The 288,358-nt window shown below is 39.2% G+C and overlaps 1 long non-coding RNA gene across 1 annotated transcript; it reads right to left on the bottom strand.

Annotated features, from left to right (window-relative positions):
• Window positions 1–200,406: 200,406 nt before the first annotated feature.
• LOC140498592 (uncharacterized) lies at window positions 200,407–205,520 on the bottom strand. The gene is made up of 2 exons (XR_011965138.1): window positions 204,987–205,520; window positions 200,407–200,687 (listed from the first exon to the last, which is right to left on the bottom strand). It is a non-coding gene; the product is annotated as an uncharacterized lncRNA (long non-coding RNA).
• Window positions 205,521–288,358: the final 82,838 nt, after the last annotated feature.

Raw genomic sequence — 288,358 nt, 5'->3', positions numbered from 1 at the left:
TGAAGAAACTGAGACAAATAGGGTTAACTGATTTGTCCAGGGTCTCACAGCCAATAAGCATCTGAGGCCAGATTTGAACTCATGAACATGAATATCTCTGACTCCAGACTTGGTGCCCTATCCACTGTACCACTTCTTTAGTCTAGTTTTTAAAAAAATTAATAAAATCAAATCATAAATGTAGTTTAAATTTTTTTAAATGTCACCTCCCTATCCTCCCTCCCAATAAACTCTAGTGACTCCCTATCATCTCTAGGTTCAAATATAAATCCCGTTTGGTTTTCAAAGCCCTTCATCACTTACCTCCTACCACTTTTTGATCTCCTTACACCTCACCCCTCCACATACATATATATTCCTCGATCCAGTCACGCTGGCGTCTTTCCTGTTCCTCCCACATCTCCAGACTCTGGACATTCTCTCTGGTCATCCCCCATGCCTGGAATGGCCTTCCTCCTCACCACCACCTCTTCCTGGCTTCTCCTGCTTCCTTCCAGGCCCTGCTAAAATCCTACCCTCTACAGGAAGCCTTTCCCCAATCCCCCTTAATTTTAGTGCCCTCCTCGTTCCTGTTTATAATGTGGGTAGCTTGTTTGTACTAGTTGATTGCATCTTGGTTCCCCTATTAGATGCTGAGCTTCTCCAGGGCAAGGACTGTCTTTTGCCTTAAGATTCCAAGCACTTAATGCAGTACCCGGCACACAGAAAGTGCTATATGAACACTTATTGACTATTTAAGAAAATTAAAAATTGACTGAAAAATTTTAAAAAATTACTTAAATGACATGGTTAGGCATAGGAACCATGGTATAGTTCTATGAGAAGGATCTTCCCAACAAAGAAACATTGTACTTACATAGAGCAAAGCACCTCAAAGACATTACATAATGGATAGAAAATTGGCCTTAAAGCTAGAATGGCCTGCGTTCAAGTCCTGTACCTGACACGTATTGTCTCCGTGACCTGGCACAAGTCACTTCACCTTTTGCTGTTCTAGGCAGTTCTTGACCCTGTTGGTTACAGAGCAAGTGCCAATCTTCATTGGTAGAGAGAGTTTCATTACCTGGGAGTTCCTTTAAGCAGGGAAATTGCAGATTTACTCACTATACTTAAAAGGCCATGGAAATGACCTGATCCTCCCATGCCTTTATTGAAGAATAACAAGCCATTTTACTTGCTAGGAATTAGCTCACATATTGTGAGAGCTATAAGTGACAGTAGAGGCAACCTCGTCTAACCCTTTCATTTTACAAATGAGGAAACTGAGGTACAAGTTGAAGAGACTTTTTTGAGATAACACATGTAAGATGTAGTTGGGACAGGATTTAAACTGAGCCTAAATCCAGGGCTCTTCCTACCATATCCCACTGCCTTCAGGCAACCTAGTGACATTTAATGTTAAAATGACTTATATGTACATACATGTATACACACCCACCCACACATATATATCAGACACAGGAACCTTTTCTTCCTTTTTTTTCTTCCCATACCTTTGAAAGGGGCAGAGGGAGAAAGAAGGAAACACAAGTTACACACATGTCAAGCATGATGTAATAGGAACTATACCAGTAGGAAAAACTCAATGTTTTAGAATTCTCTGGGCTAAAGATTAGTGGGAGAGGGTCTGGAGTATAAAGAATATACTCAGATGGCACTTCCTGATTCTAAGCTCAGTGCTCTAGCCACTGACCCATCTCATTAGTCTAGTTTTTAATTGATAAAATGAAATCACAAGTCTTGTTAAAAATTTTTTCTTAAATGTCGCTTCTTTCTCCTTCATCCCTCCCAATAAACTCCAGTGACTCCCTATCTATAAAAGGGAAAAGACAATAAAAGGGAAGGGAAAAGACAATAGAAGAATCATGAGAAGAGAATTGAGGAGAGCTTCCACACGATGTCACTGGCTCATGAGTGAAGCAACCTCACTAAAAGTGGGTCAGTGAAGGGTATAGGATGGCAGGTGGTACCAGGAGAAGCAACAGCGCATGACATGGTGAAAGGTGCTAGGTAGCAGCAAACAGGGGTAGTAGCTGGTTGTTACAGATGCAGAGTCTATATTTGCTGTGGGGGCAGTAAATGTTTGTGAATTTTTTTCCAATTTAAATTTTGAAATTCAATTTTATTTTCTTATTGTTTCCCTCTTGATGAGGATTTACTTTTATCTTGATAACAGGCTCATTGTGGTACAACTAAAAGAAAGCAAGATTTGAGTCAGAAGACTTAGATGTAAACTTTTACTTTATCATCTGTTGTCTTAGTGTCTTTGGACTAATCTCTGTGGGCCTCAGTTTCCTCAACTGCATAAATGTGAGACATAGAGTAGGTCATTTCCAAGGTCTTATCTAGCTCTAATCTGTGTCCTGTGTCCTTTATTTTTTACTATAAATATGTTTCATGTTTAAAATGCTATCAGTTGACTAGGTTACTAGCAGATAGCTTAGAAATGGAGCAGATTGTGATCACTTTAAGCAGATCAGATTCTGGGTGGTGGCACAAGCCAATAGGATTAGTCATTATTCAGTATCTCCCCCTGACGGGACCCAGTCCAGTTACCAACAGTAGAGTGGTGTCGATATCTCACTTGACACTCAGATTACATGTGCCAAGGAGGTTTGGGATGGTTGGGGTGGGAGGTGCTAGTGACAGCTTTCCATCCAAGGCAGGCTCTCTGAACCCCACTTTTTCTTATCTTTGGAGTCAAGGTTGACTTTTCTTTAGTCTTCAGTGCCATTTTCCCTTTTTTCATTCTGGGATTCTCCCACTTACATCTCTCACAGGAGAAGCTGAAAATTCCCAATTGTTCCTCTCTTCTGTTTTCTATAGAATAAGCAGAAACCCCTTCCTTAGGGTTTTACTGCTGGAAGCTTCAAGAAAACACACAGAAGTTTAAAATATCAAATAGAAGAAGCAACAAAACGATGTAGCAAATATGCTTTGGCTTATTATCCAAAGTCATATTACCACATCAGCTCATCATGGTTCAGGGGTATTGAGATTGCTTTTCTCTGATGTTATCAACTTAATCCTCACTGGATACATCTACTTTTCATTCGCTTCTCTGCCTGATTTCAACTGCACTAAACAAGATGCCCCTCCCTGAATAGACTCATTACTTCCAAACTTACCACCATGCTGTTCACTCAAATCTTGCCTGATACCACTGCCCTCAGCTTTCTTTTCTTCTTTTTGGAGGACTAAAGGAAAGAATACCAAACTCCTCCCAATGCCTTCCATTATAGGGGTCAGAAAATGGACTCTCGCATCATTCCATTTTGTATCTTCTGGCGTGCCCAGTTTCAGCTCTATGGAACAAGATGACCCCACATGGGGTGCTACCTGGTACTTTCCTCCTCCTCTGCTTTCCTGCCCCCTTTTGTACCCTTTTTACCTTTTTACCCTGACCCTTTAAAATTGTAAACTCATTAAGGACAGAAACTGTCTTTTTATTAATTGTCTCTCTAACACTTAGCACAGTGTTTACCCCGTAGGCACTTAATAAATGTTTATTGCATTGGTTTGGTTGTGTGTCCCTCACTGTAAGATATCGGTGACTAGCAGTGTTGCTTTATTTAACCACTTAATATTAATTAGCTTTGGCAAAGGGATATTAAACTCAAAGATACAGCATGAAAAACTTATGAACATTTCCTCTCAACCTCAGATAACTTTATCCCACTTCCATCTTTAGGGAGAGTGGGCTCACTTTTAGCACAACTCCCACATAGTACTGGTTCCATCAAGTTTATGTCCAAATGTGGTATTACTAGGTCAAGTTCCTAAGGTCACTCTGATTTCCTTGCTCCTTAGGGATTCAATGTTGAGCTAGCTATAAAACCTATATGTTGGGATGCTGGGAATCAGAATAACTTCTCCCTTGACCATTAGAAACTCATAAGTTCTGAGACTCTGGATTAATCTCCTTCACCTAAAATAAAAAAGAACAAATTGTGAGACAAAAGAACTGAAGATCATTTTTGAGAGGACAAATGTCGACGTTGACGGGGAGGGCCTGAATCTTCTCATCTTAAAGCATCATCTGTCACTTAACGCCCTCAGGAAAGGAGTGAAACCAAGAGAGAGCAGCTGAAGCTCTGAATGGGTAAGCTCTAATCAGTCTGGTTGCCTAGCCAATTGAAAAAACTTTGCCTAATCATGTAATTAGCAGACCAGAATGTCACAGAATATCTGTGCATGCTCCAATCTCTCCAAGGCACTGCCATCATCATCATCATGAACAGCAAGGACAACAACACATCACCACAATGTTAGTGGAAGCAGGCTCCCTAGACTCCTCCTTGTGGGGAGGGCTTTGTGCATAGGCTAGTCCCCAATATTATTATAAGAAATCTTAATATCTTAGAGGATTAGATAGATTCACTTTCAATAAAAATGCAAATGGAGCTAAGGAATGTTCTTCATGACTATGATGGTGTAATTGTGGAAGTAACAATATATTTCCCAAGTGATTTTAAAACTTGGAGAAAATCCAGCTGATATGCAGTAGTGAAGCAGTGATTGATGGACTATCACACAACTTAATTATATCTTGCTTCTCCGTTCTGGTGCATTCTGCCTGGGGTGACTGAAGCAGCCTATTCCCAAGTACAGACCTACTAAGCATCTGTGAGTGCCATCCTCCTCCCCCACCATTTCCCATATACACCACTGAGATGAAATAAAGGAAAATGACCCAGGGCAATGTTGCAATGCCCCTGTGTATCATCTACCAATCTTTTGGTTTTTCTACCACCTCCTCAAGCTTCCTTCCTTCTTTGATTTTAGTCAAGTGTTATTTCTGTTCCATAGAATAATCTCTAGGATTACTCACTCCTCCTCAAATAATTGCCATTCTCTGCCTCCACCAAACCTCATTCATGAAGCACTGCCTCCATCTTATGAAAACATTCCACTTCAAAACCAGTAGGCCCATGAGAACTTACGTTTCTTGAAGGTAACGGCTGGTTTTTGTTTTTGTCCTGGAATTCCTAGTATTTAGCATAATGCCTGGATCATAGTTGGCACTTAATGAATCTTTGTTTGATGAGTGAATGGAGAGATTTCATTTTTAATGATTTTGATCTCATAGATACCAGGAGACTTCTGAAAACTAAAGGGTCATAGCATAGTGTAGTACAAAATGGAGCAAAATGAGACCTTTGACTGCTTTATCTCATTGTGTTAAAGCTATTGCCAAACCCTAGTATAATGGGTGCAAGGAGGGTTGCCACTTACACTATAGTCTGTCATGCCTCTCACATGGTTTTGTGGATGTCCACTCACTACCTGGGCTGGCTCACTCATTCCATCCCTGTCTTCACACTAGCAGGTCTGGATAACTGGAGTACCACCACTACTTGGTCACACTCTCTCAAGGTTTTAGAGGTAATCCTATTGTGGGGGAATATATTCTCCCTATTTACCCCCTCATTTGTACAAAATGAACCATTCACAATAGTGATATAGATCTTAAACTTATCAATAAGGCAGAAGAAATAAAAATAGCATAATAGATGCTCATATATTGAAACAAAGAGGGAAATAATAAATGCATCCTGCTCCACACGTTAACCTGTTGTATTCCTAGCAATGCCCTCAGTATCAGTAGGGGAGAATGGAGGACACACACAAAATCTCAGCCAAAAAAGACTTTTAAGTTAAGGTCTTTTCAGGTTCTCCTCCAAGGGGGCAACGGTTGCTGGTGAGGAGGTGGAGTGAGTTAAGCTAGGACTGACAAATTTTATGTATCTTATAATCCTAGAACAGTTCTGGTGTTTAAGTCTCTTCAGCATACTATAGCTTGTTGCATTCAAAATGAGCAAAAAAACTCAAAAAACTTTGAATCAGAATGAATATTTCACTTAAAACTCAGACGTATGTCCTAAACAAATCAATTGTCACTCACACTAGTCTTAATCTATACCAGATCATTCATCTTTTCCAAAGAATATGCTTTCCAACTGAAATACTAAACCCCATATCCAGACGAATAACCTAACAACTAGGGTGGCTGAAGAAAGAATTCCCACATTAACTTTATATGGGGATGGTCTTATGGCAGGGGTAGTTATCTCTTTTATGGTGGATCTAAGGGTCTCAGAAAAGACGCTCTGGCTCCCTAATATCTTTCCCCACCCACCTCTCACTAATGTCTGATGTCCTACTATCAGAGAAAAATTTCTTTGAGTTAAGACATTCCTTGGGAAGTTGGATAATAATGCTATTAGTCATTAACATTTTAGTGTTGTAAAATAAAATTAGAGTCCTTCCAGCTTGACAGGCATATAAATTAGATGTATTTTGATGGGAGGAGATAAATTTTGACAGGTGTAGGGAGGAGAGAGCAAGGCAGAGACAGAGTCCTTCAGAAAGGGGAAAGACTAGTTGAGGATACAATAGTGGAGATGCTTGAGGGAAGGGTTGGGAAGAGAATGAGGAAAGAGGGTACCTGGAGAGGGTGTGGGCTCTGGAATGAAAGGAAAAAAAAAAGCATGGGAGACAATCAATCAACAAACATCTGTTAAGTAACTGCTGTGTGCCAGCCATTGTGTTAGGTGTGGAGGAAGCAAGTACAAAGCATGAAACAATTTCTTCTCTTAGGGAGCTTACATTCTATTGAGAAAGACAATATGTATAAGTATATGTAGAATGTATTTATATGGAATCTATACAGAACAAATAGAAAGGAAGCAAGAGAGGGAAAGCACTACAGTGGAGGGTAAGTTGGGGATCAGTAAAAGCTTTGTGTAGAAGGCCCTCTTTGAGTTACCCCTTGTAGGAACAGGAGGATTCTGTGAGTCAGAGCTGAGCCAGATGCGCATGATGAACATGGAGGATCTCTAGGTCAGTGCAAAGTTATAGAAATAGGAGATGGAGGACCATGTATAAGAAAAGAGAGAAGGCTAGTTTGGTTGGTACCTAGAGTTCAGGAACAGGTATAATGTATGGTGAGATGGGAAAGATAGGTTGGGACCAGGTTGGCAATGTCACTGATGCCATTGTTGTCTCAGGCATAGACCCCGATTTTATGTACATTCATTAAATCCTTGCACATGAATGCACACCCCCATATCTACAGAAAGTAAAATAAAATGACTTCAAAGTTGGGGAATTAAATCCCTAAACCTAAGACTTATTTTTTAAATTTTTTTTTAGTTTTCAATATTCACTTTTATAAGATTTTGAGTTCCAATTTTTTAATTCCCTCCCTCCCTTCACTTTTCCCCAAGACAACATGCAATCTGATACAAGCTATGCATATACAATCATATTAAACATATTTCCACATTAGTCATGTTGTGAAAAAAGAATCAGAATGAAAGGGAAAAACCATGAGAAAAAAAGAAAGAAAATAGTTTGCTTCGATCTGCATTCAGACTCCATTGTTCTTTCTCTGTGCATGGATAGTATATTCCATCTTGAGTCTTTTGGAATTGTCTTAGATGATTGTATTGCTGAGAAGAGCTAAGTCTATCAGAGTTGTCATTGCACAGAGTTACTGTTACTGGGTACAATGTTTTCCTGGTTCTGTTCATTTCACTCAGCCTCAGTTCATGTAAGTATTTCCAGGTTTTTCCGAAATCCACTTGCTCATCATTTCTTCTAGTATAATAGTGTTCCATTGCATTCATAAACTACAACTTGTTCGATCATTCCACAATTGATGGGCATCTCCTCAATTTCCAATTCTTTGTCACCACAAAAAGAGCTGCTATAAATATTTTTGGACATGTGGATCCTTTTCCCGTTTTTACAGACCTAGTAATGTTATTGCTAGATCAAAGGGTATGCACAGTTTGACTGCCCTTTGGGAGTTGTTTCAAATTGTTCTCCAGAATAGCTGGATCGGTTCACAACTCCACCAACAATACTATGTTCCAATTTTCTCACATCTTCTCCAACATTTATCATTTTCTTTTTTTATCATATTACCCAATCTGATAGGTGTGAGGTAGTATCTAAGAGTTGTTTTAATTTGCATTTTTCTAATCAATAGTGATTTAGAGAATTTTTTTATGAGCATAGATAGCTTTAATTTATTTTAAAACTGTATTTTTTTGGCAAGGCAATGAGGATTAAGTGACTTGCTTAAGGTCACACAGCTAGTAGGAATCAAGTGTCTGGGGTCAGATTTGAACTCAGGTCCTTCTGACTCCAGGGCTGGTACTCTATCTACTGTATCACCTACCTTCCCCGCATAGATTTATTATTAAAAGACATTTGCATAGGGAAATGGGGAGGTAAGAGATCATTTGGGAAACCCATTCAAGTCACTGAGAAACATGGGAGAAATGAGACATCTGCTAGTTTTTATAAGACCACCAATGAAACGCAACCAAGGTCCTGCCATTGAGCTGAACCTGGCTACCTGCTAACTCTCAGACCAGAAACAAATTCCTCCCTTTCTCCCCTCCCTAGAAAGGTCCAGTGCCCACTCCCATTCGCTCTGTTGCCTGACTCTTTTTTCCTCATAATCCAGACTCAGCCAGCAGAATAGCTGCTCATCTCGCAGCCATTAGAATTTTCATTGTTGAGTTTTCTTCTCATCCCTGTCCACTCTGTGCCGGCAGGAAGCCAGATGGTGATGCTGGAGGAGAATGAATCCAGCCCCCTGGAGTGAGCCTTCCTGGCAAGCTACTTTCCATGGGCTAAAATGATTTGCACGTGAGGGCTCATGTTTGAGACAGACAATTCGAGTTTTATGGTTTTTGAACAAGGGATGTCTCGCAGGCACTTGCCAAGTCTCCTCTCACCATTGGCTGCCTCTGTTCCACTTGCTCTCTCTGCCTGTCATCTGCTTTGTCAGCCAAATCCCTTTTCATTTTCTCAGCTTCATCTTGGACTCTAGCCTAGGAAAGACAGTCAAGAAAATTCCTGATGTATGAAGTTTTGTGTCTCTTCCACCCTGGTCTCAGGAGGCACAGTACTGCATCTCTTCACCTCGGTGGTATGTTTTGGAGAAATGCATTCTTACAGCTCCAGCATGACAACAACTATGATCCAAACCCCATTAAAAAAAGAAAAAAATACTAATTTAGCTATTTTTCAAATCAGAGCTGAAATAAGAATTCTCAGGAGTGTATTCAAAAAAAGTTAAAATAAGAGAGTGACTCCAGAGCATAATGGGAAGTCTCTTAGGAACAGTCAAATTGTGCACGTGAGACAATTTAGTTTTAGAACTTAGGTAACGGACTGGGAAACAGAGCCCCTGAGTTCTCTTCTAAAGCAACTCGTTAATTCATGGAGCTCTCAGCCTTTCTGCCTACTCCTCCAGGCTGATCCCCAATATATTCCCATGTTTTTCACCAGCTTGACTCCTCATTACTCCATGCCACTCTAGCCAAAGAAACTGGCTTGCCCTCCCCTGCACCCGGCTGTATTTGTTTCTATTTATAGATCTTTCCACATGTCCTTCTTCTAGCCTGTCATTGTCCCCTCACTCTCCTCCCTTTCCACCACTCCATGGCTCTACTTTCTAAATTCATCTCCTCCAGATAACCTGTCTCATGCTAATCAACCTTTTACTGTCGCTCCTCAACTCATTCCCTTGGGTGGAGATATTACTAGGGATCATCTGAACCAGGCAGCCCTAGGCGGTGCAGAGGACAGAGGGCCAGCTGTGGAGTCAGGAGGTTGTTATTATTCAAATGTTTTTCAGTCATGTCTGACTCTTCTTGACCCCATTTGGGAGTTTTTTGGCAAATATACTAAAATGGTTTGCCATTTCCTTCTTTCCTTCCCATTTTATAGATGTGGAAACTGAGTCAGGAGAGCCTAAATTTCAATCTGGCCTCAGACACTTAATAGCTGTGTGACCCTGGACAAATCACTTCACCCTATTTGCCTCAGGGTACCTTTGCCAAGAAAACCCCAAATGGGGTCACAAAACTGGTCACATGGTCCTTTTTGGGTTGTGTTGTAAATGTTCTTTTGGTCTTTCATATTTGTATACAGATAACAAAAATCATCATAACTGAAAGTCATATAACATTTTAAAGTTTGAGAGGCAGTATGGTATAATGAATAGAGAGGATCCCTCATGACCAGGATAATCTAGGGCCAAGTCTCCATTGTGACACATACTGACTGTGACTGTGGGCAAGTCATTTAACCACTTACTACTCAAGGCAACACTTTAATATAAATTCATGTTAATTAATCATAGAACCTAATTATATAATTATAGAAAATTATACAATTATATACTATTACATATTGTATGCTAATATATGTTATATGACATAATACAAGTAATATATTATATTACATAGCATATACTTATTATTATACACTATTACATTATTTATATAATAGGAACATTTCTGATCTACCTTGGTAGAGGGAGGACCTTCCTTATCCAGGGAGATCCCTGTAACAATAAAATTACAATCCTATCCTATCACTATTTGCACATTTGCAGTGTCACTTATTTCATGTATCCTATAATTATTCTGTGACCTTCTTTTCTTCATTTTGCATTGTTTTGGGCTAGTGCCAGCTGCAGATTTTTACCCTGTCTTCCTGACTCAAAGTACAGTACTCTATCCATTCTACCATGCTGTTTCTTAATGACATTATAGAATGTTAGAGCAGGAAGGAGCCTTAAGGGTTATCTAGTACTTCAAGTCTCATTTTATGTGTGAGGCAACTGGGGTTCGTAGAGGTGATGTGCCTTAGTTAAGGTCATGCATCTAGGTGGTGGCGATGCTGAATCTTGGACCTCAATTTCCTTATTCCCATTCCTGGGCTTTTGTATCCCAGGACCCAAACTAAATGATCAGAGATCAATAACTGACATTTGCTTAGTGCTTTACATATATTATTTCTTTTCATCCTCACAATAACCCTATAAAGTTCTTATCCCCACTTTAGACATGAGGAAACATCCTCAGGGAGAGCAAGTATCTGGCCTATGGGCACCCAAATAGACTCAGAGGCAGTATTTGAATGTAGGTTTCTTCTGAACACAGATATAGCATGTTTCTCTGCTATACCACAGCATGTCTCTAGATTCTGCGAGGAAGGAATTTTATATGTCCCCGTAACTTCCAGGACCATGTTCAGCATTCACTGAGTGATCAATTAATAGTGTCAGTTGATTATGATGTTGGAGTAACCTTCCTCTATCTTCCACAATTCCTAGGAATGTGAGGAGGATTGTTAGATTTATTGATGAAGCATTTCAGACTCATTGACTGAAAAGCACTGGGGGTAGGTGTCTCAAGGGTGTGGAAGTGGCAGAGGGCATTCAATCTCTATGTATTGGAACTTACCTTCAAATATCATTATGCATTTGACTTGGGCAGAGACAGCTTAGTTTTTCAATCTGCATCTGCATCTACAAGGGAAAGTAGGAGTGGAGAGTGAGGTTGACCTAGGAATACTTAAGTTCACTGCAGAAGGAACAGACTACCAAGTATTGTGGGAGGCCCCATCAAGGCCTCTCATTTTTCTCTAATTTTCTCTCTCTCTTTCTAGTTCTTCTTGGGCAGCTAGGTGGCACAATGGATAGAGTGCTGGACCTGGGATCAGGAAAACTCATCTTCTTAAGTTGAAATCTGGCCTCAAACACTTATTAGCTGTGTGATCCTGGGCAAGTCACTGAACCTTGTTTGCCTCAGTTTTTTTCATCTGTAAAAAGAGCTGGAGAAGGAAATGGCAAACCACTCCAGTTTCTTTGCCCAGAAAACCCCAAATGGGGTCATGATGAGTCAGACACAACTGAACAATAACAAAAATGCTTCTTACCCAAAGAGCAAGAGACTTTGAGAATTAGAAGGGATTTCAGAGATCATCTAGTGAAGTCCAACCCCTTAATGTTACAGACAGGAAGCAGAAGGCTATAGAGTTTAAATGACGTGTCTAAGGCCATAGAATTAAGAAGCAGAATCAGGGAAATAGAGCTTGGGTCTCCTAAGTCAGAGCTTTCTCAGCTTTCTCTGTTTTCTGAGCCCTTTAGTCTTTTAGTAATTTTTAAGTCCTTACCAAAAGAAATACCTAACAGTTCTGTTTCTTAAGTAGTTAAACCCAAAATTTAAATAGCTCTTTGTACAATTACGAGTTTGCTTTAACTCCCTCAGGTGTTCCAGTGCAGTTTGAGGACTAAGGGATCCTAACTATATTCCTGTCCCAATTAGACACTGAGCTTTAATTCTATAGGCCGCTGTCCTCCTAGTCAAGCTGCTGCCTACCTTCTGTTAAATTCCAGGACAGTATCCTGAGGACAGGGCAGTGTATCTGCTAGGGCCACATTTCCTTCTGTTTTCTGTCTTTCCTCTGGATTATTGACCCCCTATATTTAGGTCATCCAAGCCATGAATCACTTTATTCTCTGGGACCAGCCTCTTGACAGTGGTTTCATCTCTGCCCTGAAGGACTTAACCCTTTCAGCTCTGGAATCCCTACCTTCCATGTCCTTATTGGTGTGTCCTTCATATGGTTCATGTTAACCAGAGAGCTCCAGCCATGCATCTACCTGATAGCCACCCTGCTGCCTCTTGTGTATTCTCCTATCTCTCCACCCACATCCTTTTCAAATCAATATGGACATTGCTGTTGGTAAGTGTATGTCAATCTACTTCCCTATGGCTACATTTACCAACCCCAAATACCCAGTGGTAAAAGCTACTGGTAAATTTTTAACAAAAATTCCACTCCTCCCAAATAATCCAACATATACTTTTAATTATTATTAATATTTTCAGTGTCTTAAGACTAGACAATCAGATCTAGATCTAGATTTGTAGTTGCCAATTTTCAAAGTATAAATGCTGACACTGAAATTTTAAGCATTGACTCTGAACCGGTAATCAGCTGGTTCCAGCATATTCATGCCCCCTCCCTAGCTTCCAGTCTTTTATGTGAGTTTTCTCCTCCATTAGAATGCAAGATCCTCAAAACAAGGATTAATTCCATTTTCATATTCATGTCTCCAGTGCTTAGCAGAGTGCCTGACACATGTTGTTGCATCATTTCAGTCTTGTGGGACTCTCCATGCCCACATTTGGGATTTTCTTGGCAAAGATGCTGGAGATAAATGGTTGGCCATTTCCTTTTCAAGCTCACTTTACAGATTAGGAAACTGAGGCAAACAGGGTTAAGTGACTTGCCCAGGGTCACACAACTAATACGTGTCTTCCAGATGGAACTCAGGAAGATGAGTCTTCCTGACTCCAAGTCCTGCACTCTATCTACTGTTCCACCTAGCTGCTTGACACAAAGCAGTTGATAAATACTTTTTCTTCATTCATTTTTTCATCTAAATATAAAAAGCACTACTTTATTTAACAGTAGGTTAATTTGCAGAACTCATCTGTAAAAGGAGGTGAGAGACAATAGGCATTTCAGGAAAATTAACCAATAATTACTAAGCATTTTTTTTTCTTCCCCATTAATTAAAAAAATGAGGTAGGAAGAAAGAGTTCAAGAGCTCCTCTGTCATCTGAGCACAGACAAAAGAAATAAATTTCCCCACCGGTCACATTTAAAACTGCTTTTCTTATTCTGTATATTAGTCCATCACCACTCTTTCACAAGGTAGGCAATACACTTCATCATGAGCCCTCTGGCATCATGGTTGGTTGGTCAGTGTTCTTAAGTCTTTTAGGATTGTTCATTTTTACAGAATAGATATTAAACCACAGAATGTTCTTCTGGGTTTGCTCATTTCATTTTGTATTGGTTTCTCCATGTTTCTTTGATATTCTATTTTTTTCCAGCACAATTGTATTCCATGACATTCATGTAACTTCTTCAGCACTTAGCATTAGGGGTTAAATATGTAAGTAAGTAGACCCTTCCTACTGTTTTGTTGAATTGAATTGAGCTAACTTGGGTCACAACTCTTAGGTCCCTTCCATTAGTTTCTAGAATCTTTCAGGTAGATATGCCAGCCTCAGCTTGAGCTGTTGTGGAAAGGATAGGAAGGGAGGAGGGAGAAGAATTTTTCCAAGAGCTGACATTTGTCCAATACTTGAAGGTTAACAAGGCTTCTTCCTCACAGTGAAACTGAGGCTGACAGAAAAATAAAGTCAGTGAGGTACAACTTTTGAAGAATGTGGACAAGGCAAAGGAAAAACACAGAAGCAAAAAAAAAAAAATTCCAGTAAGAATGAAGATACAAAAAAGGATAGTTTGGATTACACTCCAATGTCTGGGGATGCAAACCTGGACATCTTACCTATTGGAATGGTTGTACCACAGCTTGACTTGATCTAAAGATCGCCCCAGGGGGGATAATAAAGATTCTCCTAGTGCAGGGATTCTTAACCTTTTTTCCTGTGGGATATACACCTTTGGCAGTCTAGTAGAACCTACAGACCCCTTCTCGGAATAACGTTGTCATGAATAGAACAGAACATGTAGGATTACAAAGGAAACCACTTATATACGAATATAGTTATTAAAATATTCTTTAAAAAATTTACACATTCTACATTGAGAACTCTTATCATGGACTGAATAACATATTGATTTTATGATTTTCTTTTCAGCTAAAAGCGATTTATTTTGTAGGAATTTCCCTGCTTACACTTAGAGTTACTTAGTAATTTATAAGCTTTTCCAGGAATTTTTTTTCCCTTTATTTTATTGCTTTCTTTTTTTTTTTTTAATCAGGTTCATCTCTGGATATTTTCCTTCTCTTCTACTTCCAGTCTTCTCTTGAGGCTGGGTGGTGCAGTGAGTAGAGTGCCTAGTCTGGTGTCAAGAAGACTTAAGTTCAAGGTATTAACTATGTGACCCAGGTCAATAAAAATGAGGATTAAATAACATAATGATTTTAAAGTGCCTGACACACAACAGGTATTACATAAATGTTAGATATTTTTATTATTATTGTTGTTGAATCAAAGATTTGAGTATGTGTTCGTCCTTCGTTGCCGAAGAAGACCAAGCCATCAGAGAAATGATGACATGACTTGCACTTGACTTTGTTTTGAGTGAGGGAGGGCTGTGCAGGTCACCAGCCTCACTCCTCTTCCAGAGCCATCTGAATCCAGTGACCAGATATTCATCAGAATGACTGGAAATGACCCAGGATGAGGCAACTGGGGTTAAGTGATTTGCCCAAGGTCACACAGCTAGTAGTGTCAAGTGTCTGAGGTGAGATTTGAACTCAGGTCCTCCTGACTCCTGCACTGGTGCTCTATCCACTGCACCACCTAGCTGCCCAGTCAAAGATTCAAAAAGAAAGAGAAATAAGGCAATTCAGCAAAACTTACTAACACATCAACCATGTCTGACAGCATATTCAAAGTTCTACAGTCATAGGCTCTTACTTAAAAAAATCAAAGGAAGAGATATATTTTCTCAGCTCTTCTCCAGGGCCAACCTGGTCATTATAATTATACAGAATTCAATTTTGTCACATTGTTCTTCCCGTTAACATCTCTGTAGCTCTGTTCCTTTCATGTACCACAATTTGTTTAGCTATTCCCAAAACAATGAATCTGCTTTGTTTCTAACTCTTTGGTAAGACAAAAAAAAATATTACTTTGAACATTTAGGTGAAAATGAGACCTTGACTTCCATCTTGGAGGCCACAATAGGGGATAGTGGCAAGGACTAACAGTCACCAATGTCCAAGGAAAGGAGAATTGGTTTTGGTGTCACCAGAACTGGTTCAAATCTTGGCTCTGACACTCATACTTGTGTGACATTGGACAATTAGTTTGGGTCCAAGAAGTTTTTTTTTCCCATAGTATTTCCTTTTCATGGAAGATAGATATGGAGAGCCTTGTTGTATAAAGAAATTGTGCAGTAAACTCTAAAGCACTATATAGATATGAGCTATCTTATTGTTGTGGTGGTTGTCTCAATCACCACCCCCACCACCATCACCTCCACCACCACCACCATCACCTCCACCACCACCACCATCACCTCCACCACCACCACCACCATCACCTCCACCACCACCACCACCATCACCTCCACCACCACCACCACCATCACCTCCACCACCACCACCACCATCACCTTCACCACCACCACCACCATCACCTCCACCACCACCACCACCACCATCACCTCCACCTCCACCACCACCATCATCAAAATCACCACTATCACCACCACCACCATCTTCATCATCATCATTCCTTAGAGACATCCTAGCCTAACAATGGAAAAGATCATTTCCTCTCATCGTCCTGCTCCTCTGCTTGACCTAAAGCCTGGAGATCACCTCTAAAAGCTCATGAAATTCATTTTCTTTTATGATCTTTCATTCCAGATTCCTCTAGTGGAGATGGCACTGAAAGGTGGTAATTAGTACTAATTGTGGTGAGACTTTTATAATGTTGACACCAGTTCACTAGGAGCTAGTCTGAGACTGTCCATTCATTTTATGTAGGCCAATCAATCAGTAAAAAGGATTAAAAATCAATGCTCAGGCAAAGCCATGCTCAATGAGTGTGTTTCCTCAACCATGTTATATACAATAGAAACCCTCAGTAGGGACAAAGAAGGTTGGATTCAAGACTGAGTACTGCCCCTAAGCTTTAGAATAGTGATGTAAACAGTGATAAAGAGGGATAGGTTTTTTTTTTTTGAAAGGACTGAACAAACCTAGAATAAAGGAAAAGGTATGTAGGAAATTGGAGACACTGATTTCAGTCAGTTAACAAGGTTTTATTAAATACCTACTATATTCTAGGCACTGTGCTGAGCATTGGAGATAGCAAGGCAAAAAAATAGTCCCTGCTCTCAAGGAGTTCATGGTCAACTTAAGCATAATTAACTCCAAAGAATACTTAGTTTTCTATTAATTTTTACTGACATTTGTCCCTTTTTCCCAATAGTATTGGCACTGTCCATCAAACTTCTTATCTTCCTGTACTTCTATTTTCCATTAGTTTCCTTAATGGAGATGTAGTCCACTAAATATATGTGTATATGTATATATACACACATATGTGTATATGTATCTCTCTTCTCCTCTCTTTTCTTTCCTTTTCTTTTTTCTTCTCCTCTCTTGTCTTCTCTTTTCTCCTCTCCCCTTCTCTCCCCTCCCTCCCAATCTGATTAAAACTCCAATACCACCAAGGGACAGATTATTAAAACCAAACAAAGGACAAGAGAATGTCTTCATTTGTTTGAGACTTGAGTTTCGAAAGAGTGACATCTTAGTCAAGAAAGGACGGGACCAAGAAGAAAAAAGATATTAGAAGGAAGCTGGACGTTGAAAAGAGAGAATGGACAAAACTCCAAACAAAAAAATATTTACTCTCATCAATATTAAGAGAGACATCATGGCATAGTAAATAGACCTCAGAGTTAGGAAGACCTGAGCTCTGGTCTTGCTTCTAGCCCATACTGACTATAGGACTCAAGAGAAATGACCTAACTTGTTGGTGCTCCCAAGAAGCTTTCTTTGAGACTATACATTTCAGAACAGCTGGCCATTTACTTTGACTGAGAAGAGATTCCTCACCAAGGGTCCCCTAAACCGATGAAAGTCCAGATCTAAATCTCCCTCCTATCCTCCTCCTAAGTAATGGCAGACAAAAATTCTGGAAGGATAGTTAGTGTAAAGTAATGAATGTGTATCTCTTTCTTCTGAGCCTGACACTGACTCAGTGGCTAGGCCAGCCAAAGATAGATGTTCAACAACTTTGCAGCCTCAAGTCAGAAAAGTCACACTCTTTGTTAAAGCCAAGAGCCAGACCATTGCTAAGTAGCATAAATAGAGTTTGCCAGTAAAGAACAAGGCTTATGAAATTAAGGACCAAGCCTTAAATGAAATCCTATGTGAGAGCAGTGAGGATACTGAACTAGGGGTGTCTCTCCCCTACAGACCTCTACAAGGTAGGACTTGCCTTGTTCTCATCCTTTTTTCTTTCCTCACATTCTTGCCCAAGTTTTCAGATGCTCCAAGCTGATAGAGTAGATTTTCTTGTAAGTTCTCACACCCGTGCAGCATTCACTGAGCCAAAGTTGGGCAATGCTGGACTCTATGGAAATAGTTGTGAGAGGCTTTTTAATTTGTTTCCACGTGGGGAATTGCATAGAACAGATAAGCATCTCTGAAGATTTGGTCTTTGACAAGCAGAGACCTAAAATGCTCCTGTTTTGTTTGTCAGACCAGGATTCTTTACTGCCTTTCAGTCCAGGCTGGCGTTGAGACATTTAGGTAATGTATACGAGTCCTGCCAAATAAAAGGTTTGGGTGGTACTTTGACATTTCTGGGAGCTGCTACTTAAAACCGCAACCATCCCTCTGGAGTCTTCTAGTTTTTTTTTTTTTTTTGGTAGACATCTGTTTTTCTGTCCTATTCCCCACCCCTCCCCACCCCTTCCCCATTCCTACCCCTTCTTCTGTCAAGGGTCTGTCTGTTTCCTAGAATCTAGCTTCACTACTAGATTTCCCTTCCCCAGAGACAGACCAATCAGATTGCAGAGGCAGTTCTAGATCAAGCCATGTTGCCATTTGAATTTGACATCCACTGGAGCTCTGGGTATTGTAAAATGTGACTGATCTGGAAAACATACACACCATTGACTGTGTATTCTTTTTATGTGCCACAGAACAACCCCAAGGTGAAATTGAGAACATTCCCAAGCAGAAAACTCAATGATAATTGAAGTGTTGCAACTCATTTAATTGTTAATCCTTGAATTTTTAAACAAAATTTGTATTAGAAATGGTTTTCTATATCCATGAAAAGTCTAGACCCAAAAATGCACAGTAGCATTAAATTTTGTAGTCTATAGGGACTTAGGGAGCAAGGAATCCAAGGCCCTAGGGAGATCTCACTCAGTGTTTTATCTGTGCAACATTTTGCAAGCAACTAAGCAATTCTCCTAATTTCATAACTGCCTAGGAAATGACAATAGGAACCTCCCATACCTTCAGCCTCCCCCAGAGTCTGTCTGTGAGGGTGAAGTGAGTAAAGATTGGAAAGACAGGCAGCATGGAGGAAACCCAACGTAGTAGACGTCATGCATATGTGGATAGTTTGTAGCTGATTGTACCCAAGGGTAACATGCGCATTTGTTCCAATGAAAAAAATCACCTTAAAACTTCACTACTGCAGAGACAGAGTGGGAAAAAAATCATACAGTCACAGAATGCCTATAAACGTAAAGTGTGCAGATGGGGACTAGAAAAATGAAAACGTTTAAGACAAATTTGTGAGGGACCTTTTCTTATATCTCCCTAGTGAGCAAAGGAAGATCGCTTTTCTGCACTTTTTCCCTTGCAAACCATGCTGTTCAAAATGTTTACAACAAAATGTAGCTGTTATAAAATATGATGAAAGATAAACGGACAAATTTAAAAGTAGCTCCACAGCAGATTGTTTATATAGCATGGCAGGAAATTTTTCACAGGCAAAAAAGAGCTAAATGAATCAACAAAGACTGGGATCTTCACACAAGGCTACATCTAAAAGGCTTGGTCTTCCCTGAACCTTTACAGACTTGGCTTCGCTTCCTGATTCCCTTTCTACAATCTCTTCCCGCCCTCCCCTCCGCATTGGAACATTTAAAATTGACTGTTGGCTTAATGTCTTTCTCCCATTACTAAAAATTTAAGGGGTAGAACCCAAAGCCTTTCTGGGAAACCCATTAACCTTTGTTCCTAGTAATTCTAAGCATCTTCTCCCCAGATTCCAAGTCCTGACCAAGTCCAGAATGCCATGGAGGATAGAGGAGAGGCGAGACAAATTTTTATCAACCCTTGACTACCTATGAGTATAAGAGTAAATTAATGAATTTGAGTATTATTTGTGACAAATTTATAACACTGAATCAGCTCCTTGGGTTAGTTATGGGTTGTGTAGTTCAGCTGTAAATGAGTATCATCAGATCTCAGAATCATTTTCTTTGATAAGGTTAATTTGATAACCATTATTAAAAAGAAAGATGAATTCTGAAGTAATGCCTGTATTCCTTACTGCTAAGAATTAGCTTTGCTTTTCTTCTATTCTGTTAGTATGGTTCATTGAGGTTCAACTACAGTTGTATTTTCAATTTTTTCTTCCTCTTTGAAGTCTTGCTCTTACCCCTCATGATGGGCAAATGACCCCAGACCCTTCCTGTCCCTCCCCAAAGTCTGTACTAGTTGGTTATAGGATCTGGTAGATCATGCTGAATAGGAAATGTTTTGTGTGTATGTCTGTGGATTGCCTGTATGGCTGTCCCTGAACATTAGCCAGACTAAGTTCAAAGAGATTCAGCACCAGGTACAGGGCATGAACTTTTTGGCTATTAGATTGCTTGCAGAGCTATTCAATTATAGAGGGGGTTGCAGTCTGTTTTTTAGAAGTGCTCGACTCATATAATTTAAAAAGTCTCCAAAAATTAAAACAAGTATTTTCCTTTTCTCATGCTAACTTTACAAATAAAATAACCTTTAGTTAAAAGTACAGTTCTGATGAGGGGAGAGAAATATCAATGATTTCGAGGGTAATTGGTCCAGATTGATTTTCTAATTTTATCTCAAATTACTTTCTGTTTCTACTTTTAATATTCACTTAGTAACCAATATGATAATATTTTTCCTAATGATAAAGAATGAAAAATAAATCAATCCTCTCCAACCCCAAATTACATCCTTTTTTGGTTTTGCTATTATAGGAAATACTCCTCTCTCTTGGCTTCCTTCAAGTCCTAGCTCAAATTCCATTGTCTACAAGAAATCTGTCTGAGTTCCCCTTAATGAAAGTGCCTTCTCTCTTTAATGATAATGCCTTTTGTCTGTTGATTATCTTCAATTTATCTTGTTCAAACATGTTCATTTGCATGTAGTTTCCCACATTAGACTATGAGTTCCTTAAGATAAGGGACTGCTTTTTGCTTTTCTTTGTATCCCTAGCACTTAGCACAGTGCCTGGAACATAGCAGATGCTTACCCAATACTTGTTGACTCACTAATTGTCAGAGCATGCCTTTTGATCTAGCTGTACCACTGTTAGGTACACATAAAGAAATCAAATGAAGAAGAAATAAAAAAAAAAACCAACCAAACAAATAAATAAAACATAAATAAATGAAACAAATGAAGATCTACAGGAACAAAAATATTTATAACAACTCTGTCTGTGACAGTCAAAAACTGGAAGCTGAAGAGATGCTTTCCTATTGACAAATGGCTAAACAAATTGTAGTATATGAATGGAATGGCACGTAACTGGGCCAGAAGAAATTATGAAATGGACAATTTCAGAGGAAGCTAGGAAGAGCTCTATGAACTGATGCAGAGCAAAATGAGCAGAAATAGAACAACCTATACAATTCTAACAACATTATAGAGAAAAATAAGTTGGAAGGATTTTAGAACTGATTAGCGCAATGATAAAATTCCAGAGAGAAGGTTCCAAAAGAATGAAAAAGAAACACTTCACTCACCTCCTGACAGAGAGTTAAAATGCTGAAAGAGGTATATTTTTTTGGACATGGCTAAGATGGGGATTTGTTTTACTAGTCTATGTAGCTACATGTTGAGATCTTCCCTTTTCTTTTTTATCATATCTTCTCAGGGGGCAGGGAGTTTGTGGGTAATGGAGAAACAGATTAATTTTTAAGTGCTTATTATTATTAAAAAAATAAAAATAAACCTTTTTTTTAAAGATAAAAGACTGTCTCCCTGGAACTTCTATCCACAAGGCCTTGTTCTCCTTTGGGGACAGCACACCCACCCACCCACCCACACACACCCACACCCACCCACCCACCCACCCACCCACACACACACACCTCTCCTTCAAGACAATTTTTCAGATATTTTAAGAAAAATACCATGTCTTTCTTTGGAGAACTAGAATGGCATAGTGGATAGAGAGGTAGCCTCAAAATCAGGAAAACTAGTGGCCTAGTCTTGTCTCTGACATATACTGTGAGTGTGACTATCCCTGGTAAGTCACTTAAGACTAAGTTGCAGAGAAGGCAATTACCTTCACTGGGAATGGGAGTTTTCTCATCTAGGAGATCCCTATAGTCATGAAATTAAGATCCAGTCATTGTTCCTTTAGTCATATTTTCCAACTGAACCACACCTACCTCTTTCAGACATTCTTCATAAGACCTAGTTTATAGACATCTGCGGTATAGCTTTCATTTTTGCAAAGTGAGGAATTCTGCACATTATGAGTAACCTCATTGATATCTCTTTTGTGTATGAAATATTCTTTGAGCAGGACTTGTGCATTGTTTACAGATTATGAAATATTGGGGTGGGGGAGAATGGTGGAGACATATCCATTATATAGGCTTTAAATTACTTGTTTGGGAAAGAATTTTCTGTATTTATGTTTAGTAGGAGAATAATGTGGCTTCAACAAATCAGTGCCACCAAAGGTAAGACTAATGACTTGGATAAAGTTGGGGAAGCTTCAACTGTTTATTCTGAATAACTTTAATGCTAAAAATATTGACTATAATGGAAACCTTTGGTTATCTCAGCAAGCAAGTAATCCTACCTAATTGGCAACTGGGATTTGAGCCCATCGTTTGGTTATACATAAGGAGCTTTATAAATCCTTCCTAGTCAGATGATTCAGTTTTATGAATTGCTTTTTGTAGCTTTGGGGATAAAGTATGGTATAATAGAAAGAACACTGGCCTTGGGATCATAGAACCTGAGTTCATACCCCAGGTTCTGCTGTTATTACTTATATGGCCTTGGTCAAGCTATTTCATCTCTCTACATCTGATTTTCCTCATCTCAATGTAAGGTGTATCTGCCCATCTTAGTTTCCTCATCTACATATAAGGTATATCTACCAATATAATATATATTTAAATATATAAAATAAATATTTTATTTAGCATAGTACATTTAATATAATGTATTTAATAGTAATTTATAATACATTTACTATATAAACAAATAATTTTATTTTTCAACATATAAATATATTTATACATAGTACATAGAGATGAGGAAATTGGGACCTGTGTGGAGAGTTAGTGTTGGTGAGAGAGGCAGAGAGGAGAGCATTTCAAGTCTCTTTGGGTTCATCAGTCATTTCCATCTCTTTTGGCTTCCAACTTTAAGAAAGAAGATGGATAATGCCAATCCCACTTCAGGCTGCTGAAGGGAAAATAAAATTCTGGGAAAAAATCCAATATGAGAAGATCTGACAGCCTCCATCATGCCCCTACCCCCGGTTTGCTACATTAGATTTTGGGGAACTTCCCCTTGGGTGAGATCTAAAATTATCTGTCTTCCTTGAGCTGAGTTACCTCACTCCCAGTGGAACAGCTCCTTCAGTCTGTATTGCTTGATACATATATGGATACACATACTTATATACACACATATACATATGCATATATACACATGTATGCATGTATGAATATACATGTATATGCATACACACATGCATACATATTCTTCTATGTATACCTTCTCTGATTTCTGTTTGGTATGGAATTGGATAAATCTCTTTGCTACTTGTTACATGTGTTCATGGTGGAACTGATGTTTAATGGGAAGAGTCAAACTTGAGATGTAAAGCTTGGGAACCCTCTCCTCCCAATTCATGAAATAGTGATTAGAAATAAAATTGAACCTGAAAACCACGTCTACTAGATGAATAATATTTAAGGAAACATATAGATATAATTCCAGCTTAGTACCTTCCTTTCTATTAGGAAAACAGAATTGCAAAGCTTCTGGCCCCAACCTCCTGCTTTTCCTCAGCAGGAATTAAAGTCTCTGTGGAGAAGGGTAGGGGGAGAAGAAGGTAGTAAGGTCTATTCTGTTTCCCTTTGAACCACACAACACACATACACATGTTAACTATGGGGGTCTGCCCTCATTACAGACAAATTACTCTGCAATCTTACCCAGCCTTTCACAGAAGAAATTGTGGTTCTTGCCTTGAGGAGAACAAGAGAAGGTTCTTGGTGTTGGTCGATGTTCTCTAAGAGTCTTTTTTTTAACAAGGATTTTTTATTTCTTTTTTTGTTTCTTTTTTTAATTTGTTTTCAGTGTTCTACAATCACTTCCACATATATTAGATTTTTCCCCTCCCTTCCCCTTTTCCCCTCTACCTCCCTACTCCCTCCCTGAGACAGCATACAGTTTTATATAGGTTCTACACACACATTTCTACTAAATACATTTTCACCTTAGTCATTTTGCATAGAAGAATTAAAATGCATGGGAGAAGTCATAAAACAAACCAAAACATAATACAAAAAAAAAAATGATCTGCTTCATTCTGTGATTGAATTCCATAGTTCTTTCTCTGGATGTGGAAGGCATTTTGCCTTAAGAGACCACTGGGAATTATTTAAGTCCTTGCATTGCAATGAAGTACTGTCTACCAGAAAAATTCCTTGCACCCTGTGGTTGTTGCTGTGTACAAAGTTCTCCTGGTTCTGCTTCTTTCACTCTGCATCAGTTCATATAAGTCTTTTCAGGCCTCTCTGAAGTCTTCCTGTTCATCATTTCTTATAGCACAATAGTATTCCATTACATTCATATACCACATCTAAGAGTCTTTGACAGGGATACCCCTAGAAATATCTGTGCCTAGAAATATCTCTATATGCAATCCTAGGCAATGTTGGTCATGGGGTATTATTTTATATTCAAAAGAGAAGCCACTTTCCTGGTCACTCTTAAAGGAGAAGCGTTGTCTCAAGTTTACACCCTATGGGCGTATTCCCTTCCTATCAAATGGTCTTTATGTAAAAGACCATCACAAATAATAAATAGCAAGTAAGCCCATTTATCCAAGCAAATAACAAACATAAATCAGAGAAATTATACAGATTAGAATATACCAGAAAATACATGGAGTGAATGAGTTCTCCTTCTGGGAATGAATTTTATCAGTTCAAACTAAAGAAGAAGCCTTGATTTTACCCAAGAGGAAATTCCCCAAAGTCTCTAGGGAGGCAAGCTAGAAATCAGGGACTTGTTGAGGAGCTAGCTTCTTTTACATGCCTGCAGCCTCCAAAATCTTTCTTTCTTTCTCTCTTAGAATCAGTCCTCAAGAGAATTTTATGCAGCTAACATCCTCTCAAATAATAAAATGAAAATAACATTCATATAGCTCCTACTATGTGCCACGTACTGTGCTAAGTGCTCTACAATTCTTACCTCCTTTGATCCTCACAACAACCCTGGGGAATAAATGCCATTATTATACATATTTTAGAGTTAAAGAAACTAAGGCAAACAGAGATTGCATAACATGCTCAGGATCACACAGCTAATAAGTATTTGAAATAAAATTTGATCTCAGGTTTTCTTGAATATAAGCCCAATATTCTATCTACTGCACTGCCTAGCTTCTCCAGTAAACCCAGTTAAATGGAAAATGAGGGGACTGGATATATTGATCTCTGATCCAACCATCATATTAAGCAATGACACCTAAACTTGTAATAAATGGAGCCTATTTGCATTGGCCTAGCTTTATTTTAATAGGTATACAAAATACCAGACTCTAAAACAGGGAAATCTGGGATTTAAGAATGCTCTAATGAAGAAAGTCACAATTCTTAGCACATTTCTAAGCACATAGCAATGAATAAGTGATTGCTTCTTGATTAATGTATAATTCTCTCCTTTAAGGCCCTTAGATGTCTGACTGGAGACATGGAAATTCTGGGTAATCCACATGGACAGTCAAAGAAAATGAGTGTATAGAAAGATCATAGCTAAGATATGAGAAATGTAGCTTAGGCAAAGTCTAGGTCTTTATTGAGAAGTTCATGTCCATTTCTTCTTGTCCTCTCCAATGAAAGGCAATCAGTTCACCAATATGAATTGATTTGGTACTTACTGCATGCCAGGTACTATGCTAGGTGCTTGAGATATAATGACAAAAATGAACAGTTGTTGCACTAGAAGAGCTTATGTTTTCTAGGAGTAGACAACAATACACATATAAATATGTACAAAAATATAGTTTTAAAAATCCAAGTTAATATTTTTTGGGGACAGGAGATGGGGCAAGGCACTAGCTGCTGGGGAAATCAAGAAATTCTTCTTACGGGATGTAGGAGGCAAATCAAGCTTTGACGTCACTAGGGATACTAAAAACTAGAGGTGAAGAAGGATTGAGAAAGGCTGTCATCACTCTCAGTGAAAGAGCGCATCCTCTACTTACAAAGCATAATTTAGTCCCATCTCAGGCTTCACTCCTCCAGGATGACTAATCCTACTTCATTGAGTCTTTTGGGGCAGGCAGGCTTTTTTCTAACCCTTTAATCAACTTTGTGGTTCTCCTCTGAACCTGTTCCAAGTCCTACATGTTCTTTGTAATCTGTAGACCCAGAACTGAACACAACATTCTAGCAAGAGGCTGACTCATGCTGAATAAAATAGGAGGAGGATGCTCAATAATCCAACATACTGCCCCGATTTGTGGCTCTGCATCATGCTCTTTTGAACAATGATGCTACATTTCTAACTCATTTCTGATTTTTATCCACTTATGGTTCTAAGTCTTTTCAGGGTTATGTTAATCACATATTATTTGTTCCTATTCTCCCCCACTCCTATTATCCTCTCTCCATCACCTGCTTTTGCAGCATTATAACTTTAAAGTTATTGGATTATAAAGAAAGAACAGGACAGTTTTTCCTTTTTAAGAATTTTGTCTTTTCTTTTTCTTTTCTTTTTTTTTATTTTCAACACAGTTTGTAACAGATAAAGCAATTCCAAATTTTGGTCAGGTGATACTTCTTTTTAAAGCATTTACAATATGGAACACAAAAGAAATTTTTTTAAAGATTAACTAATTGAGACATAAATAATATTTATGTTGCTAACTTCACAAGCTCTTGACCTAATTGTCTCCACAGTATTACTAAGGATTAAATGACCCTAACTTATTGTTGTTGGTCTAAAGTCCTATGCCTAATAGCTTAATTTTAGACAACCTCGGATGTTCCCCTACCCATAATCTATAACTGAATAGATCTGGAATTAAGCTTACAAACCTTTTGACTATAGGAAATTGCCACCAATAGTAAGGACATTGCAGGGATACAATATCTCCCCAACTTCATGTCAGTTCCAGGCAGGATTAGATTATCCACTTGCATTCAGTCAGGCTTAAACTCTTCCAGGTGTCAGTGGGGAAATTGAGTCAAGAGAATCCCACCTCAGCCTATGCTGAACAGCTGCTCTCCCACCTGTCCCTTGAGATCACACATGCAGTTCATACCAGCATCTCATCAGCTTACTGGCATCATGTATTGGAGGCTCAGATCGTCTTTCTTGCTATCCATACCTGGAGTTAGACTCAGAAGAACAGTCACTTAGTAGTCCCATAGCATCTAAAAATGGCAAGTTCCTATAACCAGGTTTCAAATATGATTATAGTTTCACTTTGGCTAAGGAACATCTTTTGAGGCAAGTCTTAAGTGGCTTACATGACTTTCTATATATGTTCTAGTTCCTGATTAAATGGCAATCATAAAATCAAATTTACCATGAAAACCGTGAGTTTTCCATCAATGCCAAATTTTATCAGAGGTTATCTTCCTCTAGGAAATTTAGTCTGAAATTCTTTTCTCCAAACTAAAGATGTCATTGATTTATTCTCAGTAATTAATTCAGTCTATTGTTTTAATACTAATTGCTTTTACCTCACTTTGTAACATGTCCATTTTTTCTCCCCATCACTCCCCTCCTCTTGCTTCCTAATACCTTGCATTCTAATTACTCCTTCCCTCAATGTACCCTCCCCTCCATCACACTCCACCCCTCTCCTATCCCCATCTTCTCTCTTTTCTTTCAGGGCAAGATAAATTTCCATACCCTTATCCCTGTAGTTCTTATTTCCCGATTATATGCAATAAAAATTCTCAACATTCATTTCTAATACTTTGAATTCCAACTTCTCTCCCTCCCCCTTCCCCCAACCCTACTGAGAAGGCAAGCAATTCAATACAGACTAAATATGTGTTGTTTTGCAAAAGACTTCCATAGTAATCGTGTTGTGTAATACTAATTATATTGCCCTCTGACTTATCCTATCCCCCCTTATTTTTCCCCTCTACAATTGACCTTGTCCCTTCTCGAAAGTATTTATTTCTAGTGACTCCCTTCTCCCATTTTCCCTCCCTTCTAACATTCCCCTCGCTCCACTTGTCACCTCCTCTCCTACTTTACTGTGGTGTATATAAATTTTCATATCAGATTTATTGAGCATGTTATTCCCTCCTTCAGCCACACGTGGGGAGAGTAGCTTTATTTTCCCCCCTCTCCCCTTCTTCCTTATCTCCTCCATTGAATAAGATTTTTCTTATCTCTTTTATGAGTTATAGCCTGCCCCATTCCATTACTCCCTTTCTCTCCCCAGAATTTTCCTCCTTCACCCCTTAATTTTTATTTTATTTTATTTTATTTTTTTTTGTGTGTGTGTATCATCTCTTCTGATATAACACACCCTCTACTCCCTATCTATATGTATGTGTGTATGTGTATGCACAATCTCTCTATCTACCCAAATACTGAGAAAAGATTCAAGAGTTTAAAATATTTTTTGTCCATGTAGTAAGGCAAACAGTTCAGCTTTAGAGAGTCTTTTATGATTTTTCTTTTCTGTTTACCTTTTCATGCTTCTCTTGATTCTTGTCTTGGGAAGTCACATTTTTAAATACAGATCTGGTCTTTTCCGCAACAAGAAATCTTGAAATTCATCTATATCACTGAATGACCATTTTTTCCCTTGAAGTATTATATTCAGATTTCCTGGGTAGGTTATTCTTGGCTTCAATCCCAGTTCCTTTGACTTCTGAAATATCCCACTCCAAGCCCTTCAATCCCTTAATGTTGAAGCTGCCAGATCCTGTGTTATCCTGATTGTATTTCCATAGTACTCAAATTGTTTCTTTCTAGCAGCTTGCAGTATTTTCTCCTTGATCTGGGAACTTTGGCCACAATATTCCTATGAAATTTGGCCACAATATTCCTAGGAGTTTTTCTGTTTGGGTTTCTTTCAGGAGGTGAGCAATGAATTTTTTCAATATCCATTTTGCCCTCTGATTCTATAACATCAGGGCAATTTTCCTTGATAATTTCATGGAAGATAGTGTCTAGGCTCTTTTTTTTGATCATGGCTTTCAGGTAGTCCAATAATTTTTAAATTATTTCTCCTGGATCTATTTTCCAGGTCAGTTGTTTTACCAGTGAGATGTTTTACATTATCTTCTATTTTTTCAAATTTTTGGTTTTGTTTACTAACTTCTTGGTTTAACTCATAGTCATCCATTTCCCTGAACTCAATTCTCTCTTTCAATGAATTATTTTGTTCAGTGCTTTTGAACCTTCTCCTCCATTTGGCTAATTCTGCTTTTTAAAACCTCCTTCTCCTCATTGGCTTTTTGGACCTCTTCTTCCAATTGAGTTAGCCTCTTTTTAAAGCTGTTATTTTCCTCAGCATTTTTTTGGTTCTCCTTTAGTAAGCTGCTGACTTGTTTTTTAAGGTCTTTTATTGCCTGAGCCTATTTTAAGTTCCCTTTGGAGGCAGAGGTCTTGACTTCCTCTGACAGTATGCCTTGTTCTTCCTCATCAGAAAGGATGGGGGGAGACACCTGTTTCCCAAGAAAGTAACCTTCTATGGTCTTATTTTTTCCCCCCTTTTTTGGGCATTTTCCCAGCCAGTTACTTGACTTCTGAGTTTCCTCTCCACAACGACTTTGTTTCCAGTTCTGCCAAGTCAGCACTTGGGGGTCTGAGATTCAGATGATCTGCTCCCTAGCCTCAGGGGTTTTAGGTGGGGGCAGGGCTGCTATCAGTGGGAGATTAAGATCAGCTGTTCAGGTGGGGGCAGGGCCACCACACAGGGCTCAGTTCCCTCAGGGGGTTTACAAGGAGACTTTCAACAATGGGTGTGGGCTACTGCCTGCTTTGGGAGCCCTGTCTGCTGCTGCCTCTACTGCTGCCTCCTGAGGGGGCCTGAGTTATGGGGACACCCGGCTCCCCTCTTGGCCAGCTGAAAAGACCCTCTCATTGACCTTAGATGCCTGTGGGTTGAGGGATCTGCACTGCTGCTGGAGATTCCATCCCTGAAGCCTGCTAGGATCTGCTTTTCTCAGTGCTGCATGGCCAAGGCTGGGCTGGGCTCTGCTCCATGTCCTGTGTGACAGACCTTTCCCGGTGGTCTTTCAGGTCTCTCTGGGACAGAAATCTCCTCCACTCCATTGTTCTGTGGCTTCTGCTGCTCTAGAATTTGTTGAGAGTTCTTCTTTACAGGTATTTTATGGGCTGTGGGGTAGGAGTTAAGCATATGTGTATCTTTCTATTCCACCATCTTGGCTCCTCCCTTGTCTTTTGTTTAAAAAAAAAAAATCAGGCTTCTATATTTCCCATTAAAATAAAAAAAATTCTTTCTATCCTTTGTTGGAAATGAAAGTTATTTGTTTTGGGAAACTGAGCTTTGTAGGAAATCACTTCTTTGAGGTTGGTGTTAGAGATGCCCATGGCATGAAGGACCCAAGTTAATTTTTTTGAATGTCATATTTAGCATGGACAGATTATCTTACTTCTCAATCCCATGATGTAACTTGGAAAAACTTCTTACTTGGACAGATTTGTATACTGACAGCAACTCCACACTTGAAAGCATGGTATACCACCTCAAGGGAGAGGTAATAGAGATTGTCAAGGGTAGTCAACACCCAGGTTGGTAACAAGGACCAAAAGATAGATTAATATATCCTTAAGAATTTAGTCTGACCAAGGTGAGGGGAACATGTAGAATTGAGCCTTATATAACCCGAGATACAGAGTTTCCCAGTACCATTCAACACTACTTCCACTTGCACATTGCTTCCTTTGTGAATTGGCCTAAGTGCTGAAAATAGGAAGGATAGGGTAGGCTCTACTACAGCAACAACATAAAATTTAGATAGAGGAGAGATCCCAAATCTGATAGACTTTAGTTTAGCTCCAGAAGCTTTACATGCATGAGGGACATAGAACAAAGAAGGAAGAAATAAATGCATAATTTGTGAGTCATAAAAAAAAAAATCAAAACATAATAAAAAGGAAGATAAAAAGTGAAGAGGACAAAGAAAAGGAAAGCTTCTTGGAGAAAGGCACAACAAAAGGTTATTTAAAATAAGAAGTAAGATTTTGAAACACTTAATTAGCCAGGGAAAGAAAGGTCAAGAGCTGGAGAAGGGGAGATAGATAAAGAGAAATTATCAATTTAAGTTAAGTCAAAGAACTTAGAACGTCAGTGGAGAATTGGGGAGCCAGTGGAAATAGATGAGCATCAAGGTAGTAAAGCAAAATCAATTCTAGGAATAAAATATTAATTTAAAAGGAGAATGGGATGAAATAAATTGAATAGAAACAGAGGGAAACACAGAATGAAGAATAATAAATTTGAATGAATTTAAAAATCCCACAAAATAATTGAGAGTGACAAGATAAGAAGAAGATGTTAGATAATGAAACATAATTTTAAAAAAAGAAGGTAGAACAATCTTACTAATCATCAGGTCATTCCCCCAAAGGAAGAGTTACAGTGATGTTTCTAGACAGTGTGTATGTATGTAAATGTATATATCTGTATGTGTATATACACACATGCACACATGTATACATATAGAGACATATAAGTATACATATATACACATATTGTGCATCATATACACATTACATACACATATGAGTATAATATATACATACAGACATACATACATATATATTGTCAAGAGAGATAAATAGGGAAAGTCAATCATGCTTAAAGGAACCATTGATGATACATCAATACTAAAACTAAACACATATGCACCAAATGGCATAACACCTAAATTCTTGAAAGACAAGTTCACTAAGCTGCAAAAGAACATAGATAATAATGCAATGATTGTAGGAGGCATTGATGATCCTCTTTCAGAACTTGATAAATCTAACAGAAAGGAAAATTTAGAACTGAAAAAAACTGTTGGACACTTTATAAATGAAAGATTTATTACATCTTCTGAATGTAAACAATAACAACTATACACACTTCTTAGTATTTCATGGAGCCTTTACAATAAAAAATGTTCTAGGATGCAGAGAAATAATAATCATGTCTTAGAAAGCAGAAATATTAAACACATCCTTTATAAACAAACAAAACAAATAGACTAGATGACATCCTGGATAATGAATGAGCCAAAGAACAAATCATAGAAATAGTAGAACTATGTTAAAGAGAATGATAATGGAGCAAAATAGAATAAAATTTGTGAAATTCAATAGAAGGTCTCAGAGGAAAACTTCTATCTCTGATGATATAAATTAACAAAATGAAAGAAAATTAATGAACTACATATACAATTTAAATTAGAAAACCATCAAATGAAAAGCCAAAATCAGCAAAAAGAGAAATCTTGAGGATTAGTAGAAAAAATCAATAAAAATATAAACCAAAAAAACTATAGAATTGGTACACAAAATTAGCCTTTTTTTTAGAAAATTCTCCAAAATGATTAATAAAATCAACAAACTTCAAGTTAATCTTAGTAAAATCTCAGTAAATATTTTACAACCAGCTCCCCAGGAAAAAAAATGTACCCATGATATATTTGTACATTCAATCTACGTTAGTAACTTTAATCACTTTCTTAGGCCTTAACAATCAAAACAGTAATAAATGAAGCTATGATTCACATTATTTGCTGATTTCTGAGAGATAAGTGCTCACATTGAGAGCTGGTTCTCAAGAGCTGCTTCAAGCTTGCTCCAGCATACCCCTGATTAACCTGATCAAGAAGAAAATCAAATGGCCAGAAATGAAATCATAACAAAAACAGAGAAAAAGATTTATCAGCACCTATTTTATTCAAACAGTTGCCTAGAAAAAAAACTCTGATAATTTAGAAAAAAGTAGATTTTATACTAAGATATGAAATACTCAGACTAACAGAACATAAAATAGATATCTCCAATAAATCTCAGAATGTAATATCAAACATTATTAAATTATTAAACTATTAAATTAGTTTGACAAATCTAATTCAGAAGGATTTACAGTATGTTTTATTAAATGTTTAAATAACAATTAACATACAAAGTGTTCTCAAAATTTGAAAAATAAAATATCCTTCCAGACATCTTTAATAAAATGAATATAGTTCTACTATCTAAGGTAGGGAGGAATAAGGCAAATAAAAAAACACTATAAACTGATAACACTAAGGAAAATTGGTTAAAAAATTTTAAATAAAATCCTAACAAAAAGACTATAGCACCATTTTAAAAAATCACTTTTACTGAGTCAGCTTTATATTAAAAATGGGAGACTGATTCAACACTAGGAAAATAATATAAAAACAAAAATACCCCAATCTCTATGATTGCACCAATAATTGTGGGGAAAAAAATCTCTGACAAAGTTCAAATTAATTTATGCTAAACCCCCTAAAATAAACACAGAGTGACCATTTAAAAATATAATGAAAAGAATATATAAAAAAGCAAGAGCTACGATTATTTACAATGATGGAAGCATTAGAAGCTTTCCAAGTAATGCATGAATAAAGCAAGGAAGGCCATCATTTTTCAAAGAAAGTTTTATTAGGTCAACAAGTTAAAAAGCATGTATTAAGCATCTATCACTTTCCTGGCACTGTGCTAAGTGCTGGGGATACAAAGAAAGGTGGAAGCCATCCTTGTTCTCAAGGAACTTGTGATCTAATGGAGGGGACATGATGGAAATAACAGAAAGAATCCATGGGGCACCTCTTGAAAGAAATCTTCAAATCACAACTCCTAGGCATATTACAGCCAAACTATGAAGCTTCCAGGTAAAAAAGAAAGTACTGCAAGCAGCCAGAAAGATTTAAGGAGCCAGGAGCCACAGTCAGGATCACATGTGATTTAGTAGCCACCACCATTACAAAGAAGAGAGCTTGGAAAAGGCTTATAGTCAAGTGTAACTTACTAGAAAACTTGATTATAATACTCCAGAGGGAAAAATGAACCTTTAACTAAATAATAGAGGATTTCTAATTATTCCTGATGAAAAGACAAGAGCATCATAGAAACTTTGAAATAAAAACATAGGAGTTAAGATAAAAAGGCAAATATAAATGCAGAACTATATGGAATTAAACAAGGATATATGGTTACATTCTATGTATATGTTCATATATCCCCTATGAACTCCATCATCATCAAGAGTCATATAAAAAGAGAAAAGACCTTAGAGTGGTTCTATCATATCTCAATGCTCCTAAAAGAAGAATGGAAAGAGAAATGAAAAGAAATATGCTGGGGGGGGTGGTGGTGGAGAAAATTAGGGAAAATTATTTTAAATAGCTGTTTTTTACAAGTAGATGTTTATACAAACAAGGAGGAAAAGAGGGAACAGCTAATGCCAGAATCTCACTTTCATCTATACTGATCAATGGAGGGAAAAATATACACACAGACTCAGTTGGGCACCAAAGGAAGAAAGTGGGAGGGAGGAGAGAGATAGGAGAATTAGCAGAAGGATAGATTGAAAGAGGAATTAGACTAGCAAAACAAACTCTAAGGATGTACAAAAATTTTTCTAGTTCTTTTGAGATAGCAAAGAATGGGAATCTGAAGATATAGCCACCAAAGTTATGGAATACAAATGTGATAGAATTCTTTTGTTCTATGAGAATGATAAAGGTGATGGTTTCAGAAAAAAAAACAAAACTGGGAAGCCTGGACAAGCTGATGTAGAGGGAAGTAAATAGAACCAAGAGAACAATTTATATGATCTCAACAATATTGTAAAGACAAGCAACTTTGAGTGTCTAAGTAACTCTGATCAGCATAATGACTAATTATGATTACAGAAGAGTTATGATAAAGCTGCTAATGAAGAGGTGAAGGACTCAGAATTCAAGATGAGACATAGATGTGTACCCACATGCACACACACATACACACACATAGTATACACACATGTATTCTTGTGGAAATTTGTTTTGCTTGATTATGCATGTTTGTAACAGGAATTTTGCAGAAGTGGCTGGAATGGGAGAGAAAGAAGGTGAATTTTTGCTGATTAAACAAATAAAATCTAATTTTTAAAATTAGTTTTAATATTATCCAAAAAAACAAGGTTTTGATGCACATGTGATCCCACAAGAAAAAGTCTAATGGAGATAGATTAGGTGACTAAAGTGGCTGAGTAAGATAACCCCTTCTACTAATCCACTCATTTGAGAAAGTGTAATTGAGGAACTGTCACAAGGAAATACATAATAATGGGATGCCTTGTCATATTAAAATAAAAAATAATTCAAACTTCACAAAACACAATTAGAATAAAAAATTTAATTAAACTTTCAAATGATTTTTGTGTTTGTAATATTCATACCTTTGAAATATTTACAACTTAAACTGCAAAAAGTTCACCAATAAAATCAAGGCAAATATAATTATAGATTTTATAATGATCTTTAGTCACTTTGTTGGGGGCTATTAGCGTATCAGAAATGATATTTGTTGGTCTTGGCCAAGGTTTTGATGCTTATGTAACAGTTTTGATATGATCCCACGTGGCAAAGTCTAAAATGGAGATAGATCATTGATAGATAATAGCCTTTTTGTCTTCAGAGTGAGTTGATGGTAGTCTTGGAGAAAAAGGAAGGAAAAAAATAAAGAGAGAGAGATCAGAAAAACGAAAGGAAGGAAGGAAGGAAGGAAGAAACTTTTCTTGGACTGTAGTCTTCAATTAAACAAATCAACTACTAATTTGGTAATAGAACTATGAATAGAGGTTCAACCTTCTAACTTGCTAAATGTTATTGAAAACAAGCCATTTCCTAGGAATAGTTAGCATAGAAAAACAAAGCATCCCCCACACAAGTTCTACTTAGATTTCTTTCTGTGGTTGCAGGTGACTCTGAGCTCTAAAAATCAATGCCAACCTAACCCCAGCTCTGACTGAAAGGAAAGATGGAAACACTTTGATTATATTTCCTACCACACACTATACACCTGTTATCTGAGAACCAGCCTCGCTAAAAATGGAAAGAAGGCTCACCACCAAGAGATGGATTTTTTAATTATCAGTGATACTGAAGTGGGCAAAAGTCTTCCATTTTATGTATTCATTTACTTCTTTTGCAGTGATTTGTAATGGAGGGAACTCTGCGAATCACACAGTAATTAGGGTCATATAAATATTGGATTAACTAACTGGTATGGTTGAACTCAGATCTTTGTCCAGTGACCAACAAATTGACATATTTGTGGAGGAACTGAACCATATCTATATTGACATTTTTACTTTAAAGGAAATCAGAAGACTTAAAGACATTATAAAGGGAAAGACAGTTCATAGACACTCCTCACAAAAATAAAGGAGATGATGCTTTATGTGGCTCAAAGCAATAAGAAATATCATTTTAAGAAAACCTAGTCCTTACACTGCTCATAAGTATAAGTAGAAAGACTGCCATAAAGATAATTACAGGTGAAGAAACAGTAAAAGGGACAGTGTCACATACGAAAACAAAACAAGCATTTGACAGGGTCTCACAAAGTCTGGGTTATAGTGCCTGTTTTCGCAATTTACTGACAATGAGATGTGGGGTAAGTCAATTTATCTCTTTTGTTTTCAATTTTCTCATTTATAATATTAATGGTGTCAGTGTAGATGACTTTTAGGGTCCCCTACATGTCTAACAATCTATTATTCTATTATGTGTAGCAGAAGGTGAAGAATAATCAATAAATAAGCATTTAGTAAGTACTTTCTATGAGCGAGGTATTGAGTAAGTGCTGGAAACATAAGAAAAAATAAAGAGTCCCTGTCTTTAAGGAGCTTACCTTCAAAGTGGGGTGATGATATGTATATACGCAGGTATCCATGATACAAACAAAGTAGGTACTAGATAACCTCAGATGAAAAAGTACTTCAAATAGGGAAGATGACTAGGCCCTCTAAATGCAAGCAACCAGGTGACTCCAATGTGGAAGTGGGTGTAGCATCAAATAGCAAAAAACATGTTTCAAGAAATGAAAGAATAAAAAGGTTTATAGGCTCCTGAGAAGCCTCATTCCTGTACATCACTAGTATTTTTTCAAGAAGGGAGGTGTAGAACATTGTAAACACAGCAAAAGATGTCACAAAAAGAAGAAATGAAAAGAAATTGAGTTTATCTTAACAGATAGGACATTTCTGATTGTAGATATAGCAGTCACTTCAGAATCAGCTTTGAGAAGATCCTCAATTAGTTAAAGTTCTACTTTTTAAAAGTATATATTAGAAGAAAAGATAAAGAGGAGAGAACCCATCTATGAGTGCAATGGCTCTCACTTGCTCTGATTAAACAAACTGTCAACTTTGAAAAATGGAAAATGAAATCAAGTTTTATAAATGGGAAATAGACAAAAGTAAATATATCTACTATTTCAACTTAGAGAATTTTAACCAATGTAAAAGCAGTTACCACAAAAACAAGGCCTAAAGAGTGTAGAGACCACTTTAGTCAGCAAACTCTTAATCTCCTTGGCAAATGGAGGTAAATGAAAGCCAAGAATAACACCTGTTTTGAGTACAAACTAATTTATAAAAAATCATGAAGAAGGTCATATAACTTCAGGCAATATTGCTTTGAAAAATAGGAAATAGCAGTAGAGAAAAAGACAAGTCTGCAGACAGCTTAACATGATCAAATCAGCTCAGATCACATCTTAATCCACTCATCCATCAATCAACAAGCATTATTAAAACACCCCCAATATGCAAGGTTCTGGGAATAGAGAGACAAAAATGAAACAGTGCTAGCTTGGAAGGAGCTTACACTCTATCAAGGGAAACAATATCTGTACATACAAATGGATGCAAAATATATGTGAAGTAAATGCATATTAATTTTAATAGAGTATAGCAGCAAGTACCCTTACACATCGAGGATAGCTTGTTAGCACAGGTTCTTGGATCTCCTTTTCTAAAAGGGAAACAACTTTTGAGGAGTCCACAATCTTCTTTAATTACATATACCAACAGAGAAAGTATAGGCAGAGAAACAAAAGCCAACAGACAGGGCTTCTAACTGTCTGACTATATGCAATACATACATCACAAATCAACAGACAAATCCAACGTACATAGTTACCAGAGAGAGAAGCACCAACATCTGGGCTTTCAAAGCTGGAGGGAGAGTGAGGTGCTTCTTAAAAGCTACACAAAGTCTTATCTGGCACATGAACCTTCTTCTAAGCCCCCAAAGCAAACCTTACCTCAGAGTATGCATACACACACACTTTTCAGAGTCAGAGGGCATCACAACTCTGTGGCCCAGTGCCTCTTTAACAATTAACAGAAGTTGTGGGCCTTCCTACAAAAACAAGCCTCCTGTAATCAAATTTCCCTTGATGGGTTCCACTTGAGGCCTATTAATGGGCAGGGGAAGATCTTTAACTCACATTAACATTACAGAGGGCAGGCACTGAGTTATGTGGGGAGCATTGTTATTTCTGACTCTCTGTGATCCCATTTGGGGTTTTCTTGGCAAAGATATTGGAGTGGTTTGCCATTTCCTTCTCCAGCTAATTTTACAGATGAGGAAATTGAGGCAAACAGAGGTAAGTGATTTGACCAAGGTCACACATCTATTAAATGTCTGAGGTCAGATTTGAAATTAGAAATATGAGTCTTCCAGGCTCCAGGTCCTGCACTCTGTGCATTATGGCACCACCTTGCTTTTCCTAAGATTTCACTTAAGGCTTGGCAATTTAACTGATATCTGAAGGAAGCTAGGGATGGTAAGTGGTGAAAAAAAAGGGACTGAATACCAAGAATGGGGGAAAACCTATGCAAATGTAGTTGCTAAAATGAAATACTGTATGCCAAGGACTATATGAGGAATAAAAGAAAATAATGTTATAAATCTGCAAACACAGACTAGAGGCAGACTGTGAAAGGGGAAAGGGTGAAGGAACAAGCATTTATTTGTTTTACTTTTTACTATTTATTATTACCAACACCTTAACTTTTTGAGTCTTTCTTTTCTCTCTTCATAATATAGGGTGTGGTTCTATAAGGTTAATTCCACTTGAAAGTTCTTATAGTCTAAGCTCCCTTCCATTTTTTAAAATATATAATTTATTTGTTTTCAGTTTACAATATTCATTTCCACAAGATTTTGAACTGCCCCACCCCAGGACAGTGTGCATACCATCCACCCTTCCCACAATCTGCCGTCTCTTCTATCACCCTCCCTTCCATTTTCCCCTTCCTTCTATTTTCCTGTAGGGCAAGATAGATTTCTATACCCCACTGCCTATACATCTTATTTCCCAGTTGCATGCGAAAATAATTTTTAACATTCATTTTTAAAGCTTTGAGTTCCACATTCTTTCCCTTCCTCCCTCCCCACTCACCCTTATTGAGAAAGCAAGAAATTTGATATAGGTCATACCTATGTAGCCATGCGAGACATCTTCATAACAGTCATGTTGTGAAAAATTAACATTTTCTTCTATCCTGTTCTGCCCTCCATTTATTCCATTGTCTCCCTTGACCTGTCCTCCCACAATAGTGTTTACTTCTGATTATCCCTTCCCCCAATCTGTCAGCCCTTCTATTATCCTCCTTCTCCTATCCTGCTTCTCCTATCCTCCTATCCTCCCCCCTGACTTTCTGCAGGATAAGATGGATTTCTATACCCAACTGAGTATTTGTTACTCTTTCCTTAAGCCAAATCCAATGAGAGTAAGGCTCACTTATTCCATTTCACCTTCCCATCTTCCCTCCATTGTGAAAGCTGTTTCTTGCTTCTTTTATGTGAGATGACTTGCTACATTGTACAAATTTTCTATTCAGCTCTGATCTTTTCAACAAGAATGTTTGGAAGTCCTCTATTTCATAGAAATTTCATTTTTTCCCCTGAAGTATTATACTCAGTTTTGTTGGGTAGGTGATTCTTGGTTTTAATCCTAGCTCTTTTGACTTCTGGAATATCATATTCCAAGTCCTTCGATTTCTTAATGTAGAAGCTGCTAGATTTTGTGTTATCCTGATTGTATTTCCACAATTCTTGAATTGTTTCTTTCTGGGGGCTTGTAATATTTTCTCCTTGACTTGGGAACTCTGGAATTTGATTACTGTATTCCCAGGAGTTATTTCCTTTTGGGGTTTCTTTTAGGAGGTGATCAGTGGATTCTTTCCATTTCTATTTTACCCTCTGGTTCTAGAATGTCAGGGCAGTTTTCCTTGATAATTTCTTGGAAAATGATGTCTAGGCTCCTTTTTTAATCATGGTTTTCAAGTAAGCCAATAATTTTTAAATTCTCTGTCCTGGATTTGTTTTCCAGGTCATTTGTATTTCCAATGAGATATTTCACATTGTCTTCTTTTTTTTTCATTCCTTTGGTATTGTTTTATAATTTCTTGATTAGCTTCCATTTGCTCCATTCTAATTTTTAAGGAATTATTTTCTTCAGTGAGCTTTTGGACCTCCTTTTCCATTTCGCCAGTTCTGCTTTTTAAGGCATTCTTCTCCTCATTGGCTTTTTGGATCTCTTTTGCCATTTGAGTTAGTCTGTTTTTAAAAGTGTTGTCTTCTTCAGCTTTTTTTGACTCTCCTTTAGCCAGTTGTTGACTTGTTTTCCATGATTTTCTTTCATCCCTCTCATTTCTCTTCCCAATTTTTCCTCTACTTCTCTTACATGATTTTCAAAATCCTTTTTAAGCTTTTCCATAGCCTGAGATCATTTCATATTTTTTTTGGAGGCTTTGAATGTAGGAGCCTTGACCTTGCTATCTTCCTCTGGTTGTATGCTTTGTTCTTCTTCTGTTGTATGCTTTGATCTTCCTCATCTGAAAGGATGGAAGAAAATTCGTTTTTACCAAGAAAGTAAACTTCTATAGTCTTATTTTCCCACTTTTGGACATTTTCCCAGCCAAATACTTGACTTTTGAGATTTTTGTTGAGTAGAGAATGTACTACCCCAAGTTTCAGAGGTTTTGTGCAGCTGTTTTCAGAGATATCTCTGGGGACCTGTAAATTCTTAGTTCCTCCAAAGTTATATAATCAAGAAAGAGGCATTTACTCCTCTCCTGGCCTGTGCTCTGGTCTATGAGCAACCACAAGCACTCTTTTTTGCCCTGGACCTGTGAGTAGGATTCCCTTTTCACCATCAACACCAGCTCTGCCATGCCAGCTCTCTTCCTCACCCCAGGGCTGCCACTGAGGATTGAGACTCAGATCAGCCACTCAATTCTCTCACTGTCTGTAGGCCATGACCTGTAAAAGCAGCCTCCTCTGTGGCACTGCCACCTCCCTGTGGCTGGGATTGGGGCTGAGGCTTGACCAAGCTCCCCTCTACCCAAGTGAGAGAGCTTTCTCACTGACCTTTGAAGCTGTCAGTGACATTTGTGGGTTGAGAAATCTGGAATCCACAGTAGTTGCCAGTGATTCAGCGCGTTGAGGTTTGCTCCAGTCTTATCTGTTCTGACGGCCATGCTTCGCTCTGAGCCTGGTGAAATAGATCCTTCCTGTTGATCTTCCAGATTGTCTTGGGCTGGAAATCTGCTTCACTCTGTCACTTTGTGTATTCTGCTTCTCTATAATTTATTGAGTCATTTTTTACACGTATTTCGAGGGATTTGGGACCAGAGCTCAAGCAGGCGCCTGCTTCTACTATGCCATCTTAACTCTGCCTACTCAGGAACAAGCACTTATTAAATGCCTGCTATGTGCTTTACAAATATTACCTCATTTTATCCTTACAGTAATCCTGGAAGTTGATGCTATTATTATCCCCAATTTACAAATGAGGAAACCAAGGCAGATAAGGGTTAAGTTACTTGCCCCGGGTCACACAGCTAGTAAATATCTGTGGCTGGGACTCGGGTTCTTCCTGACTTCCAGCTGTCTATCCATTGTTTCACCTGGACATTTCTGAAGCACTTTAAATCTCAAGAGAATTTGAGGATGAAATCTGAAGGGGGACAACAAACATGTGAACTGGAAGAAATCTTCTAGGGTAATTAAAATGATCCCAATTTTACGGATGATGAGAATGGAACTACATTTGAAGTCTATCATGCCAATGCCAATGTATTAGAAGAGGGAGAGACAAAAGCCTTAAGATGATGAGATGGAGAAGAGCAACTTTGACAAGACCAAATATACACAGGAGAAAGTTGTGCTGTAAGCGACAAAATTTTACATCCATTCATGGACAGATTTTTAACGTATTTCAAAATGGGAGAAGGGAAGTTTCCAAAAGATTGCAAAAGATCATAACCAGTGTTTCTATCAAAAATAAAAACAAGAAAAAGATGTTCAAGAAGATATTAACAAACCATTTATCTGCTTTCTAAGCCCTTTAATATTTGTGAGAATGGTCTATGAATTCACAGTGTGGATGAAAACATGAGGAGGGAACAATGTAGAAGGAAAATATTAATACTAATCTATACTCTGAAATTTAGACTCACGTAGAGATTTGTTTTATCATCTATACAAGAAAAAACAAAGTATCTTAAAAAGTACATGTTACCCAGATTATAGTGCCCAGATAGGTGCAAAGTTCACCAATATTTGGATCTTGGTCAATCACTGAAAGTGAATCATAACCTGGGCCTAGAATTGAGTAGGATTTACCCCTATCTGCCTCAGTTTCCCCATTTTTAACATGAGGATAATAATTGAGTAGGAGAAAATTGAGACTGGGAATATTTTGGGAAATTTTGCTATGTATTCAATGATGCCAAGTTGCTTAGAGCTACAAAAGCATCAGTACTCTTACAATGACGTTATATGACTGTGAGTCAGGGAACACCAAGGTTTCAATAGAATATAAATGAAAAATAAAGGACAATGGAAATGCTCATGGCAGGTATAAGGGGGCTATGCCATATTTACCAATGATTACTTATGTGCTATAAGTAGTATAAAGGAAATTATTCAGGAAAAGGAAGTGAGCTGGTCATGCAGTATGAATAAATGTTGAATTTCCTTTTTCAAATCTATAAAGGAGCATATAAGATTGCACTGAGGAATTTTTTTGACTGTTCCTGTAGACTCTTCTTCATTGTGATAAGATTTTGTTAATCTTAGAAAAGTTGTCAAGGGCATTTCTATTTTCCTGCAAAGCTATTTAAAAATCATAATAAGTAGTCTTCATCCCAGGGCTGAGTCCAGTGGTTATATCCATGTTCAACAGCTTTGGTGGGGAGAAGGTCTAGCAGAGGACTAGCACATGTCAACACAAGGTCTTTCTCCATGTTCTATTTAAGTTTAATGCAGCAAATGGAATTTGCAGTTGATTCTAAATGAGAGGTCAGGGTGTGGAAGATAGAGGTAGGGATAATGGTTCATCCAGGTTTCTCTGAGAATAGCAGAAGAATATGAATGACTCCTCTGGAGATAATATGGGCAGGAAGTAAAAAATATGAAATCCAAATTAAAGGAAAAATGCATCAGAGAGAAAAAAAGAATCACCTTGAAGCCAAAACTTTGCAAAACAGTATTAGAGTATTCTAGGATTCTATAAATGAATGAGTTCAAAGAGAAACAACTGATCAAGGGATCTCTGGTGAAGTGGGACAGGATAAACAGTAAATGGAGAATTCTAATGTAATTTACCAACCATCTGACAACCTCATAAGATCACAGATGAAGTGCAGTCCATCCAATCCCCCCCTTAGCAGGTGAGGAAATTGAGGCATAGAGAGGTCAAGCGACTTGCCCAGGGTCATATAGTTAGTAAGTATTTGAGTCAGGATTCGAAATTAGGTCCTCCTGATTCTAACAGTGCCCTGTGGTGAGGAGCCCTAGGAAAGTGATAAAATAGGGCAGGTGGGAGAGGGGTGTGAGCATTCCTCTCTGTCTGACTCCTGGAGAGATGGGTCCCAGAAGTACATGTTTCATTTAGAGCCCAACAGTTACCAGAAGGACACGTCTTGGACAGAGTCCAGTTCAGAGCAATAAAAATGTTAAGGAGAACAGAGAAACTCATTTGTTGGAAAAGATCAAAGACCCAGATGCCTACAGCTTGGCTCAGCAGACACTTCTGACCACAGCTCTTTGAAGTGCCAGAGGAATGATTAGCCTGGTACTGCTGAAGCAGAAGGTGAGTAAATGTGAAAAGGGAGTATTATGAAAGCTAGCAGAACAGGCCTGCTGGACAGTTTCCAGAATGATTTCAGGTGGTTCCCACATTTCCTGGCTTGCTTTGATTCAATTTTTTCCTTGGTCATTTCAAGGAGCTTGGGGTAGGGTGGGAGGGGGAAGATGTGGGGTTTTTCCTTAAAGGAACAAATACATCTTCAAAAGCCTGGAACATAGGGTGCACCTGAGTCTGCTAGGGTTCGATTGGGGTAGAGGGCAGTTATGAGAACCCAAAACATTCCAAGCCGGGCAAGGTGACCGATTCATTAAGGTTTCCTCCCTGAGGGATATCAGTCGTTCACCCATTTCAGTCCAGTTCAAAAGTGTGGGAAAGCAACATCACAAAGTCTTTCCGAGAAGTTAGTATCAAATAGCTGATATTTTTTAAATCCCCTCTTCCATGACCTCCTATGGAAAGTTTTGTGTCTTTTCATTTTGTTGTCATTTCATCCATTTTTCAACACCCAAGAGAGGGGAGTGAGCATGAGGAGAACTCTGAATGCAAAACAACTCCCTAAAGTGAGCTGCCCAGCTGCTGACCCTGATATGATCCTCTCCATGTCTGGGTCACCAAAGAAAAAGTTGACAAAGCCCAGCTCCAAGGTTGTGAAGAACTTGGCCTCTAAGAAGCTCCACGTCTTCCCAATTACACCAGCTTTCCCACTTGGTGCATGCGATAGTTTAATGTATTTTCTTGAGCTCTGAGCTCTCAAACTCTCACCCCACCCCACCAAATTCCAGCTTCTGGCTTCTCTCTTTCTACTTTTATGGGATCCTATGATCGTTTCCCCTCCAATTCAGCTGAAATTAATTCATTATATCAAAAACTTTCTCTGACTCCATATTGCCTCTAGGATACAATAAAAACTTTCATGACTGACCTTTTTAGTTCCCTGTAGGACGTGTCCAATCTTAATTCACATTTCTTCTCTTAACACAATCTAAGTGGTATAGTAAGTAGAACACTGGGCCTGGAGTTGGGGAGACCTGAGTTCAAATCCAATCCCAGACACTTATTAGATGTGTGACCCTGAGCAAATCACTGAACCTTTGTTTTTCTCCATTTCTTCCTCTATAAAATGGAGATAAAAGTAGCACTTATCAAGCAGCGTTATTGAGAGGATAAAATGAGATAACATTTGTAAAATGCTTTGTAAACTTGAAAGTGCTATATAAATGTTAGCCATTATTATTATCATCATCATTACATTCTGATCAAATTGGACCAGTAACAGATCCCCCTACATCCCCCACACACTCATCACCCTGCCAACTGTCACTTACAAATATTTTTGTAGGTCAACTCCCATGTTTCGTCTCTATTTTTCATTGTCCTTTCTTCAAGCCTCAGGTCAGATGCCATTTCCTCTAGGGAGCCTTCCTTTATCTCCCTAGCTGAATTAATCCTTCCTCCTTATATTTTTAAGAATTATTTAACCTGCTTTTTACTTATTCTCATTAGAGTTAAGATTATAATAAGTAAAAAGAAAAAAAGAAAAATAATGGGAAAAAAAGATGTGATATAGAACTGAACCAACGCAAACTTAAAATATTTTTCAAAATAATTGACAATCAATAACGAGGAAAGGATAACAGAAATGACACTGAGATGAATTATAATGCCTTTTTAAAGAACTTTAACCTACGTAAATTAATTGAACAACAAGAAAACCAAAAGAATCTGAAACTATTTTTGTCAGTAAATATCTTACTTATTTTACTACTGAAAGAGTTGGCTGCCAAAAGCAGCACCATATTAGGATATAAACTCAGTTGTAAAATCTCATGAGCAAGGTTGATGAATAAATCTTAGCAGTATCATCTCAGAAGGTACAAAGAAGCAGGGGAGGACAAACTCAATTCAGAGAAAATTTGGCAGGACATTCTATTAGAGAAAAGGCAACCCAAGGGTATTCGAGGACAAAAATGGAAAGAAGACAACACACACAAGAAAAGTGGAAAGATTTCTAAACATTTTAGCAACTTGTTTTCTCCATCAAGGACAATGGAAGTAGAACACTTGGATTTTGCCAATATAGTTCTGCATGTGCTTATCAGGGAGACTTAAATGATACTAAAGTAAACAAAGGTAGGGAAAGCAGTTGAAGTATAAATGTGTGAGTATGTATGTTTATACATATAAATATATGTTTCTATATGTATATGTATATATATAGATATGAACTCACACACAAGCACACACATAATTGTGAAAACCTGAAAGATTGTTATGCTTATTTAAATGAAAGGAAGATAACAAAGTCATGGGAAAAGATCTTAGACATTTTTTTCAAAGACAGCCAAGAGAACTTCAATTATCATTAACCTACATGCCTACTTACCCATTTACACAACATTTTTATGAGTCATGAGTCATCTATATATGGATCAAAGTCATTCTTGATAAGGATATTACAAGGAAACAAACAAATAATATTTGACAATGTACCATATCTTAGCTAAATCTCAATTGACTAAAAGACCTGGAGGGTATGAGATACCACTAAGTGTTCTGTTTTTTTTTTTTTAATTATGAGAAACAATTTCATTAGATTGGACAAAATGTCAGCTTATAGGGTCTTTAACAACAAAGAAAGTCAACCATACATTAAAATCATCTGTTTCTTCAGAAGATAACAAAATAAATCTATTCAATAGCTCTCTGATCATAAATAACATGTAGAGACTAAAACAGGGAAATGTATGCTCACCAAAGTGTTTCCTGCTATGATAGGAAAGATCCAGCACAAATTTGAAAGCTCTCCAGTGCATGGTGAGATTCTCCAGATGATCTTTTGCACATAACTTTGTGTTGATTTTATTAAGATCCTAGACATGCAAAGCCTCCTAAAAGAGATCCATATTTTCTCAAGGAGTTTATCCTATCCATCCATTCAGGAAAGACCAAGTGGAATAAGATTGTCTCTTGCTGAGATTTTGACATCAATTTGGATAGATATCCTATAGAGTTTATCCATCAGCAACATGTTTGATTTTGATGGGCAATGAATTGGACCAAGTTGAACAAGAGGAGAAGAGTAAGCTGGATTGTCCTTCCAGAGATTGGTCAACTCTTCTAATGACCCTAATGAAAGCAAAGGCCAATCTTTTTGATATCAACATTCTTCCAGGGGATAGCAGCAAAACAGACTATAATGGTCTCCAATGGAGAGGAAAATGGTAGATATGAGCTGACTGTAACACATGAAGAAAGAGTAAGAGGAATAAAATACATCTTCAAAGAATTTATGATAGGAAGAGAATGTGAATATCATATAGTGAAATTGAAAGTCTAGCTGTGGACAGCCAGAGTGCTCTACCTTTGTGATATCAGGAGACTGCAACGAAGACCTCAGGCATGTTAGAGAAAGGGATGGGTGTGGGGTGGTCTATGTCAAAAGTAATATATGGGCAGGAAGAGCATAGGGTGGAAAGTCACAGATAGGTATGGAACTTCCTCATTGGAAGAGACTTCCAAATTGATGAGGATCAGAGATCAATTTGAATATTTTGTCTTAATATCTCCTTTGTGTTTATCATATATTACCCAACACTATATTTACTTGTGCATGTCATACTATTGCCCATCTCACTTCTAAAGTATAAGGTCCTTGAGAATAGAGACTCTGATAATTTTTTTTCTTTTTTCAACCCCGAACCTGGTATACTGCCTCTTACATAATAGATACTTACTAGGTGACAAATTCAATTGCGTCCTTTAATCCTTATAACGATATTCCATTTTGGGGGTACAGATTTATAAATTCATACTGTAGAGATATGGATCTCCCCAGGAATAAACTCCTTCTGCCAATTCAAATCAGTACTGATTCTATTGCTTTTAGTTTTAGAGGATTGCCTGTGACACTGAATGGTTGAGTTGTCCAGGGTCACATGGTCAATATGTGTTGGAGATGGGACTTGAACCCAGGTCTTCCTAATTCTGAGTTCATCTCTTCATCCATTATGCAGTATTCCCTCTCTATTTCCTAGTACATATAGAAATCCACAAGAACTTAGTGGCTAGCACGTACTTCTCAGACCAGGCTACATCTATTGCATAAAGCTGTTCACCTCTTTTACTCAACTAAAAAGCCAAAAAGAAATCTCAGGATTCTGTGTATACAAGTGTTCAGGAAAAAAAAAATGAAATTGAATCACAGAGGAGACAGCAGAATATATGTGAAACAACTATCTTTCTATAAACAAATGTGTCCCCAGGCTTTAAAAGCTACAAATAAACCATAACAAGGACTTTGGTCAAGATGAATCTGTGAGAAAACTTCTTTCCCAGAAGTATTGACATGTATCTTGGATGAGGATATTTTGCATTTACCCAAGTTTTTATCCTCAGTTTGCTCACAAGGGCTAGAGTTCAGAGATTCCTTTCATTACTCAGCCAGTATTTCTATGCAGGTTTCCATTAACCTTCTTGGATACCATAGGAGATCTGTTTCAGGGATCTCAAGGGAAAGAATAACTCAAAGTCCAGTGACCAAGATGAACCTTTTAGCCCGGGAATTGAATAAACTTAAGAAAAATTATCATCTTCCTAAAAGAGATTGTGAAAAAGTGGCTTGAAATATGGGGCATTATTGTTGTTGCTTCTAAAAAAACCTGATGTTGTTCTGTGACTGATGATGGCATTTTGGACCATAGTCCCAGTCCCCCAAAGTAAAAGGTAGTAACTGAAAAGGAAAGAGCTGTATTGTTGCTCCCTGTAAAAATGCCTGCAAATTTCCTCAGGCTTCTTACAAATGCAGGGAATTGGATTACTTTTGGTTATAGAACTTTACATACACACAAATGAATAATTTTAAGCTCCTAGAAGGCAATGTAAATAGAAGGTCCTCTTATTTCAGGAAGGACTAGGAAAGACCTCCTGAGAAAGGTGACATTTGTGCCAGAGAAGCTAAGAGTCAGAAAAGAGGGCATTCCAGGAATGAGACACAGCCAGGGCAAACACAGAGGTGGGAGATGGACAATAATATTAGAGGAACTGCAGATTGACAATAGAATGTGGAGAGAAAAAAGTGAAAAGAAAAAAGACTGGATGAAAATCCAGGAAGAGGGCAGATTGTGAACATTTTTAAATGCCAAACAGAGGATATCTTTATATCCAGGATTAAATATAAGATGCTCTGTTTGCTTCTTAAAACCCCTTTACAACCTTCCAGTCTTTTTACACTGTATTTTACACTGTATTTCCCTCTATCATCTAGGGCCTTCCTCCCAAGATTGCCTTCCATTTACACTGCATATATCTTATATGTACAAAGTTATTCCATGTTGTCTCCACCACTAGAATGTTATCTCCTTGAGGGAATCAGGTCTGTGTTTTTGTCTTTCTTTGTATCCACAGTTCTTAGCCTAGTTCTTGACACATGATAATCACTTAATACATGCTTGTTAACCAACTGACAGATTCTAGAGGTAGTTTAGTTGGCTGTCACTGGAGTTCACTGAGTAGGGAGGTGACATGGTCAGACTTGTATTTTAGGAAAATCACTTTTGCAGCTGAGTATCAAGGAGAAAACACTTGAGTCAGGATGATGAACATAGAGGCTAATACAATAGTCTAGGATAGGGATGATGAGGGTCTGAAGTGGGGTGGTAGTAGTATGAGTGGAAAGAAAGACATTTAATAAGAAAGTTGTGCATGTAGAAATAAGATTTGGCAACAGATTGGATAGATGAATTGATCTTGGGTCTCTCCCTTTCAAATAGCCCCCTATTTCCCTGAGGAAATTGGTTAAGGCTGTAAGAGGCCTTGGTCTGGTTGCTGCTGAGGATGGAGGAACTGGCTTCTTTCAGACCCAAGACCTTACCCCTCCTTATTTCCTACAGGTATGACTGCTGGCAGGTTCCCTCCCTCCTGACCTTTCCTTCACCCACTCCCTTTCCTTGTCCCAGGCACATGTGGGATCTTCCTCTAAACTTAATCTCCTCCCCTCCCCTTTGTTCTGCCCCAAGACTGCCAGAAGCATACCTTATCATTTCTGGCACATCTGACAACATTTTAGTTAGCATTTAATGATTTTTCATGTCATATCCCACTCCCTTATCTGAAGCCCTGGAATTCACATCTATACCTTCTATATTATTTCTCCCTTTGATTATGAAGTTTCTGCAAAGTATGTCATGGGAAGGTACCCTCTTCATTAATAGAAGCATTAATATAGTGTTTGAAGATTCCTTTTTCAGAAGGAAAAGGATGATTAAATAATTTTAAATTACTGGCTCTAATACTAAGACCCAAATCTATTCAAAGGGAACAAAGAGACTTCAGTGTGCTGTGTGCTAACACCATCAAGCAGAACTATCTGACTTAGGGCAAACATGTACAAACAACTTGAATTCGGTCAATTAGAAAAATCTCTTAAAATATAACTAGGAAAATGCCTGGACTTTTCTGGGGCTGAGTTTCTGGTTACACATTTACAACCTTTAGTTTTTTCTTCCCCTTATAATAAGATTGTTGTCTTCTTTCAAATCTCTGTTTTATATAATTTTTAGTATAATTTAGAGGGAAAAATTTAAAGTGCTATATTAATTGGTACTTATTGTCTGATATATCCTCCTTGTTTAGTTGGATATTGCTTTCACGAGACCTTCCCTGATCACAGAGATTCAGCATTCAAATGGACCTGGGAAGCCATTCACCCAAAGTTGAACTTGAATTCTCTCAAGAGTATACTCCATATCCAGTCATTTGGTCTTTATGTGAAGACCTCCAGTGGGAGGTAGGGTACAAGGAGAAATTCACAGCTCCCAAGGCAGCCCATTCATATTTATTAGTGTGGTTTAAAAAGGTTCGAGAAACATAAAGTCTCAGTGATTTGATCGTTTTATTAATAAGGTCAGCAGGTTATTAATAAAAGGATGGTCTCTCTTAAACCAAAGATAATCATGGTGGTGGACTCACAGTTTGTATACCTTTGGAAGCAATGAGGGGCTGCTAGTGACATTATGTCAGCCTTGGACAGAGAAATTATCTGTACTCAGACCACCACAACCTTGGGCTATCTAGACAAAAGAATCTGTCTCCACCAAAATTTGAGTAGAACACAATGGGTTTCCCCACTCTAAATTAAATTCCTTGCAAGGTTGGGTGAGATCTGACCAACACTGAGGAGAGTCAGTGCAATCTCATTATCAGTAATGCCCTTCAGAAAACTGAACTTCTTAAAATGAGGAATTTAGAAAAAGGGGAGACCTCTGAATCTCCCCCAAGAAATTGTTTATTAACAATTATTTCTTTCATTGGAAAGATGTTACTTATGTTGACCCAAAATGTGCATCTTTGCAGTACAATACATGCCATTGCTCTGCCCTGACAGTGGTGAATAATTCTTTATCCCTAGACTCAAAGGTACTGATGACTTATGGAGAAGTATTGGTAAAATCATTCACACGTTTCCAGATGCACGATGGGACAAAAGAGGTATGAAACCTTTGTGCTAGTGTACAGGTCTGTTCAAAATGTGGGATGAATTGATGGTTTCCACTGGACTGAGATTTGATTATTACCATGAGAATGTCTACAAGTGAATGACCGCTACTATTACAATGGAATTAGAGTCTTCTAGTACGTAACCTGGAATAGCCCAGTGGCTACTACTGGGCTGCTGTCGTGAGAAAATCTATTGGTCAGTGACTGGGCCTGTCCTGAAATTGGAAACTCTTGACAATCCTATTGGTGGTTGGGCAAGATGGGGGCTATATTCTTTCCCTAATCTTCCCCTAGTTTCCCCTAATATAATCTGTTACATGGAGCTCAGATTCCAGACATGTGCATATTTTTCCCTATTCCCTTTTCATGATCAGTAAGTGAAGATAGTTTCAGAATTTTCCTCTCTCTTTTCCTCCCTCTACTGAAGAAATAGGAAAGTAAGCTGAAGGAGGTTTTGGGGAGATGGCCCCACATAGGAACACAATGTTATTTCTTATATTTTTACTATGCTCAATAAATTGTGTAGATGTGATATGTTGAATATCTGACTCTTATAAATATGAGGGTTGTGATCATCGAGAGAAGAATCCAGATCCAAAACCCACAAGAACTATGGATGGCATGTATGTTTTTTAAGATTTTGAACAAAATTCAGTATCATTCCTTTGCTAACTTAAGAATTCAACTAAAGTGGGTTTGAACTGTTTAATGGTGTCATTAGAAGGCTCATATCTTGACAGAGGGGGTGCAGTTTAAGCATTTGTAGGCAGAACATGGAATCACTGGGAAATTATCCCAACTATTGGCCAAAGATGAACTGGGGTAGCTAATGGGTTCAAGAAGAATGCTAACTGGTGATATATTGTACTCCCTACATTTCGTAGTAGATAGAATACTGGACCTGAAAACTCATCTTCCTATGTTCAAATCCTTGCTGTGTGACCCTGGGCAAGTCATTTAACCCAGTTTACCTCAGTTTCCTCATTTGTCAAATGAGATGGAGAAAGAAATGGCAAACTACTCCAGTGTCTTTGTCAAGAAAACCCCACATGGGTCATAAAGAGTCAGACATGACTGAAATAACTGATAAAAAGCAAGAATAAATGTGCCAGGCACTGTGCTAATCACTAGAGGTACAAATATGGAAAAGAATCCTTGTCCTCAAGGAGCTAATAATCTAAGAGGAAGAAAACAACACCAAAGAAAGTGATGGGTGATGGGGTTGGGGTAGGAAGGGAAGTTACCCAGAAGTAGAGAATAGGGAATTAATGCCAACTTAGTCTTTGTTACTAGAAGTATAATGTTCTGAAAGAGGGAAGAAGAACTGGACTTGGTGTCAAGAGAGACCTAGACTCAAATCCTATCATGGGTAAATCATTGAATGTCTTTGATTCTCAGTTTACTTATATGTTTCTGGACTCAGTCAACTATTTGCTAGCTAGAAAGTAAGCTCTACTAGTTCAGAGTGCCTGTCTTGTTGGCTCTCCTTTACTCTGGGATTCTTGCTCTGGTTATTCTTCTGTAGGCTTCAGACTGAGCCAGAAGTTGGTATTGAGACCCTGCTCTGTTCTTAGGTTTTGAGCAACATGACTCCTTCTTGTAGTCAACAAGATAACTTGTAAATTTTTCCTACAATTTTCCACCATATATTTGTATGAGCTAACATTTTCATTTTAGTCTTATTTTAAATCAAAATGCAGAAATAAATTTTATGCAGAACAAGATTATAACTGTATATGTCTAGTATCAAGTCAAATATTGCAAATCTTTGTTTAGAGTTTTAAAAAATCAAAATATTTTATATATAACCATTCTATAATGTTCAATATTCTGTTATAGTTTATCTAATTAAAATGTTTATATTCATATATATTTATATATAATACAATAACATGTTTATATTCAACAAAATTTATAAAATAAAGAAATTTAATATGAAGCCCATAATAGTAAATAGTTAAGGACTTGCTGGATTACTCCTTTTAATTCTTACAGAATATCCCACACAAAATATTCAGAATTATTTTATAATTAGTTTTAAAATTTTATATTTTGAGTTTTCATAATTTTAGGCAGAATAAAATTTTATATTTTATAATTACATAATGTAAATTTTAATTTGGAGCTTTTGGTGGTAACAGCTATCATTCTAGTAAATGAATAAATGAATAATGAATAAATCTAAAAAAGAATATTATGTGTATTATATTAAGTTACCCTGGGGAATTTTTGTTGAAAGGAGTTTATGGGAAAAAAAATGCTGGGAAATTCTGTAGTCTATAAGTCTTAAAAGCTAGAATTTTTCAAGCATCCAAGACCAGTGAATCATTAGCACCTAGATGGTATCCTATAAAACTTGAAAGGAACTATTGCTGAAACAAAACTAAACAAAAAACAAGAAAGCCACCATTTCTTCCTTGAGCATCCTCAGGAAACTTAAGCTTCCTCCTATGAACCATCTGACTTAGAAAGTGCTGCAGAAAAGATCCAGTTTGCTGTCAGTGAGAACAAGTCTTTGTTTTTATCCTTTTGACATGTTGAATGTGGAAAGTTCCACTGACCACAAAAAGGACACTGGAAAAATAAGAAAAGTCATCAGAATCTAGAGATCCTGGCCACATCTTCCCAGGGTGTTGGTCAGCTGTTTGGTCAACAGCCTTTACTGAGTGCCAACCATGTGAAGGATGGGATTCTAAATCTTAGTATAGTCCTGGCCCAGAAGGAAAAGGGAGACACAGAGGGACAAAGTGGGGACAAAACAGGAACATCCATTTCCTTCCATCCGTAGCCCTGAGACTCTGCTCAAGTGGGGAAACTAAGAACTTTGAGCCTCCTGTGATATGTTTGTTCTTCTCATATCAAAATACCTTTCAGGTCCCTGGAGCAAATTATTAACACATTCCACAGAAGTTGTGAGGGTGGAGACCTGGCCTTGGAGAAAAATAATAACTATAAAAAAACAGCTGGCCAAAGAGTGAACTTAAAAAAAGTTTAACAAAAAGCCCCATCACTTAAAATGATAGTGACTGGCCTGGTGCCAGGGTCCTTATGCCCAGGAAAGTATGGTTGGCTGGTTGTTTGTCTGGAGGCTGAAGTTTTCATGCCCTGGAATTTTCCATTTGAAATTCCAGTGGTGTGGGAGGTAGGGGACCTTTGCAGGTTCAATAAGTCAAGGCAAATGGAACCTTGTTGGCTGAGTGAGCAACGGACCCTCTGTTGCGGGCAGTAAATCCTCTCCTTTCCAGATGAGGGAGAGGAAAACCCAATCTCCAATACTCATAAGAGCAGAAACTAACCAAAATATATAGTATAATGTTTCTGTTAATGGATGACTCCCTAGGGCAAATGTCTTAAGGGGATCATTTCTGGAAAGCAAGCAAACCATATTTCTAGAGTGAGTTGTTTTGATTTGAAGGAAAACATTTTATACTCATCTGGCCCTAATGGGATGAATCTAGCTGGTCTGTCTGTATTTAGTGGAGCTTCTACTACAAAAGAGAAAACAAAGAATTATTTATAGCTGTGGAGAATGAGGTCTCCATTTTCTAACTTTGTTTTTATTTGCTGTGTTTTGTGTTTCTAAGGAACAGTGAATACATGTTGCCACACATGTCGTTTCAAGTTATTGTTACAACCAGGAAAGCATGAACAGATTATGTGCTATTTATTATTTATGATTCTTTTCAAATTTTTCCTTTTGAGAATGAGGAAGGTGTGGACAGAGTACCAAGACTGAGAATCCAAGTGGTACATCTTGGCCAAGAATAAGTTTCCTGGATCTTTGTATAGTTGCAGAAAAAATCCAACAGCAACTCTGTTTTCATGATTTGGCTCCAATGGGATTTCCAGTTTTCTGTTCTGTCTGGAGCCAACAGCTTGCCTCTGAAGTTGTAACTTGCCCTTCCAAAATTGGAGAGGGTAAGTTATGATAGATAAGATAGATTGAGTCAGGTACAAAATAATGGTCAGAAGGTAAATTGAATGGTCAAAAAGTATTGAATATTGGAAATGAAAGAAACAATTTTGAAAGACTTAACAATGTTGGTTACCTCAATGGTCAATCACAGCTCCAGAGGCCATTTATGAAGAATGTTGCCTACCTCCTGACAGAGAGTCTATGCACTAAAAAGCAGAATGAGTCACATATTTTTGGTCATGATCAATATGGAAACTTGTTTTGCTCGATTATGCTTGTTAGAAGGATTTTCTTTTTTTTCCATTCTTTTTCTTAAATTAGTAGGAGGGTGGGAGATAAAATAAATGCTTGATTATTGAAAAAAATTATTAATGATTTAGACATAAAGGGTAATACCATAAGCAAATTAGGGGAGAATGGAATAGCTTGCCTGTCACATGTGTGGAGAAGAGAAGAATTTAAGACCAAACAAAAAATGGAGAACTTTACAAAATATAAAATGTATGAGTTTGATTTTATTAAATTCAAAAGGTTTGGCACAAACAAAACCAATGTGACCAAAATTAGAAGGAAATCAGAAAACTGAGAAATGTTTTTTTAATAGCAAGTATCTCTGATAAAGGCCTCATCTCTCAAATATGTGGATAATTGGGTCAAATTTATAAGAAATCTGACCCATAAAACCCAAGTTAACAGGGTGTCCTCTGTTCATCCAAATTTACCTTCCTGAGGAGAGGAAAAGGAGATGGGGGACAGAAGGGAGCAGATGAACTGAGTTCCTCAACTAACTGGGTCCTCATCCACACAGCTCAGTCTATTCACAGGTCTGCATTCATCCTTCGTTTTCTTTCTTTTTCAATGTATTTATTTATTTTTAGTTTTCAACATTCATTTCCATGAGATTTTGAGTTTCAAATTTTCTCCCCATCTCTCCCCTCCCCCACCCCAAAACACCATGCATTCTGATTGCCCCTTACTCCAATCTACTCTCCCTTCTATCACATCCCTCCTTTCCCTTATCCCCATCTTCTCTCTTTTCTTGTAGGACAAGATATATTTCTATACCCATTACCTGTATTTCTTATTTCCCAGTTGTACACAAAAACAATTCTCAACATTTATTCCTAAAACTTTGAGTTTCAACTTCTCTCCCTCCCTCTCCACCCATCCCCACTGAGAAGGCAAGCAATTCAATATAGGATATATATGTGTAGTTTTGCTAAAGACTTCCATAATAGTCAAGTTGTGGAAGACTAACTATATTTCCCCCCATCCTTTCCTGCCCCCTCATTTATTCTATTCTCTCTTTTGACCTTATACCTCCCCAAAAGTGTTTACTTTTAATTACACCCCTCCTCTTATTTACCCTCCCTTCTATCATCCCTCCCATACTCCATTTATCCCCTTTTCCCCTACTTTCCTGTAATGTAGGATAGATTTTCATACCAAATTGAGTGTGCATGTTATTCCCTCTTAAACCAAATGTGATGAGAGGAAGCTTTACTTTTTCCCTCTAACCTCCCCCTTTTCCTCTCCATTGAAAAAGCTTTTTCTTGACTTTCTTATGAGAGATAATTTGCCCCATTCCATTTCTCCCTTTCTCCTCCCAATATATTTCTCTCTCACCCCTTAATTTTATTTTTTTAGATATCATCCCTTCCTGTTCAACTCACTCTGTACTCTCTCTCTCTCTCTCTCTCTCTCTCTCTCTCTCTCTCTCTCTCTCTCTCTCTCTCTCTATATATATATATATATATATATATATATATATGTGTGTGTGTGTGTGTGTGTGTGGGTGTGGGTGTGGGTGTGGGTGTGTGTGTGTATGTGTATAATCCCCTGTGCACTCCAGCTATATGTATATAATCCCACCAACTACCCCAATACTGAGAAAGTCTCAAGAGTTACAAATATGATCTTTCCATGTAGGAATAAAAAGAGTTCAACTTTACTAAGTCCCCTATGATTTCTTTTTCCTATTTACCTTAGCATGATTCTCTTGATTCTTGTGTTTGAAAGTCAAGTTTTCTATTCAACTCTGGTCTTTTCCTCAAGAATGCTTGAAAGTCCTCTATCTCATTGAATGACCATTTTTTCCCCTGAAGTACAATGCCCAGTTTTGCTGGGTAGATGATTCTTGGTTTTAATCCTAGTTCCTTTGACTTCTGGAATATCCTATTCCATGCCCTTTGATCCCTTAATATAGAGGCTGCTAGATCTTGTGTTATCCTGATTGTATTTCCACAATACTTGAATTGTTTCTGTCTAGCTGCTTGCAACATTTTCTCCTTGACCTGGGATCTCTGGAATTTGGCTACAATATTCCTAGGAGTTTTTTTCTCTTTCAAGAGGTGATAGGTGGATTCTTTCGATGTTTATTTTACCCTCTGGTTCTAGAATATCAGAGCAATTTTCCTTGATAATTTCATGAAAGATGATGTCTAGGGTCTTTTTTTGATCATGGCTTTCAGGTAGTCCCATAATTTTTAAATTGTCTCTCCTGGATCTCTTTTCCAGGTCAATGGTTTTTCTAAGGAGATATTTCATATTGTCTGCTATTTTTTCATTCCTTCAATTTTGTTTTATAATTTCTTGATTTTTCATAAAGTCATTAACTTCCCTCTACTCCACTCTAACCTTTAAGGAATTATTTTCTTCAGAGCTTTTGACCTCCTTTTCCGTTTGGTCAATTCTGCTTTTGGGGGCATTCTTCTTCTTACTGGCTTTTTGGATCTCTTTTGCCATTTGGGTTAGTCTATTTTTTAAAGTGTTATTTTCTTCAGCACTTTTTGGGTTTCTGTTATCAAGCAGTTGGTTCATTTTTCATGATTTTCTTGTCTCACTCTCATTTCTCTTCCCAATTTTTGCTCTACTTCTCTTACTTGATTTTCAAAATCCTTTTTGAGCTCTTCCATGGCCTGAGACCAATTCATATTTTTCTTGGAGGCTGTGGATGGAGGAACTTTGACTTAGTTTTCTACTGTTTGCATGCTTTGATCTTCCTTGTCACCAAAGTATAATTCTATAGTCTGATTCTTTTTCCAGATTTTGCACATTTCCCAGCCATTTACTTGACTTTTGAGCTCTTTGTCAAGGTAGTTCTATGCTTCCAGGGAGGGTGGGAGGTATACTGTCAGTCACTCGATCCCACCACAATCTGTGGACCTACAGCTCTAGAAACAGTCACTGTAGCTGCTCCTGCTGCTGCTATGACTGCCACAGGTTCCTCTACCCCCTCCCCTGTCTGTGACCCTGGGGCTGGGCCTGGACCATTCTATTCTCCTGCACTTCTGCAGGAATTTTCCATTGACCTTCCAATTTATCATCAGCATTTTAGGGTTGTGAAGTCTGGAAACCACCACAGGTGTGAGAGATTCAGTTCCCAGAAGGCCTGATCAGGTGCCCTCTGTGCCAGTGCAGCCCACACTGGACTATGCTCTGCTCCCAGCATGGAGCAATAGATACTTCCTGGTGACATTCCATATTTTGGGCTGGAGATTTGCTTCACTTTGTTGCTCTGTGAGTTCTGCAGCTCCAGAATTTGTTTAGAGCCATTTTTTTTTTTACAGGTATTTGGCTGGGCTTGATGAAAGTGCTCTAGAAAGTCCGTGCTGTTACTCTGCCATCTTGGCTCCCTAATATACTTTTCTAAAAGAGAAAAATATGGTGTCTCATTACATAGCATGGCTGTTGACCATGAATACATCTTTGATGTGAGGTTTGCTATGATTACAGTACCTTGGTAGAATATTGACCATAGAGAAGAAAAATATCTTGTCCAAAGCATGGAAGCCTTTCAGAGAAAATACAAGTCTTTTCTTTGCAAGTCCCTAGAACTATTGGTTTAGAATATGATATAATCAGTCTCCATGGATGTGTTGCAGTTTTGTTGAAAGTCTCTTTTTTAAAAAAACTATTATTATTATTTCCATCCCCTCTGCTCCCAACGGATGATTTTCTGGATAGAGAAGGATGGAATAATACATTTATAAATGAAATACATAAATAAAAATTAAACAAAGACATGTTTTGGGTGAAAATCAAGAAAAGAATAGTTCTTCAAAAGCAGAATTAGAGCTACCACTGAGTTACAGTAGTGAAATTGACCAGAACTGAACATTAAAATTTTATTGCTTTGAGGAAAGGGAAGGAACTATTTCTTTTAATGTTAGCCTCAAAATCAGCCATATACATTGCATCATGGACTATAACTGAGTGAAGGTTAGCATAGGTCCCAACCTTTCTCTCACCAAAAATTCCATATAACATGATAACTGGAAATCCAGTAGAAGTTTGAAGGCTTCTACTGACTGAGGGTTATTACTGCCTGAGATAACTCATTCCACTTTTGGATCATTACTTGTAATAAAATTATCCCTCATATGAATCCTAAATCTGCCCTTCTGTAATTCTAACCACTGGTCAGAATTTTACCCTCTTGTAGAACAAATCTAATCTCTCCTCCATATCAATGCCCTTCAAATAGTTGAAGACAACTATCTTGGCCTCAGTAAAGAAGGCAGTTATCTTAAAGGCAATCACAATGAAAGACTCCCTTAAAATACAATTCCTCCGTAGAAGCAAATAATAAGAATTTTGTGCTTTAGGTCTTTTAACATGAGGGATTTCTGTTGAAATCGTCTTGTTGAATTTCTTCTATATCTGCTTCAGCCTGTTTTACATGAAGTCTCCCTTCAACATGTGTTGCTCAATACTTATTTGATCCCATCAGATACTAACAATTGGGCACCCTTTCTTTTGAATTGTTCTCTTAATCTTTCTGAGAATGCTTATGGTATAAAGAGTTCATTAATCAATGGAAATGTTTCAATTGTGGCAGGCACTTTACTAAGAACAAAAACTACAGATTCAAAGAATAAAGTGATCCCTGAAAGGATTTTACATCCACTCTGAGGACTTGTTCAGTCATTTCAGTTGTGTCCACCTCTTCATGACCCCCTTTGGGGTTTTCTTGGGAGAGATATTAGAGTGGTTTGTCAGTTCCTTTTCCAGTTCATTTTACAGATGAGCAAACTGAGGCAAACAGGGTTGAGTGGCTTGCCATGGGTCACACAGCTAGTAAATGTCTGAGGCCAGATTCAAACGCAGGAAGGTGAGTCTCCCTGACTCCAGACCTAGTGCTCTATTTATTATGCCATCTAGCAACAACAAACATAGTCAACGTAGAAGAAATTTGATGCATAGTTTGAAACACTTGAATATAACAATCCACTTTAGGAAAGGGAAAAACAGTAATCTGCAAAATGTTTTGAATTGGTTTGTTCAACGTGACATAGACAGGCTCTTCTCTGACCTAAAGCTCTCCTTCCCCCATCCCTCAGTAAGCCTGGAGAAGTTGTTAGTTGAAAATGGGGTAATTCTGAGCTGAGATGACTTAGAAACACCAGAAAAGGAAACAATGGATAAGGTGGGATGCCATCTATGAGCATCTTCTATATTGTTTCTGCATTCATGCTGCAGCTGTTCTACTAGAATAGTGATGCCAGTGCTGGGTGTGGGTGTATTCTTTCTTGTCACTGACTGTGATAATGACTCTGTTTTTAAACACTTTGGACTTCGTCATCTCCATGTGCATTATCTCTCCTAAATTTGCTATTTTGGATGACCTTCAACCAAAAGCAGATCTTCCCCTTCTGAACAATTGCCTTATAGCTTATGTTGAACTATAAAATTACAGCTGTAGGGGTAGAGCAAGATGCTTTAGAAAGCTAATTTTCTCCCCTTATAACTCCCTTCAGTCCATCCTGCAAGACCTCACACTCATCTTTTCTTGCTTCCTGGGTAAGACTCTTTGAACTAATGAATCTCCAACAAGGAGCAACCCCAAGATATGTTCTTTTCCAGCTTTTCCAGCTTTTTGAAATCATTTCATTTTACTATTATACTTTTCAACAAACTGATTACTTAGCTATGGGGAGGCAAATTCAATTGATCAGAAAGAAAATACATTTTTTCAAGTTAAGCTAGATTTGTACCTCATACCTATGTTTTCAAGATAATCTTTAACCAGAATAATCACTTCAGGAAATGTTAAGTGCCTACTAATATGCAATGTGTGGTACTGGGTTCTAGGGATACAAAGAAAAAAATAAACCAAACAGCCCTTGCCCTCAAGGAGCTTACATACTATTGGAAATATGGCATCATGAACTCAGATGAATAAATTCAAGATAAATTGGAGAGCAAGAGCTATTGTTAAATAAGGGGATCAGGGAAGGCTTCATAGAAGAGGCAGCTCAGGAGCTGAATCATGAAAAAAATAAAGAAATCATGGGATCATAATTCCAGAGGTAGTCTATGTAATTTAATTCCCTCATTTCTCAAATGAGGAAAGCCCAGTGAGGATAAGTGACTTGTCCACAGATTAGTAGCAGAGGAAAGATTTGAACCCAAAGTCATTAACCTTTTTCCTTCTGTGTTCTGACTCATTCTTCCTGTTGTTAGATCTTTTTTAAGAATCTTGTGTAATTTTAATGCAGGCAAGAAATTTGGACTTCTAGAATTGAAGATGGAGTAAAGTGTACATGGTAGAACCAGATTAGCTAGTTAACTATGAACTCACAAATGGATAGAGATAGATGAACATCTCAACAAAAGGGTCGTTTGCTCCAGGGACCAAGAATCCACTTTTGTGCTAACAAATTTCACTTTGATGAAACAGGAGAAGCTCTCCTTTTTTTTGTTTTAAATCAACTTGAACACTCTCCATGTATAATATCTGCTTATTACTGGTATCCCTTTAGATATTAAATTTTAATTTATTGTAGGGTACCCCTTCTGACTACTTTGCCATCTATTTTTGACCTTTTCCTGCTAAAAGGATTGATGCTGGACTGCTGCATTTCCTACTCAATTCCACTATCTTCAAAAGATTAAAGATGAACTGATGCATCAACCCAATGAGCATCCTTGACCTAGAACTTCACAATTAATATTTAACTAGTTCTGGATTCTTTTCTCCTATTGGGACAAGATTGTATGTTCATATATTTAGAAGTGGGAAGGAATTTAGAGAACCACAGGGTTCTGAAAAGAATTACTCAAAAGTCTAAACTTTTGGAAGAGTAGAAAAGTAAAAAAGAACGGGGGTTAGTAAATATAGAGAAGAAGAGGCTGGAGAGCAAATTGAAAGGTCACAGAATCTCGGCATCTGAAGGGTCCCCAGAGTGTTGTTGTTACTGTCATTCAGTCATTTCAGTTTTGTCCAACTTTTGTGACCTCATTTGGGGTTTTCTTGGCAAACATATTAAAATAGTTTGCATTTTCTTTGCCAGCTCATTTTACAGATGAACAAAGTTAGGCAAACAAGATTGACTGACTTGCCCAGGATCCAAGGCCAAATCTGAACTCAGGAAGGTGAGTTCTCCTGACTCCAGGCTCAGTTCTCTATCCACTGTGTCACCTAGTCCAACCTTTTCCTCACCAAAAATTCCACATAACAGGATAGCTGGAAATCCAGTAGAAGTTTGAAGACTTCTAGTGATTGAGGATTGCTACTGCCTAAAATAACTCATTCCACATTTGGATCGCTGCTTGTAATAAAAGTTTCCCTCATATGGAGCCTAAATATGCCCATCTGCAATTTCTAACCATTGGTGACATTTTTACCCTGTACAAATCTAATCTCTCCTCCATGTCAATGCCCTTCAAATACTTGAAGACTTGTCTTCCCTTAAAATTCGCATCTCCAGGCTAAACATTTCCTGTTCCTTCAACTGATTCCTTTTCTTTCCACTGATTCCTTTTCCTTTAAATGATGGATGATCTGTTCTCCATTGTTTTCACCATCCCAATTATCCTCTTCTTGACATAGTTCAGCTTATCTCCTTCCTTCTTAAACTATGGTACCCAAAATAGAACAAAGTAGTCCAGATATGGTCTAAATAGGTCAAATTATAGTGGGACCATCATCTCTCTTATTCTGTACATACTTTTCTTAAAGCAGACTAAGATAGTATTAATTTCTTTGACTATCATTTCACACTGATGACTCCCAGTGTGTTTGGCATCAGTCAACCAACCAATTAATCAATCAATCAATCCATAAACCTTTATGAAGGCATACTTACTACATACTGGGCACTAAGGTAGGCACTGGAGATACAAAGACAAAAAATGAAGACCTTTCCTGCCCTCAGAAAATTGCAGTGTAGCTGGGAGAGACATGTGCATGTATGTTTATGTAAAATATGCACAAAATAAATACAAAGAATTGGAATGGGGGAGACAAGACTAGGGTAAGGATTCCAAAATGATGTCACATAGAAGATGATACTTAATTTGTCTAGAAGGAAACTAGAGATTCTGAGAGTTAGAAGTAAGGAAGGAATTCATTCTAAACATGAAAGTTGTTTAGTGAAAAATCATGAAAAGAGAAGATAGACTTTTCCCCCACTGAAACTATTGTCTAGTCATATCTCCCCCATCCTATATTTTTGAAGTTTACTCTTTTGAACCTAATTTTAGAACTTCACATTATTCCTATTAAGTATCTTCTTATTTTGTGTAGCACATCATTATATCTTGCTGAGACTGTTTAAACTCTTGACTATGTTATCCAGTGCCTAAGCTATCATTCCCAGTTTTATGTCACCAACAAATTTGGTACGTATATCTTCTTTTACTTTGTCCAAACAATGAATTAAATATGCTGAGCAGCGCAGAATACTCACACAGACTACTTGATGCACTTTGTATCAAGTTGATATTGACCCATTAATGAGTCTGGTCACTCACCCACTTCTGAGTCAAACTAAATATATTATCATCTAATTCACCTCTTGCCATCTTTCCCACAAGGGTAATATCCAATTTCACAAATATTTCAGTTAATCAAAGTTCAGGTAGTGAACTTAATTCAGCATAAGAATGTGTTGCTAAGAGAAAATATTGTTGAACATCCCTCACTAGAAGTCTTAAGAAAGATGCTCCTATAAGAAGGTGGAGGTGCATTTCAACACCATCCTGTAATGAATCTATGTGCAGGTATATAGAAATTCTTTAACTATGGACAGTGTGGAAATCTCTGCCCCATACTGACAACAAAATATGGCTTTTGGTAGACCAGACAAAAGCCAACAGTTTCCAAATGTGACAATATTTTTGGAGCAAGGAACCATCAGAGACTCAGTTGTTCTCTTGCATCTTCTTGAGTTCAGAGACCCTTAGATTTAGAGACTGAGTCCCTGGATTCAACTCTTGGCTCTAACCCTACTTACTTGTATAGTCTTAGAGAAAACACTTCATGTGTCTGGCCATCACTTTCCTCATCTGTGAAATGGGGAGGCTGAATTAGAAAGGCATAAAGTAGAGCCCTTTCCAAGTGTAGATCTCTGGTTTCATGATCCAATAGATCAAAAGAAGAGCCCAATTAAGAGTTCATTCAACAACTATTTCAGTCTGAAGGACCAACGGAGCTTGCTCTCAACAATTTCTTGAGACTTCATTGGTGTCTTCTGACACAACATTGTTTCTATTTTCCCTCACTCAAGTTCTCTCCCAGAATTCTATAGCTTACTCCTGAATTCTTCCAAGGGCACAGCTTGATGTGTCCTGCCATGTGTTTTATGTATGGTAAGTATCGTATAAATGCTTATTGGCAAGAACAAGGAACACCAGCCCAGCAATTTGGTTTACATCAGCCTTAGAGGGTATCTTGGCATTTCCTACTCATGGACACTGCCCATGTTGTGTGCTATAAATAGGAAGAGGATTCTTGCAAATAGAAATTTTCTAGACATATGCTTAGCTTACTCTGTCCTTCCAAAAAAATGCAATAGCCTCTGGAGCTGTGACTTTTCAGGTAGAATTCCAAATAATAATATTCTCTAGCAGGGAAAAGTTGGAATGAAGAATATATCGAGTTAAACTCATAATGCATTTTGCCTAATGTTTTGTCAGATAACCAAGTCAATACACATTTATTTATAAAGTGCCTACTATATATCAGGTACTTGCTGAGGAACACAGTTTTCTTTCCATAATGTTACCTAAGAAGATTAAGGAAATGCCTCAAAATATGCCTATTGTGATGAATGAAAAGACTGAGAGACATAATTTCTGGGTAATTAATAATCTATTTATTAATTATGGCTAACAAATAATCAATAAAATGAGGTGAGTAGCTTTCTTGGAAGCCAAAGATGCCCTCTTGGAGCATATTTAAGGCTTAAATACCCCTGGAAGAGTGGGTGTTCTTAACAGGCAGAAATCAACTCTGATTGTTTAACAAATAATGAAAAAAACTGAATATTATAAAGAGAGGTGGGATTATTCTAATTAGGGGCTGGAAGATGTGACGTTGATCATTTCACTTTTGGACAAAGAGACTCATCTCCATTCCCAGATGATTCTACCTCTAGCAATTTATATAAAAGGAATCCATCCTTCACTCAGACCACTTATTTGTTGAACAATGGATCAGAATTCACCTAGATTGTATCCTCTTTAACCTTTAATCAGAAATAAGCTTTCCCAGTTGGATGGGGTCCCATCGAAGATTGAGGAGAATGTTAACCCAATCTCATAAACAGCCCTGTCCTTCAGAAGCTGTTTGATCTAGTCTCTAAATGAGGAAATAGGAAAGGTAAATGACCAGAATTCCCCCTGATATTAATTGGCTATAAGTAATTATGTCTCTTGTTATATCAATTATTCATGAAGGGAGAATATCAAGATTCTCTAGAGGCCAAAAGAACACAGTATAATCTCCACACAGCAAGGGCCCTTAACGTGGAGTTCAAGGATAGATTTTGGGGAATCCGTGAATTTTGAAGGGAAAAAAATATACCTTCATTTTCACTAAACTCCAATTGAAATTTAGCATTTCCTTACATTACAAATGTAGGTGACAAGCTGCAATAGTATTAATCTTCATTGCCAAACAGATCTGTAATGCAAAAAAGATTAAGAACTTTTGTTAGAGTATCAGTACAGGGCTGTAGAAATTATGGCCTCAGATTGAGGTCTAAGAAAGGGCTATAGGGGAGTAAAAAGGGGAAAAAAAGGAAAAAACCAAAAATATAGAATCTAAGGGGAAGGATTACCTATCAGCCACAAAATGGCTGAACAAATTGTGGTATGGGAATGTAATGGAATGTTATTGTGCCATAAGAAATGATAAAACAGAAAATTTTAGAGAATTTTGGGTATTATGAACTGATGCAGAATAGAACAAGTAGAACCAGTAAAAAATTTATGCAAGGACAACAATTTTGTAAAAATATCAATTTTGAAAGACTTCAGAATTCTGATAAATGTAATGATCAGTCTTGTCTCTGGATTACCTGTGATGAAGCATGTTATCTCCTGACAAAGATATGTTGGGCTCAAAGGGAGATAAAGACATATTTTCTGCACCTACCTACAGGATTTGTATTTTATTTGCATGCATATATTTTTGAGGAAGCATTTAATTGGGAGAAGGAGGATTGAAGGAAGGATAGTTGGACCATTGAAACATTTTGAAAAAATGCAGAGGGAAAAAAGAAGTTCAGAAAGAAGAACAAAGAAGCAGAACAGTTTTAAAAGTAAAATATAGGATTATGGTATATTTTTATAAATAAGGTAACTAGTATGAAATGGATACTCATAGTGGTATATACAGTTTTCTTTTTGTGTTCTGCTGTGTGTATGGAAAAGGTATTTTTTGGTGTTTAGATTCAGAATAAAAAGCATAAAGTATTTTTTAAAGAGAAAAAAGATATAGGAAGGATTAAGGTGAAGCCAAAAAGGAAACCCAGACTGAAATGAGCAGCAGGTTATATCATATCACATCTTATCATATCATATTACATTATATTCTGTGATATTATATCATATTATAGGAGGTCTTTCTTAGTTATAGATGGGACTAAATCTCTGAAGTTCCTTCCAACTTCAGACTTCATCATCCCTCTGTGCTAGGTAATTCTCCCTCCCCCACACCCTGTCATACCTCCCTTTTCAGCTTGTTTTCTCCCATTTGATTGTAAACTCCTTGAGGGCAAGGACTATTTCTTTCTTCCCATTTATATCCCTAGTGCTTAACACAATGCTTGCCGCATAGTAGGCACTTAATAACTGAAGGTCTACAGAGCTGTTGTGCTGACCTCATTGTTGTATGCCGGTAAAACCTGGACAGTCTACCAGCACCATGCCAGGATACTGAATCACTTCAATTTGAATTGTCTTAGGAAGATTCTGAGGATCACCTGGCAGGACAACTCACAGACACTGAAGTCCTTGCTCAAGCTGAACTGCCAAGCATTCAAGCTATGGTTCAGAGAGTGCAACTCCAATGGGCTGGCCATGTTGTTTGAATGCAAAATGTATGTTTGCCAAAAAATTATTTTATGGAGCATTCACGCAGGGCAAGTGTTTACATGGTAGTCAGAAGAAGCAATATAAGGACACTCTCAAGGTCTCTCTTAAGAACTTTGGAATTGATTGTGTGACATGGGAGACACTGGCACAGGACCACTCAGCATGGCATACCCATATCAGAAAAGGTGCTGTGTTCTATGAACAAGGCGGAATTGAGAGAGCTCAAAGGAAATGCAAGATGTGCAAATTTAGAGGATCCACCCCAAATGCTCACACAGACTATTTGTGCCTGACCTATGGTTGAACATTCTGAGCTTGTATTGGTCTGATCAATCACAGTCAGACACATTGAAACATAACTCTAGCACAGTGATGTCATTTTGTTCCTCTGAGAGCAAAGGACAACAATCAATAAATGTTTATTGCCTTTGATTGATCCATTGGTTGACAACTTTAATATCTGAGCTGCCTGCTTCAGAACACAGTTTGGCACGGGAGTCTTTCTAATGTCTTCCTCAGTAAAGATTGAGGAAGTAATACTATTCCTTAATCATTCTGTTCTAAGAACAAGCTAGAAATATGCTCCTGGAAAGTAGAATCTACTCTCTCCTTGTCAAGCCTGAGTACATTTTCCTTTCTGTCTCTGGAAAGGTCAAATCCTCCTATCTGATTCTAATGCTCCTTTCATACCTCTCAGGTATTTAAATAGCCTCCTATCCTAGATTTGGATTATGTGCAAAGAATAATGTTGAGATCTTTGATCTATGTTAAGCCATCTTTGTGTTTTATTTTTAAAGATGCTCAGAATCCATGTTCCCAGGGACTTGTGTTCCTAGGGAATTCCAATATGATGTTTTCACAAACAGAAGTACTTGTTTAAAAAAATGATTCTTTTCCATTTTAACCCTTTCTTCTTATTGGAGAGATGAGGGACTACTGGTATGGAGTGATGTATTGACTCTTAGAGTCATTTTGTCTATTGATCTCGCTTAGCTGCCTTTTTGTATTATAAGAGAAGAATTCAAGTAGGGGGAAAGTCCATGAAATCAAAATAAATTGAAATAAAAATAAATTGATCTTGCATCTAGAGATGGTGTTCATCTATCTTTTGGAAGAGGGTCTATAGTATCATGGGGTGATGTCTTGACCTGTGCATGAATTGGACTTAAGTGAGGCGGAGTTGCACGAAGCTCTTAGCAGTTAAAAAGGGGTAGGTTTAGGCTTGACACAAGTCAAAAACTTCCTAATAATTAAAACCATCAAGGTAACAACCATAACCTTAGGTTCTCAGCCTCTTTGCCCAGAGGGCTGTCCCATGTGCACAGGCAACACCCTGGTAAAACTTCTTGGCAGATGAACTAAATCAGGCAAAGGACAATCGACAGTCCCCAAACCTGTTGGTGAATTATGGGAATGTCTACCCCAAGCATGTAAAGATTTCCCCTGGTGGGATGAGCAGATGAGAGCAGTCTGCTGCCATGGTTATGAAGGTGGCTAAAGCATGCTCTGTGGAGTGCTTAGAGCTTGGGTAGATATTGAAGACATCAAGGCCATCCACTGCACTCCAAAACTTTTGTCTTATTGCTGGATTTTGATGACTTTGGAAGAGAGTGAAACTCAGCCTTATTTAAACTTATTTATAGGAGGTAATTGGAAGATTATTTGATGGACTTTCATTTTCCTCGGTTGATGGAATGTGTGATTGATTATCTTTTTTTTTCTCAAGTAGGTCATCAACTCTTTCCCAATCCCCAGGAAAGAAATGTTGATCCAATTCTTGTACTTTATTGTACCAAATGGCTTTCCTCTGTCCTTTATTATTAGTATTTTTCCCTCAGGTATGACTGACTCTTAGGCTCTGACCAAAGACTTGGTAGCATTTTGCAACAGTTTTGAAATTAGCTTCAAACTCACTGTAAATACATTGGAATAAGCTTGCTAAATTTGCATCGACAATGCTCATAATAATGCTTGCCATTTCTACCTGACCTTTCCTTATTATAGGGCTAAGAGAACTCCAGGAGCTAGCTTAATCAATTACCTTACCCCTGCTTTACCCATGGAAAGCTGTTTCAAAACAGAGTGCACAGAACTTCTTCAATTCCATTAAGGACACCACGTAATTTTATTTGACCACTGCAATATGTACTGTTTCTCTAATCCAAAATAGCATTCTCCACTTGATCAGCAGTAAATTTTGTGTTTTCTTCCTGCTTATTTTATTATAGGGTTGAATAGTCTGGAGTAATTATTGTTTCCAGTTTCCAGGTGTCCTACTTTTCCCTCTTGTGTGCCAAGACCTTGGTTCATTGTGATTCCCAGGGGAAAATTCTTATGATTATTTCACAAGATCTGTGATTTCATCAAAATAGAGAGCTCCTAATGAGGAACTTTCTTTGAATGTGGATCATTACCTGCTTTGAAGCTTATTAGCTTTAGAGAGTGGTCTGGAGCATATGTTCTTCCTAACTACAAGGTCAGCCCTTCATGCTGTTTATCTTACTGCCTGTCAAAGAAAATTATACACTCCTTAGAATTGTTGTCTCTTTATCTATCTTCCCCTCATTTCTTCTTTCTCTCTTTCCCCTGATTTCTCTCTTTTCTTTTTTTCTTTTCCCTCTTTCATCCTTACTCCTTTCTTCTTTCCCTTCATTTTTCCCTCATGTCCCTCAGGTAGACAGAAAGTTGGTGACCAACACAGGGTCAAGTGTATCAATCAAATGACTCTTTAGTTCTAGATAATTTGGGTTGGTTTTAAACTCTTTAAGAGGATTTGAATTATTCTATAATAGGTCCAATGATATGGATCAGTCGACAGACCCTAGACTCCCCAGTTTCTATCAAAGAACATGACTGTGAGGAGATGTGACTGAAGCTCGACTGATATTGACAAAAGTAAACCTCATGGAGCAGCTGAGGAGTGAAGCTAACTGAAGCCCAAAGAGTTGAGTGAGAATTGAACTGGATTCAAGAATGCACTGAGTTAAAAATTCTCTCCATAGGCAGAGCTACTTATTCCAAGGGAGAGCTTTCACTTATGGGTATGAAGTGTGCATTAGCTTTTAATGATAGAGATGTGAAAACAAAAAAGAAATAAAAGAACATCAATAAAATATTAAAAATACACAGAAGAAAACAAAATGGTCAGAAGAATACTTGGAGTAATTTTATGATTTTTCTGTTAAATTTTATGTAACCCAGGCTTTTCTGGACATGCCCAGTTTTCTTTTTTCTAAAATTTATTTATTTGTTTTAAGTTTTCAACATTCATTTCCACAAAATTTTGAGTTCCAAACTTTCTCCCCATCTCTCCCCTCCCCCCACCCCAAAACACCATGCATTTTGATTGCCCCTTCCACCAATGTGCCCTCCCTACTAACACCCCTCCCTTCCCTTATCCCCATCTTCTCTCTTGTCCTGTAGGACAAGATAAATTTCTATACCCCATTACCTGCATTTCTTATATCCCAGTTGTACACAAAAACAATTCTCAACATTTGTTCCTAAAACTTTGAGTTCCAAGTTCTCTCCCTCCCTCTCCACCCATCCCCACTGAGAAGGCAAGCAATTCAATATAGGCTATACATGCATAGTTTTGCTAAAGACTTCCACAATAATCATGTTGTGAAAGACTAACTATATTTCCCTCCATTCTATCCTCCACCCCTAAGCTAGTGGTTGAGATTTAGATCAGCTGCTCAGTTCTCCCAGGGGCTTTAAGCTGAGTGCTCCAATAATGGAACAATGGAAGCTGGCTGCTGCCTGCTGGGGCCACAGCCAGCCACCGCAGCCCCTACTGGATGCTTCTGCTATAGCTGCTGCTGCTGCTGCAGCTGCCACCTGGGGCTGGAGCCAGGGGAGAACCCTGCTCCCTTGTTACAGAGGTGAAAAAGCTTTCTCACTGACCTTTGAATCTGCCCTTTGCACCTGTGGGCTGAGGAATCTGTGAACCTCTTCTCCTGGGGGTTCTGCCCCCAAGGCCTGTGGTCCTGCTCCTCCCAGCACCCCACCGCCAAGGTGGGGCTGTGTTTTGCTCTGAACCAGGTTTGACAGACCCCTCCCACTTGCCCTTCAGGTTACCCTGGGCTGGAAATCTCCTCCACGCTGTCATTCTGTGGCTTCTGCTGCTCTAGAATTTGTTGAGAATCTTTCTTTACAGGTATTTTATGGGCTATGGGGGAAGAACTAGAGTATGTGTATCTTTCTACTCCGCCATCTTGGCTCTGCCTCCAGTTTTCTAAATATAGTACCTATTGCATCCCCTATCACAGGGTCAGTGCAGCTTCTTTTGATTGGCACCTATGTCTTCAGAACTGGCAAGATTGAGCCTATTGCATAGGGCACAGAAATCTCCAGGAAAAAAAAAAACAGAGAAAGGGAGACCAGCCAGAAAAAAGTTCAGTTATAAGTAAGCCTTATGGGTCTTGAAGATGGCAAAACGAAACAAAACAAAGTTGGTTTTTGGTTTATTGCACTTTCCAAACTCCAACCAAGTCAAGTCAAGAAGCATTTATAAACCTCTTACTCTTACACTGTGCTGAGATAATACTACAAAAGTGCTTATCTCATTATTGGAAAAAAACTTATAGAAAAACAATGTATTCAGAACAAATCAATGACATAGTGAAGACTTCAAATAAAATAGTATCAGCTGACAAACTTATTCTTACTATCTTAACTCAATAAAACATACTCATAGGATCCTATATGCAACTAATGCCTAAAATTTTATGTGCTTAAATTGTTAGTGCTTCTACTAATTCATTAGTGTATATGTAAGGGGAATTTTTAGAAGGAATTGTATAGGGAGGAGATTCCTTTTTTTGAAAATAATGTTTTCCCCCAAATGCATGTAAAGTCAATTTTTAACATTCATTTCTTAAAATTTTTGAGTTTCAAATTTTCTCTCTTCCTTCTTCCCTTTCCCTCCCCCACAGAGAAGAGATTCTTAACATTTTTCATGTTATGGATCCTTTTGGAAGTCTGGGGACCCCTTCTCAGAATAATTTTTTCAAATCCATAAAAAAATGCACAGGATTACAAAAGAAATCAATTACATTGAAATACAATTATCAAAATATAAAAAATAAAGTTCATTGTCCTCAGGTTAAGAGCACCTGAATAAGTAATGTGAGGCTGTAAATCTCTAGGTACACTTTGTATTCATAAATCCAGGATTCTGCCATGTTTGTTTCTTTTTCCCAATTAATAGAAGTGGGCAATAAAGGAAAGTGGTCTGAACAAAGACCAGCTGTAATAAATAAGAGATGGTGGTTGGTTAATAGGAAAGCACCCAAGATTCAGTTCAAATCATTTTTTCTGAGGGAGGCTTTTCCTGTCCCCCCAGCCTCTCCACTGCACCATCCACAGCTAGTGCCATCCATCTCCAATTACCTTCCATCTATTCTCTTCACTGGACCCAGGTGGCTCCAGAGAAGAAAATGAGGCTGGTGACTTTGCACAGCCCTCCCTCACTTACATCTAATCACTTGCAAATCAAGGCATCACCTTCCTGATGTCAAGGTTGTCTTCGAGAATGAAGGACAAACAGCAACAACCCTGTATTTATATATTCTGTGTACATTGTGGTTTACATGTTGTCTGTCCTGTTAGAATGTGAGTTTCTTAAAAGCAAGGAACATATTGTTTGGGGAGCGGGAGATGTGGCTTGGGTATCTCCAACACTTAGCACAATGCCTGGCACATAGTAATTTCCTAATAGATTCTTGTGGACTAGCTAAGAAAATCAGTGCTACTTTGCTGCTGAGCTAGAAAGAGGCAGCTTTGGGGAATAGTCCTGAAAACAGTATCAATCTTTTCTCCAGTCTGAGGGTACCTACTGTCAGTAGAGAAAATCAGGAAGAGCCGCAGTCTTTGGCTGATCATGTTTTCCATTGGTCCAATATAGTGCAGTTGCAGAGATGGTAAACCTTGACAGTGGGAGTATAAGAGAGTTTGTGGTGGTGTAATATCATTTCAGAAGTATTTTGTCCCTTCTGGCTTCCTCTGTATGTCTCTGTATTGTCCTGTGTTGGATGTGAGTGTCCCTAAGGACTGAAGGAGAAAGGATATTGGATTTTAGTCCTTTGTTTGAGCTCCTTAAAGTCCTGGGCTGAGAGAACCCAAGAGGGTTTGAGCAGTGATGACTCTGTCAGTGTCAATGACATGTCTTGACAATGCCCTTGATGACTTCTTTCTTGCTTAGATGTGCTTCTGTCAGAGGCTGCAGGACCCTGGCAGTCAAAGGTTGTGCAACACTCCCTTATAATCATGAAATGAAGATGGAAACTGAATCGTCCACTTATTGCTTCAGTGAGTTTTAATGTTTTCCCTTTCCATTTTCCCCCTTTGCTTTTTTCTTCAGTCTAATATTTCCATTCTTTCCTGTTGACTGACAAGTTAAATGTGCAATTTCAGTTTGGAGCTGGGTTCACTGCTGTCTATGATTCCCAGGTGTCCTTAGCTACTGTATGTCTTCTTTGAATGACTTTGACATGAAATTCTTTTATACTTATAGCACATTCTGGTATACATTTCCATGTCTTCATCACATCAAAATTCATTCTTTGAGTATTTAATAATGGCTGCGTAATGATTACCATGAAGATAGGGACTGTATCTTAACTACATGATTTCTCTTGTCCAGCACAGAGCACACTGGTCTGCATGTACTGGTCTGGGATTAGTTTTCCTTGTTCCAGTGCTGCCCACTCCTCCACTTGATCATAAGGAGAAGCTGAATAATGTATTGACTTGGAGTTAGATGAGAAAGGTTTGAATATTGGCTCAACTACATACTCCTTGTGTGTCTTTGGGAAAGTTTTTAAAATTCTCTAGACATGCTTTCTCATCTGTAAAATGGATGTGTGGACTATATAATCTCTAAGGTCCTTCTTAGCTTTAGACCCTAAGAAATATATGAAGCAATAGCAAATGAAAACAAAACAAAACAAAAACTTCCTGTGTTCTCCATAATTTATACATTAGTGGCATCACACATAAAAAAAGTTGTCCATGTCGTTCAACTCCTTGTCTCTAATAAGACTGGCCAAGTTTCATGTGCTTTTGACTTTTTCATTCCCAATGTCTGACTTTTGTATTTTGACTATCTTAATAATAACTGCGGTTTATGTGGCACTTTAAGATTTGTAAAATACTTCATAAATATTATCTTCATTTGATACTCGCAACAACCCTGAGAGGCAGGCTTTGTTATTATTCCCATTTTACAGATGAGAAAACTGTTTGTCCAGGTTCACATGGCTAGTAAGCATCTGAGGCTGAATTTGAACTCAGGTCTTCCTGATTTCAGGTCCAGTGCTTTATTTACTGTACCTCTAGCTGGCTCATCCAATTTAAGTCAATTCTTTCAATATCTCACTCCTTTCAGTTTGGCTTGTGTTTATTTTCTATTCTCATCTGTTCTCTCACATGTTTTTTTCCAGCACTGAGCTTCCCACCCCCCACCCTCGAACCCCCTAGCACTGTATCTTACTCTTTTGCAATGAACTTTAGTTGGATCCAAACCGTAACCCATAGCCAGCCATTACCTTTTCATCAATTCTAAGGCAGGGAATTCGCAGTCTCCCCTTCCCAATTTGGTAAATCTATTTCCAGAAAAGATCTGAAGGTAATCACATTAAGGAATATAAATAACCAATAAGACCTTATCTGCTATACTCCATTCCACCCCCAACTGGTGCTTTTGTTTAACAGCATCCAGAAGTCTTAAGGCAAAGGAATGAATCTCAAATGGTAGAATTTCAAGCATCATTTAGCTAAGTTGGGGGTGTTTTTTGTGAGAGAAATCATCTCATTGTCCTGAAAATCACATCATGTGAATCACCTCCTACTCTTTCTAACGTATAAGCCTGGCTATGGGAGTGAGGGCTTTTCATCTAAGTCAAAGAAAATTCCTAGGATCCTTGTTGGCAGCCACAGTGCAGGTCTTTTCTAGGTCTGTCTCCATTTTTGCCTTCAGTAACTTTGTCAAGATGGGCACCCAGGACAATGCCAATGTTTCTGGCAAATGAACTCTTTCTATGAAAAGAGCAAGCAAGGATTTCCGAGATTGCCCCCACATTACTGTTCTGCCCGCAATCCGTCAACCTGCCTGATGCAGCCCCTCTGTAGGGACCTTTACTGTTTTAAGTAGAAAACAACTCCAGCAGAACACATGAGGGGGTTGCTGGGTTTCTGGTCTTTTTTTCCCCAGTCTGCTGTTCTGGAATCATGCTGTTATGCTGGGGCTGAGGCGAAGGGCACGAAATGATGCCTGGGCTTGTTAACCTTCTGGTCCTTACCAGGGCATTTCCAAACCCTCTGCTACTTCCCTCATATCCCCTAAGCAGCTGACAGCTCTAATTACTGTACTTGTAGACAAGACCTTAATTAACCTAATCAGCCTGCCACGAGGCTGACAGGTAGGCTTCACTGGCACAGTGAGTTCAGGACATGTAATCGGTCATGAATGGGGGCTCTTTTTCAACTGCCTCAGCAATGCCACGGGAGGTCTGTGTTTCATTCCCTGCCAGGAGAGCTGGGTGACCTTCAGTCTGCAATGCTGAGTAATTAGAGAACTGCCAGCAGTCCCCTTAGGAGGCTGGTCTCCAATTCTCTCCCTCCTCTACTTTTTTTCTTTTCCTTTTTTAAGTACAAAGGGACCAGCAGACTCTAGAATTAGGCAGTCCAGGAAAAGGGTAGCTTTGCAGCACTGTGATCCAGCATTAGGGAAGAAGGATTTGGGGACTGGGGAAGGAAGTTCCAGTTAAACCTTTCCTCTTTCCAGACTTTTGCTTGTAGAGTGAGCCTACAAGCCACTTCAAACTATTCACAAATCCTGTAATGAGGAGGAAGAAAGAAATCTGGAAGCTATACCCAGGCTTGTCAACTCTCTACACGTATACATTTAAAATAAAAAAGTGCTTCCCCAGGTTCTAAAACCAAGAGATCTAGAAACTTAGAGGCATAGCAGAATGCAAGTCTTTCTCACAGAATCAGAGCAGAGTTTTGATCATTCATTCATTCAATCAGTTCAAAAGGATTTATTAAGAACTGACTATATATCAAACATGCTAGGGATGCATAGAAAAAAACCGTTCCTGTCCTCAAGAAACCTACATTTCAATGGAAGAATGAAGAGTTGTTTATAGGAGAAAACATTTCATGGGGAAAAGGCAGGTCGGTTAAGTAGACCAGGGGGAAAAAAGAAACAGATTTCATTTGTTGATGGTGGGTCGAATCTTCTTAATCCTAAACATTAAAACTATGAAATCCAATGGAATCGAGATTTTTATTGCATCAAATATGGCTTTCTTGAAATAAGTAGGCTATTATTCATTTGGACTTGGAAATTGTTTTGTTGTGTAGAGATGAGCCTTAGGTGCCTCTCCCCCTTTCACCCAATGGAGAATGTACAAGAGGTTATAACCCAAAACTTCATAGAATGAGAAGAATAATCTATACTATTTTAGGAATTACCTACATCTATGAGATCACAGAAGTCAAGCAACTCAGCAAGCATTTATGAAGAACCTACTCTGTGCAAATGCACAGCTATATAAAGGGGGAGGTGATCTGATACTCTGGGGCCCTCAGGGACCATCTTGCAAAGCATTCCTAGGGATGGATTTGCACACAGAGTAAATTCAGAAAGTTTAGGAGTTGTGTTTTGGGATGATGCAGCAAACTATTATTGGTTCCTTGGTCTCCATGATGGGAGGAAGGCTGAACATGCATTCTGGCCACTTTCAGTGACACTTGAACTCTGGTCTCTTGCTAATATCTCCCTTGCGTTCCCAACAATGGAAAGGTGAAAGTATCCTTCTCCCTCTCCTAAAGGCCCCCCTCCCAACCCTACCCCATTCTTATGGGAGCACAGTATCTATATGCATATACCAGTGAGTACATAGACTTGTCTAGATGAACCTGAAATCTTATCACAGTTTCTGCTTTGATTCTTTCCCTGATCACACATGACTGAATAGTAATGGTGAGATGGATACTACTACCCTTGGTGGCTACATTGAGAGTTTGAAAGGTCAGGAATTCTTGAGCTGGGTATTAGCTTCCTGGCAAGAGGTACTCCCTTCAATTTTACCTTTCTAAGAAAAGATGTCCACCACAAGGAGCATGAACTGTGCAAGCCAGAAGATAATAAATTATGTGGTTTCCTCAAATAGCTTAGATTCAAAGTGAATATGATATATGTTCAGGTATTTCTTAAGTCTCTTAGGGGTCTTTCCTGCCTCCCAGGAGAACAAGTAATAAGAAATGGGTTTTGGAGTCCTTCAAGTATCTCATGTGTTTTCTGTATCTATTTAGGGCCTTCTCTGAGTCCTATATTATGGTCACTCTTTCATGTTTTAAGTATTTACAAATCCTCCTTTATGAGTCTTTTGTGTTAAGCATTTCTTTGTGGTAGAGGAAATAAATAGCCATCTTATATTTCATACTAAATTTGTAGATTAAGCCCCTTTTTAGAAGGGAACTGTCAATCTATTTTGAGAAGACTATAGAAATGAGCCAAACTTAAGATTTACTTAAGATATTTTCCCCAGGCAGCTAGGTTGGATAGTGGATAGAGTGCCAATCCCGTAATCAAGAAGACTCATCTTTTTGAGTTCAAATCTGGCCTCAGACACTTAATAGCTGTGTGACCCTGGGCAAGTCACTTAACCCTGCTTGCCTCCATTTCTTCATCTATAAAATGAGCTAGAGAAGGAAATAGTAGACTACTAAAGTATCTTTGCCAAGATAACCCCAAATCGGGTTACAGAGAATCAGACATGACTGAAACGACTGAACAACAAATGGGTCTTTCCTCATATGCTGACCTGTGTAAAGGTGAAGTGTGCCTGCATTTTCCCTTGGGAATCTTGTTTGCTGTGGCTACTCATGGTGCATAGTACAGAGAGGTTTACAGGAATCTGCGATAATAAGACTTTTCTGGTGCCCTGGAGGTATCTCTGACATGCTGATTCTATGAGTTTGACTTTTGTCCTAGGCTGTGGGAGCATCACTGTAAATGATTCCCATATTCAGGATGATTAAAATCATAGATAAGCCCTGGTGTTCTTCTTATCTCCCTCTAATAGAGTTAGGTATCCTATCCCCAAGGGATTGTACTTTATGTTTCCAGGGTTTGACGAAATATCCCAATAATTCACCAATGTGACTGCCCAGGGATAACAAATAAGTTAGATGATTATAGAAGTATATTGTCAGACTTGGAATTACCAGTGGTATGATATACCTTCCCTATCCTTCTACTCCAATTGCTAAGAATGCATACCCTCCTAATGAAGGATAGGATCCTGGGAGTTGCTCTAGATTCTTCTCAAGAGGAAAATAAAAGCTCAGAATAAATTCATTTATTCACTCTAGAGGCCATCAGTTCCTTGCTGAACTGAGAAGGGGGTGATTGCTGTCTGAGAGCTCACTCTTCACAAGGTCTCTCTTCCTCTCTCCCCTCTTCCAATGATGGGAAGCTACCTCAGCAGTGAGAATTGTAGGTATCCCTCCTCCAAGAGAGATGATATTCTTAAAATCCCCTCAGGGAGTCTCACGTGCCCACTTCCTTCCTTATTGACTCCCTACCATGAGATCCTATGAAAACATTCCATGTAGGCATCTGCAACCACCCTCAGGAATCTTCTCCCTTCTACCATTCCTGGGGCACCAACCTCCTTCTGGAAGTCAGGAAGTCCCTGACCTTCCAAGTTACTCCAGTGTCTCAGTCCCCTCTCAGAATCATCCTTCATCATCAGCATTACCACCAGAAGCCTCTCCTGGACCCCACTACAAGAGCTTCCAATAGGACTAAGGAGGGTTGAGTGAGAAGAGAGGAGTCTGTGATGTTGGGATATGTGAAATGTATTAGAACTATGACCTAAGACAATATTTTCTTATTATTACTTTTATAACTATGACCTGATAGCCAACCCTAAAGTAAATAAACCTCTCTGTACTCTGGCTGGTACTCAATTCATACATGTAGAGGCTGCCACTGAGCTTGCACAAGATATTACAATTAATGCAATGCAATTAATTAATTAATACAATAATATAGCACCAACTTTAAAAAATCCAATAATCCAGCAACCGTTGACTTTAGGTATACAGACACATTTCTATCTGCAAGGCGGATTTATTCAGTAATTACTGTCATTATTGTGCAAGTATTCATCAGTTTCCAAGGGAAACAAAGGCTCCACTATCCTTACACATTCATAGAATCATAGATGTAAAGATGGAAGAACTTACTCTTACATCTTACTCTTACATCTTACTCTTATTTCTACTCCAACTCCCTCATTTTACAAGAAATGTAAGTGATTTGCCCAAATTGGCAAAGCGGTAGAACTGAGAGCTTTATTGGGCACAATTTACTTGGCATGACAAACCAGATATTGGTTTCAAAGCCTATGACTAGGTATAAAGCACTCTGCAGGACTCAAGGCTCTCCTGTTGCTGATTCCCACTGAGGCTGTGACCAAAAACCAAAGCAAACAAAAAACCTTCCTGTCCAATTTTCTCCATCTGTCAAATATTCTTCTTCTGGATGCTGGGAATTTGACATTTGCAAAATGAAATGTGTGACATGACTGCTAAACATTTCCATAAATGGAAACCCATGACTCTTAAATGGGCCCTAAACTAAGAAACTCAGCAAGAGATATTCCCCCCTACCCCTAACACCCCCACCCTGTGTTCCATTCATGCCAACTCACAGGAAGCATCAGGAAGATGGTAGAGCTAATGGGCAAGAAAGTTATTCTGGTCATTTCAATTTTTTCTTTTATAGAGGAGACACATGGAATAACTTATCACTAAGTTAAGCTTACATGCAAGTTTGTACATATTTAGATTTAAAAATAAATTCCTAAGGATCTGGTGTTGTTTTTCTTTTTTAACCGTATATCAAACAGCTTTCAGTAGAACTTTTTTCCAGTGTCTTGCCATGCTGTAGGATTGACCCTGGGTTTTTGAATTTAATAGGGATAGGAATGCTCAGGTGCTCAAGGTGAAAAGACAAAGGGAGTTACTATTAATGATCTAGAAAACTCCAGAACTCCCAAGGAGTGTTTTGCAGAATGAGGGAATCATATCAGTCAGTAGTGTGAATTTGGAAAAGGCAGAAAAGAGACAGGGGCCCCACAGAAAGGAAAGTCTTGTGTTGCAAGCAGAAATACAGGAGCAAACATTTTAGGATCTCACTAGAGCAAGGAGAAAGAAGGGTGATAGAATGGAATGATATTGTTGTGATGGCTACAAACCCAAGAGTCCCACTGGAATCCTGATGGCATAAAATTCAGTTGAGAGGTGTCAGCAGATATCCATGTGCATTCTGCATAGTAATAGTCTCTACCCCCTTATGAGTTTTCCCTGGAAGGTTTCTACCCATCTATCACCTTGGATGGTATTAGAAATTGTACCCATTGAATATGGGAAAGATTTTACTATTTGATTTCCTCTTCTTTATGATGTATATGTGCATTGACTAAATGCTTTATTCCCATTAGATCGGTGGGCAATTCCTGCATATAATAAAGAGTGTTGACCTTTATAAGGGGACAGATCATGATCTGCATCATTGATTGCTTAAAATAACTAATTGGAACCTAGGTAAAGCAATACAGGTTCCAAAGACAGAGTTCTCTTAGCTTTCATGGGTCCAATTATTAAATAAAAGTTCTTTCCATGAAGTTCTTTCCAAGTTCTGGCGAGTCCTACCAACTTGTATGGTATTGAATATGACCCCAGCAATGGCCTGTGATAGATGATTACTGTGCACGGACCATCCTACAAAAGCTTGGAAAGGCTCATCACCAAAGGATGGAAAACTGGATAATAAGGTTTTGTAACCACCAAGATTCAGAAGACAGTCTCTTAAGACTCAGAGTGGTCAAGATTCATATCACCTGGCAAAAAGAATTATAGGCACACATCACTACACCCAGTTCCATTTACTTTTACCACCAGCAAGGAGCTGATTAATCCTTTCTGCTGTCAGAAAACAGACTATAAAGAACTCATCTAAAACATTGAATACATGCACAATACATAAAAGTTCAGGGGAACTATTACAAACCTAGTTTATATTCCCAATTACAACTTTATTTTCTTCGTAAATTACTTTTAAGTAATTTAATATTTTGTTGGTATCTAGTAAATCAGCTCCTAGAAAAAGAAACACAAAGAATGGAAACATATTCATCTAAATATTCAACATGGAATAGGCTAATACTTTAAAGCTAGTTTTCTACCCACAGTCCAGGTCCAGGCTGGGATATACCTCTGCAAAATTTGCTTCTTGAAGATCCCACCAAAAGGGGCCCAGAGAGCATGCTAACGGACTCCCCCCATTCCTGGTGACCCCCCTGCCCCCATCCATTACTGCTCTCTTGGTTTGGATTCATAATTCCCAGTAGGCAATAGAATCCCATTCTGGTGACCATGGTCAGGAGGTTTGTTTATCTTTGCTTTATAAATTCCTAAGCCTCTCCTGACATAGCAGAAAGTATGCAATTGAGTCAACAAAGGAGTCAAGGTTAACCGTGGGAGAGGGATGTGGGAAAGGAACCTGACAAGTGCAAACATTCGAACATCAAATGCCATGAGGGGCCAGCCCTGACATAAGACTTAATCTCAGGTAGGCATGTATATAATGTAGTCTGTAAATATGGATTTACCATCTCTATATTTTCTGCTCAGAGACAGACAGGCCTTCACTCGCCAATCACCTTCTGTTCTATTTAGCCTTAAGAAAAGTTCTTAAAAGAAACCTTTGCACCCAAGACAAATTGATCTATAGCATCTGACAAGACGGATGTATATTATACGTTTGGGATGGGATGGGGTCAGCCCTACAATAGGTATCTCAAGGAATGAGTTAGTATTTTACTGTCATTTAGGTCCATTAGCCTATATGACAAAATAGCCCTGACCTTCTGACTTGGGGTAGGGGGGTCGTTTATTTTTTGCTCAACCAATTCCCAGCGCATTTCTGACATCCTAGAAATATGCAGAGCTAAGCTTAGGTCACCAGTGGAGTCAAGGTTAACTGAGTGAAAGTGATAGGGAGAGTTGGGAGGGAATTGAGAAGGAGAGAGTCCCTTTGGGATTCTTCTCCCATTGTATCCAACAGAATTCTTCTCTGCTCTTCCCACTCTCCTTTTCCCAAGTATGCGTCTATCCCTTGTGATGGAATGGAAAGTGCAAGAGATTGGAAATCAGGCTTTGGATTGAATCCCAGATCTGCTGCTCCATCTGTGTGACCTTATATCAGTCCCTTCACTCCTTTGGTTTGAATTTACACGTCTGTCAAACCAGAGGATTTTCTGGATGATTACTAAAATCCTTCCAGGCCTAATTTTCTATGATCTTCCATAGGTGTGGGAGACAACCTTGAGATGTTGGGGCCAATTCACATGGACCTCATTTTTGTGTGTGGTGTGCAACTTGTTGTCTATTGTGCAAATGGAATGAGTAGGGGGACCAGCCAGAGCCCAAAAATACTCCTTTGCTGGACAATGAATCTCCAACTCCCTTTTGAAATAGGAGAAAATGAAGGAAATTCTTCTTGCCCTTGTGGCAAAGAATCAGACCAAAGTCAGAGTTCAGTTGAACCCTAGTTCAAGCTGTTCATGTTCAGGGATTTTTCCCCTTCCCATATTTTACCTCCAACAGAGCCACTGCATTGTCACATTCATTATCTAGTTCATTACTGGGACTTAAAGAGGATATCACGGAAAGATCATGTGTGTTTTTAGGGAAAGTAACTCCTCCCCTCAACTCCCAAACTGGAACAACAGTAGACAAGCACTTTAGAAGTAGAAGAGGAAGGCAACAGTACCAGGGTTGTCTTCAAAGGGCCTTTGGGCAGATGATTTTCAGGTCATGGTAAGAAGAAGGAATTCCTATGAATGATAGTCCCCTGAGCTTGGTGAATCCCCAGGACTTAATTCATTGCTACATGGCATTCCTTACACTAGCCAGTTGTTTTGGGGGGAGAAGGGGTGAAATCCAAATTAAGGGTATCTGATTGGTCTTCAGCCTTTTTTTGCTTTAGACCCAGGGAGATGCCAATTAGTGAAGTGGCAGGGGAAACAGCATAGAACCATGTAGATTTCTACTCCCTTTTCAGAGAGCTGTATATTGTCTTAGAAATACAATTTTTATTAATTGTAACTCCAGTGCATTTTTTACACCCAGAACCTTGTGTCTATTATGCACTTAATGTTAACTGAATAAGTGAATTATTGGAACATGGGGGCAAGTTAAAGATCTCTTTGGGGGGGAATAAGAAAGTTGCCCTTTGTGATACTGACTTCAAAAAGTTAATACTGTACCCCATTTCTACTTAATAGCCTGTTATGGATCTACAACCCAGAAATATGCCAAAGTCCCTTTTGAACTTGTTTATAATATCGATCTGAACTGCCTCCTGGAGTGATAAGAATTTATAATATACAAATGCTGTGTAAAGAAATATTCCCTTTCATTTGAGTTAAAACTATTTCCCTTCAAACTTCAAGAGATGCTGGAATATTTGAGCTTATGTTTCTAAGAATAAGCAGTTTTGAACCAATTTAAACTGGAGAGAGCCAAAACAATATTTTCAGGCAGGACTCTGCTCTGGCATACAGCTTCTCTTGATAAGACGTTGTATTTGCTTCCTGTACCACCCCCACTGGGCCTAGAGGAGAGAAGGGAATGTGGCAAATGAGATGGTTGGTTGACTTGCAAATTGTCCGAGGCTGAGAAGAATCTAGCTGCGGCTTTAGCCAAATCTAGAAGTTTTCTGTTCTGATTGAAGATGGGCCCAGAGGCATTGCTCCCTTAAGCTCCTTCTTAAAGGAGTCTGGGTTTACTTAACAGACCAGAATTCTGTCAACATGGTTAGATGTTTTTCTTTTTTTTTACCTTGTCTAACTCAGCACATCTGTTTCTGATACTACAGGAATACAGCTCCCCCCTCCCCAGCTAGCCAGAAGGCTTTTAGAGTTAGATAAACCTACAGAACTTTACTACAGCTCATCCCCACTTAACAAGACAGAAAACGGCTGGAAAAAGAAATGAATGTAGAAAGTGACAGGATGTAGATTTGACCATGATGCAAACCAGAGCAAGAGACAGCGTGTGGGAATGCTGTAGATCTACACACAAATAGAACTTCTTTTTCCCCCTTCTTTGCTGATGGTGATTGAATTTTATAGAATGACCCGTTCTAAGACTAAAGGTAAGTTGTCAATTGCCATAGGTAGAAGAAATTCCCACACTAGGAATTTTTATAGGTCTGGAAAACTAAACAAACATCTCCTTCCTGATTATTTTATGTAGGTTACTGGTAACCTTTCTGGAATGATAAAATACGAATCTTAGAGTAATTCCTGGCACACTGTAAGTGCTATAAAAAGTTGGTTTTATTATTATCATTACTACGTCTCTTACACTATCTAAAAGAAATATTTCTTGTAAACAGTTTCAGAAAAATATAAATCCATTTTAATAACAATAAGTAAAGTAATTACACATGGATGCCTCAGTTCAACAACCACAAGATATCATCTAGCAACCTCAACAAACCTCAACAGCTGTACAGCTGCAAGCCTGGAAGAAAGAGGAAAAACACAGTTCCAAATGAAAGTAGTGATAAAGACAACTGAGAACCTAAGGCTCTTCTTAAGATTTACAGGTAATGTGATTGGTCAGTTCTGATGGTCAGAAAAGCAAACAAGCATTAGTTAAGCTCTTACTTTGTGTCAGGCACTCTGCTAAGTTCTGGGGATACCCCTCCCTCCTCAAAAAAGGTCAATATGGTCCCTGATCTCATGGTGCTCACATTCTATTGGGGAGAAAAGATGCAAAAATTGCACATACAAGATAAATGCTTTCCAAATTGAAGCTAATACAGAGAAAAGGGACTATGATAGAGAGGGAAAAGGAGGGGAGGGAGGAGAATGGATGAGAGGGAAAGTCATTTTAAAGTGAATATAATTTAAGCTGAGCCTTGAAGGAAGCCAGGGAATCCAGGGGGCAGAGGTGAGGAGAGAGAATCTTCTAAGCTATAGACTCTGTTAAAGCAAATTTCAGCAGTACAAGAGAAAATCAAAGGGTAGAGGTACAAAGGCAGAAGACAGAAACAAGACGATAAAAAAAAGCAGACAGAGGCAACATCAGCAGAAGACAGTAGCATCTATGAGAGATGATGAGAGACCCAGGAGAAGATGGGTAGGGTTGGTCTATGTCAGAGATTCAAAATTGCATAATGGAGGAGATAGAAGAAACATCTGTGAAAACAGCATCAATCTGGGGACATTTAGTGAAGGGGCATAGAATTCTTCCACCTGTCTCAGTGGATCCAGAATAAGGATTCAGTCTTACTTCAGTGACCTTGAATGCAAAGAAAAGTTTGTATGTTCAATATGTCTCTGTTTACTCTGTTAGGAAAGTGCATATTTTGTTTTCCTTACAAATAAAAATAAAACATCTCAGCCTTAAGTGAATACACTCCAATAATCTAGAAAATTCACTTGTTTTTTTCTCATTTCAGATGATTTCCAAAGAAATGTAAATTCCTTGAGGGTGGAGACCTTTCTACTTTTATAGAACGTGCTTAATAAGTTGATTAATTGATTGATTGACATGTCCTCAGTACATAGCACAAATTCCTGGCAGGTAATAGGTGCAGAGTAAATACCTATGCAATTACTGAAATAATGGAGGACTACTGGTATCCTATCTTTTTCTTTACTCTTTTATTGTATGTTGTTTTAGAATTTTTTTAAAACTTTGATTAGAAAAAAATGTTCTTTAAAAGGAAAAGGTAATTCTTCTGCAAGGAGATTAGTTTGTGGGATAGCCAGTGTCCCAGATGCCATTTTTCCTTCCTGCTAGCTTTCTACACTTCCCTTTTAGCATGGAAAATGGGTTTCCCATTTCAATCTCAGAAGGTTTTCTTAACCTAAAATATGGCTCCTTGGGGAAAATTATCTAACCCACCCTTAAAACCTCATTTCTTAGCAACAGAAACAAAATGACAGGTTAACATTTTTCTCAAGTTTGTAATAAGCCTAATTCTACAGATAGCTCTTGAGATCTGCTAAGAACAATGTTGTTTGCTTTATACCTATGACTTTTCAGAGGAAGGCATCCATGAATTAAAATCCATGGTCTCCAACATATATAACTTAATATCAAGATTAATATCAAAGCCTCTCAATCAACTGAGAAATGATCAACCACTCCACTGTCTTTGCCAAGAAAACTCTAAATGGGGTTATGAAGAGTTGGACTTGAGCAAACAACAAGAAAGTGTTGGGTTCAGAATCAGGAAGACTCAATTTTCTGAGTTCAAATCTGGCCTCAGACACTTACTAGCTGTGTGACCCTGACCAAGTCACTTAATCCCATTTGCCTCAGTTTCCTCAACTGTAAAACAAGCTGGAGAAGGAAATGACAAACCAATCCAGTATCTTTGCCAAGAAACAGAGAGTTGGACATAACTGAACAACAAAAATTAAGTTATACAAATTCCTTCTACACTAACTTGCTTTTAGAATAAACCTGAATAGATCGATTGATTTTGCATTATGGCATGGCTTTCAAAGGGTTATTTTTCTAGTGGCTTGTTTTCCCCAACATGTCTGCTTCATAAGGAAATCCCATTCAAGCATTGGGGTCATTAATCTTGGAGATCATGTCTCTATTAGGTTATATGACCTTCCAAATGACAGGTCTCGGAACCTTTCTTGACAATCAAAGCCTAAATGAATTTCCTGAACTACCTATGAACACTGAGCCTATGAAAAATATAACTTAAATATGCTAAGCTCCATCCTTTCACAAAAGTTTCCTGGGATGTAGTTGACAAGCCTCTTTTGAAATCTCTTGTATATGTTCTTAAAGATTTACAGAAAGATATTTTCTCATTTCAGATGAGATTTAAGATATTTTCAAACGAATATGCCTAGACATTTCCTCTAATTCTACTTACTCGGGACCTCATCTCAAAACTTTTCTTATTAAGCTTACTTTTCCATTTGTCCCTCTTCTTAATTCTCTCTTGAGTTCCACTTGTCCACTCTCTAAATGGGAGCTGTGTTCATTTGTGTAGTCTGAGAAGATGAAATTCTTCTATTATTAATAGCACTTACCATCCAGTTCCACCAATATTTTCTCTCAATTCTCTCTAATGATTGAAACTCCCCTGTTTACCCTCTCTCTTATCTAATTTAACTCTCCCTAACAAAAGAGTATAATCATCCTTTCCATTAGATTGATTGTCTTTCAAATACAGAATATACCACCAATCATGTATTTTAGTCTCTTAGATGGTCTAGAAAGCTTATGATTTGTATATAGGTCCAGATGATTTAATACAATTGAATTGAGGATAGAGTGGCACAATGGATAGAGAACTGGGATTCGAGTCCAGATGGACCTGAATTTTTATTCTATCTCAGACCCTTCCCAGCTGAATGACCCTAGGCAAGTCACTCAGTCTCTCCCAGACTCAGCTCCTCATCTATAAAATGAACCGATTAGCCTGGAAGGTATCAAGTTCTCTTTCATCTAAATCTATGAGTCTGTGAACTCCAGAGGTAATAGTAATATGGCTATGATGGAACCTCAGAAGCTTAAATCCTGAAGGGTAAATGTGGGATAAAATGAATTTTCAAAATTCGATGAAATTCTCAGCAATACAATGATCAAAAACAATTGCTGGGGCCTGAATGTAGATTGAAGCATACTGTTTTCCACCCTTCCTTCCTTCCTTCCTTCCTTCCTTCCTTCCTTCCTTCCTTCCTTCCTTCCTTCCTTCCTTCCTTCCTTCCTTCCTTCCCTTCTTTTCTTCTTTCTTTCTCTTTGTTTTCTTCAACAAAATTACTAATATGGAAATGTTTTACATGATTGTACATGTATCTCAGATTGCCTACCTTCTCAGAGAGGGGGGAGAAGAGGCAGGAAGGTATAGAATTTGTAACTCAAAATTTAAAAAAAATGTAAAAAATTTGTTTTTGACATGTAATTGGGGAAAAAATAAAATATTATTTAAGAAAAAGTATTGTAAAGGGAGTTCCCTATACCAATGAAATCATAGACCTAGTAGCATCCTTTTTTCTTCTTTTTGAAGGGGGGAAGGCAAGGCAATTGGGGTTAAATGACTTGTCCAAGGTCACCCAGCTAGTGTGTCAAGTGTCTGAATTTGAACTCAGGTCTTCCTGACTCTAGGGCCAGTGCTCTAGTCTCTGGGCCACGTAGCTGCCTTTTTTTTTTTTTTAATATTTTTTTTAAAAATACTAAAGTATTTTGTAATTAATTTGTCTTTCCCACTAACTCTCTCTCCCACAGAACAAATTAAAAAAATATAGAGAAACAAACCCCTCAGTATATATCGCCATAATTTTGCACAACAAATTCCCAAGTTAGTCATATCTGAAAATGTGTCTGTGTTAAGGTAATCGCTTCTCTTTCAGCAAGATATTAGTGTGTTTCATTTTAATTCTGTTGAACTTGTGGTTTATTCTTGCATTGATCAGAATTCTTAAATCTTTCAAAGTTATTTTGCTCTACAATATTATTGCCATTCACTCACCCCAGAAACTGATGGAGAAAATATAGAATTCTCGTCTCTATCCCCCCAAACAAACCCCAAAACTTAAATACAAAATAAGAAAAGAAAAAGAAAAAAACCTTGTCACTTACATAGCAGAACATGAGAGGATTCAATATAAAACAATAAATTTCCATTTCAAGAAAACCTATATAATAAATACTACATGTTGTTTACAAAGCTACCCAGCTTCTCTTTGCTTCCTTGTGGGTTTTCTTTTGTTTTCTACTGAGCACTCTTTATTTTTCCCCCATCCTTATCTTTTTAACAAAATTAATTTATTTAATAAGAAGTATAACAGGAAGAGAAAAGTAAACAGAACCAGGAGAACAATTTACATGATGAACACAATAATGTAAAGAAAAATAATGTTGAAAGACTTAAAAATTCTGAGCAATGCACTGACCAATGGCAGCTTCAAAGAACTGATGAAACGTGTCTCTACTCATGTTAGAGAGAAATGAATGTAGATGATCAATAAAGAATACATTGCCAGACATAGCCGGTATTTTGATTTGTTATGTTCGACTTGTACTGCTTTGTAACAATTGAAGGTTCTATGGGAATAAGAACCACTGGGAATTGACATCACTTTTTTTTAAAAGAGCATCAGTAACTTTTTTAAAAAGAAAGAATTCTCTATAAACACCTATACAAAAACCTAACTTTATTTAATAGCTATTTAGATTTAAATTAATTAACTTCAATATATAGACCATAGAACCTTTTTAATCCCTTCTTCTAAGTCTCCTTCAGGATCCTTTGTACATTCATTCTTATTTCTTTTTTCCTCATATGACTACAATTATTGCTTTTCTTTTAGTCCTGCTTTTCAAGTTTACCATTATTTCATAAAGATCTTTTCAGATATTCTGGTATTCTTTATCCTCCTTGGTCTTAATTGCATAATAATATCCTATTACTTGAGGTACCATAATCTTTTAATCATTCCCATGCTGTCAGACCCGTAGGTTGTTTCGAATTTGGGGCAATTACATATTATGCTGCCATGAAAATTTATGAGAGCTAGGTCTTTTTTTTGTGACGTTCTTCATAGAAACATTGTTTACATATGTTCCTAACAATTGGGTCAAAGGGTATGACTATTTTTGTAACTTTTACTATATATTGATATCTAATAAATCTTAATGTTTTATTCTACTTACTAATGTGCATGTAAATCTCTGGAAGCAATTTTGACAACCTTCTGAACTTTGGATTCTCCCTTTAACCATTGGCTGATTTAATTTTATGTTACCCAAACTGCAGGACTGATAAAGATTCTGCCAAAGTTTTGGCTATTGGAAAGCTGAATTGAGAAAATTGCTTCCCTATGGGCCATTTCTTCATGGAATGATTGCCTGTATGAAAGGGAAAAATACCTGACCACATTCATTTATCATCACAATCTAAATACTAATCTGCAGCCCGTGGGATAAATATTGAGGGAATTTCATTTAGATCTCTAACCAGGGGACCTCATTATTGTCTAATGATTTGTTTATCTCCACCCTTGAGATGAATATTTTATACAGGTAATTATTGTTCAATTTAAACTTACCCTAACCTTCAGAGACTATCTCCATTTATTCTGATCCATATCTGCCACTGGTTCCACATGGCTCAGGAGGAGAAAGTGAGGCTCATGACTTTGCACAGTCCCTCCTTACTTAAATCCAATTGACTTGCAAGTCATGGCATCATCTTCCTCCTTTTTGAGAAGGAAGGACAAACAACAACAACCCTAACCTTCAAGATCACTCTCCTTGAGTCTGAGTACATGTATGATTGTTATTTTGTGTCGTCATGGTGAGTAGACTAGGGATATGGAATGGACCTATAGCTTAATGGATAGAGGGAATTTCCATATGAGAAACTTACTTTTTTAATGCAGGTTGGTACCTTTTTGGCAACCTATAGTCTTAAGTGTTGTCTATAGGACTAAGAAGTTAAATGATTCCCTCAGGGTCACCCACAGTCAATAAGTATCAGAGGTGAGACTTGAGCCTATGTGTCCTTGGTTTAGAGGTCATCTCTCTGGCCACCGTGCAACACTTCCTTTTAAAAAGTCAGAAAGATGTCATAAATTAACAAAAATAACTGAATTTACATATCCCCTTAAAGCCTGTAAAATACTGTATGTACATTATGTCATTTAGTTGTCATAACAACCTTGTAAGGTTTCAATAAGTATTATTATCCCCATTTTATAGATAAGGAAACTGAGACTCAGAGAAGTTAGATGACTTGCTATGGGTCAAATAGCTAATTAGTAAGTGTCAGTGGTTGGATTTGTTTCCATTTACAGATGAAATCGAGAGAGAAACATGGTCAAAGTCATATAACAACTTACTGGTAGAGTCCTATTTGGAACCCAGGTCATTGATCTTCAACCAAAATTGGGATTAACACAAAATTCTATTTAATGTAAGCCTGTCATTCTTCTATGATTCTATGGTTTACAAAGACTATAATTAGGTTGCTATGTTTCTAAGCCTATAATGTTTCTTCCCACAATGACTCATTTTATTTATCTGAGTTTCTTAATCTCCCTCCCTCAGTGGCATGGCACTGTACGTATGATAGGTTTGGGGCGGGGGAGAGAGGAGAATAAGAATGAGTCCTATTATTTTTCCTTCTGCCCCCTTTCCCTTTACTGCTTTCTCCTTTCTCTTAATGTGTTTTGGTCACTTTCCCCTTTTACCAAGATTGATAGGATAGGTGGGCACTAAGGCAAGCTTCCTCAGGGTATGCAATAAAGGGCATTAAAAAAGTTACTTTAAAAAAAAGATAAATGCATGTGTTTTTAATGCCAGAAAAATCCTCTGTCCAGGGGTTCTAAATGGTCATTTTGGATGTCATGGTGAAGGTCCATTTCATACAGCACAAATAACAATAAATTTAGTTGGCCACAATTGTCACATTTGCCTGGATCCGCAAATGTCTTGTCCCTAGCTCTATCAAAGGACCACCATAAAAGCAAAGGGAAAGGAAACAGTGAGCCTTTGGAAGTGGTTTGTCCAAGGTCACATAGGTAATAATTGACAGAGTCAAAATTTGAGACAGACCATAAGATTCTAAATCCAATGCTCATTTCACTGATAATCCAGGAGAACTCTAATAGTGTCCTCAAGTACTTTCCCAAAGTATATATAAGCCCTGTACTGAGTCACCCAGTCAGGGAATATAAAATTAAATTGCGGTCCTAGGAAGACATAGAAAACTATTCTTTCTCGTTCCATTCTGATCTTTTCTGTGATCCTTTGATTACATAGTTTCTCTGACTAACATATAGGACATTTAGAATGTGATGGGCATGAAGAAGGAAGAAATCATCATTTCCAAGGTAAACTCTCCAAGCAAAGCTTTGCATGAACGAGCAAAAAGGAATGATGCTTAGCAGTAGCAGTGTGTACTAGGAAAGATGCTGACCTCAGTTCCAGAAGACTTAAGCCTCAGCCCTGCTAATTACTACTCAAGGAGCTCCTATTTCCTCACATTTAAGTCTTAGCTTCTTGGATCTTCAATTTGCTTACCTGGAAAATGGCAATGAAAATACCTGTCCTTTCTACTTCAAGGGATGCATCGAGGATGCAAATACAATAAAGAACCTACAAGTGTTTTGAAAGTAATAATGTACTTTGTCTAGTAGCTAGGGGGCAGTCTCGAAGTCAGGAAGTGGAACTCTGAGTTACTAGCCAATAATGGCAGTTAGATGGGATAGAACACTGAGCCTGAAGTCAGGAATACTTGAATTCAAATTTGTTCTTAGACACTCACTAGCTGTGTGACCTTGGGCAAGTCACTTAACCTTTGGTTGTCTTAATCCACTGGGGAAGGAAATGGCAAACCATTCTAGTATCTTTGCCAAGAAAACCCTATGAACTCTATGGTCCACAGGGTCGTGCAGAGTTGGATAAGACTGAATGACTAAGCAACAGCAATGGCATGGAGAAGAAAGGCCATGGTACATGACTGGTGAACCATCATACATCTGGAACTGACTCCAAGACTGGCATTCTTTCCACATTCCATGCTACGTTCATTCAATAAGCATTTAATGAATGCTTATTGGATGCCAGTCACCATACTCTGAGCTGGACCACAAAGACAAAAGGTTATAGTCACTGACTTCAGAGAGCTTGCATTCCATATGCAGATAAATGAATGCAAAATATGTACAAGGAAAATCCCCAATAATTTTTAGGAGAAGAGGGATTGCAGGAGTAGCTTAGAAGGTTAGGACTGGCCTCATGTAGGTGGAGGTACTTACGATGCAGGAGACAAATTGTTGGGTGCTCCTTCAGTTACCACTTCAACATGTAGGGTTGACCTTACGGGCATGCCACGAGGTATGATTAGAAAGGGCTGAATGGGTCCCCTCCACCAACATGTCCATTCTATTTTTGAGTATGGTGCCATCTTATCTCTCTTCTGTTGAATTTTGAAGACATTTCAGCGTTCATAGAATCCCATGTCCAAATAACCACTAGGAAGGGTTATACTTTAAGCCTAGGACAAGTCAGGAATGGGACATGGATTTAGAGGTTGTAAGGAAATGATCCAGGAAACCCGTTCTGCCTGAAGCCAATAGGACTTAGGATAAAGAGGCCACTACAACAGAGTTGAATGGTGTAGAGTTTCTTCTGAGACAAATCAACCTTTTAGAGGACTTGGAGGACAAGAGGGCAAGGTATAGATGTTTCACTGACATAGGGAATGTCCAATGACAGAACTCCCTTTATCAATGCAGTTGGCTACTCTTCTACAACTTTTAGTCTCAGAGAGTTGCCTAGGACACTGAGAAGTTAAATTTGCCCAGGGTCATATGGCCATTATGTGTCAAAAATGGGACTTGGCCTCAGATTTCCCTGATTCCAAGGCCAGGTCTCTGTCTCCCCTGCCAGAGTTTTATTTTTCCCAGTGGGACCAATTAAATATCTCTTACCCTGAGATGGAACAATACTCATTATAACAATAGTTTTCATAAACACTATATTCTTTGAATTTCATAAACCATCCTGTAAGATAGAAAGTACAAATATTATTATATCTATTTTATAAATGAGTACCCTGAGGTTCAGAGAAATAGTGATTTGCCTAAAGTCACATGGTAGGTAGGTGTAGGCATCCAACCTAAGGCTTCTCTCTGGAAGTTCAAGGTCCTTCCCATTACACCACACTGACTCCCTCAAGAGGATATGTGCAGATCCAGAGGGGAATTGGTGTGGATAAGAAGGGTTGATTTCCTTCTGAAAAAAGAAGTGTGAAAATTGTGAAAGGAAGTGATAAGATTTTCAAAAAGGAAAAAGAAATTCTGAGCAATGGCCACTTACATCATGAAAAAGAAATAAAGGAAATGGTAATTCATTTGGTAGGGAGAGCTAAGGAAATTTCAAGACAGAACTTGGGCTCTATTTGTTTGGAATTTATTTATTATTACTTTGCAATAGACATATATCGGGATCTGAGAACACAAAGATGAAAACAAAATAAAACCTTCCCTGTAGGAGCATACAGTTCTATCATTGGAGACATTACATATGTAAATAAACATATGCTACCTCCGTGCATAATAAATACAAAGTAAATTTTGGTGAAGGAGCAGGAAGAGAGAGCCCTTGCTGCCAGCAAGATAAGGAAAGGCCTCAGTTGAACATACATGAGCTAAGTCTTAAAGGAAACAAGAATTCTGAGAGGCAGAGGTGAGGTGGGAGAGCATTTTAGGCATGAAGGCCACAGGCCAGTACAAAGGCCTGGAGATAGGAGGTGGAGTATCCTGTAAGAGGAAGAGAGAGAGGGCCTATTTGGTTAGATTAGAGAGAGCGGGGAAGGGATTGGGAAGGTAGGTTAGAGTCAGGTTGTGAGGGTCTTACAGATGCACATCAAACAGATGGAAGACTAGTTAAGACCCTGTAGCTTTGTCCCTTTCCCCTTTTGATCATTGTTTTAAACCCCTGTGTTTCCATTCAATTTGTTGTTTTTTGCTTGATTTTGGTCCAGATCTGGGGTTTCAACCTTCTGCTTACGCTGGGGCAAATTTGGTTGGGTTAGCACAGAGGCGGCGTGGAAGGTGGTATTTCAGAGTCCCCTTGACTGGTTCAGCCCAAGGGGGACAGCCCATCCCTTAGAGTCCAACTCATGTCTTCATCATCCTTTGGGAGAGAAGGTAGGGCATGATAATAGGACCTTCTGCAGGTGGCATGCTGGAGGCAGCGGTTAAAACACAAGGTGAGGTGGGAGGACTGCATTGGTTCTGAAGAAGTACCAGCAGGCTTACCTTTCCTTTTCAACCCTCCTTACAGATGGCAGCATCCTGTGACAAAGCCCCAGTCTCCCCAAGTTTCTGCCTAGTACTGACAAGTATTCCCCTCCTTCATTCTGGGTACTAGGTCTCTTCATAAAGCTTAGAATCTTCTAAGTTTTTTCAAGATGCCATGTTGGACTCCTACTCAATCTGAATCTATAATCTTCCAAAGGCCCCAGTTCTTTTTCAAAGAAGTAGTTTTTGAACTTCCCCACTCTCTGCACCCCCGTCCTGGTCCTGTGTTGGTAGCTCTGGCTAGGGTTTCAAAGAAAGACTAGTCAAAGCTATCGTTTCCATCGATTTCCTCCTCAAAATGGGATCCCAAATTTAAATAAAAATAATAATTTTTAATAATACCTGCTATGTGCCATGCACTGTACTAGGGAAATACCAGAGAGAACTTTGGTTATGCTTGCATGGCACTAATCTATTAAGCACCTGTGAGATAGGTATATGCTAGGACCTGGGGCTCACTACAAAGATAAAAATGAAATAATACCCTTCCCTTTAGGTGCTGACATACTATCATGGGATGCATTAAATATGCAAATAAATAAATATGTACCACACAATACACAAAAATATTATTATCATTTGATCTTCACAATGGCCCTGGCAAGTAGATGTTATTATAATCCCCATTTTACAGATGGAGAAACTGAGGCAAACAAGGGTTTAGTGACTTGCCCAGGGTCACAAAGCTAGTAAGAGTGCACCTTTGTACTGAAAGTTCAGTTCTTTATTCACTGTGACACCCAGCTGCCCTAGAGTTGCAAGGTACCTCAGGAGCTAACTAGTCCACATCTTATAGATGAAGAAATGTAGGCCTGGAATAGAGAACTGAGCTGCCATAGGTTACCCAGGTAGTAAGTGGCAAAGGTGAGGTTCAGACCTCAGGCTCAGATCCAAATGCACCACACTGAGGAGCAGAGAGAGGAAACAGGTATGCATGGGGAAAGCAGAGGAGGTAGCCTTCTTTCACTAGATTATCCATAAGAGCATTTTCTATACAGTATATACAGCATTTTCAGATGACAGTGACAGATGAAAATATCCTTTAAACCCAAGATAAGGTGACTCTCTATTTCTTGTAAAGGGACAATAATGTGATTCTGTGGTAACCTGATTGAAGTTTTCCACGTAAATGAAATGCGAAAATTCTTAAGTTTTGGGTATTTCTTTCCTCTTGTTTTGTAAAGCTACCAACCACTTATTGTTTCCCTGGGTAAATGGGCATTTTTTTCCTTAAGATTCCTACAATAGAAACAATCTTTTGGTGGTTTTTTCCTTTTTTGGAAGGAGCCCACTCCCTTCTCCTAATCTTTGGTACATGTCTGCTTTGGATTTCAGTTGGTCCAATTTGCTCCCTCTGATAATTTAATCTGGAGATGTATGACTCCAGATGAAGATTTGGAGGTCTGGGGTCCCTTGGAGGGAGACAGCCGCATTCTGCTGAGGTTGGGGCCTGCTGCTGTCAGGCATTAACTTCTTAATAATGCAGCTTTTCAACCCGGAGCCCGTTGGCACAATTATGCACTTGAAACTGGTGGCTTGGCATTCTTCCTTTGCACAAAAACAAGTCCCCTTGAATGCTGGGTTGTGGCTATTTTTATTTCAGTTCAGTCCTTTCGCTTTTTAGCTCAGGGCACAAGTCTGCCACATATATTTTGGCCCTCGTCTGAATCTGTTACTTTTTCCTTCAAAGACCTGCAAAAAGGCCCCGTTCCCCAGACCCTCTGCAACCTCCCACCCCAATCCCTACCCTTGTCCCTAAGCTTCCCCTCTTGCAGCATGTTTAGAAATCTTTTTCTTTGTGACTCAACCGTGGGGTTAAACAGGAGTTTACTCTTCTGATGGCTGTGCAGATCCGGCCATTAAGATGGTAATGTCCCTGGCACCCTGGAAGGCCAGCACACCTGCAATTAGAAAAACAAAATTAGAATGCACGGGTGCTTGGCAAGCAAAAGACATCAGAAATGTGAAGACAGCTGCTGTCCTTCCTCTCCTCCTACTTCCACCCTCCCTTTGAGCACCCCCTAAACCCTTCTGGCAGCCTGTCTAGCCTGAACTAAGGGGAAACACTTAGCTCAGGCTAGAGAGGGGGCTGGAAAGATTTTGGTTACTGTTTGATTGCTGAATGGTTGGTATGGAAAGCCTTTGTGATAAGAAGCAGTGGTGGACAAGGGAGAGATAGGTGACAGAAACATCTAGAACAACGTCAGCAGCCAAGTCAGGGCTGCCGTTAGAGATCCTAGTTTGGCTGAGAATCATTAGAGGATTCTAAAAATACTTGGGGCAGCTAGATGGTGCTATGGATAGAGTGCTGGCCTTGGAATCAGGAAGACTCCTTTTCCTGAGCTAAAAATCTGTCTGTGTGACCTTGGGCAAGTCACTTAACCCTGTTTGTTCAGTTTCCTCATCTGTAAAATAAACTGGAGAAGGAAGTGACAAATCACTCTAATATCCTTGTCAAGAAAATCTCCAAATGGGGTTAATTGAATGAAGGCAAAGGAAGAAAAAATACTTGTAGCTTTCACTATGAGGGGGTGGGTCCAGAGTGCCAAACCCATCAGAAGACCTGGATGGAATCCTCCCTGCCTTACACACTCACTAGCTGTTTGACCCTGGGCAATCCCTTTAATTGTTTTTTAGAGCTTTAAGTTTTCTCCTCCTTCTGTAAAATGGAGATAATAGCATCTACTTCACAAGGTTATCCTTGAGATTGGAGAAGAGTTGAAAAGCATTTAGCCCAATACTTGGCACATAGCAGATGTCTAATAAATATTTATTCTCTTATCCTTCTATGTTGATGGAGATTATGATTATTGTTTTATATAACATACAGAGACTGGTAACTAATTGAATGAAGAAAGTGGTTGGAAGGATTTCTCCACTGGCCATTTTGGAGATTTCAAGAATCTAAGAGTTTTAGAAAGAACCTCAGAGGCCACCTCAGCCAGCCTTTACCCAGGTCACTAAGCTGCCAACACCATGCTTACCAAGCACTCATCTAGCCTCTTTTTACAATGACTAGGGGGCTGATGTAGCTCATTCCACTTGTTGACATCCCTAATTCTTAAAAGTCTTTTTTTTTCTTTAGGTTGTGTCAAAATCTGCCTTCCTACTTCTCCTCCATTTCTCCTGTGTTGTTTTTCTTTTCTAGACTAAGGGTTCTTAAACTTTTTTGTATCCTGGACCTCTTTGGCAATCTAATGGAGCCTATGGATTTCCTCAAAATGTGTTTTTTAATGTATAGTTAAAGATTCTAAATTTCAGTTAATGAAATAATTAGGCAATTTCTTTTCATCCAAATTCACAAATTTCCTTGGAATCTATCCTATAGACTCTTTGAGATTCTGTGGACTTTAGATTAAAAGCCTTTAATCAATCAACCAATTAGTAATTAATTAAGAGCCCTAGGGAATCATGTTCAGTCTTTGAGAACAGATAAGAGGTGTGTTCGTAACCATGGTAAATCACCAGGCCTGAGGCTGGGCAATCTCTTCTTGGGGAAGAGAGGTGAACAGACCAGAGTCTGTTCAAGCAAACCTGAAAGCCAGGTCACAGCAAGGTAAGCATGTCTTCCTCATACCAGAATCCTAAAACCTGAAAAACAAGTGAAAAAACTGATTGGAAGAGTAGGTATTCAGGCTAGGGAGGTCAGTGAGGAGCAGACGAGGAGGAATGGGAAGGGCTACGGGAACCAAGCCATCTAGTCTCCCAAACTTTGTTATTTATTGTGACTACAGCTACCATGGATCTAATTATCATTTCCCTGTAGATGATTCCCAAAATACATGTTTTTCTTCTGAACTCCAGCCCCGCATTATCGATGACCAGTGGGCATCTCTGTTTGTCCTATAGGCATTTCAAACCAAATGTCCAAAACACAACTTGTGATTTTCTTTTCTAAACCTATCCCTCCTCTAAACATCCCTATTTCAGTTTGAGGGCATTTCCATCTTTCTAATCATCTCAGTTTGCAATCCTTGACTGTCTATCACTGTCCCCCTTCTCCCATATCCAATCAGTTACCAAGTCTCTATGATTATACCTCCTCAACATCTCTTGCATCTATCCCCTTCATGACTACCACCCTAGTTCAGGTCCTTCTCACCTCTCACCTGGGTTATTGTAGTAACCTTTTAAATAGTCTCCCAGCTTTCTGTTTCTTTTCTCTCTAATCCATCCCCCAACCAGCTGCCAAAATGATTTTCCCAACATCCAGGCCAGGGTCTCCCATAGCATCCTGAGCTATCTCCAGTTATCCTCATGAATACCTGACTACTGGACCCAGATGACCCAGAAGGAGAAAGTGAGCCTGGTGACCTTATACAGCCATCCCTCACTCAAATCAAAGTCAACTGCAAGTCATGTCATCATCTCCCTGATGTCATGGTCCTCTTGGAAAATGAAAGACCAGCACAACAACCCAACAAACGTATCCAACCAGGTCATTTCTGTGATCACCAATCTTTTTGGTTACCTTTCCCTATCTGTTACCTCTTGGGTAAAACACAAATTCCTCCCACTTAAAGCTCTTTGCAGCAGAGTTCCAGGCTTACTTCATATTGCTCACCCTTCCATACTAACTCTACACTATGTTCTTTCATGCCTTGCTATTCCAGCCAAATGGACCTACCAGCTGCACGTCAAACACAGCAATCTAGGTCCCCTCTTTGTGCTTCTTTCCCCCAGAGAGTGCCTTGTTCCTAGAGTCCTCTTTCTTCTTATCTCCAGCTCTTAGAGTCCTTAGAGCTTTCTTTAAGGCTTAGCTCAGGTGCCTCCTCCTATGGGAAGCCTTTCCTTATTCCCTTGGTTATTAGCTGTCTTTCTCTTCTCACATTATCTTGCATTTTCATAGTAGTTTTATAAATTGGTTGCTCCATTGGAGATGTAATCTCTTTGAGGGAAAGGCAGTGTTTTTTCCCCACTTTTTCTTTTGTATCCTGGAGTGCCCAGGACAGTGTCTTGAATATAATAGGCATATAATAAATGCTTCAGTTCAGTCATTTTGGTTCCTGGACTTCAAAATTATTGAGGACCCCAAAGAGCCTTGGTTTTACATGAGTCTTATCTGTTAATATTTTGTTATTGTTGTTCAGTCATGTCCAACTTTTCCTGACCCCATTGGGTTTTCTTGGCAAAAACACTGGAGTGTTTAGTATTTCCTTCTCCAGATCATTTTACAGATGAGGAAACTAAGGCAAACAAGGCTAAGTGACTTGCTCAGGGTCATGTGGCTAGTAAGTGTCTGAGGCAAGATTTGAACTTAGGAAGATAAGTCATCCTGACTCCAGGTTCAGCACTCTCTCCATTGCACCATCCAGTGGTCCTAAATAAATGCTATTGAATTGAATTGATAAAATTGTGCTTCCAGACTTTTCTCCTGCCCGGTGTTGACATGATGATGTGACTGCAGATCACAGCCATGCTTCCTCCTCCTGATTAATCAGTGCTAATACAACCATGTGTTTGAACCTTCATATGACAACTCTTCAAATATTTATTCTCCTTGAATATTTTCCCTCCAAACTAAACATTCTTAGCTTCTCTAATTCTTATATGAAATGGGTTTGAGTTCTCTCTCTAATTTGGCCTCCCTTCACTGGACACAGTATGTTTTGTCAATATCTTCCTAAAAATGTGGCACTGAAATGAGGACACAATATTCCAGGCATAGACTGACCAGGTGCAAGTACAGTGGGATGTTCACCCATCTTGCTCTGGATTCTATTTTACTGTGAACTTAACCAAATTCAATACAATTCAACAAACATATTTTAAGCACCTACTATGTGCAAGATATGGTAACCTAAAATTTTATTACCTCTTTTGGCTGCTACATTTCACTGCTCATTCATATTGAACTTATAGCCCACGAAATTCTTAGATCTTTTTCATATGAATTTTTGATACGATGGAAAGACTACTGGATTTGAAGTCAGAGAACCTTTCAAATCTTTCCTCTCTCATTTATTACTTGTGTGATCTTGGGGTCATGTTATATTTCCTTGGGCCTCTCATCGATGAAATGAAGGGGTTAGACTTAACTTTCATGGTTTTTTCCAGGTCTGCATTTATGATCCCATAGTCTTTTCAAGCAGGAGTCTGCCATCCTCAACTTATGCAACTGATTTTTTTTAACTGAAGTATAGAACTTTGCATTTATTCTTATTACATTTCCTCTTCTTAGTATTCAAGCCATTGCAAATTATTCTTTGAAACTTATTTCTGCCAAGTAGTTTACTAGTTCTTCCTTCCAGCACAAAGCCATCTGTGGACCTGAGAAGACCACCATTTACGTCTTCATCCAAAGCATTGACAAATATGTTGAAGAGACTAGAGCCAAGGACACAGTCTTGAAGAGCTAGGGTGGAAGAAAATTAGAGGTCAGTATCAGTGCTATGATTATATTTGTAAAACTTTTTGCAAACCTCAAAAAGGGCTATATAAATGCTAGCTATTATTTTTCCCCTTGAGCCAGCTTTTCTGGGAGCTAAAAGCTTTCAAATATCCTTGGAACCTTTTCTGTCCTCTTTCTATCTAGACATTTAAAAATTGTAGAATTTGGCATATGAGCTTTCTGGACAGTTGCCTGGGAGATTTTTTTCTGGATTCCTATGGCTTCTTTGCTGATGGTGGACTTGAGGCACCTTAGTCAGATGAATGAATCACAATAATAGTACTATCTCATGTTATTTTCACAACAACCCAGGGAGGTAAGCATTATTACCTCCATTTTGCAGATATGGAAACTGAGGTATGTAGCATTTAAGTATTTTGCCTGGTGTCACATAACTACTAAGTATCTGAGCCCTGATTTGAACTCAAGTCTTTCTGACTCCTTAGTGCTTTATCCACCACACCATCTACAAAAGTATACTCCTCTTCTATTGTCAGTCTGCTATAGAGATGGGCACTATGGGAAAGACTTTTCCTGGGATCCATTGAGCACAAGAAAACATACATAGGTGACTTTGAAGTAAAATATGTAGGTGACATTATCACTGTTCACACTCTTTCTTGGATATACTCTGTGTCTTGGTTCCATATGGTGCTTGACCCAACTGTGAGCCATCCAAAGTCCCCCAGAAAATGTAGAGATTCTAGATTAGTATCCGACTGACTACCTTTCTGAGAGGTATCCAACATCATCACAGAATACTTTTTTAAAACTTAAAGTATCCTTAGTTTCATTGATGTGCGTACTCTTTTCATTGACAGCTCATAAACCTACAACTTGGTATACAGTCTTCAAGAGTCACTGTAACTGATGCAAAGTGAAATGAACAGAACCAGGAGAACACTGCACACAGCAATATTGCAGGATGATTAACCACGAATGATTTAACTGTTCCCAACAATAATGATCCAAGGCAATTCTGAAAGCTTTGTGATAAAAAATGGTACCAGATAAAAAAATAATGGAGTCTGAATACAGATTGAAACATACTTTTAAAAAAACTTTCTCCATTCTTCTGTTTGTCTGCATTTTCTTTTGTAGCGTGGCTTAAATGGAAATGTTTTGCATGACTGAACATGTATAGCCTATACTAAATTGCTTGCCATATCAAGAAGTGGGGAAGAGAGAGAAGGAGGGAGAGAATTTGAAACTCAAATTAAAAAAACCAATTTTTTGCATATAATTGAGAAAAAAGTAAAATAAATATTAAATGTAATAAAGTCATTGAAAGTTACTCTGCAGCTAACATAATGATCATGGTCCCTAGCCCAGTCCTTAGAAAACAGATTTACAATATGGGTTGATTCTCAGTCTTTTTGATTTTCTAGAACCTACTAGAGTATGAGTTCTCCTGGCAAAGACTAGAGAACCTGGGGCATTTATCTCCCTGCCACAATGAGGTACCAGATGAAGTTTAGTGCTGAACCAAGAAAGGAGGAGAGGGAAAATGACAGATGACCACATTCCTGCTCCTGCAAGTATCCTGGAGATTTACTGCTCTCCACTTCCCTTCTCTCTCATACACAGCACCATAATTCGCACAATGATTTGGCTTGTTTCACCAGAATACACCAGCATCGAAGGCAATGCACAATCAGCTTCAGTGCTTGCTCCTACCCTACCAAATATGGGTGGAATTCCTGAAGTTCACAGTCATTTCCTAGCCCCTCCTGATCTCATACATATCTAGCCTCTTTCTGTATGCATATGTATGGTATATGACAAGTGGTCATATTTTTCTACTAGATCCAAAATTCCCCATAGGAAGGGAAAAGTCATTTGATCAGCATTTTAATCTAAAATAATCAATGTATATTACAGTCCTGTGTGGTTAATCAACATACATCTCTGTTTTCACAGAGAAATCTGCATGTAATTTATGGCATACTATCTACTGAGAGCTGCTAGTGCCAAGTTAAAGATCTCTATTAAAAGATTCAGCAAGATATAGTTCTGCCTAGTCATTTCCCAATTGATAAATGGTCAAAGGATATGAACAGACAGTTTTCGGAGGAAGAAATTAAAGCTATCTATAGTCATATGAAAAAAATATTTTAAATTGGAGAGATACAAATCAAAACAACTCTGAGGTATCACATAACACCTATCAGATTGGCTAACATGACAAAACAGGAAGATGAGGGGCGGAGCCAAGGTGGGGGACTAGAAAGACATACTTATGCAGGGTCTCCCCAGACAGCCCACAAAATACCTGTAGAGAGGGACTCTCAACAAATTCTGGAGCAGCAGAAGTAGAGAACAACAGAGTGGAGGAGATTTCTGAAAGGCCCACAGAAACATCTGTTGCACCAGACGCACAGCAGAGCAGGGAGCCCAGCCCAGCCTTGGCTGTGCAGGAGGATGCAATGAGACTCTGGGAGGAGGACACCTCGGGAGTGGAATCTCCAGTTGCAGCAGCGGGTCCTCAGATCCCTCAGCCCACAAGCCCACAAGCACCAAAGGTCAGTGATGGGGTTTTATCAGCTGGCCAGGAAGTGAGAAAGGCCTTCTCATAGCTCTGGCAACAGGCAGTGGCCCACAGAGGCCACACAACAGCCCATACAGACAGCTCGTTGTTGGAGCGTAAAAACTCCTAGGGGCACTGAAGAGCTGAGTCTTACCTGAGCCCTGGGTGGAGGCCTTGGCTGAGCTGGTCTTAGTCTCACACTGAATGGCGGCCCTGCCCATCCAGCTTATCTGAAAATCAGCCCCCAGTGGTGACTGGGTGGAACTGGAGGCCAGGTGGCTGTGGAGAGGTAACTGCTAAGATTCTGGACATAAAAATCCCTCTCTGTGTCCAGATTAGTGTATGCTTGAACGTGTCACTTTGGAGGAACTGAGATCTCACAGATTCCCAGAGTATACCCTACTCTTGACAAAGGACCCAAAAGTCAAGTAACTGGTTGGAAAAATGCCCAAAAAAGGGAAAAAAAAATAAGACTATAGAAGGTTACTTTCTTGGTGAACAGATATCTCCTCCCATCCTTTCAGATGAGGAAGAACAATGCTTACCATCAGGGAACGACTTAGAAGTCAAGGCTTCTGTATCCCAAACATCCAAAATAAATATTCAATGGGCTCAGGCCATGGAAGAGCTCAAAAAGGAAAAAAAGCTCAAGGTAGAGAGGTGGAGGAAAAACTGGGAAGAGAAATGAGAGAGATGCAAGCAAAGTATGAAAAGCAGGTCAACACCTTGCTAAAGGAGACCCCAAAAAATGCTGAAGAAAATAACACCTTGAAAAATAGGCTAACTCAATTGGCAAAAGAGGTTCAAAAAGCCAATGAGGAGAAGAATGCTTTAAAAAACAGAATTAGTCAAATGGAAAAAGAGGTCCAAAAGCTCACTGAAGAAAATAGTTCTTTAAAAATTAGAATGGAACAGATGGAGGCTAATGACTTTATGAGAAACCAAGAAATCACAAAACAAAACCAAAAGAATGAAAAAATGGAAGATAATGTGAAATGTCTCATTGCAAAGGCAACTGACCTGGAAAATAGATCCAGGAGAGACAATTTAAAAATTGTGGGACTACCTGAAAGCCATGATCAAGGAATGAGCCTGGACATCATCTTTCATGAAATTGTGAAGGAAAGCTGCCCTGATGTTCTGTAACCAGAGGGCAAAATAAATGTTGAAAGAATCCACTGATCACCACCTGAAAGATCCAAAAAGAGAAACTCCTAGGAACATTGTGGCCAAATTCCAGAGTTCCCTGGTCAAGGAGAAAATTTTGCAAGCAGCTATAACGAAACAATTCAAATATTGTGGAAATACAATCAGGATAACACAAGATCTAGCAGCTTCCACATTAAGGGATCGAAGGGTGTGGAATATGATATTCCAGAAGTCAAAGGAACTAGGACTAGGGCCAAGAATCACCTACCCAGCAAATCGGAGTGTAATACTTCAGGGGAAAAATAGTCTTTCAATGAAATAGAGGACTTTCAAGCATTCTTGATGAAAAGACCAGAGCTGAAAAGAAAATTTGACTTTCAAACACAAGAATGAAGAGAAGCATGAAAAGGTAAACAGCAAAGAGAAGTCATAAGGGCTTTACTAAAGTTGAACTCTTTACATTCCTACATGGAAAGACAATATTTGTAACTCTTGAAACTTTTCAGTATATGGGTAGTTGGTAGGATTACACACACACACACACACACACACACACACACACACACACACACACAGAGCACAGAATGAATGGAATAGGATAGGATCATATCTTAAAAAAATGAAATTTAGCAGTGAGAGAGAAATATATTGGGAGGAGAAAGGGAGAAATGGAATGGGGCAAATTATCTCTCATAAAAGAGACAAGCAAAAGATTTTTCAGTGGAGGGAAAAAGAGGGGAGGAGAGAGAAAAACATGAAGCTTACTCTCATCACATTCGACTAAAGGAAGGAATAAAATGCACACTCATTTTGGTATGAAAACCTATCTTACAATACAGGAAAGTGGGGTAGAAGGGGATAAGCAGGGTGGGGGGGATGATGGAAGGGAGAGCAGTGGGAGGAGGGAGCAATTTGAAGTCAACATTCTTGGGGAGGGACAGAATCAAAAGAGAGAATAGAAGCAATGAGGGGCAGGATAGGATGGAGGGAAATATAGTTAGTCTTACACAACATGACTATTATGGAAGTCATTTGCAAAACTACACAGATATGGCCTATATTGAATTGCTTGCCTTCCCAAAGGGAATAGGTGGGGAGGGAGGGATGAAGAGAAGTTGGAAGTCAAAGTTTTAGGAACAACTGTCGAGTATTGTTCTTGCTACTAGGAAATAAGAAATACAGGTAATGGGGTATAGAAAGTTATCTGGCCCTACAGGAGAAAAGAGAAGATGGGGACAAGGGAAGGGAGGGACGTTAGAAGAGAGGGCAGATTGGTGATATGGGCAATTAGAATGCTCGGAGTGTTGGGGTGGGGGAGGGGAGAAATGGGGAGAAAATTTAGAACCCCAAATTTTGTGAAAATGAATGTTAAAAGCTAAAAAAACCAAAACAAAACAGGAAGATGATAAATGTTGGAGAAGATGTGGGAGAGTTGGAACACCAATTCATTGGTGGTGGAGCTGTGAGCTGATCCAACCACTATGGAGAGCAGTTTGGAACTATTCCCAAAGGGCTACAAAAATGAGCATATCCTTTGACTCAGCAATATCACTTTTAGGACTGTATCCCAAAGGGATCATAAAAATGGGAAAGAGTCCCACATGTACAAAAATATTTATAGCAGCTTTCTTTGTGGTGGCTAAAGAACTGGAAAATCGAGGGAACACCCATCAATTGGGGAATGGCTGAACAAGCTGTAGTATATGAATGTAATGGAATACTATTATACTATAACAAATGATGAACAGGAAGACTTCAGAGAGGCCTGGAACAGGATTTATATGAACTGATGCTGACTGAAATGAGCAGAACTAGGAGAACATTGTACACAGTAACAGCCATAGTGTGCAAGAATTTTTTTCTGATAGACTTAGCCCTTCACAGCAATGCAAGGACTTAAAACATTTGCAATGGACTCGAGGCAAAATGCCATTCACATTCAGAGAAAGAACTATGGAACTGGAACCCAGAATGCAGCAGAATATTTTCTCTTGTGTTATGTTTTGTTTTGTTTTTGTTTTTCTCATGGTTTCCCCCATTTGTTTTAATTCTTCTATGCAACATGACTAATGTGAAAATATGTTTAAAGAATGTATGTGTATAACCCATATAAGATTGCATGCCATCTCCGGGGTAGGGGGGGGAGGAAGAGGAGAAAATCTAAGACTTATGGAAGTGATTGTAGAAAACTGAAAACAAAAAAATCATTAATAAAAAACAATCAAGACATTTAAACAAAAATGCTCTGATATTTTGAAATAAAAGTATAAGAATCCAAGAAAAAGAAAAGACTAGTTCTGCTTGAAAACTTGGGAGTAGTTTCATTTACAGTTCTGATGGAAAATGTACCTGAACTCTTGGCAGGAAGTGAATAGCCATGTTAATGTGTTCATAAATCTTTTTTTCCCCTCTACTTCTGTCCTTTCTTTTGCCTTATGACCTTTTCTGAACACTTATTCATAAACATTCATTCATTCATCTACTTTTGAATGATGTGTCTACCAAATGCTGAGTACTCAGCAGTAGAATAGGTATGGTGGAGGAAAAATCATGTCTTTGCTTACAATGATCATTATTTAGTTAGGGAGAATTTACAAAAAATTAATTCAGGACAACATAAGGTCAATTCAAGTTTAGATGCATAGATCATAGCATCATAGACTTGGACATGGAAGAGACCTTGGAGTACATTTCATCTAACCCCTTCATTTTACGAATGAGGAACCAAGGCCCATAGAGAAAGTACCACTTCTATCTGAACATAGTGGCTTCCTATGCTTGCCCTTCCTTATGAGATTTAGCATCCTTCAATATCTGCTAGAAATGTGTATCTTAGATCATAGGACTACAGGCATGTTTCCTGTAAGTCTTTCCATCTCTACCAAGGTTGGATTGCAAGCTAAGAGCTGCTTTTCAAGAGGTACATAGTTCAGAATGACCTCTGTTAGGGTTTGAGTCCAGAATCCCAGGGACCCTTGTAAGCCTTTGGAACAGGCTCCAATAAATCCTGGCATTAGTGACTGTTCCCTACCTAGGGAACTCTGTACCTCCCTTCCAAATAGTGGGGCAAGTTTGATACCAAGAAAAGAGGCCAAAGAACTCCAGATTGATTACAGGTTGCAGTTTAATCATTTGGATGCTTATTTTGGGGCAGTATGATGGATTCCTGTGAAGAATTACAGGTTGAGTCCCCACAAAGACCCCAGGAAAGTGGTAATTATAGAATCAAACAAAGGGAGATGGAGCTACAAAGCACTTTGTACTGATTGGTGTATATTTTGGGTTTCTGCTTAGTAATGAGTTTGGGTGTTAAGCCAATGTTATTGGGTAAAATGCTCAAAGACAGGTTTGTGCATTGATCATGTGCTGGTCATAAACATGTCACTGTGTCCGTGTTATAACTTTCATCAGTCACAGTATCTAAATTATGACTCAGTGTCTGAATTACAATTTTTTAACAGGTTACCATGTCCAGGCTTCCCCCTTTTATAGAATTTAAGTTTATTGAATTTAATTTAATTAAGTTAATGGAATTTAATTAATTTAATTTCACAGAATTTAAGTTTATCCAGTCAGGACTTCACAGTGACAGACATTTGTAATTTTATGTATAGTCCTGGCCTTGAAAAGGCCCCAGTATCACAGTGTGTTAATGTGCTGCAACCAGCAATCAAATGATCCTATCAGTTCTTGCTTCTCTTTTTGCTTTTTATCTGGAGGAGATTCCAAAGGCACACGGGTAATAAGTATTAGAGACAAAATTTGAACTCAAGTCTTCTAACTCCAAAGACATAGTTTGAGAATAAATGTGGAAAAATAGAGTGATGTCAGATTTTGGAAGCCCTTGAGTACCAGGCAAAGGAGTCTGGCAATCTGGTGAAAGTCAAGAACCACTGAAGTCTTTTGAGCTGAGGAGTATCAGGAGCTGATCTGTGTATGCTGGTTGCTCCAGCAGAGGTCTGAGATCATTTGAGGGATAAAGAGATGAAGCAGGAAGATATATTAGAGGGCTCTTTCTATAGTCCAGGCAGTAGGAATTGAGGAAATACTCTACAGTGATGGGGATGGAAATAGACAGGAGGGGATGGACACAACAGGGCTTGGTAATGACTGATTATGAGAAAGGAAAAAGGTTCAAAGACAATGCCAAGATTTTGAACATGGAAACTGAGGTGAGTAGCATGTACTTTGTATATCTCTCATGGATCTAGACAGCTTAGGTAGTAGAATGGATAGAACATTGGACCTAGAGTCAGCAACACCTGAGGTTGATTTCTGCCTCAGATTACTAGCGAAGTGATCCTGGGCAAGTCATGTAACTTTTACTTGTTTCAGTTTCCTCATCTGCAAAATGGGGATAACAATAGCACCTGCCTCCTAGGGTTGTTGTGAAGATAAAAATTAGATATTTGTAAAAGGCATAGTAAAGCTGTAAGTGCTATCTATATAAATGCTAGTTTTTTATAATTCTCATTTTTATCATCATCATTTATCATCATGTTTTATCGTTATAATTATTTTATTTATCATTATCATTTTATCATTTTTATAATTATCATTTATCATCATTTTATCATTAGAAATAATCATTTATCGTTATCACTTTTCTCATGAGCGTTATAATTTATCATTATCATTATCACTTTATCATGATCATTATAATTTATCCTGATCATTTTTATCATGATCACTTTAATTTATCAATATCATTTATCATGATCATAATCAATTTATCATTATGTACATGTTGTCTACCTCATTAGAATGTAAGTTCTACGAGGTCAGAGATCGTTTTCATTTTTACTTTTTTCTTTCCCTGGTGCTTATTCAATAAATGGTTGTTGGGTGATTGAACAGGGATACTGTAGACAGAAATGGTAATATCCAAAGAAGGTTCAAAATTAAGAAGAAATGATGAGCGTAATGTTGGAATAGTATGCCGTGTGTTGAGGTGCTGGTACAATATCCAAGTGGAGATATGCCCAGGTCAGGAGCTAAGAAGAGAGGTCAAAGGTAGAGGTTTAGATCTGAGAATCAGCTGCAGCGGTGATAAATAGGAACCACTGGAGTCAATGAGATCAGCCACAGAGAAAAGTGGAGAGAGGAGAGCTGAGGGTAGCAATAGAAGATCTATCTTACAAATGGAGCCATCTTTTCTTTACACTAAGGATGGCCCATCCTTCTGGTAGACAATGATCTCTCTTCCCTCACCAAGCACAAAATTTGTACCTGTATCATGTTCCTCTTTGAGTTATAGTTATAAGTACATGTACTACATCCTCTTGGCTATTTTGTAAGCTCCGGGAAGGCAAGGTCTGTCTTGCCTAAACATTTTATCTCCCCCCTGTGCCCAGTGCAGTGTTTTTCACTTGTTTTTCAGGTATGTGCAACTCTCTGTGACCCCTTTTGGGGTTTTCTTAGCAAAGATGGTGAAGTAGTTTGCCATTCCTTCTCCAGTTCATTCTACAGATGAGGAAACTGAGGCAAAAAGGGTTAAGTGACACAAGATCACACAGTTATTAAATGCCTGATACCAGATTTGAACTCAGTAAGATGATTCTTGTTGACTTTAGGCTTAGCATTCTATCCACTGTGCCAACTAACTGTGCTTAGGAGGCACTTAAGGTTAGAATTAAATTGAATTGAATTGAAGGGTGTACTTGAAGGAGAATCCTCAACTTTCACTTTTGTTAATTAGTGTAGCTTCTTCTAAATTCAATGTAGTCCAAATTATTTTTATAGGGGAATAGATGAGACAAAGGAGAGGGCTTTGCTGTTATGAGGGACAGTTCAAACAAAGTCATAAAGGTGAAAAAAGTCTATAATGGGCTCAAGCAATAGTAAGCAGTTTAGTTTGAGTGAAATACCCAGTCGGTGAAGAGTAGTGGGGAACAAGACTGAGGAAATAAATTGGAACCAGATTGTAGAGGGCTTTGAAGCTAAGCAGGTTGGCCTTTATTTGATAGATAATAGGGAGCTATTGAAGGTTTGTTTGTTTGTTTTAGCAGGACAAAGAAGCAGAGATCCTGGATGGAAAATTATAGTCCATCTGCCAATTTTAAACCTCATCGGCTTTGCCCACTCTGGCCTGGGCCTGAGCTGGAATTGAATCCTGTCCTTGATAACCTGTAGGAGGTGCAAAGGTGAGTGTAGGCTCCCATCCAGGAAAAAGGGATCGATAGCCCAGGGAGGGCCCCACATTCTCAGGCTTCATTAACTGTCCCTTTAGACAGCTTTCTGGAGATAATTTCTTGGATCACAGAAACAACCTGTGAAACCCGGACCAGAAAATCCCCTGGAGCCTCAAGCCCAGGAGAAAAGAGATCTGCCTGTATCCCTCTCCTTATAACAGAACTTTTTATTTATTTTCCCTCTCCCTCACCTCCCCCACCCCTACAGCAGTGTTTCAAGACACAGAGATTAAACCTCCAAAATTCAAAGAGCATTTTGGAAGTAAACTGCTCCTTCCAAGCCTGGTAATTCAATTCCATGCTCTTATCCTTCAACAAAGTCCTGCTATTATTAGCTGAAAGCATGAGTTTATGATCATTAAAACAAAACAAAACAAAACAAAAACCTTCATGGAGGCATTCCATGGCATTTATTTTCCCTTCAATGCTCCCTTGCCCCTGGGGGACTCATTTACACATCTCAAAAGTAAATAAATGGCCATGGCTGATAGACAGAGGCATTCTCCAATTCATCTCTTAAGCAGGTTTTTTTATTTTGTTTTGTTTTTTGTATAAGGCCAGCATTTAGAAACAGAATACTTTAAAAGGAAAAGATCAGAACTTGTTTTCTTCATGCCCAGAACAACAAGCATATTGTATCCCTGGGTAAAGGTCCAACAGACAGTTCAGGGAAGAAAATCCATAACTAACTACGTTTATGTCGGTGAAAGAGTTAGATTAAATACCCATAGGCTCTGACCAGGCTCCAATTTTCATCTTAATTTATATGACTATTCTAAATAAACAATGACCTTGGTGGAGGAGGGAGGCACTCGTAACATCCTGTCAGAATAAAATGCACCATTTCATTGAGATACATTATCCAAAATGGCTGAGCCTGTGTAGTGCAGAAGTAACTCTTGAGACTTTCCCAATCTCTAGGTAGAAACAATCTGGTAGAGTGGTGAGACTCTAGCCAGGAAAGCTGGGTTGGAATCCCATCTCAGGAACTTCCTACTCGTATGACTGACGGCGCATTTCTTAATTTATATGAGCTTCAGTTTCCCCATCTATAAAATGGGGATAATAATATTTAACTACTTGCCTCATGGGGATATTGTGAGAAAAGTGTATCCATTGTATTTTGTTCTTAGCTCAAGGAGGTATAAAAAAAGAGCAGAAGACACCTATCCCTGCCTTTGAAGAGTTTACAACCCAGCAGTGGAGAACGGGTTATATAATTTAAAGCTATAGAACAAAAATAAACACAATAATTTGGGGAGAAAACTGTCTCAAAGTGGTAAGACAGTATAAAACTGGGGGAAGGGTCTGATCTCCTGAGTCAAGGAATATTAGTGCTATGAGGGAATATAGATTTAGAGCTTGAAGTAACCACAGAAGCCATCTAGTGCACCACTTCATTTTATAGATGAGGACATGGAGGTCTACCGATGTGAAATGACTGACTTACTGAAGGTCATACAATAGTGACAGTGTTGGGATTTGACCCCAAGTCTTCCCATTCCAATCCAGTGCCTTTATTCATAATTAAGCACATAGCTGTAGACTATGGCTGACTGGTCTTTCCAGGACACCATATTGCCTTACCTTAATCTGCAGTCAGTTGGTACAACTGAAGAAACTCTGTTTTGTATTGTCTAGAGACTAAGGATAATTCAGCCCCATAAACATTAACAAAGGGTCTCTCATGTTCTATGCACTATGCTAAGAGCAGAGAATCCAGAGATGAAACATGCAGCAGCTGTCCTCAAGGAGCTTACATTCTAATAGTGGGATGAGGCACGTACATAAATGACCGTAATACTAATTATGAAATGACTAAGTAAGTGTGTAGGAAAAGCCAAAGACATAGCATAATAGATTCAAGAAGTCAGGGAATCACTTCTGATTGAGAGAAGGTCCAAGAAAACTCCATGAAGGTGGTGGTGCTGAGCTTAACTTTAAAGGAGGTGAAGGATGTCTGGTAGGCACGTGATGACGATGAGGGGAGAGAGAAGGGGCAAGGTATTGGAAGGTTCTGCTCCTAGCATGGAAGTGCAGCTTATACAGAGGTAGTGAGGACAGGATAATTATCATAAAAGATGGAGGAGTCCAGTCTGTCTAGAACAGAAAATATAAAGTAGTGACTACTATGAAATAAGCCTGGAAAAAATCATTTGGATTCAGATATTAGTTTTCAAAATACTTTAGATGTATTAACTCATTTAATCCTTACATCAACCCTGGGCCTTATTATTATATCCATTTTACAGATAAAGAAATTGTATCTGAGGAAGGACCAATGACTTGGCTAGCATCACACAGGTACTAAGTACCTGAGACAAGATCTGAACTCAGGTCTTGCTGACTCTAGGTAGAGCATCCTATTCACTGGGCCATCTAGCTGCCTAAGAAAGCTGTGTGCTTAATATCATTTTAGAAATTCATTCCAAGATTTTTCTGAGCCCAAATGAAATAGTGAACCTCCCATTCCCTATACTTGATATAGGCACTTAGAAACTGGCTTTTATCAGTTGACACATTTATACCCCACTCTTCCCCCAGGGTCTAACCAAGTTAATACATTTACTACTCTCCTTGTGCTCTTCCCAAATATAATGAGATGATTCAGATAAATTGGATTTCGGTTCTTGTCCCTATCCACATTTTCTGGGAACTACCAAAAGATGGCTAGGAATGCCAGAAATCCACACAGGCATGCACTCAGATTGCTCAAATCCCATTGAGAAGGAGGCCATATTCTCCTTCTTTCCCTCTGCAGTGTGTATTTCATAGCACAGACCCACAGGTCCAAGAATGGGGCCTGCCTGGGAAATCACATAGAACACTAATAACTCATGGCATGGTATACTACCTGGGCTCTTCCATTCAAGGTTAGGTAGTCCATATGTATCCTAACACTCCCAGGCTTCTTCTATATGTCCATACAGACTATAGAACCTTCTGATGATACCACTAACACACCTTTCATGTGGATCCTGAGATCCTTCATCTCCAAAAGAGTGATTTTCTAAGATCGCTCTCCAAAGGGTGAGGAGCTATGCAAATTGACCTTGGGGGTCCCACTTTTGGTACATCCTTCTCATACGCTGAGATTAGGACTTGTTCCCTAGTCCTTTCTCATAGAGCAATAGTCAGAGGACCCTGCCCAGTAAGCTATGTTCCCCTCTCCCCTTGCCCACAGGCTCAGATAGTGTTCACAAATTCACAACACTCATTGCAAAGTCCTTGTGTCTCGCAGAATCATAGAGTTTAGGGAGTTGGAAAAGACTTTTACTGCCATCTGAACCAACCTATCCTGCAAAGTGGTCCTTGCTATAACATATCCAACAAGGAGTCATATCGCTTCTATTTAAAGACTTCTAAGAAAGGAGAACCTCCCACTTCCCAGTTTGGCCCTTCCCACTTTTAGATCTGATCGTAAGTTTTTCTCCTCTCTGACATCAAGCCTACACATGTTTCCTTGTAACTTCTACTGGTTTGCTATTGATTCTGCCCTCTGGGGCAAAACGGAAACAATCTAATTGTTCTTCCTCATGACAACCCTTCAAATGTTTGAACACAGTCATCATGACTCTTCTCATCCCTAGGCTAAATGCCTCCAGTCCCTCCAACCACTCCTTATATGACACAGACCCAAAGCCCTTCAACATCCTAATTGCTTTCCTCTGGACACTGTTCAACTTAGGAAATCTTAAGAAAGATGCCTTTCTTAAACTGTTTTACCCAGAACTCAATACAATATTCTAGATGAAGCCTGACCAGGGCAAAGTACAGAGGAAGGATGATCATCTTATTTCTGGAAGCTATGCCTTCCACAAGAGGAATTGATTACGTCTTAGAGAGGCTTATTCATGGAATGGCCTAACCTCACTCGGAGTACCTGAATAGGCCAAGGTCTCCCATTGCATCCTGGGTCATCTCCAGGCATCCTGATGAATATTTGGTCACTGGATCCAGATAGCTCAGAAGGGGAAAGTGAGGGGGGTGATCTTGCACAGCCTTCTCTCACTCAAAATAAAGTCAAGTGCAAGTCATGTCATCATTTCTCTGATGTCATGGTCTTCTTCGAAAACGAAGGACGAACACAGACAGACCTCAGTAGTATTGAAACTCCTAGTTCAGTAGATCTCTCTTGAGTTTCTACTAGAAGGCACCCCCTTCTGCCCTGCCCAGTTCTCTCAGCCCAGCATCCATGAAAGTACATGTGGGCTTTCTCAGCGCACCATAGCCGATCTGCTCTTGGATTCTATGGCAGAGATATCAAACCTTCAGCCACAGTCCTAAGTGGATCTGAACCAGATTAAAATGTAACTGGGAAATATTTAACAAAATAAAAATATAAAAAAACATGGATAACATTGTATTTTAAAATAAGTCAGTATGCAGCCTGCAGGGATTCTTGTGTGTGGTTTAGTGACTCCTATTTCTATTTTAGTTTGACACCCCTCTTCTATAGCATCCAACTTGGTATAGGAGCTCCTCAGTATTTACCCAGAATCTTAGCAGCTCCCTCCACCAGCCCTACTTCCTCAAGGATTTCTTCTACAGATAGAAAGCCTTCTCTGAACTTTGTGCACATGCCTAAAAGTCATAGGACTATAGAACCAGGTGAAACCTAAGGCCATCATTTTATGGAGAAAAAAACTGTAGTTTAGTCATGTCTGACTCTTCGTGATCCCATTTGGGGATTTTCTTGAGAAAGATACTGGAGTGGTTTGCCATTTCCTTCTCCAGCTCATTTGACAAATGAGGCAACTGAGTTTAAGTGCCCAGGGTCACACAGCTAGTAAAAGTCAGAGACTGGATTTGAATTCATGAAGATGGGTCTTACTTATTCTAAACCCAATGACCTATCCACTGAGCCACTCATCCCCTAAGGCCCAGGGAATTTAAGTGATTCACCCAAGGTCACATAGGGAGGGATTTTTTATGAGCCACACTACCCAGTACGGGCTTGACTTTCCCTATATGTGCCTTTCCCATTCCAGACTGAGGAAGGGATGATGCTGGCCAAATTATTTTGGAAGCTGCTTGGGTCTTTTTACATATATCAGCAGAGTCATGCCAAACTCCTTTTAGACCATGTCCTTTTAGCACATGTCCATTATGTTCTTCCTCTAATGTAGTAGCTGGCCAATCTGTGGGAAAGAGTATTAGCATGTAAGGAAAGAAGCAAAGCACAAGATAATGTGATGTCCTGGGCAGAGCATAGATTGGGAATGAGAAGATGTATGTTGGAATCTCAGTTCTGTCTCTTATTTTGTAAACCCTCTGTGCCTCAATTTCCTTATTTAAGAGATGGAGATAATGTCTCCATTACCTATGCCATCAACTTGTTATGAGGATTAAGTGGGATCATGTTTCTAAAATGCTTCGAAAATTTGCATGTAAACCATCATAATATAAATATTATTATTGCTAGAAAATAGAGATTTTCAAGATTGCCTGATGACAAAAATTGTCCAGGTGCTTTCTGACTTTCAAGTATCTGACTTACAAAACGTCTCAGAAATGCAAACAACTATTCAGGTACGAAGGACCCTGAGACACTTTGTTCCTTTTTTCCCCGAAAGTGCAATTTAAAAAAAAAATTCACAATTATTAATGGAAACAAACATTTCTATAAGTAAAGAAGAAGAACTGGGCTTGAAATACGAAATTGTGAACTTCTGATATTGTATAGTTTGTTTTAAGAAGTATATGTGTATTCAAGGGTACAGTGGTAAATGTTTAATGTTTCTTTCTGAAAAAAAATAGCACACTTTTAAGTTTAATCTGCATCATGAGCATTTTCTCACATTCTCAACTCTGGATAATGGGGGAAAGAACTAAATCAATAAAAACGCCTCAATCTCTGATTTGTAGTGTTGGCTGATTTCTGGGGTATGTATGTTCACACTGAAAATTTAACAATCTGCTTGGGAGCCAGTATGAGCTGACTCCAGCACAGCCCTGTGAATATGTATGCTTACGTTTTACACACATACACACATAGATATGTATCTAAAGCACACATAGATTTGCATCTGTGGAGATATTTATCTCCTTTGGAACAAATATATATAGTCCAGGAAAACAAATCAATATATGGGTCATATCTGATAATGTATGCATCATTTTGCATCTCAAGTCTATTACCTCTGTGTCAAGAGAAGGGGAAGTTTAATGCATCAAGGGTATTTATAGCCACACTTTCTTGTGGTGGCTAAGGTCTGGAAACAGAACAAGTGTCCATCCATTTGGGGAATGACTGGGCCAACCAACAATGCTCCCTTTTCACAGCAAAACAAGACGACAGAAGTGGGATAGAGTTGGACTCAGACTCAGGTTCCCTTTTTGCAGGGATGGGTGGGTTTTGAGTTGTAGGTCCTGAGGTTGAGAGCTGAGATGATGAGCTAAGTGACGTAGGCCCTGAGGTCTGCAGGTTGGGAGGTGAGTTAGAATCTGCCCTCTCCCCCTTCCCCTGTCTTCACACATGTACCTATTCTGAGCCCCAACTTCTTTAGACCATTCCCTGATCCCCAAAACCTTGGTCCCCTCTGTCCCAGAGTTGCCTCAGTACTTCATTATGTCAGAATTGAGGAGAAAGTGACAGGAAGAGCCCAGCCAGAGTCCTTCAAGGTGTTGTGGAAAGAGTCCAAGATCTCAAGTCCCAAGTGTTGGATTCGAATTCTGATTCCTCCTCTAAGGCTTTCCCCTCACTTCCTCTCCCTGCATCTATTTTTTCTCAGTCATAAAATGAGGGGGATTAGAATAACACTGGTTCTGAAACTGTGGGTCAGGGACCCCTGTGGATGCTTAAGACCTTTCCAAGGGTTCCTTTGAGTTGAAACTATTTTCATAATAATGCTAGGATTTTTTAAAGTCTTAGTACAGTAATTAACAATAGATATAAACTACATTACTGGAAAAAAGCTCTTGTGGGTGTCCTCAATAATTTTTAAGAGTATGAAGGGGTCCTGCTGAGAACTGCTGGCTGAAGAAGATGGTTCTTTAGACCTCTCCCAGCTTGAGATTTGATATCCAGAGCTCCCTCTGCTCCTCATGGGACAAGAACGCATTTTTTTTCATAGAAACATGATTACATGGAATTGAAAAGCTTTTACAAAGGGAAAAAATCAACACAGCTAGAATTAGAAAGGGAGTGGTCAGTTGGGGGGGAATAATTATCTCAAATATATCTGTTCTATATAGTGGTGGGGTTTTTCTAGTACAATTCACAAAAACTTGTTTCACTTGGAAATATAAAATTTAGACTTGAAAGGGGCTTTACAGACCACATACACCAGTGCTTCTCAAAGTTGGGCCCCGCAATCCCTGGGAGCCACAAGATCCTTTCAAGGAATCCATGAGATCCAAACTGTTTTCATAATTGTACTAAGACATTTTAATTTGGCCTTCTAGGTGGCACAGCTGATAGAATGCTGGGCCTGAAGATTCACTTTCCTGAGTTCAAATCTGGCCTCAGAGCCTTAATAGCTGTGTGACTCTGGGCAAGTTACTTAGTCCTGTTTGCCTCAGTTCCCTCATCTATAAGATGAGCTAGAGAAGGAAATGGCAAACCACAAAATGAGGTCACAAAGAGTCGGATAGAACTGGAAATGACTGAACTACAACAAAATACTGATAGATGTAATTCAAGTCTCTTTAGGATCCTCAATAATTTTTTAGAGAGTCAAGAGGTTCTGGAACCAAAATGCTGGAGAATCACGCCTTACACTAACTTCACAGTATACCTGCAGTCCTGCAAATTTGAAATTATTCTTTAAAATGTTCATTATAGATGACTTATAAACACAGTCTGTAAAGAGAGAACTATCTATGATAAATGTGTTGGTTTTAAATTAGTTTCTGCAGTCAGAGACCCTGGGTCTATTTTTAGTTATCTATGCTGCAACTGCAGAAAATGAGAAGTGTTTTTAAAAGTCTTATGGTTCAGAAAGGATGCATTTGGGAACATTCATCCATTGCTTCCCCTCTGGGTCCTTCATCTAGGACATTTATTTCATTGGGATATAAGAGTCCTGAGGTCAGGAGCCTCTTTGTCATTATCTCTGTACCCCAACTACCTGGTATAAGTGGTAGGTACTTAGCTAATGTCCCTTGAATTGGATTAAAATCTTCGAGAAGTGGGAGGAACATATGTTTCTGCTCCTTAGGAATTAATGCTATTATTGGGATTCATTTTGTACATTTTAATGTCAGTTTTTGAGATCTAATTTTTTGTTTCCAATCCAGACCTACAATTTATTGGTAAAGGCAATGCATATTGGTGACTCTTTGTACCTTGTAGCCATCAGTGTAGTACGTGGCACATTTGGTGTTGTTTAGTTCAATTGTGTCAAACTCTTCACAATCCTGTGGCCCCACCGTCCATGGGTTTTCTTGGTATGGATTCTGAAGTGGTTTGCCATTTTCTACCCCAGTGGATTAAGACAAACAGAGCTTAAGTGAATTATCCAGGGTCAGATAGCAAGTAAATATGTGAGGTTAGATTTGAACTCAGGTCTTTCTGACTCCATGCCCAGTGCTCTATGCACTAAACCACACCTAGCTGCCTCCTAGGCAGATAAGGGTTAAGAGACATGCCCAAGGTCTCACAGCTGAGGCCAGATTTGAACTTAGGTCTTCCTGACTCCAGGCCTGGTGCTCTATCCACTGAGCCATTTGGCTATCCCTGCCTAGTACACACAGCAGGTGCTTAATAAGTGCTTATTGAGTTGTTTCGACTTGTAGTCTTAGAGAGTCACTGAGAGGCTAGCGAAAATATGTTAGAGGTTGGATTTGAACCCAGAGTATTCTGACCATGAGAGTAGCTTGCTATATCAATAGCATTATCTTCAAATATACAAATATACCTAAGTATTTTAAAATTCAGTTCTAAAAGGTCATGATGGCCTTGGTTAATCTGTGCCTTGGCCATGGCTAGGAACTGCCCCATTTCTCCATGGAAGCCAGGTCTTCTTTGCTTAGCCCTTTGATAATCCCACCTTACAGCTCACATCTGTCTCTTTGCTCCAGTACTGGGTTCTCCTTGGGTTGTCCTCTAGGAGAAGGTATCTTGTTTACCTCCCCCATTGTCTTTCTGCCAGGATTTCAAAATAACAAACTCTGAAAATGGAGAAGTTTGGTGTAAACACACCTGCAGAAATCTTATGTGCAAAAGTGACATTCAGCTTGGCCTCTGAGCTGGGTTTCTTACACTTGCATACAGTGCTGAGAGCCAGACACTGGTTTGTCTACCGGTGCCCACCTGGTGCCTAACCAGTTCCCACTGCCTCCTGTAACAACAGCCACATTCTGCTCCCTTGAATGAAATACTGGCTGTCAGTTTCAATTTCTCTAATCATGTCAGATCTCAGCTCAGCCAACCAGCAGCCCTTCTCTCCAGGAAGCCCATCTGTGAAATATAGCAGTGTGCTTACTGGAATGACACATTATAAAAATTAGTGTGGGCACTGTTCTAAAGCAGAATTGTCCTGTGTTTGTAAACTAGAGGCACCTGGTAGCAATCCAATGGGCCAAAAAGCTTGACTAGATGGTACCAAACACAGAAATAAAATAAAGTCCCGATCTCTCTCCCATTACATGTAGGAGAGACCCTTCTTGAAGTGGAGGAGGCTCCACAACACCATTTCATTCTCTCTTTAAGATAGACCAGAGATTCTTAACTATTTTTGTGCCACAGACCCCTTTGGTAGCCTGGTGAAATCTACAGATACCTTCTCAGAATCATGTACTTAAATAATTGAAGGAAACAGTGAATTCTAGGTAGAGACTGGAAAAAATAAAGATGAAATGTTTTTCCCATCCAAGTTCATGGACCCCCTCAAATCTCTCCATGGACTCTTAATATAGAAGGCATGAAGACTCCAACATTGGAGACCCCACTTTGAGCCTATCCAGAGAGGATGTGGGATTGGATATAAATTGCGAGGTCCTTGGACCACTGGCTTGCTTTTGAAAATACTGTTAGTTCGAGGTTTTCTGAGCAGAAATAATCTTGTCTGTTTTAAAAATGCTAGCCAGTCATGTCCATTCCTAACAGAGAAGAGTTTTCAAATTCTCATGCTTTGGGCTGCCTCTCTGGTTTTGAAATGAACAGTTATTTCTAATATATGTACTCTTGGAAAACCACAAAGGATTGCACCTTCTTGGGAAGCTCCATTTTTATGGGCTAAATGGTTTTTCTAGCCCCAGGGGTATCCTAGCCTTACACAGATTCCTGTTAGCTTACTGTGCATTTCCCCTCATCTCTCCACCCCCAACACACACACACACACACACACACACACACACACACACACACACACACACACACATACACACACACACTGTTTTCCACATTCACATTCTTTCATCCTCTCCACTGCCTTAAGGAGCTGACACTGAGTCACCTGAAAGAAAGCAGAATTATCACTAGCTGTTCTATCCACAGGAAGGCACATGCCCTTTCATGGTAAGGGTCCTTCATCCTTGCTCTCAAAAAGAGAAAAATCAGACTCTCTCAACAGCAGATATGCAAACTCAGCCCCTCAATCAACTCATCACTGACCTGTTCTTCCCAGTTTCTCAATTTCTGTGGACACCACTACTGTTCATCTCCTTACCCAAGACTGAAATCCTAAAAATCATCTTTGGCTATTTATTCACTAATCTGTTGCCCGGTCCCATTGATTCCACCTGTTTTCTTCTATCTTCTCTGCTACCATCCTAACGGAGGCTTTCCTCATATGAGGTATCCTGATGTAGTGACAAGAACATTGTGCTGACAGAGTGCTTATTCTGAGACCTGATGCTGACTAGCTCTGAGACCTTAAGAAAGTCATTTAACCTCTGTGAGCCTGACTTTCCTCATCTGTAAAATGGGAATAATAATCCTTAGAGAACCTACCTTATAGTCTGGCTATAAAGGAAAGCACTTTATGAAGTTCAGAGGGCTACAGGAACAAAGGTTATGGTTCACATTTCTATTATTAATACTTTTTGCCTGGGCTATTGTAATCGTTTCTATACTGTTTTTCTTGTCTCCAGGTATTTCTTTTTTGATCTATGGAATAAAACAAACATTTTTATAACATAATATGATAAAAAATGATTACATATGAGACTGCAAATCTATTATGTAAGCTTGCTATTCTTCTAAATATAAATATGTAAAAATATAATATATAAATACATAATAAATACGTAATATCATGTAAATTTTCTTCTTTTTCCTCCCCTCCCCCTCTGCTCTAGAGATGGCATACCATTAGACACAAATTGGCATACATAAATAAGATTATTCTATACATACTTCTATTTATCAGTTCTCTCTCTGGGTGCAGAGAGCATCTTCCTTCATAAGTCCTTTGTAGGTAATTTGGGTATTTATATTAGTCAAAATGACTTATTCATTGAAAATTGTTCTTAAAGCAATATTGATATCACTATATACAACGTTCTCTTGGTTCTGCTTGTTTCACTCTTCCTATTTTTGTGTGTCTATCCATAATTGTCTAAGATGATCAAGCTCATCATTTCTTATAGTATAGTAGTATTCCGTCACAGTCATTCATATACCCCAACTTGTTAAGTCATTCCCCAATTGATGGGCTTCCTTGCAGTTTCCAGTTCTTTGACACCAAAAAGAGATATTCAAAAATATTTCAGAATATAAAAAAGATTTTAAAACTGATTTAGAAAATCCAAGTTATTATGCCCAAGGGCCTACAAAAATGTGCATACCCTTTGACCCAGTAATACCTCTTCTAGTGCTGTATCCCAAAGAGGTGATAAAAATGGAAAAAGGATCCACATGTACAAAAATATTTATAGCAGCTCTTTTTGTAGTGGCCAAGAATTGGAAACAGAAGGGATGCACATAAGTTGGGGAATGGCTGAACAAGTTATGGTATATGAATGTAATGGAATATTATTATGCTATAAGAAATGACGAATAGGCAGATATCAGAAAAACCTGGAAAGACTTAAATGAACTGATGCTGAGTGAAATGAGCAGAATAAGGAGAACATCATACACAGTAACAGCCACTGTGTGCGAGAACTGTTTATAATATATTTAGCCCTTCACAGCGATGCAAGGACCTAAAACATTTCCAAAGGACTCTTATACAAAATACCATCCACATCCAGAGAAAGAACTATAGAGTAGGAACTCAGAATGAAGCAGACTAATTTCTGTTTTGTTATTTTTTTCTCATGATTTCTCCCATTCATTTTAATTCTTCTATGCAACATGACTAATGTGAAAACGCTTTTAATAAGAATGTATGTGTAGAACCCATATAAGATTACAGGCCTTCATGAGAAGAGAGGGGGGAGGGAGGGGAGAAAAATTTAAAGTTTATGGAAATGATTCAACCAAAACCAAATAAATTAATTATTAGCAAAAAAAATCCAAGTGCTGTTTGAATGTCCAAAGTATTTTGGTTTGATAGAAGGAAACCTTTTCTAATAATTAAATGAATGAATGAATAAACAAATAAGGAAATAAATAAATAAAGCTATCCATTAATGGAATGAGCTGTCTCTGGAAGTACTGAGGTACTGAGTTTTCCATCACCTCTAGTCTTCAAGCTTAGGATGACTTTTGGAGAATCCTGCAAAAAGCATCCTTATAAATGGCTCTTTTGGTCCCAGTTACTCTGAATTCTCTCTTATCAAGATGGATAATAACTTCCTGGAGATTTTAGAGAAGGAATACTTACTCAGACATGGGTTGAGCTCAATGGCCTCTCTGAAATCCTTGAGATTTTGTGAAATTTTGGGAAATTTAGAATTGCTTGGTTTTGAACCATGTATATGTCCTGACACATAAAGGGTGGTTATCATTTTGAGCATAAGGAACTTCCCTCCCCCAACATAGAATTGCCCGAGATACGTAGAGGCTAAGTGACTTGCTTAAGTCACACAACTAATAAATAGTCAGAGCCAGGATTGGAACTTTAATATTCTTGACTCAAAGTCCGGGTCTTGATCCACTATGCAGCCATTGGCTCTATTTTCCAGTGTAGATGTATGAGCAATGGGTGTGAGTGAACCAAAGCTTGTTTTTCCTTGGCCATCTCTCACTGGATCATACCAAAGGCAAGTGAATCATGACTATGTTTAATTGACTTAAATCTGGGTATGTTTCATTCATACTACTAGTAATTACCATATTATCTATCAGTCATAGACAATGGTATTTGGGGGAGTCATGCAAAAGGGAATTCTTACAATTGGTTCTTTATGGATCACTTACTCTGAATTCTCAAGTGATTTCTCTGTGGGGTTGTATGAGATTGTGGGCCCTTGCTTTAAGCTATCTGTAATAGTACTCATACGGTCACATATGCCATGGTCTATTAAATTCCAGAGAATTGAAAACCCCTCCACCTTCTAACCAACTTGATGACAACTGAGATTGTTGTTAGGCAGTTTTCCCATGCTAAGTACTAAGATGATGAATATCTCAAGTAATCACTTCTGTATTTAGTTTAAATTATGCTGAAACAAGGGCATGGGGTGAGGAAGAAGGAAAGGGCCCTAAATTGTGGGTCTGTCTTTCCTTCCAGGCAATGAAGCTAATCAGAATACTGTTTCAGGGTCAAGTTGAACTCAGAAAGACAGGTTTATAGCTTTGTTTTGTAGATATGTAATAAGTAATGGGAAAAAACTCAATCGGCATTAGTTAAAACCATATGTTTGTGCTGGTTTATGTGATGGACATTCCAGCATATTTCACCATTAGACAGCAAGTCCAGGAGACCTCTCACATTTGGAAGAGAATACCACCTGTCTAATGCAACAGCCTGGAATGAATAAAAACTACCAAGGAAAAGATCCTGGAGAGATCTCAACACAGCAAATAAGACACTGGATCTCAACATGGGGATGAGAAGGAACCTCCCAGGAACTCTTGAGAAAGAAAACATTCAGGTTTTTGTCTTCAAAGCTAACCATTATCTAGTTCTACCCTATGTACTATCATGCACTATCACCTCCCTCCCCATGCCCATGGTATCTGTTGCAACCAATATTATCTTCCTGTCCTTTATGCCATGAAACTCTTAATATGTCCCCTCTTTCCCCTCTGCCATTTTCTTGGTCCTGACCAGAATAAGTACTGTGGTGCAAGTCTAACATAGTGCTTGGTAAACAGTAAGCATCTAATGAATGCTTGTTGATTGATTTAATTGGTATAGGAAAATCCCAGTGAAAAAGCTCATGCTACAATCCTCCAATTAAGAGTCTTAGAGAGTTGCTGTAGGTTCTGAGAAGTTGAGTGACTTGCCTTGGGTCACATGACTAATGTTTACCAAAGACAGGTCTTGAACTTGCTATCTGTGCTGTCTCTACCTACTGCTCCATGTTGTCTCTCAACACTTCCCTTTTATTAATGTGCCTTCTTTGCCTCTTCTCTTTTTTCCTGCTCTACTAAACCCTATCCTTCACCCTTTTCCCTTAAACTAAGGATCAGTGACAACTTCAAAAATAAATAAATGGTTATTGAGCCTCTACTTATATAGAGCATTGTGCCAAGCACCAGAGTACACAAAGAAACATAAGAGGAGATATCAGACCTCCAATGGCTTGAAACTAATTGCAGAGATAAGATGGACACACAAAACTTATAATTTCAGCCTTTTAACCACCCTGTAAGGTAAATGTTACTATTGTCACCATTTTGCAGATGAGGAAAGTGGGTTTGAAAGAGGTGGAGTGATTTGTCCAGCCATTTGAGCATCAGTCTTTTCATCTCCATGTCTCACTGTGCTACAGAGACGCTAACATATTAAGCAGCTTATGTTGAGGGTCAAAATAGTGGTGCAGACACTAAGTACTATCGGAGGGATCCCTGTGACCTAGATTTGTCACATAAGACCCCATAGAGGACCTAGGACTTGACAGATGAATGGAATTCCCATAAAGTAGACCAAGAGGAGGCGAGTGGGTACTGCATAACCATCCTTCTATTTACTAGCAAAATCCCCAAACCACTCCTCTGTCAGCATCCCTCTATTCTATTGAATCCCCACTGCCATGGGAGAGTTACTTCACTTCTCAGATCCTCAGTTTTCTTTTTTTGTAATTGGGAATAATAATTCTTGTACAACCTGCTTCCCAGGGTTGTTATGAAGAAAGTACTTTGTAAAGTGTCAAGGACTATTCAAACATGAATTACTGTTCAGGTTTGAGATGATTTGTTTCAATTACCTAGGATTTGTTGTTGTTGTTGAAATTTAAGGTGTTTTGTTTTTGTTTTTTAAGACTGTGGCATGCCTTTAGTCAATCTTCAAACAGACATGTGAAGAGAAACCAGTGGGATGTGAGAGAGTGCTGAATTCAGAGTCAGGAGACCTGGGTCAGATTCCAGGCTCTGACGTTACCCATGTGACATTGGTCAAGTCTCTTGGCCTCTCTGTGTCTCAATTTCCTCAGATGCAATATATACTTAATTATATACAATTATGTAACTATGTACTTAATTATGTACAGGGTAAACATTTGTAAAATATAAAACCCAATCCAAATATGGGCTGCTATTATTATTAATTATTGACTTACACATCCTAAATAATTTCTGAGTTTATAAAGTAAATCATATTCAGGCGACTATTGAGATATAACAGTGAAGATTTGGTTATGTCTTTCTTTCTCCACCTCCATGCACTTACAAGTCCTGTTTGGAACCTAGAAGCAAAACCAAAGCATTTGCTAATTTGCAAGAAATATGCTTTGGCCATTTCCCAGAGGCTGGCCTCCACTGCATGAGATTGTGAAATCTTCCACAAAGCTGGCAGTCAGGAAGATTTTCAAATAGAAAAGGGAACTGTTCCTGACTGCTAGGAAGGGTTTGGTACTTTTTTTTTCTTAAAGGATTTCTCATTCATTTCAGCTTCTTTGTATATTCAGGGAACTGTTGAAAAAATAGCAAGAGAAACTTGAGACTCCATGTGAGGGTGATATCATAAGAAGAGACATTTCTTCTTTAAAAGACCCAGCAGAGCATCAGCATTTAGGATTATTTTTTAGGGGGCACCTAATTGGCAGAATTTTTAAAAATTGCTTTATGCTTAAAGTAAATTGTTTGGTTAATGGACTGACCCAATGACCGTATAAGTTTCATGCCTGAGTTAAGTTGTACCAGAGACTAAGAAAAGCCTTTTTTAGTTTGTTTTTCTCATATACCATGATCCCATTGTCTTCCACAAAAGTCCCGAATTGAAGGCATAGAGTGGGTGGTTTCAGGGGTGATAGCAGTTGGGTTCAATCTCAGAATTAATAACAGGCTATTACAATTAATCACAAGGGATTTAGAACTGGGAAGGATCTTGGAGATCATTTAGGGCCTAGATTCTGAGACATTCCCCTCATATTCTATCCAAGGAAAAAGAAGTCTAGAGAGAAAGTCATTCACATGATAAAAACAACAAAGCCACCATTTGAACTGAGGCTCTTTGAACTGAGGGTAGACCCCTCAGTTCTTCCTAGAGGAGGACTCCTTGCTCTGTAACACAGAGTTCTAGGGCTTTCCATCCCAAGAATGAGGAAGCTTACCTTGCTAATTCCCCCTGTAAACAAAGAGTTCTTGGAGCTCCCCAGACAAGATCGCCCTTGGGTTCTGCTTGGTATCTCTGGCTTCTTGCCTTCCCTTTGACCCTTGGGTAACTATGTGCCAGATGGTATTTTTGGGTATTTTTATTGAGCTAATTTAAAAGAGTGTCCTGGCTCCTTTGGGCTCCTGGGCCAACGCATACATACATACATACATGTATGTATACGTACAAACACACATATATGTACACACATATACATATATATGCAATAACCAAATGAACCCAACAGAGAAAATAGACAAAGAAAGGAGGAAAGAAACAAGAAAAGGAAGAAAAAAAGAAAGGGAAAAGAAAAGATAGAAATAAAAGGAAAATCTCATACTTGTTCCCTCTACATATATTTAGATCAGACAGTAGCATTCAGAGCATATTATTTCTCCACCAAGCAAAATCTCACAGGTCTTTATGCGTCTGATAGCACTTTGGGAATGAGTTTGAGGGTAGAGGGCTGAAAATAAGTTTTAGATTGCAAAGGAGCAAGGAAAATTCAGGTTCTTTAGTCATCATTTTCTGCCCATTTTATCTCTCCTTTCGGATTTCCTATCATTATTTTTTCTTCAGTAGTGAGGACAATCTAAAACATGGAAAAGTGTGAGGGGAGGGATCCTAAGATCTCAAGGTAATAAAAATTAATAATAACTAATACTTATTATACTAATGCTTATTTTGTGTCAGGCTCTGTGCTAAGCAGTTTGCAATTGTTTTCTCATTTAATCCTCATAACAACTCTGTGAAGGGGAAGTAAACAAACTAAGCTAAATAGAGGTTAAGTGACATGCCCAGGGTCACACAACTATTAAGTGTCTGAAGCCAGATTTGAACTCAGATCTTCCTGGCTCTAGTTTTGGCATGCTATCTGTTGTACCACTTGGATGTATGTGTGTGTGTTTATATAGATACAATGTATGTATGTATATTGTATATATGTATATTTGTATATATATATAATTTCTCTATCCACCTTCTGAATTCTTCAGAAACAGAGACCATGCCCTAAACTTCTTCTGTCCCCAGCCCTACCTAGAAAATGCTAGGCATGTAATAAACAACAAATCTATTGGTTATCAAATTGCTTTTGCTAAATTGAACTGAACTCAAGAAATAACAAATATGAGTAATTCAGAGAAACTTACGCAAAGTTATGTAAACAGAGTTGGGAGAAAAGTGTGAAAAAAATGTCTCTGATCATGCAAATGAAAACACAACAAGGCAGTCAAGTTTTGGTGAGCAGTAATGCTCAGTCTCACTCTGGAAGAATGGAGGAGGAGATACGCTTTCCTTCCTTTGGTAGAGGTGCCACCATGGGGACAGGATGTTGCTCAGGCTGTTACATGGGCTCCATGTTGGTTAATTTTGCTTGCTTCACTTTCTTTGTTGCAAGGGAGAGTTCAATAGTGACTATAGAATAAAAACAAGAACCATCGATAAAACTTTTAAAATTGAAATGAACTTCCACCATATAAAAGTGCCCAGTCTGACTTTGACAATAATCTAGGGTCCAGATTCTAGATTGGTGTTATATTATCTAACATCATGGTATAATGGAAAAAGCAATGGACTTAAAAATTCAAGGACCTGGTTTGAATCCTACCTGCACTTATTTCATCCAAGCTGTGCTACTTGAATTCACTTGCTTCATAACTCTCTGGGCCTCTGTTCATTTATATAATGGGTAAAGTCCGTAGTTTACAAGGTCTCCTTCAGCTCTAGCAGTTATGCCTCCTATACTACATTGTCTGAATCCAAGAGTCTGAACAAACATACATTTTATATTGTTTTTGATAAATTCAGAATTTTGCTCATGAGACGAAAGGTTATTCCATGTTAATGTCCCACCCAGGTATAAGTGACTTTGGGGAATCGCATAATGGTTTTAATGGCCTTATAGCAATTCCTGTTACATTCTCTGTCTCTCTCTTGTCTCTGTCTCTCTGTCTGTCTCTGTCTCTGTCTCTCTCTCATCACCAGGTAAGCAAAGCTTGTTTTCCTTAGTGAATCTGACCCTGTTCTTCCACTTCCCTTTCTTAGGCCCTCAATTTCTTGCTTAGCTCAGAACTGGGTTCCCTGAACAAAGGCCCATATTCTGTTTTACTCATCACTTTCTACCAGTGATGCTACATGGGTAGGAGAAAAGGAATATGACACACTCCTAATTAAAGTAAAGGACTATCAAGGGAGGAGTGAAAGGCACTGCAACATATTACCAGATAAAATTACCTAGAGAAGCCGTGAGAAGTATATCACTAGAAAAATGTGTGATTGTAAATGAAGGTGAATGTGAAAAGAGAGAGTTAGTCAATGGACAGTCCAGATACTGTATGACTTTCCACACAATGTCAAAGGAACTAGAACAAGACCCCCAACATATTGGTTTGAAACACTATGGAATATTTATAGAACATAGATGAGAATCATCTAGAATAAGAGGCCAAGGATGGGTGAATTATTTATCACTAGAGAGAGTACCCAGATTGATGAAATCTAATTCATTGAAGTATAGGGTTCCCAAAAGTCTTAGTGCAGTTTTAAGCTTCAATAGCTCAATATCATAAAGCTTAAAAAGCTTTTTTTAACAAAAAAGCTTTAAGCTATAATAGCATAAAGCTACACCAACACTTTTAGAGCACCCTATATATTAGTAAGCATAGAATCAAGGGATTTGCGTCTAGATTGGACAGTGATGGAAGGTAGAGAGAGAGGCTGAAGTATCCATAAATGAGGATAATGCCTCGAATCAGATTGCTTTAAGCAAAATAAAGTGCAGATACATAGGGTTAGGGGGTTGTTTATTTGCTTGCTTTTAGGGCAAGATCAGGGGAGCCAGTTCTGAGTTAGGCAAGGAACTGAGGGCATAGAAAGGGGAATGGAAGAACAGGGTCAAATTCATTAAGCAAAACAAGTTTCATTTACCGGGAGAAAGAGAGAGAGAGAGAGAGAAGAGAGAGAGAGAGAGAGAGAGAGAGAGAGAGAGAGAGAGAGAGAGAGAGAGAGAGAGAGAGAACCTCCTTAATTTCATCTTCACTGTTAATGAGTTAAACTCATCTACAAAACTGGAGCTACAAAATGGATTAAAAACAGAACTAAACATTTTATTGCATACAAGAAACATTTAAAATATAAACATGTGTACAGAATTAAAATGAGAGGCTAAAATAAAATTTGTGACATTTTAGCTGAATCTCCAAATAATAGTAATTGAATCATTTAAGAGAAAGGAATAGGAAGAAGGAGGAAGAGGAAGAGGAGGAGGAGAAGAAGAAAGAAGAGGAGGAGATGTAAGAAAGGCAATAACTTTCTAGAGAGATAAACAGGGAACATGCATTATAGTTAAAAGCACTAATGGATTATGAGATATTTGGAGCAGGGTGCTGAACTTGGTGTTTCATCTGATAAGGAAACTGCCTTTATCAGTGTAGGTCATCAATTATTTGTTGTTTGTGGGCAGTCACAGATAAGTGCTTGCCCAAAGTTACACAGTCAGTACATATCAGAACCAGGACTTGAACCCAGATCCTCCTGACTCTGAGGCCAACTCTCTAGCTATAATAAACCATTACATTTTTATAAATGAAGAAAATAAGATCAATTCTAAACATAGAGGCCTTGAATACTGAAACATAAAAAAAAAGTCTAAGTAGTAAGAAAATTGTAGTTGACTTTAATGCAGCTTTATTGGACCTTAACAAATCTAAGAGAAAGATAAGAAGAAATTTATGGATCTGAACAGAATATTGGAAAAGTTAGACTTGACAGTCATGATTATGGAATGAAATATTTAAATAGTATACTTATTTTTCCACATTATGTGGCACATTTAAAAATAAACTAGATAATTCATCAGAGCATTAAAAAGCATTCCAATGCAGAAAGACAGGACTACACATTGTTTATATAAAATAAAGATGATAGAACATGTAATCTAAAGGGGAAATATGATAAAAAAATATAGAATTTGAGCCTAAATAGTAGCATACTAAATAAGTCAAAAACAAATCATATAAACAAATTTTGTTTCTAAGAAGGGGAACTAAAGGGTAGTCATCTTCAGGACAGTAGTTTCAGAATGACAATGCTCTCAGAAATATTACCAAAGAAATTGCAACCCAACAAGAAGGGAAATGTTATCTAATGTAAGCACTTTCTGGACATGCAGCTAACACTTCTTTTAAAAGAGGGCTATGTAGCAGGATTTCCTCACACAACTTTCTTGCAGATTACTTAGCTTCTAGTAATATTTCTCATTCCATTACAGTGTGAGACTGTTAACTCATCTCAACTTATCCTTAAACATAATTTCAAAGGTTTTAGAGCTAGAGAAAACCTTGGAAATCCAATTCTCTCGTTTTATATGTGAAGAAATGAAGACTTAGAGCAGTTAAACGACTTGATTAAATTCACATAGTAAGAACGTCAAGGATCTCAAACCCAGGTCACCTGACACTAAATCTAGTGCTTTGAGGAACAGAAAAGTGAGAAATTAAAGGATCAACATCCAGAATTTCATTCAACATATGGGAGTAAATTCAGGGCTTCTCTATGAGATGTCAAGATAAGAAAAGGAAGATGGATAAATGTCAGTGGAACTAATGTCTAGGTTGAGGTTTTCTGAGTCATTCGCATATCAAAGAAATTTCTGTCATTTTATTATTTCCCCTGTCCTCATGAATTTTCGATAGCTATCACATTCAATAGTCCTATTTATATAACCATATCATTGGACTAATCTTCTCAGTGGAAGGGAAATTGACTTAAGGCTATAGCTACCTTGTCCTAAAATATCTCTACACACACACATAGGTATGGTATGTCATCTACTGGAAGTGAATATAGGAGATAGGAAGTCTGGACTGATTATATGTTATTTAAATTCTTTGGCTCTTAGTGTTGTCATCTACACAATGAAGTTAGTAAATTATTCAGGTAGAATAATTGGTGACTAATTGCATGTAAAGAGTGAGGGAGAGGGGAGAAATGCTAGGGAAAGTGGCTGAGCCATAACAGATTTCAAATTGTATTATAAAGCAGCAATCATAAAATCACTTGGTACTGGCTAAGAAATAGAGGGGCAGATCAGTCGAACACAAGACACAGTAGCCAACGATTATAGCAATCTATTGTTTGATAAATCCAAGGACTCCAGTTTCTGGGATAAGGACTCACTGTTTGACAAAACTGCTGAGAAAGCTGAAAATTGGAGTGGTAGAAGCTGGGCACAGACCAACACCTCATATTGTATACTAGAATAAAGTCCAAATGTGTACACCTGTAATCTAGATATAAAGCTGATACTAAAAACAAAGTAGGGGAGCAAGGAATAGTTTATTTGTCAGATCTATGGAGAATGGAGGAATTTATGACCAAATAAGAGATAGAAAACATTACATTGATTATATTACACTGAAAAGTTTTTGTACAAACAAAGCCAATGCAACCAAAATTCGGAGGGAAGCAGAAAAGTGGGAAAAATTTTTTACAACTAGTGTCTGTAATAAAAGCCTCATTTCTTAAATATGTTAACAGCTGAGTCAAATTTACAAGAATACAAGTTATTCCCCAATTGATAAATGGTCAAAGGATATGAACAGACAGTTTTCAGAGGAAGAAATTAAAGCTATCTATAGTCATATGAAAAAATGTTCCAAATCACTATTAATTGGAGAGATGCAAATCAAAATAACTCTGAGGTATCACATGACACCTATCAGATTGGCTAACATGACAAAGCAGGAAATTGCAAATGATGGAGAAGATGTGGGAGAGTCAGAAGATATTCATTGGAGTTGTGAGCTGATCCAACCTTTCCGGACAGCAATTTGGAACTATGCCCAAAGGGCTATAAAAATGTGCATACCCTTTGACCAGCAATACTGCTTCTAGGGCTATATCCCAAAGAGATCATAAAAATGGGGAAAGGACCCACAAGTACAAAAATATTTATAGCAGCTCTTTTTGTGGTGGCCAAGAACTGGAAATCAAAGGAATGTCCATCAATTGGGGAGTGACTGAACAAGTTGTGGTATATGAATGTAACAGAATACTATCATGCTATAAGAAGTGATGAACAGGCAGAATTCAGAAAAACCTGGAAAGATTTATATGAAATGATGCTAAGAGAAATGAGCAGAGCCAGGAGAACATTGTACACAGTAACAGCCACAGTGTGCAAGGACTGATTTTGATAGCCTTAGCCCTGCACAGCAAAGCAAGGACCTAAAACATTTCCATAGGACTCATGATGCAAAATGCCATCCACATCCAGAGGAAGAACTATGGAAATAGAACACAGGATGAAGCAGACTATTTTCTCTTTTGTTGTTTTGTTTTGTTTTGTTTTTCTCATGGTTTCTCCCATTTGTTTTAAATCTTCTATGCAACATGATTAATGTGAAAATGTATTTAATAGGAATATATGTGTAGAATCCATATAAGATTGCATGCTGTCTTAGGGAAGGAAGGGAGAGGGAGGAGGAGAAAATTTGGAACTTGTGGAAGTGATTGTTGAAAACTGAAAACAAATAAATTAATAAATCTGGGGGCGGGGGAGAAAAAAAATTCATCCTTGAGAGATTTTCATGGCTTCCTTATAGAATTTTCATTCAAGGGATACTGCCTATTTTTCTTCTGAATCTTTGACGTCTGCTCTCTTCAGATCAAGAGCATGTGTCATACTATGCTTGGCTGCCCTCTTTGTCTCTATCACAAACTCTAGGAAGGAGTGGTCACTTCCCCTTAAAGCTCTCATCATTTCCACTCTAGCAACCAGTTCTTCTTCCCCTTTGGTGAGAATTAGTCTAGAAACGATTTTCCCTTTGTCAGTTCCTCTCTCTTGAAGGATAAAATGATCATTAAAGCAAGTTAAGTTATCATTACAGTAGCTACTTTGCTTTTCTCAGAGACAAAATTCTAGGACAAATGTGTGTAATGTAATTCCTCCATCACTAGTGTATCATGTCTGTGATGTGTTTCCAAAATTTATTATTATTTTCTCTATTTTGTCCATGTATTCCATCGTTTTGACAGGAAAATTAATATGGTTAGTATCATATGGATGACCCAGGCTCACGACTCTCTTTATCTCGATGAAAGACACTTTTTTCCTCTACTTATGAGTCTGACTTATTTCAGAACTAACATTAAACTCCAATGATAACATCCTTTTTGTTTGTTTCTCCATTGATCTTTATCTGATTGTTTTTCATCATGCTTCCCCTCCTCTAATTCCTAGATTTACTCATACCTCTTAATATATAAGGTTAACCCCAAATTCTACCCACCATTTGTCCTTTGTAAACACCCTGGTTTTTTGATAAGGTAGATTGTTCCAAAGCTACATTGTATTCATGGGTCTCATCCCACCAAGATCATACCAACAAGGACAATTTTACTCTTATGTCCAAACTTCAAGTCCATCTTCCTTATTTCCTTCACTTACTTCACTTTGATTGATCTTTTTGTTTGTAGCCACCAGGGCCATGGATTTTACTACTGGCTCTCTACTTTTTGTCTCTTGTGATCTTCTGGGTGACTCAGAAGACATTCTTTGTTGTAGTTTCAAGTTCAAAGAGTTTAAGTGACTTGCCTAGAATCACAGAATTCACAAGTGGCTGGACTTTAGATACAAGTCTTCAGATTTTGTCTGTTATAATTTCATTTTAGTTTTCCTTTTGTGTATCTAACTTGGATTTTAAATAACAAGTATTTATTTTAAATAACAAGTATTCAGATTTATAGTACTCTTTAATACTTATACACTGTGGTAAAGTAGCCACCTACGATATATACTGATTCTGTGGCACTGGTCAAATCATTTATTTTCTTAGGGCTCCAGGTAGCTCTTTATGCCTATAAGTTGCTGATCTACCTTGGTAGGGGAAGTTTCCTCATGAGAAATTCTGTACCCTGATGAAATCACAGGTCAGGACAGAAGAAAAAAGAAAAAAAAGATTTGCAAAGTACTTTACAATTTTTATCTCACTTGAACCTTACAACAACCCTGGGAGGTAGGAAGCTATCAATATCCCCATTTTACAGATGAGGAAATTGATGTTGAGAGAGTTAAAGTCACTCATCTGGGGTGACAAAACTCACAAGTGTCTGAGGGAGCATCCAGTACACGCTGGTCTCCAGGAAGTCCAATGTTCTGTCCATTAGACCACTGAGTCTCTGACGTTCCAGCAGTGAGAGCCTGTAACCCTTGGGCTCTGAGGGTATGAAGCCACTGAGTACAGTAAGCCTCAGTTCTTGCCTCTATAAAGTAAGAATAATAACATTTGCACTATTTGTCTTGCAAAATTGTTGCAAGGATCAAATCAGATTAGGTACATCAATTGCTGCTGGAGTCACAAGGAACTATACAAATGTGATGTATTAATAATAATTGTAGTAACAGCAGCAGCTAGTGTTTATATAGAGCTTACTATATGCCAGGCACTGTTCTAAGTGCTCTGCAATCATCATCTCATTTGATCGTCACTACAATTATTGCTGGTTTTTGTTTTGAGAAAATAGTACTAAATCTTTTTCATCACACATATTTTCTATCTCCCTAATTGAACTGGAAGCTCATTGGAGGGCAAGGGTCATGTTTTCCATTTCTTGGGTGACCAGTGTATGCTCAGTTCACAGAATGACAGAAGTGGTGAGTAAAAAAGAAATCCCCTTTCCCTCCTCCCTTCAAACTCAAACCACCTGCACCTGTACCTTCCCTCCCCACATATACTCTGATAGTAGGTACGGGCCCTATGAAACATCTGGGAGGCCTTAATGTACATTAGGTAACAAGCCCAGAAGAATGTGGATATACTCAGACTCATGTTTCCTGCTCTTCTTGTTATTGATATTAATGGAAATCTGGGTTAATGACAGATTCCTGAATAATTTTGCTGTAGAAAGAACTTTCTCTTAGCTTGTTGCTAAAAGTTGTAGAAGGAAGTATAAATGAGCTGGAAATAAAAGTAAAAGATGCTTTAGCCAGTAGAGACAGAGCCAAAGTAAATCTTGTGGGACACATTATAATTTTGGAGGGTTCGATGAGTGAAACAAAAATAATACAATAGAACCCTGATACAACATGGACAACTAGAGGAGGAAAAGCCAGTTGTGTAATGCGCTATCAGTCCTGGTGTTTAGGTGGTATTTACTCAGAAGGATTCACCATTTCCTTAGTGTGAGCATTCTCTCTATCACTGCATATTAAAACCCCTCCAAATATTAGTAGATTGTCCTCATGAACCATTATGACTGAAAAAAAATCCAACATTCTCTGAAGCCAAATGGTTAACGATGAACATCTAGCAACGGACAGAGTCTGGCCCTCAAATGAAAGACAAAAAGTACATCACAGAGCCCTGTTCAAAGTCTTTGCAGCTCAGTAGGACCTATTCCACTGGCATTGCTTTCAAAATCAATCAATCAACCCACCAATTCTCAAGCAATTATTAATGACCTATTATGTGCCAAGTGCTGGGCTGGGCAATGGGGAAATAAATACTAAAATGAAATTATTCCTGCCCTCAGGGAGCTCACTTTCTATCAGGGTCACAACCTTCACACAAAGAAGAGGCATTAGTGTAGGATTTTGATCAATGTTGCCAAACTATAGTATATTCATTTACATTCCTAAATACTCATAAGAGCCCCAGACTTTAAAATCTGAAGACCTGAGTTCTGCCACTGGAGACTCTAGGAAAGTCATCTGAACTTTCTGAGCCTTGCTTTTGGCCTCCTTAAAGTAAGGATAATAATGCCTGCATTATTTGTCCTGCAAAGTTGTTTTGAGGATCAAATAAAATTATTTATATAATTTTTTTCAGTGTCATGATGAGCTGTGCAAATGTGACGTTATTCATGTTATTTGTACTTAGCGAATAGCATTAAGTCTTTTTCATAGTACATGTATTCTGTCTCCCTAATTAAGTTGTGGCTTTCTAGATGGCACAGTGGATAGAGCACTAACCCTGAAGTCAGGAAGACTCATCTTCATATGGTCAAATCTAACCTCAGATGTTTACTAGCTGTGTGAACCTGGGCAAATTACTTTACTTTATATGACTCAGTTTACTCATCTGTAAGCTGGAGAAGAAAATGGCAAACTGCTCCAGTATCTCTGCCAAGAAAACCCCAGATGGGGGTCCCAAAGTGTTGGGCATGACTGAACAGCAACTAAACTGTGTGCTCATTCAGGGAAAGAATCATATCTTTTTTAAAATTTATTTTGTATCCTCCACAATGCCTGGCATGGCATTTTATACATCATTGACCTTCCATTAATAGTGTTGAATATAGATTAGGAAATATCAACCCATCTACATCTTTGTGGAAATTACAGCTGAGCATAACCTCAAATATTCCATTTATAGGATCATAAAATCTGAGAGCTAGAAGGGAACTTAAAATATGTCTCATCCTGCTCTTACAGATGCCCAGAAGGGTGATATACTTGTCTAAAGTCTCATAGCTACAAACATTTTCAGATAGAACCAATACAACACACATTTTGCTTGACGACACTTACTTGTTATAAGGGAGGGCTTTTACTGAAAGGAAAATGTTGTAGGGGTAGGAGTGGGGGGGTGGAGGGTAATCAGTGATTCAAAAAAGGTGGAAAGAAAAAGAAAAAAGGGCTAATGAAACATAACAAATTAACAGAAAAGAATCAAAGGGAGATCAGAAGAGAAGAGATGGGAAGGACATTGTTGGTACTACCATATGAAGTTGGTGTGGACTTAAAAAATAACCACAGGCCATGCATAGTAGACTCATGGTTTCATATGCAATCCTTTTTCTGCCTTTATATATTATGGAAATGTTCATTTTTTTGGTGATTAGCAATATAAACATTTAAAAAATAAAGTCAGCCAGTAAACGTCAATCTGTGAATAGTAGTTACTAATGTTTATAAAGCGCTTCCAAGTTGGCAAAACACCTTTGCATACATTATTATCTCAGTTGAGTTTCACAATAATCCTCATGGATAGGTACTACTCATTAATTATCCCCACTTTACAGATGAAGAGACTGATGGAAGGTTTGTTGATTTACCCTTGGTTACATAGTTAATTAGTAAGTGTCAAGGATGAGATTTGAATTCTGGTCTTACTGAAACCAGATCCTGTACATAAAGCCCATATTACACTGTCTCTTTCTATAATATTAAAAAAAAGTAAGAATTCTTATCGAATGTGGTGAAGGAACTACTATAAAAATGTGTTTAATTTTTTTCTGTTCTATTTAGATGCACCATGGGTCCCTCACAACTCTGGAAACCCCTGATACTCCAGATTCAATATGGCTATTTAGGATAATTCCAGTTATACAAATATATCTGGAATCCCATTCAGTGCACTCTCTGCCTGTGCACAAGGCCGAATTAAATAGCAAAACACTTACTTAAGACAGATGATTGTTTAGTTATTTTTCAGTCATGTCCAACTTTTCATGACCCCATTTGGGCTTTTCTTAACAAAGATACTGGAGTGGTTTGCCAATCCCTTCTCCAGCTCATTTTATCAATGAAGAAATCAAGACAAACAGGGTTAAGTGACTTGCCCAGGGTATCTGAGAGTCTGAGGTCACATTTGAACTCATCATCCTGACTCCACTTTATCTATTGTGTCATCTTACCTGCCACTACTTAAGACAGAAGAGTGAAATAAAAAATGGTCAATCAAATAACAGGCTCAGTTCTCTTGATCCATTCCCAAAGGGATACAATCATCCATCGATTCCTAAACCATTAAAAGGGGAACACTCTCCACATAACTCTTACTGCTGAGTTTATAGGAGAACGTCTCCCAGGAACCAGATGTGCTTTATTACAGCTCTACTCCACATTAAGCACGAGCTTATGGTCACTGAGAGCTTAAGTGATTTACAGCCTGTCATGTTTCATAGTGCTTCTCTTTATTGCACTTGGAAGAAATTGCAATTTTTGTTTTTTAACAAATTGAAGCAACCTGAATTGCCTGAATTGAGCAAGTCTACAAGCGCCATTTTTCCAACAGCGTGGGCTCACATCCTTTTGGTAATTCTCACAATATTTCCAACTTTTTCATTACTATTATATCTGTTATGGCAACCTGTGATCCATGATCTCCAATGTTCCTATTGTAATTGTTTGGGGGTTCCACAAACCATGCCATATAAGATGACAAACAATCTATAAATGTTATGTGTGTTCTGACTGCTTCATGACTGGCCGTTCCCCTGTCTCTCACCCTTTCATCTGGTCTCCTTACCCTGAAACATAACAATATTGAAATTATGCCAGTTAATAACCTGACCACGGCCTCTGAGTGCTCAAGTAAAAGGAAGAGTAAATCCACCTAGCGAATTTCATTATTATCTTATTTTAAGAAATTGCCTCAGCCACACTAACCTTTGGCAACCACCCCCCTGAGCAGTCAGCAGCCATTAACATCTGGGCAAGACTGTCCACCAACAAAAGACTATGGCTCACTGAAAGTTCAGATGATGGTCAGCATTTTTAAGCAATAAGGTATTTTTTAAAGTAAGGTATGTACATTTTTTGGACATAATACTATCGCAAACTTAATAGACTACAGTATAGTGGAAACATAACTTTTATATGTACTGGAAAACCAAAAAAAAAAAACAAAAACCAAAAACAACTGTGTGATTTGCTTTATTAGGATATCCAAATTGGGACTTGAAACCAGGTCCGAACCTCTGAGGCAGAGGCTGGCTTCCTGTCTTCTAGGTCTAGCTACCTTTCACATAATAGATAACATTGCATATTGAGGTTATATGAAAACACCATAGTACATACACCGATGCTGTGTGAACCTTCTGGTGACATTTGGACACTCTTTACCCATTATTCCTAGAGCATAAAGTCAGTCTTCTCAGTGTCCAAATAGTCTTGGCACTTTTGTGATACTCCACTCTCATTTCTGGACCCTAGTTAGTTAGCATTCTCAAATCCACTAGATGGTAATCCCAAACCTAACCTCTAAAATCACTCCAGCTGAAACCATTGTCAATATAGTATACATTACATTACATTGGATCATAGTATATGTAAAAACATAATTTGTGCTTGTAAGTCAGAAAGTATTTAGTGAAGGAAAAATCACAGTTAGCAGACGGCGAATACCATGAAACTTTATTAAGTAGACAAACTCATGGAGTGCTAATAGAAGCTGCTGGTTTTGGATGCTGAAAGCTATAGGGAGGTCAAGAATGCAAAAAAAATTTCAAGATTATTTAAAAGACCTTTTATCTTAAAGTAGAACTCAAAGCCAAAATGTAGTTAAACAGAGATTGATAACAAGTATGGATTAAAGACAAGGCACTAATTTGTGCCTGTGTGTTGCTATTTGTTTGACTTGCCCCAAATAATATTTTCCTTCAAATTCTCTATGAAAACATAAGCCATTCATATATTAATTTTAATAGAACTTATTTTTTCATAAGAAGAGCTTATTCAATGGTGGACAGGGGACCAAAGTCCCATCTTAGTTATCCTTATACTGAGAAGTCCCTAGTCTTCTGGCCCTATATTCTGAGGCAAACCAATTATCTTCTTGGCAGCTACTCAAATTATTAGGAAAATGTTGATCAGCCTCTGGGGGCATGACTTGCCAAATTAACTCTATTTCAAAGACAATAAATGTCACAAGTTCCCTCTTGTTAATGTCATTGTCCTATTCACCCTATAAAACTAAACCCAAAAAACATTCCTTGCTCTCCAGGAGCATGGGTAAGTTGAAAAGTTTTTTGAGCTGTACTGATTAAAATCAATAGTAATAAATATCTCCACTGACTTTACGATAGCCATTAGTCTCCTGGCTAGTCTCATGCCTAAAAGAAAAGAAAAATGATTGTACTGTAAAACATGCCCTGCCCTTTGGATCAAGACACACTGGGAACCTTTCTCTCTAGAGCTGCTCTGACAGGCTGCCTTTGTGCAGAGATGATAGGAATAGATAACTTTCTCCTGGAGAAGGAAGTCCTCAAGGTTTGCTATGCAAAGAGAAGGTCCTCATTTAAGAAACTGAGGATTTTAACACCCTGTTTGAGTACTGTTTTTAAACTTTTTAAAAAGTGGAGTTATGGGGAGGGATCTTGAAAAGTATGTTTGGTGTTTCTGGAGATTGCAAAAGCTAGAGCCAGGTCCAGGAGTTGTGTAACAAGTAAAATATTAATGTACAACATTTCCCAGGAAATACTGGGATCTTACACAATAATGCTATAGAAAAGCTTGAAAGATTTATGGCTTTGTCTAGGGTCTGTATATAGACTGATGCCCACTTACATTAGGAAGCAATTAGCATCATTTCTGATTGCCGTTCACTTAAACCCTCAAGCAGAGTAATGGACAAACACAATACAGCTTGTCCCAACATTTTTGAGTGCACTTAGATTTAGGCAGAAATCCAAAGGGTTTCTTATTAGGGAAAGCAGCACAAATCTGTTAATGCAGCTTTTTTTTTTCTTTTGCTGGGTCCATTTACAATTGAACACTGCATTTCAACTTCTCAGCAAAAAGACCCTTAAAATTTGGCATACTCATCTGTGGGTTCAATTTATTTTAAGGTGAGTCCAAGTTTTGAATCGAGCTGGTTGAAAGTGTGGTCTAGTGGTTTGATCCATGTACTGGATGGGGTTCTGGAAGCTAACATTTGACCCAGCCCAAGATGCTCAACTCTTATGTCCTTGAGTTCCACCCACTGTATAAACAATAATATATTTAAAAAAAATATTTTGGATCACTGTAATTTTTACTACACTGCTCAAGGATGGATCTTTTTCAGTAAGTCTGTACTTTGCTGATTGTGGGTCAGTGATCTACTTAAGGGCACAATGGGAATTAATGCCCAAACTGTAATTGAAACACACTCTCTCTCTTTCTCTGTCTCTCTCTGTCTCTCTGTCTCTCTGTCTCTCTGTCTCTCTCTCTCTCTCTCTCTCTCTCTCTTCATCTCTGTCTCTGTGTCTCTCTCCCCCTTCTCTGTCCCTATTCTTTCACACTCTCTCTGTGTCTCTTTGTCTCTGTCTATTTCTCTTTCACTCTCTTTTTCTCTCTCTCTTATTTTCTCTCACTCTGTCTCTGTCTCCATCTCTCTGTCTCTCCCTCCTTCTCTCTCTCTCTCTGTCTTTCTTTGTGTCTGTCTCTGTTTCTCTGTCCTTCTCTGTCTCTCACTCTCTTTCTTTCTGTCTCTTTGTTTGTCTGTCTCTCCTCTGTCCCTCTTCTCTCACACTCTGTGTCTGTTTGTCTCTCTCTCACTCACTCTCTCTCTTATTCTCTTTTACCTTGTCTGTCTCCATTTCTCTATCTGTCTCTTCCTCCTTCTCTGTCTCCTTCTGTCTCTGTCTGTCTATCTGTCTCTCTTTCTCTCTCTGTGTGTCTCTCTGTGTCTCTCTCTCTGACTCTCTCTTCATCTCTCTACTGCCCCTTTGTCTATCTCAGTCACACATCCTCAGAGTTGAAAGGGACTCCAGAAGCCAAGTAGTAATGAGCTCTACAATATATCCAGTTAGTGATCGTCCAGTCACTGCTGAAAAAGCTCTAGTGGCAGGGAACAAAGAACATCTCCAAATAGTTCATTCTGTTTTGGGGTAACTGTAAATCTTGTGAGCTTTTTCTTTTTTTTTTTTTTTATTTAACTTTTAACATTTATTTTCACACAATTTTGGGTTACAAATTTTCTCCCCTTTTATCCCCTCCCCCCCCAAACCCAAGCATTCTTATTGCCCCTGTGACCAATCTACTCTCTCTTCTATCCTCCTCCCTGCCCTTGTCTCCGTCTTCTCTTTTGTCCTGTAGGGCTAGATAGCTTTCTTGACCCCTTAACCTGTATTTCTTGTTACCCAGTGGTAAGAACATTACATTTGGTCCTAACACTTTGAGTTCCAACTTCTTTAGCTCCCTCCCTCTCCACCCCTTCCCCTTGGAAGACAGGCAATTCAATATAGGCCATATCTGTTTAGTTTTGCAAATGATTTCCATACTAGTTGTGTTGTATAGGACTGACTATATTTCCCTCCACCCTATCCTGTGCCCCATTACTTCTATTTTCTTATGGTCCTTTCCCTCCCCATGAGTGTCAACCTCGTATTGCATTCTCCTCCCCATGCCCTCCCCTCCATCCTCCCCCCCACCCTGCTTGTGCCCCTGTCCCCCACTCTCCTGTATTATGAAATAGGTTTTCCTATCAAAATGAGTGTGCATTATATTCTTTCCTTTAGTGGAATGTGATGAGAGTAGACCTCATGTTTTTCTCTTGCCTCCCCTCTTTATCCCACCACTAATAAGTCTTTTGCTTGCCTCTTTTATGAGAGATAATTTGCCCCATATAACTTCTCCCTTTCTCCTCCCAATATTTCTCTCTCACTGCTTGGTTTCATTTTTTTTTTTTTTTAAGATATGATCCCATCCTCTTCAATTCACTCTGTGCACTCTGTCTCTATGTATGTGTGCGTGTGTGCATGTGTGTGTGTGTGTACTCCCACCCAGTACCCAGATACTGAAATGTTTCAAGAGTTACAAATATTGTCTTTCCATGTAGGAATGTAAACAGTTCAACTTTAGTAAGTCCCTTATGACTTCTCTTTGCTGTTCACATTTTCATGGTTCTCTTCATTCTTGTGTTAGAAAGTCAAATTTTCTTTCCAGCTCTGGTCTTTTCATCAGGAAAATTTGAAAGTCCTCTATTTCATTGAAAGACCATTTTTTCTCCTGAAGTATTATACTCAGTTTTGCTGGGTAGGTGATTCTTGGCTTCAGTCCTAGTTCCTTTGACTTCTGGAATATCCTATTCCATTCCCTTCTATCCCTCAATGTAGAAGGTGCCAGATCTTGTGCTATCCTGATTGTATTTCCACAATACTTGAATTGTTTCTTTCTAGCTGCTTGCAATATTTTCTCTTTCACCTGGGAATTCTGGAGTTTGGCCACAATGCTCCTAGGAGTTTCTCTTTTTGGATCTCTTTCATGCGGTGTTCTGCGGATTCCTTGAATATTTATTTTTCCCTCTGGTTCTAGAATCTCAGGGCAGTTTTCCTTGATAATTTCATGGAAGATGATGTCTAGGCTCCTCTTTTGATAATGGTTTTCAGGTAGTCCCAGAATTTTTACATTGTCTCTCCTGATTCTATTTTCCAGGTCAGTTGTTTTTCCAATAAGATATTTCACATTATCTTCCATTTTTCGAATCTGCGCGGTATGTTCTGAGATATCTGTCTTTCTCATAAAGTCCTTAGCGTCCATCTGTACCATTCCAGTTTTGAAAGATCTATTTTCTTCAGTGAGCTTTTGAATCTCCTTTTCCATTTGGTTAATTCTGCTTTTGAAAGCATTCTTCTCCTCATTGGCCCCTTGCACCTCCCTTGCCAGCTGAGTTAGGCTAGTTCTCAAGGTGCCAATTTCTTCAAGATTTTTTTGGTTCTCCTTTAGCAGGGAGCTGATCTGCTTTTCATGCTTCTCCCTCATCCCTCTCATTTCCCTTCCCAGTCTTTCCTCCACCTCTCTAACTTGATTTCAAAATTCCTCTTGAGCTCTTCCATGGCCCGAGCCCATTGGGTGGGCTGGGACACAGAATCCTCGATTTCTGTGTCTTTGCCTGATGGCAAGCATTGTTCCTCCCCATCAGAAAGGAAGGGAGGAGGTGTCTTTTCTCCGATAAAGTACCCTTCAATAGTTTTATTTCTTTTTCCTTTTTTTGGCATTCTTCCCAACCAGTGACCTGACCTCTGAATGTTCTCCTCACACCCACCTCGCCTCCTGGTCCTCCCAGCCAGCGTTTGGGGACTGAGATTCAAATGCTGCTTCCCGCCTTAGGGTTTTTGGCGGGGGCAGGGCTGCTATTCAGTGTGAGAATTAAGTTCAGATGGTCAGGGGTAGGGTCGCCTCTCTGGCTCAGTTCCCTCCGGGGGTTTATGCACAGACCTTCCACAAAGGATCCAGGCTCCCGCCCGTTTGGGGAGCCCCTGTCTGTAGCCACCTCTCAGCTTCTATCTCCTGGGGGGGCTCGAGCCATGGGGGCACCCCACTCCCCTCTCAACCCGCCAAAGAGACTCTCTTACCTACCCCCGTCAGTCACCTGTTGGTGGGGGGGCTTGTGCCGCTGCTGGAGATCCCGTCTCTGGAGCTTTCTCAGATCTGTGCCTCTCAGAGCCGTGGCCGCCGCAGGTCCGGGCTGGTCTCCGCGTCTGCAGCGCGACGGACCTTTTGCGAGAGGTTTGCAGGTCCCTCTGTGGGTGGGGGGTCCTGCGTGGCCGCTGGAGATCCCGTCCCTGTAGCCCTCTCGGATCTTTTCCTCACGGTGTCGTGGCCGCGGCAGGGCTGCCCTCTGCTCCCCGTCCCGGCACCCAGTCCACGGCGTGAAGGACCCCCTGCGAGAGGTTTGCAGGTCTCTCTGGAACAGAAATCTCCCTCGCTCCAATATTCCGTGGTCTCTGGGTGCAGAATTCGCCCTGGGTTGGTCCCCTCTAGCCGTTCTGTGGTTTGTGTGTTCGGAGCTATGTGTATGTGCGTCTTTCTACTTCGCCATCTTGGCTCCGCCGATCTTTTTCTTTACATGAAGCCTGAACTTATCTTTTTCCAACGTCCACCCATTAATCCTAGTTCCTCTCTCTGGGGACAACAGAATATTCCTAGTTCCCTTCCCACATTATACTCTATCAAATACTTAAAAACAGCTATCCCATACTCATCAAGTCTTTCCTTCTTCAGGCTAAACATTCCCAGATACTTCAAACTACCTTTACGTAGTAGGAGCTTCACCATCCTCACTTCCCTCTTCTGTGTGATCTTTAGCTTAGAGGATTGGAGGAGGACTGAGATAATTTCACCTACTGGCAATTCATTTTGATTTTCTCTATGAGCTTCCTTTTTTTCCAGCTGAAAAATGTGCTAACTGGCCAATCAATAAGCATTTATTGAATGCCCGTTACGTGTCAGGCACCATGCTACATGCTGGGGACACAAAGAAAAATGAAAGACAGTCCCTGCTCTCAAGGAGTTCACATTCTAATAGCAGGGACAACATGCAGATAGCTATACTTGTATAAAAAAATAAAAATATGTACACACACATATATACACATACACAACTGTGTACATACATGTACACACATACATGTATATATGTATATACACACATACATATACATGATAGCCATTAAACATTTATTAAGCAACTATGGTGTACTGGGCATTGGCTAAATACTAAGGATACAAAGAAAAGCAAAAGACAGCCCTTGCCCTCAAGGAACTCACAATCTAATGAAGGAAAGACAATACTTAAAGATAAGATGAAAAGGGATGAAGGGCAGAGGGTAGGAAGGGCACCCAGTGGGGGAGGGAATGATGAGATGGCAACCCTGGGAGACATCTCTAAATGGAGAATCTGGGATGAGCTCTCCAATATCCATCTTCCATCCTCTCTTAGGGGTAGGAGGCACTGAGGAGGTATGAATTTTGTAGCTGATATGATCTTGAAAATGAATGAGATTCAAAGAAAGTTCAGGAGTCAGTTGGGAAATGATGAAATGACTGCCCTGGGACCCCTTCTTAAAACAACAAAGGGAAGGGACTAGCATTAAAGTAGATCATTTCACAGAGAGAGAGATTTTAGCTTGGACTTAAAGGAAGCCAGGGAGGGCAGGAGGAGGATAACTATTCGTATGATATTTTTATAATTTTTGATAAGTATTATTGTATCAAAATATAAGTTCTAAAGACTTACTTTGAACATATAATGCATGCTATTAGTTCTTTTAGGTCTGAGTCTTAAAAAGTAAGCTCAGTAAATGAAATTTTCTTGGCTACTTATTAAATGAAGGCAAATCTATAGAGTAACACTGACTTCTTATAATTGTTTTGAAGTCACGTTGTCCAAGGGAACAATTTTCATCTCTCTCTGAAAGCTAAAGAAATGGAGTGTCATGAAACCTGAGTGAATGGATTACTCAAGGTCATACAGTTGGTGGGTTTCTAATTGGAGAGAGGGGGAAGGAAAGAGAAAGAGAGAGAGAAAGAGAGAGAGATGATATAGGGCATTTTTAAAGAGAAGAATGGGAATCAATGTACTCTGGATTCTAATGTAGGCTATATTTTGAATTTGCTACGTGAACTTAGACAAGGAATGTGCAGATAAAATCTCAAAATTTCTCATTGTACCCTTTGTGAAATCATGTAGCAAAGGAAAAAGTATCACAACACTTGAAATGGGAAAATTCTATATAAATTTTCAAAAAGAAAAGATTCTAGAAAATATTGACTAAGGAACTTAATGTCAATACCCAGAAAAAAATATTGAATGGATTATTAAAGATAATTTGTAACTTAAAAAAAGAGTTCAGTGATCACTAGGAGTCAAGACAGGTTTACTAAGCACAAATAATGTCAAACTAACAATTTCATTTTTGGTAAGGTTATTAGATTCCAGATCAAATGGATGCTGTAGACATCCAAGTGTTTCTTGAGTTAAACAAAATATTCATTTTCTTGTGACTGAGGTGGAAAAAAATGTAGGTTGAATGACAGAACAATTAGATGTCATCATAAGTACTTGAACACAGTTATACTCAAATTATGTTTATTTATATCTCAGATTTATCCTGGAAGGAGGCTGTTAGTGAAATTTCCTAAGGTCATGCTCCTGGCTCTGTCCAATTCAACATTTTTATTAATAACTTAAACAAATATAGAAAAAGCCTAATTATAAAATTACTAAAGGACAAAGAGCTGAGAGGGATAACTTATACAATATATAGGAATAGGGCCTAGACCTGTGATTTCACCTCTATAGAGCACCAGTTCTCAAATTTCTTGGTCTTAGGACCCCTTTATACTCTTAAAAATTATGGAGGACCCCTAAAGGAGCTTTCACTTACATGAGTTCTACCTATTGACATTTACTCTATTAGAAATTAAAACATCTTGTAATTGTTGAGAAAATAGTTTTGACTGCATAGAATTCTTAGGGGTCCCCAGACCACATTTTAAGTATCACTAGTATAAAGCTCTCCTGTATATATTCAAATGATTTCTGCATGCTAGTTGATTGACCTAAAGCCAAAAGGATGAAATTTAACAGGGATAAACATCAAGACCTAAAATTCTACTAAAACAAACAAACAAAATACCTGAAAGCCCAAGATGGTCCACACCTGTCCTGACAGCAATTCACTTTAAAGCAGTTGGCCACAATGTCAATATGAGTCCATTTTTTTTTTTTTATGTAGTTGCTAGAAAAGCTAGCAAAATGTTAGGCTTGCATTAATAAGTGATAGTGACCTCATCTCAAAGTGTAACCCTGTCAATGGACTCAAGACTGGTTGGATGACATCTGGAGTACTTTGTTTCAGTCTTCAAGAGAGGACTTGACAATGTACCATGAATCCAAAGGAGGCTGGTTAGGATGGTGAAGGGTTTGGAAATCATGCTATATTTGGAATAATTGAAAGAACTGGGATGTCTTACTTGAGAAAGGAAAACTAAGGAAAGACATGCTATTTGTTTTCAGATATTTGAGGGACTGCCTTGGACAAGAAGAAACTGACTTAAAAACATGAAAAATGCCCTATATTATCTCTCTGTCTTTCTCTCTCTCTTTCTCTTTCCTCCCCCCTCTCTCCAATTAGAAACCCACCAACTGTATGACCTTGAGTAATCCATTCACTCATGTTTCATGACACTCCATTTCTTTAGCTCTCAGAGAGAGATGAAAATTGTTCCTTTGGACAACGTGACTTCAAAATAATTATAATAAGTCAACGTTACTCTATGGACTTGTCTTCATTTAATAAGCCAAGAAACACAAATATTCCAATATATAGAATTGGAAGGGTCCTTAGAGACCAACCAGTCCTAGAACTGCAGAGCTAGAAGGTGCTTCCTAGGTGATTAGTTCAAACCATACTTGAATAAGCATCGTACCCCACAATCAATTCTCTGCTTGAAGATCTCCAGTGAGACAAGGCCCATTTAGAATGTATAATAGAAGGCCAGAGTTGGAAAGGGCATTAAAGACTATCTAGTCATCAGATTCTAATGGCTATTCTAATATTTTCAAAACATTTGAAAGCACATTTTTACTGGTTCCCAAAACAATTAAAATCAAAGAGTTCTCTTGGTCTTATAAATTTAATAATTTGCCTCTTGTTAGCTCAGGTAAATTGCCATTTAATTGGATATATTGAATGTGAACAGGACCAATTCATTTTCTTACAAAGAAGGTCTTATATAGCAAATATTAGGTCAATTTCTTGGAAGGTCTTACTTAGCAAACACTCATGTCGGAGGGAGGGGGTGTTTTTTTTTTCTTTTTACAATTATTCATTGGCCAGCAAGCAGTAGAGAAGTTCATTAATGAGCATCCTCAATTGTTTCATTACTGTAGCTTTATGTTTAAAGATATATTTAAACTTACCATTTTATGTTCCATTTTGAGGGTTCAATCTGATTCTAATAGTCTCTCTTCCATGGAACTGGCCAGCTCTGATTTTCTCTGTTTTAGTCCAGTCATCTCAGGTTTATAGATAAGAAAACTGAAGTCCATAGAGTGGAAATGACTTGTCTAAGAACACACAAATAAATGGCAGAGTCGTAATTCAAAATCAAGTTCTCTAACTCCAAATTTAGGTCTCTTTCTTCCATATCAAGACTGAAGCTCTCTAGTCCCCATAGTTTTTGCCATTTACCAGTAAGAAAACACATTGAAAACTTAAGTCTTCACTTCATTCATTCATTCTTTTGTAACTCATATCTGTCTATCTATCATCTATCTATCTATCTATCTATCTATCTGTCTGTCTGTCTGTCTGTCTGTCTGTCTGTCTGTCTCTGTCTGTCTGTCCGTCCGTTCGTCCGTCCGTCTATCTATCTATCTATTTATCTATCTATCTATCTACATAATACATATATACATGCAAACTTGTGTGTGTATACATATATAGTGATAGAAATACATTAGCACATAGTGAAAAGAATTCTAGATTTGGAGTCAGGAGATCTGGGGTTTGAATTTCAATTTGATGCCTACCAACTATGTGATTGTGGGTAAGCAGGTACTTTTCTTGAGCCTCAGTTTATTTATATGTCAAATGAAGATAATAATTTGTAAATCACCAACCTCACTGGATTTATTGTGATGAAAGTATTCATAAAATGTAAAGTGCTATATGAATGTGAGCTATTATTACCATATGCTATGAGAATGAAAGAACATATTTCTTTTTAATTAAAAGGTAACTAAAATTAAAAGTAAAGTACTGCTCCCCAAAGCTCTTATGATCACAGTGGAGAGACAAAACAAAAGAATATGAAATGCGAATTAAAGAATAATTACGAAGGTTGTGTTAGAGCGGAAAGGTCGCTGTGCTCCAAGTCAGGAGACAGCTGTCTTAATTCCAGTTCAGCTACTAACTAGTTATGATACAATTGGCTCCAAATCAGCTCCATCAGGACTCGTTTTTATATCTGTAAAATGGGGGACAAGGGGGCGCATTAGATCAAGAGTTTATAAGCTTTGTGTCTGTGTCATGGGCACCTGTGGCAGAAAGCCTATGGGCCGCTCAGAGTAAAGTTTTTAAATGAATAAAATAAAATTCACAGGATTATAAACACTATTAAAATATATTATGATGAATATATATGTATATACAAATATTTGTATATATGTGTTTATATACACACACTATATATGTATGTGTGCATATATACACATATATGTATATATGTGTGTGTATGTATGCATGTGTGTGTATGTATGCATGCATGTGTGTGTATATATATGTGAATATATATGTGTGTGAATATATGTGTGTATATATATATATATATATATATATATATATTCACAGACCCCAGGTTAAGAACCCCTGAAATAGATGCTCTCTCAGACCCATCTCCATTTCTAAGGACCAGTGGTTTCTACTCTCTACATCCTCTGCCTTCTCCTTCCTTGGGCAACCACAAGGCTTCAGGTTCTAGTCATGAGAACTTTAAATGAAAATTCACTCATCTTGGCCCATTTGTCCCAAACCAGTCTGAAAACTGAAAACTTGTGGTATTCACTTAGGTCAAATTTTCAGTTGCTCAAACAGACCTAGGCAAAGAGAAGCACCAAAGGAGTAAACATTTAATCATGACAGAAATCAATATTAAAGAAACAAAAACAATTATTTGTCACATTTCTGAGAGAATACAGTATCTTTTCCCTTCCACCTCAAAGTAGTTTGGGGCTTTAATTTGAGGCAATTGATGTCATAGTGGATATAACCCTGGTCCTGGAGTCTGGGAATTCTGAGTTCAGATATGGTCACTAACTTGCTCTGTGACCCTGGACAAGTCACTTAGCCTGTTTGCCTCTGTTTTCTCAGCTGTAAAATGGGGATCATCATATCAACATGACGATAGCATCTCCCTCTCAGGATCAAATGAGATATTTTTGCCTGGCACATGGTAGGTGTTTTATAAACGCTTATTCCTTTCTCCTGCCCTTAGTTCCTCCACAATCACCCTTTGGCAGTTGAAAGAATGTTTTAAGAACAACTTTGACCAAATAAGTCAAAATAATACACAAATTAATTACAAAGGACCTATGAAGGAAGACGGTATCTATATCTAGAGAAAGAACTGATAAATAGAAGTATGTATAGAATGGATTTTACACACACACATGCATACACATACATCCATTGAGGAGCTGTTGGCTACCTTTTCACAAAGCACAAATCAGTACAATATGTAAACATGTACAATTGAAATTTGGAACTGGAAGAAATCTTAAAAGTCATCTAGTCTATCTACCCAAGACTAAGAAACAGAGGCCCAGAGAAGTTTAATGATTTGCCCAGGGTCATGCAGGGAGAACAGAGACTAACCAGGATCGAACCCAGGAAACTTTGATTCCAAATCTGCTCACATGATAGGGTGATTCATACCACGACCCAGAGAAGTAAAGATAGGCAATGATCTACTGTCTTTCTAACAAGACCAGACTTCAGGCAAGGAGGCCGGGGGAAGAGGAATAACTGCTGTAGTCAGAAAAAAAAAGACAAAAAACTCTATAATCTGGGATTTAAGATTGATACATGGTGGCTGACATTTTCAGTTCTATAATTAGGAAAGTTATTATACTGAACAGAGTCCCGACACCCTTTTCAACCACAACCCGCCAAGCTTGCCATCAGTTTGGGATGCATCTAAAAGGTGAACTCAGTGAACTTAAATTAGCACGTCTTCTAGAAGGGGTAAGGGGGAAAAAAAGACAAAAGGGAACAGAGAGGCATATATATTCTCAGTACTCAGTACCATCCACAACTCCAACATGCCACCCCTAAGTTCAGGAGGGGCATCAATATATTTCTTCTGTTCTCACTCATCCATCTATCCATTCAGTCAGGTGACAAATCTTTTAAGTTCCTAATGAGTGTAGGGAATTACTTGAGGTGTTCGAGATACAAGGAGAGAGAGACAGACAGAAAGAGACAGAGAGAGACAGAGTGATAGGAAGAGACAGACAGAGACTGCGGGTGTGTGTGTGTGTGTGTGTGTGTGTGTGTGTGTGTGTATGTATGAGAGAGAGAGACAGAGAGACAGAGAGATAGAGAGAGACAGACAGTCAGACATACAAAGAGAGAGACAGATAGAGAGATAGAGACTAAGGGTGTGTGTGTGTGTGTGTGTGTGTGTGTGTGTGTGTGTGTGTATTCGTGTGTATGAGAGACAGAGACAGACATACAAAGAGAGAGAAACAGAGATAGACAAAAACACATACAGAGACAGAGAGAGAGAGAATGAGACATAGAGAGATAGAGACACACACAGAGAGAGAGAGAAAGAGAGCGAGTGAGAGCGAGAGAGAGAGAGAGAGAGAGAGAAAGAGAGAGAGAGAGAGAGAGAGAGAGAGAGAGAGAGAGAGAGAAAGATGGGAAGGGAAGGGGAGAAAGGGAGAGAGAAGGTAGAGCAATGTGCAAAGGGCTGGACTTCATTGATGTCAAAAGATGTGGTTAAAAACCCTAGCCCTTAGTGCCTGTGTAGCTTTATATAAGTCACTTCACTCTGAGTCTGTGTTTCTCCATCTGCCAAAAGAGGAGGTTAGATTAGATGACCTCTCAGGTTCCTCCCTATACTCCTATTCTCTGGCTGAGATTCTTATGTATAAACCACGTACTAATTAGATACAATGATAAGACCAATGGGCTAGGAATCGAGGTTTTTCTCTTCTAGCTGCCCCATTGACTCAATCTATGACCTCAAGCAAGTCATTAAACTTCTGGGACTTTAGATGTCTGAACTGTCAAGTGGAGTGAGAGAGGGGAAGGAAAGGCCTGGGGAGGGGAACAACTAGCTAATCTCTATGGTCCCTTCCAAGTCCAACATCCTATTATTCCTATGATTCTGTGTTGCTTTTCCTTTGAAGGAAGAGCCTGCACTTCCTACAAATGATATTCTTGGACAGTAGGCTATGAGACCACTTAGAATCCTTGCTCCCACTGTGCCAACTGACCTTCTCTACTTGCTCTGAATCAATCATAACAACACTTGATAGACGCAGCATTTTCCCCCTTTCAGGAATTCCGGTTTTGCACAGTATTCAAAAACCATTTCACAAGCATCAAAATGAAAGGGAAAAAAAAGAAGAAATTACATTAAGCTTACAAATTCAATTCATACACATGTGGGATATAATTCCTAATAACTACATTTTCCATGAAATAGCCAAAAGAGCTATAAGGGACCCCATGATCTACACAGAACATTTAATAAATATTTGTTGAATTAAACTAATTTTTGGTTAGAGAAACCAAGATAATATATAACATGCATTCTATTGATTTAGCTCACTTTTCCCTAATATCATCCTATTTTTTCATTAAAAGGAGCAGTAGATTCTTGGGTTAACTACTGTTTCCTTATATTTCATCGATATTTAATCTCTTAGTACTAAAAATTCAAGCTCTGTTGCAAAAAGTCTTTTGTATCTTTCCAAATATATTTCAACAAGTCCTTTGCATTTTCTGAGAACTAGATTTTTTCTAAAGTTTTTCTTTAACTTGGTTTTTAAATAAAATTTTATTGATATCTCATTTTTACATCACCTATATTTCCCAATATATCCCTCTCTCATCCCACTTTGTAAAAGGGCCAACCTTTGTTTAGAAAAAAAAGGAGAAAATAATTTAGGCAAAACTATCCAAGATACTGACAAAGAAATCTGACTTTATATGTAGTATTCCACAGCCACAGCCCACTCCATCCCCATGAAGTTGGAAGAGCAAAGTTTTTACTTTCTGAACTCTGTATTCTGGACTCTCCAGGACTTTTTCTACCCTGTCTTACCCCCACCCCCAGAACCTTTCCAGTCTCCTTTTATGTGCTATCTTCCTCTGTAAGAATATGAACATGTAAATTTCTTGAGTCCTGTCTTTCCAGTGCTTAAAACGCAGTTCCTGGCATATAGTAAGATCTTAATAAGGGTTTTTTGACCTGACTCTGCTTTCAGCTCTCAGTGGTTCCTTTGAATTTAATTGACTAATTTAAGTCTCCTCCACTGTTTTAGCCATGATCCCATGGAAGTGACTATGGGCTGCTTGAAACTGATCCTGTAGAGGAATCATCAAGTTGGAAAAACCGGCAGTATGGGCTCAAAGAGCTACTATCTCTACTGTGTGAAGGTTCACCTCGATAAGTTCGGAGATCATCACTGAGTTGACCACACTGAGATTTATTTTTGGCTACTGCAATTCTCAAAGGCTATCAGCTAAATTATAATTACAAACTGCCTCTGTGCAGGGGAATGCCTATGCTGAAGAAATCACAGATTCTTGAAGTACTATCAAAGCAATCTGGGAGTTTATAGGCTCCTATTCAATCATTTTCTCATTCTCATTTTATTTTGTTTTGTCTTCAAGAGAAAATCATCAATTCTTGCAACAGGAAAGGATCTTGGAAACTATCTCATCCCTCTCATCTAATCCCTTGATTTTCTGGATGATCTCTGAGTCCCAGAGCTGTGGAATGATTTGCTAAAAGCAAGGTAGTCAACTTCTGAGTCAAGGGTATGCTGGAAGAAATAATAACACCACCTACTTCCCTGAGCAGCTGAGAAGATCAAATCAGATAGTAATTGCAAAGTACTTTGTGCAGCTTAAAGCTCTATGTAAATACCTTATATTATTTTGTATTACCTTGTATTATGTAGGCAGGAAAATCATAGTAGGGTTGTGACTCTATCTAGATACTCTTTCAATCTACTACGAACAGGGGAGGATGTGTTCTGCACCCCCTCACCTCACTTCTTCCTTGGAAACATTCTCAACCATATTTATGTAACAGGAAAATCTTTGAGGAGACATTTATGGAGGTATTATACTTTCAGGATATCTGATAAGGTCTACCAGCCATAAAAAAAAAAAAATACCTCCCCATTGATCTAGTTGATCCCTGAAATTCTAAAATTAGAAATTCATTCCTTTGGCTTTTTGCTTGTCCCTAGCTAAAATGAACATGAGAGATGGCCACACGTTAAGCATTAGACAGTTGCAGCTTATGAGAGCAGCTTTATCATCACTTTCCCCAGGCAAGTTTTGATACCAGAGAACACTCAAAAAGGGAGACTGGAAGTACAAAGTTTGCCTGGTTCTCAAATTTTTCTTATACCTGGCTCTGGGATGTCTCACAGAGTGCTATCAGAGGCTGGAAGATATCTTTAAGGGCCAGGTTTCTGCATACATTTCTGACCTTGACCTGATTTTTTCATTTGCTTGTTTAAGAGTGCCTGGAACTATTAAGGCACATTCTCAAAGGGTATGGAACTTTTCAGAGATGGAATCCATGAAGATCTCTGGTGAGGAAATCACAGGCAGAAGGAAGCCTGTGGGATAGTCCACAGCTCTCATAGAATCCAACCCTTGGGGAAACGCTGGGACAGTAGGAAGGTCTTCTGTGTGGCAGCCCTCAAACAGGAAATGCAGAGTTAGACAAAAATGCAACAAAATGTAGACAACTCAGATGATTTGGCATTAATTTAGGTTCAGGGTGAAAGATCAGGCCTGCTCTAAACATTTCAAGCTTCTTTTCTTTCAAAGCACAGCTAGACTCTGCCCTCGCTTTCCACATTGACCTCTTGCTCCTTCAACTTCCAACTCATTTTCCCCTGCTGGCCTTCTTTCCCCAAGGCTCCTTTTGTTTTTGTACACAAACCCCTCAGTGAAGTTCAGGGGACTGGTTCAGACCTTCAGTTTACCACAGGATAAGGCAACTTCGCCCAAAACCTTACAAGGAATTTTCATTAAAGGTCTTGCTCAGACTGGCTCATCACCACCTCAGCCAAATTATAATGGAGGTGTATGCTAGAAGTAAGATTCCTAAGGCCTGAACTCAAGGGTTGACATTTTTCTATGTCCTTAGGTGACTGGGAAGCCTTCAAAAGTTCAACCTTTAATGCCTTAGACCAATTAGACTACAAGAATTGAAGCAAATATTAGGATGTTGGCAGCAAACAACTCCAACTTTCACTGAAGTGCTCCTATAAAAATGGCAAAGAGGAGGGGGAGAAAGGTTGTTCAATTGTATGGATTTCTCTAATTCTCTCCTCTACTTTGACTACAGAGCTCTGACCTTTGTACGCCTCTCAATGATCTGTCTCTACTGTATAGATAACTATAAGCAACATGAGGACAGGGACCAAATTTGGCTTAAATGTTGTTTCTCCCCTGAAAGACCTTTGTATGTTTTTCAAAGATCCGTACAGATTCTTCTTTACTACATCTAAACTTTCTGAGGACAGGGATTGAATCTGACCTAAATAAAGTTTGTATCTTTTTAGTACCTACAACAGTGATCAGTACTTAGTAGGAACTTAATAAATCTTTGCTGAATGAATGAATATGTGACATTCTGAGACATCTCTGGCTCCCTAGGTGGGTCTAGGTATCCCAGACAAAACTATCCCCAAGTTAAAATATTCTGGGGTTCCTCACCCAATGAAACTCATAGTTCAAAAACATCTACTAAAATGTTTAAATTTACTAGTCAATTAGGCAGAAGAGTTAATTAAAATCAAATGCATTAAAATAGCATCATAAGAAAAGCTGCATAAATTATTTCCCTACTAAATCTGGGGCACAAATTCTCATTGGTACCGCTAGGTGGCATAGTGGACAGAGTGAGAGACCTGGAGTCAGGAAGATTCATCTTGCTGAGTTCAAATCTGGCCTCAGACACTTCCTAACTCTGTAACCCTGGGCAAGCCACTTAACCCTGCTTGCCTTAGTTTCCTCATCTGTAAAATGAGCTGGAGAAGGAAATGCAAACCACTCCAGTATCTTTGCCAAGAAAACCCCAAAAGGGGTCATGAAGAGTTGAATATGATTGAAACAACTCAACAACATAATCTCTCATAAACCTACCCACTGTCAGTAGGAAGAGTGAACACACAAATGGGGAGGGACACTCTCTTCATCTGTTACCTACCTGAATGCTCTCAATCTCTGCTGCTTATTGAGTGTCTATAATGAGCCAGATATTATGCTAAGTAAATGCTTTGGGTGAATCAAACAGAAGTATGAGACATGGTCCTCACCTTCAGGGAGATTGTAACTTAGGTAGGGAGATAAGACTCCACAGGTGGAAGATGGTAATATATAATTAAGCAATATTATGAGTAGCAAAGTTCCAAAGTATTATAGAATACGGAGAATGAACAAATGAATGTGGATGGGCAGTACTTGAGTCAGACTTATAGAAGGAGTTAGGTCTTGTTCAGAGCCCTAAAAAGAGGATAGGATTAGAATGGTCAGAAGATAGGAAGGAGAGTATTCTGGGAAAAGGGAGAGATATAGCTGAGAATGACCACACTACATTTTTGGGACAATGAACACACCAGTTTGATGAGAAAGCAGACATGTGTGTTGGGGAGCAAAGGGGAGCAATGGAGAGTGAATATGGAGTGCTTTGAAAACCCAGAAGAGTTTGTCAAGGAAGGCAGTGTACATATTGCAATCTGTTGTAAATGGTCACTATACTAATTAAATAAGCCCTTGAAACAATTATGTAACTCTTCTTAATTCCAAATTGGCTATCCTATTCATGCAGAAAATCTCATAATTAGCTATTGGGGTAAGCATTTTAACATTGCATGCTTCTATGACTTCATTCCATGACCCCATTTGACCTTTTCACCAAATAAATAATCCTGAATGTCTTCTTGTCATGGCTGAAGGAAGAAAAAGTGACAGAAGAAGACCAGGTAAAGAAGAAACTCTCCTCCTCCCATTCATAAAAGTCCAATGAGTCCTCCTTCTTGGGTTGAGGAGTGGGGAGGTAGCAGTCCTATTTTAAGAAACATCGCCATACATAGGAAATTGGCCTTTAGATGAACATAAACAACATTGCCCAGTGGTCCAGATGTCATTAATTCACTTGGAGAAACTGAGAAAGACATAAAATTCTCACATTTTACCAACAATTGAAAAGAGTAATTTGATGAATACCAGAACTTTAAGCTGTTAATCTTATAGAGATGAAGTAAAATAAATCAAAACCAAAAGCATTTCTAAAAAGCTTTTTACACAGTCATTGAGTCTTCATTTTCCAAAATGGAAGTGCTTTTGAAGTCAAAAGATGTTTTTCTTTAGTCCATTTGCTAGTTCTCATGGGCCTGAAAGAGGTCATGTCTGTTAGGCACTTACAGACATGAAGTGTTATTGTCTTGGTCTGTCTTAGCCATGGAGAAGAATCAGGATTGAAAAAGGAAAGTTAATTGACTTTTCTTCCTTTTGGGGGGTAGGGTGCCATTGGTTAGTCTATGATACCTGTGAGATCAACAGACATGAGGAATTGTATATAGAAATTCCTTCTGCCAGTACAAACAGACAACTCTTCACAGGCTTAATCTTAAAAGAATGACATGGGGATATTGAGAATTTAAATGATTTGTCCATAGCTAATATGAGTCAGGAAGAACTTGAACCCAGGTCTTTATGATTTTAAAAACAGTTCTCTTGCCAGCACACCACTGCCCTGGAGCTGAGCTCTCCTGCTGGTGAGTGAGTATAGAGCCTCAGATCATGCTTCATATTCTATCCAACTATCCCTTCCAGGAAATCAGGGCCTACCAAGGCATCTTGCCAGTTCTGTTTCTTCCTCCTCCCCTTGGCCCCTTCCCTCTACCTTGTTCTCTCTTTGGTCAGCAATCAATCAAAATCAACATTACCATTTCTTATGGAAAGAGCCTGACCATTGACTTTCCTATGATGACAAAAAACTTCATTATGACTTCCCAAACAAAAACTCCCTTCCCTGGCCCCCATTCCCCTGTATGTTGTCTATGTGTGTGTTGTCTATTCTACTGGACTATAAGTCTCATGAGGGCAGGGGCAATATTTGTGTTTCAATCCCCAGATCCCAGTACAGTATGTGGAATATTTAGTAGATATTTAGTAAAATGCTTTCCTTACATTCATTTCATTCACATTTTCATTACCCTGCTTCTCAGTAAATAATGGTCTGAAGATACCCTCCAGCTTCATCTCACAAAGATGTAAATCTCTCAGAGCTCCCTGTTTACCATACTGGGTTTTTGCTCTCACACTTTTCTTCATGGATTTTGACAATATACACTGATAAGGGAGACGGGAAGCTGGTGCAATATCATGGTGACCTTTTTTTTTATTTTTGTGGTGAAAGTGTACAGTTGGCTGGTACAACAAGAAGGGAGCCAAGAATCTGCCTTCTCCTTAGGAAATCCTTCTAGGTTCTTATCACAGTCAGTCCTCCCACACGATGGAGTATGCAATGGAAAGAACATTGTCTCAAAACGCCCTGTTTAGGTATTTCCCATCCAAGGAATGTCTGCACTGTAGTTCTTGGGGAAGGCAGCATGGCACAATGAGTAGCATATTCAAACTGGAGCCAGAAAAATTGGGGTCTAAATCTCACTTCTGATGCTCACTATGAATCCATGAGTAGAATGGCTCTTTGAGCCTCAGTTAATCATCTGCAAATTACAGATAGCAATTCCTGCCTCCCAGGGTGGTTTTGATGGCAGAATAAGACTAAGTCTTAGAAATGTGCTGGAGCCAGCTTAAACCAGCTCAAGAAAGCTGATTCAACGAACATTTGCACCCCACAAATCAGAGCTTGATATATAGCCTTGCTGATTATCTAGACTTTAGGAAAGTGATAGAGAAGGTTGTAATAATGTAGATTAAATCTCCAAGTGTGTCTGACATAATTTTTTTGAGAGCCAATTTTTTTAAGGTCGCTGTTTATTAAAAATTTATTTATTTATTTTTAGTTTTCAACATTCACTTCCATAAGATTTTGAGTTCTAAATTTTCTCCCCCTTTCTCCCTTTGCCCTTCCCCAGGATGGCATTCAATCTGATATAGGCTATACATGTATGATCATACTAAACATATTTCCATATTAGTCATGTTGTAAAGAAGAATTAGAACCAAAGGGAAAAACTACAAGAAAGAAGAAACAAAACAAAAAGTAGAGGAGAAAATAATACGCTTTGATCTGTATTCAGATTTCATAGTTCCTTTTCTGAATGTCGACAGCATTTTCCATTGGAGTTCTATTAGATCCTTGCATTGCTGAGAAGAGCTAAGTCCATCAAAGTTAATCATCACACAATGTTTGGAGATCCAGTTGTTAAACCTTTACCATCATTCTCCTGATTAAAGTTCCCTACAATCTTGTAATTTATACTTGAAGTTTCTGAGAAAGGAAGTAAGGGAGGAAGGGAAGAAGTAAAGAAAGGAAGAGGGAAGGAAGGAAGGAAGGAAGGAAGGAAGGAAGGAAGGAAGGAAGGAAGGAAGGAAGGAAGGAAGGAAGGAAGGAAGGACTGTAGAGTGAAGGAAAAGATGTGATATGTAATAGTGGCTCTATTTCCTCATTAGTAAGATGAGAACTCAGTAGGCTAGACGGTTTCTAAGGTCTCTTCCTACTCTAGGTTCCTAAGATTTTAAGAAGAAATCTAGTCAATTTCCAGGGGGTATGGCCTGGATTAAGGAAAACCAAGGGCATCTAGGGCTGTGCTGAGAGAATCTATTGTTAGGCTTTAAGCATGAGCATTTTCCACCTCAAAAATCAGCAGATGCTACATATAAATCGAGGCTTGATTAAGTGTTTTGTTGATTGTCTAGACTTTAAAAAGTGATGGAGAAAATGTTAATATTGTAAATGAAATTGGAAGATGTGTCCCATTTCAGAGAGCCAGTTGTTAATCATTTACTAACACCCACGCCCCACCCCCTAGTCCATCCCATCTCCTTTAGGGTATCTGCATTTCAAAGAAGGAGAGTAGGAGCATTTGCCTGTGACAGAAGCTGCCAGTCAGCAGCCCGACTGATACCACAGAATTACTAATTGATAAAGATCTAAAAGGCCAAAATGACCAGGCACAGCTCTCCCAGGGCAACTCTAGAAAAAAAAATATTCACTAGATGCCTTCTCCTAAGAGAGGTCACCTGCAGCCATCAGTGCCCCAAAGCAATCTTCTTTGGATGGTGCATTCATCAAAGGAGATCTCACTCTATCCTAAGGCTATCTGGTTATCCTTTAACATCTGAAAAGGGTATTTTTGTTTTCTCATAAACTTTTTTTCAAACCCACTAACCTGGATGCTCCAGTCACCTGGCAGTTTGCCCTTCTTTACTCATCAGGACTGATATTAGCTTCAGGCTTCATATAGTCCCTATAAATTTTCCCCATCTATTTCCCCTTTAAAGTCAAGCCAGCACCTCTAGACTGGATCTCGAAAGAAGAACTTTCCCTCAGTCACTCCTTAATCTCACTCCCCCCTTTTTAATATCGAACTAAACAAGGCAATCATTTTCATCTGTCAACAGGGTCAAATAAAAGTCCATTATTTCAGCCTGAATGGATGGTGGTGCATTGTGGGTAGGCAAATTAAATCATGAACCCTTGCACAAGTCACCAAGCTTTACTTTATTTCCTCCTTCAACCCAATTTTCTTCCAGCATGAATGAAATCACACTTGGAGCAGATATTAATGCTCTCAGGAGGGCAGATTGCCTTCCTTTTCTTTGTATATTTCTAATAGACATTTCCCGAGAGTGTTGAATCTTTTCAGGCTTTAAAACAACCTGGGATTCAGAAACAGCTTTCTCAAAGACAAACGGCATCCCTAGGTAGAAGAAAAGTTCTGATCACTGTTCAAACTCCCCCATCCCCACCCCCATTCCACCCCACTCCCAAAGATGACCCCGACAATAGTCTGGTTTTTCTATGCTATAGTCAAGGCTGGCGAAGTAGATGGCTACCTACCAGGATGATTTGGAAGGACCTTCTCAAGGGCCATCTCCAGTCATTGTGATCTATATCTTGCCACTGGACCCAGATGGTTCTGGAGGAGAAAGTAAGACTGATGACTTTGCACAGCCCTGAATCATTTAAGTACAAATTCACTTTCAAGTCAAGGTATGACCTTCCTGATGTCATGGTCCTCTAGCAGCCACAAAATAATGATAATAATAGATAACATTTATATATTGGTTACTATATGCTAAGTGATAAGCTAAAGGTTTTACTTAGCTCGGTTGATCTTCACCACGATTCTGTGAGGTAGGTGCTATTATTATCCACCTTTTATAGATGAGTAAACTGAGCCAAGAGGGTTAAGTGACTTGCCCAGAGTCAGGGTCTGAGTCTAGCTTTGAACACAGGTTTTCTTGACTCCATGCCCAGCACTCTAACTATAGTGCTAAGCCACAAGGATCCTAACAATAAAAAATACTTCCACCATTTTCTCTCTAATGCCTGTAGTTCCACAGTTAAAGCTTTGTTCCTTTGGCTTAAGATTTTTTCTCCTTTTAAACCGCAAACCTAACTAGGAGGAATGAGACATTAAACCTCTTCAATCATTTCCATTTTAGTCAATGAGTTTATCAGACCTTTTCCAGAGAGCAGGTTCTCCTAGGCAGGAGAAATAAAAGCAGGAGGGCCTTGTATGGATCTGCATGTGACTACTATATAAAAGAAAGCTCCAAATCACCAGTAGTCAGAGAAATAAAAATTAAAACCTCTCTGAGGTTCCCCCTCATACCTCTCAGACCGGCAAAGGTGATGAAAGCTGAAAATAGCCAATGTCAAAGGAGCTGTGGGAAGGTGGGTCCACTGATGTTCTGTGGGTAGAGCTATGGACTGATCTGTTTTAGTAAAAAAAAAAAAATGGAATTATTTTAAAAAAATCACTAAGTTGTATATAATCTTTGACCCAGTTATACCACTACCAGGCCAAGAAAACAAAGTACAATTTGTAGTAGCAAAGACCTTGGAGGGGAAAGTAGATGCCTATTAATTGGGAAATAATTAAAGAAATCGTGTCTTATAAACACAATGAGACACTGTGGCATTATAAAAAAATAAAAAGACAAATATGGAGAATTCAAAGAAACTTGGGAAGATTTGTAAAAACTGATTCAGAATAAAATAAACAAAACTAGGAGAAAACTAATATAAGGGATAATAATATTGAAAGTCTTCAGAGCTCTGATTAATGGTGACCAACTACGACTTTACAGGACTGATGGCTAAGCTCTCATCAGAGAAGTGGCAGACTATGGGGGAAGAATGGGGCAGGCATTTTCAGATACAGTCGATGTCTTACTTGTTTTGCTTAATCTTCTTTATATGGGATGGTTTGTTGAGAATATGGGGAGTCACTGGAAAGTGACAACTATGGTTTTTTAAAAGGATCAAAAAACATTTTTTAAGTGAAGAAAGAGGGATCTGAGAGCATGATATGCTTCTTCACAGTTTTGCGGGTCAATATTTTTGTGGAGGAAACGGGGGTGGTAAAAGACCAGCCCTGGACTTTTGGTAAATTATGGCTGCCTCTTTCACTCCTTTCTTACTTTCCAGTTTTACATCACTCCCAGCAACACACATTATCCCAAGTTTTCTGTACTTGTTATGGAAAACTTGTCATGGAAAAAAATTCCCTAATCAATAGGCATCTACCTTTTTTTCCCCTGTGTTTTTGTTACTACAAAAGATGCTCTCTTTTGTTTCTTGGCCTGGTAGTGGTATGAAGTCAGTCAAAGAAACCATTGCTGGGAGATTCAGTGCAAGGGCATCTGCAAAGAGGAATGCCCACAACTCTCCCCCCACAATTATGTGGAAGGAGTCTACTTGGCAGCACCAAGAAATACCCAGAGTGCTGATGGATACAGTTTGGAGGCCAGCCTGAGGGACACCATCAAAACTGCATGGTTGAAGGGACAGTGGCTGTAAGGAGGGTATGATCTAGGTGAGTGTTTCATTATGAGAAAAGCTGAGTATAGAGCTCATGTTCCACCCAGGTCATTCATTTGAAGGGTACTTAAAAAGTCACTAAATTGTGTATATATTTTTGACCCAGTTACACCATAACTATATACACTATGGTCAGCTATGTGGCACTGTGGATAGAGTACTGGCCGTAGAGCCAGGAAGACTCATTTTTGTGAGTTCAAATCTAGCCTCAGACACTTAAAAGCTGTGTGACCCATGGCAAGTCACCTAACCCTGTCTGCCTCAGTTTCCTCATCTGTAAAATGAGCTGGAGAAAGAAATGGCAAACCACTCCAGTATCCTTGCCAAGAAAACCCCAAATGGGCTCATGAAGAGTTGTATACAACTAATTGATTAAAAAACAACAAATTATGTACTATATCACTACTGTATGAGAAAGTAAGAGCAGATGAGTGAAGGACTGAGGGCTGTCTCTGGCACTTCCTTCCAAACATGAACACTGAGCAAACGAGTAAGTATGCGACCTGGTTGTTAGTGTCCTCCATATTACATATATACATTCATTTTAGGAAGGGGCCCAGACATGCTTTACCTCACTCACGTCTGGGCTTCTCCATACTCCTTGCTCTCCTGCCCCTCACCTCCACATATTGTGTTCATCCTTCGTTGTCGAAGAAGACCAGGCCATCAGAGAAGTGATGACATGACTTGCGCTTGACTTTGTTTTGAGTGAGGGAGGGCTGTGCAGGTCACCAGCCTCACTTCTCCTCTAAAGCCATGTGAATCCAGTGACCTGATATTCCTCAGGATGACTGGAGATAACCCAGGATGCACTGGGAGATCTAGGGCCCTTTAGGCCAAGGTCTTTGCAGGTGCTCGCTTAGAGTGAGGCAAAGCCCATTCATTGAATAGGCCTGCTTAACTTCTGGAATATCATATTCCATGCCCTTTGATCCCTTAATGTAGAAGCTGCTAGATCTTGTGTTATCCTGATTGTATTTCCACAGTACTTGAATTGTTTCTTTCTAGCTGCTTGCAATATTTTCTTCTTGACCTGGGAACTCTGGAATTTGACCACAATGTTCCTAGGAGTTTCTCTTTTTGGATCTCTTTCAAGCAGTGATCTGTGGATTCCTTGAATACTTATTTTACCCTCTGGTTCTAAAATCTCAGGGCAGTTTTCCTTGATAATTTCGTGAAAGATGATGTGTAGGCTCTTTTTTTGATCATGGCTTTCAGGTAGGCCCATAATTTTTAAATTGTCTCTCCTGGATCTCTTTTCCAGGTCAGTTGTTTTTCCAATGAGATATTTCACATTATCTTCCATTTTTTCATTCTTTTGGTTTTGTTTTGTGATTTCTTGGTTTCTCATAAAGTCATTGGCCTCCATCTGTTTCATTCTAATTTTGAAAGAACTATTTTCTTCAGTGAGCTTTTGAATCTCCTTTTCCATTTGGCTAATTCTGCTTTTGAAAGCATTCTTCTCCTCATTGGCTTTTTGAACCTCTTTTGCCAGTTGAGTTAGCTTATTTTTCAAGGTGTTATTTTCTTCAGCATTTTTTTGGGTCTCCTTTAGCAGGGTGTGGACCTGCTTTTCATGCTTTTCTTTCATCTCTCTCATTTCTCTTCCCAGTTTTTCCTCCACCTCTCTAACTTGATTTTCAAAATCCTTTTTGAGCTCTTCCATGGCCTGAACCCATTGGATGGGCTGGGATACAGAAGCCTTGACTTCTGTGTCTTTGCCTGATGGTAAGCATTGTTCTTCTTCATCAGAAAGGAAGGGAGGAAATGCCTGTTCCCCAAGAAAGTAACCTTCTATAGTCTTATTTTTTTTCCATTTTTCTGGGCATTTTCCCAGCCAGTGACTTGACTTCTGAGTATTCTCTTCACACCCACTTTACCTCTAGATCCACCCAGCCAGCACTTGGGGTCTGAGATTCAAATGCTGCTTCCCAGTCTCAGGGTTTTGGGTGGGGGCGAGGCTGCTATTCAGTGTGAGATCAAGTTTACGTGCTCAGGTGGGGGTAGGGCCACCTCACAGGCTCAGTTCCCTCAGGGGGTTTATGAGGAGACGTTCAACAATGGATCTGAGCTCCTGCCTACTTGGGGAGCCCCAGTCTGCTGCCGGAATAGGCCTGTTTAAGAAAGAGCCAGGGCATGGCCCCTTTAATGAGGTCAAGAAAAAGACAGACATCAGGCTGGCCTCCACATAGCTATCATAGAGAAACCTTCGTTCTGGAACCTTTCAATTGGTGACTCTCTGTGCCACCCAGAATTGCCATTTTAGAAAGGCTCTTAACCAAGCTTCACTTCACTCATGTCAATACTTTCTCTACATTCATCTTCTTTTCTCTTCTCTTCTCCTACCCCACAATTTTCTAACTCCCCATTATGTGTTGTCTTTCCCCCTTTAGAATGTAAGTTCTTTGAGGGTAATTACTATGGTACTTGCTTGTATTTTTATCCCCAGGATATAACACAGTACCTGGCATATAGCAAGCACTTAATAAATTCTCTCTCTCTTCATCTTTCTCTCTCTCTCTCTCCCTCTCTCTCCTCTTCTCTCTCTCTCCTTTCTTTCTTCCTGTCTCTGTCTCTGTCTCTCTTTCTCTCCCTCCCTCCTTCCCTCCATCATCATCAGTTTCTCTGTGTATCAGTAGAGAGGAGGCAATGATAAAAAGGCTAAAAGAACAGGTTTTCTCTAGCACAACTTGTCTGAATCTTGGGCACAGCTAAGCTTCTCTTTGGCTTTCTTTTTATGAAGCAAAGATAGTATAATAGATCAAAGGCCAACCTAGCAATATCTTCGAAAAATAGAATGATATGTAAAATCTATATCAATTTGCATGTCTTCTCAAGGAAGGGGGAGGGGAGGGAGATAGGGACAGAATGTGGTACTCAAAAAGTTTTTAAAAGAATGTTAAATTTTTTTTGCTTCCATGTAATTGAGAAAAAATAAAAACTAAATGTTTGTTTTAAAAGAAATATCATGTCTTAAAGGTATAAAAATTCACTTGCCCAAACTACTAACAAACCTTAGGTCAGCCCTGGTGGTCTGTCTAGCAGCAATGACTCCTACTTGGGTACTGGCCCCTCCCTGAACACATAACACACATACACACACATACACACACATACACACACACACACACACACACACACACACACACACATGCACACACCTCTCAGGTTGCCTTTTTATGATACTTCTTGACTTTTGGATGCTTTCTCTACCTTCAAGATGATCACATGTGTGCATTTAAGCAGATTTCACCTGTATATAAAAGTACTGGAGAAAGGCAAGAGTGATCTGTAGAAGGAAGAACTCTAGACAGTATTAGAAGACCTGAATTCAAATCCAGCCTCTGTTATTTGCTGTAGCCTCTCAGAAGTCCAGTTTCCTCATCTTTAAAATAAAGATACTGATACTAATATAATCCTTCTCCCCAGGAATCTTTGGGGAAAGTGTTTTAGAAAAATTAAAAGTCTTAGAGAAATCAGAGACATCAAACAAACTTATAGGAGAAAGGGGCAAAATATTTAAAAGAAAATATGATTTTCATGGCTACTCCCAAGCACAAAAATGATATGCTAATTACAAATCAGTCTTATCTATTCATTGAAATAAATTCCCTAAGGCCATCTATTAGGTAATAGTGTAAATAGTGAAAAATGAACTTGGTTGACCCTGGTACCTATAGGGGGTTGGAGGTGTCCAGTCTCTCTGTCATTGGTCGAAGCGACCACAAAGATGTTCTCTCAATGTTATAGGTCCCCTGCCCTCCAGTTTCATTTAAACACTTAATAGTCAGAGTAACTTTTACAAGGAATATTTACTTCAAAGGCATAACAAAAACAAACACGGGAACATTTCCCTCCCCCAACACATGAAGGCAAAATCTTCCCGTTATCCCACCTCAGCTTCTGAGGCGGGGGCATTAAGTGGCAGGGGGAATTAAGTTCACATCTTAGCTCAGTTCCTATAATAGTATGGTCCCCACCAAGTTCTAAACCCACCACCCTCCACCTGGTTTTTCAGGATCTCCCTGCTAGGCTAGCAGAAGCATTGAGTCTGAAATTCTGCCTCCAACGTCTCCATGACTTAAAATTCTGGGTAGAGAGACTGCGCTGTCTCTTCCTAGAACTGCAAAGGATAACCAAACCTGATTCTCAGAGTTATGGTCCTAAAGGGGAGGAGGTGGTATCATATTCAGCTCAGTCTGTGGTGCCTAAGCTTCATGTAAACAACTCTTTGACCCCCTGGCTTTAGCCAGGACTGAGATAGTCCCAGTCTTTAGTTTTAGAGATGCAGCCTGTTCTGGCTACCAGCCAAGGGAAAGAGTCCACTCCCACCTATATGTTATGGGAACTTGCCATCACCCACCCAAGTGCTTCCATCTTAGGTGAATTGGGAATGTGCAGCAAGTCCCCCTTATGAAAGCAATGAAACTATATTTCTTTTGAATTCATCTACAATTCAAACCTTCCCTGCTAAACAATCTACCTTCTAAATCAATGTGAGTTAGTATGATTTTAAGGCATAATCTTAGACATAAAGGGAATGTTTCATTTTGCTTTTTGTAACCATAGTGCAACATCTGGAACATGGATCTTAATAAATGTCATTGAATTAAATTTAATCAAATTGAATTGAACTGCATAAAATTAAAAATGACAAATATCTGGATGGAAAAGACTGCTGGAACTTAAAATACTCCACACTGGGCCAAATGATAGTGAGGATGAGGGGGTGGGGAGAGGCAGGGGTCTGGGGTCAGGATCTCAGCCCAGATGAATTCAGTTCTATGTGGGATTCTGCTTTTGTTACCTCTAAGCATCTGGTCTTATGCTTACCTCCAAGCCCCATTCCTGGTTCAGGCCCAAGTCTGAGCCTCATAGGTGTGGCCCTATGTCTTGACTACCAGTCGCAGAATTTCTATGTATGCTCCATAGTCTCTCCAAATACTTCCATTACACACAATCATGACTCTGTCAGAAACAGGCTCCCCAGCCCTTTCCACATGGTAAATAGACTCAGAGATGCTCCAAGCATGGGCAAAATGATTCGGACACTATGCTAAGCACCTCACAAATACTATGTCATTTGATATTCACAATAACCCTGGAAGGTAAGTGCTATTGATCCCTATTTTAAAAATGAGGAAACTGAGGCAAACAGGGGTTAAACCGACTTGCCAAAGTCACTTAGATAGTTTCTAAGGTTGGATTTGAATTTAGATCTTCCTGACTCTTGGCCCAGTGCTTTATTCACTGTACCATTTAGATGCCTATGAGTCATAGGAATTTGTAACTGGAAGGGATATGTGGCCAAACCCCTAAATTTACAGATAGGAAAATTGAAATCTATCCAGTAGGATCATATGAACACTCTTTTTAAGGACCTTCCCTCCAGGTTAACAACAATTTGTCAATCAACGTCTCATCCTATCCTTTTTACCTCCATACATTTGCACAGATTTGGTGTTGGTGAATCTTAGAATTTTAGCTCTGCCACTGACTACTTGTGAGACCATGAGCAAATCACTTAACTTCTCTGGGTCTCAGTTTCCTCATCAGTAAAATGAAAGAGTCAGGCTAGATGACCTTTAAGGTCCCTTCTAAACCCATATCTATGATCCTATGATCTTAACATCTCATCCTGCCCTTTCCATCACCATATTCGTAACAATAAATATTTGTCGTCACCCTCCTGGGACCCCTCACTTCCCCCACTCCCATTCATACAAGCGATCTCTAGAGTTTGTGACTGCTATACATTCTGATGCTTCTAGAGGTTACCTTCAGGGGCTGTGCTTTTAATTCTGTAGCTACCAAGTCCTCACCAGAGTGCTCCCCATCACCAACCAGTCCACAGTGTCAATTAGTATTTAGCAAATGTACTAAGATGGTTTAATAAGATCAGCTGATACAAAACATCTGCCCCTCCAAAAAAAAAAAAAAAAAACCAATCCAAGATATGTTCTCCCACAAATACACAGAATCCATGATTTGATGACAGGAAAGGAAAGTGGGCAAAAGTTTTGACTACAGCAGTAGTGAGGAATATATGTAACAAATGGGAGCCTTCTAATTCCTTGGCCTAAAAGTTCTTCTCCTCAGTACTATCTTTGTGAAGTTTCTCGTAGCTGGCTCCTCAGTCACAATCTTCTTTCCACAGGAAGAGTCATATTCTCTGAAGCTGCTGCCTTTCTTAGATGACTGTCTTTATCTACATCTCTGTGTGACTCTCCATTCCCAATCCAGGTGTTTCCACCACCATTGGCCATTGGTGGACCCTAGCCCTGATATTCTATCTCCAAATCTCCAGATCTTTCACAACTCACAAGTTTGCTCTCTGGACAATTCCATTTCAGCATACTCATCTGGCTTAAGATAAAGAAAAAAGCAAAGAGAAAGAGGCAGTCGTGCTCACAGCTGCTGGGCTGATTGAGAAATAGGGCAACACTCTTCCCCCAGTTCCCAGCCTCGGGGACAGAATTCAAAGTGCCTTGCTTCATGGCCAAACTTACAGAAAACAGTGACAAAGGTGTGGGTTACTCCTTTTGCATAACCACTGAGTTTCATCCAGCTCAGAAGTAAATCAGGGGACTCTTCATCATCATATATACAAGCCCTTCGGTCACTCACAGACAGAAGCAGGTACCCCAAGTTCCATGTGGTAGACTGGAACCAAGCAGGGAATACTTGTACAGATTCTCTATTGCCCAACAGGAGGGGAAATCCAAGTATGCTTCATATCAGTGGCCTAGAGGATTCATTAATCACTTGCTATGTATAGAACTCAGTGCTAGATGCTGAGGACCATATGAAATGTATATAAAACACAATCCCTGCTCTCATAGTGCTTATAGTCTAGTTTATAGAGTGTGTGATATATGTATACATATATATGTATATATATGTGTGTATACACATATACAAATATGCATGTACATATATATATGTGTATATATACATGTAAGTGTATATACACTTACATGTATATATACACATACATGACATGACAGAATAAGACATACATGTCTTTGTATATGTTCATCTTCTATAAAAATAACTCATAATAAATACAGCTGTTTTTTTAGATACTCGTATTTTATTATAAGGGCAGCTATGTGACACAGTAGAGTACCAGATCTGTATTCAGGAAGACTGATTTTCTGAAGGTCAATTTTGGCATCAGACACTTCCTAGATGTGTGATCTTGGAGAAGTCACTTAACCCTGTTTGCATAAATTTCTTCACTTGTAAAATGACCTGGAGAAGAAAATGGCAAATCACTCCAGTGTCTTTGTCAAGAAAACCTCAACTGGGGTCATGAAGAGTTGGACACAGCTGAAAAACAAAAATGATATTATATGATATATAATATTCTATATCTTACATGTAATATGGTAAGTTATAATATTTTATATAAATATGGTTTTATACCATATGATGTATTGTATAATTTAATGTACCATATATTTTATTTTTATATGAAATGTTATGTATTATATTTCATTGGACTAGGAATTGGGAGATTTGGGTTGTAATTCCAGCTCTGCCACTAACTAGTTGTATGAACTGGGCACGTGGCTTTCTCTTTCTGTACCTTAGTTTTCTCAGTCTTTAAAGAAGAGAGGATTGGACCAGATGAGCTCTCAGGACCCTTCCAGTACTTACATTCCCTGGTTCTATCTGATTCTGTCACAAACCCTAAGCATTTTCATTCATAGCTTGGAGCTGAAAAGATACTCTAGGCTCCGTACAGAGTCAAGAAAGCATCCATCTCATTGCTGTCACTTTAGCTCTAGTTGTTCCCAGAGTAGTAACTATAACCTTTCCTTGAGTTAATCAAGGAAATGGCCACAGGATTCCACTCTGGTTTCTATAGCATATGTTTAGCATAGCAGGGTGGCAAGAGGAGGCATAATTTTCCAATTTGAAATTTCATTTATATTCAGACCTACTTATTACATAGAAAATACGAAGTGTCTATTAAAGAAAGGCCTTTCTTTCCCACTCCTCACCTCCCCTTCTATTATTTTTGGAGGAGGCAGGGAATGGACTGTTTATTCATTGGTATAGGGAATCCCCACATGAAGAAGCTTCCTCTATCAATGCAGGTGAGCAGCTTTTCTAGAACACATAGTATTAGGGAATTGCCTGGAGTATTGAGAGAATAAGTGACAAGGTCATACAGCCTGGATGAGTCTCTGAGGTAGTACCTGAACCCACTTCTCACTTATTACACCTGTTAACTCTCTTTTTCTGCGACAGGAATTTGAAATCTATACATTCTTAGAACACTGAGGAAAAATGAGAGCTCTTCATAATGTCTCTCTCTCCCATCACGTGCATTAACTCAAAATATAAATGATACTCCCTGTAGCATGGACTGAATGTGAGTCTTAGGTCACCAAGAAAGGGGATAAAGACAATGGAATGTAACAAAATGGTAGAACTGGAAGGCACCACAGAGCCCACCTACCCTCCTTTTGTAGAGGAGAAAACTGAGACCCAGAGAGGTGAACTGCCTTACTCAAAGGTATAGGATTAATTAGCTTGGATATTGTCTGTTGCCTTCTCTTTCTTGGGTACCAGGAGCTGGTGAGGTGGCTCCTGGCACCCTGCTCCTGTCAGGCTCTGGGGGAAATTTAGAGGAAAAAAATAAACTGATTGAAAAGAAGGTTGTATAAGTTGAGGCTGCTCAGGAGCAATCTTAATATATGTGCCAATAAGTTACACAAATATTTTCCTTCTATTCAATTAAGAACAAGTCGTTCCCTTGGAAACTGCCACATGCCACAGAGCTGATTGTTGTTCTGAGTTCCAGCAAGGCACTTTCTCCAGACAAATCTTACTCATCTGTCATGTAAACATCTGTAATTTTTAAGGAGATGTTAATGGCAAAGTGATGGGGAGAGGGAGGAACCTAAATTTCAGTCTCTTTATGTGACCCTTACCTAATACAAAGAAAAGACATCAACACAGGTTTTACTCTTAGGGGGTTTATTGGTTTACTGGGAGGGAACCTTTCAGATGCTCACTACTTATGGGACCATAGGTTTAGAGCTTGAAGAAAAGGGATCTTAGAGCTCATCTAGCCCAGCCCCCACATTTTGCAGAGGAGGAAACTGAGGTCCAAAAAGGCGATGGCATTTTTCTCAGTCACACAGGTAGTCAGCAGCACAGCCACGAGGAACCCAGGTCTTCAGAGTGTAACCTTTAAAGCTTTTTCTACTGCAATCCTGATGCCTCTGCCCTCCTTCCCTCTCTCTCTCTGCACCAAAGAAACTTTCTCCCATCCACCCCTCCTCCCTCAACTTCTTACCTACCAGCAACAGAATGGCAGACATGCTAAGGGCCAATAAGATGTGTTCAAAATGAGAAATAGAAACTGGCGTCTGAAAGGAAAAATAATAATATTTTTTGTCGTTGTTCAGCCATTTCAGTTGTGCCTGACTCTTTGTGACCCCATTTTGGATTTTCTTGGCAAAGATATTGGAGTATTTTGCCATCTTCTCTAAATCATTTTACAGATAAGGTGCCAAGGCAAAGAGGGTCGGGTGACTTGCCCAGGATCGCGTAGCAGGTAAGTATCTGAAGCTGGATTTGAACACATAAAGACTAGTCTTCCTGATACCAGGCCTGGTGCTCTCTCCACTAAGCCATCTAGATGCTGCATCATCATTACCATCATCATCACCATCACCATCATCATCATCACCATTACCACCATCAACACCATCACCATCATCGTCATCATCATCACCATTACCACCATCATCACCATCACCATCATCATCAGCATCATCATCACACATCATCATCACCACCACCACCATCACCATCATCATCGTCATCATCATCACCATTATCTCCATCGTCACCGTTATCATCATCATCATTCACATTTATAGAGAACTTTAAAGTTTTCAATATCATATATCAACTCCATATAATAAACTCCCCATGACTGTGTATATGACTTTGTTCTAGGTCACTGATGGGTATAGAGACACAAGTGTGCATGTCTACATCTACACTCATTGTACCCTCATTGAGGGAGTGGGTGGCACTCCTGATTTTGGGAAAACATTCATGAGTCTTAGACTAATCTGGTGCCTCCTAATCCCATCCAATTCCAATAAAGTCTCCTCCTTTTGCTAGATCTGCTTTCTGCTGTTGGCTTGTGTACCAGGGAATGTTTGTGTGAGGGGGAGAGGAGGGATGTGACAGTTGGCTGCTGACATTTGTTGCTATTGGGAAAAGAGAAAGAGTCAGGTCTGACATTGTGATGAGTCCTTTTATGGGCAATGTCTCAACATGCATGAATTTAACAAAAAGTCACCAGGCTAAAAATGCCCAAGGAAGGATGCAGATTCATGAACTCTCCCAAGTCAGTCTTCCTATCCTTACAGAAATGAAAGAAAACTTCATCCTACAGAGTTTGAAAACAATGCCTCCCTCCCACATTTTTTTTTCCTTCTTTGCCATTTACCTTTCTCCCTTTTCTTTTTCTCCTTCTCTTCTTCCTCCTTTGTAAAAATAATTCCTGTTAAGTACAATATGAACTTTAAAGCTATTTTTTCTAAATGACTTATTAGAAAGAAAATGTTTTTCTTTGTTTTTCCAAGATGAAAAGATGTTTCTTTCAAGTGAATGTGTTGTGAATTTCTAACTCACTAATGAAACACAGATACCAGAGATATTTAGAAGTGCATTTCAAAACAAAGCATTTAGAAAATTCAAAATGCTATGATACACACTACATCAAATCCAATTCCCTCATTTTAAAAATGAAGTTCAGACACAGAGAGGTGAATTTACGGGTTCTAGGTCACAAAAGCGACTGCAACTAATTATTTGCTTGACCTTGGGCAAGTTAGCACCCCTCTGGAGTTCAAGTTCCTAATTAACAAAATGAAATGGAGAAGGGGGACAATTTCTAATCCTTCTACCAACTCTAATGTGGTGTGGTTCTAAGCAGAATTGTAACTAAGGTGGGGTGATCACAGGTTCGTCCCAGGATGCCAAAATGTAGAGGGGTGCTGACAGCATTTTCATTCCTACAGTAGCCTGCAGACAACTAAGCTTTGGAGCTAGTTGTCTAGAATAGACCTGGGATTTCCCTCACCATGGGGTACTCCTGGTGTGGAAACTCCCTCTATCAATAAAACCCATCATCAGTATTATTTGAATTAACATTTGTATGGTACTTTAAAGTTTGTGAAGCTCTCTATTAGATGCTATCTTAGTTATCCACAAGCTAGTTATGAGTTAGCAGATAAGTCTTACTTAATTATGAGTTGCCTGAGTTGTGATTTCCCACAGTCATATGACTAATAAGAGTTAAAAATAGGATCTGACATTGGGTTTCCTGAATTGAAGGCTTGAATTCTATGCATTACGCTACCCCGACTCTCTGGTAACAAGAATAATTAGTTAAAAGAGGAAGCTACCAGATGGCCTGCTCCCTTCCTGATTGTCACACCCCAGTTAAGGTCCTTCCTCCCTTGTACATCTCCACCACCAAGTATCTTCACTGGGACTTAAGATCCTGATACATGGGACCCTATGTCCCTGAGTTGAGGATATGTCTCATGTTGTAGACCCAGGTGCATTTCGTGAAGCTAAAAATGGGAGTTACAGTTCTGATTTCATGGTTCCACTCATGGGGCCCCAGAAATCCATCCCCTATTCAAGGCACTTTGTGAGCAAGAATCTGCCTGAGGCCATAGTTCACAAGCCCTCCACTAAGGTATTTCTTTTAGGAGACTAACCCGTGGATGCATTAGTTTAAAGCATGTGACATAAAGCAAACATGGCAGAGTAAATGAGAGATTTCCGCCTTCGTCACAAGCTACACTCCCCCACAAGTAAGTAGACCACCAGTGGTGGAGGGGATGCATTCAGGAAATACATGTGGCCAAGACACATACATGGCCAGCAGTACTTAGATGTTGTACAGGGGTTGAGGTCCTCTAGAGATAATATTATCAGGCTAGTCCATAGCTCAACTAAGCTGGGTTCCTCTGCTTCTCTTCTCATATGTCTTCCTGCTAGGCATCTCAAATGAGCTAGTCTCTGTTAATGTTTTCAGGATCATAGAAGCAATTAAGTTTCTTCCCTCTTCGGGGTCTGGGGTCTACCAGACTTATGGACTAAAGGCAGGGGTATTGTGAGGCTCAAACAAGATAATGGATGTGTAAAGCACTTTGCAACCTTAAGTGCTTTATAAATGTCAATTACTATTGTTATTGTTAGGCTACAATCCCCAGGCCTCCAGTCTGGTGGTGACATCATTTCCTGAATCTTTTATTGCATTTCTGCTGAGTTCAAGCAATGTTGGTAGCTCAATCCATGGGTGTGCCCCTAAATGTTTAGCAACTGGGCTCTCCAGGAAAAAAAAATGTATATACATGGTTTTAAGTTTTGTGATTAAAATTGAATTATTAGCATGTTCTTAAGTCTAGCCAATCAGCAAAATCCTAAGTCAAACCTCACTTTGTAGTTTGTTGATTTCCAAGGCACAAATGCTCACTCAAAATTTTAATAATTGCGCATAGTAGCTTGCTAGAGCTGGTTCCAGCACACTCTCAAAAGGTACCATTTGCTTTCCTATGATGCAAGCTCCAGCTAGCCATATCAAGCCAGCTGGTCAAAAATAATTTAACGTTTGTTTTTCAAAGTTCTTATCTTCTGCAACCACTTGTGGTCCCTTTCTCTCTAAACCAGGGGGTTCTTAATCTAATCTCCATTAACTTGTTTATAAAGATATGCTGATAGCACTATTTTAATGAAATTGATTTCCTTTGTAATCCTACTGTTCTAAGCATTTAAAAAACACTGTTCTGAGGAGTTCAGTGATATAAAAATGGTTAAGAACCTCTGCTCTAAACTCTTATTTAAGTTATGGTCTGAAATTTTCCTGTTATATCCTTTGGACACTACCCTACATTCACTTCACATCATCCCAGGGACCTACTGAGTGGATCTCTGGTGAGTAGATACTTTTTCCAACCCTATTATGTCCCTGATTGACTGCAAGTATTTTCACTGCCTGAAATACTGTACCTCGTCATGGCAATGAGGCCTAAATGTTTCCTTCAAGTACCAACTAGAATAAGAGGGTTGAACAGGAGACAAATTGTTGTCATGAAACTGACGGTGATTCCAATCAAGCCATGAACATGAGTTGATTAAGTGCCTTCTGTGTATCTCTTTACTATCGAGACTCAAGCAAAGATGGAACCCAAACAATTTCTACCATTAAGAAGCATGCCATATAAAGGAGGAAAATAGATATGTATAACTAACTGCAAGACGGTTTTCAGGGGTTGCATCTATGGAGATGAGTAAAGGCCCTTATTAAATGAGATGATATTTATGAAGCTCTTAGCACAGTGCCTGGCACATAGTGTGTTTGTTGAGTCATTTCAGTCATGTCCTACTCTTCTTGACCCCATTTGGGGTTTTCTTGGCAAAGATACTAGAGTGGCTTGTCATTTCCTTCTCCAGCTCTTTTTTCAGATGAAGAAACTGAGGCAAACAGGGTTCAATGACTTGTCTAGGGTCACACATCTAATAGGTTTCTGAGGCTGGGTTTGAACTCATGAGGATGACTCCAGGCCCAACTCTCTATTCACTGTGCCCCCCAACACATAGTAGATATCATATAAATACTTATTCTCTTCCCCTCCTTTCCTATTCTGCTTATAAAGGACTATTTCCCACAAGATTAAAGCCTAAGAATCATGTTAGCAGGCTTGTTCCTTAAGTGTGACTGAGTGCTTTTTTTTAATCCCTCCTTCCCACAAGGGACAGCTAGGTGGTGCAGTGGATAGAGCACCAGAGCAGGAGTCAAGAGGACCTGAGTTCAAATCTCACCTCAGACACTTGACACTTGGGCAAGTCACTTAACCCCGATTGCTTCATCTTGGGTCATCTCCAGTCATCCTGATGAATGTTTGGTCACTGGATTCAGATGGTTCTGCAGGAGAAGTGAGGCTGGTGACCTGCACAGTCCTCCCTCACTCAAAACCAAAGTCAAGTGCAAGTCATGCCATTATTTCTGATGGCATGGTCTTCTTCAGTAACAAAGGATGAACACATACCTTTCTGCAAACTGGCAGCCAGGTATTACTGTGGGCCTGGAGTCAAAAAGACCAGAGTTCAAATCCAGCCTTAGACATTTGCCAAGTGTGTGATCCTGGGAAAATTTAATTTTTCTCTATCTACCCCAATTTCCTCAATCTTCAAATGGGGATAATAATAGTATCTGCCTCCCAGAGTTATTGCAAGGATCAAATGAGATATTTGTAAAGCATTTAGAGCAGTGCCTCACACACAAAAGTACTTAACAAATGATTGTTTCCTTTCCTTTCCTTCCTTTTAAACCACTCAACCTCCTTGGAGTAAATAAGATGCTTCTGTGAGAGGCACAGATCTATCTGGTTTGCCTGTGATGGACTGAGCATCAGGTTAAGTTCTTTAGTGACTGCCACTTGTAGATGAAAATGTTTCTAACCCCTTGCTCCTACACATTATTGTAAAACAGGGATATTAATATCCACCTCTCAAAAGGTTATTGAGAGAGAAAAAACTTTTTAAAGCACTATACAAAGGTAGTTCTTATTTCTATAACTATCTGAGATGCTGGGATGTCACAGTCAGACACAGTAGGACTGAGAGGACTTGCTCATTGTACTGAAAAGAGAGATGTATATACATAGGGAGAGTTCTTCTCCACATGTAGTATGGGGGCGCCATGAGATGGCACAGTGGATAAGAGTGCCAGGCCTACAGGCACAGAAGGTTTGAGTTCAAAGTCAGCCTCAGATACTTACTAGCTGTGTGACCCTTAAATCACTTAACATCAATTTCCTCATTTGCAAATTAAGAATAATAACATCACTTGACTATCCTTTAGGGAATGGCTGAACAAGTTGTGGTATATAAATGTAATGGAATATTATCGTACTGAAAGAAGTGGTGAGCAACCGGACTTCAGAAAAACCTGGAAAGAGTTACTACATGAACTGATGCTAAGTGAAGTGAGCAGAACCAGGAGAACACTGTACATGATAACAGCAACATTGTGCAACGATCAGCTTTGATAGACTTAGCTCTTCTCAGCAACACAATGATCCAAGACAATTCCAAAAGACTCATGATGGAAAATGCTATTCTCATCTAGAGAAAGAACTATGCAATATGAATGCAGATCAAAGCATTCTATTTTCACCTTTTTGTGCATTTTCTCTCTTGTGGTTTTTCCCTTTTGCTCTAATTTTTCTTTTGCAACATGACAATGGGGAAATAAATTTAATATGATTATATGTGTAAAAAAGCACAACAATGAGGTAACAATTATAAAATGCTTAGCACAGTGTCTGGAACATAGTAAACCCTAAGTAAAAGTTAGCTTTTATTATTATTATATGGTTCAAAGACAGGCAGAACAGATCTCCCTAGCTTCTACCTCTACCCTTCTTCAAGGGAGACTGTAATTCTTGCCAAGAAAAGAAACAGGAGGTTGGGACCAGAAGCTTGACCACTCTGCTCTCCTTAAAGAGAAGTACTAGATTAGAATTATATCTCTCTGCTCCCTGAAATATTATTAGTCTAGACATGGCTTTCAAGTTCAAGTTAACTTTCAATTGCTATTAACGTTGCAAGATAAAAAAGGAATTCACATTTTTTATTGAAGGTTTGACTCTTTTTCCACCAAATATTAATTCTACAGTTGACTTGGATGATGGTTTCCCCAAGAGTAACAGGAAAGTTGAAAAAAATGGAAACTTTGGGAAGAAATATAAAAATTTTGATTTTGGATATTTTGTATTTGAGATGCTTTTGTGGCCTCTATTTCAATGCCTTCAAAAGGCATTTAGTGATACATAACTGTAGCTCAGTAGAGAATCATCTTGGAATCATCTGCATAGAGAAATATCTACATGGGAACTGAGCTGATGAGAACATCTAGTGATAATGTGAAGAAGAGAAGAGGACACAGGTCAGAGTCTTGAGGAAGCAAGTCTCTAGTTTTTCAGATGAGGAAACTGAGGTTTAAGGAGGTAAAATGTCCATAAGTTTCCTCATCTGTTCTCAAAGCACTTTGTACTTTCCCTGGGTCCCATCTGTAAGAAGCTGGCAGAGTCAAGATTCAAACCCAGGTACTCTGACTGCAAATCCATCATTCTTCCAACTGTCTTATACTTCCTTCCATATGCATACTTAACCTGTTTGTAGGTTAACTGGTCACCTGGCAGGCTCCAGACCTTGCCTATAAAAACCTTGTGTTTTACAACACAAAGCTTAAAGGGGAGAATTACCGTAGGCTAGCTGGCTCTAAGGTCATGCCTAGATCTGATGACTAATTTTGTGTAACAACAATCTGCCCTGAAGCATTCCCATAAGTAAGAAAGCCAACCAAATCTACAGATGATATTATCATGCAGATTAGTTATGGCAACAAAGATTTCTTAGAAATAATCTTATGAGGGAAGGTAGAGTGCATAGAGCCCTGGCTTTGGGGTCAGGAGGACCTGAGTTCAAATCCAGCCTCAGACACTTAGTAGCTACATGATTCTGGACAAATCACTTAGCCCAAACTGATTCCAGAAAAAAAAAATAGTCTTATTAAATTATGAAAAATCATACATTGGGACAATTTAAAAATTAGACTTTGAATTTCCATTGATTTATTTACAATGAGGGGACAACTAGACCTTTAATTTTATTGGTGTGGGGGACTCACAGGGGAAAAAAAAACAAACACCAGGGAAGGTTGGTGTTTGCCTAACTTTCTTATTTTAGAGAATCATCTGGGACACAGAGATTAGAAGGTCACGTAGAACCAATGTAGGTCAGACTTGAACCCATGACTTCCTGGATCCCCAAAATCATTAATACGGTATTCTCTTTTCATTGGTGGAAATAAATGCCCTGTTCAAGACACAGGGAAGAGTTGCTAAGAGAAGTAGAGAGAAGAGTTCTTTGGGCTCTTTGAGGTCTTTTTGGTCTTTTTTTAAAGTCTCTTTGGGTTCTGGAGTCACTTTGGTCGTTTTTGTCTTCCAGTTTTGAGAGAGAAGATGGACGATGCCAACCCCACTTCAGGTTGATGAAGGAAAAGACTTCAGGCTGAAGCTATGATGAGAGGAGTTGAAAATCTCCAACATGTTCTTATCTTCAGTTTGGTATACTAGAGATTTGGGGGAACTTTCTTAAGGATGAAATCTAGGACCCTCTCTCTTTTACCTGAGTTATCATATTCCCAACAGGAGAGTTCCTTCACTCTGTGTTGTCTGGTATATATTCTCCTATGTATATTTCTCTGATTTCTGTTTCATTATTGATTCAGAGGTTTCCAAAGTGATAACCCCCTTGGAAAGAACCAGGGATGGGGAGGGATCATAGCAACCTCAAGTGCAATTGGGAGTTGTTAAATAAAAATAAGGGGGTGATGGAAGCATAAGGGAAGAAGAGAAGGAAATTTTGAAAACTGTTCATACAAGTTTCATCTGTTGTGTAACAGAGTTAAAATCAGAGTTATCACATTATTTTCCAAATAAACACACAAAATGCACTAACCCATCAGTGGTCAAGTCTGCTGACACATCTTGACAAGTAAGTGTTGGTAGGCAAACCTGTCCCACATTGTTAGGAAGTCTAACATGTATCAGCAGGAATATGTGTGTCTAATGACTTGTTTATAATACTATATGGTTACATGATGTAATATTGTGTTATCACCATTTCAGTGCAGGAAAAAAATCTCCAAATTTACAATAAATTATTAAATTTAAGATGTGCCATTTAAAAAAGTTATATCTTTTGAAATGATGCAAATTTTTAAAAATGTTAAAGGGTTAAAGAAAGTTTATTTCCAATAGGACGCTGAGTAATTCTTTTTTTGAAAATGGGGCAGTAGGTCAAATTAGTTTGGGAACTTCTGATTAGATAAATGTGTTTCTTTGCTACCTGCTATGTGAGTTTGCTGTGGAACTGGTATTTGGTGGGAAGGGGTCAAGACTTGAATATAGAGCTTAGAGTCCTCTTTTTTCCATAATGAAATAGTAATCAGAAATTAGCTTGAACCTGAAAACTATATGGTCTCCCATTGCTCCTGGGCCATCTCCAGTCATTCTGATGAATTTCAGATCACTGGATCCAGATGGCTCTGGAGGAGAAAGTGAGACTAGTGACCTGCACAGCCCTCCCTCACTCAAATCAAAGTCAACTGCAAGTCACATCATCATTTCCCTGATGTCATGGTCCTCTTCAAAAATGAAGGACAAACACACAACAATATTTAAATAGATGTAATTCTATCCTTGTATCCCCTATCTCTAAGGAGAACAATGTGGCCAAGCTTCTGACACTGAACTCTTATTTCCCCTCCTGGCGGGAATTAAAGTCTCCCTTAAAAAAATGGGATGGGGTAGGAGGACAAGATGTTGACGGCCAGGATGCAGTGCGGTTGACAAGTTCAGGATAGACCTTCGGGGAAACTATTCTTTGAGACTGTGCTCATTATCATCTGGAATGGCTCTCCATGCCCCCCGGATGTGCTGTCTCCATGAGACAAACAAGAGAACTACAGAATACAAGGGATATGTAAAATGGATGCCCTCTAGGCTAACAGTCTTTAAAGACAATAAGACTGGTCAAATCTCTAGGACAGGAGACAAGCAGAATGTCACATAGACTTGCAGTTTCTGTCTATAAATACCCTGACCCTCGGATCAATAAACGGAGTTGGCCTATCTTCTGCCGCCTGCCACGTCTTTCTCCTTCACCACATCACCGAGCCGTGTGGGGACGCAGGCTGCCCGCCACAACAAGAGACTAGAGATGTCTTTTTTGCTTCCCTTTGAGCTATTTCATCATTTTCATCTCATAACTAACATGTAACACTGTGCTAAGTACTTTGCAATGACTATCTCATTGAGCCCCACAACAACACTAGGAGACAGGTTCTCCAAAAGGGATAAATAAGGTCCCTGACAGGGATTGTACTCAAAGTAGATCAGGTAGAGGATAACTATTTATTTCCTCCACTATAAGAGAAATACTTAAAAAACAAATGATTCATAAGTATTCGTTGACATACGCTTAAAGCATGACACAGTGATCTATCACTCCTGTTATTGTTTAGTCATTTCAGTCATGCCTGACTCCTTGTGATCCCATTTGGGATTTTCTTGGCAAAGATACTAGAATGGTTTGCCATTTCCTTCTTCAGGTCATTTTACAGATGAGGAAACTGAGGCAAATAGGGTTAAATGACTTGCTCAGGGTAACACAACTTATGTCTGAAGCCTGATTTGAATTCAAGTCCTCTTGATTTCAGGGTCTATGCTATCTAGTTGCCCTATCACTTAGGTCTAGTAACAGATGGGACCCAAACTTAGGTCATGCTGATACCAAAAAGCTACACAAAAATTGTCTTGATAAAATTAAATAAAGTCTATCTTTCTGAATTCAAAAGATACAATACTATAAAATTATAATTACATAAAATGTGTAGCAGAAATCATGACCTATCCTCCATCAAAATAATTTTTAAAATTATCTGGGGTTTCCCTCTTCAAGCTTCAACACAGGCCATAGTAGATGTCCTTTATGTTTTCTGTCTGCTGAAAGAACTATCAGAAGGGTTGATTTTTTTTTTCTTGTATTGTACTTCAAGAATACTGTCTTAATAACAACAGTTAGTATTTTGACAGGTCCTATTATGTGTCAGGCACTTTGCAAATATTATCTCACTGAACCTCACAACAACTCTGGGAGGTAGGTACTATTATCATCCTCACTTTACAGTTGAGGAAACTGAGGCAAACAGAAGTTATATAACTCACCCAAGGTCACATAGCAACTAAGTATATGAAGCCAGATTTGAAATCAGATTTTCCTAACTTCAGGCCCAGTGCTCTATCCCCTTCTCTATCTAGCTGCCTAAATTAGGCATATCAGTATCAAAAGACACTGACACATAAAGAAAAACATTAAGGAAAGAATGTGTTCAACAGTTGACAAGGATGCTGAAGTGGCTCAAGACTGTCCCATGAGGGTGGTGAAAAGATCTTCAGCTGAAAGAGGGAAAAATTTAGGAGGCACTTGACAGCTTTCTTGAAGTGTTTAAAAAGTTTTCTTGTGGAAGACAGATTAGAATTATACCATGTAACTGCAAAGGGTAAAATAAAAACTTATGGGTGCAACTGATAAAGAAAGAGACTTCAATTTAATAGAAGGGCAAATTTCATAATGATTGAAATTGTCAGAAAAGTGAAACCACTGCCTGTTGTATAGTGAGCTTATGGTCATTGAAAGTGAGCAAACAGGACTGGATGACCACTTACCAGAAATACTGGGGAACACGGATGTCAAACATAGGGCTGCAAGTCACATGTGGCCCACAACAATCCTGAGCAGGGCTGAACTAGATTAAAATATAGATAAATATATAGATATAATATAAATAGATATATAATATAGATATATGTGTAGATATATAATATATTATTATATAATATTATAGCGCCAATGTGATATTCACAGTGCCCACAGCAGTCATGAATATCACACTGCAATTCTGAATCACAAAATACAACATACTCTCCACCTGGAAGTCAGAACCAAAACATCTATTCAGACACCAGAAAGTCATATCCATCACAGTAACAAAAATCAATATACAATAAAAGGCAGAGGGCAGCACCATCTCCAAGCCTTCCCCCTGCTAGGCTTCCCACAAACCAGGTCCATTGCACTCATCACAAACAAACTCTCGTTCATGCTTGCCATGAGTGTGCCTGCTTGCCTGCATCCTTCCTAGCTCTCACTGCTCTCTCACTAATTTCCTCTCAATTCTGTTCTAGCTCCTCCTCTGCTTGTTCCATGTGACTTAAACTCACGTGACTCAGGCTTCCATATGACGCAGGCAAGTCACATGGGCCTATTAATGAATGGGAAAGGTCTTCCCATTTAAATTACCATTACAAATATATATATGTTATCATAGATAAATATAAAATATAGGTAAAATATTTTTAAAATAAATGAAAAATAATAAAATATAGGTAATGTTAATATGTAGCTTTCTAAGTCAATGTATCTGCAGGGATCCTTATGCATGATTTAGTGGGCTCTATTTCTATTTGAGTTTGACATAACTATTGTAGAGGGCATTACTATATATGGTTGGAGGCTGAGACTAGGTAATCTCCAAGATACTTTCCAACTCCAATAATCACTAATACTACATGATTTAGTGTTTCTGGCAGCAACCGATGTCAAGATGACTTTCTGGTGACTCCACTGGGTCAGATGATGTTTCTGGTCTAGATTACTCCTATTATTCTATCCTACTTTGAATACTGAAATTTCCGTTTGTTCAGGTTTCTCCCCTGCTAGGCCAAACCGATCAAATTCTTCCTGGTTTCATAATCAATACTCACTGTACAGTCTGTATCTGAAAGGAGAGGAGGCAGAGGAGAAGAAGATGAGAAGAGTTAATCACACTTGTTTTTCTCCTGATTAAAAAAACAATCAGTCCTTTTGCTAGGGATACTCCCAAGATTCTTCTGAGTCCTGGACCATGCTAGAAGACAAGAGACATTTTCCTAGTAGCACTTCCTGGAATACATTGAGGGCTCTGAATAGTGAAAAGGAATTCATTCATTCATCTCCTATGGGAGCCAGGACCAGTCTGCCCAGGCTTTCTTCCCATAGTCCTCCAAAAGAGGCAGTAGACCTGAGAAAAATTAGCTCCCAGCCTGAAAACCTGCTTGCTTAGAAAACTCATTTTCCCCAAGGCAGAGAAATCTGAGCAAAGGTATAGTCTTCCCACAATGGCAGGCTCTTGAGCCCTGGGGAAGCCTATGAGGGCACCAGCTGGTCACTGGCATGGTGGCCATTCTGGTAGCTTTCACTTTGGCTTTACATCTTTCCCCCCAAACACAAATGGTGTAAGAGCACCATGTGACTGTACACCCCTCAGTTCTGGGGTTCCATTATTTGGCCCTGTCTCACAGGACATCTTTTCATTTCCAGGACAATGAGCTGTGCCAGTTGTTTTTGGGTGCAGCTTTGCACGGACACAGAAAGCCCATACAACCACCCACAATTTGATCTACTCGTTGTGAACGGAAACTTTGAACACGTTCCACTCGCTGCACAATGATGCCATTTATTACAAGATTCTCAGGGGAAAACTTCCGCTGTGTGAATAAGACCAAGCACTTATGTAACCCTCTTCATTTCCAGAGAGCTTTGTGGGTGTCAGCAAATTCACCCAACACCCTGGTAAGGTATCGAGGTATTGTTCTCCTCTCTTTACAGAGAGGGAAACCAGATCATGGTGTCAGATTTTCCCAAGGCCACATGGAAAATCAATGACAGGTACTCCTAACCAGAAAGACACATGGTCCTCATACAAAGACCTCAGATTTATTTCCCACTAACAGAAAGATGTAGCCTGATTCTACTCTAGAGAGAACATGCCTGCTCAAAAAAAATCATGATTTTCCCCTGCCTGTAGGATAAAGCCTATACCCTCACTGAGTGCTCAAGCCCCTCCAAAATTTGCCCGCCCCCCCCGCCCAGCTACCCTTTTTAGTAGGGTACTCCTACGGTGTCTCTTCATGGCAAACTGCTTACATCACTGCATTGTCCTGCCCCCTTTCCCTGCCTCCTGAACTTTCTCAACCCTGGGAGCTTTAAAGAAATTCTATTTCATCCACTGTAAAGGCCTTGCCCCTGACTTTCTGTTCATTTAACTGCATCTATCCTCCAATGTACAGCGTGTGTCCCAACGACTTCATAGAACCTTTTTGGCCATCTCCACCTAAAGAGATTTCTCTCTTTTCTGAAACAGTATAGCATTTATCGTCTGAAACTCTCATTTGGCAATTCATCTTATCCAGCCTTATAACCTCCTCACTTTGTCTCGGTGCCTTAAATGATTTTTAATTACTTTTTAGCTCTTCACTAATTGACCCCTTTCCTCCTCCATCAGTCTGTCATTCTATAAGCATTTTTAAATACCTTCTGTGACGAGAACTGTGTGAATCACCAAGTATACAAAGAAAGGCAAAAGATAGTCTCTGATCTTCTAGAGTTCACTGTCTGATGGGAGCATACAAGCTATAAATAGGATAAGTTGGAAATAATCAGTAAAGAGAGAAGCTAAGGACCTGGAGAAACATCTAGAGGGCAGGAATTAGTAACTATTTTCCCATATCACTCAGTGCTTTGCATGGGGTGGCTACTCAAAAGTGCTTATTGATTTGATATGTTCTTTCTTTGTCATATTAAATGAAGTTACCTTTTTAGAAAAGCAGATGTATATGAACACATCCCAGGTGTCTAGGAACAGGTTATAGGAAAGTATCTGGGTACACGTTTGGAACCTTTTGAGTAGAGGTCTTCTTAGAGGCATGGGGTATGGATGTTTTGATTGCTGCTGTTATGTTTTTTCAGGTCATGTCTGACTTTTTGAGACCCCATTTGGGGTTTTCTTAGCAGACATATTGGAATGGTTTGTCATTTCCTTCTCAGACTCATTTGACAGATAGAAAAACTGATGCAAATGGGATTAAGTAACTTGCCCAGGGTCACATAGCTAAGAGTACCGAGGGCCATATTTGAATTCAAGAAGAGGATTCTTCTTGTCTCCAGGCCTGAGGCTCTATCCACTGAGCTACCTAGCTGCCCAAGGGAGCTGGACTAGAAAACTTCAATCTTGAATTGTTTTCTGGGTTCATGATTGGATGCCTTTCAAAGCAGGTTGACGAAGGAGAAAATCAGAATCAGAACATGTACATCTACAGCTTTTCTGATGCTTCACCAGATCTTGATCTCATCCATTTGGATACTCCTAATTCTCCCTACAAATGTGCAGTTTCCAGCCTTACCAAACCTTCCTGTGTGACTTTTGTCCATACCATAGCAAATGCAACCAACGTATGGGGCCCTTTCTCTAGATTTTTTTGGCATTGCAGGACTACCCAAAAGGAATGGTCACTGGTTTAGCTCTCCTTCTCACTATATTACAAGCTCACTTTCTTTCGTGGTCACGATTTCTCGGAAGAAATTCTTCGTGTCACTTGTCCATTAGTAATAGATGAATCAATCCATCAGTAAATATTTATTAAGTACCTACTATGTTCCAATCCCTATGCTAGGGTTTGGACATTCAAGTGATGTGTTGTACCCTCCTCATGCTCACCAAGTGTATCTTCATTGTCCTTTGGATGACCTTCATAGCCATGCAGCATTCTTAGATGAATCCTGCTAAAAAAAGGATAAGCTTATGTTTCAGGGAGACCCTTAGGGCCATTAAAAGCAGTGAGCAATTTCCTAAAGGCAATCCACCATCAACAAAACCTGTTAATGTGTGTGCAAGGAAAAGGGATAGGAATAGGACATGGAAACAAGATTTTTAAAAAAGGGATAGGAATGGGACCTGGAAACAAGATTAAAAAAAAACAACTTATAAGTAGTTTGTAGTGTATGGTTTAAGATTTAATTTTTATTTTGTTTTTTAATATTGGTTATTATACTTACAAAATTCTTTTTTAAAATAATTAATGAAGAATATAAGCAATCCTTAAAATTGTTCACCTCTTAACATTTTCACTTTGTTTTGTCAACAACAGATGTTTAATAAATGCTGAATTGAATTAAATTGAATTTTGTGGTTGAATAATATTCAAGATAGAGCCTAGAAGCAAGATATACAATAGATGATGGCCTGTCATCCCAAGACTATTCTCTGATCAAAACTCATATACCATTAAGTGATAGAAAGCTGGAAATATAAATTGGTTCAAGAAGGGTTCAGATAAAGTCACAGGAAAGAGATTTATAATAGACTATTAGGTGTTAATTAAAGATATTTTGAGATTCATCCTTAACTTTTGAGGTTGATGTCATGTGTGACAGATCTACTGTCCCATGATATATTGCTCAATACCACAGTGTAAGATCAAATATTGAATTAGAACAACCTAACCATTATGACATTCTCATGAAACTACTGTTCTCTGGAGTTATTGTATTTGAGATCTCTTACCTAAGCAATACCAGATGGCAAAGAGAATCAATTATGTATTCTTTTGTAATTGGAATGTCAAAATCAACATGGGTTCTACACGGTCAGATCAGAGCCAAAGATTATGAGTAAAATCCTCAGCCACACTTCCTCTCCCTCTGAACCCTATATTTCAAAATCTGCATCCCTAGATGATAGCCTCCAACTAACTACCTGTATATATTTTCAGGAGTCTAAAATCTAGGCTACATAAGAAAAGACCCACTAGTCTGTGGGCAGACATCTTGTGCTTTAAGCATGGGATAAAGTCCTAATTTTAATGTCAAGAAAGACCTGGTTTCTAATCTCCCCTCTAACACTTAATAACTCTGTATCATGGGCAAGACATTTAAATTCTGTAATTCTCAACTGTCCCAGTTGTAAAATGGGGATAATAATAACACCTATAGTATCTAACTCACAGGACTGTTACTAGGTTTAAGTGAGACAATGCATATATGGGCATTTTGGGAACCCAAGAACCATGGAAATGTCAGTTGTCAACATCATTGTCATCCTTGTTCTCACCAATATCTTGTTCGTTAAAAATCATTTTCAGATACAAACTATTTCAGGAAAAGTGGCCATCTTGCTATTTTTTATTATTTTATATTTAATATTCTGTGAACTATGAACAGATGGATTAAATAATTACTTTTTTCATAAGTGAATAAGTATTAAGATATAAACTTGATAGTATTATCATGGTTATTGCACTCACATGTTTCCATGTGACTTCTTCTACTAGGTTTTTTCATTTTGATTTCTTCAACCAAGATTTTTTATATTTTGGAATCTTTTATGAAACACAGCTTAGAGATTTGAAACATTTGCCATAGTGACATCTATTAAAAACAATGTTCTTAAGTTTTTATGGATTGATGCTAGGTCCAGGTGATTCTGTAAGCAGAATGGTCTGCAATAATGCTTTGTTTCTCAAATGGTCAAGTTCTCCAAATATTGGGAGGTTTTTATTTTTAGTATGGGTATTTCTCATCTACCTGTTCAGGAAAGAGTGAGTTTTTAATTGAAATTCAGATCACCATGTCACATCTGGCTGTATTCAGTGGTTACTCATTTTTTTCAGCCTACAGTGGCATTACTGTATCATCTCTACCATTTCCTCACTTAGTCTATATTGATTGAGAAGTATGGATTCCCTCAAGAATAACCCTTCTGTAGTGTCTGGTGGCAATAATCTGATGCTAAATAGCCATCATAAACCCTTCTGTTTCTACAAACAAATCCTCACAACTCGTTCATTTGTCCAATGCTTCTTTGTTGTGTTGTCTGAAATATGTGTCTGCCTCTACACCAGAAGATCTTTGGATTCTACTATAAGATCTTCTAGGCTCCATTTAGAGGTAAGGCTTTTGAAGTAACATTCAATAAATTCAACATAGTCGTTAGCATTTACTGAAGCTATGTCTGCCTATTCGAAAAGGATTTCTAAAGGTTATTGAACTATTCCTCCTGTGTTCTAAGTGTATGGAGCAATCTTCTTCCTCCTTTTTAGCGTAGCAATCTTAATCTTTTTATAGCTTCCTTAGGGTTATTGCATTTTGTTAATATTGTAGAGGTTTTTGTTAGGAAACTTTGCAGATCTCTACAATTCATGTAACAATACCAAAAGTGTACATTCTGATTGGTAATGAGTGGGTGTTAATTATTTTAAGTAAGTTGTTCCTATTCAACTTTGACTTCAGATTGCCAGTAAGTCAGAATTTTCTTTGATACCCTTATGTTCAATGTGCCATGCCTAGAAGAGACCAAGGGATTTATAGGTATTACCTTCATCCATTGAGGCAGGTAGGTGGCACAGTAGATAGAGTGCTAGGCCTGAAGTCAAGAAGATTCATCTCCCTAAGTAAAAATCTAGCTTCAGACTCTTACTAGCTATGTGACCCTGGGAAAGTCATTTCACCGTTTGTCTCAGTTTCCCCATCTGTAAAAGGAACTGAAGAAGCAAATGGCAAACCACTGCAGTATCTTTGCCAACAAAATCTCAGATGGGGGTCACTAAGGGTTGGACATGACTGAAAATGACTGGACAGCAGCAACAACCACCTTCATCCATTAGTTTGATGTTATCTCTGGATTCAAGTTTAAAACCAGGCCAGTCAAGCCTGCATAGCTTCCATAGCAATCTTACAGCACAGAAAGTCATTTCCATATTTTGTCATTGCCCCCCTCTCACAATATGAATGTTGGATTGGGCATTGAAGGAACTGAGTGGGGACTCATAACCCAGCTCATCCTCTCCCTTGTCTCCCTCTCCCCTTCCTTTGGGGTTTACTAGCAAGATGTTCCTTCCTTCCTTCCTTCCTTCCTTCCTTCCTTCCTTCCTTCCTTCCTTCCTTCCTTCCTTCCTTCCTCCCTTCCTCCCTTCCTTCCTCCCTTCCTTCCTCCCTTCCTTCCTCCCTTCCTTCCTCTCTTCCTTCCTTCCATCCTTCTGTTCTTCTTGTTCCCAAAACCTTAAAGCCTGTGAACTCTGAAGCCTGTAGGTTGGACAACAATAGGTTCCTGCCCAAACTGTACTTAATGACTGTCTTAGAATGATTATCAATAGTAACAGTTTCTCTTTCCCTCCCAGTTTATTTTACTTAATTTTTCTTTTTCCCATTAAAAGGGTCATTGCCTGACTACTTCTTAAAGAGGTCTATTCACTAAATGGGCGTTATCTCCCTCTAAGTAAGTACTTGAAAAGTACAGCCTTGGCCAATGTCTCCGACTGCATTCTGGGCCATCTCTAGTCATCCTGATGAATATCTGATCACTGGATCTAGATGGTTCAGGAGGAGAAAGTGAAGCTGGTGACCAGCACAGCCCTCCCTCACTCAAAACAAAGTCAAGTACAAGTCTTGTCATCATTTCTGTGATGTTATTTTCTTCTTCAAAAATGAAGGACAAACACAGCAACAATTATTATTACATTATATTATGCTATTTTATTCTTATCATTATTTCATTGTCATTTCTGATGGAGTTCAAGATAGAATTATTAAACAAATCAGTAGCAAATACTTGTCAGCCTTGACTATTGTTTTATGAAATATAATCTGTTTGTGTTAGAAGTATTTTTGAAAATGTTTAACTCATTTATCCTGTCCTAGGAGAACATCTATCAATCATCTTTCTTCTTTTGCATGAGTAAGTGATCATCTTTCTATAGCTACATTTGGGTGATAAGCTTCACATTCTGTTAATATTATGTAAGTTTTTGTTTGGACATCTTCTAGATCTATTGTCTTTATCATACCAAAAAATATGTGTTAAGATTTGTGTGTTTATTGTTCTAAATGTATTTTTATGATAAAGATTTGACTTCAGGATGCCAATTAATCTTCTAACAAAAAATAGCTTCAGTTTTCTTTTTGAAAGCCCTATGCTTCATTTGCTTGGCTTGGTGAAGACCAAGGTATTTGTCATCACTTCTATCACTCATTTATTCAAGCTGACCTCTAAATTCAGGCTGAAGCCTTTAATCTTTATTTTTCTTTTTTCTTTTCTTTTCTTTTTTTATTAATTTATTTAACTTTTAACATTCATTTTCACAAAATTTTGGGTTCCACATTTTCTTCCCTTTTGTCCCCTCCCCCCACCCCAAAACACCGAGCGTTCTAATTGCCCCTGTCTGCCAATCTGCCTTCCCTCCCTCCCCACCCCTTCCCTTTGGAAGGCAAGCAATTCAATATAGGCCAGATCTGTGTAGTTTTGCAAATGACTTCCATAATAGTAGTGTTGTGTAAGAACTAATTATATTTCCCTCCATCCTATCCTGTCCCCCATTACTTCTGTTCTCTCTTTTGATCCTGACCCTCCCCATGAGTGTTGACCTCAAATTGCTCCCTCCTCCCACTGCCCTCCCTTCCATCATCCCCCCCACCCTGCTTATCCCCTTATCCCCCACTTTCCTGTATTGTAAGATAGGTTTTCATACCAAAATGACTGTGCATTTTATTCCTTCCTTTAGTGGAATGTGATGAGAGTAAACTTCATGTTTTTCTCTCACCTCCCCTCTTTTTCCCTTCACTAAAAAGTCTTTTGCTTGCCTCTTTTATGAGAGATAATTTGCCCCATTCCATTTCTCCCTTTCTCCTCCCAATATATTTCTCACTGCTTGATTTCATTTTTTTTTTAAGATATGATCCCCTCCTCTTCAGTTCACTCTGTGCACTCTGTCTCTATGTGTGTGTGCGTGTGCGTGCGCATGTGTGTGTGTGTTTTCTCACCCTGTACCCAGATGCTGAATAGTTTCAAGAGTTACAAATATTGTCTTTCCATGTAGGAATGTAAACAGTTCAACTTTTGTAAAGTCCCTTATGACTTCTCTTTGCTATTTACTTTTTCATGCTTCTCTTCATTTTTGTGTTTGAAAGTCAAATTTTCTTTTCAGCTCTGGTCTTTTCATCAAGAATGCTTGAAAGTCCTCTATTTCACTGAAAGACCAATTTTTCCCCTGAAGTATTATATTCAGTTTTGCTGGGTAGGTGATTCTTGGTTTTAGTCCTAGTTCCTTTGACTTCTGGAATATCTTATTCCACACCCTTCGTTCCCTTAATGTAGAAGCCGCTAGATCTTGTGTTATCCTGCTTGTATTTCCACAATACTTGAATTGTTTCTTTCTAGCTGCTTGCAATATTTTCTCCTTGATCTGGGAACTCTGGAATTTGGCCAAAATATTCCTAGGAGTTTCTCTTTTTGGATCTCTTTCAGGCGGTGATCTGTGGATTCCTTGAATACTTATTTTGCCCTCTGGTTCTAGAATCTCAGGGCAGTTTTCCTTGATAATTTCATGAAAGATGATGTCTAGGCTCTTTTTTTGATCATGGCTTTCAGGTAGGCCCATAATTTTTAAATTGTCTCTCCTGGATCTATTTTCCAGGTCAGTTGTTTTTCCAATGAGATATTTCACATGATCTTCCATTTTTTCATTCTTTTGGTTTTGTTTTGTGATTTCTTGGTTTCTCATAAAGTCACTAGCCTCCATCTGTTCCATTCTAATTTTGAAAGAATTATTTTCTTCAGTGAGCTTTTGAATCTCCTTTTCCATTTGGCTAATTCTGCTTTTGAAAGCATTCTTCTCCTCATTGGCTTCTTGGACCTCTTTTGCCAATTGAGTTAGCCTATTTTTCAAGGTGTTATTTTCTTCAGCATTTTTTTGGTCTCCTTTAGCAGGGAGCTGATCTGCTGTTCATGCTTCACTTGCATGTCTCTCATTTCTCTTCCCAGCTTTTCTTCCACCTCTCTAACTTGATTTTCTATGAGCTCTTCTATGTCCTGAGCCCATTGAGTGGGCTGGGGTATAGAGGCCTTGACTTCTGTGTCTTTGCCTGATGGTAAGCATTGTTCTTCCTCATCAGAAAGGAAGGGAGGAAATGCCTGTTCCCCAAGAAAGTAACCTTCTATAGTCTTATTTCTTTTCCCTTTTCTGGGCATTTTCCCAGCCAGTGATTTGACTTGTGAATGTTCTCTTCACACCTACTTCGCCTCCGGATCCTCCCAGCCAGCACTTGGGGTTTGAGATTCAAATGCTGCTTGCCAGCCTCAGGGCTTTTGGTGGGGGCAGGGCTGCTATTCAGTGTGAGATTAAGTTCAGGTGCTCAGGTGGGGGCCTCACAGGCTCAGTTCCCTCAGGAGGTTTATGCAGAGACCTTCAACAATGGATCCGGGCTCCTGCCTGCTTGGGGAGCCCCTGTCTGCTCCCATCTCCGCTGTTGCCTCCCAAGGGGGCCTGAGTTATGGGGTAACCCCACTCCCCTCTCGACCAGCCAAAGAGACCCTCTCACCGACCCCTGTCACCTGTGGGTGGAGGGACCCGTGCAGCTGCTGGAGATCCTGTCCCTGAGGCCCGCTCGGATCTGCTCCTCTCGGTGCCGTGGCCACAGCAGGGCTGTACTCAGCTCCCAGTCCCGGCGCCAGTCCACGGCGTGAAGGACCTTTTGCGAGAGGTTTGCAGGTCTCTCTGGAACAGAAATCTCCCTTGCTCCAATGTTCTGTGGCCTCTGGGTGCAGAATTCGCCCATGAGTTACTTTTTTGTAGATGTTCTATGGGTTGTGGGTTCGGAGCTATGTGTATGTGCATCTTTCTACTCCGCCATCTTGGCTCCGCCCCCCTAATCTCTATTTTTCATTGGCTACACTAGGAATTTTTCATTTCTTAATTTAAAATGAAATTTTGATTTTGTTGGAGTTTACAGTATCTTTCAGTAGAGTAGTGTTACTTGGTATCATCTGTGTAAATCATGTGATTAGCACTATGTTTTTATATAATTAATTCTTTGACTTGAATGTTATACTTAATTCAATTTAGGAATATATTTTTATGGCTACACAGAGCCAAAGTAAAGTTCTATTGTGTCTTTGAAAGATGGCATACTTCTATCAATTGTTCTTGATGTTATTGTGTTAGTGACATGTTTTAAATAGAAAATAATTTCCATATGAATATCTCCAGTAATATCCCCATACTACAATTTATCTTATATTTTTGTAATATAGAGTAAGCATGAATGGTAACTGATCAAATTTATTGTGATAATCAGTAAAGGTGGGGCAAATAGTGTGTAGTACTTTCACCAAATTGATAATGAGTTGTTTTTATACCATTGAGAAATTTTTTGGCACTCCATTTTTGGTTTCCTGGTCAATATATTGTTTTCTCACAAGTATTTGCATATTTTTTCCAGCACTATAAAAGTCACAAATAAGCAATTACTCTATATGTATAGAGGTCACTTGTATTTTCATATGTCTGTAGCTTTCACTTTTAAGCACTAATTAAAAGTATCAATAATTTCTGATATACCTTTGTTTTCTAGATTCTCTTCTGCATATTTCTTTCTCATTGCTTTTAATTGAGTAACATGGCATTTAAGTTTTTTTTTTTGTCCATACTAGCTAGATATTGCCATATCACAATGGCATTATATAGACCTTTAATCATTTTCTCAAACCTCTTCTGTCATAGCTATATTTGACAATTGTCCTTAGGAGATCATAGCATATATTATTGTGTACAGGCTCTGAAATGCTTTCATGCTCTCTTTCTAATATGATGGGAAAATACAATCATTCATGATGGTTCATGTAGATGCCAGATTTTTGAATGGTGTGTTGGTATAACTAACCTGTCATTTGGATTCATGCCATCAAATTCTAAAGGGGCTTTTTGAAATTCCTGCCAAAGTATACCTATTGTCTTTTCAACATCATTTGAGAAGCAACATTGCTTTTGCTCCATCATCATCATCTTCATCATCATCATCACTTGCATTTATATATCTTCTTAAGACTTGCAAAGCATTTTACATATGTTATCTCAAGTGATGCTCCAACAACTTTGTGAGAGAGGAGCCATTATTACTTCCATTTTACAAAAGAGAAAACTGAGGTTGAAAGAGGTTAAGGGACTTGCCCAGAATCACACAGCTAGTGGCAGAGGCAGAATTTGAACTTGAGTCTTCCTGACTCCAAGTCCCATCTCTACCCATCTATTTAATTTTTATAGCCCCTTTCTCAAGTTTGTGTTAATATAGATATTCAATGACATCAAGTTCTTTATTATTTTCCTTTTTCATATTTAAGTAACTCCTCATTTTTTACTCATTTAACCTAATCTAGGTTTAAGAATGGAGTCATCTGAAAGGCCTCATTTCTAAGATATACAGAGAACTGATTCAAATTTACAGGAATATAAGTCATTCCCCAACTGATAAATGGTCAAAGTATATGGACAGGCGGTTGTCAGAGGAAGAAATTAAAGCAATCTATAATCACATAAAAAATGCTCTAAATCACTATTGATTAGAGAAATGCAAATAAAAACAACTCTGAGGTACTACATCACACCTATCCGACTGGCTAATGTGACAAAACAGGAAGATGATAAATGTTGGAGAAGATGTGGGAGAGTTGGTACACTAACTCATTGTTGGTGGAGCTGTGAGCTGATCCAGCCATTCTGGAGAGCAATTTGGAACTGTGTGCAAAGGGCTACAAAAATGTGCATACCCTTTGACCCAGCAATAGCTCTTCTAGGGCTATATTCTAAAGAGATCAGAAAAATGAGAAAAGGCCTCACATGTACAAAAATATTTATAGCGGCTCTCTTTGTGATGGCCAAGAACTGGAAATTGAGGGGTTGCCCATCAATTGGGGAATGACTGAACAAGCTGCGGTATATGAACATAATGGAATACTATTGTGCTAGAAGAAATGTGTTTCAGAAACACCTGAAAGATTTATATGAACTGATGCTGAGTGAAGTGAGCAGAACCAGAACATTGTATACAGTAACAGCCATCGTCTGGGATGACCGACTTTGATCAACTTAGCCCTTATCAGCAACATAAAGACCTAAAACAATTCCAAAGCACTCACACTCATGATGGTATTCAGATTGAAGCATACTATTTTCTTTTTTGTTTTGCTTTTTCTTTCTTGAGTTTCTCCCATTCGTTGCAATTCTTCTATACAGCATGACTCATGAAAATATGCTTAATAGGAACATATGCTTAAAACCTATATCAGATTGCAGGGCATCTTGGGAAGGGAGGGGTGAGGGAGGGGGAAAATTTAAAATTTATGGAAGAAAATGTTGAAAACTAAAAATAAATTAACTTTAAAAAAAAGAATTGAATCATCTGACTGATTGCCCTATATCAATTTGCAATACACAGTTGAATATGAGGATGCCACTGACAAAAAACAAAGCAAAAAACCCCAGCATACTGACCTTCATCTAGAACCGGGTGCGTTTCTTTGACAATTTATACTATGCATCACAAGAGATTTGATGTCTTCAGTCCATTTTGTGTGCAACCATAGTTTGCCTCCTTCAGTGGTCAGCACCATCTGAATGAAGCATTTTCACTAGCTGGGGCTATTTCCAATCTGTTCTGTTGTGTTTTGCTTTCTTCTGGTACCAGAATATGAAGGGGTGCTATTAGATGCCTTTTGTGATTTCTCATTTTCTGTTAATATTATGTGCCACTTGTTCCATTGTCCTACTCTATGCTGCCCTGTCTATTTATTAGACTCCTAGAATTGATCATTGACTGGTTCCATTTGATATGACCTTATCAGTCATATTAAAGGCCTCTAACTGACCAGCATTTTAGAGATCCTTCTGGATCTCCACAGTTACCATAGTACTCTTAGGGCAACCAGAGTCCCTACTTTAGTCACTTTGGCTGACATACCCTTACTTTGTTTCTGTTACCTTCCCTGCTCCACCTTGGATGATGGGTTGGGCTTTGAGGGGATAATGATGATGATGCTAATGTGTTGAGTAAATAATCCTGTGAGTGAATGAATGAATGATCTGCTCTATCCACAAACAGAAGAGTTTTAGGAGATAAATCACAACTGCTACTCCCTAATATTGATTCCCACAGTAAGGGTAGAATTAAATAAAAATAAAAAACTAGCTGTTTTCTACCCTTGGATACAAGGACAAGGCAATCCGAACCAAGGGCAAATTCTCTCCTAGTAGCTGAAGCTGGGGTGCTTGTGGCATTTTACTTGGGCTGTGGAGAGAAAAAGAAAGCATTGTAATTACAAGTTTTGTGTTACAGTCAAGGTCAAACCAGCCTTCTTGATCTGATAACCGTACACAAGAGCCACATGAAACTCTTGGCTATCTCATGTCTGAGACACTGAGCTTGGCTTTGGGATCAGGTTCTCCTTAATTAGAGGTTGGCTTGCTTGGATATGCCACTGGTACTTGAGTCCTGCTGAAGGTCGTTTCATTAGTTGGTGGGCTAGGACACTTGCCATGTGGAAAATTGGATGAGGTGAGAGAGGCCTGTACAGTCCTGGGAATTTAAGGGTAGGTAAACACAGAGGCAAGGGGAGAAAGAAATAGCTTATAAATTTCTCAGGATGAATTGTTATCCAGTAGTTATAAGAACCTTACCCTACATATACTAATGGCAAACATTCACTGGGGGGATTAAAAATTGTTTTATTGGTAGACAACAATCAGAGGAATGGCTTAGTCTCCTGAAAATTTGGGAATGATTATCCAGTTTATAAATGATCTAGGAGTTTAGTTTTATAAGATTTTAGAGCTGTTAAGAGACCTCATAGATCATTTAGTTCAGTCTGCTGATTCTGCCAGTAAAAAAACCAAATCCTGAAAAAATAAAATTATTTCCTCCAGGTCACACAGTTAGTTAGTTAATAGTGAGCCAGGACTAGATCATAGGTCTTTCAACTCTTTAACCAGTGCTCACTTCACCAACTTCCTTTCCTTTGAGTTCTGTCCAACCCTCTGGCCATCCCAGGGTTCAATAATAAGTGTACTAAATATAGTTACCATCTTCAGGCTCCTATCAGATATATGAAGAGGGAGAGGGGAATAGGTGAGGCATTTAGTGAAAACAGCTATGATAATGATGATGATATCCCAGGATCATTAAAGTATCAAAGCATGCTGTTGTCTCCCTTTATTCCCTTGCTCTTTGTTTAGATTAAAAAATAACTTGTAACTTGTGCAAATGGTTGATTTCTAGAGTTAGGACATACTGGTCCCAGGGTTCAAATCAGAATTTAACAGCTCCGTTTAGATCCTTTTCCTAAAGGAAGGACAGGGTATACGCATACAATACCAGTCAGAGTAAAGACTCCATATTGTCCCCTTCACTACATATAAACCAACCTGCATCTCCTCTCTCCCTGCCTCAAGTCTCTCCCCACTCTAGATCATCTTCCACTCAGTAGCCAAAATGATCTTCTTAAAACACAAATCTGACTACGTCAGACTTGACCCTCCACCCCCATTCAGCTAAGTATGGAAGCCCCCCGTTACCTCTAGGATCAAATATAAAATCCTCTGTTTGGCCTTTAAAACCTTTCATAACCCAATCCCTTCTTACTTTTTCAGTCTCCTTACACCCCAAGTATCTGGCCATCCAGGAACATTAGCTTCCTTGTTGTTCCTTAAATAAGACAACTCTAGTCATTTTTACTGGCTGTCCCTCATATCTGGAACCCACCCCCTTTTCCTCATATCCCACAATCTAGCTTCCCTCAATTTCTTCATGTTCTCTCCCTCCACAAATTATCAAACATCTGTGCACCTGTATACCTGCTGCCACCTTCCTATAGTATAAGCTCCTTAGGGGCAGAGATCATTGGAAGGTTTTTGTTCTTTTGGTCCAGGGACCTGATACAATGCCCCAGCTGTACTAAGCATGGTGCAAATGTTTTGTCGAATTGGACTGGATAGATAATCATTTAGAGCCCCCAAATGTGAAAGAAATTTTATGCCCTTCTTTCCTAGCTTCCTTTGGATCTGGGTATTCAAAGTTTGGGAGGTTCTGTGATGCTCTTTGCTAGAGATGGCACATTTGGAAAGAGCCTCAGCAATCTTGGTTTATTTCTAGAACAATGTGAGTCTTAACGTTCTCATGTATGTTGTGGCAGGTCTATTGAACCAGGACGAAAGGGAAGTAGCACATGGTCTCCCTGTATGTATATGCCTATACATGGTGGAAGTGTTGCCTTCCGTTATAGAAAACTTAGATAGATGTTTTTTAGTAATGATAATAATGATATTTAAATCGAAATATGAACAAACACTTGAATTGGAGTCCATTTTGTATAAGGTCTGGCTTTGGGTAGTTTGTAGGAATCCAAATCAGGGTCAATTCATTATCCAATGTAGCCATGAGTCCCTAATATCATAAAATCATAGATTTAAGACTGGAAGGAATTTTGGAGACCACCTACTTCAACCCTCTTATTTTACAGAAGAGGAAACTAAGGCCCAGTTAGTTTAGGTGACTTGCCCAGTTGCACAGGGCAGGTAGGTGGTGCAGGGGATAGAGCACTGGGTTTAGAATCAGGAAGACTCATTTTTCTGGGTTTAATTGGCCTCAGATACTTACTAGCTGTATGATCTTGGGCAAATCACTTAACCCCGTTTGCCTCAGTTTCCTCATCTGTAAAATGAGCTGGAGAAGGAAATGGCAAACCATTTCCAGTACCTCTACCAAATGGAGTCACAAAGCGTTGGACGCAACTGAAAAATGCCTGCAAATTAACTAGTCGCACGAAACTCAGACTCCAAATCTAGTCCATCACAATTCTTCCCATGAACCACCTTCCCAAAAATGGAACTGCCAAATAAAAACTTGTAGAAACAAGGGTAGTCATAGACTACCAGCAAAGGTTTTCATGCTACCACTTCAGGACTGTGTTATAAAGGGGTTCCACTGTATCTTAAAAAGAGACAACCTTTTAAAGGTCTTTCAGGCTCTGACAATAACAGGGCAAGAGCCAGGTGTAAGCAAGGTACTCCTACAGGCAGGTAGGTGACATAATCAATGGTGGGATAGGATGCAGTCAAGAAGATCTGAATACAAAACCTACCTTTGTCCTGGGGCGAATCACTTAACCTTTCAGCCTCAGTTTCCATATGTTTAAAATGGGGATAATAATAGTCCCTCCCTAGTAGCTTTTGAAAATCAGATGAGATCATTTATTTAAAGTGCTTCAATACTTTCAAGGAATCGTACAAATATTATCTATTAATATTATTACATGAACTTCTAGTTTTCTATACAGGACAGGGAGGAGAAACAAAAGACATTTTTTTAATTCTCCCTTAATATTATTATTACTACATAGAACTTTAATATCTTGGCTCAACATGGGCAAGACAGGAAGCTGGATTTAGCAATCTGAGAGTTGTATGGTAACATAGATCACTATATTAGTCTGTCAGCTCTGGGAGCTTTTGTTCAGTCTGGGTGAGCCCACACAATGCTCTTTGCCTTCATCACAGGACCATTGTACAGTTTAACACAGCTGGGACTGTCTTCTTTTAAAACACACATACACACACACACATACACACACACACACACACACACATTCAGTGCAATGGTTAAGGTTATTGCTGCCCAGGACTGACCTGGATTGGGGGAGGGAAGGAGGAGAAGACAATATTAATGCCTTCTTTTCATAACAGCAGGAATGGATGAATAAAGAGCAAAGGGTTTAGTCATTAGAAAAAGAAAAAACAAACAAAACCTTCCCCTGTTTCATGTATCCAAGATATTTTCTGTTCCCTTTAATATTCTGAGCCTGAGTACTAATTGTTTGTTGATACACAAATAAAATGCTTGATGAATCAAGTGTGTGGAATTTTGTAAAGTCATTTCCATCCTAGAGGTTTTTATAGAAATTACTAATTTTTCTCCTGAATTTCAAGTCAAACAACAAATGTTTCCATGATAAAGTCCATGTTCTCAGAGGCATACAAGACAAGTTCTAAGCAAGCATTTTAAGAATCATTGGGTCGCCAAAAGAAATCTGTTTTAACCCCTCTGCTACTGACAGTGTCAGGACAGTAGGTCCTTTGGGGAGAAGTGACTTATTTGAAAATTACATTTTATTAAGAAACTATAAACCTTGGGATCCTCCAGATCCTGCAATCTCTGAAGTCAGTGGTTTCCCAGATGAGGGGCCAGGGTTCCCTTGGAGAGCTGTAGCCTGAACCCAATGGTGATCAAAAAACTGGAGATTGGGAATATAGGTTGAATCCTACCCTCCCCATGAGAGACAGTAGAGGACTTGTTACCAATACAACCTTACCACCCACTTTTAGCTGTTGTAACTCAACATTCTTCCACTCTGCCCCCTCCTCTCAAAGACCTCCAGTGCATTGGGCACTGGCCCCTGGCCTCTTAGGGTGGTTATAAATTATCATTTCAATCTAGGCATCTAGATTAAATCTCCATGTTCCCTCTTCTACCATATCCTGCCCCTGGAGCAGAGTAGCTGCCATGGATATCTACTCTGTGTCCTGGGTCAGAAAGTAACAACTGTATCTCTCCCCCTCCCCCAAACACACACACACACACACACACACACACACACACACACACACATTTTTTTCAGTGGGAAATAGTGAATAAAACAGAATAAGAAGGAATAGATGCGTTGCCATCTGATTTTGGATCTCATTACATTAACTTTCCCCCCAAACATAGCCTACTTCTGAATTGCCCCCTTTTTCAGAGGACATGATTATCCTTCCAGTCCCCCACATTCTTGGTCTCCTCATTATACTGACTTTTTATTCAAACTGCTCACTTTAAACTTACCAATGAAGTTTTCATTGCCATATTTTTTGACCTTGTAATAAACCTCATCTGTCTTGAACCCTCTGTACCATTTGACAGCTAGGGCAGCGAAGTGGCACAGTGGACAGAGTGCCAGGCCTGAGGTCAGGAAATTGTTATTGTTGTTCAATCCTTCAGTCATGTCTGGCTCTTTGTGACCTCATAGATTAGAGCACACCAAGCCCTTTCATCCTCTACCATCTCCTGACGTCTGTCCAAACTCATGTTCTTGGCTTCTATGACACTATCTATCCATCTCATCCTCTGCCATCCCTTTCTCCTTTTGCCTTCAATCTTTTGCAACATCAGAGTCTTTTCCAATAGGTGCTATCTTTTCAAAGTATTTGTCCTTGCAGTGAATAGCTTGAATTTATTTCTTTAAGTATTGACTGATTTGATCGCTTTGCCGGCCAAGGGACTCTCAAAAGTCTTCTCCAGCATCACAATTCGAAGCATTGATTCTTTGGCACTCAGCTTTGTTGATAGTCTAACTCACTTGGCTATACATTGTTACATGGAAAACCATAGTCTTGCCTACCTGGGATTATGAAAAGTGGGAATCAGAAAGACCTGAGTTCAAATCTGGTCTCAGATACTTCCTAGCTGTGTCACAATGGGCAAGTCAATTACCCGTTTGTCTCAGTTCCCTCATCTACAAAATGAGCCGAAGATGGAAAGGGGAAACATTTTAGTATCTTTGCCAAGAAAGCCCCAAATGGGATCATGAAAAGTCAGATATGACTGAAAATAACTGAACAAAGCATCTGACACTGTTGATCCTCTTTCCTTCCTGGATACTTTCTCCTCTCTTGGTTAATGAAAACATATGTCACCTATTACAGGTCTTATACCTGTGTAAAGGGTGGGAGAAATCAATTAAACTTATGCTTGAAACAAGTGTGTGGACAATTCCTGGATGCCTCTGAAGTCAATCACCCCCCCCCCCATTAATGTGAATGCAGAAAGCCACAAATCTCTTTCTAATCAATCAAAATGTGTAAGCTGGATCGGAACACAGGAAATGTATTGAACTTACTTGAAAAAATAAAGTAGCTTGCATTAGTATAGGCTCTAAGGTTTACAAAGGAATTTTGCTTATCTCATTTATTATGTCCATTTTACAGATTAGGAAATTGGTAATAAGAAGTGCTAAGTGAATTGTCCAAGGTCACACAGCTAAGTGTCTAAGACAAGATTCTGAACTCAGATTTATCCAGAAGCTAAAGCTTTTCACTGTATCACCTTTGGTTGGCTTTGAGATTAGATAGATCTTTAGATCTACTACTATAAGAGGATATTCTTATAGAAGCTTTCTAGCCACTGCTCTGGGAGTCAGCCTTGAGGACAGATCTGAGAAAGTAAACCCTTTGCATCACATATTAATACTAGCATTGCAAAAGTTTTAATTTTTTTTAATGCAACTCTTTTAACTTGCTACTGTCCCTGTAGGTGTGACCTCACTGGCGCTGTCCTCAACAATTAAAATCCGACAGAGATGTAAATGATACAGAAACAATCCCAAGGTAAATCCAGGGACTTTGAGACTCACTAATGGTTGTAATCAACATGTGAGATTGCATTTCTTTGACATCTAAATAATTTAGGGCTGTACAAAGACCAGTTAAATTCAAAACAGGCACAGAACCCAGAGGAAAAAATATAAAACCTCTCCTTTTCCTCTCTGAACAAAGACCAGCCAAACCAAACTTCCTCCCAGGCTGAAAGCCTCTGGTAGAACTTTCATCTCTTAGAATATTATTACAGCTGAGCTAGAAAGAGCCCCGGCAAATTTAGTTTACAATAGGAAAACTCGGCCAGCACCAGGCTCCCAGCCCCACCAGAGGAGCAGCCAGGAGCTATCATTGCCCTCTGTTAGTAAATAACTGGGATTTAAAGTTTGTCATGGAGATGAAGTCAATTGCATGGGTAATTGGTGTTTTGATTTGATGCCAAAACTTCTCTACCATCCCCTTCTCCTTTTTAAAAAAAAAGAAAGAAAGAAAAACCCCTCCATTAAAAAAATAGTTACCCACACTGAATCCAAGGTTCGTTTTTAAACCATCTAGGAAGCTACAAGCAGAGCAGATTAAATTGTTGGGGCACAAAGGGTGGTGGAGGGAGGGAGTGACTGACCAAGTAACTTTTGAACTTTGTGGGAAAGTCAAGATAGGACTTCTGGGGCTGGCTGGACATTTGTGCTTGTTTCTTTAGAAGCTACCTAGATGTCTTTCTCTCTGGACAGAAAGAGCAAGATGTTTGCCTCACTAACATTCTTTTCTTGTGTCTGCTTCCAGGCTGCCCCAGTGCTGGGCACAAATAAATGGACTAGGTGCTTGGTGAGCTGACTGGCCAAACATTGTGCTCTTGTCAGAAACAGCCATCTCGGGCTAGCTTGGTGTCCTGGACTTGGGCCAAAGTAAACAAGCACCCTGATGGAAACACTCCATAAACGTCCGCCATCTGAAGACATTCTTAACTCACACAATGCCAGACTCTCTCTTCAATGACACCACCACCAAGCCGATGGAAAAAACAGCAGAATATAAGTCATGGCTGCGATGTATCCTTAGGAAGATTAGACATGGAAAGTTCCAGCCCAGTTAAATATACAAAGAGAATCAATGAAATGTCCTTTTGGAAAGAACACAGTTCCCTGAGGGAGGCCTTCTCCGCAGTATCTGATGGGGCTGCTATCTGATGCAGGACCCTTCCAAAGAATACTGCTTGAAAGAACTTAGTTTTCCATATCGACCAAGGAAAACAGTGAGGTTGTTCCACCACTGCTCCTTAACAAGGAGAAACATAAACATTAGTGGTGGAGAAGCCTTGGCCTCTTCGTTCAACAATTTTTTAATAAATGTTTTTTTAATGGTAGCAATAACAAAATGCAAATAACTGAACTTAGGGGAGAAACCACAAATATAATCATTAGAAGCTGATTTTTCCTATAATTTTATTTATTCGATCTTAAAATGTTTTGACCTATTTTAAATCATTTTATCTTTGCAAACAGCCTGTGGAAATGCTTGGAGACAGATAGAAATAGTCCACCTGCTTGGATCTCTCTCCCTCTCCATCCCAGCCTCCTGACTTCCCCTAGTTCCTTCAAATCTCAGATCAAGTACCACCTTCTGCAAGGAGCCTTTGCCAGCCCTCCTTAATTTTGCTGCCCTCCCTCTGAGATTACTTCTAATTTATTCTGTATATATCTTGTCCACATATGGTTTTCCCCATCAAACCGTGAACTCCTTCCTACAGAACAGAGACCAATTTTTTGCCTTGCTTTCTATCCTCAGATGGTAGTACAGTGTCTGGCACTTAGTAGATACTTAATAAATGTCATTGATTTATGCAGATGATACAGTTAATGTCCCAAAATATCATCAATCAATGATTCTAAGGTTCAAATCCAAATTTTTGATGTTCTAGATATGGAGGGGAAAAAATAACCTTGTTATCCAAATGTGCTGAATTGACAATTAATCCCCTCCTCCCTTTTCCATTCCAATCTGCTGCAAGATAAATTCTTGAAACTAGACTGAACTGACCCTACTCTGCTTCAGGCTAAATAGCAAAACCTGACACAACCACCTCCATCCTGCTTAGGCCAAATACCCCAAACCTAATTGCACAGGATCCAGAACATAAGTAGAGACTTTCCAGATCAGTTTCCTGCAGGGACAAATTGTATCCCATTGGTCAATTCAAATGTCACTGAGTGCTGCTGATTGGCATGCCTAATAAACAGGCCTGAAAAAGATATATAAGCCAAATCTGCACTCTAGACAGCTTAACCTGCTACCAGTCCAAGACTCTTCCCTAGAATCCTAATAAATTCATTTTTCCTTTCAATTTGTCTACTCATTTTATTTTAGCTAAATTCATGCAGATCTGCTGGTAGATGAGATTCTTTGTACTCTCAAGGAAATTTCTCCCACACAACCACCAGCCAATGATTAACAAACTTTGTCATGTACAGACCTTCTCTTCTCATTTTCCTTTGTGCTTCCTAAGGCCTAATCACCCTCCAAAATTAATTTTTTTGGGTGATTTTTTCCATATTCTACATTTGCTAAATGAAAGGAAGACTTAATTCTGACAAAGTAATGCCAACATTTTTCATTTCGTTTAACCTGAGTTTTGACTAAACTTAATTTCATGCTCTAATTCCACCATTATCCCCGTACAAAATTGTGGTAGAGAATAATAAACCTACTGTGGAAGAGAAAATCAGTAAAATTATTTTTTATTATATAATCTGTTGCTCTTCTATCATTTAGAATAGGATCAATGATTGACTTGCCTATGAATTGGATTTAAGCAAGGCAGAGTTGCACAAAGTTGTCAACCTCACTCTCTCTTCAAGAGTCCTCAAAGTCCAGCGGCAAGACAAAAGTCAAGATGACTGGCGATGGCCTGAGATGAAGTGGATGACCTTGGTGTCTTCCGTGTCTGACCAATTTCTAAACACTCCACAGTGCCTGCTTCAGCTGCCTTCATGGCTGTTGGAACAAATTATTCTCATCTGCCCATTCTGCAGGGGAAAGTCTTTACCTGCTTGGGTTAGACACTGCCCTCACTCACAGATGGGTTTGAGGCCTGTCTGTAACCTGTCAGTGGGGATGGTTTTCTGGGAGTGTGGCTGCTGAGCTTGCTACAGCTTCTTGGAGCTATTTGTGAGAGTTGGGTGACAGGTGGACACCAAAGGTGGAAAGGCTAGATCTAGAGGGGAACTCAAAAGCCATTGAGTCCAAACCCCACATGTTAAAGATGGGGAAACTGAGGCCCATGGAAGATAAGTGACTTACTAAAGGAAAGAAAAATAGTAGGCAACAGACACGGGATATGAATGTAGGTCTCTTGACTCCAAACCTGCTCCTTTCATCTCCTTACCAGACTGTATTGTTTAAGAAATAATTAACTCCCTTTCTCCCAAGTAAGGTGTATCTACTTAATTTTGGGGCTAGGTTAAGAAGGAGAAGGCAGAAAGTAAGAGGAAGAAACAAGAAAATGAGGGATGGGGTGAAATTCTTGGTAAAAGTTTGGAATAGAAGCACAAGGTGGTATTGAGATGAGAGAAAGGTCTGATGGGTGAATTCACCCCACAACTCCTTTGAGACTTCCACTTTGGAGTCTTGGGATCAAATTCTGAGCACAATGAAACTGACAATGTTACCCCAACATTTAGACTGAAATCTTTTCCTGTAGAGTAGCCTGGGGAGTAAAACAAAGTGTCAAGTCATGTTTAGCTTCATTTAGAAAGAATATTTGAGTACAACACAACAAAGCAATGGTGACAAGTACAGTTGGGATATTATCTGACTTGGGTTTGAAATCCTGGCTCTACTATCAATATTTTTTCCCTGTTTGACCTTAGGCAAATTGTTTAATCTCTCTAGACTTTGATTTCTTCATCTATAAAATGACAGAGTTGGAATAGATGATCTCTCAGTTTCTTTAGAGCTCTAAAAGTATGATCCTATGAAATCAGATTGTGTGTACAGCACAATATCAGTTATAATTAAAAAATATTACTTCCAAGAACGGTTGTTGATATGTGGGTGGGCTTCCTAGTTGCCAGTAGTTCTTACCATGAGAGGTCATATCATTCTAAAGCTAGAAAATATGGAAAGAAAGAATGACTTATTTTGTTGATTGGTGGATTGCAAGATTTGGAATTATTTGTAGGACTGAGTTAACATATTTTGCCACCAGTGGGTGGGGGGGACATTGCTTTGGGAACAAGATACTGTTTCACCACTGTTGGTGATGTTTAGTAAATTATTTATGATAATTTACCTGTACCTTAAGGAAAGAACCTTATTTTACTTATAAAAATGAGAACTCCACAAAATCCTACCCTAGTGCCTCATGGTTTTATGGAGATGATTTTGAGTTCTTGATGGCTATTACAATGGAATAAAATCTCTGAATGGTTCTACCATGCTGAAGAAACACCAAGGATGACCCTGGCAACTGGCTGAATATGCTTTCCGAGGAACAGACTTGCTGAATACATAGACGTTCATCCCCAGTGAGACAGGCATTTGATAATAAATTCTTTGACCTTAGCAATCCATAAAACAAAGGGAAATACAAGATGGTGCTCAGTCCTGAACATTCACCTTCTGCTTTTTCAGTGACTATGACAGAAAAGGATGCACAGAGTATTAAAAGTCATACTATATTTAAACTACCCATACACTTACAACTTAGTTATTAGTAGTCTAAATGCATCCAGTAACCAGAGGTAACATACTTCTGGAGGAAATGAGTTATAGCTAGATGGAATAATAGCTTCACTTGCAGAGACAAAATGTGAAGCTGGTTTTATTTTACATCCAAAGGCAATAAGAGATGTCATTATGTGGGATATTTGCTTATGTTATGTGTGTTCATCATATGTTGCTGAAGAAGACCATGCCATCAGAGAAATGATGACATGACTTGCACTTGACTTTGTTTTGAGTGAGGGAGGGCTGCGCAGGTCACCAGCCTGACTTCTCCTCCAGAGCCGTCTGAATCCAGTGACCAGATATTCACCAGGATGATTGGAGATGACCCAGGATGAGGCAATTGGGGTTAGGTGACTTGCCCAAGGTCGCACAGCTGGTGAGTGTCAAGTGTCTGAGGTGAGATTTGAACTCAGATCCTCCTGACTCCTGTACTGGTGCTCTATCCACTGCACCACCTAGCTGCCTTGGGCTTATTTTATAATGCGATGCAAAAAAAAACTTGCATGAAAACATTAACTTATATTGAAGATAAAGAGATAGAGAAATTCTACAAACACTTGTCAAGACCCTCACAAATTTTATCATCATATACTATAATAATTGGTGACTTCTCAAGAGTAGGGATAGGTAAGGACATAGAAAAAATGGAAAATATGGATCAAGAATAAGAAATGAAGCAGGCCAGAGACCTGTGGATTACACAGAAACCTCAGGCCTATACATCATGAGTATTTTCTTCAAGAAAAGAATTGGAAAGTGCTAAACATGGCTAAATAAATGACATCATCAAAAAATGAAATTGATTATATTTAACAGATTATTGCCTTCCCTACATCACAGAAATGTTTTTAGGATAAAATGAAATACTTTATGTAAAAGTTCTTTGAATTCCTAAGGGAAAAGATGTTAAATACAAATAAAAACATTTTTTTATAACTAGGGCTTTATGGTTTACAAGAGTTTTTCTTGAAACAATGTCATAAGATAGGTAGCATAAGTAATATTTCCCACATTGCATACGTGAGGAAACTGAGGCTCCCCCAGAGTCACACTAAGTTTGTCTTAGAAATAGGATTGAAGAAGGGCAGAGCCAAGATGGCGGAGTAGAAAGACACACATATGCTGGCTCTCCCCACATAGCCCATAAAATACCTGTAGAGAGGGACTCTCAACAAATTTTGGAGCAACAGAAGTAGAGAACAGAGTGGAGGAGATTTCCAGCCCAGGGTGACCTGAAAGGCCCACGGGAAATGTCAGTTGCACCAGACGCAGAGTGGAGCCCAGCCCAGTCTTAGCCACTCAGCACGAACAGCCCTCGGGGTGGAATCTCCAGTCACAGTAGCAGCAGTTCGCAGATCCCTCAACCCACAGGCGCCAAAAGTCAGTGACAGGGTTTTTTTAGCTGACTGGGAAGGGAGAAGGGCCTTATCATGACTCCCGCCTCAGGCAGCGGCTGCAGAGGCCACATTGGGCAGGCGGCAACAGGTCCCATACCAGCCCCTACAGCAGCCCGCATCCATTGTTGGATCGTAAAAACCCTGGGGGCACTGAGGAGCTGCTTATTACCTCAGCCCTGTGTAAAGGCCCTTTATCTCACACTGAATGGTGGCCCTGCCCATGCAGCTTATCTGAATCTCAGCCCCCAGTGCTGACTTGGGAACTGGAGGCCAAGTGGCTGTGGAGAGGTATCTGCTAAGATTCTGGGCACAAAAATCTCTCCTTGCTCCCAGACCAGTGTACATGCTCAATTGTGCCACCCTGGAGGAACTGAGATCTTTTAGATTCCCAGAGTATACCCCACTCTTGACAAAGGGCCCAAAAGTCAAGTGACTGGATGGGGAAAATGCCTTAAAAAAGGGAAAAATATAAGACTATAGAAGGTTACTTTCTTGGTGAACAGATATCTTCTCCTATCCTTTCAGATAAGGAAGAACAATGCTTACCATCAGGGAAAGACATAAAAGTCAAGGCTTCTGTATCCCAAACATCCAAAATAAATATTCAATGGTCTCAGGCCATGAAAGAGCTCAAAAAGGATTTTGAAAATCAAGTTAGAGAGGTGGAGGAAAAATTGGGAAGAGAAATGAGAGACATGCAAGTGAAGCATGAAAAACAAGTAAACACCCTGCTAAAGGAGACCCAAAAAAATGCTGAAGAAAATAACACCTTGAAAAATAGGCTAACTCAACTGGCAAAAGAAGTTCAAAAAGCCAATGAGGAGAAGAATGCTTTCAAACGCAGAATTAGCCAAATGGAAAAGGAGGTGCAAAAGCTCACTGAAGAAAATAGTTCTTTCAAAATTAGAATGGAACAGATGGAGGCTAATGACTTTATGAAAAACCAATAAATCACAAAACAAAACCAAAAGAATGAAAAAATGGAAGATCATGTGAAATATCTCATTGGAAAAACAACTGACCTGGAAAATAGATCCAGGAGAGACAATTTAAAAATTATGGGCCTACCTGAAAGCCATGATCAAAAAAAGAGCCTAGACATCAGCTTTCATGAAATTATCAAGCAAAACTGCCCTGATATTCTAGAACCAGGGGGCAAAATAAATATGAAAGAATCCACTGATCACCTCCTGAAAGAGATACAAAAAGAGAAACTCTTAGGAACATTGTGGCCAAATTCCAGAGTTCCCTGGTCAAGGAGAAAATGTTGCAAGCAGCTAGAAAGAAACAATTCAAGTATTGTGGAAATACAAGCAGGATAACACAAGATCTAGCAGCTTCTCCATTAAGGGATTGAAGGGTTTGGAACATCATATTCCAGAAGTCAAAGGAGCTAGGACTAAAACCAAGAATCACCTACCCAGAAAAACTGAGTATAATACTTCAGGGGAAAAAATGGTGATTCAATGAAATAGAGGACTTTCAAGCATTCTTGATGAAAAGACCAGAGCTGAAAAGAAAATTTGACTTTCAAACACAAGAATCAAGAGAACATGAAAAGGTAAACAGCAAAGAGAAATCATAAGGAACTTACTAAAATTGAACTGTTTACATTCCTACATGGAAAGGCAATATATGTAACTCTTGAAACTTTTTTCAGTATCTAGGTAGTTGGTGGGATTACACACACACACACACACACACACACACACACACACACTCACACACAGAGACAGAGAGCACAGGGTGAATTGAATAGGATGGGATCATATCTTCAAGAAATTAAATTAAAGGGTGAGAAATACATTGGGAGGAGAAAGGGAGAAATGGAATGGGGCAAATTATCTCTCGTAAAAGAGACAAGTAAAAGACTTTTCAGTGGAGGGAAAAAGGGGGGAGGTGAGAGAAAAAACATGAAGCTTACTCTCATCACACTTGATTAAAGGAAGGAATAAAATGCACACTCATTTTGGTATGAAAACCTATCTTACAATACAGGAAAGTGGGGGAGAAGGGGATAAGCAGGATGGGGGGGATGATGGAAGGGAGGGCAGTGGGAGGAGGGAGCAATTAGAAGTCAACACTCTTGGGGAGGGATAGGATCAAAACAGAGAATAGAAGCAATGGGGGGCAGGATAGGATGGAGGGAAATATAGTTATTCTTACACAACATAACTATTATGGAAGTCATTTGCAAAACTACACAGATATAGCCTATATTGAATTGCTTTCCTTCCCAAAGGGGATGAGTGGGGAGGGAGGGAGGAAGAGAAGCTGGAACTCAAAGTTTCAGGAATAGCTGTTGAGTATTGTTCTTGCATACAACTAGGAAATAAATACAGGTAATGGGGTATAGAAGTTTATCTTGCCCTACAGGACAAAAGAGAAGATGGGGATAAGGGAAGGGAGGGATGTTAGAAGGGAGGGCAGATTGGTGATAGAGGTAATTAGAATGCTTGGTGTTTTGGGGTGGGGGGAGGGGAGAAATGGGGAGAAAATTTGGAACCTAAAATTTTGTGGAAATGAATGTTGCAAACTTAAATAAATTTAAATACAAAAAAAAAAAAAGAAATAGAATTGAAGCCAGGTTGCTTTGTGTTTGTTTGTTCTTAATTTCTCTGCCAAGGAAAATGATTCTTAGAATGGAAAGGTTAGCACAAAAATAACTAAAGGTGAGTTGGCAACCCAAGAAAAGTAGGGAGACAGTAAAAGGGAACCTGCTTGTCCTAGAACTCCAGGCACCACACCCAGGTGAATAATATTCTCAGATACTGAAATAAATGCAGGTGTAGTTGCTGAAATGTTGTGGTGGCCAGTAGAGGTACCACAGAACTAGAGAAAGGGAAATGTCCTAATATTCTAAAACATGAAGACAATGTAATCAGCAAACTGCAGTCCACTGAGTTTGACTTTGTGTCCTGGCATAATTTTTGGACATATTTTTAAAGAAATGGTTAATGACTATCTAGAAAAGGAAGGCATGATTAAAGGCAGATTATGACAGAAAGGTGTATGCATCTGCCTTTGTGTACTGTGTGTGTGTACGCATGTGCATGTGTATGTGCGTGCATGTGTGTATGCATGTGTGTATGTGTGTGTATGCTCAATGCATGACAGTGTTACCAGACTGGTATATCAGGGGAATGCTGTAAATGTGGTTTATATAGATTTTATCAAAGCTTTTGCCAAAGTCTTTCATGTAAGAATACAATTAGTTCCATGGCCAGACCCACAGGGTACTCAGTAATGAACAAATATGAGACTGGAAGGATGTTCCCAGTGGTCAGAGATCTGTGTGAATCATCCTCTGCTGTTTGATACTTTTTATTAATAATTGGATAAAGACAGAGATGGAATACTTATCAAATCTGCTGATCACACAAATAGGGGAGAGGTAGCTAACACTATGACAGAGTCAACATTCTCAAAGATCTTGATAATATAACCTGGGGTGGGGGGAGGGGAGACAGAGAAAGACAGGGGAGAGACACAGACTGACAGATAGAGAAAGACAGACACAGAGACACACAGAGGCAGAGAAAGACACAGGAAGACTGACAGAAAGAAAGACACCTGGTGAAGCTTTCTCAGCATCATGAATGTTTAAAAATGTGGAATAAAATGACAATTTCAGTTAGTGAAACAACTATGTATTTTTTTTCCCTACAAAGTTTGCAAATCCCTTGAAGCTAAGGCTAGAATGTCTGATCTGGTACATTGAGCTAAATCAAGACGAAATTTAATATGGAGAAAAAGTAGAATCTCACATTTTGTGTTCAGAAGAATCAAGGAGGGAGAGGCATGGCCAAATAGTAGCTCACATGAAGCTCAATGGAAGGAAAATCTTCCTGACAATTAAAAAGCTTTACAAGTGGGAGGTAATGAATTCTTTCTCACTGTAGGTCTTTAAGCAAAGGCTGGATGACCACTTATTAGAAATGGGTTAGAGAAGATAGCCTTCAAAACCTTTGATTCTGTGCTCTTTGGTCTTCTTGTCTCCAAAGGCAGTGATCTTTCTAAAGGGCCATAGCTACTAATGTTACCTTGGTGTCTTACTGCGCAGTCTTTCCTAATTTCCTTAGTCATTAAGGGCCTCTCCCCCTTACCACCGCTAGCACATGCTTTACTGAGCTCCTCACTCAGCACCTTTAAGAAACTTGTCATGAACGAATGAATGAATGAATGCATACATGCATGAATAACACATTAATCAAACTCTTACTACAAGCACACTGTGCTGGAGATACAAATAGAAAAGTAAGATAGCCCCTGATCTCAAGGTCTGGGAGAGACAATACATTTGGAAGGTTTCTGGAGTGAGTCAGATGGAAAGGTCCCAAGGTCCTTAAAGTGTAGCAGCAAAGCAGATAGCAATGCTATTTCTTTAATATCATTTCTGCTGATAAAATGATACCAATCCATCCACATGTATTATGTGCTCATTATGTGCCAGGAACACAGCATTGGGGATACAAAGAGAGGCAAAAAGATAGTCCCTGCCCTCAAGGGGTTTACAATCTACCAGTTTCTGCTGTTGAACCATTTGATCATGCCAAGGGCTTTGAGGGAAGAAACTTTCATTCCAGGTCTTCAGTAGCTGTAGCTCTAGCAGGTAGGAACAGTCACCAAGCTGAATCTCCATAGGGATTGCTTGTTAGAATGCTGTCGGAGAGCACTGGGCTGGAAGGTTGCTATTCCCAAGGCTCCTTAGTTCAGAGTCCTGGATCATCTCCATCAAGATCCAAGTAAAATCACGTTATATGATATATTATAACTACCTAAGGTTATGTCCCATTTTCCTATTAGACTTGGAAACCACATGAAAGTAGAGATTGTATCCCATGATGATGATGATGATGATGATGATGATGATGGTGGTGGTGGTGGTGTTGGTGGTGTTGGTGGTGGACGTGGTGGAGGTATTTACATAGCTTTTTAAGGTTTATCAAGCATTTTACTTTCATTTGACACTCAAAACAGCCCAATGAGGTAGGGACTATTATTATCCTCATTCACTGTCTTATCTAAACTTCTTATCTCTTTTACTGCCAACCAGGATGCTCTGCAAATATTAAGTGTCTAAATGTCTGACAAATAAACAAATACTTCAAAATGAGCCCAGACCAAACTGTCTAAGGTCTTTTTTAAATGCCACAATCTCCTTGGTAAGAGATTATTCTAATAAATGCCTGTCACTTAGGGAGAAAAAAATAACATTTATAGAGGCCTAAAAATGTGCTATCTTCATGAATAATTTTAGTGCCATTTAGCAATGTGCCATCTCATCATAGTGATGTCTCCCACGAGTGGGGACATTGGTCCCAATAATACAATAGAGTAGTAAGTATATTCCCAAAGTATCAGCCAGATGAGAGAAGGGTATAGAACAGAGTTAGATACAGCCTAGCTGAATGACTTCTCAATTTAAATCAAATGTGCCGGGATTGACACAACACAGATTTGGAACGAATACAAAGATAGGAGGGAACATATTAGAACAATATTCTGATTCCAGATGGTTTCTGATGGTTTTTGCAAATTTTCTGAAGGTATGTGGCTAATTCTTTGTTCTTGGGGAAAACTTTCTGTGTAGGGAATATTTGAAATAAAGATGACATGAAAACAAAAAATAACAATAAAATTTTAAGAAGAAGAAAAAAACAGTGCGCAACTAAGAGGTTCCTCCCGCTATGGTTTACATCCCAGCTACTACGCACTGCTAGCTGTGTGGCCACGTGTAAGTCACTTACCTTTTTGCGGGGAGGACTTACTTTCCTTATCTATGAAATGGAGATAATAATACTTGCTGTGTAAATCTTAGAAACCTTATCTAAATGAGAGCAATTATTATATTTCATAAAGTAGGAACATACACCATTGAGCTTATATCAGAGGCTATCTTTAGTAGAGGATTTTTTTTAATTTGGGGGGTTGAAGGTTATTGGGTTTTTTTTATTTGCTTGGGGTATTTTTTGTCTTGTTTTGTTATGTTTTGTTTTGCCAAGCTGTTTTTCTCATCGTACAAAACTCAAGGGTGAGACCAGGGAGAGCACCATTGTTCAGAGATACAGCTGAATATTCACCACTCTGTTCTCCCTCTCATCACTCTTCTGGCTAACCCATTTAAGGGTAATGATTGCTGTTTCACAAAGCAGCAGTGAGGAGATTTCCTGTCCTCATGAAAAACACTTCCATCCTCTGACGGCCCAGGGGAGGAAGCAAAGAGCAAATGCTTCCATATCATAACAGGATATAGGGTTGTGTGGCTCACTCCTAACCCACATCTCTGATGGAAGCACTAACCCATGTGCATAGGGCCCCAGAGGAATCAGTACTAATCAGCCTAAAGGAAACCAGGAAGTAGGCCTAGGTCCGCCATCATTCAGTTTCATCTTCTGTAAAATCAGGCTAAGAATACTTGCATTTGAGAAGCAACCTGAAAGAACAGATTGCAAACTAGCCTGACAGTCAAAAAGACATAGGCTTGAATTCCATCTCTGAGGCATACTGGCTGTGTGATCTGCAGTAATTCACTTAAGGCCTCTGAGCCCCCAGGTGGCCCCTGTAAGAGTCTACATTACAGAACAGGGGCCTATCTGTGTTTTGGTAGAGAGTTTCTCATCAGTGAAACCACAGGCTTAAATCAATATTTGCTCTGCTTCTTCACAGGGATGTTCTTGGGAAAGTATTTTTGCAAATCTTAAAGCATTACAGAAATATCGTGTGTTATTCTCATTACTCTAGGGTCCCAGGATAGAAAGTTCTACGTTTATAACCTGTATCCAGTCTGTCACTGAGTTCTCATTTCTTTCTTTCAAATGCTTCTCAAATATACCTTCATCTTTTCACCTTTATCTTACTAGATTATTTTAACAGCCTTCTCACTGGTAGTCCCTCTGCTATTTAGTATCTCTCTTTCTTGTGTTCTTTTTCTGTCCCTCCAAACCATAGAACTCATTTACAGGTAGAGCTAGTTATCCAACTTCCTTTGAATGAATGAGGGAGAGCTGTGCAAGGTCACCAACCTCACTTTCTCCTCCAGAGTCATCTGGATCCAGTGGCCCGATATTCATCAGGATAACTGGAGATGGCCCAGGATGCAATGTGGGACCTTGGACATTTTAGGCTAAGTAAGGTCTCATCAGACTCTCACTTTGAGTGAGATACATCCATCCAATGAATAGGCCTCTTTAAAGAGTTTCTCAAAGGATGGTCCTTTTTGAGAAAAGAAAAAATAACAAAATAAAATCAAACTGGGAAGGGAAGACCCTCAGAGTTCCTGGGTAAAAGAGAAGTAGTTGCTATTTAGTAATTACATTCACTTTGTGCTAGGTGGGTAGGGACCTGGTATCCAATCTATGAACTCCAGAATGAATTGGGCTTAAGTTGTACAGGTTCTTTGATCTGCTTTTCTGAAAGGAAAGGCAAATTTTGAGGGGTCAACAATGTACTTTAATCAGACACATACATCATTTCCTTAGCTTAGGGGAAAAAGTCAGCACCCTGAGAAAATGCAGAGAAATAAAGACCAACAGGCAAGGCTTCCAACTGACTGACCATAAGCAATATATACACCACAGATCAACACATATGAAGAAACTGAGGCCTCCAAAGCAGGAAATGACTTATCTATGATCATGCAGCTAGTTTGTGGTGGAGCTAGGATCAGATCCTGTAGCTTCTTGTACCTGTTAAATCCCTCTAGAATACCATGACTAGGATTCATCATTTTTATATATCAATTTCTTTTCTCTGTTTCAGTAACTATAATGACCCCTATTGATTACTCTAATCCAAATGCTTCTTCTTTTCTAAAGTCCTTCATAACTATACTCTACCTAACCAAACACTATTGCCCACTCTAACTCTAACTGGTCAAATGTCTTCACTGTCCTCCTCTACCCCTCTCCAACATATCATGGTTATTTTCACTTTTAAGATGGTACTGGTGTGTCTGATACCCAGAATGCCCTCCTCTTTCCTTTCAGCATATCTATTCCCTGCTCAACTCCTCCTCCTCCATGAAACCTTCACTCAATACTTGGGGGAGGGGGGTGGGCATCTACAGTAGCCTGAGTGTTCTGGGGGCACTTGGAGACTGATGAAGGGAGTAAGTCTACAGCCTAATGAACTGGAAAGATCCTACATCCAGGGCCATCTCCAGTCATCCTGATCTATATCTTGCCACTGGATCCAGATGGCTGTGGAGGAGAAAGTGAGACTGATGACATTGGACAGCCCTCTCTGGATTAAATCCAATTCACAATTCACTTGCATGTCATGGCATCACCTTCCTGATATCATGGTCCTCTTCAAGAATGAAGGACAAATAAGAACAATTCAATACTCCAAAGGTTACTCATTACATCTTGGGCCATCACCAGTTCTCTTAACCTTTGTCTCCACACTGGACTCCAATGACTCTGGAGGAGAGAGTGAGGTTGATGACTCTGCACAGTCCTGCCTCACTTAAATCCAATTCATCTGCAAATCAAGACATCATCCTCATGAAGTTATTGCTATACTCCAAGAATGAAGGATGAATAACTCAATACTCCATTCTACACAGATGTCTCTCTTTTTTTGCATTCCTGTTGCATGTGTAAGTAGTACCTCAGTGCTTAGTACATGTTAAGAACTTAGTAAATGTTTCATGACTTAGATCAGTGGACATATTCCTGAAAATGCAGTCAGGAAGACGAGTTCAAATGCTCCCTCAGATGATTATTTGCTGTGTGAGTGATCTGGGCAAGTAATTCAATTTCAGCCTCAGTTTCTTTATCTGTAAAATGGGGTTAATAATAGCTTCTATGTCCCAGAATCAAATGAGATAATATATGTAAAATATTTTGCAAACATGAAATGGAAATACAAATTTCAGATATTATGATTATATCTCATAGTTGGCATCCAAATCACAGAATAATCTCCCACAGAATCATGAAATTTTAGAACTGGAAGGGACCTTTAAAAGCATTGAGTTCAATCTCCTTATTTTGCATGTGGTCAAACTAAGATCCAGAAAAGTTTAGTGACTGTGCTTTATATTGAACCCAGTTATTCACCTCTACCATCTCTCTATCTGCCCAGTCATCAGCTTCCTGTTTCTTTCCACTTAGAACAGCATCTCTGGACTAGAGCATGAGGAAAAAAAAATCCTCAACTAAGGAATGAAAAAGCTTGGTAAAGTGAGAACTTGGCTCTGGAGGCAGGGCTTTTGGGTTCAAATACTATTTCTAATGTTTTTTGTGACTCTGTGACCACGAGCAAAGCACTAAGTCTTACTGAGCTTCAGTTTTCTCACCTATAAGTTGTGTGTGTATATGTGCACGAGTGTATGTGTACGTGTGTATATGTGTGTGAGTGTGTATACACATATAGTATGTATGTGTGAATGACAGTGTGTGTGTGTATGTATGTGTGCATATTTGGGGCTGGGGGAATATGGCCTCTGAGTCCCTTTGCTGTTCCACACGCGTGTTTACAACTAGGTGTTGATGCCTACATTTCTTTTGCCTTTGAGTCTGACACCACAGATCACATGGTTTCCATACCTTGGTTCTGCTTCAAGAGGCCAAAGTTTCTCCTGAACTTCCTTGTATGAATGGAGGGAAGTTCCAGGAGGGGCCGTGTGTTTCTCCTCTGGCTCCCCTGCATGTAGCTGCTTGATCTGGGTGTCATGTTCACCAAACCAGTCCTGAGTAAGATGTCAATTGATAGGACTGAGGGCGCCCTGGCAGACAGTATCAAGCAGAGCCACCCACTCACTGTTTGGATTGGCATCTGCCATTGGTGCCATGCAAAAGGTGTGGTCTGAGGCTGTTTATCAGGCTAAGTCCTGGAGGTGTACTTAACTTGTATTTTTAGTGGCAACATTTCCAGGAAAGGTTGATCACAGAATCATAGCATCTCAGAGCTGGGAGAACTTTAAAGATCTAGCCCTGCCTTCTTGTTTTACGGATGAAAAAAAGTGAGGCTCAGAGAGAGAGAGCAATTTGTCTAATGTCACACAGAAAGTTAGCAGCAGAGTCATAAATAAAATCCAGGCTTCTTGAATCCTAATTTAGTGATTTTTCCCTCTATTATACCCAAAACCATGTGGTTTAGTCTGGCAATATTTTTAGCATGGGTTACAACCATGTGAAGTAAGAAGATGCACCTAGTAACTCCTCTGTTATGCCAGTCATATTAGAGCTTATCATTCATGAATGTACAACTAAATACACCTACTCCCCTTTACACCTCACTGCCCCCCTTCCCTGGTAAAATGTACTGAACTCCACTGAGGAGAGATTTTTTAAAGGCAGTGCAGTCTGGGTTCCGTAACACAACTCAATTCAGCCTTTGCAAACCTATCCTCAGTCAAGGCATGTCTTAGTCTAAATCTTCATTTCATGAAGTATCAGCCAGTGCCCCATCATATTTGAGCTGACTTCAGTCCCAGGCACTGGCCATCTGAACTGACTCTAATTTTGGGAAAGGCAAAGTAGAAAGGAAACACAAGAAGAGAAGGGATGGAGGCAGGAGGGAGGAGGAGATATGATAGGGAAGAGAACTCAAATGATTTTTATCTAGTGTGAAGCAATAGATAAAATTTTGAATGGGAAGGGATCTTAAAGATCATTGAATCAATAGATGAGGACATTGAGGCCTAGAGACCTTTATGAGTCAAGGTGACCTGCTAAAGGTCAAACAGGTCAACAAACATTTTTACTATGTGCCAAGCACCGTACTAAGTGCTGAGTATACAAAAAGAGGCAAAAGACAGTCGCTGCCCTTAAGGAACCTAAAATCTAATGGGAGGGGGTTGAGACAATAAGTAAACAAATATGTACAAAGTCGGGTATATACAGGATAAGTAGGAAATAATTAACAGAGGGAAGGCACTGGAATTAAGAAAGGCTGAGAAAGGCTTCCTATAGAAGGTAGGATTTTAGTTGGAACTTAGAGGAAGACAGGGAGGGCAATAATTGGAACAGAGGAGGGAGAAAGAGAAAGCTGCCTATGAAGGGTTTTGCCAAAGGGAGAATTTTACATTTGATCCTGGAGACAATACGGAGCCTCTGGAGTTTATTGAGTAGGAAGGATAACATGATCAGATCTGCACTTTAGGAAGATCTTCGAGAGCTGAGTGGATGATGGACTAGAGTGGGAAGAGACTTGTAGCAGAGGGACCACTTAAGCTACTGCAATAGTCCAGGTGAAAGGTGACAAGGGCCTGTTCCAGAGTGGTAGCAATGCCAGAGGTGAGAAGGGGTATATGGGAGAGATGTTACAAAGGTCAAACTGATAAGTTTGGCAATGAATTGGATATAGGGAATGAGAAAGAGTGAAGAACAAAGGATGAGACTTAAGTTGCAAGTCTGAGGGACTGGGAGGATGAGGATACCCAAAGGGAAATGAGGAAGAGAGGAGGGTTTAAAGGAGAAAAGTAATGAGATCATTTTTGGATATGTTGCATTGAAGATGTCTATAGGACATACAATTTGAGAAGTTCATTAGGTAGTTGGAGATGAAGGTTTAGAGGTCATCACAGAGGTCAGTACTGGATAAATAGCTAGCTAGCATTTCTAGTATTATATCAGATTGTGTTCATCCTTCATTGTTGAAGAAGACCATCCCATCAGAGAAATAATGACATTACTTGCACTTGACTTTGTTTTGAGTGAGGGAGGGCTGTGCAGGTCACCAGCCTCATTTCTCCTCCAGAGCCATCTGGAGGACCAGTGACCTGATATTCATCAGGAAGACTGGAGATGACCCAGGATGCACTGGGAGACCTTGGGCCCTTTAGGTCAAGATCTTTGCAGGGCCTCACTTAGAGTGAGGCAACACCCATTCATTGAATAGGCCTGTTTAAGAAGTAGCCAGGGAATGGCCCCTTTAATGAGGCCAAGAAAAAGAAAGACATCAAGCTGGGAGGGAAATAGTAACAGTTACTATTGATAATCACTGTAAAGGTAGGAGGGCCAGAGGAGTCCTTAGGCAGGGGCCCATTGGGTCCCAGTTTCAGAGTACAGTACGCTTAAGGTTTTGGGAAAGGACAAGACAGGGAAAGAAAGGGAAGTGAGGGGAAGAGAAGGGAAGGGAAGGGAAATTGTTCAGTTATTCCTGTTTTGTAGCATTTTTAGCAGAAAATTCCTAGCATACTGTTTCATTGATTCAGGATTTAGGATGCTCACCAAAGGACTCCAGTAATTCAGTGGATTCAGGAAGCACAGTATTTTGCCACTGGAAGGGTTCTTGGTGATCCTTTCATTTTATAGGTGAGAAAAGTAAAGTGGTAACATGCCTTGTCAACAGTGACATGCATTTTTCTCCATTCCTGTCTGTGATTTCATTGGTATGGGAGTTTCATAGTTTCTGTGAGTTAGAATTTGAACCTAAGCCTTTCTTACCTGAAGGCCAGCCCTCTATTGAGTGGTACCTAGTAATACACTGTGATCTACATTAGGTTGGTTGGTTGTGGTCCCTCCTTCTTGAAGAGGATCAAAATGACATTACTACGATAAAGTGAGGTCCAATCCAAGCTTGGGATGCTCTACCACAGATTAGGCACATAGTGCGTGTGAACATTTGGTTTTTGGTGAACATTTTGATTACTCCAAATTTGTGCATCCTACATGTCCTTTGTGCTGATTCAATTCTGCTTTGCATATAGGGCACAGGACCTTTTCTGATGTGGGCACACCATGATGAGCAGTCCTGTGCCAGAGTCTCCCATATCACACAATCAATTGGGAACACTGAGAAAGATCAGATCCTTGAACTCACAAAGTATGAAGAAGATTCTAAGTCTTAAGTATCAACTATTAACTTCCCAAACATACATTGGACATAAGGCCACTAAAGTGGATGATGTTGAGATGTTGGGCACTGCATCTTTCCGGTAAAATGTGAGCCCCTTGAGAACAGGGCCTTTTCCATACAGCGCTTTGTATGAGGAAGGCACTTATTGAATTGAATTGAGATCATTGTGGGGAAGTAAGAAAAGAAGCATTAGAAGTTGTCCCCAGTGTAGGAATATAGTTGTAAAGCATATGGAACAATAGACCCCTCTCACAAAAAGTACCAAAGAGCTATGTACGTACCATTGGGATTTGAAGGGGTTATTGACTGGTCAACTGTAGTTGTGGTAGAAGGCCAAGACTTCATTCTGCATAGGAAAGACTGATCATGTGGAACTCACACAGAGAACGAAGTTGCAAAGCCTGCAACTTACTCAAGCATCACAAATTAGGATTTTTCCCAGTAATGGAAACCTGTGAGATGCATTCAATATTTGAATATTAAGAAAACTTCCCTGTGTATGTCTCAAAATGATGGATTTTCTAAACTAAGAAGCTACTTGTTGCTGCCTAATCATTACAACTCAAGTAATCCCGGTATCATCTGATATTACAAGCCCACTGGACATCCTGAATCTTTCTATCGAAAGGATAAAAAGTGTTGCAGGAAACATCCTATAACCAATTCATCCCTACCTCCCTTTCTCGGCTTCATATTACATGGCCAAGATGGGTTGCACAGCACAATAAACCTTGAGCATCTCTCAGCATTTCTCTAAGAGCATTAACTAAGACTAGCCTGAAATTCTGATTTCCATCCTGCCATGACCATCCCAGCTCAGGCTTTTATTCCTTCTATCCTGAATTACTGAAGCTTCTTACCGGCCCTTCCTCAATCAGCCTCCTTGCCTTCATCAAATTCATTCTGCCCATTCTGCCCAGTTCTGAAGGGCAACTCAGATCTTCCCTGATCAAAAAGGTTCAACAGCTCCCCATTACTTCATGATAAAAATCCCAATTCCTTAGCCAACCATTCCAGACTTTCCCATGTGGCTCTAACCTAATTTTCAGCCTTCCACTACTCAACATGCATTTTCTACCGGAATGGAATGGATTTCTCACTCCTTTGATTTTGTTTGCACTAATCCCTCCACCTAGAATGGTGTTCACTCCTACACTTTGAGCAGGGAAAATTCTTTCCATCCTCCAAGGCAAAGCTCTGATGCAACCTCATTATCATCCTCATCTTCCCCTGTCTCCCATCGTCCCCCACCCCCACTCCCAGCCTTGGAGTCTGCTCCTGGTTCCCTGGTTTTGATAATTGAACTTTCATCTCTTCTTGCCAAGAATCAGGCCTCCACCAAACTCTTCCCCTTGGAATATTAACTCCTTGAGGGCAGAGACTTGTTTGTATTTGCATCCCCAGTATTCAGACCACTGCTTGGCTTATAGTAAGAGCTCAATAAATTATTGATTAATTAATCTGCCTCTCTACAAAGTCTTCCCTGAACTCAATAGCTGGGTATATTCTCTCTTTCCTCTGAATTTCTATAACATTTTACATCTTTTATGTCCCATTTGTCACATTCAGACTTGTATCCCAAAAGTTTGTAGGCATGTCTAATATCCCTCCACTCTGCAATACCAGGATCTATGTTCTATACATCATAGAATATCCCATGCTATTATGGTGGCTATTTGTTGAATGAATGAAGGAACAAGAATCTTACTACTCATTTCATTGGCGACATACGTATATCAAGGCTACCTGTTCCTGACATGGGTAAATTAGTTTGGTGGGAAACACTTTGTTTCCCAAATACAATACTTTGTTGACTTATTGTGGCAGTAAATAGACACTGCAGTGGGTAGAGTATTGGATTCGGTGTTAAGAAGACGAGTTCAAACACTGTCTCAGACCCTTACGAGTTGTATGACCCTGGACCAATCACTTAACTTGACTCGGTTTCCTCTTCTATAAAATAGGGATAATAATAGCACCTACCTCACAGAGTTGTTGCAAAGCTAAAATGAGACATGCAAAGCACTTTGCAAAAATTAAGTCATTATAGAAATATTATTAATATTATACTACCAATAAGTTTCCAATCAGGTCCTGTGACCACCTCATTCACAAAGTTCTCACTCTGCCCCTCTTAGTCCCCTAACAGCAAACTTAGCTTCTTCCGAAGGCAGGAATTAACTTTTACTGAAGAAGCATTAGTAATGGCAACAGAACAATGAGCAATTCCACCAAACAACAAAGCCTCTTTGACAGGTTGCAAGGGAATGATGTCCGCCTCTTGTAAAAGAATGAAACCCTCCATAAGCATCCAAACGACATTACTTCTCCAATACCCAGGAGTCCAAATAACTTGCAAGTCAGAACTTAGAAATCAGAAACCTGGACAGTGAGAGAGTGAAAGTTCCTTTCTTACTTTGTCTTTTCAGGTTATGCCTTTCCCTTTCAGGGTTTTGTTAAACATTCAGGCCAAGGTCAGCCCAAGGACCCGTAGTAGTGCCGGAAAAACTGAATTCAGCCACCCTGGTGCCCCTCCACCCCCAATCAAAACACTTGGTGTTAGGCCAATTAGATGGTCCCTTGGTTTCAGTTTGAGACAACATCTGCGCTTAAAAAAATGCCTTCCTTGCTCTTGCCTGAAGTAAAGCCTGGCTCTGGTTACACTAAGGGGGCAGTTCTCCGTAGAGGCAAGAGTGATAGGCTAGCCATCCCAAGACCTGGATCTTATTTCTAGTGCTGGCACCAATTCTCTTTGTGACCTTAACCTGACTTTTTCTTAAGCTCCCTGTGAACTTTGGGTTTCTCTCCTTCTTCATTACATGATTATTATAATATTCTGTGTAGTGAGAGAGACACAACTGGACTCCTGAATAGTTTAGACAAGACAGGTGGCTACATTGATCTTGCCCACCCGACACTCAAACAACCTATGGAAACTAGTTTGAGGGGCAGTGTAGCACAAGGAATACAGGGTCCAGAAGCCCTTGGTTTAATCCTCACCTTTATTGCATACTGGTTGTGTGACCCAGGAGAAATCACTTCAAACTTAAATCTCTCAGGCTGTCAAGTAGTTCCCTAAGACTATATAAATAGGAAAACTATTAACCATCTCCATTGGTATCAGGAGTCTCCTCAATGGGATTTCCAGTTTCAGCTGTTTTAGTTGTGTTTGACTCTCTTGGGAGAGATATTGGAGTGGTTTGCTATTTTCTTCTTCCACTCATTTTACAGATGAGAAAACTGAGGCAAACAGGGTTAGGTGATTTTCCCAGGGTCACACAGCTACTAAATATCTGATGGACCCTAGCCAATGGAATCACTGGTGAACCTAGGTCAAAACCAAAACAAACAAACAGAAAAGGAGTAAAATATTGTCCTAAGCACAAGGGTCAACAAAGACCAAGATAAAACAATACTTGAAGATTTTACTTTCTACTAGGGGTTAGAGCATGTATACAACCTAAAACCATATCCTAATAAAGTTTATCCAACACAAAGGGGCAGGTAGGTGGTGCAGTGGATAGAGCACCAGTGCAGGAGTCAGGAGGACCTGAGTTCACATCTCACCTCAGATACTTACTAGCTGTGTGACCTTGGGCAAGTCACTTAACACCAGTTGCCTCAACCTGAGTCATCTCCAGTCATCCTGATGAATATCTGGTCACTGGATTCAGATGGCTCTGGAGGAAACGTGAGGCTGATGACCTGCAGAGCCTTCCCTCACTCAAAACAAAGTCAAGTGCAAGTCATGTCATCATTTCTCTGATGGCATGATCTTCTTTGGGCAATAAAGGACAAACACACGCATCCAATGCAAATCGGTCACTAAGGAGACCAAAAGATCTAGAAACCACTTGAAGCAGTAACTACTTGATCAAGAAGAGAAATATGGCAAGCAAGGGAAAATATTTATTGGATTTAACCGAACAACCCTGTGCAGAGGCTGGAAACTGATGCTTAAATGTAAAATATTTTTTCCATGGGACTACTCAGAATCTAAACATCTTTGGTTCTGAAGTTTATAATTTCCCACTTGGGGATTCCTGATCAGGTAAAAACTGATCATGTTTATAAAGAGCTCAAAGTTCTTTCAAGTACTTCCTCCTTCAGCCTTTGATGTAGGTAGTGAACATAGAAGCATAGTGGATGGAGATATGACTCTCAGAGTCTGGGCAACCTGGGTTCATATTCTACCTCTGACATACGCTGGCTATGTGACCCCAGGCAAGTAACTTAACTTTTCAATGCCCTAATAAACTAGGATTATTAACGGTGAAGGAAGAACCCATTTGCTTTGGTAGAGGAAATTCCTTATTGCTAGCTCTCAAGAACAATGTCACTGGACCAGTTAAAATAAATGACATAAAATGTATAGATGTATTATGTCAGTGTATATATACAAATGTAGGTATGCATATACATATATATGTGCATATATACACATACATAAACACTAACACAAGTGTGTGTATATTATATATAATATACATGTATATATACATATATCTACATACACACATATATAACTCAGGTCACTTGTCCAGTTAAAATCTCCCAACATATAATTTATATATGTATTATGTATATATATATATATATATATATATATATATATATATACATATGTATACACATAAAAGATTTTACATTCATATATATAGGAGTGGAATCAGCAGATCTAACATATATACATATATACTGACACACACATAGATATATATATGTTGTTATGTGTGTGTGTATGCATTTGTATGGGTAAGAGAGGCAGCATGGTGGTAATTGACAGAATTCCTCACTCAGAACCAAGATACCTGAGTTAAAGTCTTTTCTCATAGAACACATAACGGCTCTGAAATCCTGAAACTAGTTACCTAAAGTCTCCACTCTCCATTCCAGAGATGTCAAACATGTTTATATCCTGTGGGTGCTCACAACACCCTGGAGTACTGCTCAAATCAGATTTAAATATAATTGGGAAATATTTAGCAAAATAATTGAATTTACAATGGAACACAGAAAATGTAAACATGGTTTTCTAAGTCAATATATGGACTGTAGGGATTCTTATATATCATTTATGTCTATTTGAGTCTATTTGAGTTTGATACTCCCTCTCCAGTCTATTCTCTTAAGACTGCATTGGTAGAGGGAGTTTTTTCTCATTAGGGAATTCCTTAAACCAGCAAAATCACAATCTCTGTTCTGTAGATATATGAACGTGGACATATACACAAACCACATATATAGTCATAGAGTATATACATATATACCTATATGTATGTGTGCACATACACACACAAATACACATATGGCACATTTGTAAGCCATATCCCCATTTTACAACTGAGGGAACTGAGGCTCAGAGAGGTTGTCACTTGCCCACCAGAGCAAGATCTGCTGACTCAAATACTAGCTATAACACTGAATCACAGCATTGCCCTAGCCCAGACTCTAGAACTGGAAACTAAGCATAGGAAAAAGAATAAAGGGTTTCAAAATGAGTGTCAGGGAAGATCCATGGCTGGTTAGATGGAAATCTTGTTAAGAAATTACTCCACGTTACAAAAAAAGTATGCATTTTGGAAGGGTGTAAAACCAGGAAACATTCTAAACACAGCATAGCTCCTCTTGGATGCATCTTCTGGCTCCAACAGGTCAACACAGATCCGTTCAGATGCACGCAAGATGGGTGGGGTTGATTTAGTTTTATGGGATATGCAAAGGAAGTCAGTGTGATCAGTTACGAAAGACTGTCAACGCTATGGAAAGGAGCAACATCCCCATTCTACTGCTTGCCCATGAATGGCCTCATTCATGACTTGTAATTCCTCAAAGGCTAAGAGTCATTAGCTCATAAGTCAAGTTTTGGTGAGGCTCCGACATCTGCACTTTCCCTATCACAGGGATGTACTTGTCATAGACATCGGAGAGGAAATAGATTTAATCACATTGTACCCCTATCCGCCATCTCCATCGGAAATCCAGCCACATGGCAGAGTGTAACAGATTTCCCCCTAGAATTTCCTGTTTCCTTCTAGGCAGCTAACTCATAGATTTTAAAATGCAATTTAATAGAACAATCTGTAAAGTCAATTTGGTCATTTAGTGTTTTTAACTTCTCTATCAAATGGAGCCTTTGGGTTAAGAAGACCTTGGTTTCAGTCTGGGTCTCCAACACACAATGGTTGAATAACCATGGGCAATCACTTAACTTCTCCATACCACCTGCTCTCTTCTTCCCCCACCCAGTTCTCTAAGACCAAATTACAGTTCAGTTGCAGACCTATATTAGTGGAGGGAGTTTCCACACTAGGAGGCCTCCCTCAATGAGGAAATCACAAAACTGTACAAAAATAAGGAATTTTACGTACAGTAAAAACAGCACCATGACCTTAAAAAATTTAAAAGGTTCAATTAGAGTTTTCGAATCTAGCTACTATTAAAAACAAACTAAAAGTAAGCATACACCCTTGGGCTAAATCCCTAGCAGGCTACAGTGAGCTGAGTCCTGACAATCCTCTCAGAATTCCATTTCCTCCAAGTGGATCCAGTCATCCAGAGACAGGAGGTTAGGGTGAGCCGCAGCATTTCTAGAAGCGGTCCCTACTTGCTCGTCAGAAATGCTGGTTCGGAGTGGGCCACAATGAGCTTTTTATCTGTTTGCTTTATCTGGAAGAAGGGGGACGTGTGAAGGTTTGGGGGGGAGGGTGTCTCACAGCTGATCCGTAACGGAACACTAGCCATGCACTCGGGGTTGGGAATTCCGGGGGCGGTCATCCACAGGAAGACAGGCTCTGTCTTCTTCACAGGAAAAGTCAGAGAATGAATTGATCTCAGATTGTGCATCTTCCTGCCTATAAAACAGTTACAAAAAGGACCTAGCTGACCCTTAGCCAACCGCATTCCCAAGCTGGAGAGGAGAAGGAAGGAGGAGAGAAGGAGAAGGGAAGGACGCCCTGATGATCTTCGCCTCCTAAAGTTTTCCTTGGCTTCCCAGAAAATCATGAAGTGCTGTTTACGGTGTCAGTGCATCTGGCCTCCCAGTTTTCAAAGCCAGAGCTGCTCACACAGAAAAGCCCTTCCTCCCTCTCCCCAGCCCTGTAGATAAGCGACAGCAGCCTTTTCATGCCTCCAGCATCCGCTGCCCTGCTACTTCCTGCCAGGGCTCAGGGCTCGGCTGGGGCGGGGGAAGGGACAGACAGAGCCCTCACAGTCTGCTCCTCTGGGTCTCTCACGGCCTCACTGAGGGCAGTTCTCCCTTGTGGCTCTTGCTCAAGGGCAAAGAAAAACATGGCCATTTAGGTCACCCGACTGTGCACATGCAGCCTCTGCAGCTGCATGCCCCGTAGGCAGCCTTCTTAGCTCTCCCGTGGCATTAGGTCTTAGAGTAAATAGAATTAAAGACCAAGTTTTCCTGTGGGGGCCCCCAACACTAAGCACTATTGCTTCCCCATTTCATGAAAAATGTTCCTCCTGTGGCAAAACTAAAAAAACAAAAGAGGACAAAGAAGGAGGACTGGCAGGAAATCCAGTCTCTGGCTCCAGAGATGCTTCAGGCGCCCTTCAGGAAGCTCCCATTTTTCAGTGATCACCCCACAGCTGGTTTCTGCTGCTCTAATCACATGTTTTACTATCCTCTTTCACTTTTTTACCCTGAAAATCACTTGCTCTTTTTCCTGTAGGAGCATCCTCCTATGAAAGGCAGTCATGGTACAAGGTGACAGAGAGGGTTGCCTGGGGGTACTGAGAGGTCAGGCAGTCAGTTTGTATCCAAGGCAAGATTTGAGCACAGTTCTTCCTGACTCCAGAGGCAGTTACTCTGCCTGAAAGCCAGAGTGTAGGAGAAAGCTAAGCCTGTTCAGTGAACTCTAGGGTCCCTGCCTAAAAAGATGAGCAGGAGGGGAAATTGAAACCTAGCTGGATGGTAGGGAGTAGTCAGCACTGGACCTTGAATAATTTTTTAAATTGTACATAACCATCACAGGAAAGACAGGTCAGATTACCAACAGTTCTGTAGGATTGGTGTGGTAGGAAACATTACTTCTCACTAACCTTCCCAGGTTCAAGAGAATGAAGTGTCCCAGCTCCTTCCCAGTCAGTTGACAAGCATTAATTAAGCCCTAACTTTGGGCCTGGCACTGTGCTAAGCATTAGGGATATATATGTATATGTACGTGTGTGTATGTATGTATATATATGTATATATATGTATGTATATATCTGTATATGTATATATGTGTGTCTATGTATATGTACACATAGATACATATATGCACTGTATGTGTGTATGTATGTATAGGGTTACATAGGGGTATATATGTTATATATAACATCTCTAATGTCTAGCACAGTATATATATTTGTGTGTATATGGTTATGTATGTATTTATACACATACATATACACATATTTGCATCTATACATACACACATGTGCATATGTGTATGTAAGTACATGTATGTATTATATGAATGTATGTACATGTATATATAAACACATATTCATATATACATACACATACATATATATCAGAAACAATCCCTGCCTTCAAGGAGATCACATTCTAGTGGGGGAGACAAGATATAAATGAATATTTACCTGCAAGACACATCCAGAGTAGATACATTAGCTAGAGGAGAAAGGTGAGGCAGGAAAGGCTTCTCTTGAAGAAGATGGCATTTGAGCTGAGTCTTAAAAGAAGTCAGTAATTCTAAGAAGGAGAGATGAGGACAGAGATCGTTCTAGGCATGGGGGATATGGCCAGTGCTAAGTCACTGAGATGGGAGATGGAATGTAATATGTGACAAACAGCAAATAAGTTAGTCTATCTGGATCATGGTAGTATTGTTAAGCTCTGGAGGTAAAGAGAAAGAACCATAATCTATTTGCTCACTTTGACTACCTTAATTTCTAGTTGCTGCTCTCAGGTGGCATGGATAATGACCTGAGATATGACCCTCCCCCAGAGAGGAGAGTCAAAAGCCATGCTTGTCTCAAACGATATGGTCTAGGGGCCAGCTAGTCCTAGGAGCACCACCACTGTTCTACCCTCGAGTCCCTGTGAGGGGTGTCAGTCTAGAACTGTATCTACCCCTTCAAAGATTGCTAGACTAGAGGATCAGTGATTCAGAACAAAAGCCACTTCCCTGATCCTGCTTAAGGGAGAAAGTTGCCTTTAGTTTATACTCTTAGATTGGTTCTTCCCACCATTAGATAAGAACTAGCATTTACTAGTTACACAAAAGACCATCATAGATACTGAACAGTGAGTAAATCCATTTATCCAAGCAAACCAATAAACAAAAGTCAGGGGAGTTACACAGATCAGAATATATAACATATATGTATCTTTCTGTATGTATATATCTATGTGTTTATATATGTATATGTATGTAAGTATATCTACAAATGTATAAATAGACATATTATGTATAATGTAAAAGTGCATGTACACACACACACACACACACACACGAGTAAATTTATTTTTCATCTGGAAACAAGAGAAGGTCTTAGCTCCACCAAGGAGAGAGGGTTCAACTTCATCCATGGAGAAGCTCCCTCTCCACATTGCTTAAGGTGGCAAGTTATAAATCAGAGACTTGCTAAGAAACCAGATTTCCCTACATCTATGCAGCTTCTCTCTCCAAGTGTGTTTCCCAAGAATGTCACTAGAATCAACTCAGTAAGTCTCTTACCCAGAGCTGTAGTCTGGAGTTCAGCATTCTTTCTACCAGTCAGGAGTCTCCCTCAGCCTTTGTTGTAGCTCACAAAATTCCCTGATAATGAGTGTTCAGATCAAGGCTATGATGAAGATGGAGGTCAGAGAAATTTGAGAGGTTAATGCACCAGAAGGTCAGGGTGTTTGAACACTGATGTGTATGTTGAAATTCTCAGTGCCTGGCACATAACAGGTACTTTGTAAATGTTTATTGAATTAAATTGAAAAAGAGACTGAACACTTTGAAACAAAAAGGAGTGTGACATTCAAGGAAATGACCAGTTGATAGGGGCTCCCACTTCTAGATTCGCATGGTAACTAAGCACAGAATTAATATAAAGCTTCACTGCCTTTGACTCCCAGAGTCAGGTTCAATCAATCAGTCTTCAAGCATTTATCAGCTACCTACTATGGGCCAGGCAGGGACCTTCTCCATTCATCCTGATCTATATCTTTCCACTGGACCCAGATGGCTTTGGAGGAGAAAGTGAGGCTGGTAACTTTGTACAGCCCTCCCTCACTTAAATCCAATTCACTTGCAAGTCATGGCATCACCTTCCTGATGTCATGGTCCTCGTCAAGAACCAAGGACAAACAACAGCTATGGGCCTGGTACTGAGGACACTGAGGTAAAAGCAGAAACAGTCCCTTCCCTCAAGGGGCTTACCATATAATGAGGATTTCTTAATACTGAGCCCCACTCCTTCTTAAATAAGGTTGATTACTTGGGGGAAAGTGGAGAGGGAGGTTCCCTGGACACATTCTTCCACTCTTCATAGATTCATCCCAAGATACTAAGTAATAGGGTATGCCCAGGCAGAACTCCACACATGGCTCAGAGACTCAGCTCCAGACCTGAGTCCCTGGAAGCAACCAACCTTCCTCTCTTCCCCCTTGAATGCACTTAGGGGAAGAGTGGCACTCAGGACTTGTGATGACTGAGAGGCCCCTTTGAGGCAGAGGGGCTCAGTTACTCCAGACCTCTGGAACCTGAGGGATAGCTCTGTGAACACCTTAGTGCTGTGGAGTGTTGTTGATGGCTTTATAACTGTAACTATTATTGAAAGCAATCTTCTTTTGGGAGCAGGGTGGGGCATAAAGAGAGCCTTTTACGGTTTTACAATTTTGCGTAAGGTGGTCCTGGCCCTTATCTCTTTCTCCCATTGGTGAATCCCTTCTGGAGGTCTCTATTTTGTGGAGGGGCCCAGGACAGCCAGCTTTCATTTCCTTCCCAGCTCTGCTCCTAACTTAGAGACTAAAATCACACCTCAGTGAATGACTTATCGTGGAATTTTTCTCAAAGCTTAGGGCTTCCTTGTCCTGGACCAGAAGTAGGGAACCTGCATCCTCGAGGCCACATGTGGCCCTTAAGTTCCTCAAGTGTGACACTTTGAACAAATCTCCTTTGTTCTGTGAAGTTTGGGTTCAATCAAAGAGCTGCACTTGAGGACCTAGAGGGTCACATGTGGCCTCTACACCACAAGTTCCTCATCCTTCCCCTGGACCATCCAACCACCCCTGTAATCTTCTCATCCTAGAATGTTCCCCACCAGACTGGCTCTCTTTTCCTATTGGATTCCTATTAATTCCTCCTGGGCCCTCCACTTTGTTGAGGGTTCCAGGATGGCCAGCTTTCATCTGACTTTTGGACTTCAAAACCATGTTCCAGAGTTAGGTACTTTCATTCCCTGTCCCATCCTCTTTTAGCTACCTTCTATGCATTGGCTTCCACCATGAGAATATAAACATTTTGAGGGCAGAAGCTATATCTCCCCAGCACTTCCCATAGTGGCTGGAACATAGGTAAATGCTTAATAAATGTGTTTCCTTCTGTCAGTTTTAAAGATAGAGGCTGGCTATGCAGCCAGTCAAAGGAGGCTACACCCACTCTCCTGGTAGGATGTGAATGAAGGGAGCTCCCATGTGAGTAGAGTAAAAGTAAGAAAATAAAAAGAAAAAAAAAGTAAAAGTTTTCACTGCTTTCCTTACTTTGCCTTTCCTCCTTCCAAACAACTGATCATGAAAAGGAAGGACAGCCTTAATGGGGAGTCTCCAAAAAGGACCTATACTGTTACTGAGTTTCTGAACCTGGGGAAAGAGAATATTCCAGCCAGCTTCTCCCCCCATCCCCAACTCCTTTAAATACACATACATAAATCCTCAGTATTCAGCTCTTTACCCCAAAAGGCATTTGAAAATTCACCTAAACAGCTGAAATCTGGGGGAATAAGGACTTGTTTACCTTCTGCAGAGCCTTAGCTCACATTAGCTACACCCTCATCATCTGTGACTCCACCCCAAGGCCAAGTTCCAGGTGCCCTCCCCTCCACCCCCACCCCAGCCCATAACATTTTCAGCCCTCTGGTAGAATTCCAAATTCTCCCTCTGTACTCTTGGAGAGCCTATTTCCCCTAAAATCAGGCAGAGCTGCCTTTGTTACTGACATTATATGCAAATCCTGAAGCAAAGGCTTCTTGCATTTGGGTAACAGTGTCTTCTTAAATACAGGATGTAAATACAGCCCCACAATAACTTGGTCTTTATTTTCCTTTATTTATTTGTGAGATGACCGCTAGGTGAAAGGACACCAAGACAGAGTATAAATAGCCTTGGCTCAGAAATTAAAGGACTTTCCTCTGCTGGGGCAGGAAGTCCAGAAGGGGATGCATGTTGGGGAGAGGGAAGGGAAGGAGGAGGGAGTGAAATTAAAGAGGAGGAGGGGCGATTCATTCTTCTGCTTGGCTGAGAGGCTACGGAGCCTATTAGATAGATCTGAAGGCAGGAAAATCTGAATAAAAATCCCTCTTCCTATACTTATTTCCTTTGTTCCTACTTGTGCTACTTTGGATAAGTCACTTCATCTCACTAGACCTGAGGGGGTTGAATGGATTGGCTTCTGGGGGACCCTTATAGTTCTATCTGGATGATCCAAGTTATTTATCATCTCTGAGCCTTTTAGTGTAATCATCTGTAAAATGGGTCCAATAATCCATGTTCCAACTACCTCAAAGGGTCATCATGAAACTCAAATGAAATAAGTATCCAAATTTCTTTGTACAGAGTACTACTTAACTAGCCTTGAAAAGGTAAGGAGTTTCTTGACAGTCATTTTCAAATAAAACCCTGGTAAGATGGCATACTATCAACCACTACCAACACCATTTCCCAAAGAAAGGCAAAAGCAACACATAGAAAAGCTATTTCAGAGCATTTGGACTGACTGAGGCCAGGCTACCTACTCCCTCCACAGTTTAGGCAGGAGTTGGAGGCAGCAGTAGGTCAGGGCAGCTGCCTGAAATCAGACTGACAAAGTTTAAAGTACATAGGCCTTAGAAGGCTTTAGTAGAAGGCTTTAGTCTACAGAGTCAGACTGACCTTCAAACTGTGGGACTCCAGGAATTTTGATAAATCTCTGAAAGAAAAGTTGCTCTGAGAGTAGGTAAAGTCAGATTGGAGGCGTTTATCCCTAGAACCTCAGGCTTACTGCTCTGGAACTCTGATGGATTCAGGGAAATCACCCATTCCAGAGTTAGTCTCTATTAAAGAAGTCACCTTTATCTTTCCAAACTTTGCAATATTCTTATCCTAAATAATATTTTCATCTCTTCTGTCCTGACTAGGGATTCCATGGATTGGAGAAACAGGGATCAAAGTCCCTGGGGAGCTGGGGATTGTTGTTAGATGGTCTATACTCATTTGTGCATGTTGTTTCCTTAAATGAAAGATCAGCTCCTTGAAGACAGGGTCCAATTTTTTTTCTTTGAAACCCCAGAATCTAGTACAGTACCTAGCACATAGTGGTTGTTTAACTAATTCTTATTGAATGAATGAGTTATTTTTCTCCCAGATCCAGATTTAGTGATTTAGTATGCTACAGGTTTGCATTTTGAGGTTTTGAAGTATAGTTGCCCCCTCTGGGTCACCACCCCTAATTTGTACTCAAAATTGTCTGTTGAGTCCCCTAAGGGTGGCAGATACTTAGGTTCTATGAGTTGCTGTTGAGTCGTGCTTGACTCTTCATGACCCTATTTAGGGTTTTCTTGGCAAAGATAATGGAGTACTTTGCCATTTCCTTCTCCAGCTCATTTTACAGATGAGAAAATGGAGGGAAATAGGGTTAAACAACTTGCCCAAGGTCATACAGTAAGTAAGTGTCTAAAGATGAATTTGAACTCAACTTTTCCTGACTCCAGGCCATGGTGCCCTATCTATTAAAATACCTGAGTGGCTGCTTCTACAACTATAACTTATTATCTCCCACTGTTGCGCTCTCCATTAACAGTCAGTAGCTACAATTATCTCCTATCAAAAGCATTTGCTAAGATAGTATGATAAGAACACTAACTACAAAACTTTCCCCAAATAAACCTGGGGCATATGCCACATTGACCATAGGAAGCATGGGTACAGAGTCCCATAGCGATGAGGCAAGTTGTCCCCTAGTGGCGAGGCATAGAGTACACTCATGGCCAAGGCAATTTATGCCTCAGGAACTAGAGAGCTGCCATGTTCTCTGCCTTTTCGTGGAGTCCCCTTTGCAGACTAGAACTGGCTCCTGATTACCAGAGAACACTTTCTCTTGAATCCACAGATTATTTTTTTCCCATACTGCCAGATGTTCCATTCTGGAAGCTGCTTCCTCTTTCAAAGGACAGCTTTTCTGCATCTACATCTGTATGGAGTATAATTTTCTTCTCTTTTCACTGAGCCCTGAATTCTCTCAAACTGACCCTCCAAATGCTGGATGGGGCATCTCCTTCTGAGTCAGTAACTCTACTGCTGTATGCCATGGCTGATGGGGTTTGGAGGAGAGAGAAGAGAAAATAAAATTATCCCATTCTTTTTTCTCCAGCAGGTGAAGAGCTAGGTCCTTCCTAGACTACCTCAACTGACTCAAAATGACAAACTTTAAGAACTTGCTCTAGGACATTGATATTTAAAACTCCCTAAGAGCATGGACATTTTTTCCTAATCCAGTGGTATTTCTCCTTTTTAACTCTATACTTAACTCTAACGTACAGAGAGTAAGAGGCAGTCATGCTCTGTAAAAGTTAACCTCATTAACACATTTAAACCTCATCGCCTGTGAGTATACCCCTTGACTACATCAAATGAACTGGGAATGTTGAAAGGGAACCATACCAGCCCTCCATTACACAAACACAAGGTCCTTCTCTACGGTTTTCCCTGAAATGAATAAGCAATCTAGCTGTCACTGACCGCTACACAGCAAGATTAAATGGAAAGCAAAACTTGATCCTACAGTCATTGATCTGCCAGAAAGATGCAGCCACAGGGATAATAAGGTGGTGCCAACCTACTCCTCCTCTCCCTTTCCTGGGAACCCATCTTGGATGCTGAGTTATATCAGTTTGTCACCAAAGACCGCTAAACAGAGGCCATGCTAATTGTTGAATCAGAGATACTCACATGAATGAATGAATAAATGCCTTATCTGACCCATGTGAAAATACTTGGGTTAAAAATGCCCCTTACAAAGGGTCCTCCCCCTCCTTCATAGAACACACTTCTTGAGAGAACTTGTTCTTTTGGAGCCTTGGTGGTCAGCCTGTTGGCTGGTGGTAGAGAATAAGAGGTGTTCCCCATGTTCTTTCGTTGTGGTCTGCAGTGTGTGGGAGCCAGCTCAAACTGAGTTCAAATTCTGCCTCAGACATGTACTAGCTATGTGACCCTGGGTAAGTCACTTTAACCTCTATTTGCCTCAGTTTCCTCATGTGTAAAATGAAGTATTTGGACTTGATGACCTCTCAGGTTCCTTCCGGCTCCAAATCTATAATTCTATAAATGACTAAACTTTTACCCAAGATTTGTGACTTTGGTCATTTGTTCTAGTGCCTTGACGTAGATCATAGGATTGTACTCATCCCAGGACACAAACTGTCAATATATATTTAGGGGATTTTCAAACTCTCTTGGCTCCTAGTCCCCAATCAAGAAACCAAGGGACATTGATGTCAACATTGATAGAGTTCCCTTACTAGAATGAGACTGACTCCTTACTTGCATGAGTGAAGTTTACAGTATTGTAGAGGAAAGTGCTACTAAATGGAGAACAAACTAAATATGTTTCAGGGTCAGTAACCATTAGGCCTAAACATGTGTGCAAGTTGTCAAAATCACTTAGAGTCCCTCCTGTGAAAGCTCCTTGGGAAGAGGCTCTGCCTTGCCTTCCTGCTGCACATAAGGGGAATGGGTAGTGGCCTCCCCCTCCTACTTCCTGTCTACATCTCCTTTTCCCACTTACCTCCCTCTTTCTCTCCCCTTCTCTCTCCCCTTCCCTTCTCTTTATTTTCCTCTACCTCCTTCTCTCTCTCCCTCTTCTTTTTCTTCCCCCTCACCCACTGTCTTCCTCTCTCTATCTCTCTGTCTCTGTTTCTGTCTCTCTCTCTGTCTCTCTCCCTCTCTCTGTCTCTACCTCTCCCTCCCTTTTTCTCTCCTTTCCTTCCTCCCCTTTTCTCCCCTTTCACTCTCTTTTTCCCTTTCTCCCTCCTCTCTCCTTTCCCTTCTTCCTCTCCTTTTCTCCCCCTTTTTCTCTTCCTCTCCTCCCTTTCTCTTTCCCTCTCCCTCTCCCTTGCCAATCTTCATGACTCCACAAGACTAAGTCTATCAGTTTCTCAAGTGAGGTCTGCAAAGTTGTAATAAGTTCTCCAGTCATTCAATGTCATCTCCCCCAAAATAACAAGTCTCAGCCTTTCTCCAGTGTCCAGTTCTCCAAGGCTTCCCCCTCCTCCTTGTTCACTTCCCCATCTTACCAGCTCTACCTCGCACAAAGACTATTCTTTAATAACAACATCGAACATTTATACAGGGTAGCTAGGTTGTTCAATGGTTACAGCATCAGACCTGGAGTCAGGAAGACCTGAGTTCAATCCAGACATTTATTAACTATGTGACCCTGGACAAGTCACTTAACCCTGTTTACCTCAGTTTTCTCATCTGTAAAATGAGCTGGAGAAGGAAATGGCAAATCATTTCAGTATCTTTGCCAAGAAAATCCCAAATGGGGTCACAGAGAGTTGAAAACAACTGAACAACAGGAAAACATTTATATAGCATTATCTCCTTTCATCCTCACAGCAACTATGGGAAGTAGGGGCTATTATAATCCTCATTTTACAGAGGAAGTACCTGAGGTAGACAGAAGCTGCTCCAGGCCACAACATCTAGTAAGTATCTGACACAGGATTTGACCTCCAGTCTTCCTCATCCAAGTCCAAAGCTCTAGCCACTATACCAACTAGCTGGCTGTACCTTGTTTAGTAATCCTGCAACAGAAACATGTGAAGAGAAGCCAAATAGGGGATCATCCCAGTATTTGCTACAATATTATAGGATTTGCATCTGGAAGACACCCTAGAGATCAGCTCAATCCCATCCTTTCATTTAATACACAAAGAAACAGAAGTAGCTGGGTGACACAGTGGGTAGAACACTAGCCCTGGAGTCAGGAGGGCCTTGGTTCAAATCTTAGCCTCAGACACTTGGTATGTACTAGCTGTGTGACCTTGGGCAGATCATTTAATCCTGACTGCCATGAAAGAAAACAAAACACAAAACAAAACCACACACAAAAAAGCAAATGAGGAAAAAGAGGTAGTAAGTAGAAGATGAAGGATTCCTAGACACAACTTTCTGGGCTGAAAGGTCAGAAGCCCCTGCTGTCATCCTCCCAGCCAAGGAAGCCCTTTGGAGAGTTACGGGGTTAAGATTACAACAGCTATCAGTAGGTTCAGATACAATGACTCAGAAACCTTGAAAGCAGAAATATCTGACCTAAGTATTAAAGAAATAGTACAACTATAAAACCATACTAACTTCTTTCTAGACTTTGAGAATCTGTCAGAAAGAGTGAAAAGGGTTATTCTTTGCATTATTTGGAAAAGCAAAAAGTTCTGAATTTGAACCAGGGGACTTTTCTTTGCTATTCTAAAGTCAAAGGTTTGATTTTAGACATGAAATTCATTCATTCACTCACGAAAATATTTATTGAGCACCTACTAAGTGCAAATCATCATGGTGGGAAGAGTGGGAGAAGAAGGTGTATGAACAGCAGCAGCCCCTGTCCTCAAGGAGCCTTTACTCTGAAGCACATATCAGTTTCATGTATTGGCCAGAATTCAGAAGAACTCATGTTAGCCTAAATCACTGACTACTGCCTGCAAAGGAAAACCCCTAGGCCGAATCCAATAAGATAGTTTAGGGGATCCTTGGTGACAGTTTCCTTTATTTCTCTTATTTTTTCATGAGTTAAAATGAGGAATAACAACCTCAAATATAGATCGAGACCTTTGTAAGCATGACTCATAAACCAGAGGAACAGGTAAGGTGGGCTTGTCATGTTTAGAGTTTTATGGCTGGCAGGTAGGAAAGCGATGCCAAGACACTCTTCTCCCCCATCTCTCCCTAACCTAGGAGGTTTTCTGGTTTTGTTATGGGTTGAGGCCTGGGGCCCCTTCAAGCTGTGCCTATGCTTTGCACAGTTTTTCCTTCTTCTGATATTTATTTTTCTTAGACTTTTCAACTTGTCAGCAAAGTAATTCCAGATCAGCTCTGTGTGGTAATCTCCCAAGTAAGAGAGAGCAGAAGAAATGGGGAGCAGGGAAAGGGGGGAGGATTGCTGAAATTTAAAAATTTTTTTCCATGATTTTATTGCTTCCAGAGTCCAAAGAGAACCAAGGGGCTCTAGGCCTTCATACCCAGTCACTAGAAATCTCTTGGGCAAATCTGGCGCTTTCCACATGTGGGTGGGTCCTATGCCAAACCCATGGTTCCTAAAGCAGTACAAAAGGCAAATTTTGGGGGTTAGGAGTATTTTGGGCAAGTTTGGAATCTATTCATTTGTTTAGGTTTTGAGTAGCAAACCAAACTTCAATTATTATTTTTTTGGAGGGCAGGGTGATGGGGGTGGGGGTAGGATGTGGATCTATTGAATTTTTGAAGAGAAGAAGCTTAGGCTTCCACTGTGAATGCTCCCAAGCACCACAAACACTAGGATCCATCCCTTTCAAGAGGGCTTTCTCTCTGGGCCCTTCAGAGTCCCAAACCTTTGAAAAATTATTTAAGGTGATCTGTCAGTAGCCTCCCCAAAGCAGCCAGATCTGGAGGGAATTAATTTACCAGGATTGAAAACAAGGTCTAGAAAGTCTATGAAATGATTCTGTCCAGTACAGTATATTGAAAAGAGCTCCAGATATTGGAGTCAGCCAACCTGGGTTCAAATTCCAACTCTTTATTCTCTCCGTGTGATCACCTCAGCTAACTTCACCCAGCCTCGGTTTCTTTCACTGGAAAATAAGAGAGCTGGACTAATGCGATCTCTGAGATTCCTTCCAGTTCTAAATCTATGGCCTGACCAGGTTCTCCCTCCCATCCCATCCTTTTCATAAAAGGATTTGTTCTGTAAAAGTTGGACTTAGTCAAAAGGCTGCACCCTAGGACCTAGAAGGCCACATGTGGCCTCAAAGCTGCAGGTTCCCCACTCCTGGACTGGGGATGGGAGCAATCAGACTCTGGATGTGTGGATTAGCTTTGTTGATCTGCTTTCTTACTCTTCCTTTTTCTGTTTTTAAATATCGGGTAATTCTCTGAATAGGGGAAAATATTTGGAAAATAGGTGTTGTAAAAATGGAAAATAGTGATAATTTTTAAATTAATGAAACCAACTCAAGGGGAGAAAAAAGATTAGTCTCCAACTTTTAACTAGCTAACATTTCACTTATGTCCTCTAAGAATTTTTGGCTAGAAATTTTTGCCCCCAAAACACTCTACAAATTCTAATTTCCTCTTAGCCAAAATCTGATGCATCTGATAAGGATCCAAAAATATCTCTAAAAATTGAAGTAAGCTGGGAAGTTCTTATAGTTATCCTGTTTTGTACAAGTAGAGGTGGTGATCTTTCAAAGCATCCTTTCATCTATTCCATGAAGTTCATCATTTTCTACTCCACTGTGTGGTATATCATCCAGAGGAGTAACCAGGTGCATCTAGGTGGACAGTAGATAGAGTGTTGGACCTGGAGTCAGGAAGACCTTAACTCAAATCCTTCATCAGACACCAATTAGTTGTGTGACCTGGGGTAGGTCACAACCTCTCTGAATCTGTTTCCTCAACTGTAAAATAAGGATAATAATAAGACTCACCTCCCAGAATTGTTGTAAGGACAAAAAGAGATAATATTTGTATAGTACTTACAACACTGCCTGGAGTACATCAGCATCATAAATGCTTGTTCCCCCTTATCTGAACCTAGTGAATTCTCTCTCCTTTCTAGGACAGCCTCTTGGACAGCAGTTCCAAACAGGGAGGTCCCAGCAGCAGGAAGCCCCTCCAAATAAACAGAAAGTTCACATGATTTACCAGGTGCTGAGTGGCCTGGAAAGCATGTGGGCAGAGGGGATTATTGTCCAGTCCGGGAGAGAAGAGGTGGAAAAAAAAATTACTGCCTGCCTTTGTTTCTAAGGGAAACTCCCCACGTGTCATGTGGCTCTCTCCTGGGAGCCTGCTGAACTGGAGCCTGGAGGCCAAGAACAAGGCTTGTTGTATATGGCAGGACATTCCCGGTTATGCATCCTTGCATGCTAACGGCCATGCCAGGCAGCTCCCTTCTGGCCGCCAAATTACACACATCCTGGGTCTCTTTCCAGCCATTTCCTGAAACAGTACTTAGCTCTTCTTGTAAGGTGATTCTTTCCCTCAAGCACAAATAGGAAGCCTATTGGTAACCTTGAGAAGAACAAAAAAAAAAAAAAGCACTGGGTTAGGCTCAGTTGGAGCTCAGTCACACCAATGCTCCCAGAGGAGAATCACACACCTTCTCCTCCCCACACTACTCCAGGGGCTTTCCTAGGGCCTTGGGAGAACATTCTCTCTAGGTCAAAGTTTTACAAGTCAAACAAAAACAAGTCAGACAGTTAGCTGCTCACTGGGCTCCCATCCACTCTTATGCCTCATTAACATCCTACCAGGAGGCTGACTACCTGGTTTATTATTGCTTGCTTTCTCTTTGTCCTGATTTTCTGGAAGTTTTGCTTATGAAGAATAACTTCCTGGAGAATGGGGTCAACTAGTTGCTGACAAACCTTAGTGGGCTACACCTGTGTGACTTGTTCCCCTCTGCCCTTGTCATTCAGATTTCTGGGATCTTTGAGGGCCTGTGAATCACCAGTTATGGGTGCAAAAGCCCAAAGTCTAGACTAGGGGTGGGGAACCTACAGCCCATGTTCCATACTGCAGATAGTTTTCAAGAATTCTTTTATGAAGAATCCAGCATAATGCTGTGACTTCACTGTTCAAATCAATTGTTTTGGGTATGAACTCAGACAAGGGTCTTATTTGGGCATAGGATCAGAGTGTGGGAGGGATGTCCAGGAAGGATTTTTTGGAAGAGGAAATGAAAAAGCAAAGAGTGAGAGTTTTCAAAGGATTATGACTTTCTGCTGAGTAAAACCTATTCATGATAACAGAACTATCCCATTCCCAAGAAAGTACGACTTCTAGTCATTCTAGCTATTCCTATTTAAAGAAGTTTTGTAATGGGTATGGCAGTCTGGCTATTCATTGTGATCTTCTCCTGACTGGTCACTTTTCTGTAGATGTTTACGTTTACAAAGGACTTTTACAACATTACTGTAACATTTGCACTAAAGAGTAGCATAAAATTCCCATTTGACAGATGTAATGGGGACTGACTGGAAAGTGTCCAGTCCTTAAAGCATGTGCCATATTCTCTGCCTGTCCACAATCCATGAGGAAGCTTGCTATCCATCTCTTTCTTCATAAGGAGGGAGCCATTGAAGCAGGACTAGAGTGGATTAGCCTGGTAAGGAGTTGTAGAAGGAAGATGAAATGAACTAGGTACAAATAACCATTGCTATTTACTTTCCCTCCCTTAGGCTAGATCACCAAGATCTCCTAAGATAGACCATGCCCTGGGCAGCTTAATCCACTCAGTTTGGAAACCATCAGTCTCTGCCTTTGCTGTCCTGAGTGGTGAGGCAAAGAGTAAAAATTTCCTAAGGTCCAGATCCAAGACTATGCTTGATACCCTGACTCTCTCACCTGTGTGTCTCCTTATATTCACCCTGCATGGCTACCCTTCCCCTTCTTTCAATTTCTTGCTCTGATCTAATCAGTTCTGTCACTATGAGGAAGGTAGGTGGCACAGCGGTGTCATGAAGTCCTGAGTTCAAATCCAGACTCAGCCACTTACGAGTCAGATGACCAAGTCCCTTATAAGGGCATCCTCAAGCCTTCCTCATCTGTAAAATGGGAAGAGCAAGAAGCAGTAATGGTGACACAGGGAATTCAGACTCTTCTTCCATCTTCTATCTCCAGGCTATCACAAATGGATCATTATTATTCAGTCCTTTCAGTCATGTCCAACTCTTTGTGACCTCATTAGGGTTTTCCTGGCATGGATACTGGAGCAATTTGTCATTTCCTTCTCCAGCTCATTTTACAGATGAGGAAACTGAGGCAAACAGGGTGAAGTGACTTGTCCAGGGTCACACAGACACAAAGTGTCTGGGCCAAATTTGAATTCAGGAAGATGAGTCTTCCTGACTCTAGGCTTAGCACTCTACTTCTGAGCCACCCAACTAGGCTGTTCACCTTAAGTCAACCTCACTAGACAATTACCTCACCATTGGGTATATTTGAAGCTTGTTTAACTAATAGGAGACCTTAGAAAATCTGGTCTCTTACTTCTCCAAAGAGTCTTCTTCTTTTTGCCCCACCCAGTATAAATCATTCAATCCATAGGTTAACAAGCATTTATTTATTAAGCAGCTGCTATATGCCAGGTCTAGTATAGGCTAGTACTAGACACTAGAGACACAAGTATAATGAATGAAACAATCCTTGCTCTTAAGGAGCTCACTTTACAATGGGGAGAGACAAATAGACACATAAAGGTATGCAGTAAAAATGTCAAGTTAATAAATAAAGGCAAATATATACAAACTAGTTAAATACAAGGTAGTATGGGAGGGAGGCCACTAGCGGCTGGGGTGATGGGAAGCATTTCATACAGGATAATGTCCTTGACCTGTGTCTTAAGGGAAGAAAGAACTCTGAGAGGCAGAGGTGAAGAGGGTATGAATTCCAGGCATGGCACAAAGTGTCCTGGTTGAGGAACAGAGTGAAAGGCCAGTTTAACTGGATCTAAGAATATGGGAAAGGCAACTAGGTGGCACAGTGGACCTGAAGTCAGGAAGACCTGAGTTCAAATCCAGCCTTCGATACTTGCTGGCTGTGTGACCCTGGGTAAGTCTCTTAATCCTGTTCTCCTTAATTTTCTTATCTGTAAAATTAACTGGAGAAGGAAATGGCAAACCACTCCAGGATCTCTGTCAAGAAACCCCAAATGGGATCACTAAGAGTCAAACAGGACTGAACAACAACACAGAGTGTGAGAGGGGATGTAACATACAACCTAGGAAGGCTAGGCTAGGAAGGACTTTAAAAGATAAGGAGAGTGTATTTATCGTAGAAGCAATGGGAAGCTAAAGGAGTTGGTTGAGTAGATGATTCAAATGGGGTGATCTGTGCTGAATAAAATCCCTTTGGTGGCCGTGTATAGAATAGACTTGAGACAGAGCAACCAGTGAGGAAGCTGTCATGCTAATCTGAGCCAAAGGGAATAAGGTCCTGACCTAAAGAGGTATCTAAGAGAGTAGAGAGGAGGGAAGTCTCCCATCCCAGAAATGACACTGGACCAGTTGGCAGATTCCAGTCCTCACTTTAACACTACCAAGCCTTGTGAATTTGGACTTGGATTAGCCTCCATGTCTTCTTTAAAATGGAATTTGGACTTTCTCTAAAATGGAAAAAAAAATTGGCCTAGAATTCAGGGATGGAAAACGTGCTGCCTCGAGGCCACATGTGGTCTTTTAGGTCCTTGGATGTGGCCTTTTAACTGAGTCCATGTTGTAGAGAACAAATCATTTTATTGAGGGGATTTGTCCTGTGGAGTTTGGATTCAGCCAAAGGGTCACACTTCAGGACCTAGAAGGCCACATGTGGCCTCAAGGTCACAGGTTCCCCACCCCTGGCCTAGATCATCTCTAATGGTGAAGGAAATGGTGCTAGATTTGGAATAAGATAACCTAGGTTTTAACCCTGGATCTGATACTTACTCTATGACTTAGTTATGGGCCTCAGTTTCCCCATCTGTAAAATGAAAGAATTGAGTTACTTGATCTCTAAGATTGCGTGTGTATGGTGACATAGCAAGAGCGTTAGATTTCTTGTCAGGGATCTGAGTTCAAATCCTGCTGCTTACTAACTCTGTGATCTTGGACCATACTTCACTGACAGTATGGCAAGGTAGAAGGAGAAGCAAATTTTGGAGTTATTCAGTCTAGTTGGAAATACCAGCTCTTATGCTGTTACTTATCTTTCTCCCTAGCTTTTTCCTTTGCAAAATTAGCAACTGGGACCAGATGACATCTAAGGTCTCTCCCAGTTCTAACATTCTTTATTCTAACTTTAATAGTCTGTGATTTTGGAAACCTCTGTTTAAAAGTCCTGGTTCTCTGGAAGGGGGCTAAATTCCATCTCTTAATGCCTTAGCTTGAGTCAGTCAATCAGATTAGCCATGCAGACTGTCTAACCTTGACTGAGCAGGGCACAGACCAGTCAGCTTTAATGGGAGGAGGGGAAGAAGGAAAGGTCTAAAAGACTGAGGTATGCGCAAGAAATATGATCCCCAAATGAAGGTGGGGGTGAGGGACTGGGGGACATATGTAAAGGGCCCTGCGTAGGCAGGGGCAGCAGAAAGATACTGAGCCACGGCTGGAGAAGTGAGGATGGCACAGTAAAAACCCTGGGAAAGCCAGGAAAGTCAGTCACCTATGTTACAGTTTTTCCCAGGGGCAGCCCTCTCTGAGCCAGCTAAATTTCATCTGAAAATGGGAGAGAACTATGCCCTACTCCTCTAACAGTTCCAAGGCCACAGCCTGGGGCACTTTTCTTCAGGAGGATCTTATTTTCAAGGACAACTCATCACTGAATTCATTGTGTGCACACACTCCCGATCTGTCTCCATAATGTCAACTATGTATCTGTTCTAATCAGTGACTTATGAAGGTTCCTGGCAGATTCACAGGGGTGATGCTCCTCCTGGGAATGTGGCAGGCCCTAGAGGCGCTCCTTCCTCTCCACCCTGTTCGGTTGGAAACAATGAATGCAGAGTAGGTGACCAGGAAGTGAGGGACTGCATTGAAAAGATCCAAAGTTTAGGAGAAACCTTAGAGGCCAGCTGGGCTAAGCCCCTCATTTTACAGAGGATGAACTGAGGCCCAGAGAGTGTAAGTAATTTGTCCCAGATCACACAGGTAGTAACTGTCAGGATTGGGATTTGAATTCAGTTTCAGTGCCTTGCTCTGCTTTCCAAGCCAGGCCCAGGGTATCTGCTGTTGTTCAGTCCTTTCAGTTGTGTACAACAATTCCTGGCAGAGATACTGGAGTGGTTTGACATTTTTTTCTCCAGCTCATTTTACAGATGAGAAAACTGAGACAAAGAGGGGTAAGTGACCTGCCCAAGGTCACACAGCTAGTAAGTATCTGAGGCTGGATTTGAACTTAGGTCTTCCTGACTTTAGGGCTGGATCTCTATCTGCTGCACCACCTAGCTATCCCCGTCTGTAAAATATGCCAATACAGGAAGGAAAAATAGTATCCACACAGTGAGGTGCAGTGTGTACATGGATTTCTCCTCTTGGTAGGCAGTTACTTTCCTAGAGGCCTGATGCAGAACAGTGTAGTTGAAATAGCCTCAGACAGAGAATCAAGAGACCAGGATTTATTTCCAACTTTGTCCTTTACTGGCACATTTCTGGGTCTCAGTTTCTTCTTCTTTAAGATAGTAATAATAGCTAACATTTATGTAACACTTAGTATACGACAGCGTTAAGTTCTTTACAATTATTATCTTATTTTATCCTTATAACAACCCTGCTAGGTAGGTGACATTATTATCCTCATTTTACAGTTGAGGAAACTGAGGTGAAGTAACTTATCCAGGGTCGCACAGATAGTGAATGTCTGCCTGAGGCTAGATTTAATGACTGTACCTACTTTCCCCCCTCCCCTGCCCTTCCCCATGGCAGCTAGGTGGCACAGTAGATGGAGCACCTGGCCTGGAGTCAGGAAGACCTGAGTGCAAATCCAATCTCAGACATTACGTAGCTGTGTGATCCTGGGTAGATCACTTAACCCTGTTTGCCTCAGTTTCCTCATCTGTAAAATGAACTGGAGAAGGAAATGGCAAACCACTCCAACATCTTTGCCAAGAAAATGCCAAATAGGGTCACAGAAAGCCTTAACTGAAATGACTACATATCACATCACCCCAAACAAGGCTATAGTGAGAACTAAATGAGCCTCTTTAACCACTGTGAAAGTAGCTTGCAAAACTGACAACTGATATTTGCCTTGTGCTGTAAGGTCTGTGAGACATTTGCTTACAACATCTCTTTTGTTTCTTGCAACTAGCCAATGCTGTAAGTGCAACAGGTCCCCATTGTATAGAAAAGGAAACTGGGGTCCTAAGAGGCTTAAGTGACTTATCCAAGGTCTCTATCCACTCCGCCATGCTGCTCCTCTTAAAAAGGAGAGAAGAGGGGAAGAAAGAAACCACACACATGCTAGGTATCAACTCTGCTTGTACCTTCTCCCCGAAAGCTACGGAGAAGGAAAAGAAATAGCCAATTGCAGGACTAATTTCCTTTTCTGTGTAGTGCTTATCACAAATAAAGCTTTCTTAGAAAAATACAAAACAAGAAAAAGAGTAGGTATGCTCAGAGTCGTTGAAACAAGATAGACAGAATTAGTCTGCTTTTATGGTGACTTCTGTTTTCTCTTCCAAGGATTCTGCTTTGCTTCTGTTTTCTCTGCTTTGGACCAGAAAGGCCAAAAGAAGAATGACTAAGAAGGGATTAAAAGCCTAGATATATAGGGATGTAGTGAGAGATGACTTTGGTGCCCTCAGTGAATTCAAGTCACCAGGTCACAGTGAACAATATCCTAGGATGTCAAAAAAGAGCCCAGACATGCCATTGCTGAGTTGCTGGTCAGTAGTCTTGTTTTTAGAAATGTTATTCATGTCTTTTGTTTTTATATCGCTTACATTTCTTCACATTTCTTTCCCCATCACCCCAACTATCCCGAATAACAAAGAATGAAAAACAGGAAGAAACAATATAGCTAAACTAAACAATACATTAATCAAATCCAATTTCCTAGGCAATATTCTATACCCATAGTCTCCCACCCTTTCAAAAAAGAAAAGGAAAATCAACTCTCATATCTCTTCTGTGGGGTCAAGTTTGGTCATTATAATTTCATTATTTCCCAGCAGGCTGCATTCCTTTGGACTTTTCCATCATATTCCCCAAGAAACTCATTATCTTTTTTTAATTTAATTTTTTTGAGGTTTCTTTTTTACCAATTTAATATTTTATTTTGCCCAATCACATGTAAAAATAATTTAAACATTCTTTTTAATAAAATTTTGAGCTCCAAATTCTCTCCCTCCCTCACCTCCCCCTCTCATTGAGAAAGCAAGAAATTTGACATAGGTTATACATGCCTAGTCATGCAAAACATATTTATTTCCATGCAAGGCATGTTGTGAAAGAAAACAGACAAAAAAACCCCAAGAAAAGTAAAAAAAAATAAAGAAAAAGTGTGCTTCAATCTTCATTCAGACTTCACGAGTTCTTTCTCTAGAGATGGACAGCACTTTTTATCCTGTCCTTCAGAATTGTCTTGGATCGTTACTGCTGAAAATAGCTGTTATTCACAGTAAATCATCATAAGACATTGTTGTTACTACATATAATATACTCCTGGTTCTGTTCATTTCACTTTGCATCAGTTCATATAGGTTTTTCCAGGTTTTGCTGAAAGCATCCTGCCTTTCATTTCTTGTAGCACAATAGATTCCATCACAATCCTATACCCCAACTTGTTCAGCCCTTCCCCAATGGATGGCCATCCCCACAATTTCCAATTATTTGCCACCACTGAAAGAGCTGGGAAACTCATTGTCCTGAGAGATTGTATCAGCCTTGGAATTCAGACCTCATCAGTCCCCTCTGCCCTCTGCTTGGAGAACAGAATGAAGGAGCTCCTCCCAAAGCCACCATTTAAGGAAACTGCCTCCATCAGGTATCTCTTCAGTTCCTATGGGACTCCAGGCTGTGCTCCTTTGGATTTCTTCATCATGAATGCCCCATCACACTCTTTTCAGTTCCTTTTTGTCTGCTGTCTCCCCACATTTGATTATAAACCATTTGAAGGCAGGAACTGCCTTTTTTTGTATTTGTACCTCTGGTACTTAGCATAGTGTATGATGCATAATAGGCATTTAATAAGTGTTTATTGATGGACTCACATCATTGTTTCAATTTTTTTGTTGTTCTTTTCTTTTACCTTGTTATGGTCATTGTATTCATTGTTCTTCTGCTTTGATTTACTTTGCTTCATTTCATGTTTTCCCATAATTCTCTACATTCATAATTTCTTAGTATACAATAACATTCCATTATACTCACATATTACTACTATTCATATACTACAATCTGTTTAGCTGTTTCCCCAATTGATGAACAGATACAGAAACAGTTAAATGACTCAGTGGATAAAGTGCTAGACTTAGAGTCAGGAAGACCAGAGTTCAAATCTCGCCTCAGACACTTATTTGGCTGCGTGACCTTCAGCAAGTCACTTAACCTCTGCTTGCCTTAACTCACTGGAGAAGAAAATGCAAACCACTCCAGTATCTTTGCCAAGAAAACACCACGGACATTATGGTTCACAGGGTCATGGAGAGTTGGACATAACTGAACAATAATAACACAGATTCTTTGCTATTGTAAAAGGTAAAATATTTTTGTGTTTATGGTGCTTTTTAAAATCAGTGTAATGTTAGTAATCTTAGAAAGATCATAAAGGATGGGAGAGGTTCTTGCAAAACTAGAGATTGACAAATTGCCAATTTTCAAAACTGAGAAAAGAATGAAATCTTGCAAACTATAGTCCAGTGGGTTTGACTTTGATTTCTGACAAGATTCTGGAACAAAGATATTCTGCAAGTATCTAAAAAGGGAAGTAATCTGACCAATCACAACTTCTTGGTCTCCATTACCAGCTCTTCGGGTCACATCGGCTAATTGTAGGTATCCCTCAAAGGCCTCTGTTCTAGGCTCTCTACTTTTCTCCCCTCTGTACTGTATCTCATTTGACAATATCACCAGCCCTTGTGGATTAAATTATCTTCTCTATTTACATGATTCCCACATCTATATATATTCAGCTTCATCCTCTCCCTTGAGCTCCAGTTTCATAGCACTTCTTGAAAATCTCAAACTGGATGTCAAACTCAACATGTTAAACTCAACATGTTAAACTCAACATGTCAAACTCAACATGACAAACTCAACATGACAAACTCAACATGTCAAACTCAACATTTCCAGAAAAGAAATCATTCTCTCTTTCTTCCCACCCCCAGTATTTATCCTTTTCTGAACTTCCCTATCACCTTCAGGGGCACCACCCTCTTCCCAGTACATAGGCCTGCAAACTTAGTGTTAGATTCAATTCCTTGCTTGCACTTACTCAGTCCCTACATCCAATTGGTTGCCATCCTGTCACAAAAAGTCTCTCTGATCCATCCCCTCTGACACAATCATCAACCTGGTGAAGACTGTCTATCATATCTGCTTGAACCATCATAACAGATGGTTATTGTTATCTGTTAGATGGTTCAAAAGTGTCTCGTTTCATTCCAATTCTGAACCCAAAGCACTGGCTACATTTATATAGCACTCACGATACGTCTGATACTATGTTAAGCACTTTACAACTATTATCTCATTTGATCTTCACAACAACCCTGTAGGTAGATGTCACAAGATGGTATCTTATTGGCTTTAGGTATTTTCCACCTCCAATCCATCCTCCCCTTAAATTCCAAAGTCATCTTCCTAATGCACAGGACTGACCGGATCACCCTTCTGCTCAAGAAATTCCAGTGGTTTTTTGTTAACTCATCCTCTTTTTGGCATTTAAAGCCCTTTACAACCTGTTCCCTTGCTGCCTTTCTAGTTTTTTTAAGCCTTTCTCCTCTCTACATAGTCTACAATCCAGGAACACTGGCCTTCTTAATTTTCTTAACACATACTAACTATTCTAGCTTCTGATTCAGTCTTTTCGCTGGTGTTCCCTCATACGTGGAATGTTCTTCTTCCTCATCTGAAGCTTCTGGCTTCCTTCAAGACTCAATTCAAATCTCAGGTCATTCCTAGTCTACTCCTGTAGTTACACCCCCTCTACTAATGCCTTCATCTGAAATTACCTTATATTTAAATTGTATGTGACTTGTATGGACAGAGTAGTTTGTATGTTTCCCCATGAGAATATTGACTTCAGACTAGAAGCATCGCCAGGTCTCGGCAGAATGCCTGGCATGTTGTAAGGGGTTAATAAATGCTTGTTGACAGACTGACAGCAAGGTAGCAAAGTAGAGATAGCTCCCATCCTGGAGTCAGGAAGACCCAAGTTCAAATCTTGACTCTGATACTTTCCTAGTTGGGCAACCCTGGGAAAGTCACTTAATATCTCTTTGCCTCAGTTTCTTCATCTGTAAAATGAGGATAACAGTGACACCTACCTACAGGGCTGTTTTGAAGATCAAATGAGATAATAGTTGTAAAGTGCTTAACATAGTATCAGACATATCGTGAGTGTTATATAAATGTAGCCAGTGCTTTGGGTTCAGAATTGGAATGAAACGAGATACTTTTGAACCATCTAACAGATAACAAAAAGAAGTTTACTTAAGCATAGGATAAAAGGGAATATGGAATAATGATGCAGTATTGATCCATGTGAATGTTGGTTCCCTTTCTCTGGTGGATCCTGCTGGTGATCTGGTCAAGCCTGAGGGAAAGCCGTGACCCCCTCCTCACAGGCTGGCTTTTTTACCTTGGCCAATGCAAGGCTAAGTCTGTGACCTGTGCTGGATAGTCTCAATACCTTTCAAAGAAAAAGAAGGCTAGGTTATATGCAAATAGAGCTCCTAACACTTCCAACTCTCTGCTAGTGAGAGTGGTGGCAAATTCAAGTAGAAACAGGAGTCACTAAAACATACTTAAGGTTCTGGGGATTACATATTGACTTAGTAAACCACATATCAATATTATCTACATTTTACTATATTTTTATTTATTTTGTTAAATATTTCCCAATTACATTTTAATCTGGTTCAGGAGTATTGTGGGTCTGTGTTTGCCACTTCTATGCTGGAGGGTTTTCCACCTTTCCAATGGGGGCAACTCGATGGCACAGTGGATAGAGTGCTAGACCTGGAGTTGACTTGAGTTCAAATTCAACCTCAGATACTTATTAGCTGGATGACCCAGGACAAATCACTTAACCCTGTTTGACTCAGTTTCCTCATCTGCAAAATGAGCTGGCAAAGGAAATGGTAAACTTCTCCAGTATCTTTGCAAAAGAAAAGCCCCCAAAGGGTCATGAAGCATTGGACACTACCAGGGAAAAAAAGCTACTAAAACCTCTTCAATGATTTTAGACACATTACCAGACAGATCTAATCTTGGAGTTGTGGATAGCTGTCCTCCTTCTTATTAAAAGTCTTTTATCCCTCTCTCACTGTCTGATTATGCTCTCTAATTTCTTGCAAGCATGGCTCACTTTCTGGGCCTGTGAACTTCTGTTAACTGATATGATTACCTCTGTAGAAATTGCTGTAGTGACTTATCCCATGTCCTAGTGGCAAACATGAAAAGAGTGAGATTAATCATCTTTATCTGGATTGTACAAGAAACAAGAGGTAAAGTCAGGGTTAGCATCTGGGTCCATGGGATAATAGAATTTTAGACCTAGAAGGGACCTTAAAAATCATCTCCAGAGGTTTTTAAGATTTTGTTTTTATTTCCTTGACCCCTTTGAAAGTTCTGGTTAAATCTATGAACCCCTTCTCAGAATTACGTTTTTAATTCATAAAATAAAATATATAGAACAACAAAGGAAATCAATTATGTTGAAGTACATTGTATCAAAATATGTAAGAACACGATTATTCTAAATCAATTCTCTCATTTTACAAAGGAGGAAACTGAGGCCCAGAGAGGGGAAGTAACATATTGTCTACAATCTGCCAGTCAGCCACTGACAGAGTCACTGACTTTAGTCACACTTGCTCAGTCACTGTCACAGTCCTTAGCCCTGCGTTCTACCAGCTCTCCTCATCCAAATTTAACTCAGAGAGGAAGAAAAAAGGTCATGGGAAGAAGCTTTGTTTCCTGTAGGTTTCAAATCCCAAATGGAGTTTGGAAACTGGTAGGGGATCCTCCTTGGAAACTTTTGGAACATAATTATAGTTTTAAATTATTTCAGTGCCAAAAGAAATGTGACCTTGCTTCCCTGCCTCCTATCTCTTTGCCCTTTCCTTCCCTCCTACACCCACCCCCAGCTTTCCTTCTTACAGTCAGGTTTCCCTCATATTCTTTCAGTTTCCTAAAGTTTCAATTGCATTTCCTGCTGGGGACCAGCAAATAGCATCATCCTGGAAAGGCTATCTTTCTGTCTTTTCCTATAACTCCATTTCCTCTTCTGGTGTGTTTTATTTTTCATTCTTTTTTATTTCCTGGCCCAGATTCCTACCCTCCTAGCTATCACTGTTCTAGTCAGCTTATGTCATAAGATGAAATATTATCTCACCAAATCAAAGATTAGAAAACTTTCCTTGGGCTCTTTCCTCTGTCAAAATGAAATGAATAGTTGCTCAGTATTAAGAGTTGAGGACATTCCTTTGCAGTGCTGGGGTTGCTTCAGTAGTCACTGTGATTACATACCTAACCCTATTCCCTTTTCTCCTCTTGCTCATTTTCTCAGCTGCTTGCCTCATTTTTCTGCTTCTTTCTACCTTCCACATGCCTGGAATGCACTTCCTCCTCCCTCCAACATTGAATCCTCCTCTAAGATGAAGCTTAAGTATCATCTTTTTTTTTTTTTTAATAGTCAGGCTGTTTATTAAGGAGACAACCACATGTACAAGTTAATCTAAAGAAATTCTGCACATCAACCTTCATATGATCTAAAAGGACCATGGAAAATGTAAAAAGTAGACCCCTGTACAGTCAAAAGAATTTAAACATGCACAGTCTAGTATCACACTACAGATACACATCTTCAGGGGCCATGTACATATCCAACTAGACTTTGTGAAAATGTTTGTTATACACACACTCTATTGGATATGGAAATCTACTTTACCCTACAGGAAGATAGGGGGGAAGGGAATAGGATAGGGAAGATAATAGAGGGGACAGCAAATTGGGGAAAAGGATAGTCAGAGCAAACACTATTGTGGGAGGACAGGTCAAGGGAGAGAATGGAATAAATGGAGGGCAGGATAGGACAGAGGGAAATTTACAACATAGCTATTATGGAAGTGTTTTGCATGGCTACATAAGTATGACCTATATTGAACTGCTTGCTTTCTCAGTGAGGGTGGGTGGGGAGGGAGGAAGGGAGAGAATATGGAACCCAAAACTTTAAAAATGAATGTTAAAAAAATTGTTTTGCTTACAACTGGGAAATAAGATGAACAAGCAAGGGGTATAGAAAGCTATTTGAGGGGTGGGGCAGAGCCAAGATGGTGGAGTAACAGCATGCACTTTCTAGAGTGCTGCCTCCAAGCCCTGCCAAATATCTGTAAAAAATTACTCTAAACATATTCTGGAGCTGCAAAACCCACAGAATGATGGAGTGAAGCAAATCTACAGTCCAAGACAACCTGGAAGATTGATGGGAAATGAATATCACCCCAGGCTGGGAGCAGAGCACAGTGCAGCATGGGCCACTCCGGCACAGACAGGACCTGAGAAGGCCTGGGGGGACTGAATCTCTGGCACCTGTGGCAGTTTCCAGACTTCATGACCCCAAAATGTCGAGGACAAATTGAAATGTCAGTGGAAAAAAACCTGTGGGACCTGGATGAGAGAGTAGAGTGGTCTTGCCCCAGTCCCAGAGTGGCAGAGGTGGGAGGGGGCAGAAGAACCTGTGCAGCCACAGCAGCAGCAGGGGCAGGGGCAGCCACTATTTCTGGAGCTCTAGGCCCACAGATTGTGGGGGATTTAGCAGATGACAGTATCCCCTACCTCCACTGGAAGCAGAGAACTACCTTAACAAAGATCTCAAAAGTCAAGTAGATAGCTGGGGAAATGAGCAAAAACTGGAAAAAAGAATCAGGCTACAGAATCTTACTTTGGTGAAAAGGAAGACCAAAATATACAAACAGAAGAAGACAACAAAGTCAAAGCTCCTACAACCAAAGACTCCAAGAAAAATATGAATTGGTCTCAGGTTATGGAAGAGCTCAAAAAGGATTTTGAAAATCAAGTAAGAGAAATAGAGCAAAAATTTGGAAGAGAAATGAGAGTGATGCAAGAAAATCATGAAAAACGAGCCAACTCCTTGATAAATGAGATCCAAAAAATGCTGAAGAAAATAATACTTTTAGAAATAGACTAACCCAAATGGCAAAAGAGGTCCAAAAAGTCAATGAGGAGAGGAATGCCCTAAAAAGCATAATTGACCAGATGAAAAAAGAGGTTCAAAGGCTCACTGAAGAAACAACTCCTTAAATATTAGAATGGAGCAGATGGAAGCTAATGACTTTATGAAAAATAAAGAAATTATAAAACAAAACTTAAGGAATGAAAAAATAGTAGACAATGTGAAATATTTCACTGGAAAAACAATTGACCTGGAAAGGAGGTCCAGGAGAGATAGTTTAAAAATAACCAGACTACCTGAAACCATGATCAAACAAAGAGCCAAGATATCATCTTTCAAGAAATTATCAAGGAAAATTGCCCTGATATTCTAGAATCAAAAGATAAAATAGATATTGAAAGAATCTACTGATTGCCTCTAGAAAGAGATCCCAAAAGGAAAACTCCTAGGAATATAGTAGCCAAATTCCAGAGTTCCCAGGTCAAGGAGAAAATATTTGCAAGCAACCAGAAAGTAACAATTAGAGTATTAAAGAAATACTGTCAGAATAACATAAGACATAGCAGCTTCTACATCAAAGGATCACAGGGCTTGGAATATAATATTTCAGAGGTCAAAGGAGCTAGAATTAAAACCAAGAATCACCTACCCAGCAAAACTGAGTATAATACTTCAGGGGGAAAAGTAGTCTTTCAATGAAATAGAGGACTTTCAAGCATTCTTGATGAAAAGACCAGAGCTGACTGGAAAATTTGATTTTCAAATACAAGAATCAAGAGAAGCATGAAAAAGTAACAGGAAAGGGTAAATATAAGGAATTTACTACAGTTAAACTGTTTACATTCCTACATGGAAATGTAATATTTGTAACTTTCTAGACTTTTCTCAGTATTAGGGTAGTTGGAGGGATTATATATGTATAGATAGAGGGCATGGGGTGAGTTGAATAGGGATGATATTTTAAAAATATAATTAAGGGATGAGAGAGGAATATGTTGAGAGGAGAAAGGGAAAAATAGAATGGAACAAACTATCTCTCACATAAAAGAGGTAAGAAAAAGCTTTTTCAATGGGGGGGGAAGGGGAGGTGAGAGGAAAACAGTGAACCTTACTCTCATTGCATTTGACTTAAAGAGGGAATAATATGCACACTCAATTTGGTATGAACCTATCTTACACTACAAGAAAGTAAGAGGGAAGGGGATAAGGTAGGTGGTTGAGGAGGGTTGATAGAAAGGAGGGCAAATGGGAGGAGGGGATATTTAGAAGTAAACACTTTTTGAGGAGGGACAGGGCCAAAAGAGAGAATAGAATAAATGGGGGGCAGGATAGAATGGAGGGAAATATAGTTAGTCTTTCATAATATGACTGTTTTTGGAAGTGTTTTGCATGACTACACATGTATAACCTCTATCAAATTGCTGTCCTTCTCAGTGGGGATGGGGGAGGAGGAAAGAAGAGAGAGAAGTTAGAACTCAAACTTTGAAAAACAAATGTTAAAAATTGTTTTTCCATGCAACTGGTAAATAAGATAGATAGGCAATGAGGTATAGAAATCCATCTTGTCCTACAAGAAAATAGAGGGGATGGGGATAAGAGAGGGGAGGGGTGTAATAGAAGAAGATAGATTGGGGGAAGTGGTCATCAGAATGCACGCTGCCTTGAGGTGGGTGGAGGGGAGAGATGAGGAGAAAATTTGAACTCAAAATCTTGTGGAAATGAATGTTGAAAATGAAAAATAAATTTAAGATAAGAAATCTATTTTGCCCTACAGGAAAATAGAGGGGGGGGATGGAAGAAAGAGGGTGATAGAAGGGAGCAAAGACTGGAGGAAGGGGTACATGGGGTGCACACTGACCTGGGGTGGGGGTGGGGAAAGATGGGCAGAAAATTTTGAATTCAAATTTCTGGGTAAATGAATGCTGAAAACTGAAAAATAAATAAGTTATATATTAAAAAAGAAAGTGTTTGTTATAAAAGTGATAAAAATCAATATGGAAACTGACTGAGATTTTAACTTTAAAAATTATCCCTGTCAAGTACCATCTCCTGCATGAAATCTTCCCAATCCTCCCAAATGTGAGAGCTCTCCCTTCCAAACTGCTTTGTATTTGAATACATTTTTTTGTATTTCTTTCACTTTATATTTGTGCTATATGTATTCATATGTGCATTTGTCTCCCTCATTAGAATATAAACTCTGTGGGTAAGAATTATTTCATTTTTTATACCTGTATCCCTAGTGCTTAGCTCATTGCTAGCATACAGTGTACATCTCATAATCAATGAATCACTTAGTATCTACTGTGTGTCAAACAGACTGTGCTAAGGGCCAGGAATACAGAAAGAGGCATAAGATAGCCACTGCCCTCAAAGAGCTTACAATTTAATGGGAGAGACTACATGCAAACAAATACACACAAAGCAGGCTATGCACAGGATAAATAAGAAATAACTAGAAGAAGGAAAGCATTGGAATGAAGAGGGATTAGGGAATGCTTCCTGTAGAAAATGGGATTTTCCAGGGGACTTAAAAGAAGCCAGGGATGTCAGTGGTCAGAGCAGAGAAGGGAGAGTATTTCAGATAAGGGGTCACCAGGGAAAATCCTGGAGCTAAGAGGTGAAGTCTTGTTGGTAAAACAGTTAGGAAGCCAGTATCACTGGATTGAGTACTTGTTAGGGGATAAGGCATAAAAAGACTGGAAAGGCAGGAGGAGTCTAGGTTATGAAGGGCTTTCAATTGCAAGCAGAACATTTTGTATTTACTCCTGAAGGAAAGAGGAAGTCACTGAATTGAGTGACATGATTGGACCTGGGCTTTGGGCAAAATCACTTTAGTGGCTGAATGGAAAACTGATTGGAGTGGGGAGAGACTTGAAGCAGGTAGACCCACCAGCACAGTATTGTAATAATAAAAGGATGAGCTGATGAACATGCTGTAGCTTCTTGGAACTACAGGTGAGAGCTGGGTGACAGATGAGTACCAAAGTTGGACGAGCAGCCCTGAAAAGGGTTCAGTAATCCCTCACACTCCAAGTGCTAGTCCACCCTGATCAACCCATATAGCCCTAAATCCGTAGTAATGTGAAAGAGATGGGGTTAACTATCAATATGGGGGAAAAGAAGACCAAGATGAATATACATTGGTTATACTGGGATCAGAGTGGGGGAAGGCTTTGCATTTAACTGACCTAGATTCTCATTTTGTCTCTGATGCTACTAGTATAGCCTGGGAAAAGTCACTTTAATTCTCTGGGCCTCAGTTTCCTCAAAATGAGTGGGTTAGACTAAACAATTTTAAGGTCCTTTCCAACTTCAAATCTATAATGTTAAGGACCTCATGGTTCTTCAAACATATAAATGTGGTGTCTTCATCCTTAGCAGTAGCAGCATCACCCACCTTTAACGTGAGCTTGTTCTTGTCACTGGAATGAGTGTTGTGGCAGGGATGGGGAATGGCTTTTAAGATGAATGAACCATGTTACTACAGAATTACACTGGACAAAAATCTTACAAAGGAAAAAAAAGACTGTGGTGGATTACTTCTACTGGAACTTCCAAAGTAGTGATCTAAAAAGAATTAACAATGAATGAATGAACGCTCTCACTTTCATTTCATGTTTCTCTCATGTGCCCTCAGCGTGTGTTTTTGGATACCAGAAAAGGGAGTGACAGCTGGGTCTACATTCAGTGACAGATTCATGACATGGATTTGCAAAGACCAGAGTTCAGATCTTGCCCTTAAATTCTTACTAGCTATGTGACCCTGGACAAGTTACTAAGTCCCTCTGTGCCTTAGTTTCCACATCTGTGATATGAAGGGTTTAGAACTTGATAGTCTATAAGATCCTCTTATCCTCTAAATCTATTATATATATAGGGAAGCCCAATAATCAACTCAGTTAAAAAAATCTTCCCTTCCCTAACCATCCAGAGGAATGGGAGTGGTGAGTTTCTTTGGTCTAAAAGTAGAACAAATTGAGAAAGAAATTAGAGTCTCCCAAACAATACTAAAGTTGACTCTGAATGATGTCATTGACTTTGGAACCAAGATTCTTCCTTGAATGTACCATGACCCTCTTGGGGGACTGGCATGCTCCTTCCACCAAGTTTCCATTGGCTGTTAGCACTGATAGCGTCTTTAAAAGAATGAATAATATTGTTATCAGCACAGCAGATTAAGTCTGCAATTGTTTCTGCTTTTAGATTGGAGGAAAATCTCTCCCATTCCACTGGAAAAATAGAGCATTTTAAAATGAATTAATGGGTTTCGTTCAGGGGAATTCCAAATTGTTGCCATGACAGAACACATGCTAAAGAGTTTATGAAGTATGAAAGGTTCAAGGCACTCAATGACCATTTTGGAAATGATTATACAATAAGTATTTATAGTAAGAAAAGCAACCTGGCTCTAGTGAAGAGAGGACCTCTTACGGAGGCCTGGGTTCAAGTTCCTACCTCTGGCACATAATAGTTATGTGACTATGGGTAGGATTCTCAACTGCTCAGTGCCCCAGACAACTCTTGACAATGATAAATTGTGGATCTCCAGTAGCAACAAAGGGAATCTCATTTTTTCAACTAGAACTGATGAAACCAGAGGTTTAGGTTATATACACCAAATTCATATCATAAGTAAGGAACAGAGTTGAAATTTGAACCCAGGTTCTTTGCTCTCAAATCTAACGACCATTTCTATTGCAACACACACACATATATACACATGACATATACACATATTTACCTACGTATATTGAAAGAAAGAAACACCTATACACATATGTCAGGTTTTCTAGTGGAATGGTAATATATATGTGTGTGAAACTTTCAAATTATCATCTTAAAGAATTAACTGAGGTACTGAGAGGTTCAGTAACTTTCTCAGGTCAGACAGCTAGGATGTGTAAGAGGTGGAACTTGAACCCTCTTGTGTTCATATCTAATATGAAGATAGATGGATAGATAGATGATAGCTAGACAGATAGATGATAAATAGACAGATGATAGATATAGACAGATAGATGAGAGATAAGTTGCTAGATGAGATCTAGATAGAAAGGTAGATAGATGTTAGAGAGACAGAGCAATAGATATATTTGCTTCATGCACACACATCCACACGCTCATGCTTTCCTAAAGGCATCTAGCCAGGTTATATGAGGGTGATTTGAGGGAATAGGGAGAGGTATCCCCATAGTGTCCCAGCAAGTATCAGAAACTGAGGAAGAGATGCCAAGACTGTGCTTCTTTCCATGGGAATTAAAGGACAATATCAGGTCATCTATGAATTAAAAGGGATTGTGAACTGTAAGAGAAACTGAACCTTCTCATTTTACTTTCCACTTCCTTCCTGGATGTCTTTGTGGAGTTATTTTTGCCTGTTCTTTTGAGATCTTTCTAAGCAGGAGAGGTCTAGAGAGGTGGCATGTTCATGACAAACCTACATGTCATTCTAAAGTCCATAAAGAGACTTTCCACACTGCCACCACTTTGTGTAATAGGGAATGAAGGCAAGGATGACCAGTCATGTGCCAGAAAAAAGCAAGATTGGGCTAGAAGGAGGAAGGGTAATGACCAGCAAAACATCATTAGTGTTAGCTACAGACAAGACTAGAGAATGACTTGTTTTCCTTTTGACCTCTTCCCATGTCCTTTTCTGTGCCCTCTCCCACCTCAGTTTCTCTCTTAATTCACAAGCACTCACGGTCCTCATGATGGCCTGACCATCAAAGAGCTTCTTCACTGTAATGCCATGCCCAGATCCATCCTCCTACTAAATGCCCATACTCCAAAATTTTTCTAATTTGAAAAACTAGCATTATTTGAAGAAAAATGGTCTGATTCTATTAGCTCACTTCGGTGAGTGTGAATGATTGATAGGTCTCATTATTCCCAAGATATATGTATTTTTTTAAAGGTGAAGAAATAAAAGCAGTGAGTCTCTTTCAAGAAGCTTGGCGGTGAGAGACATAATAACAGCAATCACAGAAATTGCAATAATAGTAATGCCAACACTGACATTATAGATACAGAAGACCCCAGACGTTCCCTCCATATTGTTGTCATTTGTCCTTCCTTTTTGAAGAGGACCAAGGACATCAGGGGTGATGTCTTGATTTGCACATGAATTGGATTTAAGGCAGAGTTTCATAAAGTTGTCAGCCTTACTCTCTTTTCCAGACTCATCAAAGTCCAGAGGCCAGACAAAAGTCAAGATGACTGGTGATGGCCCAGGATGCAGCCGATGACCTTGTTGTCTTCAACGTCTGGCCAACCCAAAGAGCATTCTATCTTACCAGCTGAACATAACCATTTGAAACTTCTAGACACTAGCAATGGTTTTTATATTCCTATTTTAATGTTGTTTTTCATATTTACCTTCCAGGTTAATGACAGTGTTTAGTCCTGAATCCCCAATAGCATTTGGGTGAAGATAGGTACAGATCCCCAGTGGACTGATTTGCCCTGATTTATGGGAATATGGACAGGCTGGGTGGGAACTGACACTGAGTGGAAGTGGATGTGCTTCCCAATGGCTTCCCAGCCCTGTAAATGGTTCTGGGTTCAAGTATCCTCCCACTCAGGGACATCAGCAATGAAAAGTAAGCCTTAATTGAGGTTACATCTGAATGACAGAGTTTGGGGTGACCTTTACTTAGTAGTATGCTGGTAATGTTTGAGAATCAGATCTTGGTGGGGGAAAGGGGAGAATGTACATGACACATTTTTAAGTTATTAACATTTTCTTCATTACTTTCTTAAGTATGAACAACCAGCAAAACAAAAAATCAAGACTTGATTTGTAATATTTATTGATTTCTTGGGTGTAAATGTAAACAGACATCTAGGAGTGAGTGAAGTGAGCTTGTGAAAAATTATTTTTCTTCCCCTTTAGTGTTGCTTTTTTTCTTGTCATCTAGATACTGGTTCAACGCTGAAGATCTTTGTCATCTGGTATAATAAGATCCTTGAGGTCAGGGACCACTTCTGTCTTTGACTTTTTAACTCCAGCACCAGCATTGGGTCTTGTACTTTGTAGGTAATTAGCATTTTTTCTATATCATATTGTCAAAATGGGGTGATATTCTATCTTCTTAGTCTAATTTAAGGAGGAAAAGTGGAGGGATAAGGAGTTGACTAGGAGAGGGTGGGAATAAGGCATGTCCTTAAACATGAGGGAGGGAGAATCAAAGGGAATTTTTACTGCTAAAAGACTTTTGAAAATCATTTGCAGGGTTGAGAAAAGTCTGACCCAGGAGGTGTATGTATATATATATATATATATATATATATATATATATATATATATCACTTGAAATGCCCCTTCCTCCAGGAAGTCCTTCTTTGATGCCTTCAGTTTCCCTTCTTGGTCTTCACATGGGCATTTGCATTTGCATCTCCATTATACACTTACCATGATTGGTTTTTTCTGTGGCAGTTATTTGTCATGGGCTATAAGCTTCAGAAGGGTAGGGATCATGGGTGGCATGGGTCTGAGACCCAAAGGGGCCTTTAGAGATCATCTAGCTCAACCCTGGAGTTTTATAGGTGCGGAAACCAGGGCTCAGAGAGATGCGAAGTGATTTGCCAATTCTTCTGTTATCTACACGTTTTTTATTCTCAGTGTTGATCACAACAACCTGCAAACACAAATTCTTGTTGAATTTAATTGAGCTGCAGTGAAGACCTTAATGCAAGGATAAAATCCAACTTTTAGGAATTGTGGAAACTTTGTGGGATGGGACTCATGATTCATACATGGAATATGGCTAGTGGAAAATATACTTTGTTCAAAATGGACAGAATATGTACAAGGATTAGTGGATTGCTAATGTATATAAATCAATGAACAAGGATTTATTAATCATCTACTATGTGCCACACCATACTAGGCATGCTGGAAATACAAGTACAAAAATAAAACAAGAACAAGTTGCAAGAAGCTTACATTCTAATGGGAGATACAAAAAGGTCATATGCTAATATATAGAGAGAACAAATATAAAGAGAATAAATACAAATAAACATGAAGTAGTTAAATGCAAGGCGGTTTGGAAAGGAGGGGACTAACAGTGGAGGGGATCAGGAAATGCTTCATGTAGGAAATACTTCAACTGAGTCCTGCAGGAAGAGGAGGATTCTTTGAGACAAAGGTAAAGACGAAGTGAATTTCAGGCAGGGAAGACAGAGTGTTCAAAGGCACAGAGATAGGAGATGTAACTGAAGAACTGAGATGTCAGTTTGCCTTGGATCAAAGAATGAAGAAGGGGTCATGATGTCCAAGAAGACTCCTAGAAAAATAAATTGGGGCCAGGTTATGAAGGATTTTAAAAGCTAAACAGAAAAGTTTATGTTATCCTAAAGACAGTAGGGAGTCTTTGGAGCTTATTGAGTAAGGGATTGACACAGTCAGATCTCTTGTTAAGAAAATTCACTTTGGCAGCAGTATGCAGGATGAGTTGGAGTGGGGAGAGATTCAAGGCAAGCAGGTCAGTCAGGAAGCTATCACCAAAATCTAGGTGGGAGCTAACAGAGGCCTGAACTAAGGTGGTAGTTGTCTGAATAAAGAGAAGGGGCAGATGTGAGAGATGTTATGGAAGAAAAATGAACAAGAATTAGTAACTTTTGTGGGTTGTGGGATAAGGAGTTGAGGATACATTAAAGTTTTGAATCTGGGACACTGGAAAAATTGTTGTGCCTTCAGCAAAAAATACTGTCAGAACAGAAGAGAAGCTTTGGGACAAAACCTTGAGGAATATTTACTGTTCAGGGGTATGAAATGGACAATGAGCCAACAAAAGAGACTGAGAACAGGCAGAAAGATAAAAGGAGATATACCCATATAAGAAAATCCATAATCCAAAGGAAGCAGCGTATCAGAGAGTATTTGGATGAGGTTGAATAGAATGATAATGTCATACAATAGACCAGTGGTGTCCAGCTTAAATAGAAATGGAAACCACTAATCTATGTGTAAGGAATCCCTGTGGGTAGCACATTGACCTACTTTTAAAATGCTATATTATCTATGTTTTATTTTATTTTTATGTATTTTGCTGAGTATTTCCCAATTGCATTAATGTGGTTTGGGCTACATAGTCATGTATTTGACACCTCTGCAATAGACTAAGTGGTCAAACAGAGATAATGGATGATGAGTTTGGAAAATATAACAGAAATATAACAGAGAGAGTGTAAGAATGGGGAACTGTAAATACATATTTCTTTGAAATATCTCTCTGTTAAAGATAGAATAAGTAAACAAATTCTTGATTGGGTGTAATGATAATTTTAATCTTCCAAAGCCAGAAGAAGCAAAAAAGGGAACTGCTAGTCTGGACTATGGGCAACTAGGTAGCACAGTGGATAGAGTGCCAGGTCTGGAGTCAGGAAGATTAATCTTTCTGAGTTCAAATCTGGTCTCAGACATGTGCTAGCTATGTGACCCTTGGCTAATCACTTAACCCTGTTTGCCTGAGTTTCCTCTTCTATAAAATGAGTTGGGGAAGGAAATGTTAAAACCACCCCAAGGTATTGCCAAAAAAACTCAGGTGGCATCATAAAGAGTCAGACTGAAAAGGACTAAAATTCAACAACAATATTCTGGCTAATAATATAATAAAGGTTACTAAATTAGAAATGATGGGAAACCTGGTAGAATTTGTGATAAATATGGGAAAAAATTGGGTGTAATCTGACAAACATATTTGATTTTGGGGAGGGTGAATTTTAAAGCCTGCTTAGGAAGGATAATGAAGATCCCAAGTCTTAGAAGCTGACCCCAGAGCAATGGGATACTCTTAAGGACAAAATTCTGATGAAACAAGTGCAAATTACTCCAAGAAGAATAAAAGGAGTTACCAAAAATGACATGTATATACACAAGAGATTCATCAGCCAACTAAGATTTTTTAAGAATGTAGCCAAGTAATAAAAGCAAGGGGGCCTAAGATGGGACAAGTACAAAAAGGTTGCTTGGACCTTTAAATCATGGTGGCAGGAGCACTGTAGCTCAGAAGAAGTTGACGCTAACAGTGAATGGAATGAACGAGAGAAAAAGTCTTTTGAAGATAGGTTGGGACCAAGAGATAGGATGGCTGCTTGCAGGTACATAGGAGGAATAATACTCAGCTATTATTTTATTTCTGTTTGATCAACCAAGTAGAGTAGCTGTCAGACTAGGAAGTATAGAACAAAAATAGTTAACAGAGAGTTAAAAACAAGGGTGAATGAGGAGATGGTGATGGAGGACCTAGCTACTTTCAATGATTTCAAGTCTCAATAGATCCCAGAGTACCAAAAAACTTGTGAATGGAATTGCTTATCCACTACTTTTGACCTTTGAAAAATAAGAGAAAATAGGAGAAATAGTACCGGTTTGGAGCCATGAAATGTTTTCCTATTTTTTTAAAGGGAAAAAATAAATTATATAAATTACAGATCAATGAGATTCTTTTATTTCTGGGGAAAATATAGAATTAAATATATGGTTTGTGAGAACTTAGAAATGAAGTAGTAACCTTTAAGAGTAAGCACGGGTTCATCAAGAACAGTTTATAATATATAGAATTCATTTCCTTTTTTGACATGGTAGGCAGGAAGGGATAATCATGCAAAGGCCAAATTCATAATAGACCTGAATTTAGCAAGGCATTTCACAAAAGCCCAGTTGTATCTCTGTGGACAAGGAGAGAGATGTGGCCTAGATGATTTACAGTGAGGGATTTAGGGTGAGAGATTTGGAAGTGGTTAAATCACTAGAGGTTAAATCACCTCCAAAATTATACTACATAGGAGGTGATTGCAATAGTCCAGGCAAGTGATGGAGGGCTAGTCTACTATCTATGTGAGTCAAGAAAAGAAGATTGTAGAGGAGAGATATTATGGAAATAGAAAGAAGATTTGGTGACTGATTGGAATGCATGGCCAGAGGGAGAGGTATATACTCAAGAATGACACTGAGGTTATGGGACTAGAACGCTGATAATGCCCTTGACGTTAAAAGAGAGATTCAGAAAGAGGTGCAATAATGAGTTCTGTTTTGGATGTATGAGATACCTACAGGACTTCTAGTTCAAAATACTCAAATATTTGAAAAGTTGTGAAGAAGAATTAGATTTGTTTTGCTTGGCTTTGTAATGTGTAGATTTTCAGAGAGGCAGATTTAAGTCTTATGTTAAAAACAAAAACAAAACCCTTTTCTCCCCCCAAATTAGAGAGTTTCTATTACTAGAGATCTCTAAGAGGAGACTGAACTTGTAAATGATTACCATTTGTTACAGTGTTGAAGAAGACAGTTCTGTTCAGGTATGGGTTAGAATAGAATAGTTGAACAGAAGTCCCTTCCAATTCTGAAATTCAATGAAGCTATAATCTTCCAAATAATATTGATTTTATAAGTTCCTGGAATCCAGGTACACAGCCTACTTTCAGGAGAGGAATAAGGAGGGAAATAATTTCTCAGGGTAAAAATATTTATAGTATCATGCAAACTGATTTTTACCCAAGTAAAGCAATTTGAAAACTTTCTCACCCTGAATTCTAATGTTAAGGATGACACGTTAAGATGTTTCTGAACAGATGTCAAAAGATTATCATGTTCTTGGGGATTCAGATGGGTTAAAAAAAAGAAAAATATATAAGAGCCTCTTCTTCCACTGATTTTGTGCCCAATCACAAAATGACTAAAGACCTCTTTTCTGACAGCCCCCAAAACAGAATTCAATATTTTTGCAAGGATGCTTTACCCTGAAGGAAAGAAGGCTTGGGGGGGGGGGGGGAATGAGATCGCTGTCTTCAAATATTTAAAGGGTTGTCATGTGCAAGAGGGAGAAGACTCATTTTGTACTAAAAGAGGCAGATTTGGATTTTATATAAGACAGTTTCCTTGTGCAAGGTGGTTTGTTCACTTTGTACTTAGAATTGGAATTGCCTGATAATATCTACCTTAAAGGATAATGAGACCCTCTATTGCTAGATATATTCAAGGAGAGGATGGATACACATCTGTCAGGGATCTAGAGACAGAATTCCTATGTGGCGGTGGTAGCGAGGTGGATTAAGATGTCCTTTAATGTCCCCTCTGTCTTGAATTTATGATTCTGGGGTATAAATTTTACTGGAACAACTAGAATGAGTCCCCAGGTTATGGCCTTCCAGTCCTTTCCTTATCTACCATTTCACACAGCTCTGCATTGTTGCACAGATGGAATTTTTATAGGTTAAATAAATCACTGTTCATGTCACAAAATAAATGTGTATTCTATAGGCATATAACCATGACAAACAGAGGCTACAGGAGGCTAGCTTAAATTCTATTAGGCAGTCTCTCCTTTAATGATTTTAAACTGGCTTTTCCCTTTTAAACATAACTAGGCCAACAGTAAGTGGTATGGTGGGTTGCTTCCTGTTGACCAAATTAGTCTTGTCTTCAAACATTAACTCATTATTTATCTCTCTCCCCAAGAATGGTATGCTTTGGAAGACAAGCATTCTGCACTGGAATGTGACCTTGGCCATTCTCTTCCAGTAAGGAAAAATGCCATCCCTCTGAGGTTACCATTTACTGATGAAAAAGAGAGAATTCGTGGCAGGCTTCAAAATCATTTGAGGAGAAAATTCATATGTGTCAAATACGAAAGAATTTCCCATATTTCATTTTGAAATATGTCATTCTCTGCATTGCTTCTGACCTACAGTTTCACTGTAAAGTTTCCTGTGCCACTCAGAAGGCAGGGAATGGAGGTGAAGGGGTCTGCCCTCAAGCTGACCCGGTCCTCAGTCAACAGGCAATGAGCATTCACACAGTCCATTGTGAAGGTCTCCTCATTGTCCTTGTGCTGCTCCTGGGGTCTCCAGCACTGAAGGGGGAAGAGAAAAGACAACAATGACCCTCATGGCACCTTTGGTTGGCCTCTCTTGGAAAAGGACAACGGTGTATTCTTCACAAAGAGCTTAAAGAGTAAAAGTCAGAGAGGGTTAATTTTCAATAATGTTCTCAGGATTTGTAGTTGTCCACATGTCTACGGGGCGGAGAGGTGGCACAGTGGATAGAAGCCCGGCCGGGAGTCAGGAAGACTCATCTTATGGAATTCAAATCTGTCCTCAGATACTTACTAGTAGTGTAACCTTGGGCAAGTCACTTAGCCCTCTTTCCCTCAGTTTTCTCATCTGTAAAATGAGCTAGAGAAAGAAATGGCAAACCACTCCAGTATCTTTGCCAAGGAAACTCCAAATGTGGTGAGGAAGAGTCGGATACAACTGGACAACAACCACAAAGGAAATATAGAGTACTCTGAATGGCCCCATCCCCCCTCTCTGTGCCACAATTGCTCACATGGGCCAGGAGCTGATCTGGGTGCTAACTCCCAACAGGCTCATTTTTTCTCTTTGGTTCTCTGCTCACATCTCAGTGTAAAATTCCAGGGAAATCTCAATAAAGCTTTGGTATGGCTCTTGCCTCGTGTTCCTCAAATGTAGGTAACAAGGCAACCAAGTCCCTGAGTGAGGAAGGAAACACTAACAGGAAAGGCAACCCAGGCTCAGGTTTTTCAAGGCCACCATATGTGAAGGGTGGCCCTAGGTGAGATGGGAAGAAGGAATTGCACTCCCCTCCCCATAAGGAGGGTGATGAGAGAGAGGAGGGTGGAGGAAAGGACAGACACAGAGAGGGGGAGAAGGGAAAGAGAGAGGGAGAAGGAGAGAGAGAGTGTGGGAGGGAGAAGAAAGGGAGGGGGAAAGAGGGAAAGAAAGAGGAAAGAGGGGAACTGGGGAGAGAAACAGAGACAGAAAGAGAGAGACAGAGAGACAGAGAGAGAGAGAGAGAGTTGGGGTTGCAGGATTTCATTCTACAGTTTCTGGAGAGAGACCAAAAGAAAATCACTGGTCATTACTCCTTTTAAGGTCTGCCAAGTGACTGGCTCTTTTCACTTTAATGTCCCATCCTCTAGGACATAGCTCCCTCCCCATGCTGTCGTCATGGGGTCCCAGGGATTTTTGTCTTATTACAAAATGCCAAGTCTTTCAACGTTGGGCCAGCATACATGATCCATAAGAAAGGGACAGGGCAAATATGTTACCAGAAGGGTCCAGTTTCTAAAACAGTGCATGCAGAACTTGAAGGGACTCAAATCCCAGTTTTTACACAGAGAGTACTCTATCTAGCTCAAACTGGTCAGGAGGATTACATTGACTTTCTCCCAGTTATACTTGTCACATAAGCACAAGCATGTTGGAAATAAAACTGTTTTCCAAATACAAGGGTAGCAGCATTATTTCTGTGGTTCTCCAACTGGTATGTACAATATGACTTAGAGATCAGGTTTTGGTGAGTTAAACAAGGGGTCTAGTTATTAGAACATTGTTATCATTAGAGGCTACTATTCATACAAAATCAAATGGGCAAACTCCTAGGTTTTGATGGACCAAAGTGTTAAACCTACTCATGAAATCCTCCAACTTCTACAGAATGGTCATATTTTGGGGGTCTTTGAGGAAACCTCTGCTTCAAAACTATTCTGTTTAAAAGTGTTTTAAAACATATGTTCTGGAAAAAAAGATATGGCCCTGCCAGAAATCAGGTACAGAAGGAGGCCTTCCAAGTTGGTTAATAGATAATCGTAAGTAATTTAATGCAAATTAGCTTTTATACCAACCATGGGGGTCAGAGAGATTTAGGCAGAGTCAGGCTGCTTGCCAAAGAAACCTCTTGATTGGAAAAGGGTAGTCACGTACTGGACACCTACACACACACATACCATTGCCAAAAGCGCCCTTTATGTCTTCTTTCTGCTTTGCCAAGAAGAGCAAACGAGGAAAACTGAAAGGGGCATTTCAGCCAAGCCACATGGAGCAAAACCAAGTTTCTCCTTCCACAAAGAACATATAGGTGAGTCAGAATGATTAAGGATAAGGAAAAGTAAACAATGAGTTGTAAGCAAGTCCCAGAGTACCTTACTGACTCTCATAAAGACAGAAGGGATACAAATCACATGTGGGCAAAATATGTCAGCCCAAACATTCAAGGTGAGGCAGCTCAGGACAATAAATGTTCATCCTGAAGGCCTTGGGTTGCTGGGGGGCCCTCCCCCCACTACGGCACAGATTTGTAACCTTTCCGGTATTATGAGTCTCTTTAGTAGTCTGATGAAGACTCCAGACCCCCTCCTCAGAATGTTTTTGAATGCATAAAATAAAATACATAGCATTATTAAATTTAAAGACAGTTTTCAAAATATTTTTTTAAAATATCAAGTTTGTGGCTACCATGTCAAGAACCCTTATTCTAGGAAAATGTAGCCTGATGAAACTAATCGGATATTTTGCTCTTTTTATATATCCAGTCACTCATAACCAATACGTCCTTTCTTTTTTTTCTCCTTTTAAAAAAATTATTTTTATTTTTAATTTATGGAATAAAACAAGCATTTCCATAATAGTATAATAAAAATGATGATTCACATGAAAATGCAAATCTACTATTTATTTAAATATATAATAAAGTCATCATGTAAATGTCTTTTTTCTTCCCTCTCCACACCCTCCCTAGAAACGGCCACCATTAGACACAAATTTTTATATGCACATACATACACACACACATACACATTCACACACACACATATATACATATACATATATGTATGTATACATATACACACATGTATGCACACAGAAATGTATACATATGTATACACAGAGACATATTTATGCATATAAGTATGTATATGTGAATATATGTATACACATACATGCATATGTATATATATATATATATATATATAAAATGATTCTGTACAAATAAAATAATTCTTCCTTTCAAGCTGATTCTTCTTAGATATTATAGGTCTGGAAGCAACATGATAAAATTAATTAAAATTTTATAAAAAACAAGATGTCCTTAGGCAAGAAAATCAAACAATCTTAAAGGTAGATAGTATTTCAGAGGCGAGCTAGTTCAACCCAGATCTGAACAAGATATGTTTTCCTTGAGAAGTGGTCATCCAGCATAGCTAGCAAACTAGCTTCCTCCAAGGGTCATTGAAAGTGCCACCCCACACCCAGCTGTTAATTCCCCTTACCTCAATTCTCTTGCTTTTATTGTGTATGTATTTCTCTGTGTACCCAAGGTTCCTATCCACCCCCATACACGTTTCCAAGCCAGTAGCTACTATGTGCTAAGCACAGTGCTAATCTGCTTGAGGGCAAAAATTTTCTATTTTGGTCTATATAGTCCCAAGCTTAGTACTGTAACTGGCAAATACTAGACTCAATAAATTTGTTGAATTAAATTATTGAATTCTTTCTTATATTAAGTAGACTGATGTCTGGTTCCCAATAATTTTTACATCTGAGTTCTGGTCCTGGTCTCTGGCAATTTCAATGAGTTTGGTACTATCCACAAATCCACCCTGACCAGAGTGATCCTCTTAACTAAGAGGAGATGGAGGAAACTCACCTTCAAAGTGGCCGCTTTGACATTTATCAATGAGCTGAATCACATACCACTAAACAGATTTGCCTTCACTTCTTCAGATCCTCTGATTCAACTCCCATCAATTCCTATTATTCCTATTATTTTAGATTCCTTCATCATTTCCTTCATCACACCAACAAGAATGATACTCAAGGATCAAGGCCATTCCAATCTGATTCCCTTATTAAAAGGTTTCTGGAAACTTCTTTATACCCCTGAAATGGTCACCGTGACCCTGAGTTCACCTTGAAGTCAATTAGTCAGTCCATCAACAAGCATTTATTAAGTTCATAACCTAGGGATAGAAAGGCAGAAACAATCCCAGTATTTAAGGAACTTAACCTTCTGTGGTCTAGACAAGGGGTAAATAAGTGGATAAAGAGAGACAGAGAAGATAAAGGGTGATCTGAGAAGGAAAAGTACTGGCTGATGGTGGGACCAGGAAAGATAGCCTAACAAAGATACCATTTGAGATGAATCTAGAGGAAGTTAGAAAAGCCAAGAAGCCAAATCAGGGAGAGAGGGCATTCTAGGCTCAGGTGATGGTCACTGGTAAGACAAAGAATCAGGAGATGGAGTGATAAGTTAGAGCAGCTATTCTCAAACCTTTTGGTCTTGGGGGACTTTTACTCTCTTAAAATTATTGAAGATCCCCAAAGAGCTTTTGTTTACGAGGGTGACATTTATATTTACATATATCATATTATTATGTTTTATTATAATTATTTTCTAATGATTATATAAATTAAATTTTAGATTTATTATTATATTCATAATTATAAATAATTATATGTTATTGTAAATTAAACTTTATGTTGTAAATTAATTATATTTACTATTATATTATAAATTAAAATGTCAATATTATGATGAAAATAATTTTGAGAATAATTTGGTCTAGCTCCTTAATTCTGCAGATGTGGAAACTGAGGACCAGAGAGATTATATGAATTGTCCTGACAGGAACACAGGATTGTAGAGAGGATTATCACTAAAAGATACCTATCTATCTCAGGGAGCAATAAGAGAACCCCAAGAATCTCACTGTATTTTTGTCGATTTTTACAGTATTGATGCTAATTCTACTTAAGTCACCAGATGCTCCCTCTCTCCTTTTATGCTTAAAACTAACTTGCCTGTGCCATCCCCCTTCTACGCACAGGCTCTAGGACAATGACCCCATTGTACAAATCCTACGTACTATACCAATAAAAACCATGTGTATCTTAAAGCATGATGGGAAATTAGTATGAACTATTAAAACTGAGATTGCTAGGGGATATAAACAGATTCAGTTTGGAACCATCTTGACACTTTTCCCCATGGTCCTCTTATAGTGAACACATCTATGCTTCTGTCTCACTACCCTTTCCCATGACCAAAATGTACTCATCCTGGGTCCTTTTCTCTCTTCACAAGTGGCCGTAGCTGGAAATCAGACTAGTAAGTAAATCCTCTACCTGATACTAGCCATCTGCTCTTAAATGTTTGGCTCCCCATCTCCTGAAGCAACCTTGTTGAATATGAAAGCCTTATTTTAATGTTAAAAGATTTCGCAGAGTCCTACTTGAAAATAGCTGTAATATTAGTGTCTTCATTTGAGAAAACACACACTGACACCAGGCTACCATGAATTTAATAAAGTTTTTGCATGATTTTGTATTTGATTTATCACAACAGTATCTACCATTCATGTATAATCCTCTCTAAGCCACACACACACACACACACACACACACACACACACACACACACACACACACGGTCACTCACTCAAAGGTTAGGTCCCCAGGAGGGATTACTACTTTGGGGTCAAAGTACTCTGTGGATTCCTTCTCCTAATACTATATAACTGAAGAGCCCCTATCAGTGTGTTCCCTTAAACACAGTTTCTTTCTGGGGTCACTTGCTCAGCTGGGCTCTGCAGGGCTGCATCTCTCCATAGCTGAACTTAACACCACAAAGGGTCTTTCTGGGACTAATTTCTGCTGACTGTAGCATCTTTTATGGCATGAGTTGCTCCAGGGAAATATACCATTGACAATAAGGGAGAGGGGTAAGTAAGAAAATCCCTCCTCTTCCCCATGTCCCTTCGTAAGACCAGGAAGGGAAAATGAAAAGAGAATTGCCCCTTAAGATTTGAGTTCATCCTCTATAACTTATACTCTTCTTACTTGTTAGGGACTATAGCCTTCTCTTGACTAACACATTGCGGTCATGACCAACTCCAGAGTTGATAAGCCTTCTTTTTAAAGGTGTGTGGCTGACCCTTCATCCAGTCAGTGGCTAACCATTCTATAATCCTATAAAATTTGATTGTTCTTCACAACTTAAAAAGAACAAAGAAATGTAAATATATTTTTATATTTCACTTTCTACTTCCTTTGCACTCTCCCACGGGTAAATATTTGCTGTACCCAGAAAATCAGCTAAAGTGTTTTTCATGCATATATCCACATTCCCAATTCCATATAGCTCTCCTTTAAGGAGACTCAGACATCATGCTTTTGGGTTAGCAAGCCCTTGTGGTGTAGCTTTTGAACAATATAGAAATTAATAGTTCTTTGTAAAAGTCCAGGTCTAAGTGTCTGGAACAACTCAAACCAGCTCAGGAAAGATTGTTAAATGTTCAGAACCAGCATTTATAATTTGGAAATGGGCAAACACTACAAATCAGAGTTTGATCTATTGCTTTGTGGTTTATCTAGACTTAAGAAAGTGATGGGAAAAATTAATAATGCAAATTAAAATTAAAAGCATGTGCTGTGTAGCTTTTTCCTCCTGGAGATCTGATTGTTAAACATTTACCAGCACACTAAGAATGGAGGCCTACCAGAGTGCTGTTATCAGATCCCTAAAACAAACACATTTTAAAATAAGAGGCTTCGCTTCTCCAAATGTATACAACTAGAGCAGAAAAAGTGGGTCTAAGTTACTTTTGAACTAAACTGGGCTTGAGATTGGGGTTTGGGAGGAGGAGTGCTAAAGTATTTTTTTTATTTATCAACCAGTGTTCAACAAGGATTCATTAAATATCACCTATGTCCCTGGTAACTATACAATTGAAAGTTACAAGAAAATTCTAAAAGTAGTTCCTATCCACAATAAGTTTATAAATACAAGCTAAAACAATGACAGGAAGATAATAGATCACATATAAGTACTAAATTGTACAATATAATTAGAGAATTAGGAAAATATGATAAGGAGTTGATTTTTTTCCCACTGGAAACAATAATTACAAAACATTTAGAGAAAGTAGAGATTAATGTACTCCTTGCTACCGCTTCTTTTACTAGCAGATTTTTGGGGATAGGATCCCTGCAAAGCAACACTGTCCCCACTTGGAATATTCCCACAGTTTATTCCAAGGCACTTCCCAACTTCATCTGCACAAAAGCAAGTCTTGGTTGCCCCACAGGATGGAAGGTGTTCAGGGACTGATCCATTCGTAAATATTTTCTTTGTGAAGCAGAAATACCAGTTCTCATTCTGTCCCTTGGGAACAGAGATCGACAGGTGTTAAGACTGAAGTATCAGAAAACAATGGAGTTAACTTGGGAATGGATGAAGGTTCCTGACCTATGGTCAGATGGGTGGAAATTTTGCTGAGAGTCCTGGGAAATTAAGCAGCCCTCCCTCTAGCTTTGAGATCCTCCCATATTGTACTATTTCCTCCTGCCCCTGGGGTCAGTGGCAATGCTGATTTGTACATTTTGCCCTGGATCCAGCATTGCTGGCTTTTTCCTATGTTGTGTCAAGGGGATTTCTAAATAGAATACTTAGAATTCTGCTGCAAAAAAAAAAAAAAAACACTTGATTGCTTTTCAGAATTCATGATGAAGGCTGGCTGGCCTGAGAGGGATGCCTTATCCAGTTGGCCCAAATGATCCTTTGAATGACTGTTTAATGTCAGAGACCCAGGGCTCACTGCTGTCAGCAGCCCACCATTCACGAATCAGAGTATCGTAGCTAATGTGGTAGTTGCTTCCTTCTCCTTTTTGCTCTTTTATCTCTACTCCATTCTCCTTAGCACTAGCAGAAGCAGGACTGACCAAGTTTACCTTCACCCCTCCCAACAATGAGGAAGAGGAAGAAGAAAAGGTGGAGAGAAGAACTAGGCTGCTAGATAAAAATAGGATGAGTACTTAAGCCAATGTACTTTCCCTCATGTTTGGCTGAAGATGGAGAACGTTGCTCTTTCTTAGGTAGTATACCTACCCTACCTACTTTCAAACCCAAATTATAGGTTCATCTTTCTACTTCCTCAAAATTTACATTTATCATATGTGATGGTGATCATATATATTATATTATAAATATTAACTGTTTCCATAATACTTTAAGGTTTCCAAGGTCTTATTTCATGTTACCCTGGGAGGTAGGAGGTATTATTATTATCCTCATTTTACAGATGAGGAAACTAAGACTGGGAGTCTAGGAGAAGCTAGGATAGGTTAAGTGACTTGCCTAGGGCCACACCATTAATAACAGTCTGAGACAGGAAGTGAACTCGGGTCTTCCTTATCAGCACTCTCTCCACTATGCCCATCCAACCATAATATAAACCAGCACCTTTGATTTTTAATGAAGTCAGAAGTTACCCAAATGAGTGTTTTCTTTTGAACGAGTCCTTTCAGGAAGCCATGGCAGTCTGATATTGCTGCGAGTGCTTACAGCATTTCAATAGCTACTTTTCTGTATGTCCTTCAGAGCCCACAGCACATTCCTCTTCAGTGTCCAAAGTGATGGCGAATCTTCATTTTCTGAGGGTGGATTTGATTTGGGGGAAACCAAGTCATTCAGAGCTGAGTCTTAAAAAATAAAATGAGCTACCAAAAAATATTTTATAGAACTAGAAAAAATAATAACAAAAATTCATCTGGAAGAACAAAAGGTCCAGAATATCACAGGAATTAATGAAAAGAAATGCAAAGGAAGGTAAACTAGCCATAACAGATCTAAAACTGTATTATAAAGCAGCAATCATCAAAACTACTTGATACTGGCTAAGAAAAAGAGTAGTGGATCAGTGGAATAGTCATATTAAAAAAATGCTCTAAATCATTATTCATCAGAAAACAACTCTTAGGTACCACCTCACACCTATCAGGTTGGCTAACATGACAAAACAGGAAAATGATAAATGTTGGAGAAGATGTGGGAAAATTGGGACACTAATGCATTGTTGGTGGAGTTGTGAATTGATTCAACCATTCTGGAAAATAATTTCTAACTATGCCCAAAGGGCTATAAAACTGCACATACCCTTTGATCCAGCAATACCATTTCTGGGTCTGTATCCCAAAGAGATCATAAAAATGGGAAACAGACCTATATGCACAAAAATATGTATAGTAGCTCTTTTTATGGTGACCAAGAATTGGAAATTAAGGGGATGTCCATCAATTGGGGAATGGCTGAACAAGTTGTGGTGTATGAATGTTATGGAATATTATTGTTCCATAAGAAATGATGAGCAGGTGTACTTCAGAAAAACCTGAAAAGACTTACATGAACTGATGCTGAGTGAAATGAGCAGAACCAGGAAAACATTGTACATAGTGACAGCAACACCATGCAATGACCAATTTTGATAGACTTATCTCTTAGTAATGTAATAATCTAAGATAATTTCAAAAGTCTCATGATGGAAAATGCTATCCACAACCAGAGAAAGAACTATGCAATCTGAATGCAGATCAAAGCACACTATTTTGCCCTTTTTATTGTTGTTTTTTTCTTTCTCCTGTTTTTTCCCTTTGATTCTAAATTTTTACAACATGAATAATGTGGAAATATGTTTAATATGATTGTGCATATATAGCCTATATCAAATTACACATTGTCTTGGAGGGGGAGGAGGAAGGGAAGAAAGTTTTAAACTCAAAATCTTATAAAAGTGAATATTGAAAACTAAAAATAAATATTTTTTAAAAATCTAAAAAAATTGAAATAGGTTGAGCTGGGCAATAGTTGTTCTTATAAAAACAAAACAATACAAAATGTGACTATAAATAAAGAGGTTGATTTTCTGTCCTGGCTTTTAAACAAGATCTGAAATGCCTCCCCCACCAAATGTTTTGAGAGACAGCAGTATCACTGGATAAGTTCATAGCTTCCCCAGGTGATAATTTAGAAGAAAATAATATTTATTTACATGTCTTGATTTGCTGTTTGTTTGTTTTTAATGAATTAATATCATTCCTTTACATTGCATCTTGTGTGTGAAGGAAGACGGAAGAGTGGAAAGGGCCCAGCTAGAGGCAAAGGAAACCAACTATTGCCAGGGATTCCCTATAACCTTAACATGCTGGTACATGTACGTATGCTGGTATGTAATTGTATGCATGGTTAAGCTTCTGGTCATTTCTGTCCTGAGCTAGGATGCATAAGCTGTTGTTGTATGGCGGGTTTTCCCCCCTCATCCTGTCTCTCTAACTGGCTCTCTGCCTGACTTTCCACAGTGACATCCTGCTCCCTGATCCCAGGAATATTATTGTTTACTTTGGCCCAACATCCCCTAGGGCCATTTCAGAGAGTCAAATAAAAGGAAGAAGAGTCTGGCTCTCACTGTCACATAGCCCTTCAAATGACCCATAGGTCTGGACGTGCAAACCAACTCTGTGCTCATAGACTCAGACGCTTCCAAAAGATATGCTTGGAGAAAGCAAAGAAAGCAAACTCTGTCCCTCCCACTTCTTTTCTTTTTCTTTTTAAAAAATTTTTTATTTCATCAGCATAGGCGGTACCTTATGAAAACTTTTCAGTATTCTCCATAACTTAAAAGTCTTAGGAAGTGGCTTGGGACAATGGGAGATCAAATGAATGGCCTGAGGTAACACAGCAACTAGATGTCAGAGATGGGACTTAACTTGGTTTTCCTATTGCTGAGGTCAGCTCTCCGTCCACTACTGTTCTTTGGGCTAAAACTCTTGATTGTAATTCATTTTATAAATATTATATTTTTCTGACCAATTGCTAGTTACTGCCTTTAGAGGCAGCATCATCAGTAAACAATGGGGTACCTTTGGATGGAACAAATGCCACAGTTTGATTTGTCATAACTACAATCCCCTCCTTCTGTGATGGGAGCACAATCTCAACAAAGATGGATGGAATAATGCCCACCATGAGACCATATCATAAGGTGGAACTCTAAAGGCATAAAGCCTTTGCTGTCCTCTTCTGCCCACCACCAGTCTGGAAAAGGACAAGGTCAAGAAGCCTTCTTGATCCTAAATCAGTCACTTGCAGACCCCATGAATCTGGCTAATGCCTTTTCTTCTCTGTGCCTCCATTCTCATTTAACATCTACCGTATTTTCTTGACCAGTACAAATTTGCCTTCTGGATCTATGATTTTAAATTTGCCTTCTGGATCTATGATTTTATTGGATAGGGAGCTTCTGGTGAGGAAATTATCTCTACTGATCTAATTTGTTAATCTACATCCTTCTCAAAGAGTTGCCTAGAGTTGCTTCTTTAACTTTTTCCATTTGAGTCTCCTTTCAGTTAGGCAGCATTTCTTGCTTGGCATTGTGTGCAGGCATGTGCGGGGCAAAGTGTGCCTGCTTTGTACTCACAACCAAGGCTACTGTGGAGTTGAGCAATGCAACTTGGTCAAGCTCTGCTGAAATACCTCAGATTCATTACGCATCTAATTTTGAATAAATTTTTGGTCATCCCACATAGAGAAACCTTTTATTGCTGCCAAAATTTTCACAACCCCATATGGGGTTGCAAACCACAGTTTAAGAAATGTTGACCTCAGGCACTCAGAAGACAAGTGACTTGTCTAGGGTCTCATTGCAAAGGTATATCAGAAGCAAGATTTGAACCTAGGTCTTTCTGACTTGGAGTCCTGCTTTCTATCCATTGTGACCTCCTGCCTCCTACCTAGAGTACTGTCTCCTCTAAATGCAGGCATTGGAATGGCGCCATGTCAAAATGCCTCAATACATTGTTGAGCATAGCTGCCTATATTCCGAAATCGTCCAGTGCCGGCAGGGTGTAATTAAGTAATTACTGGAGTTGTTCTCAGCAGGGTGAGGTTCTCTTGGACAGCTTTTTTGTTCCATTCTAGGGCCCTTAAGGGCTCAATTGAATTTGCTGGTCAGCTCTAGGGTCGCACCCTACAATCTGTTAAATCCCTCTGCTGCCAATATGTATCCCTTGGGGTCCCCCAGTTTGAGGCTTTGTTCTCAGACTTGGAGCCTCCATAGTTAGTGTCCCTTTTGCGGTAAATTTGCTGACTTTGTTCACACCCTTGTGAGAAGACTTGATATACACTCCTTCAATCTCAGCCTTCCAAACCGCAGATTAAAAACCAGGAACAACCCAGTTCTCTAGGGCCATATGTATTATAGCTAGCCAAGAAGAACTAATCCTTTTAATTAAAGGAGAGAGTAAAAGAGAGGTAACTGGTTAATTCTGCCATGTCACACTTGGGAAAACAAAATTTCTGCCTAGGTCTCAAAGCTTTAGAAGAAGGAAGCATGTGCTTCACATCTAAAACAACCCCAAACTCTTTAACCATTAAAATGACTGCTTTCATAGCAAAGAACTGAAAACAAAGGAGATACTCATGAACTGCAGCTAAACAAATTGTGTTACATGAATGTAATGGAATATTACTGGCTGTAAGAAAGAAGGGATGTGATGAATGCAAAGAAGTATGGAAAGACTTACAGGAACTGATGCAGAGTTAAATAAGCAGAACCAAGAAAACAATGTAAGAGACTGCAACAATGTACATAGAAAGAATAATAAAATAATAGAAAGGGAGCATTGTAAAATTACAAAGAACAAATATGGCTCCAAAGAATAGATGGGAGAAGATAGCCCTAGTCTCACCCCACTTGTTTACAGAGAATAAGAGGTCACAGGTGTGCAACATTTAGTGTACTTTCAGACTTTTTCCAATGTATTTTTTGATTTGTTGATTTTCTTTCCTTTTCTTGTTTTTAAAGATTATTTGATATATGGGACAATTCTGTGAGGTGGGAAAGGAGAGGGGGAGAGATGCTGGGAGAAAATTTTGGTGATATAATAACAAGACATCAATAAAAATTATTTTTAAATAATTGCTTTGCAACCAAAGATGAGGGAATTCCCTCCTCTCTCCTCCCAACCCATTCCAAATGTATCTTATAGATCACTGGCTTGTTATAGTAAATGGATTTTCTTCAGGCCATACCTAGTGTCATTTAGGTAAATAGAAGGGGACTTTGAAGTCATATTAATATGTAACTTCATCCTGTCAACTTGGGAAAATTCAAATTGGAAAAAAATTCAATTCTTAAACCACTCTGGGGGAATGTGGCTCGTGAGAGATACACACATATTAACCCTCTGCAAAACCAAAGAACAACCAAGAGATTTCCAAAATTAGGTTTCATTTGCTTCTCCAATCCCCAATTTTATGGTTTGGGATTCCTAATTCATTAATGCTAATTTAGCATGATCTCCTTCATGCTCCTTAGCATATGGGTGGGTTTCATGCAGAGGGTGGAGATGGAAAGAGATGGCTAGTGGGAAGGGAGAAAGGAATTGAATTCAGGAAACTGCCAAAAAAATAAATTCATGCCAGTAACTGCACGTAGGACACAAACTTGCTCCTACATGCAGAATAAAAATCTGTATGGGAAGTTACTTGTAGAGATGATGCTATGTCAGGTTTGGAGTCTCAGCAGTTTCACATTCAGTTCTGGAAAATGCCCAAAGTGTCCAGGCCATTTGCAATTTTGTTTGCTCACCCCTTTATTTTGGGGGGCAGGAGTAGGAGAATGCTTTCAATTATGCAACACCAAAGGGGACTTTCATTATGCCCCAAAAGGAACAAAATGGATTTATTTAAAAATGTGATTAAAAAAAATATCTCTCTAGGCAGCGACCTTACATTCCAAATCCCCAGCCTGAGGGTGATTATGTTAGACAGATTTTAAATCTCTTAAAATGAGATCTGAAATAGAAATTTGATAGTCCCTTAATTACAGCTGCCCCAGAGCTAGCTGCTAATAGGCATTGCTGTGTGCAATGCTTCAATTAAAGTTACATTAGCTCTTCTGCTCAGTGATTTATGACTTTAGGGAGTAGGCAGAATTTCAGGTCAACATCTTCTCTTTCCTTTTCTATCTGACGCCCTTTGAGTGAACTATGCATGGAAGTATGGGCAAGGTACTGACAACCAAATTCCTCTTATTCATTCATTAGTTCATTCATTTATTCATTCAAGAAGAATTTATTAAGCCAGGATAGGTTTGATATGTGCTAGGGATACAGAGACAGAGCACAAGAGTCCCTTCCTTCAAAGAGTTTGGGTACATAGAGATAGAGCTAGAAAGAACCTCCAAGGCAATCTTTTCCTTCCCTTTCATTTTATAAATGAGGAAACTGAACCCCAGGGAGGTAAAGTGACTTCACAGAATCACAGGACACTAGAATTAGAAAGGACTTCCATGGTTAGTTAGTCCAGTCCTTACTGGAAAGAAACCCTTCAACAATATATCTAAACAAACAGTCACCTGATCTTTTATTCAAGAGCTCCAATGAAGGCAAATCCTTTATCTCTAGTCTATTCTACTTTGTAAGAGCTCTGATTATTGAGAATTTTGGGGGGGCATTGTTTGTTTTCTTTTTCCTGACACCAAATCTGTACGTCCCTTTGCCACTACTAACAAAGGCCACATAGTGAATAAGCATTGGAAGCGAGCTTTGAGCTAAGTACCATGCCACCTACCATATCATCCTGCCTCCTCATCATTGATGTTGTGTTGTTGCGCAGTCTTGTTCTACTCTTTGTGACCCCATTTTGGATTTTCTTGGCAAAGATAATCAAGTAGTTTGCCATTTCCTTCTCTAGCTCCTTTTACAGATGAGGAAACTGAGGCAAACAGGGTTAAGTGACCTGCCCACCTAAATGATTCATAGAGCTAAAGTCAGAAGCTAGATTTGAACTTAGGAAGATGAGTCTTCCCAACTCCAAGCCCAGTACTCTAGGCCATCTAGTTGCCCACCATGTTATGTACTATACTTTTATTCTATGAGCTTCCTGTGGGGTGAGAAGGAGAAGAAGAGCAAGGTGGTTAGGTAGGGCACAGGCAGGGCTGTGCTGGAGTCAGCTCAGATGGATTCTGGAGAGCATATTGTTAAATCTTCAGTGTAGGTATTAACACCTTGGAAATCCTCAAGTGCTACAAACAGAGCTCAATTTGTTTTTCTGTTGATTGATTAGATTTACAGTGATGGGAAATGTTAATAAAGTATATTAGTTAATAAAGTATATTAGTGTTTCTTTTGTACATTTTTTTCAAAGAGCTAGTTGTTGAAATGTGTTTTGCATGATTGCACATGTATAAACTATATCACATTGCTTTTTGTCTCAGGGAAAGAAGGGATGGAGGGAGAAAATTTGGATCTTAAAATTTTTAAAAATTAGTGTTAAAATTGTTTTTACATGTAATTGGAGGAAAACAAAATATTATTTAATGAAAAAGAGCTAGTTGTAAAACATCTACCAGTACATTGTGGCACAGGGTCATGGAAGCCAAAGGAGGTGAGGTTGGGGAAGTTAAGAGGATTAGGGAGAAGTGGCATTGAGAGGCACCCAAACTGATCCTCTAATTTTATTCTGGTTTCCAGTCTCAAAATCCAGAAAGCATGGAGGAGCATTGGATTGGATGATGCTACTTTGAGCAGGGTAGGCACTTCATACCCTAACTTAGGTTCCCCATTATACCAAGGCCCTACTTCTATCATCCTTGATGCTAGGAAACAGGAATGTCATAGTCCTTGAAATCTATATCTTTCCTCCATACCTCATTTCAAGCCATAATTCTACCCATAGCTCACCATCATTTTACACTCATTATTTTGCTTTTCCATCTTAGCACAGTGCTTGATGTGTAGTAAATGTTTGATAAATATTTGTTGATATGCCCAAAGGGCAACCAAATTGCATTTTCTTTAATCCAGCAATACTAGTACATCTAAATCCCAAAGAGATCATTACAAAGGAGAAAGGACACACACACACACACACACACACACACACACACACACATATATATGCAAAATATTTATAGCAGTCCTTTTCATGGTGGGTTGCCAGTCACTATTTATGATATGATAATAGCTGACATATTT

This window comes from Notamacropus eugenii, chromosome 4 (genome assembly GCF_028372415.1).
Source record: "Notamacropus eugenii isolate mMacEug1 chromosome 4, mMacEug1.pri_v2, whole genome shotgun sequence".
Taxonomy (NCBI): domain Eukaryota; kingdom Metazoa; phylum Chordata; class Mammalia; order Diprotodontia; family Macropodidae; genus Notamacropus; species Notamacropus eugenii.
Note: the sequence above shows the minus strand (reverse complement) of the source record. Positions and strands in the feature narration are given on the sequence as shown.